The 288,358-nt window shown below is 38.0% G+C and overlaps 1 protein-coding gene and 2 pseudogenes across 1 annotated transcript; 2 read left to right on the top strand and 1 right to left on the bottom strand.

The window, feature by feature from the left end:
• Positions 1 to 23,984: 23,984 nt before the first annotated feature.
• On the bottom strand, positions 23,985 to 27,334 carry TENT5D (terminal nucleotidyltransferase 5D). The gene is made up of 2 exons (XM_062183049.1): positions 27,297 to 27,334; positions 23,985 to 25,146 (listed from the first exon to the last, which is right to left on the bottom strand). Exons 1-2 carry the CDS (start codon positions 27,332 to 27,334, stop codon positions 23,985 to 23,987), a joined length of 1,200 nt encoding a protein of 399 aa, XP_062039033.1.
• A 1,982-nt stretch (positions 27,335 to 29,316) lies between these two features.
• On the top strand, positions 29,317 to 30,070 carry LOC133752644 (large ribosomal subunit protein eL8-like; annotated as a pseudogene).
• A 227,946-nt stretch (positions 30,071 to 258,016) lies between these two features.
• Positions 258,017 to 258,705, top strand: LOC133752643 (RNA ligase 1-like; annotated as a pseudogene).
• Positions 258,706 to 288,358: the final 29,653 nt, after the last annotated feature.

Below are 288,358 nucleotides of genomic sequence, written 5' to 3'. Positions count from 1 at the left end.
AATCTGGAACCATCAAACTACTGGAGGAAAACGTAGGGTAAATTCTGCAAGCTATTGGTCTAGGCAAATATTTCCCGGGTAAGACCACAGAAGCACAGGCAGCGAAAGCAAAACTAGACAAATAGGATTACATCAAGCTAAAAACCTTCTGCATGGCAAAGAATACAATTAGCAAAGTGAAGAGGCAACGGACAGAATGCAAGAATATATTTGCAAACTATGTATCTGATAAAGAATCAACATCCTGAATAGAAAAGGAGCTCAAGAAACTCAACAACAACAAAACAATGCATTTAAGAAATTGGTGCAGCCGGAACTGTGGCTTTTAAAGAGTAAAGCCGGCATCCCATATGGGTGCCAGTTCGAGTCCCTGCTGCTCCACTTCCAATTCAGCTCTCTGCTATGGCCTGGGAAAGCAGTAAAAGATGGCCCAAGTCCTTGGGCCCCAGGCCCCTGCACCTACAGGGGAAAATCTGGAGGAAGCTCCTGGCTCCTGGCTTCACATCAGCGCAGCTCCAGCTATCACAGTCAATTGGGGAGTGAACAAGCAGATGGAAGACCTCTCTCTCTCTCTGTCTCTCCTTCTCTCTCTGTGTATCTCTGACTTTCAAATAATTAAAATAAATATTTTTAAGAATAAAAGAAATGGTTAAAGGATAGGAACGTTCATTTTTCAAGTGAGGAATAAAATGGCCAACAGACACATGAAAAAATGCCCAGAATCACTAACCATCAAGAAAATGCAAGTAAAAATCACAATGAAGAATCACTTTAACTTAGAATGGCTAAAATAAAAAAAATCTCGTGTGGTTGTGGGGAAAATGTACCCTACTACACTACTGGTGGGACTGCAAACTGATGTACCCATTACTGAAGACAGAATGGAGATTTCTCAGAAAACTAAAAACAGATTTACCACATGGCCCAGCTATCCCATTCCTGGGAATATATACAAAGGAAATGAAATCAGCACGTGAAAGAGATAAGGTGAACTCCCATGTTTATAGAGCTTAATTCACAACATCAAAGATATAGAATCAACCTAGATGTCAACCAACTGATAACTGCATAAAGAAAATGTGGTATAGATAGATGATGGAATATTACCCAGTCATAAAAAGCAATGAAATCCTACCATTTACAACAAAATGGATGCAACTGGAGATAATTGTAAGTGAAATAAACCAGATCTAGAAAGAGAAATATCACATTTTCTCTTTTTTACGGGTTAATATATAGAGTATAAAAATCGTTTGGATGTCATATCAATTGGTATATAGTTATAAACATTGCTTCAATGAATTATATCATGCACATGGCAATGTACCCTTCTTTCCTCACATTATAATCATTATCATGAATCCCTCATTTTGTAGTATTAATATATTTTCAAGAAATAATAATATATGTGTATGTATATAATGTGTGCATATGAAGTGAATGTGGCCATAATTTTAAAAATTGGTAACATTTAAAAATAAGGAAAAATCATAAACTTATAATATTAAAAGTTCTCAGCTCTGCCACTGCAAGGTAAAAGCAGCCATACACAATAGGTTAATGAATGTAGGAGGCTATGATCTAATAAACTTTATTTCCATAAAAACCACTGATGCCTCTATAATGGAGACCACATATAGACACACACTGTCATTCCTTGAATACTCTGCAGTGTTCTGGAACACTGACAGCAAGAATGCCAGCACAATATGCCAAACAAATGGGGCCAGCTGATTCTGGATTGTGAACCTCCAGAATTAGGAGCTGAAATAAATTCCTTCCTTCAAAAAAAGTTTATCTTAGGTATATTCTTATTGTAAAAAAAGCTAACTAATAGAAATTGATATCCAAACAACTTCACACATTAATATATACAATTTGATGTGTATGGACATATGAAAACATCTGTGATAGCAGCACAGCACTTAAGTGAATAAACATTACATCTGATTGTGTTTTTAAATTTGTTTTTTGTGGCTTTCTATGATAAAAAATTAATATGAAAACAAATTTGAAGTGTAAAATATTATAAATAGTTAACAACTTAAAAGAACTTTATATTAATGGGACTACATAGGTAGATCATCCTAACAAGTATGAATTAATGCCCATTTTATTGAGTTATTAGTTTTTTCATGTTGATCTGTGAGAAGTATTTATATTGTTGAAAAATTAATCCCTTATCAGATATACAGCTTGCAAATTTCCTCTAGTACCCCATAGTTTGTCTTTTCATTCTGTTGTTTCTTTTGCTGTGTAGAATTTTCTCATCAATGTAGTACCACTTATCTATTTTTGCTTTGGTTGCCTGTGCTTCTGATGCCACATACAAGAAATAAATGCCAAAACTACTATCAAAAAGTTTTTCTCCCATGTTTTCTTCAAGGAGTTTAACAGTTGAAAGTTTTTAAGATTTGTTTATTTATTTGAAAGACAGTGTTATGAATGGAGAGGGAGACGGAGAGATGTTCCATCCACTGGCTTACTCCCCAAAAGGCTTCAAAGGCCAGTTCTGGGTCAGGGAGAATCAAGGAGCCAGGAACTCTATCCAAGTCTCCCATGTGGCAGGGGTCCAAACACTCGAGGCATCTTCCATTGCTGTCACAAGGCATATTAGTTGGGAGTTGGATTAGAAGTGCAGTATCCAGGACCCAAACTGATGCTCATAAGCGATGCCAGCATCTAGGCAGAAAATCTGCATGCAATTGGGCTTGGAGAACTAACACCAAAAGCACTGAAAGAACAAGCCTTGACTTCCCTGAAATTCAAAAGTTCTCCTCTGAAAACCACTTAAAAGAGAAAGAAAATGACCTACTCACTGGGAGAATATACAGTCAGTCATTCACATCCATCAGCCCCACATATCTATCAGCTATGCATCAATGAATTTAACCAACTGTAGGTTGAATCTATTTGAGGATGGATTCCAAGATGGCAGAATAGGCAAAAGGCCTACTGCTCTAGGATGTAGGGTAAATATGAAAAAAAAAGTGGAAGGAGGAAGTACATTCTCGGGAGAATTAGAAAACCACAGTGGAAATTCTACGGAAGGAAGAGGGATGCCATGGATCTGTGACGAAGGTGCGGACGTGAAGCATGAGCACAAACAAAATGCCCAAACCCAGCAACTAAAACTAGAGAAAGTGCCAGCTTTGGAGAGTGAGGTCAGACTACAGCAGCCTGGAACACTAGCGATATAGCTAGAGGGAGAGTTTGGCATGAGTCCAGCCTGGAATCCTAAGGCAGACAAGATACCAGCTAAACCAGTGAAAAAAGCGGGGTGGGGGGGGGCATGTTTCTCTTTTTCCATCCCCCCAACAATGGCGCCCAGCAACCGGCTGAGAGAGGGTGATGCCATTTTGCACATAAGCAGCAGCTGCGGGAGCTCTTGTGCTCAGCAACTGGCCAGAACAAGACACCATTTTGTCAGCAGTAGCAGCGGCAGCAGCTAGGGTGACTGCATCTGGCAACTGGCAGGGAGAAGGCAAAATTTTGAAATGAATAGGGGTTGTAGCCGATAGCTCTTATGCACGCAAATTATCCAGGGAAAAATCCCCATTCACCACTGACTTTCAGTCTGGCTGGGAGGATTGACAGGGGGCTGGACACCCATGTAGCACTGTGAGGTGCCCCACCTTCTCAACATATCACAAGATTTGGGGCTCAAACTGACTAGGCAAAGCACCCACAGGCAGCAGGCTCTGGGAACGTCTCTGCCTTTATGTGGATGGGACAAGCTAGTGGGGCAGAGAGGACCTTCTCTACCCCATGACTGTGGGAGCCTGGTGTGCTGAGACTATGAGAACTCTGTTACAGCATGAGAGGGTGCAGGGTGTAGTTGGGTCTCTAGGCAATCACTGAGTGGCTAAACATGCTCAGAATTCCCTGCTTGCCTGGGGTTGCTCATACTAAGGACTGCATAGATCCTTTGTGCAGTGCATACAGCAATGTGGATGAGTATTGCACCCACCATGGGCTAATACCCAGGCATTGATGACCTTAGAAGAGAGGAGGTGATGAGGAGATTATGCCAGCAGGGGAGATCATACCTTCCTTTCTGCTAAAAAGAGATCTACCAAGCTGAACTTAGGTATATCACCCTGGATTCTTGCCACACCATGGAGCCCTGACTGGAGCTCCCTGGCCACACCAAGCACAAACCTCTGGGTGTTCACTGAAAGCGCAGATGATCCACTAAGCCACAGAGATATAGTTCAAAGATAAAAGCTATCAGAGGAAAAAAACAACAACAAGTATTTCCACAAATGTCTATAAATAAATGCAAAAATTCAAGAAATAAGAATAAGTAAGACTCATAACCTCTCTTCCCCATGAAGAGAACACACTTGAATATTAGAATGTGAAGATGAAGACATTGATGAAATGCCTGAAACAATTCAAAGGATTAATCATAGAGTTACTCAAAAGCAATCAGAAGCAAATCTACAAATTAAAGAAATCCGTACATGACCTGAATGAAAATTTTTCCTATGAAATTGAGATTTTAAAAAGAAATTAAAATGAAATATTAGAAATGAAGAATTCAGCATGTCAAATAAAAAATACAGAGGAAAGCCTTAACAACAGATTTGGTGAGGCAGAAGAAAGAATATCTGATCTAGAAAATAAATATTTGGAAATTTTTGAGTCAGATCAAAAAAGAAGAAATTAGAAAAACTATATCATGTAGGATCTCTGTCCTTAATGTGCTGTACATTGTGATTTAATGTTATAACTAGTACTCCAACAGTATTTTTCACTTTATGTTGCTACGTGGGTGCAAACTGTTGAAATCTTTACTTAATATATACTAAACTGATCTTCTGTATATAAAGAGAATTGAAAATGAATCTTGATGTGAATGGAAGGGGAGAGGGAGTGGGAAAGGGGAGGGTTGCGGGTGGGAGGGAAATTATGGGGGGAAGCCATTGTAATCCATAAGCTGTACTTTGGAAATTTATATTCATTAAATAAAAGTTAAAAAAAAAAGAAAAAGGAAAACCAAAAACAGACTGAAGCAGCTGAGAGCTGGAGCGGGTGGCAGCTTGGAGAAAGAAGTGAGACCAGATTGCGGTGTATATGTATGTATGTATATGGTGATATAGCCATAGTGGAAGGGAAAACATGGCATGAATCCAGCCTGCAGCCCTAGGGGCTAGCAGTTACTTGCTGACTCAGTGAAAGTAAAAGGGGCACATTTATGTCATCCAATCCTCCCCATAATGGTTCCAACTGCCCGGCTGAGAAAGGGTGGGTGCCATTTTGGGTTTACGCAGCAGCTGCAGGAGCCTTTGTATGCATGCACAGCAATTGCTGAGACAAGAAGCCATCTTCTCAGCAGTATTGGTGGCAATGGTGGGGAGAGACCAACACTCAGCCAGTGGCTCTTATAATTGCGTGTGATTCAGAGATTCCAGCAGAGGGAAAAATTCACAGTTTCCACTGACTTTGAGCCTTCCTGGAAGGATTGACAGGTGGGTGGGCACTCCTGTAGGACTCTGAGGTGCCCCCAGGCTCACAACATACCATAAGCTCCAGGGTGCAAGCCACAAAGGTGGAGCAGGCTGGGAAACATCTGCCTCTCTGTGGACTGGAATAGGCTGGCAGTACAGGGAGGAACCTCTGCATACAGCAACTGTGGGAGCCTTGTGCTGAGACTGTAGGGGATGTGATGGCTACTTAAAAGGGTGCAGGGTGTACATGGGTCTCTGGGCAGCCACTGAATGTGTCTCAACACACTCAGAGCTTCTTGGTTTCCTGGGACAGATCATTGCAGCAGGAACTCTGCACAGAGTGAGGACTGTGCAGATCATTTGGGTGGTTCATACAGTAGAGCAGATGAGTATTGAACCCACTGGAGGCTAACACCTTGGCATTGCTCTACTTGGACGAGAGGAGGTGAGGGGGTGATCACACCAACAGAGATGACCATTCTTTTCCTTCTGTTAACAAGAGATCTACCATGCCCAACTTGGGTGTTACCCTGGATACTCGCCTCACTCCATAGTACTGACCAGAACTCCCTGGCCACATCAGGCACACAACTCTTGGTATTCACTGAAAGTGCAGATATTCCACTAAGCCAAAGAGGTATAGTTTTTAGATAAAAGCCATCAGAGTACTTGAACAGGCACTTTTCAAAAGAGGAAACTCAAAAAAGCCAACAGACACATGAAAAAATTCTCATGATCACTAGTTATCAGGGAAATGCAAACCAAATCCATAAAGAAGATTTACCTCACCATAGATACACTAGCTCTCAGATAGAAATCAACAAAGAAGAAATGCTGGTGGATGCGGGGAACAGGTACTCTAATCCACTGTTGGAGGGAATGTAAACTACTATAACCCTTGTGGAAGACAGTTTGGAGAGAACTCAGAATGATGAAAATAGATCTACCATATGACCCAGCAATCCCACTCCTTGGAATTTACCAAAACAAATGAAATCAGCATATAAAAGAGTTATCTGTACCCCTATATTCATTACATTTCAATTCACAATGGCTGAGATTGGCAATAAACCCAGATGTCCATCAACTGATAATTTGATAAGAAAATTATGGTATATATACACTATGGAATACTACTGAGTGGTAAAAAAAAAATCCTTTTGTAAAAAAATGGATGTAAGTGGAAAACATTATACTTAGGTAAATAAATCTCAAAAATGCAGATACCATGTTTTCCCTGATCTGTGCTAATAGAGTACCTAAAATATAATATATTGGTATGAAATTGACATTTTGAGATTTTTACAGCCCTTGTCTCTCCAATTGAGGAAGTGTTTTTTTTTTCTTCATAGTATTATTGAACTCTTTACTTAGTGCAGGGTTACTCTTATGAGTATAAAGAAAACTGAAAGTAAATATTTGAACTGTTATGTGTTGTAATGGAGAGGGAAGACGAAGATTTGGAGCATGGGTGAGAGGGAGGGTATGGTGGGAAGTATCACTACATTCCTAAATCTGTATATATGAAATATTTGAAATTTGTATATCTTAAATAAAATTTTAAAAACTATTTGCAAAATGTGCACATACAGACTTTTTCTTTTGATTAATGAGTACTTACATAGAACCTATATCACATTAAATGTTATAATATAGTGGTGATTTATATGAAAGGATATATATGAAAGGAATGGGGATGATGGCCGAATATAGAGGGAGCTTACTGCTCTAGTCTAGGGGAAGATGCTTAAAAGTTTTGAGAGCACACTCTCAGGAAGAGTTAGGGAGAAAACGACAAAGGAAACTCCTTGCAAATTAGAGGGACACTGCAGATCTACGTGGAGAGTGTGAATGTGAACAACTCAGGACCTCAGGAGCCTAGAGCCTCAGCACTAGGTTTGGAGTGAGGTGAGACAAGACTGCAGCAGCCCAAGCCACTGGAGAAAAAGCTGAGGGAAGAGCCTGGCATGGGCCTGGCTTGGAGTCAGACCAAAAAAAAGAAGAAATTTATAAACTAAAAAATAGTGTTGGAGATCTATAGGATAATATCAAACAACCCAACATACAGGTTTTAAGAGTTTCTGAAGGTGTGGAAACAGAGGAAAGATTAGACGGCATTTCTAGTGAAATAATTACAGAAGACTTATCTTATTTGGAGAAATAAAGGGATGTCCAAGTGAAAGAAGCACAAAGAATTTCTAATGAAAGTGTCCAGAAAAGATCTTCACCATGACACATTGTAGTCAAACCCTCCACAGTAAAACATCATGAAAAGATTCTAAAATGTGCAAGAGAGTAATGCCAGATTACTTTCTGAAGTTCTCCAATTAGACTCATAGCTGACTTCTCATCAGAAATCCTACAGGCTAGGGGAGAACAGCAAGATATATTCCAAGTCTAAGGATAAAAAAAAAAACAAACCTGCCAACCCAGAATACTGTACCCTGCAAAGCTCTCATCTATGAAAGAAGGTGAAATAGAGACCTTCAATGAAAATTAGAAATTGAAAGAAGTTGTCACTATTCATCCAGTCATACAAAAGATGCTTAAGCATGTGTTACACACAGAAACATGTTCATCACTATTAATGAAAGTGAAGGCAGAAAATCTCCCAGTAAAAGTATGAAGGACATCCAAAGTAAAAAATAGGAATATTTATAGAAAAAAGGGAGGGTCAAGTCCATACTTACTAATAGTCTCTTTGAATGTAAATGGCTTCAACACTCCAATTAAAAGATAGAATGGATGAATGTATTAAAAAACAGAACTCATCGATTTGCCCTACAATAAATATATTTCACCAACAAAGATACATGCAGACCAAAAGTGAAAGGCTGGAAAAAGATATTCCATGCTAATAGAAACTAAAAAAGAGCTGATGTAGCCTTCCTAATATCAGATAAAATAGACTTTAACACATAAAGTGTTAAATGAGACATAGAATGGCACTATATAATGATTAAGGATCAATTCTACAGAAAGATGTAACTCTCATAAATGTATATGATCCAATTACAGGGTGCCTGGCTATTTAAAACAAATGTTAATGGATCTAAAGGGAGACATAGACTCCAATACAATAGTAATGAGGGACTTCAATACTCTACTTTCAGCAGTGTACAAATCAGCCAGACAGAAAGTCACCAAGGAAACAACAGAGTTAATACTATAGACCAAATAGGCCTATGGGCATCTACAGAACTTTTGATCCTACAGTTGCAAACACACATTCTTCTCACCACTGCATGGAACTTTCTCTAGGATAGACCACATGCTAGGCCATAAAGTAAGTCTCAGCAAATTCAAGAACATCAAAATCATACCATGCATCTTCTCTGATCACAAAAGAATGAAGCTGGAAATCAACAACTCAAGAATCTCTAAGACACATGTAAATATATAGAGACTGACAACATGCTCCTGAATGAATAGTGTGTCATTGAAGAAATCAAAGAGAAATAAAAAAAATTTTTGGAAACCAATGAAGACAATACAGCATATGAAAACTTATGGGATACAGCAAAAGCAGTGTTAAGAGAAAAGTTTATAGTAATTGGTGCCTACATCAATAAATTAAAAGTACCAAATAAATAAGCTACCAATGCATTTCATGGACCTAGGAAAACAACAATCGACCAAACCCAAAACTAGTAGGAGAAAAGAATTAAAATTAGAGAAGAAATAAACAAAATTGAAACAAAAAATACAAAAGATCAGCGAAATGAAAAGCTGCTTTTTTGATAAACTAAAGAAAATTGACACACCATTGGCCTAACCAAAAAAAAAAAAAAAAAGAGATGACCCAAATCAGTAAATTCAGAAATAAAAAATGAAATGATAATCAGACACCACAGAAATAAAAGGAATCATCAGGAGTTACTACAAAGAACTGTATGGCAACAAATTGGCAACCTAGAAGAAATGGATAGATTCCTGAACATATACAACCTACCTAAATTGAGCCATTATTACACAGAAAACCTAAACAGACCAATAACCAATATAGAAATTCAACCAGTAATAAAAACCCTCCAAGCAAAGAAAAGCCCAGGACTGGATGGTTTCACTGCTAAGTTCTATCAGACATTTAAAGAATTAATTCCAATTCTTGCCAGGCTATTCAAAACAATTTAAAGGGAGGGAAGCTTCTGAAAGATTCCTTCTATGAAGCCATCATCACCTCAATTTCTGAACCTGAAAAAGATACAACAGAAAAAGAGAAGTATAGATCAATTTCCCTGATGAATATAGACACAAAAATGCTCAACAAAATACCAGCCAATCAAATCCAACAACACATCAGAAAGATCATTCACCTGGAGCAAGCTGGATTTATCCCTGGTATGCAGGGATGGTACAATATTTGCAAATCAATCAATTTGATACATCACATCAACAAACTGAAGAACAGAAACTATATGATTTTCTCAATAGATGCAGAGAAAGCATTTGATAAACTACAACGCCTTTTCATGATGAAATATCTAAGCAAACTTGGTATAGAAGGAGCATTCCTCAACACAATCAAGGCAATTTTTGACAAACCTGTATTCAGCATCCTATTGAATGAAGAAAAGTTGAAAGCATTCCCACTAAGATCCAAAACCAGAAAAGGACGCCCACTCTCAACAGGGCTATTCAATATAGTCCTCTAAGTTTTAGCCAAAACCATTAGGGAAGAAAAATAAATCAAATGGATACAAATTAGGAAGGAGAAATTCAAACTATCCCTATTTGCAGATGACGCGATTTTACATATAGCAGGTCCAAAAGAATCTACTAAGAGAGTATAGGAACTCATAGAAGAGTTTGGTCAAGTGGCAGGATATAATATCAACACACAAAAATCAACAGCCTTTGTAAACACAGACAATGTCATGGCTAAGAAAAAGCTTCTAAGATCAACCCCATTCATAATAGCTACAAAAAAAAAATCAAATACCTTGGAATAAATTTAACCAAGGATGTCAGAGATCTCTATGATGAGAATTACAAAAAATTAAAGAAGTAGAAGACACAAAAAAATGAAAAATATCTTCCATTTTCATGGATTGGAAGAATTGATATTATCAAAATGTCCACACTACCAAAAGCAATTTAGCTTCAATGCAATACCAATCAAAATTGCTATCCTAGAAATCAACAAAAAACTCATCCTGGTAAGGATGTGGGGAAAATAGTACCCTAATCCACTGTTGGTCAGAATGTAAACTGGTAAAAGCCACTGTGGAAGATAGTATGAAGATAACTCAGAAATCTGAATATAGACCTACCATATGATCCACCCTTCCCATTGTTGTGAATTTACTGAAGGGAAATGAAATCAGCATATGAAAGAGTTACCTGAAATCCATGCTTATTTAAGTTCAATTCACAATAGCTAAGAAAGGGAATCAACCCAAATACCCATCAACTGAAGTATGGATAAAGAAATTATGGGATATATACACCATAATTTGTTTTACATTATGAGTAAAAAAAATTACTATGTGACAGAAGCAAATCTGAAAAAGGATACATACTATATGATTCCAATCATATAACATTCTGGAAAAAGTAAAACTGTGAAGACAGAAAAAGGATCAGTGGTTTTTAGGGGTTGGTAGAGTTAGGGATGAGAAGGCAGATCATAGAGACTTTGCTTAGAATCCATACAATTCTGTGTAATATTATAATGATGGATACATATCATTACACACTGGTCAAAATAGTTACAATGGGGCCGGCTCCATGGCTCACTTGGTTAATCCTCCACCTGCGGCGCCAGCATCCCATATGGGCGCCTGGTTCTAGTTCAGTTGCTCCTCTTCTAGTCCAGCTCTCTGCTGTGGCCTGGGAAAGCAGTGGAGGATGCCCAAGTGCTTGGGCCCCTGCACCCGCATGGGAGACCAGGAGGAAGCACCTGGCTCTTGGCTTCGGATTGGCGCAGTGCACCAGCTGTAGCGGCCACTTGGGGGGTGAACCAATGGAAGAAAGACCTTTCTCTCTGTCTCTCTCTCACTTTAAAACTCTGCTTGTCAAATAAAATATTTACAATGTACAACACTCAGGATGAACACTAACAACCTGTGGAATTTGGGCAATAATACATCAATTTTACAGAAGTGTCACTCTGACATGTAATGTTGAAGGTTGTGGGGTTCGATGTGTGAAAGAGGGTATGTGGGAACTCTATTTGCTGCTCAATTTTTCAGGGAATAAAAAACTGCCCTAGAAATAAAGTCTACATCTGGAAGCCACAACATTTGCTGTTTAAAGATTCAGCTATTTTTGTCTATGTTATAACAGATACTGAATATTTTAGTTTTTAAAAAGTAAACTGGGTGCCGGATTCTGTCCCAGTTGCCCCTCTTCCAGGCCAGCTCTCTGCTATGGCCCGGGAGTGCAGTGGAGGATGGCCCAAGTACTTGGGCCCAGCACCCCATGGGAGACCAGGATAAGCACCTGGCTCCTGCCATCGGATCAGCATGGTGCGCCGGCCGCAGCGCACCGGCTGCGGCGGCCATTGGAGGGTGAACCAATGGCAAAAGGAAGACCTTTCTCTCTGTCTCTGTCTCTGTCACTGTCCACTCTGTCAAAAATATATAAATAAAAAAAAAGTTAACTCTGATTACTTTTGCAATTTCCTTTGCTATTCTTTAAGAATTGAATTTTTGGAATTCCTTACTTCATCATTTTAACGGACTTCAATCTGAACATTTCACATGATCTCAAAAAAGAATGCTATTAAAAGAATCCACCGTTAATATTTTGATACAGGCATTTATTGCATACAGTCCATGTAGGAGAAATCACATCAGATACTATTTGTCAGATGAGTAGCTGAGGTCAGTGGTCAGGGGTTGATGCTGGAATATAGTCAAATGTATAGGGTCCTGAGAACTTGGAAGGAACGATATAGTCATATTTAACAATTTTGCTGAGGGTTTGCCTAGCGAGGCTGTTCAAAGTTAGTTCATAAGAAAACTTGAGTGGGTGAAGGAAATCAACTCCTCAGAAATAATGGCGTTAAGTTTTGAAAGAAGACATTTTTCCAGAAACAAGCCTTGTTCAGGTGAGGTTTGAGTCTCCTTTAGAACTTATCCAGCAATGGTAATTATGGGGCAGAGTGGGTTAAAGCCACCACTTGGGAATCCTGCATCCCATATTGGAATGCCTTTTTGAGTCCTAGATACTCCATTTCTAATCCAGCTTCCTAATGCACCTAAGAAGCAGCAGATGATAGCTAAAGTACAAAGGTTCTTGCCACCCATGCAATAAATCCAGATAGAGTTTCTGCTTTCTGGTATTAGCTTAGCCCAGCCCCAGTTGTTGTGGGCATTTAGGGAGCAAATAAGCAAACAGAAGACCTCTCTCTGTCTCTTCCTGTTACTCTTCCTTTCAAATAAATTTCTTAAAATTTATTTTTAAAGAATTTATCTGGGAATCAGAAACGTATAATCTTCCCAAAAAACTATTCAGATTTCCCCTATTTTCTCATTTTCTGTTAGTTGAAAATGCTTCAATTCCATCATTGTCTGATCTCTTTCTCTTGTGTATCTAGCAAAAGTAGTCAGTTTTCCTAAAGATTAGTGAAATCACTGGTGTTTTACTAAAAGTTTATGGGGAAAACTCCAAATAAACAAACAGTTTATGAAAGAATAACTTATTTTAAGAAAGGATGGAGTAATGTAAAAAATAAAGCCAGCAATGGCATACCATCCACACCTAATTTCAAGGAAAAAAAATCCTGCTTATGCTCTACTTGAAGAGAACCAACAATTAGCAAGAGAAACAATGGACCACAGCAAAGTCATCTTTGTTGGTTCAGCATGCACAATTTTCATGGAAAAAAATTAAGGTGGAGCATACTTTCTACTCCATGGATGCCAAAATTATTGTGTCCCCATCAACGGCAGGCAATACCAGAGCTTTCAGTGGAATTTTCAACAAGTGAGACCAAAGTCCTGAAGCTGTCTTTAAAGAAATGTATCAGGAGATGAAAGATGGCTTGATCTTGATGAAAAAGCATATTCAAAAGAATGGCTATCAAGAAGTAGAACTGGTCCAGATGATACAAAAGCAGATGGATCAGTCAAGAGCAAAGACCATGGCAACAGTTTGGGGGGACACTCAAAACATTTTGCTAATTTGATTCCCAGAGAGTCAAAGAATAACACCTGCTTATTATGACAATATTTTGAGAAAGTCATCCCACGTTTCAACAGTAAAATTACAGAGAAAGGTATACCACAATGTGTTTCTCCACAACGTTCCACTAATTCTTATCAAATGAGCAATTCTGAATGAATTTCAATGAAAATTTGAGAGTCTACCTTATAGTCCTTGTTTCCTCTGACTTACATTTGTTTCCTAATTTTTTTTTGACAGGCAGAGTGGACAGTGACATTGGTTTTGCCATTGGTTCACCCTCCAATGGCCGCCGCGGATCCAATGGCAGGAGCCAGGTGCTTATCCTGGTCTCCCATGGGGTGCAGGGCCCAAGCACTTGGGCCATCCTCCACTGCACTCCCGGGCCACAGCAGAGAGCTGGCCTGGAAGAGGGGCAACCGGGACAGAATCCGGTGCCCTGACCGGGACTAGAACCTAGTGTGCCAGCGCCGCAAGGCGGAGGATTAGCCTGTTGAGCCCCGGCGCCGGTTGTTTCCTAATTTTTAATAGTTCTTGTTTTTATTTATTTGAAGAGTACTCCTCAAATTTCCACAACAGCCAGTGCTGGGCTAGGAGCCCAGGTGGGTTGCAAGAACCCAATTACTTAAGCCATTATGTGCCATCTTACTGGTGTGCATTAGCAGGAAGCAGTATCAGAATCATAGCAGGTACTGAAACACAGGCACTCTAGTATGGGATGCGTGTGGGCCAAGCATTGCCCTAACTGCTGAGCCACAAAGCCCACCAGTTTCCTAATCTTAAAACAGTTTTGAAGCCACACATTTTTCCTCAGTTAATAGTGTAAAAAAGGACTGCATTGACATGGTAAGTTTCCCATGACCCTTAGTTCTGTATGGATGGGTTAACTGGCTGGTCTCATTGCATACAATCTAGTCAAAACTAGGTGATATTCAAGTAATTTAATGGCATCATTATCAGGGTTCCCAGAGTTCATGAATATTACTTTTATTAATATTCAATAATGAAACATAATGCCTTAATAAAAATGAGTATCATGTGTATTATGAAAAAATCCATTAATGAATTTTAAATTTTGGCATCAAATTAAACTTTTAATTGTCTCCATGAAATTTTTGAAGACCCACATATATAACCATCTTTTTTTATTTCACCCATGATTTAACTGGAATATTATGTATTTATTATTTACCAATATTTATTACAAAACAGTCTCTTCAACAAATGGTGTTGAGAAACAATCTCCACATGCGAAAGTATCAAAAAAGATGCCTACCTTACATTACAACCTATACAAAAATCAACTGACATTGGATCAAGGATCTAAACATAAGCCCTGAAACCAAAATACTAAAAAAATTGGAAACAAAGCAAGACATTGGCACAGGCTAATATTTCTTGGATAAGACCCCATTTGCACAGACAACAAAAGCAAAAATGACAAATGGGATTACTTCAAATTAAGTTTCTGCACAACAAAGGAAGCACTCAATAAAGTGAATATGCAACCATAGAACAGGAGAAAATATTTGCAAACTAGGCATCAAATAAAGGATTAATATCCAGAATATATTAAGAGCTCAAGAAATACTACAACAAAACAAATAATCCAGTTAAGAAACTGGCAAAGTGTGGGGGGGCTGGTGTTGTGGTGAGTGGGTTAAGCCATAGCCTATGATGCCAGCATCCCTTACAGGTGCTGGTTCCAGTCCCAGCTGCTCCACTTCCAATCCTAGTATGTCTGGGAAAGCAGTGGACGGTAGCCCTAAGTCCTTGGGCTCTGCTCCCACATAGGAGATCTGGAAGAAATTCCTGGCTACTGCCTTCGCCATGGCCATTGCGGCCATTTGGGGAGTGATCTATGAAAGGAAGATTCATATTCTAACTCTTTCAAATAAATAATTAAATCTTTAGAAATGGGCAAAGGACATGACAAGGCACTTTTCAAAGAATGAATAACATATTGGCAACAGACACAAGAGAGAATGTTCAGGATTGCTAGCCATCAGGAAAATACAAATAAAAACCACAATGAGGTTTCACCTCACTGCAGTTAGAATGGCTATAATCTAAAAATCAAAAAATAACAAATACTGGCAAGGATATGGAGAAAATGGCACCCTAATACACTGTCAGGAATGTCAACTAGTGCAACCATTATGGAATACAGGATGGAGAGTCCTCAGAATTCTGTAAATAGATCTACCATATGACCCAGTCATGACATTCCTGGGAATTTACCCAAAGGAGATTATATCACCATATGAAAGAGGTATCTGTATCCACATGTTTATAGCAGCTAAATTCCTAATAGCCTGGGTATGGAATCAGCCAAGACATTCATCACCTGATTACTGGATAAAGAAAATGTACTTTATATACACAATGGAATACTACTCAGCCATAAAAAGACTGGAACCATGTCTTTTGCAACAAAATGGATGCAACTGGAGACCATTATGCTTAGTGATATAAGCCAGACCCAAAAAGACAAATACTGCATATTTTCTGATTTGTGATAGCTAGCAAAGAGTACAAAAAAACAATAAATATGAATATATGAGTGGAATTGACATCCTATAATTTTTGTTTATAGCTCTTGTCTATACCCTGTGAAACAATGCTCTTTCTACTTTTTACTTGTTGAACATTACATGTAGCTGATCCTTAACCCTGTGATTATAAAAACACATCGAAAAGATGTTATCATAAAAATTAAATGAAAAAAGGAAAGGAAGAGGAAGGAAGGAGGAAGAAAGGGAAGGATGGAAGCATCCTTCAGTTCTTATAATTATATCTATGAAACACATGGAATCAATTTTATTTGTAGTAATAAAAAATTAAAAATAAAAATACAGTTGGCCATTTTTATGTAACTGTAGATGTTATCTATGCTTTCTGGTAAAGTTTAAAATATCAAATATTCATGCTTATTAAAGGATGAAAATCTCTTATCAGTGGGACAATCTGGGTTTTATTGTAATCATTTTATTTCAAGCCCTTATCAGCTGGTAATGTACATTATGTGACAGAAACACGATCTTTATCATAAGTGTAACTACTGCTCCATAGTTAACATAAAATACTTGACCCTTATCTATAGCATTGCTATGCTGTCTCCAATACCTTTTAAACATTAATTATATTGAGTGTTGTGTATCCCTTATTTTACCATAGTTCTTCATTCTTCTAATAAAACCTGTATTCAAGCCTATTTTTTCATTCTATAGACTTATGATCATTTCTTAAATATGATGTCAGCATATGAAACTTGAGTATACAGGCTGTTAAATATGTGATATTGATATGTGTTGTGTTTATGATTAGATTCAATACCTGTCATATCATTTGACCCATTATTCTGAATGACACTACCATTTTATTTCTTCATTAATTACATACTTATTCAGTGTGTTGTAGGTACCACTTTCTTGAGACAGAGAATGAAACACAACCAATGTTTAATCAAGTGAAGTTTGGGTAAAAAGTGAATACAAACCAGTTATATTTAATCAGGCTATGTTGGACAGTTTTATCTGTTGTTTAATCTGTCATAAATGATAGATTACACAGAGCCATATGCTCTGTATGTACAATATCTCGTGAAATCACTGGACATTTTCTATAAATTTCAAGGTAAAAATCTCTAGTATAATTTTAAACACAATATAAACAATTTGATGGTGTTAAAAATAACAACCATTTACTTATTTTGCAGTTGATACATTGCTGCATGTTTCACAGTGACTTTATTTCAAAACTGATTTTAATTTAGTAACAGAGTCTGTATAGTACTTTTTCCAAAGAGTGCACAAAGGCACAAAATAAAGCAAATGAAACAAAATAGTTACTAGACAAGTAATAATCATAGTACAGTAAATTTTTAAGTTTCCACAAAAAAGCCCTGACACTGTTCATATTAACATTACCTTTTGTTAACAGTAAAATAAATTTTAAATACTGCATACAACTATAATTTTATAATGAACAATAGTAAAAAATGTTCTAACATACACTCTAAAGAAAAGTACATGTATTATTCAACTGTGAACATTTCAAACATCTCAGACATCTGACTCTTGAAAATTTAAGAACACTTTTACATTTTTTGCACTAAAATACTAAAAGGCACATAAAAGCTTTATAAAAAATAAATTTATTTTTGCTGAGTTACTTTAATGTTAAAATTTAAGTCTTCTTGATGGAATGATATAGGAAATTGTGTCAGCCCTTTTACTGGGCTCTGAACAACCGCATTTAGATTTTCTATTTTATTTCCCATGAGTGACTATAATTCCTTTCACCAATGTTTTAATGCTAAACAAGATTTAATCAAAAGTTGCAACACATTTTTATGATAAATATTTATGAATCCAACTAGCTTTGAAGTCAGACAGATCTTCTAATTTTTAACTTATTCTTTGTAGGATTAATTATTCTGCATTAGTGAAACAGTACTGTAGGATTTTTTTCATATCGAATAGTGGGCCTAGTTTATATTGGAAAAGTTATTCATTTATTTGGACCATAAATAATATAGGTCCACTTTTTATTGTTTACTTCTCAACATGTTTCTGGTCTAAGTTATCTGGATAATACTTTGGTTTTACTGGTTCAGACATCCACTTAACATACAGAACAACTTTAAACAATTCTCTAAGTGCTGACACTTTTCAAACTAAAAGGAAAATTTACTAAATTGTACTTATTTCATGAAATGATATGAGATTAAGCAACTGGCCATAAGCTGCCAGAAAAATATACTTTTCAATTAAATGTAGAGGCAATGTATGGATATAAAGTGAATGCAGTTTTCAGAGCTTTATAGGATTTTCATTTTCATAAAGCTAAACTATAAATGATACATTAATTAAGTAATTCCTTCACATTTAGTTGCAGAGAATTCTAGGGTTCTTCAAGAACAGAAAAGTGAATGCTCATATCTAGAATCATGGCCCCTAAATTAAACTATTGGTAGTGTTCCCACTTAAGAGAAATCTTGAATCTTCAGAGCTACTGAAATTGGATTCTTTACAATGCACACATAGAGTCTTATCTGTTGATAATATATACTGTAGTAAATTGCTCCCAAGACTTCATTTTTTGCATATTGTCACTTTGAGCACTCAGTGGTATCATTTTATTAAGCAAGGATAATGTGGAAGGAAATTACGAAGAATTAAAAGTTTGCTCTTCAGGAAAATGTATTTCATGCTCCTTTTGTGAAAACTGCTAGGATGACCAAGAAATAGGTACTCAGTAAACAGGCACTGACTTTGATTGAAGTTCATTTACAATGTAGTAAATATATTCCTCTACAATTTTAAATCATGTAACTTCCCTGGCATGGTTCTTATTTTGGTACATATATTACTTACCCAGAAGACGACAGTACCTTTAATCTTGAAGATGCATTTAGATTCTTTTAAAAGTCAAATTTTAATCTTAAAACTATCATAATTCATGTTTTTTACCTACAAATATTATTTGAAAGCATTTTACCTGATAGTAAATCTGGAGGTGTAAGAGTTATTTGAAAATAGTTACTTGAAGTTCACTTCCTGAGCAACCATAGGTTTTCGAAGGCATTTTATCCTTAGGGTCCCAAAGTTACCCTACACAAGTCTCAAAACCATAAAGAAAACAATCTATATGGAAATGATTTTGTTCAAGGAAGTTGCATGTAAGGGTTAAAGAAAATTATTCACCATCCTCTTTGTTCAAGTATCTTTTAATATGCTTGTACTACCTTTCAATTTTACTGGAGGGAGGTGAACATTTGCAAAAAAACTTTTAAAGTATAAAATGTAGCTATCAATGGCTATCTAGTACCTCTTTAAAGAAATTTTTTGGATGCGACTACTACAAATATAAAGGAATTCTGTTTTTAACTCTAAAGGTAAAAATTACTACAAAATATTTTTCTCGGAGAATTTAAAGCCACATTATATAGAGAAAAGTTTTGTTCATGTTGTCCTTCAGTAATGAAAAGGACATTGCTGAACAGAATATTAGTATGAACACTCACACCACTCTCAACTTTCATTTCCATGGAGACTAATATCCCCCATTGGTATCTCTGGGGCTATATCAACTCTAAAACCAGAATTCAATCTCGGGCTTCTGGATTCTCTGGTTGAGCCAAAGGACCAAGGATAAATGCAGCATATCTTTTTATAAGATAAAGTGGACTATCTGTTAGCATTTTAGAGAATGGTTCAAAATCTGTTACCAGTATAGAATGTACAAACAAGTAAACTGTCACATATCACCATGAAATTACTTGGATTGGGTTATTTAATCCATCATCTTTGAATTGGAACCCTACAAGAGAAATTTTGCAAAGAGGGGCTTCTTAAGTCGTTTCTTTTTTAGAAAGATCATGTCGTGAATTCTTTGGCTCTGAGATGCTAATAGTTATAACTATATATATGGCACTCTTTTCTAGGATAGGAAGGTTTGTTTTTTGAAAGGTCATAAAATACACAATTAACTCATCTATAAAGCATTTGTTACTCTTCAAGGGCTACATCTAAACAGAAAAGACTGTTGTTCTTTCAAACACTGGCACAATTCACAAAGTGTTACTTGAAACACAATAATTTTGTGAAGAATAACTTCATGTTCTTCCATAACAAAGCAAAGCAAAACAAAAAGGGTAATATGTTAAACTCAAAGATCACCAGTTTCACTTTAAACTCGTTTCCAAATAGCATATAATTCAAGTTGTGTTTTTGCCCACATTCAAAATTTTAAGGATAGGGATGGCAGTGTGGCACAATAGGTTAATCCTCCACCTGTGGCGCCGGCATCCCATATAGGCGCTGGTTCTAGTCCCAGCTGCTCCTCTCCAATCAAGCGCTCTACTAATCGCCTAGGAAAGCAGCTCTGGCCATTGCAGTCATCTCGGGGGTGAACCAGTGGAAGGAAGACCTTTCTGTCTTTCCCTCTCACTGTCTGTAACTCTACCTCTCAAATAAATAAATAAATAAATAAATCCTTTTTTAAAAAATTCAAGGATAACTTCCCTTAAGAAATACTCACTTAAGAGCAATACATCAACACTGTAACATATTAGTTACCTCCAGTTACACATGCTGATGAAAAGTTCATAAAATAGAGCAGTGGATGAGTAATAAAATTTCCAATACTTATACATAAATTATAGCAATGCATACAGAACATAACCAAACAAAACACAGCACAACTGGAAATAAAACAACATTAAATATTCTTTCTTTTATAATGGTAAACCAAAGGAATCCTTAAGGAGGCTAAATGTGCAGTTTTTGTCTTGTCAAATGGATTTCCTGAAAATGGTTATCAAATCACTGTTCTACGTATCTCCCAATCATTTTAATATTAATTTTTAAAGTTCCTTATTTTATTAAGAAATTCTATATGAACGAACCTATTTTCTTATTTTAAAAAAAGTATTGCAAATTTTAAAATGTCAGTACTTTTCTCAATTACAGTCTTAAACTTCACATATTTTAGTGAATGACTACTTCTACATAATAGATCCACTGAAAGAGAAGTTTTTAAGAGTAACTGAAGTATCTTTCATACTGTCTTTATCAATGCCTAACACTAAAATGTAGTTTTATAAATCAATTTTTAAAACTCTTATAATTTGGATACATTTTAATAGAATCCTGCTGATTCAAGAACATGGAATTTGGGCACAGGGCACTTCCACAAAAAAAATCTGGGGGGTATTTCACAGCTGTGGTAGCTCTCATTATTTTCTCTTCTGTTTTGAAGGTTATCTCTGAATTAAAGCAAGTACTCACTCTTTTTCAATCTTCCTTGACTAAATTAGACATCAGCCATAATTAAAATAGTTTTGAATTTAAAATATAGCTTACTATAACTTTGCTAATAGTACATGGATTTTGTGAAATACAAGAATGTTCTGGTTTAAAATAATATGAGCCTGTAGCTGATACCAAGTTTTTCATATTGATAGGAAATTCAGAACTGTATCAATTTTTTTTCTTTTGCAATTTTTTAGGTTTCTGAGGGAAATAATTCCTAAACCAAAACTTGGTCTTAGATTTATACAAAATTAAATTGTCATAGATTAAAATATTCAAGTTTAACACTGTTTTTCTCTGAAAATGGGATGACATATTCTCTGGAGCAGTTTCTTTAAAAATTTATATTAACTCTTTTAGATTAAGAGTTTAACATTAATTTATAGAAAAAATGTGCCCATTGGTTATCCTAATAAACAGAATGAGACAATATTGCTTCTCAAGGTAGCTATACTGTAATTTTAGAGAGATATTTATGCACTCATGAAGACAAATATTTTTCTAGTTGGTGGGGAGTAAAGGAGGTCTAGTTTGGTGATGGTATCTATAGAAAGAAGGTCATGATAAATCAAGTTATAGCTTTCCCGTCAGTGATATTATCCCCTTGCAAGGGTTTGGATTTTCTTTTGAGAAAATCTTTGATGTCAATTCTGAACTTTTTTGCAACAAGGGGAACACATGCTTGAAATATTTAGAGAAAGCATGTAGCTTTTAGGCATCATTCCATCATAACTTAAACCTTTGGGAGAATACTATAGCTAATTTGCTTTTTTAGGGAAGGAATTTGGATTCCCAATAAACCAAAGGAAACTTGGGGGCACATGGGAGTAAGATGTTTCCAAATAGCTTCAGAATTCTGCCTTCCAGTGTAAAAAGCCGTTCTGGAAAACACTGAATCACTGTCCATGACACTGAAATGGTCCTTTTATTCCTAAATATTTTTTTACTATATTTTGGAACTTTTTTGGCTCTTAGGAATACTTTCAGTTTTATGTCACGAGGATTCCTACTAAATGAGAAGTAATTAAGGCAGAAAGAATGATCACACATCTTTAGCCAATACAATATATAGACAGATTAACCATTTTCTATCAACATAGTGTTTATAAATTCTTTATTGGTCCCAAAGAAGGGGATGGATTCATATATTTTAAAGACTTGGGGTTCTGTGATATACACACAATTCTTTAAAAATATAGTGGTGGTATGGTATAAAACATTTCAAAAATATTGGTTATTTGAAAATGTCATATTTGGTATACATTTTGAATCCAATATTATAATATAGAGAAGACAGGTTAAACACAGTCTATAAGTGACAAATTCTCATGACTCTCAGTCCACCTTGTAACACAAAAAATATTTGATGGTCAACAAAAATGAATTTCCATCAAAAATATGAATTTAAAAACCAGTCATCCTAGATATTATTGGCCATGGATTTTCATTATGTGAAGAAAACACATTTGTAATCCCACTTGTAGATTTACTAGCAGCATATTTGTTGGAATGAGTAGATATTCGGATACATGGTGAAAGTATTCAATTGATGAGTAAATTAAACAAAAGCTTGTGTGAGGAGGCACTTGAGTGGCATGTTATAAACTGATCTTTGGTAAAGGCAAAAATGGAAAAAACAACACTTCATTTACTGTTAATGAACACATTTCAATTGTTAAAACTGAATGTTTCCAGACATATTAAGGTGTTGGTCTAATATGTCATAAAAATGGTAAATGCCATGGCTAAAAACGTCTGCCTGTGTTTTCCTGTTAGTCTACTTTAAATAGATTATGATACAAAGCTTTAGTATTCAGAGATGGTCATTTTCACTCTTTCCAACTTATTGTGGGGGATGAGGAAAAAAAGTACATAACTGGTCACAGTATTGGTTGTACAGCTGAGTGGCTGAGTGGTATTTTTCAGATCTACAAATCAACTAAATAAATTATTTAAAGATTATAAAATACTAATGTCCAGTGTTTTCCAAAACCATTTTTTTCCTATAGTTTCTTTAAACTACATCACAAGTTTGTATCCAAAGCAACTTATTTGGGAAAAAGTAAGTGCTTCCATGCCCAAGGTTTTAATGCCTTCTGAATCTGTTTTGTTTGAAATTAGGCATTTCTGGTAAGTACTAAAAAAATAATTGATAGTATATTCACTAGAAAAAAATGAAGTGAACATAACAAAAGAGTTGGTTTACTATAAAAATTTTGGCACTTGTTTTCACTGTATCTCTAGACTTTATAATATCAGTCTGTTGTTCCGTATTTTAGTCAAATATGTAGAGATCTCTAATACATTTGTCACAGCAAATCCAAAAGTCGCAAGTAGTCAGCAATATTTGAAAATCATTTCAATTGGTCCACATTTGAAAGTTATTATATCTAGTCAGTAACATCTTTAAAACAATTAAACTGGTCAGTTCACATATTCTATTTACTTGATGGCTTAAGCTCTAATTGATGGAAAATAGTTGGTAATTGTACATAAAAATAGATCTTCAATTTTATAGAATTAGGAAACTTGCTTTTTTAAGAGGTGTTTAATTAAAGCAAAGTTTCTATTGTATGTGTATTTCTTAAACTGTACTGTTGGGCATATGGAATTGCAGTGGATAGTATGGCTGAAAGAAAATGGGTGGTGGACCAGATGTTACATAATTAGTATGGTATCCTCCTCCTTCAACATTAAAGTATGGAGCAGGCTGATAAAAACAAGTTACATTGTCTGTACTGGGTAAAATATTTTGTTCTCCAAGTACTCTTAAAGCCATAAGGGTGATCATATTGAGTGTCTGTCTTCTTTCATGTCCCATGAGGCAAACAGTACTTTCATTCACAACTCCACGCAAGGTCATAAGGTAGTCATACTTGCTTTTTTCTTCACCTATGAAGTGGTTGCGGAGGTACGATTCAATTTTTTTTTGTTGTTCGACTACATCAGGAAAATCAATGAAGAATCTGGAACACATATAACGTTCCAGGGTCTTGATTTCTGCTTCACATGCTGGCTTGAAATCACGAACTAGTAAGTTACTGTACTTCAGAAGGCCACCACCTCGAATCTCTTCAGGCTTTCTGGTAGATATAAGCTTGTATTGCAAATGTGTCATTGCTTCTTGGAAGTTTCCATACATGCTTTCAGCCACCACAGTTGGAAAGGATTCTTTGGTGAGCTTAGCATTTTTGTCATAATAGAAATCTAACATGGGATCCAAAACTATTTGAAAGGAATCAACACTAAATTCAAATTGTCGTCTGAGTGAATTCACAAATTTTAGCTCTACATTCTTACCAGTGTTATTAGAGAGAGAGATGAGACTCCAACGATCATGCTGATTGCAAACTTTGACCATTTTCTGCACATAAGCATCTTTCATGGTCTTTGGGGTGATCTTTTCCTTTTTGACACCTTTTGGTAAAAAGTCAAGTAGACAGCCTAGAACTGTATCCTTAACAAGCTGAAATTCTTGATCACTTGGAAGTTCAACACCAAAAATAATGTCCAGATCCTTATAACTGATTCCATTACGGCTTGCAAGTACGTAACTTGCGGTGGAACCATTTAACCGAGCATCTTTAACAATAATTCCTTGTTCTATGAGTTGGTTTTTCACAACATGAATGACATCTTTTGGTTTTACCTCCAGTGTGGGGAAATTCCCTCTTCCATGAATTGGAGTTACTCCATCTAATACTTGGTCCAGTGTTTTAATCTGATCCCAAGTGAGACTGCTGAATCTGATTTCAGACATTGTGAAGTCAGTAGTCCAACTGGACAGCAAAAAAAATATTGAGAAGAAATGTTAGTATGTGAAAACCAACATTATACCTAAAGCATATGAAAAGGTTAAAAACAGATTTACCTTAAATATAAGCCATGCTAATATTAGGAAGGGAATTACAAATGTATCAAATTGTGTTTTAATCTAAAAGTAAAATAAAAGCCAGAAGTATCTTATCAAAATACTTAGAGTTGGTTGATGCAAACAGATGCTGTACCTATAGTTACTGTTGATATAAAACAATGACTTTTTATATTTATTAATGAAAATACTGTAATAATGGCATTTGATGGTACAAATTTTGTTCATGGGATAACCTTAATCATGTTTAAAGTGAGACAAGACACTATATCTGAGTGTATTAGAACCATTATATTGAAAGGCAGTGTTTAAAAACAGTATACAGCATCTTTAATTCACAAGCATCACACTATTTTCATATATGAGCACACATCAAAAAGTTATGGAAAAATGGAATTAAAACATACAGATGAGCTGGACTTGTTGCATAGCAGGTGAAGCCACCACCTGCGACATCAACATTCCATATGGGCACTGGTTCATGTCCCTGCTGGCTCCACTTCTAATCCAGCTTCCTGCTAGTGACCTTAGAAAAGCAGCAGAAGATGGCCCAAGTGCTTGGGCTCCTTCCACTCACATGGGAGACCTATTGTAGATATCTGAGGAATGAACCAGGAGATGGAAGATTCTTTCTCTCTCTCTCTCCCTCTTTCTGTGTGACTCTGACATTCAAATAAATATTTTAAAAAAAGAGATAAACAATTTTATTCCAAAACACTTGAAACCAATGCATACTAATTTCTAATATGCATTTCCCTGGACTTATTGAAGTATCTTTTATACATTAGTCAGGTTCATATCTATTACTACTCTCATTTTAAATAATTACTGACATCCTCTATTAGGGTATAAATTTCTTGAATAAGGAAATCAGGATGAGAAAAAGTACCAGCTTGATTACTGCTTCTGTAAGTCCAGTAGACCTTTAAGATATGTTATTTGAAGGAAATAATATCAATTGGAAATGAAAAAAACTACTAAATTTGTACCAGAAGATGTGCAACATAATATATTCAGATAATTTAACAGTTTGATAGTGTTTTCAAATTAAAATTTTATAATGTGCATAAACGCAATGAATGCAGTTAGATGTAATTATGTACAATTAGAGTGACTGCAAATATTTTATCAAGCTATCTGAGAAAATAAATACAGGAGAGTAATCAAAGTTCATCATGTACATAGTTTTGGAGTTAGGCATGTTTTCCCACATTCCAGAAATAAAAACCACATAAAGCTTAAAAACGTATTGGTGTAAACAATATTCATCAATTGCTTAAGGAACTACTAGGAAAAGATACAAACATTTAGATTTAGTGCTATGTATTTCCCTACTAGAACCAGAACAAATAGAATCATCCTATTTGATATCCCAAGAACAGACTTTGATAGTTGAAGATTTTTTTTTATGGATTACAATGGCTTTTTCCCCCTCATAACTTCCCTCCCACCCACAACCATTCCAACTCCCAATCCCTCTCCCATTCCATTCACACCAAGATTCATTTTCAATTCTCTTTATATACAGAAGATCAATTTACTATATATTAAGTAAAGATTTCAACTGTTTGCACCCACATAGAACATAAAGTGTAAAATACTGTTTGAGTACTAGTTATAGCATTAATTCGCATTGAACAACACATTAAGGACAGAGATCCTACATGGGGAGTAAGTGCACAGTGACTCCTGTTGTTGACTTAACAAATTGACACTCTTGTTTATGGCTTCAGTAATCTTGCTAGGCTCTTGTCATAAGTTGCCAAGGTTATGGAAGGAAGCCTTTTGAGTTCACCAACTCTGATCTTATTTAGACAGGGTCATAGGAAGTTCATTCCTCCCTTCAGAGAAAGGTACCTCCTTCTTTGATGGCCCATTCTTTCCACTGGGATCTCACTTGCAGAGATCTTTCATTTAGTTTTTTTTTTTTTTTTTTTTTTTTTTTTTTGCGCCAGAGTATCTTGGCTTTCCATGCCTAAAATACTCTCATGGGTTTTTCAGCCAGATCCAAATGCCTTAAGGGCTGATTCTGAGGCCAGAGTGCTGTTTAGGACATCTGCCATTCTATGAGTGTGTTGTGTATCCCACTTCCCATGTTGGATCGTTCTCTCCCTTTTTGATTCTATCAGTTAGTATTAGCAGACACTAGTCTTGTTTATGTGATCCCTTTGACTCTTAGACCTATCAGAATGATCAATTGTGAACTGAAGATGATCACTTGGACTAGTGAGATGGCATTGGTACATGCCACCTTGGTGGAATTGAATTGGAATCCCCTGGCACATTTCTAATATAGTTCAAGAATTTTACAAAATACTAATTAAGCAATATTAAATCTATGTCAGTGAGAAGACAAAACTAAACTTCTTCTGCTTCTCTATGTGTAATAATCATAAATATGAATTAAAAGAATATTTATTTTTATTACATAACATGTCCTAATTAAATGGTTACTTGTTTTGTTCAAAGCCATGTTTGTTTCAAATGTTTATACAATTTCTTCTGTTATGTCAATATCCAAATCGATCTTTAAAGATGGGTGAGCTCAACTTATTAAACGTAAGATTTTTGGATTCTGGTAATTCATTCATCAGGTGAAATTATCTACATAGTATCCTTAGGACACTGGAAACAACAAGATGCTTTGTGAAGTGATGGAACATGTAAGAAAAACTGGCAATAATCCTATATTCTAATATGTTTCCTAGAATTATCACTGAATTATTTGTAGATAACAGCTTATTATTCTCAAATTCTTAAACTAGAAACTGAATAGTTAATGATACTGGCTAGCTTTATGTAAAAATTTTAAGAATGCCAGCAATTTAACTAATAAATACTCCAGAAATTGAATACTTTATAGATAGATTCTAATACAATAATGGTGGAGGAACTCAACACTATTTTCAAAAATGGACAGAATATCCAGACCAAAAAAGTAAACAAAGAAGCACTATACTGGAGACCAATTGGATATAACAGACATTTATGACATTTACAGAACAGCCTTTTTATATGCTAATGATGAACTCACTGAAAGAGAAATCAAAAAAATCCCATTAACAATCATCACAAAAAAATCAAATATTTAGGAACAAATTTAACCAAAGAAGTAAAAGATCTGTACAATGAAAATTATCAAACATTGATGATACTTGAAAGTGATCTGGTGTTTTCTCACAAATTTTATAATTACTTGTTTTTACTGTACATTTCAGAGTTTGGTGACTGTGTGCCTACGGCAGTGTCTATTTGGGGTCCTGTGGGCCTCCTGTACTTGGCTGCCCTTATCTTTCTTCATGATGGGGAAGTTTTCAGATGTTATTCATTGAATAGTTTTTCTAAGCCTCTGCTACTTTCCTTGCCTTAAAGACTACTATAAGAGAGTTCACATGCTACAATATAACAAAGTATGGTAACAATAATAGTTATGATCTTTCTGTTGTTCCTAACAATAATCAATCCCACCTTTCATTGAATGTTAGTTGTCTTTCTTATAGTCTGCTAAATAAGTATATTTTCAGATTTAAACCTTAGGAGAAGTCTATGAAGAAGGTATTACTACCCTCATTTTATTGTTGAGACAGCTGACTTACCAAATGTTACAGGTGGGAGTCAGGATATAAAAATTAGGTCTAGGGCCAGTGCTGTGGCATAGCAGGTAAATCCGCTGCCTGCAATGCCAGCATCCCATGTGAACACCGGTTCAAGTCCTGGCTGCTCCACTTCCGATCCAGCTCTCTGCTATTGCCTGGGAAAGTAGTGGAAGATGGCCTATGTCCTTGGGACCCTGCATTCATGTTGGAGACCTGGAGGAGGCTCCTGGCTCCTGGCTTTGGATTGGCCCAGCTCCAGCCATTGCAGCCTTTTGGGGAGTGAACTGGCAGATGGAAGACCTCTCTCTCTTTCTCTCTCTCTCTCTCTGTAACTCTGCCTTTCAAATACATAAAATAAATCTAAAAAAAAGAATATAATGTCTTGGGGTAAGACCAACATTTGAGTACTAGCATCTAAATTTCACAACTCCTCCTCTCTACTCCAGTGGCCTAAGATGCTGAAAGGAAAGAAGGTCAAGGGGAAGAAAGTGGCCTTGGCCCTTGAAGAAGCAGGAGGCCAAGATAGTGGAAAATCTGTTTAAGAAAAGGCCTAAGAACTCTGCAATTGGACAGAATATCCAGTCCAATAGGAAACTCACAAATGTCAAATGGCCCCACTATATCTTGTTGCAGCAGCAGATAGCCATCCTGTGTAATTAGCAGAAGGTGCCTCCTACCATTAACTAGTTCACCCAGGCCCTGGACTGCCAGACAGATACTTAGCTGCTGAAACAGGCCCTCAAGTACAAGCCAGAGATGAAACAAGAGAAGAAGCAGAGGCTATTGGTCTGGGCCAAGAAGAAAATTGCTGTCAAATAGGATATCCTCACCAAGAGATAACCTGTCCTCTGAACGGGAATCAGTGCTGTCACTACATTGGTGGAGAATAAGAAGGCTCAGTTGGTGGTGACTGCATCAGACCTAGATCCCATCAAGTTGGTTGTCTTCTTGCCTACACTGTCATAAAATGGAGGTCCCTTACTACACCATCAAGGGAAAGGCCAGGCTGAGGCATCTGGTCCACAGGAAGACCTGCCCTACTGTCATCTTCATGCAGGTGACCTCAGAAGACAAAGGGGTTCTGGCTAAATTGGTGGAAGCCACTGGGGAGGCAATGTTCTGGGTCCCAAATCCATGGCTCGCATTGCCAAGCTGGAAAAGCCCAAAGCCAAAGCTAAAGAACTTGTTATAAAGCTGGAATAAATGTGCACTGCTGAGTTACATGTACATAATAAAGATTCTTGCCCCCCAAAGTTTAAATTTAAATTTAAATAGATATTTAAATTTCACAACTCCTAAATTCCCATGGAAATGGTCAATGAAATATGTAAAGAGAAAGAAGAAAATCCTGTCTCAGCACTGGAGAATTAGAAGTGGTATCTATACACTAGAACCACTTTTTTTAGGATTTAGTTTTAATATACAGTAGACGAGACTAGGCTTAAGAAAAGCACCAAGGGCTTATTTGGTCTTATCTTCTTGATATATATAAGGTCCTCAACAAGAGAGGACCTTGCCACAGACTTCATACACAGGACTTCCCCTCTTGAAAAAAACAAACAAAAAACCCAAAAAACAAAAAGCAAACAAAAAATCTCTTGGAGATAAAATATCATCATATATTTATATTTGCAATCAGAAACTATGGAATGATATTGTATAAATAACAAATGTATTTAGTTACCTAATTGTGGGTGAGGAAATAAGATATATTTTCTTACACATTTTAACACACTAGTAAATAGTATATATGCAAATACTTATGTATAAATTCTAAATCTATATATTCAGCAAAAATATATTGGAGAAAGGATATTCTTTCCTGCAGTGCCAGGAAAACTTGTGCAGGAGAAAGTAATCAGACTCCTAGCTCTCTTTCACCATAAATAAAAATAAATACAAAGTATATCAAAGACTTAACTGTAAAATCCAAAACTATTAAATAACTAGAAGAAAATACAGAGTAAATGCTTCAGGACATTGGTATGGGTAAAGAATTTTTCGTTTATGACACCTAAAGCATAGGCAACAAAAGCGAAAATTGGCAAATGGAATTACATCTAGCTAAATAGCTTGTATAAGCAAAGGAAATAATCAACAGAGTGAACAGATCAACTACAAAATAGGAGAAATATATGGAAACTGTTCATCACATAAAGGATTAGTTTCCACAATATATAAGGAATTCAACTGAGCAGCAAAGAAAATAATAATAATCTGATTTAATATTGAGGCAATAATCTAAACGGATATTTCTCAAAAGTGTAAACAGCTAACAAGTATATAAAAATGCTCAATATCAATAACCATCAATAAAATGTAAATCAAAATAAAATGATGAATGGCTATTATCAAACAGATAAAAAAATAGCAAATGCTAGTGAAGATACAAATACAGAGAAAGGGAAACCCTCATACATTGTGAACGTGTATATTATAACAACAATGATAGAGAACAGATTGCAAGTTCCTCAAAACACTGAAAATAGAGACAGGCTTTTGGCAGAGTGGCTAAGATACTGGTTGGAACACTTGCATCACTTATTGGAAGTGCCTGGGTTCAAGTCCTGGCTCTACTCCAAATTCTAGCTTCCTGCTAATATTCACTCTGGGAGGCACCAAGTGATGGCTCAACTAAGTGAGTCCTTATCATTGACATGGAGGACCTGAATTGAGTTCCCAACTCCCAAGCATTCAGGGAATAAATCGGCAGTTCAGGACTTTTTCTTTGTCTCTCAAATAAATAAAATAAGTAATTTATGTTTGTTTGTCTAACATTTTATTTCAGAATAGCTTCAAATATAAAAAAAAATTGTGATGTAGTAATACAAAGAGTTCCTGTATACTCCATACCCCACACTTTCCCTATTATAAATAACTCACATTAGTATATTTTTGTCAGTACTAATGAAACACATAAAGAATACCCTATTTTTTTTTATCCAAACTCCTCTGTTACTTCTACATTTCCCAGCCTCTAGTAATCAACATTCTATGTTCACATTGAGGCTCTTGATTTTTTTTTTTGCACCCACATATGAGGGCAAACATGCTATGTGTTTGTCCTTCGGTGTCTGACTTATTTCACTCAATATTATGTCCTCCAGTTGGATCCTATTTTGCTGCAAATGACAGAATTTCATTTTTTTCACGACTGAATGGTATTCCAATGTGTATATACCACCTTTTCTTTTCCATTCATGTGATGATAGACAGCTTGGTTGTTTCCACATTTTACCTATTATTACCAATGTTGTTATAAACATAGTGGCACATGTATTCTTTGATACAATGAGTTTATGCCATTTAGATATATATATACAAGCAGTGGGATGGTTGGATCATAGAACAATTTCTATTTCTAGCTTCTAAAGAAATTTCCATAGTGTTTTCCATACCGGCTGCACTAATCTGCATTCCTATCAACAATGTATGACTTCCGTTTTTCCACATCCTTGCCAGCATTTGTTACTTTCTGTCTTTTTGATAATAGCCACCTGACAGGGGTGCCGTGATATATCATTGTGATTACGATTTGTATTTCCCTGATGGCTAGTGGTTTTGAGCATTTTTTCATGCATTGGTTGGCCATTTATATTTCTTATTTTTAGAACTGTTTATTCAGTTCCTTAGCCATTTCTTAACTGGATTCTTTGATGTTGCTGCTGTTGTTTAATTTAAAAAACAAATCTAAACTACCATATGATCAGCAATCACACTTCTGGGTAAATATCCAATGGAACTGAAATCAGTAAGTCAAAGAAATTGTATACCCCACGTGTTTATTTTGGCACTGTTCAAAACAGTCAAATGAATCAACATAGGTTTCTATTGAGAGATGAACAGAGAAAGACAATGTGGTATATATACACAACAGAATATTATCAACCATAAAAAGAATGAAATTGTCATCTGCAGCAATGTGGATTGAACTGGAGGATATTACATTAGATGAAGTAAGTCAGATACAGAGAGACATATCCTGCATATTCTCACTTAAATGTGTGTGGAAGCTAAAAAGTGAGTATCCAAGATGTAGAGAATGGAACAGCTGTTAGATTACCCTGAAAATGATGTCAGAGAAGGAAGGATAGAGCAAGGATGGTTAATGGATATAAGGGTACATTCGGGTAGGAAAAATTATTTTTAATGTTATATGACACAGTATTAAACTATGGTTACAATAATTAATTGAATGTTTCACAACAGCTAGAAGAGAGGTTTTTGAATGTTGTCAACACAAAGAAATGATACAGTTTTGAGGCCATTGATATATCAATTACACTGATCTGATCATTAGACACTGTATACCTACACTGAAGTATCACATTGTACCTTATCAATATTAGGACACTTCAAAAAGGTGTGGAAAATATAATTAAAAGACATTTATTTTGGTGCAATAATTTTGGAAATACATGTCAAGCTTTTCCTAATGTGCATTCTCCATGAACTTTTTGAAGTTCCTTCACGTGTGTACCATATTTCTATTAAAAATTTAAAAATTAAAATGAAAAAAAAATGGAATCCAGTATTTAGCCAGTTAAACTCATCTGGGAATGCAAAGTAAAGAAAGCAAGTTTTCAAGATTTTGCAAGGGAATATATTTCTGTAATTAACAAAACGAAATTGTTTTCTCTAATACAACCTTAGGTTCCCTTTGACTATGTCAACAAAAGGGGAACTAAGCCAAAACTTTCCTGTCAATATTAATATTAGAACTATATTTTAAAGAGAATAAGAACATACTTAAGACTTACATTGCAAGGATTATTCTCAAGAATGTAATACAGTTGAGTTAATATGATGACTCAGTGGATCCTTCAGCAATGATAGAAATTTTCATCTTACCACAGAATAAACTCATGAACCACTCAGGATATCTGCAGGGAGAAGAAAAGCAATAAGAATTCTTTGATATAGTAATGTGATGCTTCACAGAAGTAGTCCAACAAATTACATACATACACACTAACACACAGAGAGAGAAAAAAAGAGGGAGAGGGAGGGGAAGAGGGGGAAAGAGGAAGAGAGAGGGAAAAGAAATGATAAAATGATTGTTCTAAAACAGTGGTATAAAATTTGAGCATGCATCAGAATTACATGAATCCTTGTAAACACAGATTTTTGGGTCTCTTCTCCAGAGTTTCTGATTCCACAGGTTAGAGATGGAGCCTGAATAATTTGTATTTCTAATAACATTTTAGATGATGTTGGATTTTGCTGGATAGGGAGCCACACTTTAAAATCTCTTACATGGAGGCCGGCACTGTGGCTTAGCGGGTAAAGCTGCCACATGCAGTGCTGGCATTCCATATGGGTGCCAGTTCGAGTCCCAGCTGCTCTACTTCCTATCTAGCTCTCTGGTATGGACTGGGAAAGCAGGAGAAGATGGCACAAATCCTTAGGCCACTGCACTGGTGCGGGAGACCAGGAAGACTCTCCCAGCTCCTGGCTTCGGATCTGCGTAGCTCTGGCTGTTGCGGCCAATTGGGGAGTGAACCAGTGCATCAAAGACCTCTCTCTCTCTCTCTCTCTCTCTCTCTCTCTGTCTCTCTGTCCCTCTTTCTCTCTCTGTGTAACTTTGACTTTCAAATAAATAAATAAATCTTTAAAAAAATAAAATCCACTACATGAAATAAAGCTTGAGATGGAATTGTAAAGGAATGGTAGTCTCAGCAGCAGTATGTAGTCTCCCATAATTCGGGTATTTCTATTTAAAAACTTTGTATTGATAGAATTCTAATCAAAATTAAGGTTCTCTTAAACTATAGGCTTGTAAAATCATTTAAATGGTCCAATACTATTTACTCAACTAAACATTAAGACTAATAGGAAGTCTTTTGAAAGCTATGATTCTAAATCCAAAGTCTAATTTAACTATAATAAATGACTGCATATGGAAGATGACTCTTTTACTTTAGAAACTATCATGGTATTTTAATATAACCACATGTACCTACCTATGGAAAATAAACAGATTTTGGCCACTGTATTATATTTTAATTGTCCAGAAAAGTATGAAATATTATTTTAGGGGACAGCACTGTGGTGTAGCAGGTAAAGCCACCGCCTGCAGTGCCAGCATCTCATATGGGTGCCAGTTCAAGTACCGGCCGCTCCATGTCTGATCCAGCTCTCTGCTGTGGCCTGGGAAAGCAGTGGAGGATGGCTCAAGTACTTGGGCCCAAGTGGGGGATCCGGAGGAGGTTCCTGGCTCCTGGCTTCGGATCAGTGTAGCTCTGGCCGTTGAGGCCTACTGGGGAGTGAGCCAATGGATGGAGGACCTCTCTCTCTCTCTCTCTGTCTCTGCCTCTCCTTCTCTCTCTGTGTAACTCTGACTTTCAAATAAATAAATTAAAAAAGAAATATTATTTGACTACTTACAAAGTGGTATTAGATATTTTGATACACTGCAGTTGTTTCCAAGACAAAGTCAATGCCACTGAGAAATAACAGTGTAGTATTTAAACTATGGCCTACTCACAACCAAACATTATCCCTTTAAGGATATAGATAACAATTTCAGAAAAAAAAAATGTTTTCTTATACCAAGAAGAAAGCATTATGATTATCAAATGTTATCACTTTGACATTTCTATGCTGTATTCAATAAGAAAGAATTCCCTGGCTAACATTAATGATACAATACACTGAAATTCTTTATGAGACAAAGTGTTAAACCTCTCATAGAAGCATCTTGAGTTGTTTTCACTTTGTGAAAAGTAAACTGTAGTACTACTTTAACCCAAGGGAAAACTGTGAGCTGTACTTGACTCATTCAAATGTGAAAACAGGTAATAAAGTATTGATTGGACAGCGCTGCAGCTCACTTGGCTAATCCTCCGCCTGTGGCGCCGGCACCCCGGGGGGTTCTATTCCCGGTTGGGGCGACGGATTCTGTCCCGGTTGCTCCTCTTCCAGTCCAGCTCTCTGCTGTGGCCCGGGAAGGCAGTGGAGGATACCCCAAGTGCTTGGGCCCTGCACCCGCATGGGAGACCAGGAGGAAGCACCTGGCTCCTGGCTTTGGATCGGTGCAGCGCGCCAGCCATAGTGTCCATTTGGGGGGTGAACCAACGGAAGGAAGACCTTGCTCTCTGTATCTCTCTCTCACTGTCTAACTCTGCCTGTCAAAAAAAAAAGTATTGATTGTGATATCTGTGAACCAATAACCAATAAGCCTGGCAACAGTTAGAACCCTCACAAAAAGAGCAAAAGAAAAAGAAAGGAAAGGAAAAGAGAGAACAAAGAAGAAACACTCACCCTTTCATGGTCACTACTTTGTATCTGACTTTGATAAAAAATGCAACACATTCAATGTTTTGTCCTTTTGTGCTTCAAAAATAAGTTTTGATGTCAACCAAGTATTTAGTTCCTCAAATTATATTCTTTTAATTTAATAATTTCTTGGGAATAAAAGTGGTACTGTAAAAATACTTTATTCCTTTTACAGAAATATAGACAAGATAAATCTTTTAACCAAATTATCTCAACAATTAGTTTTAGGGTTTTTTTTTAATAAATTCTCACATTGAATAGAAATTATTACTTCTTTGTTTGTTGTGTTAACTGAAAACACAAGGAAACCAAAGATAGTAAAAGCAGTGAAAAAGAAAACAAGTCAAGTGCTTTAAATAGGACAAAAGTTATCTCTGAACCAATAGAGAGGTCTAGTGCTATAGCTGCCTAATTATATAGAGAGAGCAAATTAAAAGTAGAAATCACCTTCAGGTAATCATTATATCAGTAAGAATGGGATTGAAAGTGAATGCACTTTTAACTTATTTTGCATTGAAAAAATCGTGGGTATTTTGCAGTTATCTTTAAATATCAAAGATTTTCCTGTTATCTTGAATCCACAGTATTATGCATAGATCCTTTCTGAATGTCTACTATATCTACCTATGTAGATAGGTAGTAATGCTTAGAAAAGCCACCAAATCAGAATATCTGCTCCTTCAAAGAGATAGAGATAATTCTAAAGAATAATTCAGATTACATGCCAAATGAAATTATTAACAGTATATAAAAAAATATAAGTACATGTACTTGAAGTTGACAAGCACCCTAACTTATCTTTATCTGAGGCTTCTCAGTTACAACATTTTAAGACAGACTCTTTTTCTATGGCTCTTACACTAGCCTATGCCTGTGACAGCTTAAGTTTTAAATTTGCATAAAATAAAATGGAAATTCAAAAATTCTAAAGACCTAATTTTTACTTTTAGTTCATGTGTTCTTTGTTCCACTAAAATCAGAGCAGGTTTTTCTTAAAATTGAAACACAGAGATAAGTCTGTGTTTATAGCCCAAATGTAGATCAAAATACTTAAGAGTTTTTCTCTATAAGAACTAGTATTAAAATTAAACTCTGTGGACAATCTATAAAGATTTTATAAATATCAAAATCATAATTTATTTATCAGTTGTTCTAAATAGGCAGCTATTTTACAATCTTTTCAAAATAGAGACCTTGAGTAAAAGCTGCTGTTTATAATAAAGAATTATGTCTGTTCCTCCTTGGGGACTTCTGTGTTAGCCCACTGCATTCAAAAGATTTAATTACAAAGCAATCTTAAAACATATTTCAGGTTAAAACCTGGCAACAGATGAATGTTTAAATGAAAAAATATAAATATTCAAAGGAAAACTCTTTACATGTTTCCAATTATTTACCTAGACAAAAATCCCAATATTTAATTTGTATCTGAATTATTGAATTTGGAATTATAATTCAGATGTATAATATTTTAACAGCCAAGCACAACAGATTTAAATAACCATGAGGAAATCATAGTAAGATGAATCTACTTTAATGAGTGCATGAAGCTTTTATTATTGTGTGCACATAATATTATTTGATTGACCATGGTGTTTGAGTAACAGAACAATACTTATATGAAAGACATACCATAATGTATGGTTTATGTTATGAGTTTAAGAATTTTGTTCTAAGAAATGAGTCACATTACTACAAATGTTAAAATGGTTCTAATTTAGATCAATTCACAAATTTATTTTAGTTGTAAAAAGGTTCATATCCCAAAACAACACTTGCAAAGATTCACTTGTCTAGGACTCCATTAAAAAGATGAATGGATTCATTTAAAAAATTTATAGCCATTCACAAATTTACATTAGATAATTGTGAAGCTTGAGAAAGGCAGTTATTTAAGATTTTTTGAAATTTTAAAAATAACACCTTCAATTATATTGCAAATGATGTTATTATATTTTTAGCAAAATGTTCAAATATGTAATTAGGCTTATTATATTCAGAGTTGGCCCTTGTTTGGAGTGGGGAGAAGAGTATCAATTTATCTTGGAAAGAAAGATAACAGGAGTATTAAAGGTTTTAGTTTCTAGTCAACCCAAAACAATGATAGGCATATATGTTCTATTTTTGTGTTATTTATATCCTGGTGTATCATCCTCCTCACTTTATGATCATCTCTTCAAATAACATGCTTAGCTCAATTTTCTGTTCTAAGAGTCAATGTGTTTTAACTGACTGAGAATTTATTCAAATTTCTAGTTTCTTGTAATTAATATATAGGAAAATAATTTTTCAAAATTTTAACATGCAGGTAGAACCATGCTAATAGAAAGTTTTTGATCAGGAAGTCTTATGCGAAATGTACAATGAAACAATTAAGATAAATATGCCAGGCCCATAAACACCTAGAGAAAAGAGCACACAGATCCCAAAATGGAACAGTTGTGGATTTAAAAGCTTGTGCTCAGAAACATAAAGGGAATGCTTTGTTCCAAGTTAAACCTGTGTCCCTAATCCTAGAGAAATCTTACCATTTTCTTCTTTACCCCAAGCCACTTACTTACACTTGTGTTTATTTTTATGTTTGCGCTGCTTTGACAGTTGTCTTTTTGAAGTGTTAAAAGTTTGTACTGTTGTAAATATATCATCTTCCAACTCCTTTCACATTTGGCACCAATCCTTTACAGTGGAAAAGTATGAGTTTGTGGCAGTACCGCCTACTTTCTACTTTTTCTCTACTTCTTACAGTGGCTGGTAGAGGTTGATAGCTATGAAAACAACAGCCACTAATTCAGGCTTCTTTTGCTTCTCATCTACCTGATACAGGGTTACTGTCTCTCCTAACTGCCACCAACCAGAGTCATGATTGCCAGAGAACTCCAGTTCCCTTTGAAGGGAATGACTGAATGAGGACATTACTAAAAAGAGTCTAAAGAGCAATAGACTTCCTGACAAGCTGAAAGCTAAAGCTACTAAGCGGGGCCAAACTGCCATCCCTCTGCACTTAATGCTGTGCAGGTCACCGTGACTAACAGTAAACCCAGTAACCTCGTGTTTCACAATTTATCCCAGATCTGTAACCACTCTTGAAATTAACCCCGTCCATACTCAGGGAAATAAGGACTCTCTGGAGACTGAAGGGGACTCCAAAACTATAGCCAGAATATATACCTTCCACATGACTCACAAACATTATCCAAAGAAGCAGGAAAGTAGGAACTCACCAGAATGCTCCAGGAGAAAGACTCATTTTTTGATTTTTTTTAACGTGTCTGTTCACAGGTCTCCCCCACCCTCTCACCGCACCCTCTCAGCCATCAGAACTCACTTCACCAACTGCTGCTCTCTTCAAATGCGTCCCATCAAGGAGCAACTGGAGGGGAGTGGTGGTAAGAGTTAGATTCTGGAGGGAGCCTGCTGGTAAGCAAGCAGGAGAAGGGAGGAGGGGTTACTGAGAGAGATAAGGAAAAATACAAATATATTTTAAAAGGTGGAGGAGAAATAAGGAAAGAAGGATAAGAGAGAAAAAAGAAAAAAAAAAGAAATCAAAGAAGAAAGGAATGACAGCGCAGGAAGCAAGCAGCTGCAAAAGCTGCCAGAACACCTAAGCCGCTGCTGTCCAAGGGAAACTGGGTGCTGAAATGACTTCCCCTAACACACCCCTTTAGTTCCATTCACCCACTCCACAGACTTCCCCTCCTCTCTGGCTCATCCCCCTAGTAGCGTAAAACCATTTCCATGGCAACCTGTCGTCACACAATTTAAGGTGGTCTGTAGTATGAGTTCTACCTACCCCAGGCGGGGCGATCTCTCTACTTTGTATTCTCCTTTAGTGCCGAACTTTCTCCAGTGGGATAATACTACCTTTTCTCCCTTCTCACACGGAAAATCAATCGCTCCTTTTCCTTATAAATTCTGCCTGGCTTAGGTCTTTCCTACTTGTCACCCACTGAACCTTCCTGCTGCCGTGCACACGCACGCGTGCTTACATACACGCACACACACCCTCCTCCTCTCCTCCTTATGTTTCTTTAATCATTTCCAACATAAACATAAACTGAAGTTCATGCCCAGAGGCAGTTTTACTGAAACAAGTGGCACTCCCCTCCCCCGCCCTGTTTCCTTAACTGGGCTTGTGATAGGGAATCCCCTCCCTCACTTAACCATCTTCTGCTTTTGGTTTGGCAAGAAATATTCACGTCCTTGCATTTTCTCCTATATCTACAGGTACTTCACATAAGAGGAAACAGCTGAAGGATAGCATTCTTTAAAGACGCAATTTTAAGATGCAGCATTTGACAGTTTAAAATACAGTTTGTCTTAATAATAACCACTAATATGATTAATTTGATTATTGTCTCTAATTTTTACTTGTGTTCAATTATCCTATTACAGGAAAATAAAGTAAGTTCACTTTTAAGGTACCTAAAGATTATGAAGAAGAATGCTGTAAATGAAAAGTACTGTACATGAGCAACAAAATCTAGACAAGAAGTTCAATATTTTAGGAAAAATACATATATATGTAAGCATGCTTTGCTACCTGACTATAAACTTTTATTATGATACATAGTAATTAAAGATGCCCGATTTCTTTAAAAATGGCATAGATTTACTGTTAAAGTTTGAAAAACATTCACTACCAAACTATTAAGATGTTAATGTGATACTTGATTAATCCAGAGTTCTATAATTATTTTACACTAGATTTCTACATTAAACAATTATTGATGCTACTTCAACATATAGATTCTTCTGTTTCTCATCTGTTACTCTAAAGTTAGCTCAGAAAATTAAATATTAAAATAATTGCTGATTTTTTCAGCACATCAAATGAGCTTAATTTTTAAAATAAATTTATCTATTCATAATTTTAACACAGCCATGATTATAGACACAGTTATTAACAAAAGAGATAATTTTCTAAAGTATTAAGTATATTCACTTTAGTTTAATAAAAAAGTTCTCTATAAAATGCAAATTAAATGTCAGTTTCAATGCCTACTCACAACTGAAACTAAATGTAAATGTATAGAAACTCCCTTTCTATAGGATTTCTCACCATGACTTTTGATAGCACCCACTGTTGAATTTAGTAACACTTTTACTCTGAAGACTAACTTCCTTCTCCAGAGTTCCCCATAAACTGATTTTCACACATTCTCTGCACCTCACTTGCCACAACACCATGGATACTGTTGCCAAGAGACAAAGAATATTATTATTGCATCATTAATGCTCTCATAGTACACAGCATTTTCAAATGAAAAGCTTAAATAAGGCAATTCTGAGTCAGAAATCTCAAGAAAGACAATGCTACGCTGGACATATTAAAGATTAAAAGCATTTTCCTTAATACATTTGGGATTAAGTTAAAAAATAATAAAAAATAAACAGGCAACTCATATAGATATACATAGAATATTTTTCATTTTATAGTGATTGCAACTGGCTATTGGTGAATTCACAATTAATGTCTAATTTTGGAAATACAGATTCCAGGTAGATATTGTCTAAGTTTTAACTCCTAACTGAACAATGTTTAAAAAGTACTAAAAAGCCAAAATATATTGTGGTAAATTAACATTTTATAATTGTTTTGAGTGTCAACAATTAAATACACTTAAAAGACAGTTTTTCCCAGTATAATGTGTTGCTTTAGTATTACAGTTTATAGAAATTATCCCATAAATGTTTTAGTAATACCTAAACTATAAAGGCAAGTAAACTGATACAGGAAGAAAGTTATTTGGCAAAGCCAATGATTAAAAGGATATATTTTGGAGAGCGCATGTAGCATTTTTTTCAATAAGATGTACACAAGACTATGTTAATTTGAGAATTGTTAAGTTAATCAAGATACCTGGTCAATGCTTCCTTGGTACTATATGTCAAAAAACCAATAATATTTTTGGATTACATAAAAGTGTTAAATTGTAGCTTAATTTGAAAGAAAAATTTATCTATACAGTTTCTAAAGGAAAACATGGAAATTATATGATATTACAAGATAGTTAATTGAATACAGTTTCACTTTAAAATGTTTTGAGTGTAGAATTTTTAAGAATATATGTTAAAAAATAACTAAAATTTATATAATGCTTATAATGGGACAAGTATTGTTATTTAATTAACTCATTTAACCGTCACTCAAAAGAGTGTAAAGAATAGAATGGCTCATGATCCAGATTAAAATAATAAATTATACAAAGAGATTAATGAATAAATAAAATGATCTAGGATGGACTAAGAGTCATGCCATGTAGGCAGAGAGTAGAGGAGGTGTTATAAGTAGAGTAAAATATTAGGTATTCTCAAGTGTACAGTTTAATATAAAGGCAATGACTATTGTAAAGAAGGCCTAAAACATCATAAGATAATTTCATTAGTCATCAATAATCAATTAATCAATGTACTATATATCTAGAATATAACATTTTAAATATGGCTTATATTCTCAGCTATCTTAAAATAGTTTTTAAAATTTTTTACAACTGTTAAAAAAGTAAGAATAATATACTATCAAAATAAAGCTAATGTAAGTATCAGCGAGGAAGAATATGGGAAGGAAGAGTCATAGGAAAAGAAAACACAAAGCAGAAGTCAAAAGATAACTATCATTAAATAGTTGCTTAGCAATCCAAATATCTGGTTACAGTCCCATTCTTTCCAAAAGTGAAAATTCCCAATTTGATTAACAGTGACATATCTCTTTTGACTGATATATGTTGTTTACATAATTAAATATCCGTTTTCAAACAAAACTGATTTTAAAAATTATTGAGTGAACTATCCCATTTTAGGGCAATGTACTTGATTTTTTTTTCCCCTGGGCGTCAATGAGAAAAGTAATAAAGGAGCTGTTCTCTGAAGAGTCATAAGGGTAGAAATCAGGATAATGGACTTTAAATTTAGTGTAGACAGACAAAACATCCTTGAATGCGTTTCTGAAAGTAAGCTGATAGTGCTGGAAAAGACTCAATATTTGATGTATATAGAGGAACACATCCTTGACTAATAACATCTATCTTGAATGAAAACTATCTGTATCAGTAATGACCTAGATGGATAAAGAATACTAATGTCTCCTTCCAGGTAGGCTTATCAGAATGAATAATAGTTTGCCTAGGATTCTTCACTTCACCTTACTTTTCCAATAAAATGTGGATATATTTTAAAAGTTATGCTGTATTTTGAAGTGGCAAGTTCTCAGTATGATTTTTATATATATATATATATATATATATAAATAATATTTTTCTTTTGATTCAAACTGAGCCCTAACAAAAGATACCTACAGGGATAAACTGAAAGACTACATTTGGTCAACAGATCTTATTAAAATTTAGATGTTAATATCTATCTAATATTATTTTGGGAAAGAAATGAGTAGGAACAAACTAAACAAAATCAAATATCTTGAGTAAGAAATTAAATCCTTCCAAACAAGGAAAAGTGATTATGATGTGAGTATAGGACAAAACTTTGTCCTTATATTCTAATATTTCTGTGTATACTAACTAGTCTTTACTTAATTTAAAACTGCTAAGTATGTACTTAGAGTGCAGAGTAAGATGAAAGCCTGTGTAAATAATAGTATATAGGCTCCTTATGTGAAACATTTGTGGCATGGGAACAGAAACTTTTGAATTTAACAGTTTTTCATATTTTAGAAAGATAATAAGGGGTACACGTGATATACATTAACATCTTCATTAGGATCTCATGTATCAACTTGGAATCAAACACATTAATATTTCTGCAGTTAAACATATTATTCACACTAGGAAAATAAATAAATGTAATTAAAACCTGACATGCCTAGATTTTTATATCAAATCAGTTCAAGTTAGGTCAGGTGTTGTCATCAAAATTAACTACTAAAACACATTCAAATATCAGAGTGTTTTTTTTTTTGGGGGGGGGAGATTTATCAACTGTGGATAAAGAAGTACATATTGGCATATAAAGACTGTTTTCTACTGAGAACAACTCCAGCCAAAGAAGTGCAGTTAAGAAGTCAACAATGCAGTACTATGTATATATCCAATGTACACGGTTAAAATATTAATATAGTCATGAAATTAATAATATAAATGCCCATAGTTAATATTTGTTGCAAAAATTAGAATTGGGGCCAGCAGGTAGAGCCACCACCTGTAGTGCTGGCATCCCATATGGACACCAGTTCAAGCCCTCACTGCTCCACTTCTGATCCAGTTTTCTGCTATGGCCTAGGAAAGCAGGGCCTTTTCACCCATGTGGGATACCCAAAGGAATCTCCTGGCTCCTGGCTTCAGATCAGCCCAGCTCTGGCCGTAGCGGCCATTTGGGGAGTGAACTAGCGGATGGAAGACCTCTCTCTCTTCTCTGCCTCTGTCTCTTTATAACTCTGCCTTTCAAATAAATAAAATATATTTTTTAAAAAATTAGCATTACATTTGAACTTCACTGATGTGAATTTTGCAAAATCAATACTATTTTTAAAAGAATTTTTCCCTTATTTGCTCTGTTTGAAAGGCAGAGGGAGAAAGAGGGAAAGACAGATGGATCTTCCACACATTGGTTAACTCCCCAGGTACCAAAAACAACTGGGGCTGGGCCAGCTAGAAGCCAGAAGCCCAGAAGTCAATGTGGGATCCAGGACCCAGGACTCAGGTATTCCAATAAGAAATATAAGAAATAAAAGTGTCTTACTCACTAAGCCAAATGCCCACACCTGAAGATAACACTTTGGTGTTTGACTTTTACTTGAGACTATAATCAAGCATTTCAAATTATAAATCCTCATGTTTCTAAAACTTGTTAGTAGTTATAAATTATTTTATATATGTTGTCTCATAACAAGTGTGAAGCATGGGTAAAGAAGTCATTACAGCTTCATCTTTTGAATGAGAAAACATAAAGATAAATGGTTGTTATATATCTACTGTCCAATGCTGTTTGTTCAGGGTCTTTTGTAGTGAGGGGCAAATATAATTAATTAGTGCTGAAGGCATAATGTGTGGAATAAACAAAATATTTTGAGTAGTCAAAGAATTTGAGAGCTATACAGGAACGTTTAGAGAATGTTGATCCAGATGCTCATTGTCTTAAGGCCAATGTATGGCATCTCATGGATGCTTTCCTCCATTTAAGGACATACTATTTTACACTCAAAGGAAAATATAACCAGATCCTGAACAATTAATTCAATTAGTCTTTCCAGTATAGACATATACAAGGCAACATTACTTAGTACAAGTTCTCATTATTAAAGAATGCAATGCACTTCATCATACATTAATTTTGCCACAAGTCATATCTGATTGCTGAATTTCATCTCAAAAATAAAAATGTAAGGTTATTAATCACGGGATCTACAACTTATAAGGGACCTAAAAAGGCCATACAGTCAAATCATCCAACAGATTCCTGAAATCTCTATGTAACAAGCCTGACATGCAATCACACAGCCAGCCCCTAAATATATAGATTGACAAATAACTCACTGTTTCCCAAGATAATCCATTCTTGCTTTACATATCTCTGTTAGAAACTTCTTCCTTAAACTGAATGGCAACTGTTCTGCAATTTTACTGGCTTCAGTTCTATTATTTTATAAAAGAAGTTATCCTCCAGTTCTACTACTTTACAAAAGAAGCTATACTTCATTAATATGAATATTCTTCAAGTACACAAAGATTTAAAAATACCATTCATGTATCTCAGAAGTTGTATTTTCCCAAGCAAAGAAATGGTCCACTTCCTTCAACAATTCTTCATATTATTTGGTTTTGAATATACTTAATGTCCTGATTATGTTATGTTATTCTGAACATTCTCCAATCCTCTAATATGCTCATGTATACAACCGATTTTATCAAGTATCTCTCATTTGCCTGGAACCCTTTTAAAAGCATGGCTTACATCATTTGAATTTGCATTCAAAATTATGTATTTTACTATACATAATGTCCTAAATGGTAATCACCTACATTCTATTACTAAGACAGGAAACATTCATTTTATTAAAAAAATTTCAGAAAAATTTGCAGGCAGAAAATGTCAAAAAAATAGGATAACATATTTTAAGTGCTAATTTGTAAGGTAAAAACAAGTTAGACTTTGATTAGCTGCTACACTTTCACTCAATTTTATAACTTGAAACTGCTAATTGCTTAAAAGTTGAACAACTGCTTGTGAAGTATCTAGCCAATGTTACTAATCAATAGATATTAAAATAATTCACATAAGCAAACTAAATGGCTAAACAGGAGTGTGAAGGAATTAAAATGTTTACTCTGCAAAGAGGGAAAAATAAGAAACTCTCAAGCTGGCATTGGCATCAGAGGTGTATTTCAAAACAGAAAAAAAATAAAGAACATAAAGAAACTAGGACTTGTTAATCTGCAATTCCAGCTAAGCTCATTGAGCTGTACTTAATGGCCAGCTCAGGATCTGTATAAAAGAAAAGTTGGTAGGTAGAACATAAATGACTAACAATTATGAAAGCAATTACCAGATGGCTTCTTAACAAGGTAGCCTACAAGGTAGTTAATGCAGTAGACTAGCAATCTTCAAACATTATAGTCTCAGGACCTCTTTATATTCCTAAGAATTGATGAACTTAAGAGTTTTTGTTTGTGTGGGTTATATTTTATCCAGATTTACTCTATCATAAATAAAAGTGGAGAATTTTTCTAAAAAATTCTAAAATTCTTTTGTTTACCAGAACGTTTACCATTTAATAATTGGTCAAGAATATGATCAGTTGTCTTTAAAGTGAGAACTTATTCTTGAAAAAAGACCACAGAGCCTCATCAAAATAACCATAGTTTATGTGTGTCAGTAGTGTCTTACAACTCAGTGTAGCCAGTGCTTATTCTGAAGAAAACCATCACACTTGGTACAAGGCAGAAGTGATTTTTGCTAATTTCCGTTCTATTAATAGTCTATTAAAAAGACATGTAGTCAAAGATAAAGAACTAATACAGTTATTTTTACTGCTCATCAATGACATTTTTCAGTGAGCCTCCCTAGGAATTCATGGTGTGGAGAATACAAAGATAGCTAATACAGTTTGATACCAGCACCTTGAATCATGCAAAGGTACTAGTAGTTTTATTTATTGTTTTTGCACATAGTGAATAAAGAAAATAAATGTTTTAACATTATAGAAATAGTACTTACCTCATAAGTGTCTATGGGATTTGCTGGGGGTCTTTGCACAAACACATTTTGAGAAATACTTCAATGAGCTATATTTAAAGCATGAGTTTTCTGCTGATTTTTATTTGCATATCAAATTTATTTAGGTTATGATATGCTTTTCTTTAAAAAAAAATAAGGTTGGGGCCAGGCACTGTGGCATAGCTGGTAAAGCCATTGCCTGCAGTGTTGGCATCCACATGGTGCTGGTTCAAGTCCTAACTGCTCCACTTCCGATCAAGCTCTCTGCTGTGGCCTGAGAAAGCAGTGGAAGATGGCCCAAGTCCTTGGGCCCCTGCACCCGTGTGAGAGACCTGGAAGAAGCTCCTCTCGGCTCCTGGCTTCAGAATGGCGCAGCTCTGGCCATTGTGGCCAACTGGAGAGTGAACCAGTGGATGGAAGACACTCTCTGCCTCTCATTCTCTCTGTGTAACTCTGATTTACACAGATATTTTATTTATTTTGAAAGGCAGAGCTACAGAGAGAGGGTCAGAGAGAGAGAGGTCTTCCAGCAGCTGTTCAATCCCCAAATGGCTACAGTGGCAGGAGCAGAGCCGATCCAGAGCCAGGAGCCAAGAGAAGCCTCATCCCAGTCTCTCACGCTGGTGCAAGAGCCCAAGCACTTGGGCCATCCTCCAGTGATTTTCCAGGCCACAAGCAGAGAGCTGGATCAGAAAAGCAGCAGCTGGGATATTAGCCTGCATCTCTATAGGATGATGACACCACAGGCAGAGTCTTAGCCTACTATGACACAGCACCGTCCCCTATGATATGCTTTTTAAAAAGATTTATTGGGGCCGGCACTATGGCATGGTGCGTGAGGCCACTACCTTCAGTGCTAGCATCCCATATGCGCGCCGGTTTGAGTCCCGGATGTTCCACTTCTGCTCCAGCTCTCTGCTACGGGGTGGGAAAGCAGTAGAAGATGGCCAAGTCCTTGGGCCCATGTGCCCACGTGGGGAACCCGGAAGAGACTCCTGGCTCCTGGGTTCGGATCGGTGCAGCTCCAGCTTTGTGGCCAATTAGGAAGTGAACCAGCAAATAGAAGACCTCTCTCTCTCTGACTCTCTTTCTATTTCTGTGTAACTCTTTCAAATAAATAAATATTTGAAAAACAATTAAAAGATTTATTTATTTGAAAGAGCAATAGAAAGAGGGAGACACAGACAGACACACACACACAGATCTGTCTTTTACAGGATGGTTTACTCCCCCAGTGGCTGCAATGGCCAGCACAAGTCCAGGACAAAACCAGGAGCTGGGAACCCCAACAAGGTCTCCCATATGCATAGCAGGGGCCAAGTACTTGAGCCATTCTCTGCTGCCTTCTCTTGTGCATTAGCAGAACCAGCACTCTTACATGGGATGTTTGTGTCACAAACAGCAGCTTAATCTACTCTGCCACAATACCAGGACCCCTACAATATGCTTTACTTAATAAACTTTTAAACACATTTAACAGAATGGAAAGTTTTTTTTGTTCTTTCTCGGGGAGGGGGAATTACAATCTACGGCTAATTCTATTTTCAACTTCATCTACACTTGAGGACCATATAACTCCCTTGTCAGCTGGATGCAGAAAACTCACATTCTAAGAAAGAATTAAATAAAAATATTTTAGGGGCCAGCACTGTGGCATAGCAGGTAAAGCCACTGCCTGCAGTGCCGGCATCCAATATGGGCACCGGTTCGAGTCCCAGCTGCTCCACTTCCTATCAAACTCTCTGCTATGGCCTGGGATAGTAGTAAAAGATGGCCCAAGTCCTTGGGTCCCTGCACCTGGTGGGAGACACGGAAGAAGCGCCTGGCTCCTGGCTTCGGATCAGCACAGCTCCAGCCGTTGCAGCCAAATAGGGAATGAACCAGCGGATGGAAGACCTCTTTCTCTCTGTCTCTCCTCTCTATGTGCAATTCTGACTTTCAAATAAATAAATCTTTTTTACAAAATGAAAAATATTTTAGTAAATATAAAATCAGTGCACTACATATGGTGATAATTTAAAATGAAATAGATAGCAATACAAATTTTATAACTTATAATGGAAAATCTGAAGTAACATTTATTTTTGTAACCTAAAAATAAAGCTGCATAAGGGCCCTTTTTGTTTTAGTATCACATCACAAACATTTGCTATACAAGTAGACTTTCTAACAAATTAGTACATATACCTTAAAAATAACATCATATTGTCTTTAATAGGGATGTTTTATGAATGCCAGAATAAAAAAAAGAACATGACTTAATCAAGATTTAATTGGTACTTTATAGTAACAAAATGCTTTGCTACTTCTAGAATATCTTACTATCTTTAATAATTTGCCCCTCATACCTCATTGCTACCCTGAAATGAAGCCTGTGAAAACCTGTCATACCCTATGGCCCATTTCAAAAATGATTTAGTCCCTGAAACATTTCCCGATTCTCTGTTTGGCAGATGTTGGTTCTTTTTTAATAGCTTTTTAACAGATTCTGCTTCCTGTTAAAGTTTTCATATATTTGTTTTAGCCCTCTTACTATATGTATTTCTTTTTCTTAAGATTTATTTATTTATAGGAAAGAGTTACAGAAACAGAAGCAGAGACAGAGAGACAGAGAGAGAAAGAGATCTTCCATTGCTGATTCACTCTCCAAATGGCTGCAAGAGCCAGCAATGGGCCAGGCCAAAACCAGGAGCCAGAAGATTCATCTAGGTGTCCCGAAAGGGTGGCAGGTGTCCAAAAACTTAGGCTATCTTCTGCTGCTTTTCCCAGGCCATTAGCAGGAAACGAGATCAGAATTGAAACAGCCAGGACACACACCAGTGCCTATGTCAGATGCCAGCATCACAGGCAGTAGTTTTATACACTACACCAAAATGCTGGCCCCCCAGATGTATTTCTTGATGGAGCACATTACTCTGCAATGTTTGTATACTCTTCAAAGTCTAGCACAATGATTTTTATCACTAACAATAGGTTGAATAAAATCTATAAACATTCACTGAACTCATAATATGTTAACGGTCTGGCTAGGTGATGTATAAATGCATGAGTCAGGGCCAGCGGCATGGCTCACTTGGTTAATCCTCCACCTGTGGTGCCGGCATCCCATATAGGTGCCGGGTTCTAGTCCCGGTTGCTCCTCTTCCAGTCCAGCTCTCTCCTGTGGCCCAGGAGGGCAGTGGAGGATGGCCCAAGTGCTTGGGCCCTGCACCTGCACGGGAGCCCGGGAAGAGGCACCTGGCTCCTGGCTTCAGATTGGCGCAGCACCGGCCGTGGCGGCCATTTGCGGAGTGAACCAATGGAAGGAAGACCTTTCTCTCTGTCTCTCTCTCACTGTCTATTACTCTACCTGTCACATAAATTAAAAAAAAATGCATGAGCCATTCTTGACTTCTAAGCTCCTAAAATGCATTGGGAAAAACAAAGGATAAAACAAGCAAGATATTATGATAATTTCAAGGGTAGTAATTCAGATAATAAGATGGAAGACAATTTGGGAAAGAACCTATATAAATTATCCCCTAGTTCAAGACTAATTTTTTATTAAATATTAACATTTTGAAATAATTAAAAAGTCCCTCCAAAGTAGTTTTTAACCTTGGTTCTTTTTAAAATTTTTATTAATATAATGAGAACAGATTTTATATATTTTGTAGATACAATTCTTAAAAAAAAACATATTTATCTCCCTTCCTCTCTCCCTAAAACCCTCCTCCATCTTTCCTATTTTTTCCTTAAATTTTTGAAAAAAAAATTTTGTATTTCATATATACAGTTTTAAGAGCATAATGATACTTTTGCATGGAAATATCAGGTAATGTCTAGGGACATTTTTGGTTGTCACAACGTGCACCAGGGGATTGCTACTATCATCTAGTGTGTAGAGATCAATGATGCTCTTAAACATGCTACAAATCACATTGACAGTTTCATACCACAAAATACTATCCAACCTAAATGCAATAACGCTGAGACTAAGAAACTCTGTGTTCTTAGGAAGCACAGATAATTATTTAAATTCAATAAGAAGTATTTCTAATAAGGATTACTAAAGTTTGTAAAACTGCTAGATACCAATTTATAAAGATAAGGGAAATTTCTTATTTACGAAAGAAAAAAATAGCATGATATCAGGTAATTAAGAGGGAACTGAAATTATTTTACCTTATTATTTTGACGATTTTTTTTCTGGTAGATTAAATTTCTAATTCAAAGAAGCAATCAGAGTATGTTTAATTTTTATTTAAAATTCAATTGATTGCTTAAAAAAGTAAATTTATTTTAGTAAAAATGATACATTTTCTTTTAAAATATTTGAGTAAGAGTAAAAATACAAATAGGGGGGGTCAGTGCTGTGGCGTAGAGGGTAAAGCCGCCTAAAGCTGATGCCTGCAATGCCGGCATCCCATATGGGCACCAGTTCGAGTCCCGGCTGCTCCACTTCCCATCCAGCTCTCTGCTATGGCCTGGGAAAGCAGTAGAAGATGGCTCAAGTCCTTGGGCCCCTGTACCCGTGTGGGAAACCCGGAAGAGGCTCCTGGCTCCTGGCATCAGATTGGCACAGCTCCAGCCATTGTGGCCAATTGGAGAGTGAACCAGCAGATGGAAGACCTCTCTCTCTCTCTGCCTCTCCTCTCTGTGTGTAACTCTGACTTTCAAATAAATAAATAGATCTTAAAAAAAAAACAAATAGGGCAGAAACAAATTACCTTGATCCTACTAGTGTTAATATCTGAAGAACCATATTCTAAGGCATTGTGCATGTATCACATGGTAAGTCAAACAATTTTATTCAAACAATATCATAAATTATTTTAAATAAATTTTTAAATTTATTTTAATTACTTTAATAAACATGACATACTGAAGAAATTGCTTAATATAACATAAATATTCCTTCCTAGCAGGATAGACTAATTTTTAAAAGGTTCCTCTAACATTAAGTAAAATTATTGAGCCCAGAGTTAAATAATTTTCATAATTTTAACTATCTATTTTAACTTCAACAGAATTCATTGACTGCAAGTTACAAAAGTAATTTTTATCCCTAACATGAGAGTTAAAGGTCAAAATTACTAATACCAACTACAGAAAAAGTTAATTGCTAATGGATGCATGTTCCAAAATGATACACATTCAGACATCAAAACCACAAAAATATCGGGGAGGAGTAACAGCACTGTCATATGTGATCAAAGTTAAGTTGTTATCAGCTTGAAATAGAGGCTTATAAGTGTAAGATGTTCTATAGAAACCTCATGGTAACCAAAAAGAAAAAAAATCTATAGTAGATATACATATCAAAATAGAAAATATTGAAATCCTAGAACTACAAAAAATACATCAAACCACAAAGGAAGATGGCAAGAGAGTTAGAAATAAAGCATCTAGAAAATGATGAAAAAAATAGCCTTAGTAAGTCCCCACTTATCTTTACCTTGTATATAAATCGACTATACTCTGCAATAGAAAGATGTAGAGTCAATGAATTGATTTAAAACAGACAAAAGTATATGCTGCCTAAATTATTTCACTTTTAAGGCAACACTTAGGGCCAGCGCCATGGCTTAACAGGCTAATCCTCCGCCTTGCGGCACGGGCACACCGGGTTCTAGTCCTGGTTGGGGTGCCGGATTCTGTCCCGGTTGCCCCTCTTCCAGGCCAGCTCTCTGCTATGGCCCGGGAAGGCAGTGGAGGATGGCCCAAGTCCTTGGGCCCTGTACCTGCATGGGAGACCAGGAGAAGAACCTGGCTCCTGGCTTTGGATCAGCGCGATGCGCCGGCCGCAGCGGCCATTGGAGGGTGAACCAATGGCAAAAAGGAAGGCCTTTCTCTGTCTCTCTCTCTCACTATCCACTCTACCTGTCTAAAAAATAAAAATAAATAAATAAAAAAGGGGAAACATTTAGACTGAAAGTGAAGGGATGAAAAAAGATATTTTATGCAAATGGAATCAAAGGAGAACAGAGAATGTGATATTTATATCACACAAAATAGAATTTAAGTCAAAATCTGAAACAGGGAAAAAGAAGGACATTATATAATGAAAAATTAGGTCAAGTCATCAATAGAATATTGTAATTATATAACCAGCCAATAGTACAGTACCTAAATATATTAAACAAACAAGGGCGCTAAAGGAAGGGATAGTAACACAATAAAGAAAAAATAATAGGAGACTTCAATACAATTCTATCTATATCTACAATGGGAAAATCATCCAGAAAATCTTAAACAACACTTTAGACCAGGTGAACCTTAAGACATATACAAAACAATCTACCCAACAGCAATAGAATGCATATTCTTCTCAAGCACATACAGATCATTCTCCAGGATACAATATCATATGCTAGGCTACATGACAAATCTTAGCAAATTTAACAAAACAAAACAAAACAAAAAAAATGAAATATCCATTACCATTTTAGTGACATAATGGTATGACACTAGAAATCAATAACCAGTATAATATTGGTAAATTCATAAACACATGGAAATTAAAATCATGCTTTTGAGCAACTAATAGGTCAATGAAGAAATTAAAATAGAAATTTATAAATATTTTGAGACAAATGAAAATGAAAATATAAGAAAACTTACAAGATATAGCAAAAGCAGTTTATGGAGGAAAGTTTACAGTTATAAAACATAAACATAAACATAAGAAAGATCACAAAAAATTTAAACCTCAGAGACATAAAGGAAAATTACTAACAATGTTAGCAGAAGGAAAGCAAATTGAAAGAGTGGAAATAATAAATGAAACATATCCCAGGAAAATACAAAAGATAAGCAAAACTAAGAGTTGGTTTTATTGAAAAGATAAACAATATCAAAAATATTTAGCTACACTAACCAAGAAAAAAGACTGAAATAAATAAAATCAGAAATGAAACAGGACATATTGTAACTAATATCATAGAAATACAAAGGATGATAACTCTTATTACATTCTAACAATTTGTATAACTTAGGAGAAATGGATAAATTCATAGATACAGAATCTAATGACTGAATCATAAAGAAAACAAAAATCTGAATAGACCGATGTGTGAGAAGGTTGAATCAGTTTAAAAACTCACAGAAAACAAAAGCCAAGGATCTAATGGCTTCACTGCTGATTCCACCAAACTTTCACAGAGACCTAACACTAACCCTCCACAGAAATACTTCTAAACTCTTTTTAACAGGCCAGTATTACCAGCACAGTAGCATAGTAGGTGAAGCCGATGCATGCAGTGTCAGCATCCAATATGGGTACCAGTTCGAGTCCCAGCTACTCTACTTCTGATCCAGATCCCTGCTAACAGCTGGGAAAGCAGTGGAAGATAGCCCAAGTCCTTGGATGCCTGTACCCACATGGTAGACTCGGAAGAAGCTCCTGGCTCCTGGCTTCAGATAGGCACAGCTCCGGCCATTGCAGCCTTCTGTGAAGTGAATCAGTGGATAGAAGACCTCTCTCTCTCTCTCCTGTCTGTAACTCTGCCTTTCAAATAAATAAATAATAAATAATTACATAAATCTTTATTTTTTAAAAAAAAAAAAAAGAGGTCAGTATTACCCTGATATCAAAGCCAGACAAGGGCATCACAAGAAAACAAAACCCCAGGTCACTTTCCTTCATAAACATAGATGAAAAAATCTTGAACAAAATACTCGCAAATTGAATTCAGTAACGCATTACAATACACATTCATTGTAATCAAGAAAGACTTACAAGGATATTTTAATTTCAGCTTTTGCAAATCTATAAATGTGATATGCTACATTAAGAAAATGAACAGCATAATCCCTAAGATTATCTCATTAGATACAGAAAAAGTATGTGATAAAATTGAAATGTGTTTTTTCAATTGATGACTCTGATAGGTCTAAGAGTCAAAGGGATCACACAAACAAGACTAGTGTCTGCTAATACTAACTGATAGAATCAAAAAGGGAGATAACGATCCAACATGGGAAGCGGGATACACAGCAGACTCATAGAATGGCAGATGTCTTAAATAGTACTCTGGCCTCAGAATTAGCCCTTAAGGCATTCGGATCTGGCTGAAGAACCCATGAGAGTATTTTAGGCATGGAAAGCCAAGACACCCTTGGAAAAAAAAAAAAAAGAAGACCTAAATGAAAGATCTCTGCGAGTGAGATCCCAGTGGAAAGAACGGGGCCATCAAAGAAGGAGGTACCTTTCTCTGAAGGGAGGAGAGAACTTCCACTTTGACTATGAGCCTATCGGAATAAGATCGAAGTCGGCAAACCCTAAAGGCTTCCATAGCCTTGGCAACTCATGACTAGAGCCTAGGGAGATTACTGACGCCATAAACAAGAGTGTCAAATTGTTAAATCAACAACAGGAGTCACTGTGTACTTATGTCTCATGTGGGATCTGTCCTTAATGTGTTGTCCAATGTGAAGTGATGCTATAACTAGTACTAAAACAGTATTTTTACACTTTGTGTTTCTGTGTGGGTGCAAACTGATGAAATCTTTACTTAGTATATACTGAATCGATCTTCTATATATAAAGATAATTGAAAATGAAAAAAAAAACACCTGGTGTTAAATTGGAAATTGCATAGAAAATTAATCAATTTTTAAAAAATATCATGTGGGATCTCTGTCTATAATGTGCAGTACATTGTTATTTAATGCTGTAACTAGTACCCCAACAGTATTTTTTCACTTTGTGTTGTTATGTGGGGGCAAACTGTTGAAATCTTTACTTAATACATACTAAACTGATCTTCTGTATATAAAGAGAATTGAAAATGAATCTTGATGTGAATGGAAGGGGAGAGGGAGCGGGAAAGGGGAGGGTTGCGAGTGGGAGGGAAGTTATGGTGGGGAAGTCATTGTAATCCATAAGCTGTACTTTGGAAATTTATATTCATTATATGAAAGTTAAAAAAATTTCAAATGTGTTTTTTGATAAAACACATTCAATAAATTAAGTGTAAAAGGAATGTATTTCAATACAATCAAGGATGAATATAATAAGCTCAACGTCAACACTATACTAAACAGTGAAAAACAAAGATGCCTACTCTTACAACTTCTATTCAACATGGTTTCGTAAGTCCTTACCAGAATAAAGAAAGAGAAAGAAATAAACAACACTCGGAAAAGGAAGAACTAAAACTGTTACTATTCATGAATGACATGATCTTTTTTTTTTTTTTTTACAGTGCTTGGATGTTTAATCAAACCAAATTCTTTCTCTTTCCCTTTTCTTCTTTACACCCACAATTCATCATTTTCTCCTTTTGATTCTTTTTTTATTATTTTGTTTTCCATTTTATTTATGTATTACAATGGCTTCCCCCCTCCCATAATTTCCCTCCCACCCGCAACCTTCCCCTTTCCCGCTCCCTCTCCCCTTCCATTCACATCAAGATTCATTTTCAATTCTCTTTATATACAGAAGATCAGTTTAGTATATATTAGGTAAAGGTTTCAACAGTTTGCCCCCATATAGCAACACAAAGTGAAAAAAAATACTGTTGGAGTACTAGTTATAGCATTAAATAACAGTGTACAGCACATTATAGACAGAGATCCTACATAATAGTTTTTTTTAAAAAATTAATTAATTTTCTATGCCATTTCCAATTTAACACCAGGTGTTTTTTTTTTTCATTTCCAATTATCTTTATATACAGAAGATCGATTCAGTATATACTAAGTAAAGATCTCATCAGTTTGTACCCACACAGAAACACAAAGTGTAAAAATACTGTTTCAGTACTAGTTATAGCATCACTGCTCATTAGACAACACATTAAGGACAGATCCCACATGGGATGTAAGTACACAGTGACTCCTGTTGCTGACTTAACAATTTGACACTCCTGTTCATGGCGTCAGTAATCTCCCTAGGCTCTAGTCATGAGTTGCCAGGGCTATGGAAGCCTTTAGGGTTTGCTGACTTTGATCTTATTCCGATAGGGTCATAGTCAAAGTGAAAGTTCTCTCCTCCCTTCAGAGAAAGGTACCTCCTTCTTTGATGGCCCCGTTCTTTCCACTGGGATCTCACTCAGAGATCTTTCATTTAGGTCTTCTTCTTTTTTTTCTTTTCCATGACATGATCTTATATATAAAAAAAATCTAAAAGAATCCATTAGAAATCTGTTAGAATTTACAAATTCAGTGAAATCTCAGGATACAAAATCAACATAAAAATTTATTAGTGAGGCCAGCATAGTGGCACAGCAAGCTAAGTTGCCACATACAATGCTGGCATCTCATATTAAAGCCCTGGTTCAAATTCTGGCTGTTCCACTTCTGTTTCAGTTTCCTAGTAATGTGCCTGGGCAGGCACTGGAAGATGATCCAAGTGGTTGGGCCCTTGCCACCCATGTGAGAAAACAAGATGTAGTCCCTGGCTCTTGTCATTGGCCTGGCCCAATAGTGGCCATTTGGGGTGTGAAATAGGAAACAGAAGGTCTCTCTATCTGTCTCTGCCTTTCTGTCATTCTCCATTTCAAATAAGCCAAAGAATATTAAAAAACACCATTAGTATTTCCATGCAATTAAGTGAGCATTTGAAAATCAAGAGAATAATCTCATTTACAATACCTACAACAAAAGCAAAACACTTACAAAATACTTAGAAGCAAAAGGAAAGGTACTGTATGTTCACTGATTAGAATTATTATTATTTCTTAATATTATTAAAATACACATACTACCCAAAGAGACTTTCAGACTAAATGCAATTCCTATAAAAATTCCAAAGCCATTTTTCATAGATACAGAAAAAAATAATGTTAAAATTCATATGGAATCACAAACATACACATACACACAGATAGAAAACAAATAGCCAAGACATTCCTGAGCAAAAGGAACAAAGTCTGAGTCATAACACTAACCTGATTTTAAAATATACTACAAAGTAAAAGTAATTAAAACAGTATGGTCAACTGATTTTTCAAGAATGGTGCCAAGAATATACAAGATGAAATGACAGTTTCTTCAATAAATAGTGACAGGAAAATTGGTTATTCGTATGGTAACGAATGAAAGTAGACTCTTACTGCACGCTAAATACAAAGATCAACTTAAAATGGATTAAAGACATAAACATAAGATTTGAAACTATAAAGCCACTACGAAAAAATGAGGGGACTATAAATGCTATGGGCAATGATTTTTTCAGATCTGAACTCAGAAGCACAGGCAACAAAGAGCAAAAGGAATTATATCAAAATGAAAGCTTCTGTACAGTGAAGGAAACAATCAACAGTGTGAAGAGATAACCTGTAGATTTGGTTTCATACATCTGATGAGGTGATAAAATCTAAAATACATAGGGAACTCAAATAACACTTAATAGAGAAAATAAATAATCTGAAAAAGAAATGAGCAAGGGATCTGAATAGACATTTCACAAAAAGACATATGAATGACTGCCACAATACAATCACTAAGTTTTTTTAAAAGATTTATTTATTTATTTGAAACACAGGATTACAGATAGGAAGAGGCAGAGAGAGAGGTCTTCCATCCACTGGTTCATATGGCCATGGCCACAATGGCCAAAGCTAGGCCTATCTGAAGCCAGGAGCCAGGAGCTTCTTCTGGGTCTCCCACGCAGGTGCAGGGTCCCAAGGATTTGTGCCATCTTCTACTGCTTTCTCAGTCCATACTAGAGAGCTAGATAGGAAGTAGAGCAGCTGGGACTCGAACTGGCGCCCATATGGGATGCTGGCACTGCAGGCAGTAACTTTACCCACTACACCACAGCTCTAGCCCTAACCACTAACTCTGAGTGAAATTTTAATGTTGGCAGGCAATCACACTAAACTTACCTAATTTATTCTACTTTCCTAGACAAACATATATATTGTCTTCCCTCTCCTTACATCTTCAACACTTTCTTCCAAGACTTCACTCTTATCCAAGCACCTTGTTTTCCACTTCAATGGGAAAATGAAAACAGAAGAGAATGGCTACAAACTCCTACAACTTTGAGTATACTTAATTTTCATCACCACCTATGTATGCTACTACCTTATCTCCTGTTAACTAAGGAGAATTTCCCACATTACTAGCAAAAGAAAAGCTCTCCACCTGTATATCATATACCATTCTCTCAAATACTCATGGGTATTTACTGCCCAAGCAGTTTCTTCTTTTCTCCTTGAAGTGTCATTCTTCCCTACTCTACTAGATTATCATCACTAACATAGAATCTTTTCTTCCAGATTAATTAAAAACTATTCTTATTTCATCTCCCTCTCTAGTACCATGATAAGTCTCTTCTTCCATTTATAGAAATCCTCTTTGTAAAGTAAACTGTACCTTATCCCCACTGTATTTCCTCACATCACTTCACATTCTCTAATGACCACCGTCTTACTAAATGTAATTAATAGTCATTTCTTAGTTCTCATCTTACTAGATCTATCAGCAGTATTTAGCATGCATGGTTACTCTCTATTCTGTAAAACACTTTCTTCTTTTTGGGGCCGGCGCCATGGCTCACTTGATTAATCCTCCACCTGCCGCGCCGGCATCCCATATGGGCGTGGGGATCTAGTCCCTGTTGCTCCTCTTCCAGTCCAGCTCTCTGCTGTGGCCCGGGAAGGCAGTGGAGAATGGCCCAAGTTCTTGGGTCCCTTCACCTGCATGGGAGACCCGGAGGAAGCACCTGGCTCCTGGCTTCGGATCAGCGCAGAGCACTTGCCTTAGCAGCCATTTGGGGGGTGAACCAACAGAAGGAAGACCTTTCTCTCTCTCACACTGTCTAACTCCGCCTGTCAAATAAAAAAAAAAAAAAACACACACATTTTCTTCTACTGGTTTCAACAACCCACACTCATCTAGTTCTCCATTACCTTTCAGGCCCCTCCTAAATCTTTTATTACTCTTCTATTTTTTTTTTAATTTGGAGTGAGCTTGGTTATAGGACTTTATTTTAAGCTGCACTTATTGTTTGCTAAATTTCATGCATATATGTAGTAACAATTACTCAATTTAAATCTCCAGGCTAAAATGCTTCTCTGATTTCCAGACTAGTGCGTATCACTGCCTACTTGACATATCCACTTTGATGTTGAATATGCTTCTCAAAGTTTGAAAAATTGAATTCATGATAGCATTCATGACCACAAAACATATCCTCATGTAGGTTTTCTCACATATCAGTTCAATTGTGCTGTGATGAACCAGATCCTTCTCATAAATGCTATGAGATCCAACTTTAAAATATAACCAGATGTTGAACCACTTTCTAGCACTCCATTCCCTACATCCTAATCCAAGTTATCATCATCTCTCACGGATTGCTGCAATAGATTCCTAACTGGTCTCCTTGCATCTGCCTTACCTCTTTGCAGCTTTTTTTCAATGCAGAACCCAGAATAATCCCTTAAAAACTCAAAAATGAATTCTGACCACACCATTCTTCTGCTCAAAACCCTGCAGTGTTTTCCTACTTCAGTTAGTAAGAAAATAAAGTCTTGATGGGTACCTACAAGTGGTTGCATGATTTGGCTCTGTAATACTTCTCCGACCTTATCTATTAATCTCTTTTTACATCACTCCAGTTACACTGGTCTTTTAAAGATTTATTTATTTATTTATTTATTTATTTATTTGAAAGACAGATTTAAGGGGGTAGTGGAGGAAGCAAAGGAGAGTAGAGATGGAGAAACCGAGATAGAGATGGAGACAGAGTGAGAGGGAGAGAGAGAGAGGGAGAGACAGAGAGATTCCATCCACTGTTAACATTCCCCAAATGGCTGCAACAGGCTGCATCTGATGCTGGTTCAAGTCCTGGCTACTCTAATTCCCATCTAGCTCCCTGCTAATGTATCTGGGAAGGCAGCAAAGGATGGAACAAGTTGAGTTCCTACTACTCATCTGTGAGACCTGGATGGTGGTGTTCCAAGCTCCTTGCTTCATCCTGGTATGACTCTGGCTGTTGCAGACATTTAGGGAGTGAACCAGGGGATGAAAAGATCTTTCTCTTTCTTTTTCTGTCATCCTCCTTTTCAAATAAATTAATAAATAGGTAAATCTTTAAAAAATGTGACCTTAAGAAGACAAACTATGGAATGAAGGGAGATAATCTCACAGATATATAGATTCATAGAAGCTCTGCAGCATTAGTTAGCCAGAAAGAAATGGAAAGAAACATGAAGAAGACTCATTTCCCATCAGACTAAGGAAGCACTGTGAACACAATAAGAATATATAGAATAGAATCTCGTAATTTGTAATAATTATAAAGTCACCATGTGCACTGAAATATTAGCAAGGGGAAATTTCAAGGAGAAATACAATGTGAGCACCCTTTGAAACTTTGGTTATAATGTTTTCACCAACCAATTTGTGTGTGTGTGTGTGTGCACGCGCGCGTGCGTGGGTGTGTGTGTGTGATTCCTTAACATTAACCTTAAGCCAACAACATTATAACCCATGCCTGAATGAAGTTTATCTACCACATATATTTTCTTCATAGATACAGTACAGTCTTATTGTGCTTAGAAATATAAGATAGCACTTCAACACCATTCCTGGGGGACATTTTAAATAACCAAACAACAAAAATAATAAAAACATAAAACTATGAAAAGTGTGGCAATAAATAGGTTGTGAGGAAAAAAATTTGCTTATAGTATAAGAGCTGAAACAGAAAGTAGAATAACATCTTGTTCAACCTCAGCTGGGAACCTGCACACTGGTTGACTCAAATTTTTTACCACTTTATTCATATTGCCAAAGGATCATAGATTCTGAGGTTACAATTTCTAGTGAGCAGGCACATTTGCAAACTTGGAATCTGTGAAAAATGAAGATCTATTTATCTGGAAGTTATTGCTATTCTGAACTAAGACTATTTGGATGATATCCTATAACTAACCCTGGAATCTCAGGATAGTAGCAGGTTTGTAGAAAAGTCTTTGCAGGGGCCAGCGCTGTGGCATAGCAGGAAAAACCACTGCTTGTGGTGCTGGCATCCAATACAGCAGCCAGTTTGAGGCCCAGCTACTCCATTTCTGATCCAGCTCTCTGCTGATGGCTTGGGAAAGCAGATAAAGATGGCCCAAGTGCTTGGGCCCCTGCAACCACACAGGAGATTCAGAAGAAGCTCCTGGCTCCTGGCTTCAGATTTGCCCAGATCCAGCCCTCATGGCCACTTGGGGAGTGAACCAGCAGATGGAAGATCGTACTCTCTCTCTGTCTCTCTGTCTCTTTCTCCTCTCTCTCTGTTTCTCTGTCTCTCTCTCTGTAGCTTTGCCTTTCAAATAAATTAAAAAAAGTCTTTGCAAAGGACTTAAATCTATTTAATTAGTCCAAATACTTGTATGAAAATACCAAATATCAACTACATAGAGCACATACTAGAAATATAGCTACTTAGCAATACTTCTAATAATTTCTCTTTTTTTAAACTTTTATTTAATGAATATAAATTTCCAAAGTACAGCTTATGGATTACATATCCCATATCTTCCCTCCCACCCGCAACCCTCCCCTTTCCCGCTCCCTCTCCCCTTCCATTCACATCAAGATTCATTTTCAATTCTCTTTATATACAGAAGATCAGTTTAGTATATATTAAGTAAAGATTTCAACAGTTTGCCCCCACATAGCAACACAAAGTGAAAAAATACTGTTGGGGTACTAGTTACAGCATTAAATAACAATGTACAGCACATTAAGGAAAGAGATCCTACATGATATTTTTTTAAAAATTGATAAGTTTTCTATGTTATTTCCATTTTAACACCAAGTTTTTTTTTCATTTTTAATTATCTTTATATACAGAAGATCGATTCAGTATATACTAAGTAAAGATTTCATCAGTTTGCACCCACACAGAAACACAAAGTGTAAAAATACTGTTTTAGTACTAGTTATAGCATCACTTCACATTGGACAACACATTAAGACATGTGACATGTGACATGAGACATAAGTACACAGTGACTCCTGTTGTTGATTTAACAATTTGACACTCTTGTTTATGGCGTCAGTAATCTCCCTAGGCTCTAGTCATGAGTTGCCAAGGCTATGGAAGCCTTTAGGGTTTGCCGACTTCGATCTTATTCCAACAGGGTCATAGTCAAAGTGGAAGTTCTCTCCTCCCTTCAGAGAAAGGTACCTCCTTCTTTGATGGCCCCGTTCTTTCCGCTGGGATCTCACTCGCAGAGATCTTTCATTTAGGTCTTCTTCTTTTTTTTTTTTTCCAAGGGTGTCTTGGCTTTCCATGCCTAAAATACTTTCATGGGTTCTTCAGCCAGATCCGAATGCCTTAAGGGCTAATTCTGAGGCCAGAGTACTATTTAAGACATCTGCCATTCTATGAGTCTGCTGTGTATCCCGCTTCCCATGTTGGATCGTTATCTCCCTTTTTGATTCTATCAGTTAGTATTAGCAGACACTAGTCTTGTTTGTGTGATCCCTTTGACTCTTAGACCTATCAGTGTGATCAATTTATAACTGAAGACAATCACTTGGACTAGTGAGATGGCACTGGTACATGCACCTTGATGGGATTGTATTGGAATCCCCCGGCACGTTTCTAACTCTACCATTTGGGGCAAGTCCGATTGAGCATGTCCCAAATTGTACATCTCCTCCCTCTCTTTTTCCCACTCATATTTTAACAGGTATCACTTTTCAGTTAAAATTTAAACACCTAAGAATAACTGTGTGTTAATTACAGAGTTCAACCAATAGTACTAGAGCAAAAAAATACTAAAATGGATAAAGTATTACATTGTACATCAACAGTCAGGACAAGAGCTGATCAACTCGCTGTTTCTCATAGTGTCCATTTCACTTCAACAGGTTTCCCCTTTGGTGCTCAGTTAGTTGTCGCCGATCAGGGAAAAAAAGATATCAAACAACACTAAATTCTGTTCAATTATTTCACAAGTCATAACTATAATTAAAGGAAGATAACCTGATTATATAAAATGAAATAATCTTTGTGTATATATATATATATATATATGTATATATCATGCTATATAAACTCACTGCATTTATATCAGATATAAGGGAAAGGAACAGAATAAAACCATTGTGAACATATATATTTCCCTCTTTAGAATATGTATTTTTTCTCGTCATTAATTCAGTTTATTTCATCCAGTGAAAGAGCACTTCATGCAGTTCAAGCCATTTAATTACAGATAACATTTATTTGCCAATTATATTGGGGTCTATAAAAGCTATATACAAAGAACCACATAGTTAAAGCCAGGAAATTGATTGCTGAAACTACATATTCTATTTTTTTTAAAGGGACAGGAAATAAAAGTAGGATATCTGAGACCCATTCTTCTATAATTAACTAAAATTCAATAGTAATATTTATGAAACTCTTTTGCACAATACATCTTCTTTCATTTCTCCAAAACTTTGCTTATGCAGTTAATTGTATTTTTCACCTTTGGGAGAAAAAATGTGTATTCTAACACATTAATTTTTCCTTTTTGAAAATAACTTTTAATAATTTTATAATAAATTTGGAATGGCACTACAAAATAAAAGTCAAAAACTAAAGAACTCATTCCTTTGAAACACACAAGTATTTCTTTCTATCTTTCTATATTCTATATATTTCTATGACTAAAATGCTTTCTATATTTCTATTACTAAAATGGTTCATATATGATTAAAAATAATAAAATAATATTGGTTTCCTGTAATACTTAACTACGTGGTATTGTGAAGTCATTTTCAGTTATCCACAATGAAAATTCTTTTTTTGTGACAGGGAGGATGTTTTTTTCTTAAAAAGTATTCTAATAAATCTTGATGTGAATCGAAGGGTAGAGGGAGCGGGAAAGGGGAGGGTTGCGGGTGGAAGGGAAGTTATGGGGGGGGGGAGCCATTGTAATCCATAAGCTGTACTTTGCAAATTTATATTCATTAAATAAAAGTTAAAAAAAGAAAAAAAAGAAAAAAAAATCTGAGTTTACAAATGAGCAACATATGGTATAACAAGGTGAGACAACTTGGCTTAAATCCCTCAAATTATAGTTTATAGGTAGTATATATGGGATTCCGATCAAGGATAATAGGAGGGGAAAATAGGCAAAAGATTTAAAATAATATTTGGCACATATTAAAACCTAACGGGGCCGATACTGTGGTGTAGCGGGTAAAGCCACCACCTGCAGTGCTGGCATCCCATAGGGGCATTGGCTTGATTCCTAACTGCTCAACTGCTGATCCAACTCCCTGCTAATGTACCTGGGAAAGCAGTGGAAGATGGCCCAAGTCCTTGAGCCCCTGCTCCCTCATGGGAGACCCGGAAGAAACTCTAGGCTTCTGGCTTCAGATGAGCCCAGCTCTGGCCTTGCGGCCATTTGGGGAATGAACTGGCGAATGGAAGACCCCTCTCCCTCTCTCTGACTCTCTGTAGCTGCTTTCCAAATAAATAAATCTTTTTAAAAAACTAAAAAAAAAAGTATTCTAATAAGAAAGGTAGTATAACTACTATCTGCTTAGTAATTAAAACTGAAAAATCATTATTCAAAAAATTTGTAATTATGCAATCATAAAGATATCAGAGTCACTAAATCAGGAACAATTTCACTAGCACCAAATTGATTAATTGTTTATCATTAGTCCACAGACACCAATGGCTCACAAGAGAGTACTTTACACTGTTAACTGTATAAACAGCTGATAGATGCTCAGTTACTAACTGGTATCAAAAGTAATATGTTTAAATAAAAATAGTATGTGTATTAAACAGGCAATTCTCAATTTCAGATGTATTCACTTACGGAAAAAGATGATTTTAATAAACATTTTGGGTATTAAAAATAAATTTCCTTCTCTTCGAGCCATTTACCTCTTTTAAATTTCTTATTCTTCAAACATTTGCATATTTCTCCCAATTACAATAACACAATTCAATATGAAGACAAATTTCTGTGTGAAAGAAATGGCTCTAATTTTAAAAGCAATAATAAAACATCATCAACATTTAAAGTATGCAAAGTTTAAACTATTCTCAAGGATTTCAGTTATTTCCAGGGCCCAAAAGCACATAATAAAATTAAGGCTACAAACTGAAAAAATAAGGCACAGATATAAAAAAAATAACAATTTATGTGGCAACCAAAGTTGTTGACTATGGGATACCCAATGCTTGTACGATTCTGAATGTTTTCTATCAAATTTCTAGATGGTATTTTGTTAAATATTCTAAGTGTCTAGTAATTATAAAGAACATGTGGCATCTGAGTAGTAATGCACTTATATGCTTGGTGTTAGCACTCTCTGTATTACATGACTATTAATTATATTTACCTTAATTGCACTGTTTTCTTTGAATTCTAGTAGATTCTATCCTGGGTCTAAAGTATAGGTAGTAGGTTGAGCTTGAGTCTCTTTGGTAAGGCGACTTTGAAAATAACTGAAGGGTTGTGCTGAGTTTGAATATGGGAAACAGTATAAAAAGAGAGAGAGAAAATTAAATAATGACTAATAAGAAAGGAGAAAGAAAAAGTAACAGAGAAATACTGTGGTTACAAATATTAATTAAAAGAGGAAAACAGAAATAATATAAGGGGAATATGCTTGCCAAATACATGTTCATAATATTTGACATAATATTTTCTCTCTCTGAAATTAACAATGGTTTATTAAAACTATATTTATTAATGTAACGGTCAAAGGAAATTTTAAGATGATCTTTTCTCAGCTGTTCATTAAGACATGCTAAAGGACAGGCCATCTAAAGGCCAAAATTTAAAAAAGGCTTATTTCACAAATCTCATGTATAGTTTTTAACAAGTTAAATAATTCTACCTTTTTTCCCCTCCAATTTATAAATCAATGAATCTCTAAACATTGTATTTTACCTTCAGTTAATAAAACTTCCAGTTAGGTGGATGTAAAGTACTGGATAATTTCTTTTTATAAAGTTTTAAATCTATAAAAAAGAAATAGAAGATTATTAATTTCTGAGTAGTCTGTATCACTGCCTAATTCTGATTAAGCTTTGGCTTATGACATGATTTAGAAATTGGCCAAGTGAAATCAGTTACCACAAGCAACCAAGATACACAATTGTGAAATAAAATTTTAAACTTTTGGCAAAATTTTGATTCTGAGACATATGGTCGAAGTGATTATGGCAATGAAAATTTCTATGAAAAGTCTGACACACTTTGAACACTTTGCTAACATGTAGTGCCAAGACTGTTCATGAGATGAGGTCCACACAGTACCATTTTTTGTACAATTCTTATTGTGAATTTGTTTTTCAATTTAATGTCTCTGATTCCAGGTTTACAGTGGATTAAATGTTATGTATATCTTCACATGCCTTACCTAAGATCCATTTTAGAAAATAATTTTATACACAGAATTATCAACCTCAAAATACCTCAACTGTAACTGACCAACAGTGGTATTTAAAATTGGGAGGTTTAGGGAAGAAAGCTTATGACAAACCATCTAGACTATTGCAAAGCAAATCAGATAGGCAATTAAGCTTATATACTTACACTTTTAGACTTTTTCCTGATATATTGCTGATCTTCCTTGAAGATAAGTGTTTCTGTCTGACTGAATAAAGCATTAATAAAAATCATTCTAGATCAGACTCACTGTCCATCCAGATCAGTGTTCTGATTCTGATATGTCAGTTGTATAGCGCTAAGTGCAGAGTAGGCATTCAACATTGCATTGAAATGTTCTTTAATTAAGCAGGAAAATGTGAATTCTAAGGCACCAATCCCAATAAAAGTCAGCTCTTAAACAAAACACATACCAATTCAACTACTTTCTGAATCTTCACTATCAGAACATAAAAATTTAACATATAAAATAGTACTTTTTTATCTTAAGACAGGTATTTCTACCCTACGTCTCAGTAATTCCACTTCCAGTAAATACATTAGAGAAATCATTCAAATATCTACAGTGAGATACATGACACACTGAGTCACTGAATGTTGCTTGCAGTTGAAAAAAAATGTGAAAGCAACCTACATTCTCATAAAGAGGAGAATGGATAAATCAAATGTACCACATTTCCATGACACATTCCATTTTATATATAAAAGTAAAGACATAACATAAGTAGATATCAAAAAACAATTTTGAGTAAAAAGTACGGAATTGTGCATGTACTAAAGTAGGATACTAGCATGCATTCAAAATCACAGAAAAATACTGCACATTGTCCATAAACAAACATTTTATGAATGGAAAATGATACATGGTGCTTCAAGAAATAGCAATTTCTAGGAAAAAGAGTGAAGAGTTGTGGGGCATGAGTGCGGCCAGGCCAGGCCAGGCCCGGCCCAGGGGCTCCACATGCGCAGCTGCTCCAGGGTGCCCCCGCCCGAGCTGCGCGGAACGAAGCCACGCGGAGCCAAGTAAGATGGCGCCCAGAGGAAGTAAGATGGGCGGAATCCAAAGTTGTTTACCACTAAAACTAACTGGCTGCGCAACATCAGGGGAAGTAACAAAACTAGTAACAAGTGTATAGACATAGGGCTAGTCCTATAGAAATCACCCCATAAGGTGATTTTTTAAGTGATTGGTTGGTCCTTAGCCCTGCCCCAATGACTCTGCAGTTTTGTGTTATAAAAGGTACTATTATGCAAAAGGTAAATGAGCCCTTGCTAGACTTGGCTCCCCGCTGCGTCTGATTGTCTCCGGGACCAGGAGGCTGGGGAACGGGGGAGCGGCGCGCTTACCTTTCCTCGGACCCAGTCCATCCTTGTACGGGTGGACTAAGACCCAACATCTGGCGCCCAACGTGCGGCATGAACAGTTACTTTTCGGCCGAGGCTAAGCGGTCTCTCAGGGTAAGTGAAAACCTTAGTATGGTTTATGCAGTTTCGTCCCAAAAGGACCTGGCCTTAAAAGCCTTACGCTATATGTTAAAAAGTGTCTGGGTAGCTGTCATAACCTTGGCCCTTTGGATTCAGACGGCCAATCTCTTTTCTTGGAACACTTGGTCATGGGTGGAAAAACTCACCCTTAAGAGGGAGAGACACTTTGATACTGCCCTTAAAGCATCCTTCCACCCAGATGCTATAACCCTAGCTTCGGAGGGCGAGAGGGAGAAAGAGGAAGTGCAAGACTTGGGAGAGCCTAAAGCCTCAGAGGAAGATGGCGGGAAGAGAAAATGGGCTAAGTTTGATCAGGAATGCAGAGAGCCTGTGGAGGCACGAATTGTTGAGGTAAAAACGAAAATAAAAATCGTCCCGCCTAGCCCATCCACCCTAGAAGGGCCGGGACCACCCCCATACCTCCCCGGGGCAGAGGCGGCCTCCCCCTATGTAGAGCCACAGAGGGAGCTTTGTGATCGGGGCACTTATGATTGCCCAGGAGGGGAGAGGAGAAATGAGGCTACCTTTGCGGAAGCTTATCCAGTGGACATAAAGCAGCATAGGGAAGTGAACTCTGGGCCAGGGAACCTGCTGCCTCAGGCCTACCCTGTTAATTTAGCTCCAGGCAGCAACAGAGCTCTGGAGTGGTATCCCTGGGAAGCGAAGGACTTAAAGGAGCTTCTCAAGGCAGTGGCAGAAGATGGGCCAAATTCCCCCTGGGCCCAAACTCTGCTACAACACATAGCTTATCAACCATGCGTCCCCAAGGACTGGTTGGACGTGGCCAAGGCAGTCCTCACAAGTTCACAGTTCATAAAGTGGTGCGCCTTCTTTAAGGAGGAGTGCCGGGTGAGTGCCAAAGCTAACCGAGCAGCCCAGCCAGCTATCCCTATTACATAAGCTATGCTGGCTGGGATGGGGGAAGGGTTCTCTACGGGGATCCAGCAAACTGAGCTACCTGCTCCGTACTGTGAACAAGTGAGGCAGGCAGGACTTAATACCTGGTACAAGCTGGATGAGGGGCCCACCGAATCTCCCATCGCGAGGGTGCGACAAAAGCCAGGAAAGTCCCTGCCAAATTTTGTAGTTAGGGTCGAACACAGTCTCCATCGTAAATTGCTGGCTGGGGACCTTCGGGATCAGTTTGTTAAAATGCTTGTTTGGGAAGAAATGAATGCTAATCATCTGAAGGCCTGTGCTGGCCTGAGGGAGGCTCATAAATCCCCAGAGGCAGTTAAAACTAAGGTGGAACTTTCAGGTGTGGCGGCAACCCCTAAAAGCCCAACACTGCCTCAATGCACTGCGCCTCCAATTCCGCCCATGTGGCCACCCCTTTATGGTTATTCCCCTCCCTTGAATCGCCCGCCGCCATCTTGTAAACAGCGTGCCTACCCAACCCCATGGCCAGTCCTGCTAGGCCCCGGCATGCACAGTCTTCCCTGTAAATGGGGGACCACGGCCTTTCTCTGCACTCTCTTCCAGTCAGTGTAGCCTGTTGCACCCTTGCAGGCCACAGCCAGATACTCTAGGGAGACTAGTCCTTGGACTGCTTTTTTCCTCTCCATTTACAATTCAATGCCGTCCTCACTAGGAGGGGGAAGAAAAAATGCCTTTGGGCTCCCATGCTGATGACCAGCTCTTTTCTGTGCTGCTGTAGTTAACTTATCTGAGAGTTTGTGTCTTGAAGGTTTCGTGTTTTATTGGATTTGTCTGTCTTTAATGTTTGAGTGATTACCTAACTCTGATCAGATCTACCCCACAGCTTTGATTAAAATACTCAGGTTATACGTGCTAGTTTTTGGCTGAGTGGTTTGACTCTCTAACAGTTTAAATTCTCAAATGGAGTCTAACAACTTTGGGACTTCCAGTAGGATCCCTGGAACTCTCAAAGGATGGGGCTCTAAATTTGTTAAAGTAACAACTGTTTGAGTCAATTCAAATTATGCAAAGTATATTAACATGTTGTGAATAATGTCAGACCTGTGCTGTATTCATGTTTTTGCTTTCCAGCTAGAGTGGTCTTATAAAAGTGAGAGTAAATTCTGTGTATACAAGCCCTTATATTGTTAACTAAAGTAAGCCAATACAGATTGGTTCAGAGAATTAAGTTAATGCCAAAGCCCTTCGGTTTGCTTGGTAGCTCACTTGCTCGGTTTTACATGTCTTTGATATGCTTTAAACATGTTTCTCTTAACGATGAAGATCTTTTCAAAGTTGTAAACATGTACTAGTGTCCATGTTTGCTGTCCAGGAGGAGTTAATGGTGTGGTATTCATTAATAACTCAGTGTCTTATGTATTGTGTACTTTTCACATCTTAAATTCGATAAGAGAGTTAGCATGTATTCTCATAGATTGTCCATACATGACAATTCAAGACTATGTAAAAGTAACTACAGGTATAAAGTTTCAGAAGGTGTGAGCAAGTCATGAAAGGTTTTAAAAGGTTTACAACTTTAAAATTGTTTACAGAGTTTTCTTTAAGTTAAGTCGTAAATCTTGGAATCTGTTTTTGCAAAAACTGTAACGTCTATTTTAACAGTGTCTGCTTAATGGGTTACTCTGCCATTTATAAAGTTAGGTCCTTTTTAGCTCTGTTAAATAGTTCTGAGTTATGTGCGGATTTTGTGTGCTAACTCTTATGTTCAAGGTGTTTATTTCTGGTTTCCAAGGTAATCTAGTGTATACTCTACTGTCTCTGTTAAGTTCAGATTAATAAAAAACATTGTTAAATATCGTTATAATTAGATCTGCTCTAAAAGTGTTAAGATCACCCTGTCTAATGAAGGGTTATCATTTCAGCATGTTAAAAAATTCTATTCTAACCAGATACTCTAAGTTCTCTTGGCACCTTTAACAAACTTTCTAAAAATCAAAGTTCTAAATTCTCTAAACTTTTGGTATCTCCAAAAGGGCCCCTGGAGATGTCAAAAGATATATCTCTCATCTTATAGAGATAATAACCAATAATAACCAATTGGGATGTTTAAATTAAAAGTGCTGCCAAGATGTAAAATGATTCAACACTCTACTAAAATTCCTCACAACCCACAGGAACAGGCTATGGTGGAAAAAAACCATCAATGCCTCAAAAAACAGTTATTAAAACAAAAAGGGGGAGTGGCTACCCCCCATCTACAGTTACATAAGGCCTTGTTCACCATCAATATTTTAAATTTTTTGAAAGGGTCAAGGGAGTCAAGGTTCCAAAAACATTGGGGACATTTAACCCCTAAACCTCAGAGAAGGAGAGACCCTCTCACTCGACTCTGGAGAGGGCCTGACCCGCTGATTCAGTTGGGAAGAGGATTTGGCTGTGTGTTCCCCATAGGGGAGTTGACTCCAATTTGAATACCAGCCAGAAATATCAGGCCTATGCCTGATGCAAGTAACAACCCACCCAGGGAGCAGTTTGCCCCTGAGGGAGATCCCTTTGTCTTTCCTCTTCCAGAAATGGATGGAGATCGAAATCGAAAGGCAGGCGATGATGCAGATGCTACTCTTCACTGTGAACCTGACAAGAAGTGCCCAGCCCAATGACAGGGGATTCGATAACCCAAACGAGATCATCAAAACACTTCAGAAGGACCTGAAAAAGACGAAGAGAACTCCAAGAAAGCCTCTTTTGGACGAGCCGTAATGGACTCTTTCCCTACCTCTTCTCTCTTCTTGGACTGCTTCTTGCCCTGCTTTTAATCCTTGCTATTGGCCCATGCATAATGAATAGGCTTATACAGTTTATACAACAGCGCATAGAGGCAACAAGGGTAAGACAGGTTGAGGTTCATTACCAGAGGCTGCTAGCCACAGAGGGCTACGATCCCCTGAACTGGGGAAGCACCCCCAGTGCTCTCCACATTGCCAATGACGGGTAAGATTCCGGATGGACCGGAACAACCTAAGACAGGTGGTGGAGAAAGCTCACCACGCCCCCATAATTACAAGTCACGCGACACCCCAAGACGGGTAAAGCACCCAGCGTCCTGCACCAACCTAAGACAGGGCTCATGGCCAAGCTGCCTGGGTTACCAATGACGGGTAAGGGCAAGGACGGCTGGGGGCAACCTAAGACAGGGACCGCGTGCTAAAACAAAAAGGGGGAATCTGTGGGGCATGAGTGCGGCCAGGCCAGGCCAGGCCCGGCCCAGGGGCTCCACATGCGCAGCTGCTCCAGGGTGCCCCCGCCCGAGCTGCGCGGAACGAAGCCACGCGGAGCCAAGTAAGATGGCGCCCAGAGGAAGTAAGATGGGCGGAATCCAAAGTTGTTTACCACTAAAACTAACTGGCTGCGCAACATCAGGGGAAGTAACAAAACTAGTAACAAGTGTATAGACATAGGGCTAGTCCTATAGAAATCACCCCATAAGGTGATTTTTTAAGTGATTGGTTGGTCCTTAGCCCTGCCCCAATGACTCTGCAGTTTTGTGTTATAAAAGGTACTATTATGCAAAAGGTAAATGAGCCCTTGCTAGACTTGGCTCCCCGCTGCGTCTGATTGTCTCCAGGACCAGGAGGCTGGGGAACGGGGGAGCGGCGCGCTTACCTTTCCTCGGACCCAGTCCATCCTTGTACGGGTGGACTAAGACCCAACAAAGAGTAAGACTACAGAGTCCAGTTAAAGGGAATTTAACTTCATCTACAATGTCTTGTTTATTTTAAAATGGACTTGAAACAAACATGACAAAGTATTAACTGCTGTAAATTGCTGGAGGGAATTAAAACATGGCTAAGATATTATTCTTCATAATTTCTATATTTTTAAAGTTTCTCATAAACTAGTTCTTTTAAAGCTACAAATAAAATCATTTAATGAGGTAATATGCTATATTACCTATGAAAAACAACAAAATTTAATACCTTCATCAAACAATGAACAGTATTAGGTACAATAGTATCACCTACTCTAGTTGCTTGAGATCTTAGAGATGAAGTTATGTTTATTATTGCCATACACTCTTTGATTCATATAGGTTGATTACAACTTTTATATATTCTTTTCACACAAGAATATTAAATAGTCTCTTCTGATAAAAACCCTTCTGGCAGTTGCTTCAAGAATTTTTCTCTGGCCTCTTCTAGATATTAATGCTTTCTCAAATAATGGGGTACAAAGATATTTATTTTTTCTAAGGTATCATGTTTTTACAACAGTATGACTTCTTCTTGTTTGAAGTATCATTCCTGATGATTCTTACCCCATTATTGAGGATGTTTTTGCTAGAGGCAATTTTCATAGTTATCAATTCTGAGATCCTCTATTCTAAGCATTCTAACATCACTTTAAGATCTCATTTAATCCTCATAATAAAACTATGAAATAAATATTAACCATGTTGTTACAAATGAAGAAGTCAAAATACAAAGATGTTAAATAAATTGTCCAAGATAATCAGCTATTAAAAATAAGAACCAGAAATGCAAACCAACTCTGAAAAAATCTAAACACCCTATGCTTCACTAACTGCAAAATGAAAGATTTTACAATGCCACCAAATCCTTTCCCTGGATTCTAACTTTCCAAGTTTTAGTAAAGTGGTTAAAAACCGAGGGATGATATTGTTGCTTTTCTTTTACTATGGTTCTTCCATAATGGTTAAAAGATGTTTCTGGAGCCCTTTTTTTTTTTTTTTTTTTTTTTTGGTTTACCGTAAAGGTAGTGTTACAGGATTCTATAGTTAAGTAATGGCTTGTAACTGGAAAAGATTTTGCCCTCTAGAAGATACGTGGCAATATACAAAGAAATATCTGGCTGTCTCAACTTTAGGTTGGAGGGGCTCACTAATATCTGGGAGATAGAGAATAGGGCTGCTAAACATCATACACTGCACAGGACAGCAAACCAAAGCAAAGAAATATCCATCCAAAAAGTTTCAATAGTACTGGCTGCGAAGTTTTGATCTAGAGGTAAGGAATTGTGGACCACATTATAGCTGATATTCAATAAAATAATATTCAAACACCATGGAATGTGTGTTATAAAATGTAAAGAACTCAAATTTAAAAAGCATACTAGGTTCTGTTCTAAGCAAATACCATATAACATAGTAAAAACCATGGGAATGACTGTCAGAATTTTTACCTAAGACTCCAGAGTCAATCTAGGATAAAAGAGTGGTAATAAAATAGAAGTAAATAAAGGCTGTTTATGGAATGAAAGGTGTACGTTCTGTGGCAAGTACAATGGCATACAAGAGTACAGAATAGTATTTTTAAAGAAAACTATCTTTTTGGTTTGTACCTTGAATTCACCTGGCCCACTGATAAAAGTTAAGAAACTCTTAAGAATTCTTGCTTTTTCTTATTTTCTTAAAAATTTTCTTCAAACAGCTCCTGGGTGAAGAAATAATAGAGATAAGGAAAATATTTATTAAAAGGAGATTATCTGAGCACTTACGCTTGTATCAAAGAAGTGATGAATCACACAACTCACAAAACTAATTTGAAATCATCTCAAAGAAGGAAAGATTCTCTAAGAATAGCAAGTGCTTTCTTCTTTCTCACTGAATTATTCTTTAAGAATCAATCATCTCAGCTAATGATAACAAATAGCATTTCCTTTTGATTATTTGAATTTTGAAAAAGTTTCCTGAAAAAAAAAATTTTAAGTCTTGAGTGCTCTGTTAAAATCATAGGTTTTTTAAACTATAATCACCAAATATCGCCAAATATCACCATTTATTATTAAAATAAGTGTGAACTCTTATCACATACAGACATGGTAAATACATGGATGCATTTTTACCAATTGTCAAATACATTATTTCATTAATTTGTATAGACAGGAGCTACAGAAAAGATAAAATCTCAATGAGCTGAGGTAAAGAAAATATGGGGTGTAGAACAGAAGATTAAAGAGAAAGAATCTGAGAGGCTGCTATAGTTCATCTGAGTTCTTGGTTACACTTATTCCAACTCAAACCTAAAATAGAACAATGAAGCCAGCAAGGTATACTTTGCCTGTCTAGGAGAGAAAAAAATCAAAGTTTTCTGATTCTTCTTTTTTTTTTTTAATGAGAAACAAAGACCCTCAGTTTATAACTCTCTAGGAATACTAAGAAACTGAACAGATTTCTTCACATAGAAAACAGGAACACTGCCGGCCTGCTGCATTACTTCCTCACTTTATTCTTATACTAAGCAGGCAACTGACTTATGAAAAGGAAGCAACAGTAGTAGTCCTGTTATTCCTCCTTACCAGTCTGCTATACACATTCAAAACTACTGGGTTGGAAACCAAGATTACCTGTAGGGAGCACTGACTCTACTTACTCAGAACTTGCTTAAGCAAACCAAATAATTTCTCTGAGATTTTCTGTGGGTTTTTTAATTGTTTTTGTTTATGGTTTTAACTGGTGAAAAGATGATAACATGCCTGCCCAAGTTACCTCAGATATTATGTATTTCAGGATTTTGTGAATGATTAAATTCCATCCAAATTAAGCTATTTCATGAGATAAAGAACTCATATGACTTTATATTAGCCTATGCAAACAGAGGCAAAATATAGACCCCCGAGAACCACTCCAAATTTACTCTCATACAATCTACAGAGGTGGGGAACAGCCTTCTGTATTTTTAATAAGGACACTATAGTTTCAGAAATACTATTAATACTACACAATTCTCATTTTTAGTTGCATCCTTTCTTTTCGTGTCAATAGGAGCTTAACTTCTACGCATCATCAAATTTTCTAATCACCCTAAAGTCATTTGCTGAAAGAGAAAAAATTTGGTGGCACAAAACAATAAATCTTTAGATTCTTAACTGCAGTTGTTTGAGGACTGTTCCAACTAAAGAAAAGATTGTTCAGCAACACACAGGATTACAAAATACATAGAGAAATAAGAATAATCAATCAACAAAATACTGCAACTTCCTGGGGAATTATTGAAACATAGCACATTAGCTTTGTTCATGTCAAATTTTAACATTTGATAGCTGCCCAGTTAGGATACTACATTGGTTTTTTTTACATTTCAATTACCTCAGCCAAAATTCACAGATCTTAAAACATAATCCTTCTAAGTATCCATGGGTAAAAATTTACTGCAACCAATTCTATCAATATATGATGGACATTTCTTTAGGTAAATCTTTTTTTTTTCTTTTAAAGATGTATTTATTTATTTGAAAGAGTTACACAGAAAGAGAGAGAGAGAAAGAGGGAAAGAGGAAAAGAGAGAGAGAGAGAGAGACAGAGAGGTCTTCCATCCACTGGTTCACTCCCTAATTGGACACAATGGCTGGAGCTGCCCTGATCTGAAACCAGGAACCAGGAGCTTCTTCCTGGTTTCCCTTGTTGGTAGAAGGGCCCAAGAACTTGGGCCACCTTCCACTGCTTTCCCAGGTCATAGCAGAGAGCTGGATTGGAAGTGCAGCAGCCAGGACTCGAACCGGCGCCAATATGGGATGCTGGCACTACAGGCGGCGGCTTACCCGCTATGCCACTGCATCGGTTCCTTTAGTTAAATCTTTATATAAACAGTTAAAAGGTCCCAAAAGAACTTTTTGGAAAATTCTACAGCTATGGTCGCTATCATTGTTGCCCTATTCCAAGAGTGAAAGAAGAAAACTGAAGGTGCCTGTTTAGATGACACAGGGTAGAAAGTGTTGCTAAATCTTGTAGGGAGGAAGGAACAAAGAGAGGGTCCATGATAAGCCAAAACAATAAGAAACATTAATAAACATAAACAATGAATGAATTAACTATACCTGCAGAGATAGCAAAATTATTACTTTTAAGAAAGCAGGCTTCTGGGGCTAGCATTGTGGTTCAGTGGGCTAATCCATCCCGTATCAGAGCACCAAACCAAGTCCCAGCAGCTCCACTTCTGAACCAGCTCTCCACTTATGTGCCTGAGAAGGCATAAGAACAGTGCTTGGGTCCCTAACACTCATGTGGGAGAACGGATGGAGTTCCTGACTCCTGGAAAAGACTGGCCCAGACCTGCCTGCTGCAGCCACTTGGGGAATGAGGCAGCAGATAAAAGATGATATTCATATTCTCTCTCTCTCTCTCTCTCTCTCTCTCTCTGTCACTCACTCACTCACTCAGTGTTGTGTTGCATTTCAAACAATTTTCTTAAAAAAGAAGGCTTTTTAAGAGCTAACATTAATTATTCATTAGATAAAGAATGCATCATCCAGATGTCACCCTAACATGGTCAGGGGACTAAAAGAAGTTCTCGGTGTTAAGTGTGGAATCAGAGTATGTGTTAAACTAAGAGTAATATGCTCTTTATAGGCTGTATTGAGCTAGGAACAAAGCAAATATCATGAGGAGAACAGATGAATGTACTATTTACGCAGTGGAATACTATACAGCAATGAAAATGAAATGCACCATAGCTACAGCCAATAACATGGATGAGAAAAATTAGGAGTTGCAACAGCAAGTCACCAAAAAGAAAAGCAGCGTGATTTCATTTGCACAAAGTTAAAAAACATGCAACAATAAATAATATACTGTTTAAGGATGCAAACACTATGGTAAAGATAAAACCAGGGCAGTAATACATAAATGTAACAAAGAAGCTGCCTATAAAGAGGGAAGGAATATGACTGCAAAGGAAATGATAATTATTTTTCTTAATATTGGGTGATAGGTCACAAGCACGTAATGGCTGCATTGCTTTGGTTTACTTTGTACACAGTTTCCAAATATTATTTATAGCTTTCAGTATTTACTAAAAACAACTAAAATTTTATATTCTTTCTATATTTTTTCTGTAAAAGTGTTATGATTTTAGCACACTTCAATTTCTCTTCAGCTGTAATTGAATATACCTGTACATGTACTTTGAGTACATCTGTTATCGTCCCTAAGAGAAAAGTCTTAAATCCAGCTTTGAAAACTGAAATATTCAAGAAAAAACCATGAGGGCGATTTTTGGAGTCAAAAGCTCATAAAATATATATATTATTATTTCTTAATCTTCTTAGTGGGCACTATAGGTTACTGTTCTTTAACTTCAGATGAACATCAACAACAAGCACCCTAATAGAAAAGTGCCTCCAGATCTTAATTTTAATAAGAAAACAAATCCTATCCTGAAGATCTCCATAAATTCCATAGTGTGCAAGAAACATTTTAAAACACTTTTAAAAAGCATTATTGTTTAAAGTTACCTACTATATGTAACTCTAAGGACTCAATCTTGATATGAAACACCGAAATGCTAACTTTGGCAGCTGTAGTCTGTATGTGCATTTACAAAACAAACAAACAAACAAAAAAAGAGCTATGTTTAAAAAGACAGCGTCTAGGATATAGTTCTTCTTAAAAATACTTTTAAATGCAAAGCAAAGTTCTTGGACAGTAAAATACAATTGTGTACCCAGTATGGAAACTGACTTCACAATGAAGAAATCTGCTAAATTATGTCTGGTTTCATAAAGTTTTATATCTCAGATATAAATCGAGGTAAAGATAAAAGCGATCTTTAGACCGTTTTACCTCTGGACATGATATGCCGATTGTACTTCCCCAGAGCCGAGAATTCAAAAAGCTTGGTTTTACCAGCATTGAGTGTTTATTAAATTAGGTGACACTCTGAAATCGATCACCAATCTTTATCACGAAAGAGTAAACCTTAGCTTTTAGAACCACCTTTGGTTGCAAAGGAAACAATCTCAGAGATTAAAAAAGAAGAAGAAGAAGAAGAAGAAGAAGAAGAAGAAGAAGAAGAAGCAGCTTATCCAATTGTATGCGCACTTTTCCCACACGCCGAACTTTTTAAGACGAATTGTAAAGCCAAACACCTTAAATTCTTCCAACAGGGAATAATTACGGCGAGTGTTCTTCCAAGATCAGATCAGGTCTCCCGTAAAATTTCCGATAGTTTTTTTATTTTTTATTTTTTTATTTTTATTTTTTTTTTTATTTTTGACTGAAAAGCTACGACACCGCGGCCGAAGGTTCTTTTCGTATCCCTATATCCTGATATTGCATCTACTAAATACCCTTTGTCACATATAAAATATACCTCACATATAAAATACTATCCCCTATCTAACATTTCCATTAGCACTCGCGCCATAAGAGATGTTTCACGGAAATTTTTGTCATCTTTTGTAAAAGCAGTAATAAACCTCAGTCAAAATTCATACTTCGCATCCACATGACGTCCAGCCTTCCCATTTTTGTCTTCCCCCTCTAGCCTAACACTTTCAGGATCATGATGTTAACACCTCAGCTGAACGCCCGCCGCTACTCAAATTACCCACCGCGCTAAACGCTCCCGCCCTTACACGATTATAATTACCTCCAAAAGGTATTTGAGAAGTCCTATACCTTTTTCCTTCAGCCGTTAAGACTTAAACGTTGAGAACAGAGGGTCAGGGATAAGGCGAATTCTCAGGAAGAGGTAAGGCGGAAGGTGGAAAGGAGTCCCGAGGACTAAAGAAAGAACTAGAAGCTTAGGGCGCCAACGGAAACCCTTCTGCTCTCTTTAGATTAACTTCGCGTGCGAAAACAGCTTCCAGAGAGAGAGGGTGCGGCCTCTCGCTCTCAAGCGCCGCAACGCCCCCAGGCGACTGGCGCCCAACCTAACTGACGCTGCTCGACGCCGCCATTATGGCGTAGCTCAAGCCCCGCCCCTCGCGTGCACACGGCTCAGTCCCTTGCATGCACGCGGCTCCGCCCCTCGCGTGCACACCGGCTCTGCCCCTTGCGGACCAGGAGCAGAAACAGGAAGTGAGATTGCAACCCGAGGAGCTTGGGGCGCTGGGCGGTCGGACTGGGCCGGGGCTCTTAGCCATTGCTCTGGGCAGTCTCCTGCTGCGGAAAGTTGCGGGACCTTATCGAATATGGAGAGTATCTTTTGCCGTCTGAAAAACTGCGGCTGGGGCCTAGGGAACGGCAGAAGGGCTGGGGTGCTGGGGGGTGCCTGGTGGTGACCATTTCTGTCCAGTTGAAGAGTGAGGGCGCCGGCAAATGTGAACCCTGGGATTGGGTTGCTGCCACGCACAAAGGAGACCTGGATTGAGTTCCCAGTTCCTGGCTTTGGCCAGGCCCAATCCTGACCTTGTGGAATGAATGAGCAGATGGGGTCTCTCTTTGTCTGCCTCTGAAATTTAAATTTGTCTGTCTGTATGCCTGCAAGTTTTAAAAATTAAATGTCAATGAAAGACAAAGCAGCCATATATAGGTAATATTTTTAGAAAACATGCTGGGAAGTGCCAGTGGCATGGCTCACTTGGTTAATCCTCCACCTGCGGCGCCACCATCGCCTATGGGCGTCGGTTCTAGTCCTGCTTGCTCCTCTGTCAGTCCAGCTCTCTGCTGTGGCCCACGAAGGCAGTGGAGGATGGCCCAGGTGCTGGGCCCCTGCACCCGCATGGGAAACCAGGAGGAAGCACCTTGCTCCTGGCTACAGATCGGTGCAGCGCTGGCCCTAGTGGCCATTTGGGAGGTGAACCAATGGCAGGAAGACCTTTCTCTAACTGTCTAACTCTGCCTGTCAAATAAAAAAACATGCTGGGAGCTACAAAAGGGAAAAGCTTTGATGCCTAATGCCACTTCTTCACATCAGGTGAATGCATAAATAATCCCATTACTTTTATTTTTTTCCAGGTATGTGTTTGTGGAACATTATTTTTTATCCTTCCTCTTACCTCCTTTTTTGAACCTTTACTTCTATGCATGCAGCAGATTGCATAAACCTGATCTTGGCATCTGAAATGAAATAGGATCTACCCTACTATGTTTGGATGACTCATTTTCACTTAGTGTTCCTCTACCCATTTCAGTGATACAGATGGAACATGAGATTTCTACCATACATTTCCGTTTTTAAAAATTTATTTAATAGAATGGCAGAGTAACAGGGAGAAGGAGAGACAGCAAGAAAGAATGTGCTTCCATTTGCTGGTTCGCTCCCAATATGGCTGCAAAGGCCAGCGCTGGGCCAGGCCGAAGCTAGGAGCCTTGAACTCCATCCAGGTTGCGCATGTGGGTGGCAGGGACCCAAGCACTGGGCCATCTTCTGCTGCTTTCCCCATCATATGAGCTGGGAGCTGGATTGGATGTGAACTAGCCAGAAATCGAACCAGCACCCATGTGAGATGCCAGCCTTGCAGGTGGCAGCCGAACCCACTGACTGTAACACAATGCCAGCCCCAGAGATTCCTTCTGTAAATTTCTGTAGTAAATGACCAGTGATTTTTCTGCAGGAGGAAGAATGAATTGAATTTGATCTTACAACAAGGCTGCTTTTAATATACCCAATGTATATGTTGAACTCTAAAGATTCGTTTTTATTGAAATTTTACTGCAATAACTTAGTAATACATATATGGATGTTTTGGAAGCACTGTAAAAATATCCCATCATGTGCCTGTCATCACAGTAACTGCGACTACATAGAATGTTTTAAGGAGACATTTTGACTTTTGATTTCCTTTCTAACCGTATTGCCCGGTTAAGATAGGTGACTTTGCAAAGTCTTGAGATGATTTTAAAGCTGTCATTTATTGAACACCTACTGTAGGGCAAACGTTGTTTTGGAGATTTGTACACATTATGTCAAATCCTGAATGCAATGCTGGATGACAAGTCGTATGATCTCCATTTTATGGAAGAGGAAATCAAAGTTCAGAAAGCCACAGTTTGTAAACAAAGAGTAAAAATTTGGCTTGACTCCAAAATCTGTTCTATTTTTACAGTGCTTCCAAAAGGTACAGCACAAGACACGTTTGACAGAGTTCTAAGTGTCTTGGAGAGCTACTTTTTCTGTGTATTGATATTCCACTTGAGATTTTGCTTTAAGAGATGTTAGAAAAAACATGAATTTACACAATCACTTCTGGGAAGACCTGGCCTAGATACTCCTGAAGATGAGTCTTATTCACAGACATTCCCTATTAAAAGGTACATCTATATAGTGCAATGTGTAAAATTTATCTGCTTAACAGAGTTACAGAGAGGGCTGGGGAGAGTGAAAGAGAGAGGTCTTCCATCTACTGGTTCACTCTGGAAATGGCCACAGTCGCTGCGGCTGGGATAGTCTAAAGCCTGGAGCCTAGAACTCCATCCAGGTCTGCACTTGGGTGCAGGGACCCTAGGGGCTGGGTCCATCTTCGACTGCTTACCCAGGCAAATTAACAGGCAGCTGGATCAGAAGTGTAGCAGCCAGGACTCTAACCAGTACCCATGTAGGATGCTGGCATCACAGGCAACAGCTTAACCTGCTATACCATAACACCAAGCCCTGTTAGAATGTTTTAAATTTTGATTATCAGAAGTTGGAAGGTGAGGAATTACTACTTTCTGAAAATTTGAAATAATGATAATGTTCAGATGATTCCTTCACTTCCTTGTATATCAATCCCAAAGGGCTAAGTGATTGAGTTTTTTGTTGAGGTTGTTGTTTTTTTTATTCATAGATTTTACCAGGATAAGGGAAACCTGCTGTCATTAGTGGAAATCTTTAAGCCCACTTCAGAATCACTGTTAGTGTTTATATATGCTAAAAACCATTCATGTTGGTCTGTAACCCTAACAGATGCTGGATAAATCCAGCCCAGGCAAGTAAATTGCTCTGGCTAAAATTCCTACTATTACCTAGATTAGGCAATAAAAAAAAGACAGGAATTGTGATTGAGAGAACTGGGTATTGCCCTAGTGCTATCTGAAACTGACCATGGTGAGCTCTCTGTCCCACCTTTCGTTTTAAGTCAGAACTTACTCTCAGTTTATTCTGAGTTCTAACATTTTTTCTTCCTGTAATTTATTGGACCTGCAAGTATTAGCAATTGAGAGAACTGACTATAAGGCACAGTTAAATAGACGGTAGTACCAACTGACAGCCTGGTATCAAAGCAGAAAAAAACCTATCCATTACCTCAAAAACAATGATATGTTTTTGGATCTATATGATATAGATCCTGAGTGATGATGAAAATGTACCATTTTGTCATAATTAATCAAAGGAAGAATATAAGTTATTTTGAAAGTTGTATCAAAATTGTTTGGAAATGGTTTATGCTTTTAAAAAGTGAACTCTAGCCATAGCTAAAAAAATAATCTTATTTATAATGCTATAGTAGTTGAGAATGTTATTTAAGTATGGTATTAAAATTAGCTAGTAGCAGCAGCAAGGACAGCAATAGGAGTAATCTACTGTATCTTTGGGAAAGTTACTTTTGAGATACAGGATTTAATTTTGCAGCAAAGAATAATGAAGCAGAGTGGGCATTGTCTTGCAGCGGGTCAAGCTGCCACTTGGGATGGCCGACCCCCGTCAAAGAGCCAGTTTATTTAGCGACAACTCTGTTTATGATCCAGTTCCCTGCTAATACATCCTGTGAGGCAGCAGATGATGACCCAAGTACGTGGGACTCTGCTTTACCCATGTCTGAGACCTAGATTCAGTTCTTGGCTCCTGCCTTTGCCTGGCCAAGCCCTGTTTCATGCTGACATTTGTGGAGTGAACCAGTGGATGGAGGATAGATCTCTCTCTCTCTCTCTCTCTCTCTCTCTCCCTCTCTCTTTGGTTTCCCCCTCCCCACCCACTTCTCACAAGCACAGTGTCTTTTTCTGCATTCAAGGAAATAAAATCAAATTTTTTGAAAGGATGAGTACCACTATCAAATATATCCCTATGTTATCTATGTGACCCAAGCAACTTATAATACCCTGAGAGTTTCTGTACTTTACCAGTAAGCTGGAAATCCAAACATTCTTTTTTTTTTCTTGAGATTTATGTAGATTAATTAGAGTCAAAGTCCTCCAGCCAGAGCAGCATGGTGGGGGGCTTACAAGAGAGGAAAAACCCAAAATGGCTAGTGGTAGTGGGGTTTTTATGTACAATTTAGAAGGAAAAAAACTTGAAAATCAGATTGGCATTCAGTTACCAGGTGGGGACAAAACCCCTCAAAAGGCTTGATTTACAATTCTCCATCCTGTCTGGCTTGCTCCTGATAAAACAAAAAAAATCCAGAAGGGTGGGACAGGTAACTTGTTTTCACAAGCTGTGAGCTCAGGAAGAGCTCCCTTGTTATTTTTATAATCCAAACATTCTTAGGGCCAAAACCTTGCTTCTTAACTCAGGTAGTTTATATAACCAGAGTATGATATTCTTAAATTTTGAATTTACATGTCTGCTATTCAAATAATTATCTTCAATGTATACCACTAGAGTTGAATATATCTACATTGAAGTAGTCAAAATAGATTGCTGATGTAGAAAATAATGACACTGGGGGCCGGCATTGTAGCAGAGCAGGTAAAGCCAATGTATGTGACCCTGGCATCCCACATGAGTGCCAGTTAGACTCCAGAGTGCTTCACTTCCAATCCAGCTCCCTGGTAAGGCAGCAGAAGATGACCTAAGTCCTTGGGCTCCTGAACACATCTGGGAGACCCAGAAGTCGCTCCTGGATCCAGCTTCAGTCTGGCCTAGCCCTGGCTTATTGTGGCCATTTGGGGACTGAACTTGTGGATTTAAGATCTTTCCTTCCTCCTCCCCCCACTCCTTCCCTCTCCTCCTTCTTTTTCCTCTCTGACATTCAAATAAATAAAATAACAAAAAAAGGATGGCTTCCGTTCAGCTACTAAATTGAGCTATGAATTAAGAGTTGGAATGCTCTGCAGTATTTTCTAGACATTTTAGTTGGCTGTTAATTCCTGCAGTATTTTTATTTTTTACAAAATAATAGTGATAGAACAGTTTCCTTCATTAGCTAATCACAAATTTAGTCTGGCAGACTGGTTTCTGTTAAGATAGCTTTTGGTTTTTCTTTGGCTCCTGAAAGGAGTGACTCTAATATTTTCTTTTTGATGAACTAAAGGATTACAACAGCTGAACAATGAAATTTGTTAACATCTAAAGAATGATTATGATTTGTATAACCTTCTAGAAAGTGTTAAGTATTTCGAGGCTACAGTACCTTGTACTTCAGATATGCTGGCCTCTACTGCAATTCCCTGTATGTCATTGTATACACTGTTCTGCCTAATGTACCCTTTTTCCTCTTTTCCCTTCCACCTTTTTCCTATTCCGTTCCCCTACTTTGAGACTCAGCTTATATATTATCTGTTTCAGGAGAAACCTTTCAGTCATTCCTTAGAGAAAGATGGATAGTATTTTGTGAGTTTGTTTGCTTATATAAATGTCAAAATTTTTGTGGAGGGTTTACACTGCAGTTAAAATAACACTTGGGATGCCTGCACCCATATTTGGGTACCTGGATTCGAGTCCAAGCTTCACTTTTTTAATAAGGTTTATTTATTTGAAAGGCAGAGTTAGAGAGAGAGAGATCATGTGCTCATTCACTCCTAAAATGGCCAGGGCCAGGGCCTGGATAGGCCAAAGCCAGAAGCCCCCTCTGGGTCTCCCATGTGGATACAGGGGCCCAAGGACCTGGGCCATCTTCTCTGCTTTCCCAGGCACATTAGCAGGGAGCTAGATCAGAAGTGTAACAGCCAGGAATGGAACTGGTACACATATGGAATGCCGGCATTGCATATGGAGGCTTAACCTGTTACACCACAAAGCTCGCCCACCCTGTTCCAATTTTGATTCCAGCTTCCTGCTAATACACACCCTGGGAGGCAGCAGGTGATGCCTCAAGTACCTGGGTCTCTGCCACCTGTGTGAGAAACCTTGATTAAGTTCACAACTCCTGGCTTTGACCTGTCCCAGTCCTGGCTGTTGTAGTCATTTTGGAAGTAAACCAGCAGATAATAGATTGCTCTCTATCACTCTGTGTGTCTCTGCCTTTTAAGTGAATAAACATTTTAACATATATAAAATAAGACATTCATGGAAAATAGATTTTATCTTGGTGCAGAAAATTTTGAAATCCATGCATACCTAAGATTCTCAAAAATTCATGGAAAATTCATAATATGAAAAAATGTGCATGGACATCAAAGGGTGTTTTTTTGCACCAAAATAAAATTGTCTTTTAAATACATTTTCCGTGAACTATTTGAAGTACCCCTGTTCATGATTTGTTTAAACTATACCCAAAATGTCAGTTATCTTGTCTCTCCTCCGTATTACGGTATAATTGAAGTCAGGAGGTTCATCTCGTATTAATTTCTGAATGTATAGAACTATTTGAAATAGGAGTAGTCTAATAAAAATTCACATAAACTTAAATGTACTTCTAGCCTCAGCACCTAATATTTCTTAAATTGAAAAGATCTCAGTTGTTGTGTTTGTACACTCTGAATTTATGAAAATAAGTGTTAGGGCTGTAGTAGTCAGAAATGCAAGACTGTTAAGATTTCTATACTTTGTGGGTATTTTTAAGTATTTATTTGAAAGGCAACCATCAGAGAGGCGGGGAGAAACAGAGATCTTTCATGCTTTGGTTCACTCCCCAAATGGCCCCAGCAGCAAGTTAGGACCAGCCAGGAGCTAGGAAAACCATCCTGATTTTCTCCATGGATGGCTCAGGCACAAGCACTTGAATTATCATCCATTGCCTTTGCAAGCACATTAGCAGGGAGCCAGACTGGAAAAAGAGCAGTGAGGACTGCAACAGGCACTACGATATGGGATGCAGGAAATTGTACTATGGCATCACAAGCCAGTGACTTAACTTGCTGTGGCACAATGTCAGTCCTCATACTTTGTATTACTAATCATTGTTGCATTATATGAAACACTTTTCATGGTTAAAATATTCCTCTGGCAATAAACTTTTTGTTATTTGAAATGGAATTTAGAAGTACTGGAGAGTATGAAGTTTTAGTATTAGAGGGTGAGAGAGAGATTCCATCTGCTTGTTCATGTTGTGCATGTACCAAATGGCTGAAATGGCCCAGGCTGTGCCAGGCGAAAGCCAGGAACCTGGAACTCCATTTAGATATCCCACATAGGTGCAGGGGCTGAAGCACTTCAGCCATCTTCTGCTTTCCCAAGCACATTAGCAGGGAGCCCAATCACAAGTGGAACAGACGGGGCTCCAACTGGTGCCCATATGGGATGCTGTGGTGTAGCAGGCAGCAGCTTAACCCACTGCACAACGCTGGCCCCAGTGTTGGCTTTCTAACTCTTTTAATAGCAGCACCTTTTTGTTCTGAATGGCATCTTACAGATAATCCTAATATATAATGCAAACAAATACTAGTGACACTTGAATGTATAACAGAATTCTTTTGCCCAGCATTAAATTAAAGTGCTCCCCCTCCAGCAATTCATAAACTACACTGAAAAACACATTTTTACTGTTCCTGTACGTAGTTATAAGTACTATGCTGATGATACCAATGATGATTAAGACTCATCCTTATTCCCAGAGTGTCCATAGTCTAAGAATCAGACATGTAGAAATATGCATGGGCACACAGTTGTTAAACCAGGACATCACATTCCCTCATTCTGTATTGGAGTACGTAGGTTCAAGTTCCAGCTTCAGTTTTCAGTTGCAATCCAGCTTCATGCTAATGTAAACTCTGGAGGGCAGCAAGTGGTGACTCAAATCTTTGAGTCCCTGTCACCCAAGTGAGAGACCTGCATAGAGTTCCTGGTTCCTGGCTTTGGCCTGGCCCAGCCATGGCTGTTGCAATCATTTGGGAAGTGAGCCACAGAGAATGAAAGATATTCTTTCTCTCTCTCTCTCTCTCTCTCTCTCTTTCCAATAAATAAAAATAACTTTTTAATAAAGTACCTAATGTTTAAGCCAAAGAGTAACATATACAAGTATGATTCATAGTGAGGTAAAAAATTATGTAACAACATAACATAACAACTTTAAATAGTAATCTGGAAATGTCAGAGTAACTAACTACTGAAATTATAAACTACAAATTAGTGTCTCTGCAGAGTATACTTAAAGTTTAGGAATATAATATATTAAAACAAAGTTTTTTTTTTTGACAGGCAGAGTGGATAGTGAGAGAGAGAGAGAGAAAGGTCTTCCTTTTTGCCGTTGGTTCACCCTCCAATGGCCACTGCAGCCAGCGCATCTTGCTGATCCAAAGCCAGGAGCCAGGTGCTTATCCTGGTCACCCATGCGGGTGCAGGGCCCAAGGACTTGGGCCATCCTCCACTGCCTTCCTGGGCCACAGCAGAGAGCTGGCCTGGAAGAGGGGCAACCGGGATAGAATCTGGTGCCCCAACCGGGACTAGAACCTGGGGTGCCGGCGCCGTAAGGCAGAGGATTAGCCTATTAAGCCACGGCGCCGGCCTAAAACAAAGTTTTAAAGCAGTTATTTTATATTTATATCAAACACAAACACATTCAAGTTATAATACTGCTACAGATTCTTAACAGTGTTATCCACATTCTATGGAATATGTAATAATTGTGTTTTTATAATTTTAGTTTTCAAGCAATTTTTGTAAAAATAAATATATTGGGGCTGGCACTATCGTGCAGTGGGTTAAGCTCCTGCCAGCGTTTTCGGTATCCTTTATGAGCATCAGATAAAGTCCTAACTGCTCCACTTCCAGTCCAGCTCCTTGCTAATGTGCCTGAGAAAGCAGTGGAAAATGGCATCAGCATACTTGGGACCCTGCCACCCATTTGGGAGGCCCAGGTGGAATTCCAGGCTCCAGGATTCAGCCTGGCCCAGCCTTGGCTTTTGTGGCAATTTGGGGAGTGAACCAACAGATGGAAGATCTCTGTCTCTCTCTTCCTTTCTCTCTGTCTCTCCATCTCTCACTCTCTTACTCTCATTCTCTCTCTCTCTTTCTTTTTTTTCTCTCTCTCTCTAACTCTGCCTTTCAAATAAAAAAAAAAAACAACTTTTAAAAATAAATCAATAAGGGGCCAGCACTGTGGCATAGTGGATGTGCCTGCAGTGCTGGCATGACATATGGGTGCTGGTTCGAGTCCCGGCTGCTCCACTTCCAATCCAGCTCTCTGCTTTGGCCTGGGAAAGCAATAGAAGATGGCTCAAGTCCTTGGGCCTCTGCACTCACGTGGGAGACCCAGAAGAAGCTCCTGGCTCCTGGCTTCTGGCTTCAGATTGGCACAGCTCCAGGCAACGTGACCACTGGGGAGTGAATCATCAGATGGAACACCTCTGTCTGTCTGTCTCTCTCTCTGTCTCTGCCTCTCTGTAATTCTGCCTTTCAGATAAATTTTTAATTTTTTTTTTAAATAAAGAAATCATCTCATGGTACAAGGACTACAAACTCTTAACTAGCCTAATATTTTATTCAAACTTGTTTTTTCAATGCATGTAATATTAATCCTTACTCACCAAAAGAATACAAAAAAAAACACCACTAACCTAACCTTAGGCTTAAGAAGTACTTTAAAACATTACCAATTAATCTCCCTTCTTCCACAGAAGGTACTACTGTCTTAAAGGCATTGTTATGATCCATGTATTTCTTTATATTTTATTACATATGTGCATATTTTAAAATTTTATATATGTGGCATATTGCTATTTTTTCTTATTCAAGATGATGTTTGGAATTCATTCATGATATCATTTTCACTTTAGGTTATTTTTTAGCAATACAAAATAATTTTTCCACTAGTGACAAACATTAAGATAAGTTCTATTTTTTGTCATTACAAACAATACTGTCAGGATCATTTTTGTACACATTTCCTATGTAGATGTGAGACATTTGGGGGCATATATTTAGGGCGGGGGTTTCTGGGTTGGAAAATGTGTGTACTTTGAATTTTCCATGTAGACACTGGTATTATCTGAAAATAATGATGGTCTGATGATTTCCATTGTAATTCATGTACCTTTTATTCCTTTTGCTTTTCTAATCATGCTGGTTATGACTTCAGGACAATATTTTAATAAAAAGATATTAGAGCAGGATCATTTTCCTGTTACTGACTTTAAAAGGAATTCTTAATTCACTATTGAAAATGTCTGCTGTAGAGTTTTTGTAGACACAAAATTCTCAGGTTAAGGAAGTCTTCTTCTATTGCTAATCTGCTAAGAGTCTGGTCATAAACCACTTATCTGAATATTGATTTGATGAATCCATAGAATGTCAAATTTTAGTTAATGTTTTTCTCTTTATATATTGAGATTATCATTTATGTTTTCTTTAATTTTATAGTGTGGCTAGATACATGGGTAGTTTGTTAAATGCTCTATCATCATTTCACATCATTTCCCATTATATAAGATACACTCATCATGATTATGAAGCATCTTTAATACACTGTGGTTGCTAATATGTATGCATCTCTGTTTATGAGAGGTTATACTATAAATGTCCATTCATATGCACTGGCCTTTTCTGGTTTGCATATCAAAGTTGAGAGGTATTATTTTTTTTCTATTCTTTGAAGTTTTGGGTAATATAGGAATTGGATTTTTTTAAAAGATTGGTATAACACACTAGTAAAACCATCAGGGTCTGCTTCTATTATTATTTTATTTATTCATTCATTACCTTATTTAGATGTTAAAATGTTTAAGGCATTGGAATCAGGAATCTAGAATTACTCATTTTTTTCTTTTTTCTTGCCTCAGTGATTGTTCCAGGATTGTCCATTTGTCTAAGACTTCCAACATATTGGAATGATATTAACAATGTATTATTTGAAAGATAGGAGGGATCTTGCATCCACTGATTCACTCACTTAATACCTGCAATAGCTGGTACTGAGCTAGGCTGAAGCCAGGAGCTCAGAATACATTCTAGGACCTTCATGTGAGTGACAGGGATCCAATTACTCAAGTTATCACCTGCTGCCTCTGATGGAGCACATTAACAAGAAGCTGGGATTTGAAGTGGAGCACATTCTCAAACCTACTTCGACATGATGTATAGGCCTCCCAAACACAGCATCTTAATTAAACACTATGCCAGATGCCTGTCCCAAGTAAATTGAAAGTATGTTATTGCAAAAATGGAAAGAAACAGTAAAGAAAGGCAGAATAAGCAGGGAAGGTGGGAAGTATCATTATGTGCTTAACATTGTATATATGAGATACATGAAATCTATTCTTACATAAATAAAAAAACTATTATATATATCTACATTGATTTTTTTCTTTTTATTTTACCCTATTTATGCCTTATGTTTTTTGATCAGTTTCTATGCAGGTATATTTGTTTTATTTTCTTTATCAAGAAAACTTTGAACATTTTGATCCTACTTACTGTATGTTTTTTATTTTTCCTGGTTTTTTTTCTTCTTTTGGGTGTGTTCTATCCTCTTCCTGAATATGTGAAATTAATGTTTACCATATTAGTTTTTTGCTTTTGTTCCTTTCCTAATATGAGGCATTTAGTTATTCAGTGTGAGTATGACATTAGCTACCTCCCACAAGCCACATTCTACTCAAATCATTTTCACTCAATTCTGCATCTTTTTAAAAATGTTCATTACAATTTTTCTTTAACCCATATGTGGATATATTTGCTTTACTGTTTCCAAATGTATATATTAATTAACTAAGTATTTATATATTCATTAACTAAGGTTTGACTGCTATCTTATTTCAGATATCATTATGCTGCACTGCATAATGAGTTTCCATGTCTCATATGCTAGAAGATGTATATTCTCAGATTTTATGGACAGAAGTGGCTATTATATAATTATAAAGTTTCTTAGTAGGGTCTTTCATTACTCCTGTATCCTTACTTTGTCAGTTAACTGAATCTCCCAAGATTTATCTGCTTTCTGTCAGTTTAATATATGATTATACAAAGATACTTTGAGTTTATTCCAGGGGTACTTAGAAATGTATAATTATTTCATCAACTTATGAATTTACTTGTTTATCATTTATAGTACTTTTTAAAATTCCTAATACTGGTTTTGTATATTCCATTGTGATTGATACTAATTAAACTATGACTGAATATTTTAGGATAGTATTTCTCCATTATACCTTTTCCTGTCTTTACATCTTACCTTTATATGTCTTTATGCTTTAAAGTCATGTTTAAAACACATAGCTGCCATTTGTTTCATTTTATTTTAACCTTCCTGACATGTTGGGGCTGTTTCTAATAAATGATTTCTGTGTGGCCTATTTTCTCTGTGACTCACTTCTCTTTGCTGCCCTCTTTTGGATTTTTTCAGTGGTTCACCCCAGTTTTCCGTCTGCTGTTTTGGAAGATACATGCTACTTTTTCAGCACTACGCTGGGCATTGTTTCATCCACAGTTAATTTAATGTAAAAATTAATCAGAAATGCTTTCCTTCTGAATAATACAAAAGTTGCAAAGTACTTAACTTCAGTCATCCCATTCTCTCTCACATGTTTTCATTATCCGTTTGTTATGCCTCTTTTATTTCCAAAATGAGACATTATGTTTATCTTATATAGTCGGCATTTCTCTGGATTTACTTGTGGGTTTGCCAGTCTCATTGCTCACCAGAACTTTCATTCAATCAGATCTAATTTTGTTTCTTGCAATGTGCAGTTGATTTTCGTTATTCATGTAAGTACAATAAATATTTTTGAAGACTACTGAGAGCTAAGCACTATGAATGGCACTATGATAAAAGACTGAATCCCTGCCTTTAGAAAGCTAAGTATAATGGGTTCAGTAACAAAAATAAATACAATGTAATGTATCAGTACAAAGTGCTATTTTTAGATAAGAAGGTAGTAGAGTAGCCAAGAAAAGGTTCCTAAGACATCCATACCAAGACAAAGAACAAAAATTAATAAGGTTTGAGGAAAGATTTGGCTAAGAGAAAGTCAAAAAACAAAGCCATAGAGACTGGAAAGAGCATCAGATGGACTTGGAGGCAAAACTCTGTATTGGTGCTAAAGAGTACTGTATATATATGGTGAAAAGAAATAGTAAGAGGCTTAATCATAAGGTCTTATGTGGGTTTGTTAAGGACGTTCTCTTGTGCTACAAATGATGAGGAATCACTAAAAGGCTTTAAGCTTAGGTATGGCATTGTCGGATTTGTTTCAGATAGAGCTTTCTGGTCATTTTATAGTAGGTGGATACGGAATAGATAGTTATAGAGGTAAGGAAAATGCCTGTTGAATGACTTAATGAGTGAAGATCTTATAGTCCATATAACAGATGGGAAAAATATGAACTAGGATGATGATAGTGGGAATAGAAAGAAACAAATTCAAGATATATTTATATTACATCAGCAGGACACAGTGACTGATTAAATGTGAAATATAAGGAAGAAGAAGTAAAAAAAAATCATGATATGGGTAACTAAATAGAAAACAGTACTTCTAAATGAGATAGAAAATAGGAAGCAAAAGCTCTTTTGAGGGAAGAATGAAGAGCTAAATTTAGAAATGTTAAAATGCTTGTCAGAGATAGCTGGCAAGAGTTAGAATGTGAAGCTCGAGGAAGAAAAATGTTGGATGGACATACCAATCTTTCCATCATCACATAGGTAATAGATAGCAAAGTATAAATTTGTTCATCCCAGGAGAGAGTAAAATCAGTTTTTTAAAAAGAGAGAATCCTTGGAATACCTACATTTTGAGGGTGGAGAAAGGAAAGGGAATCTGTGGAATGCACAAAGTAAAATTAAATATGTACAAGGGAAGCCTAAAAATATTTAAGGGGGCTATGAAGTAGAAAGACTTAAAGAGAAAAACACATCCAGTATTATGAAATAAAGCTATGTTATCTTTAAAGATGAAAAAGTGTTTTCAAAGTTCATTAGATACAGCAGGTAGATAAACAATGATCCATATCAGTAGCAGTTTGTATGGAGTGGATTAAGTAATCAGATTACAGTAGGTCAAATAAATTATTTATTCATTCAACAGCTATTTATTCAGTGTCTTTTATTTGCCAAGAATGATACTCTACCAAGCATACAGTGGTAGACAAATTGATAACGGGTTCCTTCCATTAAGAAGCTTTTACCATGTTCAGTGGATGTTGACTTCACCAGTGCTCTGAATGATGGAGAGGAATATGCAAATGAGAATTTTGTTTAATAAATAAATTATTTGAAGTCATTTTCCTATTTGACAGGAATTGTTTCTCAATAATTATAAAGAAGGCAGTACAGCAAATATTCTAGACATACACATGATACTGTGATCCTCAACTAGCTGAACTTCGTGGAAAATCTGCATTTAATATGAATTTTTTAACCTTCCCTACATTCCCTCCCCTCAGCCTTTTGACAAACGAGGAGAGGAAAGATATTTGAATAGATCCTTTTTCTACAAAAAGACATAACCACTTGACTGACAAGGAGATTAAACAATGTTAAAAGAAATACAGATGAAAAACTTCAGATCACAGATTTTTCTTTCACTCTCATAAAAGATTGTTGGTAACACAGATGGGAGTGCTACTAAACTAAGCAATGATCTCGGGGTATGATTGGGATCACCTCAAGTTTGGGCACCCTTGTGCTTTTCCCACACTTTTTATTCTTTATGCAGTATCACAGTGTGTAATCTGGAATGATAGTAGTTCAACTAAATACACCAGGTTCCAAATACAAGCTTGTTCCTATAAAAATGACTCTTCAAAGTTGATTTGATTATTTAGGACTTGAAAATAAACAGGCTTATTGACATGATTCATTTTACTTTTTAGCCTGATATGCCAATAACATACTTGATCTGATTTCTTTGGTCATGTGATAACCAAACTACATAGTTACTATATAGCTTGTTTTATGTGCTCTAACCTCAACATGAAATTCTCTCATTGTTCATTGTAAAAGTTTTCTACATAATTCTAACAAATGTCAAAGACATATTTCATGCTTCACATCTATTTTCTTGCCTGCTCAGTTTGGAAATGTGCTTTCCTAGGCCTTTCTGATTTTTTTTTAGAAAGTGAAGTCTCAGGTTCAGCAGACTATATGCATCTATATTACTATAATATTGGACATTCTCAGAAGCCCAGGTTTTCTACCATTCCTTCTAAATTTAAGGCCTTTCATGTTTTTCTAATATTTTTGTTTTTTTATCCTGATTACTTATAACTTATATTTTTCCACTTTCATTCCTATCTTGCTCTTCGTGAGTGACTTCTAAATATTTCTTATTCTCATGTGGATACTGTTATCTTTTATTATTTTTCTAACAGTGAATTTTTATTTCAGTTTGAAAAGTTTAAACCTTTTTCTCTCTATACAAACTCTCTACATCAATCTTTACCACTAATTTTTGCCATTCTCTTCTTAAAAACGGTTTATTTATTTAATTACTTATTTGAAAGGCAGAGTTGCAGAGAGAGGGAGAGATATAGAGAGATCATCCATCCGCTGGTTCATTCCCAAGTGGCTGCAACAGCCAGGGCTGGGCCAAGCCAATGCCAGGAGCCAGGAGCCTCATCCAGGTCTTCCATGCAGATGCAGGGGGGCAAGGACTTGGGCCATTTTCTGGTGTTTTCCCAGACACATTAGTAGGGAACTGAATTGGAAGTCGAGCAGCTGGGACTCGAACTGGCACTCATATGGGATGCTGGGGCTACAGGCAGCTGCTTAACTTGTTGTACTACAGTGTAACCCTTACCACTTTAGAAATATTCTTAGGCACCTGTAATTGCTGCAAAATGTGAATGAACTACTCTCGCATACATTTTCTTTGTTCCTTTAAGGTTAGCATTATTTTATCAAGTATATTCATTTTTTAAAAGATTTATTTATTTGTTTGAAAGTCACAACTACGGAGAGAGGGCGAAACAGAGTAAGAAATGTCTTCCATCTGTTGGTTCACTCCCGGGATGGCCAAAAAGGCAAGCACTGGGCCAGACCAAAACCAGCAGCCAGATTCCTCTGGTCTCCCACGTGGGTGGCAGAGGCCCAAGCATTTGGGACATCCAACACTAACTTTCCCAGGCCATTAGCAGGAAGCTGGACTGGAAGTGGAGCAAGAGGGACTAGAACCAGCACCCCATGGGATGCTGGCATCACAGGAAGCAGCTTTGCTGTGCGATACCGCAAGCCATTTAAGTATATCCTTGATACCTTTGATATCCTTGACCCCTAGTTACAGCTACCTAAAGACAATACACAGAAAAAGGTAATCACATCCTGTTGAATGGGGAAAGGCTGGAAGCATTTCCACTGAGATCTGGTACCAGACAGCGATGCCCACTCTCACCACTGCTATTCAATATAGTTCTGGAAGTTTTGGCCAGAGCCATTAGGCAAGAAAAAGAAATTAAAGGGATACAAATTGGGAAGGAAGAACTCAAATTATCCCTCTTTGCAGATGATATGATTCTTAGGGGATCCAAAGAACTCTACTAAGACTATTGGAACTGATAGAAGAGTTTGGCAAAGTAGCAGGATATAAAACCCATGCACAAAAATCAACAGCCTTTGTATACACAGGCAATGCCACGGCTGAGAAAGAACTTCTAAGTTCAATCCCATTCTCAATAGCTACAAAAACAATCAAATACCTTGGAATAAACTTAACCAAGGACGTTAAAGATCTCTACGATGAAAACTACAAAACCTTAAAGAAAGAAATAGAAGAGGATACCAAAAAATGGAGAAATCTTCCATGCTCATGGATTGGAAGAATCAATATCATCAAAATGTACATTCTCCCAAAAGCAATTTACAAATTCAATGCAATACCAATAAAAATACCAAAGATATTCTTCTCAGAACTGGAAAAAATGATGCTGAAATTCATATGGAGATACAGGAGACCTCGAACAGCCAAAGAAATCTTGTACAACAAAAACAAAGCCGGAGGCATCACAATACCAGATTTCAGGGCATACTACAGGGCAATTCTAATCAAAACAGCATGGTACTGGTACAGAAACAGATGGATAGACCATTGGAACAGAATAGAAACACCAGAAATCAATCCAAATATCTACAGCCAACTTATATTTGATCAAGGATCCAAAACCAATCCCTGGAGTAAGGACAGTCTGTTCAATAAATGGTGCTGGGAAAACTGGATTTCCACGTACAGAATCATGAAGCAAGACCCCTACCTTTCACCTTACACAAAAATTCTCTCAACATGGATTAAAGACTTAAATCTACGACCTGACACCACCAAATTATTAGAGAACATTGGAGAATCCCTGCAAGATATAGGCACATGCAACGACTTCTTGGAAAAGACCCCGGAAGCACAGGCAGTCAAAGCCAAAATTAACATTTGGGATTGCATCAAATTGAGAAGTTTCTGTACTTCAAAAGAAACAGTCAGGAGAGTGAAGAGGCAACCGACAGAATGGGAAAAAATATTTGCAAACTCTGCAACAGATAAAGGGTTGATAACCAGAATCTACAAAGAAATCAAGAAAACCCACAACAACAAAACAAACAACCCATTTAAGAGATGGGCCAAGGACCTCAACAGACATTTTTCCAAAGAGGAAATCCAAATGGCCAACAGACACATGAAAAAATGTTCAAGATCACTAGCAATCAGGGAAATGCAAATCAAAAACACAGTGAGGTTTCACCTCACCCCGGTGAGAATGGCTCACATTCAGAAATCTACCAACAATACATGCTGGAGAGGATGTGGGGAAAAAGGGACACTAACCCACTGTTGGTGGGAATGCAAACTGCTAAAGCCACTCTGGAAGTCAGTCTGGAGATTCCTCAGAAACCTGAATATAACCCTACCATACAACCCAGACATCCCACTCCTTGGAATTTACCCAAAGGAAATTAAATTGGCAAACAAAAAAGCTGTCTGCACATTAATGTTTACTGCAGCTCAATTCACAATAGCTAAGACCTGGAACCAACCCAAATGCCCATCAACAGTAGACTGGATAAAGAAATTATGGGACATGTACTCTATAGAATACTATACAGCAGTCAAAAACAATGAAACCCGGTCATTTGCAACAAGATGGAGGAATCTGGAAAACATCATGCTGAGTGAATTAAGCCAGTCCCAAAGAGACAAATATCATTTGTTTTCCCTGATTGGCGACAACTAACTGAGCACCAAAGGGGAAACCTGTTGAAGTGAAATGGACACTATGAGAAACTTTGACTTGATCAGCTCTTGTCCTGACTGTTGATGTACAATGTAATATTTTATCTATTTTAGTATTTTTTTTGTTCTAGTACTATTGGTTGAACTCTAATTAACACACAATTATTCTTAGTTGTTTAAATTTTAACTGAAAAGTGATCCCTGTTAAATATAAGAGTGGGAATAAGAGAGGGAGGAGATGTACAATTTGGGACATGCTCAATCGGACTTGCTCCAAATGGTAGAGTTAGAAATGTGCCAGGGGATTCCAATACAATCCCATTAAGGTGGCATGTACCAATGCCATCTCACTAGTCCAAGTGATCAGTTTCATTTCACAGATGATCACAATGATAGGTCTAAGAGTCAAAGGGATCACAAAAACAAGACTAGTGTCTGCTAATACTAATTGATAGAATCAAAAAGGGAGAGAACGATCCATCATGGGAAGCGGGATACACAGCAGACTCATAGAATGGCAGATGTCCTAAATAGCACTCTGGCCTCAGAATTAGCCCTTAAGGCATTTGGATCTGGCTGAAGAACCCATGAAAGTATTTTAGGCATGGAAAGCCAAGACACCCTTGGAAAAAAAAAAAGAAGACCTAAATGAAAGATCTCTGCAAGTGAGATCCCAGTGTAAAGAACGGGGCCATCAAAGAAGGAGGTAGCTTTCTCTGAAGGAGGAGAGAACTTCCACTTTGACTATGACCCTGTTGGAATAAGATCGAAGTTGGCAAACTCAAAAGGCTCCCATAGCCTTGGCAACTCATGACTAGAGCCTAGGGAGATTACTGACACCATAAACAAGAGTGTCAAATTGTTAAGTCAACAACAGGAGTCACTGTGTACTTACTTCTCATGTGGGATCTGTCCTTAATGTTTTATCCAATGTGAAGTAATGCTATAACTAGTACTCAAAATTACTTTACACTTTGTGTTTCTGTGTGGGTGCAAAATGTTTAAATCTTTACTTAATATATACTAAATCGATCTTCTGTATATAAAGATAATTAAAAATGAATCTTGATGTGAATGGAATGGGAGAGGCGCGGGAGATGGGAGGGGTGTGAGTGGTAGAGAAATTATTGGGGGGGGTAAGCCATTGTAATCCATAAACTGTACTTTGGAAATTTATATTTACTAAATAAAAAATATAATAAATAATACAGTTAGCATACCAACATAAAACATTTAATCAATTTATTTAATAATTAAAAAGCTTTAAGTAAAAAAAGTTCCTAAAAATCCATTTATCTCTTTTGTACAGCAACCATCCCTCCATGTATTATAGGAAATAACTAAATTGTACCTCTGTATAACCATGTAGGGAATAATGGATTTAAATAAATTGGTTTATTGAAAAATAAACAAAATTAAATTATAGGGTTAGGTATTTGGTGCAAAGGTTAAGACATCATTTGGGATTCCTGCATCTCATATAAAAACCTAGGTTCAAGTTCCAGCTCCACTTGAAGTTCCAGTTTCCTGCTGACGTGAATACTGGTAGGCAGCAGATGATGACGACCTGGATCCCTGCCACCCAAGTGGAAGACCTGGATTGAGATCTGGGCCGGTAGCTTCAGACAGCCCAGCCCAGGATGTTTTATGCAGCTTGGAAATGATCCAAGAGACAGAAAATTCATTCATATTCATCCTCCTCCCCCTTCCCTCCCTCCTCCTTTTCCTTCTCCTTCTCTCTTCTCTAAAAAATGAAAACAATATCTCAAAATGAAAATACATAGTAATAGTAAACTATCACTAAAAACTTTTTTTAACTTTCTGGAGAAAGTATTAATACCTTAGGTAGACTGCAATAAAAACACAAAAAAGCACAGTTTATACTTTAAATATTTAGATTTAAAGATAATGTTCTAGAAAAAATAGTTAATACTTTCCTAATAATAACACTTTAATTATGAATTTTTATAATTAAGACTTCACTGTGCATTTATAGAGTAAGTTCCAAAAGTAATCCACATAAACACTCTGTGTGTCTCTATCTCTCTGTCTCTCACCACTTCAGCAATCTATTTAATGTAAGTAATGATGCTAACAATACTTTCAACATTTAGGATTTTTTAGAAAGATTTATTATTTATTTGAAAGGCAGAATTACACAGAGAGCGAGAGATCTTCCATCCACTGGTTCACTTCTCAAATGGCCACAGTAGCCAGGAATGGACAAGACCAAAGCCAGGAGCCTCGATCTCCATCCAGGTCTCCCATGTGGGTGGCAGGGGCCCAACTACTTGTCCCATTTTCCACTGCTTTCCCAGGTGTATTAGCAGGGAACTGAATAGAAAGAGGAGCATCAGGAACTTAAGCCAGCACCCATGTGGGATGTCTGGATCACAGGCAGTGTCTTAACCCACTGCACCACAATGCTGGAACTCAACTTTCTTAATATACTACAAGAAACTATTAAATGGCACAGTGAGAATTATGAATTACTCAACTAGAAGACAGTTCACATGCTATGACATAAAAAAGCATGGCAATGAACATCTATTATTATTAAGATTATTCTGTTGCTGATGCTCTCAACAATAATGAATCCTACCTTTTATTGAACTTTAGTTGTATTTCTTGCAGTCTGTTAAATATTTTAAGTATATTTTCTCAATTCTTTTAACAACTGTTTGAAGAATATATTACTCCTCCGCCTTGCGGCGCCGGCACACCGGGTTGTAGTCCCGGTCGGGGCACCGATCCTATCCCGGTTGCCCCTCTTCCAGGCCAGCTCTCTGCTGTGGCCAGGGAGTGCAGTGGAGGATGGCCCAAGTGCTTGGGCTCTGCACCCCATGGGAGACCAGGATAAGCACCTGGCTCCTGCCATCGGAACAGCGCGGTGCGCCGGCCGCAGCGCGCTACCACGGCGGCCATTAGAGGGTGAACCAACGGCAAAGGAAGACCTTTCTCTCTGTCTCTCTCTCTCTCTCTCACTGTCCAATCTGCCTGTCAAAAATAAAAAAAAAAGAATAAAAAAAAGAATATATTACTAACCTCATTTTACAGTTGAGACAGCTGACTTGCCAAATATCACATGTAGGAGTCAAGATATAAAAACCAAGTCTAATTCCTGAGCCCATGCTGTCTAAAACTACCCTTTCCTGATATGTAGTATCTGTAGGAGCTTTAGTCTTTGCCTACATTAAGTGGATACATTAAAAACATACATTTAATGTCTCTTCACAAATTTTTAAAATAAAAACTAAGCCATGGAGATATTTCCAGTGAATGATTATGACATTTCTTACATAGAAAATTAACCTTAATATTAGGAATACTCCTAGTTGTGACATTAATAAAACACAACAAAATAATTTGAAAACATGTAAATATAATTCCTGGTAATACTTTTCTGATTCTATAAAATTCTTTGTATAAAGAGTACTCTACAATGCCTTGGAAAGTCTAATATTTGAGTACCAGAATCGAAATTTCACAACTCCCAAGTTAATATGGAAATAGCCAATTGAATAGTTAAAGAGGAAATAACTCTGCATCAGCACTGGATACTTGGAACTGGCATCTACATACCAGAAAGAAATTTTGTGAAAATTTTTTTTTTAATATAGAGTAGATGGGACCAGGCTGAAGAAAGGCACAAGAGATTTAATTTGTGCTCCCCTTCCTAATAAAAGTGGCATCAAGAAGTGAGGAACTTGTCACGACTTCGTATCTCTCTTGGAGATAAAATACCACTATGTATTTATAGCTCCAAAGAGAAACTCTGAAATTATATTTTAAGAACAAAAGTAATGGGTTACCTAAGTGTGGATAAGAAAAATGTGTGTGTGTGTGTGTATTCAACAAACTGATATATAGAATATATGTAAATACTTATGTTTAAATATTGGACCTACATTTTCAAAGAAATAGAAAGCAACAAACAGGAAATCCTGGATCTCTCATCCTTTTCTACAAAGACTCCATTCACTGTGTTAATCCTATGCAATCTGGCTTCTACATCTCAATTCATCTACATGAGAACTCTTCTTAAAAGTTTACATATGGGGAACATACTGAGAAACGTAATTGAGAATTCTCAGAACCACCTCATTTTAGGTGTAAATAAATGAACAGATCAGAAAAGTTTTTGAGGTATAGTGTAAAAGACTTAATGACAGACTGGTGGTGAAATCTAACAAAGAGGGAGGAAAAAAATAAAAGAACCCCTGATTTCTGACTTGAGCAATGTGAGCAAATGCTGGTATCATTTACAGAACCAGCATAAAGCAAGGAAAAGGCATGTGTCCTGTGCATGTTCTTAATGTGTGTACATTCATGTGTACATATACAGAAATTGAAATTAGAGGAATCAGTTTATTCATAACTGTGTTAAATTTGAAAGTCCTCAGTGACACAAGTTTGTAAAGTGTTTTTGAGGCTAGAGTTCAGATGAGAGGGTTAGTCTGGAGATCTAAATTTGGAAGTAATCTGCATATGGATGTCATCAAAGTTATATGAATGGTAAAATGGTACACAAACTTTCAATTGTAACATTAAAAAATTCTAGATTCCTAATGTAAGACCTTGTGACTACTATATTGTTCACTGGAAATTTGTTACATTATTCAAAGTGTTCTCACTGTACACATATAGACAAAAAGTTTAAAAATGTGAGTTTATGGATATGTCAGTTCACTTGGCTGTGACTAATCAGAATGTATACACATGAGTATATCAAAACATCACATTGTACACAAATAAAATTTCTGTTTCATGGTGTGCATTTGGTGCAGTTTTAAGATGTTACTTGGAACACCTACAACCCATCTAATATCAGAGTACGTGATGCAAAACCTGGCTCTTCCACTTCTGACCCAGCTTCCTGCAGTGTGTACCCCAGAAAGCAGCAGATGATGGCTCAAAAGCTTGAATCCCCAGGAGGCTTCCATAGCCTTGGCAGCTCATGACAAGAGCCTCAGGTGATCACTGATGTCATAAATAAGAATGTCAACTGTTAAATCAACAACAGGAGTCACTGTGCACTTGCTCCCCATATAGGACCTCTATCCTTAATGTGTTGAACTATGAGAATTAACAGTAAAACTAGTCTTCAAACAGTACTTTATACTTTGTGTGTCTGTGTGGGTGCAAACCGATAAAATCTCTACTTAGTATAGAATTGATCTTCTGTATATAAAGATAATTAAAAATGAATCTTAATTAAGAATGGGATAGGAGGGGGAGTAAGAGGTGGGATGGTTTGGGGGTGGGAGGGTGGGTATGGAGGGGAAGAACTGCTATAATCCAAAAGTACTTATGAAATTTATATTTTTTAAATTAAAGATTTCTATAAATTTTTTTTGACAAATAGAATTATAGACAGTGAGAAAGGTCTTCCTTCCACTGGTTCACTCCCCAAACGGCCGCTATGGCCGGCGCTGCGCTGATCTGAAGCCAGGAGCCAGGAGTCTCTTCCTGGTCTCCCATGTAGGTGCAGGGGCCCAAGCACTTGGGCCATCCTCCACTGCCCTCCTGGGCCACAGCAGAGAGCTGGACTGGAAGAGGAACAACAGTGACTAGAACCCGGCGCCCATATGGGTTGCAGCGCTGCAGGCAGAGGATTAACCAAGTGAGCCATGGCACTGGCCCCAGAAAATTTTTTTTTAAATAAATAAATAAAAGTTTGAGTCCCTGCTGCCCTGGCTGTTGCAGGCATTTCATGAGTAAACCAGTAGATGAAAGATAATCTCTATCACTCTGTGTCTGTGTGTATTGTATGTGTGTGTACTCTCATGTGCTTCATATAAAATGAAAAGTTAAAAATTTTTTTAATTTTCCCAAAATCAGTTAATGGATCCAATCTAAAATGGCTGAATAGAGGTGTCCTGAGATAACCTTTGTCATATAGAAGAGCCAAGGCAACAAAGTAGTGGGTGCATTTCAAGGAGAGTGACTGAGGCAGAATTCTACAAATCAGCGAGGGAATAAACCTTAACAGCACAGCAATTCAGAAAGGTAGCACAGAAAATGGAATGAAGCACATGGCAAATTGTCCTGGCTCCTAGGCTGGGGGAAAACTCCACATTGGCAGGAAAAAGTAAGTAGGAAACGACCAGCAACCCTCATCATTATTGCAGACAGGCAGCCCTAACTACAAGAGAATTCCACAATTCTAAAAGGCTTTAAATCCAGTTTAGGGAGTTTCTTGGTATCTGAAGGAGCTCACACTGGGGCCTCCCTCACCTCTGAGAACCCACCCTGCTATGGCACAGTAGCTGGTAAACTCCATTCTGCCTCAGGGGCAAGTAAGGAATCACTGGATGCCACCAGAAACACCAGGTCTCAGGCATACATCAAAGGATAGAGAACAGAACCCTCAGAGACCTGTGACTACAGGACCACTATGGCCAGCATCACAAGCCCTGGCTTCAAATCACACTTACCCTGTAGGACAAGAAGACAATTCCACATACATTCTTCAGCTCCAGGATTATGGCTGCTAGCAGCATAAGCAAGCCCTAGTGTTAATCTTTCCTCACCCTTCAGAAATTAGGGAAGCTGTCCTGGGCCAATGGCTACTGGTGCCCCATGCCCTGGTACCAAACACCCTCATTCTAGGGAATCTCAGGAAGTTCTTTATGTACCTATGGCTCAAGGCTCACATCTGCTGGTTAGGCCAGCCCTGTAATCACTCATGCTTCCCCATGGGACCTGGGACAGTCACATCCATGTCCTGAAGCTCCAGAACAATGGTTGCTAGTTTAACGACCCCCTGGGGTCTATGGAAGTGTTTCCCACAGGTCAAAGATTACATCTATTGATGCCACAAGCCGAGAAATAACCAATTCTTGCCCACAGGATAGGGAAATGTTCCCATCTGTGCCCTGAAGTTCTTAACTGCAACTACTGATGCCACAAGTCCAAGCTACATGTACTGCTGCCCAAGGACCGTATTTGTCAGTGCTACAACCTGGCATCACCCATGATTGCCCAAGTGACCTGAGAATAGTCCCTTCCACACTACATAAGATCTAGACTGTGGCTGCCACTGTCACACATTCCAAAATACAATCTGTACTCAACTCCACGGGGACTGATGAAAAGTACCTTTGGAAACCCACATTCACTGTAAAGTCACACTACACAGAGGCAGTCACAGACACCAATGATGTTGGAACCAGCTAAAGAAATCAAATGGAGGCTACACTTCTGAGCTCTCCTAGAACCAAAACCATGAAATCTATGCAATCAATAGCCTGTGTGCCCTCTAAGCAAAAATGTTTTTTCCTGATAAAGCTATATCATAAGATTAGAAGAAGTGAATGTTACATAAGCAGCACAGAAATGACACCTCCAAAGGATAAAAAATAATTCTTTAGAGATAGATCCCATTTTGAAAAAAAAATCTATGACATACCTGAGAAAGATTTCAAATTACTGATCTTTAAACTTAACAAGAGGTGGGAAATTGGTGTAGTGGTTAAACCACCACTTTTGATGTCTGTATCCCATATCAAAGTGCTAAGATTGGGTTCTGGCTCCTGACTCTAGATCCTGCTAATGCACATCCTGGGAGGCAGTAAGTGGTGACTCAAGTAGTTGGGTCCCTGCCATCTAAGTGGGAGATCCAGACTGATGCTTCAACCTAGCACAGCCCTAACTATTGTGGTCATATGGGAAGTGAACCAGCAGATGGGATATCTCTGTATGTGCCCCTTCCCCTTCCTCCCTCTCAAATAAAAATAAGTAAATTTAAAAAACAGAGTTCGGTAAGATACAAGAGAATACAGGCTCACAATAAAATGAAATGAGGAAAACAATTAATGATATGAATGATAAATTCAACTAAGAGAAATCATTTTAAAATATCAGAAGGTAGAGCTTAAAACATCAGTGAAATAAATAATACAATGGAGAGTTTCAATAACAGTCAATCAAGCAGAAGTAAGAATCTCTGAAAATGAATAGATTTTCTTTAAATAACCCTATCAGATTAAAAAAAATAAATAGAATGATGAAAACCTGCAAGAGATATGAGATCACATTAAGAAAACAAATATTCACTTTATGGGATCACAGTACATGTTGAGAGAGAAAAGAGCATTGAAATATAATGAAAACATAGCTGAAATTTGCTCAAGTGTTAAAAGAAATTTAGACTTCTCAATCTAGGATACACAAAGGACCCAAACTAGACTGAATCAAAAAAGCCTGCCTCCAAGGCATGTTATAGTAAAACTGACAAAAATCAAAGACAAAAATATTATTCTAAGAATAAAGAAACGACTAGGTGACATATAAGAGAATTTCCATTAGACTAATAAAAGATTTCTCAGAAAAATACTTAAACTCTAGGATAGAATGATGTATTCAAAGTCCTGAAAGGAAAAAAAAGCCAACAAAGACTTCATACCCAACAAAACTTTCCTTCATTAATTAAGGCGAAATAACTTTTTCCCCTAACAAATAAAAACTGAGGTAATTCTTCATGACCAAATTGGTCCTATAAGAAATGCTTAAGGTGGCCGGCACCGCGGCTCACTAGGCTAATCCTCCGCCTTGCGGCGCCGGCACACCGGGTTGTAGTCCCGGTCGGGGCACCGATCCTGTCCCGGTTGCCCCTCTTCCAGGCCAGCTCTCTGCTGTGGCCAGGGAGTGCAGTGGAGGATGGCCCAAGTGCTTGGGCTCTGCACCCCATGGGAGACCAGGATAAGCACCTGGCTCCTGCCAACGGATCAGCGCGGTGCGCCAGCCGCAGCGCGCTACCGCGGCGGCCATTGGAGGGGGAACCAACGGCAAAAGGAAGACCTTTCTCTCTGTCTCTCTCTCACTGTCCACTCTGCCTGTCCAAAAAAAAAAAAAATGCTTAAGGTAGTCATTCATTAGAAGTAAAAGAATGGTAATTGCCATTATGAAATCATTAAAAATACAAAAATTCACTAATACATAAAAAGGAACGAAAAGAGAATTAAATCTTATCATGACAGATTTCCATACCTCAAAGATAAATCATAAGAGAGACTGAAAGCAACAATGAATGAACAAAACAACCAGGACATAATTAATAAAATAACAAGCATAAGTTCATACTTATCAATACTAACCTTGAAAATAAACAGATTATATTATGTGCTCAAAACATATCAACTGGTTGGATAAAATTAAGGCCCCAACTATATGCTGCTTACAAGAAACTCATTTCTCTTGTGAGGTACAAACTAAAAGTATAGGGTTGGGATAAGATATTCCATGCAAATCATAATAGATGAGAGCAAGAATAGCAATCTCTCACAACAGATAAAACCAACTTTAAAAAAAAAAACCTTGTTAAATAGAGACAAAGAATATCATTATATATTAATAAAAGGAACAGTTCAGCAAGATAACAATTATAAATATACCAAAAACTAACACAAAAATATGTTAAGCAAATAATATTAGATGTAAATGGACAGATAGATTGCAATACAGCACTAGTTTATGACTTCAACACCACACTTCCATAATGGACACACCATCCAAACCAAAACAACAACAACAAAAATAATCAAAGATGTAACAGAATTGAACTATACTACAAAGCAAATAAACCTCACAAACATTTACAGAATATTTCACCCAACAATTACAGAACTCCCATTCTCATCAGCACAAGGAACATTCTCCAGTCTATCATATGTTAGCATTCAAATTCCTATAACTAGGAAATCTGAATTCATATAATGTAGCCTCTCAGATCACAAAAAGAAATCAACAAAGAGAAAAGAACAATGGAAAAAACAGAAATGGAAATATAACAACAGGCTCCTTGATGATCAAAGGGTCACTGAGAAATATAAACCGAAATCAGAAAGTTGCCAAATAAATAGAAATGATAACAGAACTTAGGAAATTGGGGTGATGTAGCAAAAGCAGATTAAACCAGGAGGTTTATAATGGCAAATTCTCACCTGAAAAAGACAGTAACATTTCAAATAAAAAGCCAAAGAAACAAACCAAACTCAAAGTTGTAAAATATATTAATAATTGGGGCCGGTGCTATGGCACAGGGGGTTAAAGCCCTGACCTGCAGTGCCCGAATCCCATATGGGCTCCGATTTGTGTCCTGGCTATTCCACTTCTGATCCAGCTCTCTGCTAAGGCCTGAGAAAGCAGTAGAAGATGGCCCAAGTCCTTGGGCCCCTGTACCCACATGGGAGATATGGAAGAAGCTCCTGGCTCCTGGCTTTGGATCAGCTCAGCTCTGGCTGTTGCAGCCATTTGGGAAATGAACCTGTGGACAGAAAACCTCTCTCTCTGGCTCTACATATCTCTGTAACTTTTTCAAATAAATAAAATAAATCTTTAAATATATATTATATATATATATAAAACAAAATCAACATAATGAAAAGTTGGTTTTATGAAAAGATAAAATGCAGAAATGTTTAGCTAGACTAACAGAACAGGAAAAAAGTAAACAAAATTAGGAATGAAAAAGGAAACTTTATAACTGACATCACAGAAATATAAAGGACATAAAACTAATATGAACAACTGTTAACTAACAAATTGGAAAACATAGAAGAAACAGAAAAGTTCTAGAATATATATAATATGCTAGGATTGAATAAAGAAGTAATAGAAAACCTAAACAGTCTAATAATGACTAATAATATTAAAGTTGTAATTATGTCTCTAGGACCTGCTAAGTTCAAGAAAACAAATTTAAGAACTAATTCCAATTCTTTTCAAACTGTTCCAAAAATTTGAAGGTAAGGAATCTTGTCAAATTTTATTCATAAGCTCAGTATAATCCTGATACCAACACCAGACAGACAAAAAATATATAGGAGCTGGCATTGTGGAACATCAGGTTAAGTGACTGCTTATGATGTCAGCATCATATATTGAAGTGCTGGTTCAAGTACCAGCTGCTCCGCTTCCGGTCTGACTCTCCACTAAGGTGACTGGAAAAGCAGTGGGAAATTGCCCAAGTCCTTGGGTCTTAGCCACACATATAGGCACTTCAAAAAAATGGCTTAATTCCTGGATACCTACCAAGGTTAAATCAAGATGATATAGACAATATAATCAGACCCATAACAAGTAACAAAATTTAAGCAGTAATTAAAAGTCTCCCATCAAGGAAAAGCCAATCCAGGACCTGATGCCTTTACTACTGATTTCTACAAAATATTTAAAGAAGAAATGACTCCAATATCTTTTAAACTATTCTAAAATATTGAACAGGCTAGAACTCTGCCAAATTCTTTATGAGGCCAGCCAGAAACAAACAGATACAAGACAAAAAGAAAACTATAGACCTATATCCTTGATAAACACAGATGCAAAAATTCTCAACCAAATACTAGCAAACCAAATAGAAACCACATCAGAATGATCATATATCATGATCTATGTGGTTTTATCCCAGAAATGTAAAGGTGATTCAATATTTGAAAATCATTAATATCATAAATCACATCAACAGAATGAAGAAAAGCCATATGGACATCTCAATAGATGCTGATAAACCATTTGATAAGATTCAACATCACTTCATGATAAAACCCTCCTCCACAAATTGTGTATAAAAGGAACAAACCTCAAAATTATAATGTGAGGGGAACTCCATATGGCTGAATAGGAAAAAGATGAGTTGATTTTGACCAGGGGAAGATAACAAAAGAACAGGGGAGGAACTACATTCCCAGGGGACTGCTGGAGAAAAGTTTTCAGTGGAAAGTCTACAGAAAGAAGAGACTCTCTGGAACAGTGAAGATTCTACAAGTATGCAGCAGCTAAGAGGATGCCACCTAAAGTTACCACAGGCGGTGGGGACTCGATCTTTTCAGACTGAGGTGAAGGAACCTGCAGCAGCTGGTGAACCATTGGTGATTTAACTGGGAGAACCTAATGGTGCCTGCTGATTGAGTCAGGACTGAAGAACTGGCAGGAAACAGGGTACCAACCTAACCGGGTATAGGGAGGATACAGTGATCTCCTCCTCTCCCTCCAACAAGGCACCCAGCGACCAGAGGGGAGGAAGTGACATCATCCGAATAAGGTGAGTAAAGGCTGTTGGTGTCTGCACCACTGGTGGATTTTTGTATGAGGGAGAAATAAGTGGTTCCCCACTGACTTGAGTCTGGCCTGGAGAGCTGGTGTGTGGGGAGGGCAGATTGGCCACATAGTTCCATGAAGGGAGGGCATGTTGCTCCCCTCCCCTCATTCAACCAACTACTGTCAGGTAGGCAGCTGGCTCTGGGAATGGGGCATCTCTCTCCTTGGACAGAGAGGGGTGTGGGACAGGGAGTAGATCCCCTGTACGCTTTAACTGTGGGAACCCGGTGACAATGGGAAACAAAGAAGGGTACAGGGTATGGTTGAGTCTTTGAACAATCATTATGTCTGACTCCTGAATCTCAGAGCTCCCTAAGTCCTGGGTAGGGTCACTGTGAAAGGCTCTATGCTGAACCTGTAAAATGCACAGATCCTCTGTGTGGTCTGTGCGCCTGAGTGGGTGGGGTCTGAAGGCATTGTGGGCTCACTCTTGGCAGTTAATTCACCTTGGCAGAGGGAATTTGAACACACCAGCCAGTGTGATCATACCCTCCTGCCTGCTGACCAAGAGGAGAGCTACCATGCCCAACATGGGTGTCACTCTGAACACTTGCCCCATCCTCAAGCTATGGCCAGAGATCCCTGGCCCCAACCATCTCACACCTCTGGATATATGCTGAATGAACAGGCATTCTGCTAAGCCATAGAGGCACATTTCAAAGAACAAAGCCTTCAGAGCAGACATCAACAATTGTTTCTCCAGATCTTTAAAAACAAATGTAGAACTGCAAGAAACATGTACAAGGAATACAACATGACTTGCCAAAAGGAACACAATAGTATCAATAGAAGACTGTGAAGAAGAAGAGATTGGTAAAATGCCTGAAAAATAATTCAAATGAATGATCATAAGAATACTCAAAAACAAAAAGAAGCAAATACATGGCTTAAAGAAATCCCTACATGATGTGGATGAAAAGGTCTGCAGGGATACAAAAATATTAAGGAAAAACCAAATTGATATATTAAAAATGAACCATTCAATATGTCAAATAAAAAATACAGTGGAAAGCCTTCAAAACAGACTCAGTGAGGCAGAAGAAAGAATAGAGAAGCTAAAAGACAAATCTTTGGAAATATACAAAAAAATTAAGAAAACTAAAAAAAAAGTGTTTGACATCTGTGGGACACCACCAATCAACCAAATATGCATGTGTTAGCAGTTCCTGAAATTATGGAAAAACAGAATGGCTTAGAAGACTTAATCAATTAAATAATAGCAGAAAAATTCCCTAGTTTGGAGAAAGATATGGACATCCAAGCACAGGAAGCATATAGAACCCCTAATAGACATAACCAGAAAAATCTTTACCAAGACATATTATGGTCAAGCCTTCAATAATAAAACATAAAGAAAAGATCCTAAAATTTGCAAGAGAAACACCAGATTACATTTTTAAGAAATGCCAATTGGATTGACTGCAGATTTCTCATCTGAACTCTACAGGCTAGGAGAGAATGGAGAGACATAGTCCAAATTCTAGAAGAAAAAAATAAAACCGTTAACCCAGGATATGGTACCCAACAAAGCTCTCATTTATAAATGAAGTTGAAATAAAGACCTTCCAAAACAAAAAGAAATTGAGAGAATTTGTCACCATCTGGCCAAATCTACACACAGAAACAGAAACATAATCAGCATCATGAAAGAATGTGAAGGCAGAAAATCTCCTAGTAAAAGTACAAATGATATCCAAAAACAACAAGTCATTACCAATCAATAATAACCTCAAATGTAAATGGCCTAAATTCTTCACATAAAATATAGAGACTGGTTGAATGGATTAAAAAACAAAAACATGTATATACTCCTACCAGGATCAGAGTCAGAGTCAGGGCAGCTTGTGGGGCAAAGCAGATGCCCTGTATCCTGCAACTGTGGGAGTTTTGGGGCATTTAGTTCCAGAGCTATGCTCATACATTCTGTGTGAGCAATGGGGTCTCCTCTTAGCTTCTTCAGGCTACCACAAGCAGCAGCCCATAAAAAATTCACCCCCCAACTTGGGAAACCTGGGTAATGAAGCCACTGTACCCTGAAAAAAACAGGACTGTTCTAAATTTCTCAATCCCATTCAAAACTACAGGTGAACCTAGGAAAGAACCTACCTGAATTCCACCTGTCTGGACTCATACCACAGCATCTGGTGCCACAAGCCCCAGCATCACTCAGGCTTGCCAGTGAGGCAAGGAGACAGCTACCTTTGTCTTCCTCAGCACCAAGAACAAGGCCCTAGGTGTCACAATATCCAGGGATGTTGACACTGAACTATGTGAACTGAAGATACACCACTAGGAAATCTATATTGATCTCAAAGCCATACTTCTATCCCTACAAACTGCAGTAGACTAGTCTACTATGTCACTTATAGACACAACTGACATTGATTAAGACAAAAGAAATCATTCAGAGATAGCACTCCTGAGCTTACCTTAAACTAAAGCCAAAGCAATAAGACAAGTGATATCTTACATTCCAGCTAAACCATACTCTTTTCCAATAAAACCTACTCCATAAAGAAAAAGGGATGACTATATCAGATGCACAGACATCAATGCAGGAACAGAGAAGTCATGAAGCAGCAAGGTAACAAGAGGCCTTCATAAGAAAAAAAATCCTCCAGAATTAGATCTGGAACTAAAGGAAATATATGAAATGACAGATGTAGAATTCAAAATAAAGATTTTAGGGAAACTGAGATGCAAGAGAATATAGAGAAATTAAAGAAATAAGGAAATTAATGAGTGACGCGAATAAAACTAATAAGAAAATAGAAATCATGTGGTGTAGTGGGAAAAGCTGCCACCTATAGTGCCAGCATCCCATATGGGCACTGGTTCGAGTTCTAGCTGCTCCACTTCTGATCCAGCTCTCTCCTATGGCCTGAGAAAGCAGTAGAAGATGGCTCAAGTGCTTGAGCCCCTGCATCCATGTGGGAGATCCGGAAGAAGCTCTAGACTCCTGGCTTCGGATCAGTGCAGCTCCAGCCATTGTGGCCATTTGGGAATGAACCAGCAGGTGGAAGATCTTTCTGACTTTCTCTGCCTCTGCCTCTCTGTAGCTCTGCTTTTTAAATAAATAAAAATTTAAAAATCTTAAATAAGAGAAAATGATACTCTACATTAAAAAAAAGAAATAACAGTTGAAAATTTTCCAGGTCTTGAAAGAAACATCAACATCGTTATAGAAGAGATGCTCAAAGGATGCTAAGCAGACTCAACCTTCTCTGAGGCATACTGTAGTCAAATTTCCTAAAGTTAAGGACAAGGAGAAACTGCTAAAGAGAGAAAGGGAAAAGCACTAAGTTACGTATAAAGAAAAACCAATTAGATTAGCATCAAACTCCTCAGTGGAAACCCTACAGACTAGAAGAGAGTGGGATGATATATTCAAGGTCTTACAAGAAAAATACTTCCAACCAAAAATATTATATCCAGCAAAGTTATCCTTTATAAGGGAAGGAAATGTAAAGTATCTTCCAGATAAGCAACAACTGTGAGAATTCACCATTACTAAACCAGTCATACAAGAAAACCTGAAATGGATTCTGCTTTAGAAGTAAATATCATGAAAACACATGCCACCACCAAATTCTCTAATACAGCAGGTTTAACCAGTATCCAAACAATAAACAGCAGGTATTAATTTTTACCAGTCAATACTAACATAAGTGTAAATGGATTAAATTCTCCAGTCAAAATATTGAGGTTGGCTGAATGGATAAAAAACCCATCCCCCACTATATGCTGCCTACAAGAAACCCATTTTACAAAGATACACAGAGACTGAAAGTGAAGGGCTGGGAAAAGACATACCAGGCAAACGGAAACCAAAAAACCAAGAGTAGCTATCTTAATATTAGATGAAACAGACCTTAAATCAAAAACTATAAAAAGAGATAAGGAAGAGGGGGGCAGAGCCAAGATGGCAGAATAGTGAGGATGCGCACTGATAGTCCGGGAAAAGATAGTTTAATAAAAGTGGAGTTACTGTAGTTTCTAGGAAAGGCTCGGGGAAATAATTGCAGAGGAAATTCTGCCGGATCTAGTGGATGTGACATGGATGACCTGTGGGGAGAGCAAGGATGCCCACGACTCCGGAGTCCTACAGCAGAGTCTACGCATCTGCGCTGGAAGTGGAGGTGAGGTCAGTAACCAGAGACATTGGCGGGGAAATGGCAGATAGAGCCTAGAGGGAAATAGTCTTGAAGCCCCGCTGGGGAAAGTTCACCAGGCTAACTACAGGAGAGAGGAAAAAAAAAAAAGGGGGGGGGACCGGTACGGACGAGTTTCTCTCTCTGCCCACCTCACAAAGGCGAGCAAGAGACAAAGAGCAGGCACCATTTTGGACATACGTAAAAGCTGCACGACCTCAGAGCTGTGCGTGACCTCAGAGTTGTGTGTGACCTCAGAGTTGCGCCGGCCCTCAGTCAAACAGAAAAATCTGACACTGGGGGGAGTGAAATAACAGGAGGTTAGGACCCAGTGAATGGGTGGAGGTAATGAACTGAGGCGGTAAAAAAAGAGACGGTGGGTGAGAGAACTCATGGAGTTCACGTGAGTACTCTCCAGAGATGCTACAATTCGGAAACCTTGGCAACCTGGTGGGAGACTCTGGAGAATTTGAGCCAACACTTAGGGCAGCACAGATTCTTTGTGTGGTCCTTGGGAAAAAGCAGACAAATGATATACCCACAGAAGCCAGAGATCAGAAGCTGACTACCTTCAATTCTGCTCAGCTGTATGGTATTACTTCCCTTCTGAATCAAAAAAATAAAATAAAATAAAATTTAAAAAGAGAGAGAGAGATTTACCACACCTAACCTGAGTGTGTCACCTTTGGGACACCCTTAACCCTGAAGAACCAAGCAAAGCTCTCTGGCCACACCCATCTCAAGCTGCTAAGGTTCCTCCAAAAGCAGATAGTCCACTTAATCTAGAGTCATAGTATAATAAGAAAAACCACTACAGCGAAGAAACCAAAGACATTCTACACAATGCCAAGCAACAAACACAGAAACCAAGGAAACAAGAACAAGGAAGATATTATGATGCCCCCAAATGAACAAGACACTCCAAGACAAGATTATGAAGATGATGAGATAGCAGAAATCCAAGATACGGATATCAAAAAATTTATGATAAGAACATTTAGAAGGTCTCAAAAACAAATTCTTGAACTACAGAAATCCTTACTGGACAGAATAGAAAATCTCTTGTGCGAACATGAAATATTAAGGAGGAATCAAAATGAAATGAAGCAACTAGTAGAACAGGAAACTGTGATAGTGAAGAGAAAAAAAATGAAGAATTCAATAGATCAAATGACAAACACATTAGTGAGCCTTAAAAACAGAGTCAGTGAAGCAGAAGAGAGAATATCAGACTTAGAAGACAGAGCACAGGAAAGTATACAGTCAAACCAAAGAAAAGAAGAGGAAATTAGAAATCTAAAACATATTGTTGGGAATCTACAGGATACTATTTAAAAAACCCAACATTCAGGTTCTAGGAGTTCCTGAAGGCATGGAGAAACAGGATTAGAAGGCCTTTTTAGTGAGATACTAGCAGAGAACTTCCTGGGTTTGAAGAAGGACAGAGACATCCTAGCACAGGAAGCTCCTAGAACCCCTAATAAACGTGACCAAAAGAGATCCTCACCACGACACGTTGTAATCAAACTCAACACAGTGAAACATAAAGAAAAGCTTCTAAAATGTGCAAGAGAGAAACATCAGATTACTCTCAGAGGATCTTCAATTAGACTCACAGTAGATTTCTCATTTGAAACCGTACAGGCTAGGAGGGAATGGCCAAACATAGCCCAGGTACTAAGACAGAAAAACTGCCAGCCCAGAATATTATATCCTGCAAAGCTCTCATTTCTGAATGAAGGTGAAATAAAGACCTTTCATAGCAAACAGAAATTGAAAGAATTTGTCGCCACTCGTCCAGCCCTGAAAAAATGCTTAAAGATGTGTTACACACAGAAACACAGCCATCAATATGAAAGAAGGTAAAGGAAGAAAACCTCCCAGTAAAAGATCACAGGAAGCTCAAAGCATTTACTAGAAAATATCTTTGAGAAAATGGCAGGGCAAATTTACTACTTATCAATAGTCTCATTGAATTTTAATGGCCTCAACTCTCCAGTTAAAAGGCACAGATTGGCTGAATGGGTTAAGGTACAAAACCCATCTATTTGCTGCTTACAAGAAACATATCTTCCCAACAAAGATGCATGCAGACTGAAAGTGAAAGGTTGGAAAAAGAAATTCCATGACAACAGAAACCAAAAAAGAGCTGGTGTAGCCATCTTAATATCAGACAAAATAAACTTTAACACAAAATCTGTTAAGAGAAGCAAAGAGGGGCACTATGTAATGATTAAGGGATCAATTGAACAGGAAGATGTAACTATTATAAATGTATATGCACCCAATTACAGGGCACTGGTTTATTTTTATATAATTTATTTTTTATTTAATAAATATAAATTTCCAAAGTACAGTTTATGGATTACAATGGCTTCTCGCCCCATAATTTCCCTCCCACTCACAACCCTCCCATCTCCCGCTCCCTCTCCCATTCCATTCACATCAAGATTCATTTTCAATTATCTTTATATACAGAAGATTGATTTAGTATATATTAAGTAAAGAGATCATCAGTTTGCACCCACACAGAAACACAAAGTGTAAAATACTGTTTCAGTACTAGTTATAGCATTACTTCACATTGGACAAAACATTAAGGACAGATCCCACATGAGAAGTTAAGTACACAGTGACTCCTGTTGTTGATTTAACAATTTGACACTCTTGTTTATGGCGTCAGTAATATCCCTAGGCTCTAGTCATGAGTTGTCAAGGCTATGGAAGCCTTTTGAGTTCGCCAACTTCGATCTTATTCTGACAGGGTCATAGTCAAAGTGGAAGTTCTCTCCTCCCTTCAGAGAAAGGTACCTCCTTCTTTGATGAGGGCACCAGTTTATTTAAAAGATATGTTAACGGACTTAAAGGGAGACTTAGACTCCAATACAATAGTACTGGGGGACTTCAATACTCCACTCTCAGAAATGGACAGATCAACTGGACAGAAGTTCAACAAGGAAACAGCAGCAGATTTAATTGACACTACTGCCCAAATGGATCTAACAGATATCTACAGAACTTCCAATCCTATATTTAAAGAATTTACATTCTTCTCAGCAGTACATGGAACCTTCTCTAGGACTGAACATGCAGCTTCTCAGACCACAGCGGAATGAAGTTGGAAATTGGTAACTCAGGAACCCCTAGAACATATGCAAACACATGGAGACTGAACAACATGCTCCTGAATGATCACTGGGTCATAGAAGAAATCAAAAGAGAAATCAAAAACTTTCTGTAAGTAAATGAGGACAACAGCAGAACACATCAAAATTTATGTGATACAGCAAAAGCAGTGTTAAGAGGAAAGTTTATAACAATAGGTGCCTCCATCAAGAAATTGGAAAGGCACCAACTAAATGAGCTTTCAATGCATCTCAAGGATCTAGAAAAACTGCAGCAAACCAGACCCAAATCTAGTAGGAGAAGAGAAATAATAAAAATCAGAGAAGAAATCAGTAGGAATGAATCTGAAAAAAATCAGCCAAACGAGGAGAGCTGGTTTTTTGAAAAAATAAACAAAATTGACACCCCACTAGCCTGTTTCATCAGAGATGAAAAAGGAAACGTAACAACAGACACCACAGAAATAACAAGAATCATCAGAAATTACTACAAGGACTTGTATGGCAGCAAACAGGGGAATCTATTAGAAATGGATAGATTCCTGGACACGTACAACCTACTTACATTGAACCAGAAAGACATAAAAAACCTAAACAGACCCATAACTGAGTCAGAAATTGAAACAGTAATAAAGGCACTCCCAACAAAGAAAAGCCCAGGACCAGATGGATTCACTGCTGAATTCTACCAATTAAAGAAGAACTAACTCCAATTCTTCTCAAATTGAAAAAGAGGGAATTCTCCCAAATTCTTTCTATGAAGCCAGTATCACCTTAATCCCTAAGCCAAAAATGATGCAGCATTGAAAGAAAATTACAGACCAATATCCCTGATGAACACAGATGCAAAAATCCTCAATAAAATACCAGCCAATAGAATGCAACAACACATCAGAAAGATCATCCACCCAGACCAAGTGGGATTTATTCCTGGTATGCAGGGATGGGTCAATGTTCTCAAATCAATCAATGTGATACACCACATTAACAGACTGCAGAAGAAAACCCATATGATTATCTCAATAGATGCGGAGAAAGCCTTTGATAAAATACAACACCCGTTCAGGATGAAAACTCTAAGCAAATTGGGTACAGAAGGAACTTTCCTCAATACAATCAAAGCAATTTATGAAAAACCCACAGCCAGCATCCTTTTGAATGGGGAAAAGCTGGAAGCATTTCCACTGAGATCTGGTACCAGACAGCGATGCCCACTCTCACCACTGCTATTCAATATAGTTCTGGAAGTTTTGGCCAGAGCCATTAGGCAAGAAAAAGAAATTAAAGGGATACAAATTGGGAAGGAAGAAGCCAAACTATCCCTCTTTGCAGATGATATGATTCTTTATTTAGGGGATCCAAAGAACTCTACAAAGAGACTACTGGAACTCATCGAAGAGTTTGGCAAAGTAGCAGGATATAAAATCCATGCACAAAAATCAACAGCCTTTGTATACACAGGCAATGCCACGGCTGAGAAAGAACTTCTAAGATCAATCCCATTCACAATAGCTACAAAAACAATCAAATACCTTGGAATAAACTTAACCAAGGACGTTAAAGATCTCTATGATGAGAATAGAAGAGGATACCAAAAAATGGAAAAATGTTCCATGCTCATGGATTGGAAGAATCAATATCATCAAAATGTACATTCTCCCAAAAGCAATTTACAGATTCAATGCAATTCCAATCAAAACACCAAAGACATTCTTCTCAGAACTGGAAAAAATGATGCTGAAGTTCATATGGAGATACAGGAGACCTCGAATAGCTAAAGGAATCTTGTACAACAAAAACAAAGCCGGAGGCATCACAATACCAGATTTCAGGGCATACTACAGGGCAATTCTAATCAAAACAGCATGGTACTGGTACAGAAACAGATGGATAGACCATTGGAACAGAATAGAAACACCAGAAATCAATCCAAATATCTACAGCCAACTTATATTTGATCAAGGATCCAAAACCAATCCCTGGAGTAAGGACAGTCTATTCAATAAATGGTGCTGGGAAAACTGGATTTCCACGTACAGAATCATGAATCAAGACCCCTACCTTTCACCTTACACAAAAATTCACTCAACATGGATTAAAGATGAAAATCTACGACCTGACACCATCAAATTATTAGAGAACATTGGAGAATCCCTGCAAGATATAGGCACATGCAAAGACTTCTTGGAAAAAGACTCTGGAGGCACAGGCAGTCAAAGCCAAAATTAACATTTGGGATTGCATCAAATTGAGAAGTTTCTGTACTGCAAAAGAAACAGCCAGGAAAGTGAAGAGGCAACCGACAGAATGGGAAAAAATATTTGCAAACTCTGCAACAGATAAAGGGTTGATGACCAGAATCTACAAAGAAATCAAGAAACTCCACAACAACAAAACAAACAACCTACTTAAGATATGGGCCAAGGACCTCAATAGACATTTTTCAAAGGAGGAACTTCAAATGGCCAACAGAAACATGAAAAACTGTTCAGGATCACTAGCAATTGGGGAAATGCAAATCAAAAACACAGTGAGGTTTCACCTCACCCCGGTTAGAATGGCTCACATTCAGAAATCTACCAACAACAAATGCTGGGGAGGATGTGGGGAAAAAGGGACACTAACCCACTGTTGGTGGGAATGCAAACTGCTAAAGCCACTATGGAAGTCTGTCTGGAGATTCCCCAGAAACCTGAATATAACCCTACCATACAACCCAGACATCCCACTCCTTGGAATTTACCTCAAAAAAATAAATTGGCAAACAAAAAAGCTGTCTGCACATTAATGTTTACTGCAGCTGAATTCACAATAGCTAAGACCTGGAATCAACCTAAATGCCCATCAACAGTAGACTGGATAAAGAAATTATGGGACATGTACTCCATAGAATACTATACAGCAGTAAAAAAACAAAGAAATCCGGTCATTTGCAACAAAATAGAGAAATCTGGAACACATCATGCTGAGTGAATTAAGCCAGTCCCAGAGGGACAAATATCATATGTTCTCCATGACTGATGACAACTAACTGAGCATCAAAAAGGAAACCTGGTGAAGTGAAATGGACACTATGAGAAACAGTGACTTGATCAGCCCTTGTCATCACTGTCGATGTACAATTTAATACTTTATCCTTTTTAGTATTTCTTTTATTCTACTTAATACTATTGGTTGAGCTATGTAATTAATATACAATTATTCTTAGGTGTTTAAATTTAACTGAAAAGTGATCTCTGTTAAATATAAGGGTGGGAATAAGAGAGAGAGGAGATGTACAATTTCGGACATGCTCAATCGGACTTGCCCCAAATGGTAGAGTTAGAAACATACTAGGGGATTCCAATTCAATCCCATCAAGGTGGCCTGTACCAATGCCAACTCACTAGTCCAAGTGATCAATTTCTGTTCACAATTGATCATAATGATAGGACTAATAGTCAAAGGGATCACATAAACAAGACTAGTGTCTGCTATTTAACTGATAGAATTAAAAAGGAGAGAACAATCCAACATGGGAAGCAGGATACACAGCAGACTCATAGAATGGCAGATGTCCTAAACAACACTCTGGCCTCAGAATCGGCCCTTAAGGCATTCGGATCTGGCTGATGAGCCCATGAGAGTATTTTAGGGATGGAAAGCCAAGACACTCTGGCAAAAAAAAAAAAAAAGACCTAAATGAAAGATCTCTGTGAGTGAGATCCCAGTGGAAAGAATAGGCCATCAAAGTAGGAGGTGCCTTACTCTGCAGGGAGGAGAGAATTTCCACTTTGACCATGACCTTGTCTAACTAAGAACCGAGTTGGCAAACTCAAAAGGCTTCCATAGCCTTGACAACTCATGCCAAGAGCCTAGGGTGATTACTGATGCCATAAACAAGAGTGTCAATTTGTTAAGTCCACAACAGGAGTCACTGTGAACTTACTCCTCATGCAGGATCTCTGTCCTTAATATGTTTTACAACGTGAATTAATGCTATAACTAGTACTCAAAAAGTACTTTACAGTTTGTGTTTCTGTGTGTGTGCAAAATGTTTAAATCTTTACTTAATATATACTAAATCGATCTTCTGTATATAAAGATAATTGAAAATGAATCTTGATGTGAATGGAATGTGAGAGGTAGTGGGAGATGGGAGGGTTGGCTGGGAGGGAAGTTATGAGGGGGGGAAAGCCACTGTAATCCATAATCTGTACTTTCAAAATTTATATTTATTAAAGTTAAAAAAGTAAATCAATTTTATCTCTTCTTTCTAGGCAGATGATTATTAAACAGTGTCTTCTGATAAAATCCTTTCTGGCACTTGCTTCAGTTATCTTTCTGGGGTCCTCTCTAGATATTAATCCTTTCTTAAATAATAGAAAATAAAAATATCTCATTTTTTCTATATACTAAGGTATCATGTTTTTTATAACAGTTTGACTTCCTCTTGTTTGAAATATTATTTCTGATGATCCTTACCCATTTGTTAAGCGTGTTTTTCATACAGAGGCAATTTACATAGCATTTCTGATCCTCAGTTCTAAGCATTCTAACATCACATAAGGATCTCATTTAATCCTAAAAATACAACCATAATATAAATATCATCTCTGTTGTTACAGATGAAGATATCAAGACACAAAGAGGTTAAATAAATTCCTCACGATAATCAGCTATTAAGTATAGGAACCAGAACTGCAAATCAGCTCTGAATATCTCCAAATAATCTATTCTTTCCAGTAACTCCAATGTAAAAGATTTTATAATGCCTACAAAATCCTATCCCCAGATTCTAACTTTCCTAGTTTTAGTAAAGTGGTTGAAAACCTATGGGTGATATGGTTGCCTGTTTCTTACTATGATTCTTCCTCAAAAAGAGTAGGCTAAATGATGTTCCTGTTGCTATTTTTGTTGCTTTAACAAAAAGGCAGTGTTAGAATATTCTAAAGTAAACTATGTGATTTGTAACTGGAGGAGATTTTACTCCCTAGAGGATACTTGGCAACATATGGGGAGACATCTGGCTGTCACACCTTGAGGCTGGAGGGGCTCACTCATATCTAGGGGGATCCTACATTGCACAGGACAGCAACCCAAAGCAAAGAACTATCCATCCAAAAGCATCTACAGTGCTGGTTTAGACTCTGATCTAAAGGTAAGGAATTGTGGACCACACTATAGCTGATTTTTCAATAAAACAATATTCAAACATCATAGAATGTATGTAATAAAATACAGAAAACTCAAATCTAAAAAACATACTAGGCTTTGTTCTAAGCAAACACAATATAACAAAGTAAGAACCATGGGCATGACTGCCAGAATTTTGACTTGAGACTCCAAATCAATCTAGGATAAACAAAGTAAATAAAGGTTGTCTCTGGAATGAAAGGTGTACATTCTGTGGCCAGTACAATGACATACAGGAGTGCAGAACAGTATTTTTATAGAAAACTATCTTTTTTGTTTTTACCTTGTCTTCACTTTGCTCACGAATGAAAATGAGTAACTCTTAAGAATGTCTGCTTTTTCTTAAGAATTTTCATCAAACAGCTCCTGGGTGGAGAAATAATAGAGAAAAGGAAAAGTGTTTATTGAAATGAGATTCACTGAGCACTTATGCATGTAATAAAAAATTTATGAATCACTATACTCCAAAAACTAATTTGAAATCATCTCAAAATAAGAAAGATTCTCAAATAATAGTAAATTATTCCTTATTCCTTGCTATAGTATCCTTTAAAAATCAATCATCTTAGCTAATAACAAAATATTTCATTGAAAAAATGTCCTGCAAAGGAAAATTTTAAAGTCTGCAATGTTCTGTTAAATCAAAGGTTTCTCAAAAAATCTTCAGATACCAATATGTTATAATCACCAAAAATCACCATTTATTATCAATATAAGGATGAAGTCTTACCACCTACAGACATGGTAAATATGTAGATGTATTTTTACTAATTATCCAAGACTTTTTTTGTATTCACTTGAATCCTACATTCAGCTTTTCTGGTCTCCTTGTGGTCATCTTTTACTTCCTAATTATAAATTGCATAACTTTCCAGGTCACCTATAGCAGTTAATCAAATTCCTTCCTCTTGACTATAATTTTTTACACACTTTTCCTGTGGTCACACTTTGTTTTTTTATTTATTTTTCTTTCTTTTTTTTAATTATACAAGTTTCATGAATTTCATATATACAGATTTAGGAAAATTGTGATACTTCCCACCCTACCCTCCTTCTTAGCTATTGTGAATTATGCCAAAGTTAACATGGGGGTACAGATAACTCTTTCATATGCTGATACCTCTCCTCTTTAAACTACTGTTTCCTACCCCATCTTTTCTTTACATCATAACCTCTTTGTATAATTGAGTATCTCTTGAGTAGCTCTAATCTATTTCAAATGTAACCTAAAAATTCTTGGTTATGCAATGATGAAGACAGCAACGTATTTTTTGTACAGGGAAAAAAAGTTGTCACCTTCTTCTCCTTCTTTAATATGCAGCAAAGACCCTCAGTTTAGAACTCTCTAGGAATTCTAAGAAACTGAACAGATTTCTTCACATAGAAAACAGGAACACTGCCGGCCTGCTGCATTACTTCCTCACTTTATTCTTATACTAAGCAGGCAACTGACTTATGAAAAGGAAGCAACAGTAGTAGTCCTGTTATTCCTCCTTACCAGTCTGCTATACACATTCAAAACTACTGGGTTGGAAACCAAGATTACCTGTAGGGAGCACTGACTCTACTTACTCAGAACTTGCTTAAGCAAACCAAATAATTTCTCTGAGATTTTCTGTGGGTTTTTTAATTGTTTTTGTTTATGGTTTTAACTGGTGAAAAGATGATAACATGCCTGCCCAAGTTACCTCAGATATTATGTATTTCAGGATTTTGTGAATGATTAAATTCCATCCAAATTAAGCTATTTCATGAGATAAAGAACTCATATGACTTTATATTAGCCTATGCAAACAGAGGCAAAATATAGACCCCCGAGAACCACTCCAAATTTACTCTCATACAATCTACAGAGGTGGGGAACAGCCTTCTGTATTTTTAATAAGGACACTATAGTTTCAGAAATACTATTAATACTACACAATTCTCATTTTTAGTTGCATCCTTTCTTTTCGTGTCAATAGGAGCTTAACTTCTACGCATCATCAAATTTTCTAATCACCCTAAAGTCATTTGCTGAAAGAGAAAAAATTTGGTGGCACAAAACAATAAATCTTTAGATTCTTAACTGCAGTTGTTTGAGGACTGTTCCAACTAAAGAAAAGATTGTTCAGCAACACACAGGATTACAAAATACATAGAGAAATAAGAATAATCAATCAACAAAATACTGCAACTTCCTGGGGAATTATTGAAACATAGCACATTAGCTTTGTTCATGTCAAATTTTAACATTTGATAGCTGCCCAGTTAGGATACTACATTGGTTTTTTTTACATTTCAATTACCTCAGCCAAAATTCACAGATCTTAAAACATAATCCTTCTAAGTATCCATGGGTAAAAATTTACTGCAACCAATTCTATCAATATATGATGGACATTTCTTTAGGTAAATCTTTTTTTTTTCTTTTAAAGATGTATTTATTTATTTGAAAGAGTTACACAGAAAGAGAGAGAGAGAAAGAGGGAAAGAGGAAAAGAGAGAGAGAGAGAGAGACAGAGAGGTCTTCCATCCACTGGTTCACTCCCTAATTGGACACAATGGCTGGAGCTGCCCTGATCTGAAACCAGGAACCAGGAGCTTCTTCCTGGTTTCCCTTGTTGGTAGAAGGGCCCAAGAACTTGGGCCACCTTCCACTGCTTTCCCAGGTCATAGCAGAGAGCTGGATTGGAAGTGCAGCAGCCAGGACTCGAACCGGCGCCAATATGGGATGCTGGCACTACAGGCGGCGGCTTACCCGCTATGCCACTGCATCGGTTCCTTTAGTTAAATCTTTATATAAACAGTTAAAAGGTCCCAAAAGAACTTTTTGGAAAATTCTACAGCTATGGTCGCTATCATTGTTGCCCTATTCCAAGAGTGAAAGAAGAAAACTGAAGGTGCCTGTTTAGATGACACAGGGTAGAAAGTGTTGCTAAATCTTGTAGGGAGGAAGGAACAAAGAGAGGGTCCATGATAAGCCAAAACAATAAGAAACATTAATAAACATAAACAATGAATGAATTAACTATACCTGCAGAGATAGCAAAATTATTACTTTTAAGAAAGCAGGCTTCTGGGGCTAGCATTGTGGTTCAGTGGGCTAATCCATCCCGTATCAGAGCACCAAACCAAGTCCCAGCAGCTCCACTTCTGAACCAGCTCTCCACTTATGTGCCTGAGAAGGCATAAGAACAGTGCTTGGGTCCCTAACACTCATGTGGGAGAACGGATGGAGTTCCTGACTCCTGGAAAAGACTGGCCCAGACCTGCCTGCTGCAGCCACTTGGGGAATGAGGCAGCAGATAAAAGATGATATTCATATTCTCTCTCTCTCTCTCTCTCTCTCTCTCTGTCACTCACTCACTCACTCAGTGTTGTGTTGCATTTCAAACAATTTTCTTAAAAAAGAAGGCTTTTTAAGAGCTAACATTAATTATTCATTAGATAAAGAATGCATCATCCAGATGTCACCCTAACATGGTCAGGGGACTAAAAGAAGTTCTCGGTGTTAAGTGTGGAATCAGAGTATGTGTTAAACTAAGAGTAATATGCTCTTTATAGGCTGTATTGAGCTAGGAACAAAGCAAATATCATGAGGAGAACAGATGAATGTACTATTTACGCAGTGGAATACTATACAGCAATGAAAATGAAATGCACCATAGCTACAGCCAATAACATGGATGAGAAAAATTAGGAGTTGCAACAGCAAGTCACCAAAAAGAAAAGCAGCGTGATTTCATTTGCACAAAGTTAAAAAACATGCAACAATAAATAATATACTGTTTAAGGATGCAAACACTATGGTAAAGATAAAACCAGGGCAGTAATACATAAATGTAACAAAGAAGCTGCCTATAAAGAGGGAAGGAATATGACTGCAAAGGAAATGATAATTATTTTTCTTAATATTGGGTGATAGGTCACAAGCACGTAATGGCTGCATTGCTTTGGTTTACTTTGTACACAGTTTCCAAATATTATTTATAGCTTTCAGTATTTACTAAAAACAACTAAAATTTTATATTCTTTCTATATTTTTTCTGTAAAAGTGTTATGATTTTAGCACACTTCAATTTCTCTTCAGCTGTAATTGAATATACCTGTACATGTACTTTGAGTACATCTGTTATCGTCCCTAAGAGAAAAGTCTTAAATCCAGCTTTGAAAACTGAAATATTCAAGAAAAAACCATGAGGGCGATTTTTGGAGTCAAAAGCTCATAAAATATATATATTATTATTTCTTAATCTTCTTAGTGGGCACTATAGGTTACTGTTCTTTAACTTCAGATGAACATCAACAACAAGCACCCTAATAGAAAAGTGCCTCCAGATCTTAATTTTAATAAGAAAACAAATCCTATCCTGAAGATCTCCATAAATTCCATAGTGTGCAAGAAACATTTTAAAACACTTTTAAAAAGCATTATTGTTTAAAGTTACCTACTATATGTAACTCTAAGGACTCAATCTTGATATGAAACACCGAAATGCTAACTTTGGCAGCTGTAGTCTGTATGTGCATTTACAAAACAAACAAACAAACAAAAAAAGAGCTATGTTTAAAAAGACAGCGTCTAGGATATAGTTCTTCTTAAAAATACTTTTAAATGCAAAGCAAAGTTCTTGGACAGTAAAATACAATTGTGTACCCAGTATGGAAACTGACTTCACAATGAAGAAATCTGCTAAATTATGTCTGGTTTCATAAAGTTTTATATCTCAGATATAAATCGAGGTAAAGATAAAAGCGATCTTTAGACCGTTTTACCTCTGGACATGATATGCCGATTGTACTTCCCCAGAGCCGAGAATTCAAAAAGCTTGGTTTTACCAGCATTGAGTGTTTATTAAATTAGGTGACACTCTGAAATCGATCACCAATCTTTATCACGAAAGAGTAAACCTTAGCTTTTAGAACCACCTTTGGTTGCAAAGGAAACAATCTCAGAGATTAAAAAAGAAGAAGAAGAAGAAGAAGAAGAAGAAGAAGAAGAAGAAGAAGAAGAAGCAGCTTATCCAATTGTATGCGCACTTTTCCCACACGCCGAACTTTTTAAGACGAATTGTAAAGCCAAACACCTTAAATTCTTCCAACAGGGAATAATTACGGCGAGTGTTCTTCCAAGATCAGATCAGGTCTCCCGTAAAATTTCCGATAGTTTTTTTATTTTTTATTTTTTTATTTTTATTTTTTTTTTTATTTTTGACTGAAAAGCTACGACACCGCGGCCGAAGGTTCTTTTCGTATCCCTATATCCTGATATTGCATCTACTAAATACCCTTTGTCACATATAAAATATACCTCACATATAAAATACTATCCCCTATCTAACATTTCCATTAGCACTCGCGCCATAAGAGATGTTTCACGGAAATTTTTGTCATCTTTTGTAAAAGCAGTAATAAACCTCAGTCAAAATTCATACTTCGCATCCACATGACGTCCAGCCTTCCCATTTTTGTCTTCCCCCTCTAGCCTAACACTTTCAGGATCATGATGTTAACACCTCAGCTGAACGCCCGCCGCTACTCAAATTACCCACCGCGCTAAACGCTCCCGCCCTTACACGATTATAATTACCTCCAAAAGGTATTTGAGAAGTCCTATACCTTTTTCCTTCAGCCGTTAAGACTTAAACGTTGAGAACAGAGGGTCAGGGATAAGGCGAATTCTCAGGAAGAGGTAAGGCGGAAGGTGGAAAGGAGTCCCGAGGACTAAAGAAAGAACTAGAAGCTTAGGGCGCCAACGGAAACCCTTCTGCTCTCTTTAGATTAACTTCGCGTGCGAAAACAGCTTCCAGAGAGAGAGGGTGCGGCCTCTCGCTCTCAAGCGCCGCAACGCCCCCAGGCGACTGGCGCCCAACCTAACTGACGCTGCTCGACGCCGCCATTATGGCGTAGCTCAAGCCCCGCCCCTCGCGTGCACACGGCTCAGTCCCTTGCATGCACGCGGCTCCGCCCCTCGCGTGCACACCGGCTCTGCCCCTTGCGGACCAGGAGCAGAAACAGGAAGTGAGATTGCAACCCGAGGAGCTTGGGGCGCTGGGCGGTCGGACTGGGCCGGGGCTCTTAGCCATTGCTCTGGGCAGTCTCCTGCTGCGGAAAGTTGCGGGACCTTATCGAATATGGAGAGTATCTTTTGCCGTCTGAAAAACTGCGGCTGGGGCCTAGGGAACGGCAGAAGGGCTGGGGTGCTGGGGGGTGCCTGGTGGTGACCATTTCTGTCCAGTTGAAGAGTGAGGGCGCCGGCAAATGTGAACCCTGGGATTGGGTTGCTGCCACGCACAAAGGAGACCTGGATTGAGTTCCCAGTTCCTGGCTTTGGCCAGGCCCAATCCTGACCTTGTGGAATGAATGAGCAGATGGGGTCTCTCTTTGTCTGCCTCTGAAATTTAAATTTGTCTGTCTGTATGCCTGCAAGTTTTAAAAATTAAATGTCAATGAAAGACAAAGCAGCCATATATAGGTAATATTTTTAGAAAACATGCTGGGAAGTGCCAGTGGCATGGCTCACTTGGTTAATCCTCCACCTGCGGCGCCACCATCGCCTATGGGCGTCGGTTCTAGTCCTGCTTGCTCCTCTGTCAGTCCAGCTCTCTGCTGTGGCCCACGAAGGCAGTGGAGGATGGCCCAGGTGCTGGGCCCCTGCACCCGCATGGGAAACCAGGAGGAAGCACCTTGCTCCTGGCTACAGATCGGTGCAGCGCTGGCCCTAGTGGCCATTTGGGAGGTGAACCAATGGCAGGAAGACCTTTCTCTAACTGTCTAACTCTGCCTGTCAAATAAAAAAACATGCTGGGAGCTACAAAAGGGAAAAGCTTTGATGCCTAATGCCACTTCTTCACATCAGGTGAATGCATAAATAATCCCATTACTTTTATTTTTTTCCAGGTATGTGTTTGTGGAACATTATTTTTTATCCTTCCTCTTACCTCCTTTTTTGAACCTTTACTTCTATGCATGCAGCAGATTGCATAAACCTGATCTTGGCATCTGAAATGAAATAGGATCTACCCTACTATGTTTGGATGACTCATTTTCACTTAGTGTTCCTCTACCCATTTCAGTGATACAGATGGAACATGAGATTTCTACCATACATTTCCGTTTTTAAAAATTTATTTAATAGAATGGCAGAGTAACAGGGAGAAGGAGAGACAGCAAGAAAGAATGTGCTTCCATTTGCTGGTTCGCTCCCAATATGGCTGCAAAGGCCAGCGCTGGGCCAGGCCGAAGCTAGGAGCCTTGAACTCCATCCAGGTTGCGCATGTGGGTGGCAGGGACCCAAGCACTGGGCCATCTTCTGCTGCTTTCCCCATCATATGAGCTGGGAGCTGGATTGGATGTGAACTAGCCAGAAATCGAACCAGCACCCATGTGAGATGCCAGCCTTGCAGGTGGCAGCCGAACCCACTGACTGTAACACAATGCCAGCCCCAGAGATTCCTTCTGTAAATTTCTGTAGTAAATGACCAGTGATTTTTCTGCAGGAGGAAGAATGAATTGAATTTGATCTTACAACAAGGCTGCTTTTAATATACCCAATGTATATGTTGAACTCTAAAGATTCGTTTTTATTGAAATTTTACTGCAATAACTTAGTAATACATATATGGATGTTTTGGAAGCACTGTAAAAATATCCCATCATGTGCCTGTCATCACAGTAACTGCGACTACATAGAATGTTTTAAGGAGACATTTTGACTTTTGATTTCCTTTCTAACCGTATTGCCCGGTTAAGATAGGTGACTTTGCAAAGTCTTGAGATGATTTTAAAGCTGTCATTTATTGAACACCTACTGTAGGGCAAACGTTGTTTTGGAGATTTGTACACATTATGTCAAATCCTGAATGCAATGCTGGATGACAAGTCGTATGATCTCCATTTTATGGAAGAGGAAATCAAAGTTCAGAAAGCCACAGTTTGTAAACAAAGAGTAAAAATTTGGCTTGACTCCAAAATCTGTTCTATTTTTACAGTGCTTCCAAAAGGTACAGCACAAGACACGTTTGACAGAGTTCTAAGTGTCTTGGAGAGCTACTTTTTCTGTGTATTGATATTCCACTTGAGATTTTGCTTTAAGAGATGTTAGAAAAAACATGAATTTACACAATCACTTCTGGGAAGACCTGGCCTAGATACTCCTGAAGATGAGTCTTATTCACAGACATTCCCTATTAAAAGGTACATCTATATAGTGCAATGTGTAAAATTTATCTGCTTAACAGAGTTACAGAGAGGGCTGGGGAGAGTGAAAGAGAGAGGTCTTCCATCTACTGGTTCACTCTGGAAATGGCCACAGTCGCTGCGGCTGGGATAGTCTAAAGCCTGGAGCCTAGAACTCCATCCAGGTCTGCACTTGGGTGCAGGGACCCTAGGGACTGGGTCCATCTTCGACTGCTTAGCCAGGCGAATTAACAGGTAGCTGGATCAGAAGTGTAGCAGCCAGGACTCTAACCAGTACCCATGTAGGATGCTGGCATCACAGGCAACAGCTTAACCTGCATCCCACGTTGAGGTACCTGAGTTCGAGTCCTAGTTCTACTTTTTTTTAAAATGATTTATTTATTTGAAAGTGGCGTTAGAGACAGAGAGAGAGAGAGATCATCCATTCTCGGGTTCGCTCTCCAAACAGTCGGGGCTAAGCCAATCAAAACCAGATGCTTCTTTTGGGTCTCTCATGTGGGTGCAGGGGTCCAAGAACCTGGGCATGTTGCTCTGCTTCCCAGGCATGTTAGCTGGGAGCTGGATCAGAAATACAGAAGCCTGGAATGGAATCTGTGCACATTTGGTCTGCAGGCATGGCAGGCGATGGTTTAATTCATTACACCACAATGCTGGCCCTCAAGTTCCACTTTTGATGCTAGCTTCCTACTAATGCACACCCTGGGAGGCATCAGGTGATGCCTCAAGTGCCTGGGTCCCTGCCACCTCTGTGGGAAACCTGGATTGACTTCCCAACTCCTGGCTTTGGCCTGTCCCAATCCTCGTTGTTGCAGGCATTTGGGAAGTAAACCAGCAAGTGGAAGATCACTGTCTGTCTCTGTGTTTGTGTGTGTCTCTGCCATTTAAGTAAATAAACATTTTAACATACATAAAATAGACATTCATGGAAAATGAATTTTTTTTGGCACAGAAAATTTTTTAAATCCGTGCATACCTGGGATCCTTAAAAATTCATGGAAAATTCATATTGTGAAAAAATGTGCATGGACATCAAAGGATCTTTTTTGCACCAACATAAAATTATTTTAAATACATTTTCCATGAATTACTTATGTTTAAACTTATTTCCATGAACTACTTATGTTTAAACTTTACCCAAAGCGTCAGTTACCTTGTCTCTCCTCGATATTATAGTATAAGAGTGAAGTCAGGAAGCTCATCTCCATATTAATTTCTGAATGTATAAAACTATTTGGAATAGAAGTCTATTAAAATTCATATAGTCTTAAATGTACTTCTAGCCTTGGCATCTAAAATTTCTTAAACTGAAAAGATCTTGGCTGTTGTGTTTGTGCTCTCTGAATTTATGAAATTAAGTGTTATGTTACAGCTGTAGTAGTCAGAACTGCAAGTTACTGTTAAGATTTCTATACTTTGTGGGTAGTTTATGAAATTAAGTGTTATGTTACAGCTGTAGTAGTCAGAACTGCAAGTTACTGTTAAGATTTCTATACTTTGTGGGTAGTTTTAAGTATTTATGAGAAAGGCAGCTATCGGAGAGGAGGGGAGAGACTGACTTCCATGCTTTGTTTCACTCCCCAAATGGCCCCAGTAACAAGTCTGGACCAGACAGGAGCTAGGAAAACCATCCTGATTTTCTCCCTGGGTGGCACAGGCACAAGTACTTGGATTATTATCTGTTGTCTTCCCAAGCACATTAGCACAGAGCCAGACTCAAAGCAGAGCAGCCAGGATTGGAACTGGCACTACAATATGGGATGCAGGCATCACTAGCAGTGACTTAACTAACCTACTGTGCCACAGTGTCCATCCCCATACTTTGTATTACCAATCATTGTTGCATTGTATGAAGTACTTTTCATAGTTAAAATATTCCTCTGGCAATTAAATCACTTTTTATGTTATTTGAAAAGAATTCAGAAGTACTCGAGAGTATGAAGTTTTAGATTGCTTTAAAAGTCCCATATCTTTTCAAAGAGAATATATTCCTGACATATCTTTAGCAATAATTTGATTATTTAGGAAAGTAACTGTTTACATATTACTCCAGAAAGAAACATTTTTTAGAAACCTTTTATTTAATGAGTACAAATTTCATAAGTACAATTTTAGGAATATAGTGTTCTTCCCTTCGTGTCTCCCCCCCCCCCACTCCATCCCACCTTCTCCTCCCTCTTCCATCCTATTCTTCACTAAGATTCATTTTTAATTAACTTTATATACAGAAGACCAACTCTATATTAAGTAAAGATTTCAACAATTTGCAGCCACACACACACAAAAAAAATATAAAGAACTGTTTGAGAACCAGTTTTACAGTTAATTCTCATAGTACAAGTCATTAAGGACAGAGGTTCTGCCTGGGGAGTAAAGTGCACAGTGACTCCTGTTGTTAACTTTACAATTAACACTCTTATGTATGATGTCAGTGATCACTCAAGGCTCTTGACATAAGCTGCCAAGGCTATGGAAGTCTTTTGAGTCTACAGTCGCTGTCTGTATTTAGACCGGGCCATAATCAAAGTGGAAGTTCTCTCCTCCCTTCAGAGAAAGGTACCTCCTCCTTTCCACTGGGGTCTCTCTCACAGAGATCCTTCATGTAGGACATTTTTTTGCCACAGTGTCTTAGCTTTCCATGCCTGAAATGCTCTCATGGACTTTTCAGCCGTACCAGGTGCCCAAAGAGCTGATTCTGAGGTCAGAGTGCTCTTTAGGGCATTTTTCATTCTATGAGTCTGCTGTGTGGACTGCTTCCCATGTTGGAGCATTCACTCCTTTTTAATTCTGTCATTGCAAGCAATACTGCCATAATAATTTTTTGTACATATTTCCTATGTAAACGTGAGACATTTGGGGCATATACCTAGGAGAGGTATTACTGGGTTGGAAAATGTGTGTACCTTCAATTTTCCATGTAGATATTGGTATTATCTGAAAATAATGATGGTCTGATGATTTCCATTGTAATTCATCTAATTCATGTACCTTTTATTCATTTGGCTTTTCTTATCATGCCTGCTATGACTTTAGGACAATGTTTTAATAAAAGGAAATTAGAACAGGATCATTTTCCTGTGACCTATTTTAGAAGAAATTTTAATTGTTCACTGTTGAAAATTATGTCTGCTGTATTTTTGGCAGACACATTTTTCAGGTTAAGGATGTTTTCTTGCATTGCTAATTTGCTGAGAGTTCAGTAATGAACCACTCATCTTGATGAATCCATAAAATGTTAAATTTTAGTTAATGTGTTTTTGTGCATTGAGATTATCATTTATGTTTTATTTTTCTTTTGTGGTTAAATACATGAACAATTTGTTAAATGGTCTGTCATCATTTTGTTCCTAAGGTACACTCATGATCATGAAGCATTTTTTAAAAAAATTTTTAAAGTATACAAATTTCATGTATTTTGTATATACAGATTTAAGAACGTGGTGATACTTGCCACCCTTCCTCCTCCTCCCTCTCCTATTCCCACTCTTAATTTTTACAAAGATCTATTTTCAGTTTACTTTATACTCATAAGATTAACCCTACACTAAGAGTTCAACAAATAATATGAAGAAAAAAACGCTTGTTCCTCAGTAGTAGAGACAGGGATATAAATAATCATCAAATCTTAAAATGTCAGTTTCACTCCTAAATATTTCCATTTTAAGCACCTTTAATACAATGTGTGGTTGCTAATATGTTGAGTGTATTTGTATCTCTGTTTATAAAGAAGATGGTCGTGAAAATATCTATTCACATGCTCTGTGGCCTTTTCTGGTTTGAGTATCAATGTTGAGAAGAAGTATTTTTTTCTGTTCTTTGAAGTTTTGGGTAATATAGGAATTGGATTTTCTTAAAAGATTGGTATAATGCACTTGTAAAACGATCAGGGCCTGCTTTTATTTATTCGTTATGTATGTATATGTTAAAATGTTTAAGGCATTGAATTAGAAATCTAGAGTTACTCAGATTTTTTTTTTCTTTTTGAGTTTGTTTCAGTGATCTAGGATTGTCCATTTTGTCTAAGACTTACAATTGGAATAATATTCATAATGTGTTACTTATTTGAAAAGCAGAGAGAGAGAAGGATCTTGCATCCATTGGTTCACTCCCTTAATGTCTGCAATAGCTGGGACTGGGCTAGGCTTAAGCCAGGAGCTCAGAACACAGTCTGGGACCCTCACTTGGGTGACAGGGACACAATTACTCAAATCATCACCTACAGCCTCCCAAAGAACATATTAGCAGGAAGCTGGGATTGGAAGTGGAGCCCATTGTCAAACCCAGGCACTTCAGTATGAGTTGCAGGAATCCCAAATGCGGCATCTTAACCACTACACCAAATGTCTGGCCCTAGTAAATTAAAAGTATTTTATTGCAAAAATTAAAAGGAAAAATAAAGAAAGGTAGGAAGAAGGAGGGAGGGTGGGAAGTATCATATGCTTAAAATTGTATACATTAAATCTGTTCTCCTTGTATAAGTATCTCTGCTGTATCTACACTTATTTTTATTTTATACTATTTATGCGTTCACTTTTTCTTTGATCAGTTTCTACAGACATATGTTAATTTTATTTGTCTTTATTGAGAACTCAACTTTGAATATTTTGATCCTACCTCTTGTATGTTTTCTATTATTTTTCCTTGTGGTTTTTCTCTTCTTTTGGGTGTGTTCTATCCTATTCCTGACTATGTGAAATTAATGCTTACCATATTAATGGTTTTCTTACATTGCTGCCTAACATGAGGCTTTTAAGGCTATAGAATTCTGTGTATGACATTAGCGATGACTCACAAACCGCATTCTATTCATTTCATTTTCACTCAATTCTACATCTTTTTAAAAATGTTCATTACAATTTCTTCCTTAACCCATTTGTGGATATAGTACTTTTTAATTTCCAAATATATATTTTGTCAAAATTTTAGTATAGTTTTAAATTCCTGGAGGAAAATTATGAAGAAAATTCACATATTCATTAACTAAGTATTGAGTTAGATTAACAGGTTTGACTGCGATCTTATTTCAGATATCTTTATGCTGCACTGCATAATGAGTTTCCATATATCTCATATGCTGAAAGATGTATATTCTCAAATTTTATGTACAGGACTGGCTATTATATACTTATTAAATTAAGTTTCTTAATACAGCCTTTCATTACTCCTGTATGCTTATTTAGTTCTGTCAGTTAACTGAATCTCCCAAGATTTATCTGTTTTTCTGTCAGTTTGATATAGATACCTTGATGCTATCTTAGAGGTACTTAGAAATGTATAATTATTTCATCAACTTGTGAATTTACTTTTTATCACTTTATAGTAGCCACTTTTAAAAAATTCTGATACTGCTTGTATATACTGTTTTGATTGACACTAATTATGCCTGAATATTTTAGAATAGTATCTCTCCATTATACCTTTTCCTGTCTTTTTTTAAACTTTTATTTAATGAATATAAATTTCCAAAGTACAGCTTCTGGATTACAATGGCTCCCCCCCCCCCCATACTTCCCTCCCACCCGCAACCCTCCCCTTTCCCGCCCTTTTCCTGTCTTTACATCTTACCTTGATATGTCTTTGTTTTAAAGACCTGTTTAAAACACATAGCTGTAATTTGTTTCATTATTTTCTAACCCTCCTGACATTTGGGGGCTGTTTCTATTGTGTTCTTTGAATGGCCTGTTTTCTCTGTGATTCACTTCTCTTTGCTGCCCTCTTTTGGATTTATTAAGTAATTCACTCCATTTTTCCCTCTACTGTTTTGGAAGTTACATGCTACCCTTTGGATTGTAATATGCATAGTTAACGTAAAAATTAATTAGAAATGCTTTCCTTCTGAATAATAAAAATGTTGAAAAATATTTAACTTCGGTCATCTCATTTTCTCTTACATGTTTCATTTTCTGTTTATGTTTCACCTCTTTTTCCCCCAAAGAGGCATTATGATTATCTGATGTAGTTAATATTTCTCCAAATTTATCCAGGGGTTCACCAGTCTCATTGCTTGCCATACTTTCATTCCACCAGAACTAATTTTGTTTCTTGTCATGTGCAGTTGATTTTTGTTATTCATGGATGCTGTATATGCAAATTCACCTACTTGCTAAATTTTGTAACCTGAAAATCAATACTAGGGGTAGTTTCTTGATCATTCTAGGACAAATGCATAGCAGTGAAAATTTTTGTCACCCACTGTGCATGTTTTCACTTCCTGTCAAGCAAGGCAATAAATGCTCTCAGTCTTCTTATTTTAACTCTCACTATAAACAGCTGTCTTTTTTGCTATTTAGTGCCACAGTTTTTGTATTTGTATTTTTGTTGTTGGTGGTGATTTCACTGTTTAAAATAGCTCCCAAGGGACTGGCATTGTGGTGCAGCAGGTTAAGTCACTGCTTGTGATGCGTGCATCCCATATCGGAGCACCAGTTGAAATTTTGACTGCTCCTCTTCTGATCCAGCTCCCTGTTAATGGGCATAGGAAAGCAGCAGCAGATGCCCCAAGTCCTTGCACACTTTCCACCCATGTGGGAGACTTGGATGGAGTTCCTGCTTCCTGGCTTCAGCCAGGGCCAGCCCCAGCTATTGTGACCATTTTGGGAGTGAACTAGCACGTGGAAGATCTTCCTCTTTGTCTCTGTCTCCCTTATTTCTGTGTCACTCTGCCTTTCAAAAAACATAAATCTTTTAAAAAATCATTCCCCACATGCCTGCAACAGCTAGGACTAGTCCAAGCCAGGAGCCAGCAACCCAGGGTGTCAGGAACTCAGTAATTGAGCCCCCTGCCATCTCATAGGTTGCTTTAGCAGGAAGCTGTATCAAAAGCAGAGTTGAAGGTAGGACTCAAACCCAGGCATTCCAGTCTGGGATGTGGGCACTCCAAACAGTAGCTAAACCCTTTGTGCCATAACAGCTGCCCCTTAAAGTTGTTTTAACCTTTTGTATTCAGAGATTTACTGTGTTGTATCTAGTGTGGATCTATTTTTATTCATCTTGACTGGAGTTTTGGTGTTTCCTGAATCTAAATGTTTATTCTCTTCATTTGTTTATGGAAGACTCCTGGGTGTTTTCTCTTTGAATATCACAATCTTCTTTATATTCTTTTTATTATGTCTTTCTGGGATTCCAGATGTTAAACCTTTTTATCGTGTTTCCTTTATCTTTTATTCTCTTCCATATTAACAGATATTTTCACTGCATCATAATTCAGATCTGTATTCCAGTTTGCTAATTTCCTTCTCAGCTGTATCTAATTTTACCATCTATTGATCTAAACCTGTGGGAATCTTGAAATTCTTGAATTAAGGACTACTTTAAGTTAATATTATAGGATAGTATTTCCAAGATCATTCCAGTGGTATATATTTGAAACCCAAATCCACATGAAGACATGGATGTGATTATAGATTCTCAGAGAAATTTTGCTCCTTTTCCGACTTACAAGCTGAAGCTCATAGATGGTTAATTTTGACATCTTCCTTTGCCAGCTAATAAGTTTTTTTTTATACCTACCCTTGTGATACTGTTGTAGTTTTATTCAGAAAGCTCAGTTCCAACACTTCACCATAGCCATAGGGGTCTTGGGGGCTTCAGATTTGATTCTGTCACCTAAGATTTCCCTTGATTTTTGCAAGCTAAGCTCTGCATTTATAATAAAAGGACTTTTATTGCAGTTTCTGTAGAATTTCAAATTGTTTTTCCAAATCTCTAGTCTTCCATATTTCTAGAAGTTGTTTGTGTCTTTTTCTGATGAGATGATAAAAAGCATTATTGTACTGAATGGACTTTTGTAATATAAATCTATTAATTTGGGGGTATTTATCTCTATAAGAAACTAGAAGATAGGAATTTGGGATATTTTCACTGATCAATTTTTGTTTTTAAATATTTATTTATTTGAAAGGCAGAGTTACAGAGAGAGTGGGAGAGACAGACAGAGAGAGATCTCCCATCTGCTGGTTCATTCTCCAAATGGCTGCAATGGCCTGGTCTGGGCCAGGTGGAAGCCAGGAGCCTGGAACTCCATCCAAATCTCCCATGTGGGTCACAGAGGCCTGAGTGCTTGAGCCATATTTCACTACTTTCCCAAGTACATTAGCAGTAAGTTGGATCAAAAGTATAGCAACAAGGACTCAAACCAGTACACACATGGGATGCCAGCATTGCAGGTTGCAGCTTTTACCTGCTGTGCCATGATACTGGCCCCTCAATCTTAACTATTAAATAGGACTTGGCTGTAATAGACATTCAGTAGTCAGTCCTCAGTATTTTCAGTTTGTGGCAAATTTCAGGAAAGCTGAGGTAATTCATTTAAAAGATAATAATTGTTAATTATATGAACTCACATAAAAATATGCCTTTATACACTGTGGAGTAGTGGGTAAAGCTGCCGCCTGCAGTGCCAGCATCCCATATGGGCACCAGTTCAATTCCCCCCCACACTCCACTTCCAATCCAGCTCTCTGCTATGGACTGGGAAAGCAGTTGAGGATGGCCTAAGTTGTTGGGCCCCTGAACCCATGTGGGAGACTCAGAAGAAGCTCCTGGCTCCTGGCTCCTGGCTTCAGATGCAGCTCTGGCCATTGTGGCCATCTGGGGAGTGAACCAGCAGATGGAAGACCTCTCTCTCTCTGCCTCTCCTTCTCTCTCTGTAACTTTTACTTTCAAATAAATAAATAAATCTTTTTTTTTTTAAAAAAAAGATATCTTTATAATTCGGCTTTTAACTATAGCAACTTTTCTTGTAGGGACATGGTTTATATTTGTGACATGATTTAAAATGAAAATTTCATTTCTTTTTACTTATTTTCATTTATATCAGTGATTATGATATTCGTCAGTGAACAGTTTCTTCTCACTTATCCTAAGTGACGTGTGGCAGTGTCTGGATATATGGTTGTTTTATCTGGGAGAGGGTGCTACTGACATCTAGTGGGCAAGGGCCAGGAATGCTGCTATTTGTAGAACAGCTCCCACAATAAAGATTGTCTGGCACTGAATGTTCATAGTGCTGAGGTTGAAAACGCCTGACGAACCTTGTATATAAAAGGAGCTATACCTTTCTCAGTCACCTAACAAAGTATTAAATTGTATAAATGAAGTATATTTTACATTAAAATTACACAAAAATTCATATACATGCACTTAATTTCTTAACAATTCTAGGTATATTTAGAATTTATACCCTAAAAACTACTCAGGGTAGCATATTCTTTCCTCTTATTATCCATAAATAATTCAAACCATAAAGCCATTGAGAGAAGAACACAATAGCTTAATTTTTTATTTTGCTTTCATCAATAAAACAAATCATTTTTGTCTTCTGATAGGGATATAATTAATTCAAAAGTCAGTATTTTAAACTATGTGATGTATAACACCTTTCACAAAAATGAACCCTCCATCCTTTTTTTTAGATATCATGAAGAAATGCAGAAGCAAGATTTTTTAAAAAGTAAATTTTACCTTTTTCTAAAGGCCAGAAAATATATAAAATTGTCCTAACCAGTGACATAATCATGACACATACTAGTTGATTTTTAAGTAATTCATGTTCCTTTGTCATATTAATGTGTATATACTTCATGTATATATTTAGGTCATGAACATGAAAAAAAATTATGGTATTTACTCACTGGGGTTTTATTACAGGGAGTACATCACTTTTGACTTTTTTATAATTTAAAGTTTTTAATTTTGCATTTAAAGAAAATTTACAAAAATAATACAGACAGTGCTTGTATACCTTTAACCAAGCCTCTTCTAATACTAATGTCTTACAAAACCATAGTATAATTATTAACAAAAGGAAATCAACATCACTACATATTATTAACCTAAACTATAGATATCTTATTGGCATATTTACATTTTATCAGTTTTTCCAGCAGTGCCCTTTTTCTCCTCTAGGTTCCAATCCAGGATCACACATTGCATTTAGTCACTGTGTCTGCTTAGTCTTCTCTTTTGTGACAGATATTCAGTTTTTACTTGCTCTTAAATAACTTGACACTTTTAAAAATTTTATTTGAGGGGGCCGGTGCTGTGGCTCAGTGGGTTAACACCCTGGCCTGAAGCGCTGGCATCCCATATGGGCGCTGGTTTGAGACCCGGCTGCTCCACTTCCAATCCAGCTCTCTGCTATAGCCTGGCAAAGCAATAGAAGATGGCCCAAGTCCTTGGGCCCCTGAACCCATGTGGGAGACCCGGAAGAAGCTCCTGGCTCCTGGCTTCGGATTGGCGCAGCTCCAGCCGTTCTGGCCATCTGGAGAGTGAACCAGCGGATGGAAGACCTTTCTCTCACTCTCTGTCTGTCCTTCTCTCTCTGTGTAACTCTGAATTTCAAGTAAAATAAATAAAATCTTAAAAAAATTTATTTGAGAGGCAGAGAGAGAGAGACCCAGAGACAGAAAGAGCAGAACATTGCTGTCCACTGATTCCACTCCCTTAACGCCTGCACTGACTGGACCTGGGCTGAGGCCAGAGCTAGGAGCTAAATCCAGATCTCCCACATGAGTGGCAGGGACCCAGGTGCTTGCACCGTCACCTGCTGTCTCCCAGGGTCTGAATTGGCAGGAACTGTCATCAGGAGCCAGAAGTGGAAATCAAACTCAGGCACTCCAATATAGGATGTTGGTGTCTTACCCAGCTTAAATGCTATGACAGACGCCAGCCACTAATTCGATGCTTTTGGATGAATGCACTGTTCCATTATATGAACATTGTATTTGCACTGTTATGAATATACTGTTCCATTATATTTATCTTTCAGTTCAAAATTGTCTAATGCTTTTTTCTTACATAGATTGAAGTGTTTTTGTTTGCTTGTTTTTGGTTATAGTAGTGATATTGTACCCTTCTCTGTTCATTTCAGAAGGTAAATGACATTGAAATGTCCTATTACTGATGAAGTTAACATTGGTTAAGGAGGTTTCTGACAGGTTTCTCCACTGTAGAGTTATTTTTCCCTTTATAATTGATAAGTACTCTATCTTCTGTGAATTTGATTTTTTAAATGGAAAACAAGTATAATAGAGGCACAAATTATTCTTTCTTCAAAAACTTTGTGATTAGTTGGTTTAAATAGATTACTTTTATCTGATAAGTTATATAACTTTAACATCTTCTTTGAAGATAGTTGACTATCTTATGACTTTTTAAATAGCCTTAATCTTTATGTTCAGAGCAATCATTTAACTTGAAGGTTGCTGCAAGAGAACTTAATAGGAATGCCAAGAAATGTGATATTGAAGAAAAGGCTGAAAAGGCCAAAATTAAAAAGGTAAGCCGCTTTTAACATTTTTAATTTTTTTAACTCATGAAAGGACAGATAATTTTCTTTTTTTTTCTTTTTTTTTTAATTTTTGACAGGCAGAGTGGACAGTGAGAGAGAGACAGAGAGAAAGGTCTTCCTTTTGCCGTTGATTCACCCTCCAATGGCCGCCGCGGTAGCACAGATAATTTTATACAGTGTTTTACACTGAAGAAAGATCATTTAGTGGTTTAGCATTCTGGATCTTGTATCTCCTTAAATAAATTATTATCCTACATAGTTAATAATGGTTGTGTTTGTCACTATGTTTAAATGTTTACTGTTACTTCCCTGTGTAAATATGAACCCTAAGACTGATTGTAACTATTCTGTTATCTACATTCAAAGATTGCCCTATGGCTTACAGGTATAACAAGGCTGAGAAGTATAAAGTCTATATGGTAAGAATATTTAACATTCTTGGCTAATTTTAATGTCTGCAATTTCTAAAGTTTTATAACTAAGCATTAGATGGCATTAGTGTATATTCTGATTTGTATATTTGCTAAGGGGATTCACAGGAATCAGTTTATAGTTGTATTTATGGATTTTTATTACAAATTACAATGAAAAGATTCAAAGTAGAATCAACAAAGGGAAAAGGCACATGGGTGAAGCCTGCAGGATGTAAGCTCAGACTTCCTAGTGTCCTCTCAAAGTCACACAGGCTAAACTTAATTTCTCGGAATAATTATATATAAGAAACATCATCTACCAGGGAAGTTTTCCTTGGCCTAGGAGTCTGGGATTTTTAGCTGTAGTCACATAGATACTTTATGCCCAGCACATACCAAAATTCATGATCCCCAGAAGGAAATAAGGAGTTTGCCATATGCCATATACTACCATTGCTTGTACAGTTAAGACACAGTGAGTATGCCAGTCTTTTCAGTTCTGAAATCCATCCTCAAATTCAAGTTCCTAGATGCCAACTAAGAGCCAGATTTAAAAGAAGGCCTTTCTTAGGATAGTAGTCTCAGGCCCACTGCATTAATTATTTTCTGCACATGTGCATTTATATACCTGTTTTTGATGTATTACCTTGTTAGATATTCATATATTTGGTAATAACATATATCTAATCTTAAAATTAAGTCACTTTGGTTATTTTGTCTGTAATCTCAATTAAGAAAACTTTAAGAGAAGAAAACTTTTGGAAAAGTAGATGAAAGTGCTTAGACTGTTAGGGGATAAAAGTAAACTTAGCATTGATGTATTAGGATTATGATTTACTAAAAACATATGTCCAAATATTGCAATGAAACATAAATAGCAGAAAGATTTTTAGCATAGTTGTTGGGTCTTAGTCCACCCGTACAAGGATGGACTGGGTCCGAGGAAAGGTAAGTGCGCGCCGCTCGCCCGTTCCCCAGCCTCCTGGTCCCGGAGACAATCAGACGCAGCGGGGAGCCAAGTCTAGCAAGGACTCAGTCACCTTCTGCATAATAGTACCTTTTATAACACAAAACTGCAGAGTCACTGGGGCAGGGCTAAGGACCAACCAATCACTTAAAAAATCACCTTACAGGGGGATTTCTATAGGACTAGCCCTATGTCTATACACTTGTTACTAGTTTTGTTACCTCCCCTGATGTTGTGCAGCCAGTTAGTTTTAGTGGTAAACAACTTTGGATTCCGCCCATCTTACTTCCTCTGGGCGCCATCTTACTTGGCTCCGCGTGGCTTCGTTCCACACAGCTCGGGCGGGGGCACCCTGGAGCAGCTGCGCATGCGGAGCCCCCTGGCCTGGCCTGGCCGCGCTCATGCCCCCACAGATTCCCCCTTTTTGTTTTAGCACGCGATCCCTGTCTTAGGTTGCCCCCAGCCGACCTTGCCCTTACCCGTCATTGGTAACCCAGGCAGCTTGGCCATGAGCCCTGTCTTAGGTTGGTGCAGGACGCTGGGTGCTTTACCCGTCTTGGGGTGTCGCGTGACTTGTAATTATGGGAGTGGGGTGAGCTTTCTCCACCGCCTGTCTTAGGTTGTTCCGGTCCATCCGGAATCTTACCCGTCATTGGCAATGTGGAGAGCACCGGGGGCGCTTCCCCAGTTCAGGGGATCATAGCCCTCTGTGGCTAGCAGCCTCTGGTAATGAACCTCAACCTGTCTTACCCTAGTTGCCTCTATGCGCTGTTGTATAAACTGTATAAGCCTATTCATTATGCATGGGCCAATAGCAAGGATTAAAAGCAGGGCAAGAAGCAGTCCAAGAAGAGAGAAGAGGTAGGGAAAGAGTCCATTAAGGCTCGTCCAAAAGAGGCTTTCTTGGAGTTCTCTTCGTCTTTTTCAGGTCCTCCTGAAGTGTTTTGATGATCTGGTTTGGGTCATCGAATCCCCCGTTACTGGGCCGGGCACTTCAGGATCACAGTGAAGAGTAGCGTCCGCATCATCACCTGCCTCTGGATCTCCGTCCGTTTCTGGAAGAGGAAAGACAAGGGGATCTCCCTCAGGGGCAAACTGCTCCCTGGGTGGGTTGTTACTTGCATCAGGCATAGGCCTGATATTTCTGGCTGGTATTTAAATTGGAGTCAACTCCCCTATGGGGAACACGCAGCCAAATCCTCTTCCCAACTGAATCAGTGGGTCAGGCCCTCTCCAGAGTCGGGTGAGAGGGTCTCTCCTTCTCTGAGGTTTAGGGGTTAAATGTCCCCAATGTTTTTGGAACCTTGACTCCCTTGACCCTTTCAAAAAATTTAAAATATTGATGGTGAACAAGGCCTTATGTAACTGTAGATGGGGGGTAGCCGCTCCCCCTTTTTGTTTTAATAACTGTTTTTTGAGGCATTGATGGTTTTTTTCCACCATAGCCTGTTCCTGTGGGTTGTGAGGAATTTTAGTAGAGTGTTGAATCATTTTACATCTTGGCAGCACTTTTAAACATCCCAATTGGTTATTATCTCTGTAAGATGAGAGATATATCTTTTGATATCTCCAGGGGCCCTTTTGGAGATACCAAAAGTTTAGAGAATTTAGAACTTTGATTTTTAGAAAGTTTGTTAAAGGTGCCAAGAGAACTTAAAGTATCTGGTTAGAATAGAATTTTTTAACATCCTGAAATGATAACCCTTCATTAGACAGGGTGATCTTCATAATGATATTTAACAATGCTTTTTATTAATCTGAACTTAACAGAGACAGTAGAGTATACACTAGATTACCTTGACAGAACATGAATTTTATGTTTTTTGTTATTGAATAAACCAGAAATAAACACCTTGAACATAAGAGTTAGTACACAAAATCCTCACATAACTTAGAACTATTTAACAGAGCTAAAAAGGACCTAACTTTAGAAATGGCAGAGTAACCCATTAAGCAGACACTGTTAAAATAGACATTACAGTTTTTGCAAAAACAGATTAAGATTTACGATTGAGACCATTTCCAGATATTTGCCAACATTAGTACACATTTTTTACTTTAACTTTAGGTCAATGTAATTTTGGCATTAGGACGTAACTTAAAGAAAACTCTGTTAACAATTGTAAAGTTGTAAACCTTTTAAAACCTTTTATGACTTGCTCACACCTTTTGAAACTTTATACCTGTAGTTACTTTTACATAGTCTTGAATTGTCATGTATGGACAATCTATGAGAATACATGCTAACAAACTCAGTCTCTCTTATCGAATTTAAGATGTGAAAAGTACAATACATTTTCCCACATTTTGCTTAGCATTGATGCCCAGATGGCTTAAGACACTGAGTTATTACTGAATACCACACCATTATCTGAATTAAAAGTCAAAATTACATTTCCATGCTTTTAAGTAACATAAGAATAACTCCTCCTGGACAGCAAACATGGACACTAATACATGTTTACAACTTTGAAAAGACCTTCATCGTTAAGAGAAACAAGTTTAAAGCATAAAACTGAGCAAGTGAGCTACCAAGCAAACCGAAGGGCTTTTGCGTTAACTTAATTCTCTGAACCAATCTGTATTGGCTTACTTTAGTTAGCAACATAAAGGCTTGTATACACAGAATTTACTCATTTTCCTAAGGCCACTCTAGCTGGAAAGCAAGAACATGAATACAGCACAGGTCTGACATTATTCACAACATTTTAATACACTTTGTATCTCCCTAGAGTATCTAGCTGTGGCCTGCACGGGTGCAACAGGCTACACTGACTGGAAGAGAGTGCAGAGAAAGGCCGTGGTCCCCCATTTACAGGGAAGACTGTGCACGTCGGGGCCTAGTAGGACTGGCTGTGGGGTTGAGTAGGCACGCTGTTTACAAGATGGCGGCGGGCGATTCAAGGGAGGGGAATAACCATAAAGGGGTGGCCACATGGGCGGAATTGGAGGCGCAGTGCGTTGAGGGGTTGCCGCCACACCTGAAAGTTTCACCTTAGTTTTAACTGCCTCTGGGGATTTATGAGCCTCCCTCAGGCCAGCGCAGGCCTTCAGATGATTAGCATTCATTTCTTCCCAAACAAGCATTTTAACAAACTGATCCCGAAGGTCCCCAGCCAGCAACTTACAACGGAGACTGTGTTCGACCCTAACTACAAAATTTGGCAATGACTCTCCCAGCTTTTGTCGCACCCCCGCGATGGGAGATTTAGTGGGCCCCTCATCCAGCTTGTACCAAGCATTAAGTCCTGCCTGTCTCACTTGTTCACGGTATGGAGCAGGCAGCGCAGCTTGCTGGATCCCCGTAGAGAACCCTTCCCCCGTCCCAGTCCCAGCCAGCATAGCATATGTAATAGGGATAGTTGGCTGGGCTGCTCGGTTAGCTTCGGCACTCACCCGGCACTCCTCCTTAAAGAAGGCGCACCACTTTATGAACTGTGAACTTGTGAGGACTGTCTTGGCCACGTCCAACCAGTCCTTGGGGACGCTTGGGTGATAGGCTATATCTTGCAGCAGGGTTTGGGCCCAGGGGGTATTTGGCCCTTCTTCCACCACTGCCTTGCGAAGCTCCTTTAAGTCCTTCGCTTTCCAGGGATACCACTCCAGAGCTCTGTTGCCACCTGGAGCTAAATTAACAGGGTAGGCCTGAAGCAGCAGGTTCCCTGGCCCAGAGTTCACTTCCCTATGCTGCTTTATGTCCACCGGATAAGCTTCCGCAAAGGTTGCCTCATTTCTCCTCTCCCCTCCTGGGCAATCATAAGTGCCCCGATCACAAAGCTCCCTCCGTGGCTCTACATAGGGGGAGGCCGCCTCTGCCCCGGGGAGGTATGGGGGTGGTCGCGGCCCTTCTAGGGTGGATGGGCTAGGCGGGACGATTTTTACTTTTGTTTTTACCTCAACAGTTCGTGCCTCCACAGGCTCTCTGCATTCCTGATCAAACTTAGCCCATTTTCTCTCCCCGCCATCTTCCTCTGAGGCTTTAGGCTCTCCCAAGTCTTGCACTTCCTCTTTCTCCCTCTCGCCCTCCGAAGCTAAGGTTATAGCATCTGGGTGGAAGGATGCTTTAAGGGCAGTATCAAAGTGTCTCTCCCTCTTAAGGGTGAGTTTTTCCACCCATGACCAAGTGTTCCAAGAAAAGAGATTGGCCGTCTGAATCCAAAGGGCCAAGGTTATGACAGTTACCCAGACACTTTTTAACATATAGCGTAAGGCCTTTAAGGCCAGGTCCTTTTGGGACGAAACTGCATAAACCATACTAAGGTTTTCACTTACCCTGAGAGACCGCTTAGCCTCGGCCGAAAAGTAACTGTTCATGCCCCACGTTGGGCGCCAGATGTTGGGTCTTAGTCCACCCGTACAAGGATGGACTGGGTCCGAGGAAAGGTAAGTGCGCGCCGCTCGCCCGTTCCCCAGCCTCCTGGTCCCGGAGACAATCAGACGCAGCGGGGAGCCAAGTCTAGCAAGGACTCAGTCACCTTCTGCATAATAGTACCTTTTATAACACAAAACTGCAGAGTCACTGGGGCAGGGCTAAGGACCAACCAATCACTTAAAAAATCACCTTACAGGGGGATTTCTATAGGACTAGCCCTATGTCTATACACTTGTTACTAGTTTTGTTACCTCCCCTGATGTTGTGCAGCCAGTTAGTTTTAGTGGTAAACAACTTTGGATTCCGCCCATCTTACTTCCTCTGGGCGCCATCTTACTTGGCTCCGCGTGGCTTCGTTCCACGCAGCTCGGGCGGGGGCACCCTGGAGCAGCTGCGCATGCGGAGCCCCCTGGCCTGGCCTGGCCGCGCTCATGCCCCCACACATAGTATATTTGTATACTGAGGAATTTAGAGATCAAAACAGTGATTTTGAGGTACCAAATCTAGGCAAACATAGCAATATTAAAATATGCAAGAGGGGCAGGTATTGTGGCAAAGCAGGCTAAGCCATGGCTTGTGATGTATGTGTCCCATATTGGAGTGCTAGTTCTAGTCCTGGCTATCCCACTTCTGATCCAGCTTCCTGCTAATGCATCCTGGGAGACAGCACATGATAATTCAAATGCTTGGGTTCATGTTTCTCATGTGGGAGACCTAGATGGGGGGAGTTCCAGGATTATAGCTTCAGCTTGGTCCACCCCTGGCTGTTGCAGACTTTGGGGAGTGACACAGCAGATGGAAGGTGTGTCTGTCTGTCTGTCTGTCTCTTTCTCTTTTGCTCTGGCTTTCAAGTAGATGAAAAATAGAAATACACATTTTAAAAGTACAAGTTATGCTACTATATAAATTCCTAATTAATATTATATTAACGAATTGATTGACAAGGAGAAGTGTATCTGCACATAGGTCTAGTATATTATGATTCTGTTCTTCCTGCTATGTATTTCTTCTTCATAATCTGCTTTTCATTTTCCTCTATTTTCTACTTCCCTGAAGGTTTTTACTCATCCTCCTTTAACTGTTTATTTTCCCTGTCTATTCCAACTCATGGTCTGCAGCATCCTTTTTTTCTATTAAAATATTTTAGAAAGCATTTTGCATTGAAGTTTACTAAGGATTTGATTTTAGAATGTGCAAATTCGTATACCAAAATGTTTTATGTAGATTAAAATAGAAACTCTTAAAAATAAAACCATCTGTATACTGGAAAAGAAGATGAGGGGCACAGTTTTTAAATCTTGGAATGGAGGCTGAAAACCATAAAAACCAAAAGCCAAAAAAAAAGAATACTTTAAATTTCACTATGTTAAAAATATTCTATAGATCTAAAAATTTCAGAAGTCAAAACAAAATACCTGGCAAAGAGTATTTGCAGCAACTATGAAACTGACAAAGGGTTAACTTCCAGACTCTATAAAGAGCTCAAGAGACTAAACAACCACAAAACAAGCAACCTAGTCAAGAAATGGGCAAAGGACCTGAACAAACATTTTTCAAGAGAGGAAATTCAAATGGCCAATAGACACTTGGAAAAAAATACTCAATACCACTAGCCATCAGGGAAATGCAAGTCAAAAACACATTGAGGTTTCACCTCACCCCTGTTAGAATGGCCCTCATACAGAAATCAACAAACTACAAATACTGGCAAGGATGTGGGGAGAAGAGTACCTTAATCCACTGTTGATGGGAATATAAACTGGTACATCCACTGTGGAAGACAATATTGAGATATCGCAGAAGGCTGAATATAGACCTGCCATATGACCCAGCCATCCACTCCTGCGAATTTATCTAAAGGAAAGGGAATCAGCACATGAAAGAATGATCTGTAACCCCATGTTCATCTCAGCTCAACTTATAATAGCTAAAATATGTAATCAACCCAGATGTCCATCAACTGAAGACTGGATAAAGAAATTGTGGTATATATACACTGTGTAATACTATACAGCAGTAAAAAAAGAAATCCTTTCATTTGCAATAAAATGGATGCAACTAGAAGCCATTATATTCAGTGAAATAAGCCACTCTCAAAAAGACAAAGACCATATCATCTCTCTGATCTGTGGTAAACAATAGAGTTCCTAAAATGTAATCTATAGGAGTGAAACTGACACTTTCAGTTGTGATGATTTTGAACAGCCATTGCCTTGACTGTCAAGGAACAATATTTTGGTTGGTTGGTTTTGTTTTTTCCTTCATACTAATTGGTGAACTCTCTAATTAATGTAAGCTTAATTTTATGAGTATAAAAATTAACTGAAAAATTGATATCTGTAAAATTAAGAATGGGAAAGAAAGAGTGAGGAGGAAGAAAGGCAGGAGTATGGGTGGGAGGGAGGGAGGGGGGAAGGCTCATCATGTTCCCAAATCCGTATATATTAAATTCAAGGAGTTGTATTCCTTAAACAACAAAAAAGAGTGTTTGCAGCAATATAACAACAAATCTCTTTGATTTAAAAGAGCTTTTAAACAAGTTCATAAGAAAATGAATAACAATTTATTAAAAATTAGGCAGAGCACATCAAGTAGTTCACAGTAAAGTCTTTTGAACACAAAAAGATTTCAGCTTCACTCAGTTTCTAAGCATTACTTTTTTTTTAACTTTTATTTAATGAATATAAATTTCCAAAGTACAGCTTATGGATTACCATTGCTTCCCCCCATAACTTCCCTCCCACCTGCAACCCTCCCCTCTCCCACTCCCTCTCTCCTTCCATTCACATCAAGATTCATTTTCAATTCTCTTTATATACAGATCAATTTAGTATATATTAAGTAAAGATTTCATCAGTTTGCACCCACATAGAAACACAAAGTGAAAAATACTGTTTGAGTACTAGTCATAGCATTAATTCACAATGTATAACACATTAAGGACAGAGATCCTACATGAGGAGTAAGTGCACAGTGACTCGTGTTGTTGACTTAACAATTTGACACTCTAGTTTCTGGCTTCAGTAATCACCCCAGGCTCTTTTTTTGTGATTTCTTTTTTTTAACTTTTATTTAATGGGTATAATTTCCAAAGTACAGCTTATGGATTACAATGGCTTCCCACCCCATAACTTCCATACCACCCACAACCCTCCCCTTTCCCGCTCCCTCTCCCCTTCCATTCACATCAAGATTCATTTTCAATTCTCTTTATATACAGAAGATCAGTTTAGTATATATTAGTAAATATTTCAACAGTTTGCCCTCACATAGAACACAAAGTGAAAAAATACTGTTGGAGTACTAGTTATAGCATTAAATCACAGTGTACAGCACATTAAAGACAGAGATCCTACATGATATTTTAAAAATTATCTAATTTACTATTCAATTTCCAATTTATCACCAGGTTTTATTTTTCATTTTCAATTATCTTTATATACAGAAGATCGGTTTAGTATATACTAAGTAAAGATTTCATCAGTTTGCACCCACACAGAAACACAAAGTAAAAATACTCTTTTAGTACTAGTTATAGCATCGCTTCACATTGGACAACACATTTAGGACAGATCCCACATGAGATGTAAGTACACAGTGACACCTGTTGTTGATTTAACAATTTGACACTCTTGTTTATGGCGTCAGTAATCTCCCTAGGCTCTAGTCATGAGTTGCCAAGGCTATGGAAGCCTTTAGGGTTCGCTGAATTTGATCTTATTCCGACAGGGTCATAGTCGAAGTGGAAGTTCTCTCCTCCCTTCAGAGAAAGCTACCTCCTTCTTTGATGGCCCCATTCTTTCCACTGGGATCTCACTCACAGACAGCTTTCATTTAGGCCTTATTTTTTTCCAGAGTTTCTTGGCTTTCCATGCCTAAAATACTCTCATGGGCTTTTCAGCCAGATCCGAATGCCTTAAGGGCTGATTCTGAGGCCAGAGTGCTATTTAGGATATCTGCCATTCTATGAGTCTGCTTTGTATCCCGCTTCCCAAGTTGGATCGTTCTCTCCCTTTTTGATTCTATCAGTTAGTATAGCAGACACTAGTCTTGTTTGTGTGATCCTTTTGACTCTTAGACCTATCATTATGATCAATTGTGAACTGAAATAGATCACTTGGACTACTGAGATGGCCTTGGTACATGCTACCTTGATGGGATTGTATTGGAATCCCCTGGCACATTTCTAACTCCACCATTTGCGGCAAGTCCGATTGAGCATGTCCCAAATTGTACATCTCCTCCCTCTCTTTTTCCCACTCTTATATTTTACAGGGATCACTTTTCAGTTAAAATTTAAACAACTAAGAATAATTGTGTGTTAATTACAGAGTTCAACCACTAGTACTAGAAAACAACAACAACAAATACTAAAAAGGATAAAGTATTACATTGTACATCTAGAGTCAGGATAAGAGCTGATCAGGTCATTGTTTCTTATAGTGTCCATTTCACTTCAAAAGGTTTCCCCTTTGGTGCTCAGTTAGTTGTCGCCAATCAGGGAAAACAAATGATATTTGTCTCTTTGGGACTGGCTTAATTCACTCAGCATGATGTTTTCCAGATTCCTCCATCTTGTTGCAAATGACAGGGTTTCATTGTTTTTGACTGCTGTATAGTATTCTATAGAGTACATGTCCCATAATTTCTTTATCCAGTCTACTGTTGATGGGCATTTGGGTTGGTTCCAGGTCTTAGCTATTGTGAATTGAGCTACAGTAAACATTAATGTGCAGATGGCTTTTTTATTAGCCAAATTAATTTCCTTTGGGTAAATTCCAAGGAGTGGGATGGCTGGGTTGTATGGTAGGGTTATATTCAGGTTTCTGAGGAATCTCCAGACTGACTTCCATAGTGGCTTTAGCAGTTTGCATTCCCACCAACAGTGGATTAGTGTCCCTGTTTCCCCACATTCTCTCCAGCATCTATTGTTGGTGGATTTTTGAAGGTGAGCCATTCTAACTGGGGTGAGGTGAAACCTCATTGGGGTTTTGATTTGCATTTCTCTGATTGCTAGTGATCTTGAACATTTTTTCATGTGTCTGTGGGCCATTTGGATTTCCTCTTTCGAAAAATGTCTATTGAGGTCCTTGGCCCATCTCTTAAGTGGGTTGTTTGTTTTGTTGTTGTGGGTTTTCTTGATTTCTTTGTAGATTCTGGTTATCAACCCTTTATCTGTAGTATAGTTTGCAAATACTTTTTCCCATTCTGTCAGTTGCCTATGCACTTTCCTGACTATTTCTTTTGAAGTACAGAAACTTCTCAATTTGATGCAATCCCAAATGTTAATTTTGGTTTTGACTGCCTGCGCTGCTGGAGTATTTTCCAAGAAGTCGTTGCCTGTGCCTATATCTTGCAGGGTTTTTCCAATGCTGTCTAATAATTTGATGGTTTCAGGTCGTAGATTTAAGTCTTTAATCCATGTTGAGTGAATTTTTGTGTAAGGTGAAAGGTATGGGTCTTGCTTCATGCTTCTGCACGTGGAAATCCAGTTTTCCCAGCACCATTTATTGAATAGACTGTCCTTACTCCAGGGATTGGTTTTGGATCTTTGATCAAATATACGTTGGCTGTAGATGTTTGGATTGATTTCTGGTGTTTCTATTCTGTTCCATTGGTCTATCCATCTGTTTCTGTACCAGTACCATGCTGTTTTGATAACAACTGCCCTGTAGTATGTTGTGAAATCTGTTATTGTGATGCCTCCAGCTTTGTTTTTGTTGTACAAGATTGCTTTAGCTATTCGAGGTCTCCTGTGTCTCCATATGAATTTCAGCATCAATTTATCTAGATCTGAGAAGAATATCTTTGGTATTTTGATTGGTATTGCTTTTAATCTATAAATTGCTTTTGGTAGAATGGACAGTTTGATGATATTGATGAGCATGGAAGATTTTTCCATATTTTGGTATCCTCTTCTATTTCTTTCTTTAAGATTTTGTAATTTTCATCATAGAGATCTTTAACGTCCTTAGTTAAGTTTATTCCAAGGTATTTGTTTTTGTAGCTATTGTGAATGGGATTGATCTTAGCAGTTCTTCCTTAGCCGTGGCATTGCCTGTGTGTGCAATGGCTGTTGATTGCAAACCTCCTGTTCCTGATACATGGGAGTGCAAGCTTTCCATGCAGACGGAGAGTGGAGGGGGTTTTGCCACAGGCTCCTTGTTCTGCTTCCCCTTTGGCTGAGCAGACACTCCCATGGCTGGCGTGGGGGTGCATGCAGCACAGGGCCAACTGTGGTGTCAGAGCAGGAGCTCCATCAAGGACGGGGCCGGGGTGTGCATCATGGGCCGTCCTTGGGGGGGATTCACTCCTGCCCCATGGGGAGAAGGCAGGCCTGTGATGACAGGTGTAAAAGTGTCTGCAAGAAAAGAAATACCAAACATTAAAAAAGGCTGTTGATTTTTGTGCATGGATTTTTTATCCTGCTACTTTGACAAACTCTTCTATGAGTTGCAGTAGTCTCTTAGTAGAGTTCTTTGGATCCCCTAAGTAAAGAATCATATCATCTGCAAAGAGGGATAGTTTGGCTTCTTCCTTCCCAATTTGTATCCCTTTAATTTCTTTTTCTTGCCTTATGGCTCTGGCCAAAACTTCCAGAACTATATTGAATAGCAATGGTGAGAGTGGGCATCCCTGTCTGGTACCAGATCTCAGTGGAGATGCTTCCAACATTTCCCCATTCAATAGGATGTTGGCTGTGGGTTTTTCATAAATTGCTTTGATTGTATTGAGAAAAGTTCCTTCTATACCCAATTTGCTAAGAGTTTTTATCATGAAAGGATATCGAATTTTATCAAATGCTTTCTCTGCATCTGTTGAGATAATCATATGATTTTTCTTCTGCAGTCTGTTAATGTTGTGTATCACATTGATTGATTTGTGAACATTGAACCATCCCTGCATTCCAGGAATAAATCCCACTTGGTCTGGGTGGATGATTTTTCTGATGTGTTGTTGTATTCTATTGGAAAGAATTTTATTGAGGATTTTTGCATCTGTGTTCATCAGGGATATTGGTCTGTAATTTTCTTTCAATGCTGCATCTCTCTCCGGCTTAGGGATTGAGGTTTTGCTGGCTTCATAGAAAGAGTTTGGGAAGATTTCCATCTTTTTCATTTGTTCTGAATAGTTTGAGAAGAATTGGAGTCAGTTCTTCTTTAAATGTCTGGTAGAATTCAGAAGGGAATCCATCTGGTCCTGGGCTTTTCTTTGTTGGGAGGGCCCTTATTACTAGCTCAATTTATGTCTCAGTTATGGGTCTATTTAGCTTTTCTATGTCTTCATGATTCAATTTAGGTAGGTTGCATGTGTCTAGGAATCTGTTCATCTGATAGATTTCTCTGTTTGCTGGCCTACAAGTCCTTGTAGTTATTTCTGATGATTCTTGTTATTTCTGTGGCGTCGTTACATTTCCTTTTTCATCTCTGATTTTATTCATTTGTGTCTTTTCTTTTTTAGTTAGTTGGGCCAATAGGGTGTCAATTTTTTTTATTTTTTAAAAAATCCAGCTCCTCATTTGGCTGATTTTTTGTAATTTTTTTTGGATTGAATCCTGTTGATTTCTTCTCTGATTTTAATTATTTCTCTTCTCCTACTAGATTTGGGTCTGGCTTGCTGCATTTTTTCTAGATCCTTGAGATGCATTGAAAGCTCATTTAGTTGGTGCCTTTCCAATTTCTTGATGTAGGCACCTATTGTTATAAACTTTCCTCTTCACGCTGCTTTTGCCATATCCCATATGTTTTGATTTGTTGTTATCCTCATTTACTTCCAGAAAGTTTTTGATTTCTCTTTTGATTTCTTCTATGACCCAGTGTTCATTCAGGAGCATGCTGTTCAGTCTCCATATGTTTGCATACACTCTAGGGATTCCTGAGTTGCTAATTTCCAACTTCATTCCACTGTAGTCTGAGAAGCTGCATGGTAGGATTCTAATTCTTTTGAATTTGCTGAGACTAGCTTTATGGCCTAGTATGTGCTCAATCCTAGAGTAGGTTCCATGCACTACTGAGAAGAATGTAAATTCTTTAAATGTAGGATTGAAAGTTCTATAGATATCTGTTAGATCCATTTGGGCAATAGTGTCAATTAAATCTGCTGTTTCCTGTTGATCTTCTTTCCAGTTGATCTGTCCATTTCTGAGAGTGGAGTATTGAATTCCCCCATACTATTATATTGGAATCTAAGTCTCCCTTTAAGTCCCTTAGCATATCTTTTAAATAAACCAGTGCCCTGTTATTAGGTGCATATACATTTATAATAGTTACATCTTCCGTTGAATTGATCCCTTAATCATTATATAGTTCCCCTCTTTGTCTCTCTTAACAGTTTTTGTGTTAAAGTTTATTTTGTCTGATATTAAGATGGCTACATCTGCTTTTTTTTGGTTTCTGTTGTCATGGAATATCTTTTTCCAACCTTTCACTTTCAGTCTGCATGCATCTTTGTTGGGAAGAGATGTTTGTTGTAGGCAGTAAATAGATGGGTTTTGTTCCTTAATCCATTCAGCCAGTCTATGTCTTTTAACTGGATAGTTGAGGCCATTAATGATGAATGTGACTATTGATAAGTAGTAACTTTGCCCTGCCATTTTCCCAAAGATATTTTCTAGTACATACTTTGAGCTTCCTGTGATCTTTTACTGGGAGGTTTTCTTCCTTTACCTTCTTTCATATTGATGGCTGTGTTTCTGTGTGTAACACATCTTTAAGCATTTTTTGCAGGGCTGGACGAATGGCGACAAATTCTTTCAATTTCTGTTTGCTATGAAAGGTCTTTATTTTACCTTCATTCAGAAATGAGAGCTTTGCAGGATATAATATTCTGGGCTGGCAGTTTTTCTGTCTTAGTACCTGGGCTATGTTTGGCCATTCCCTCCTAGCCTGTACGGTTTCAAATGAGAAATCTACTGTGAGTCTAATTGGAGATCCTCTGAGAGTAATCTGACGTTTCTCTCTTGCGCATTTTAGAAGCTTTTCTTTATGTTTCACTGTGTTGAGTTTGATTACAACGTGTCGTGGTGAGGATCTCTTTTGGTCATGTTTATTAGGGGTTCTAGGAGCTTCCTGTACTAGGATGTCTCTGTCCTTCTTCAAGCCCAGGAAGTTCTCTGCTAGTATCTCACTAAAAAGGCCTTCTAATCCTCTTTCTCCATGCATTCAGGAACTCCTAGAACCTGAATGTTGGGTTTTTTAATAGTATCCTGTAGATTCCCAACAATATGTTTTAGATTTCCAATTTCCTCTTCTTTTCTTTGGTTTGACTGTATACTTTCCTGTGCTATGTCTTCTAAGTCCGATATTCTCTCTTCTGCTTCACTGACTCTGTTTTTAAAGCTCTCTAATGCATTTGTCATTTGATCCATTGAATTTTTCATTTCGTTATGATTTCACTATCACAGTTTCTTGTTCTACTAGTTGCTTCATTTCATTTTGATTCCTCCTTAATATTTCATTTTCACAAGAGAGATTTTCTATCCTTTCCAGTAAGGATTTCTGTCGTTCAGGAATTTGTTTTTAAGAACTTCTTAATGTTCTTATAAATTTTTGAGATCAGTTTCTTGCATTTCTTCTATCTCATCATCTTCATAATCTTGTCTTGGAGTGTCTTGTTCATTTGGGGGTGTCATAATGTCTTCCTTATTCTTGTTTCCTTGGTTTTTGCATTTGTTTCTTGGCATTGTGTAGAATATCTTTGGTTTCTTCGCTGTAGTGGTTTTTCTTATTATACTATGATTCTAGATTAAGTGGACTGTCTGCTTTTGGAGGAACCTTAGCAGCTTGAGATGGGTGTGGCCAGAGAGCTCTGCTTGGTTCTTCAGGGTTAAGGGTGTGCCAAAGGTGACACTCCCATTTTAGGAGTGGTAAATCTCTCTCTCTCTCTCTCTCACACACACACACACTCTCACTTTCACTCTCTTTTTTTTATTCAGAATGGAAGTAATTCCGCACAGCTGAGTGGAATTGAATGTAGTCAATGTCTGAAATTTGGTACCTGTGGGTATAATATTCATTTGCTCTGTCCCGTGGACCACACAAAGAATCTTTGCATACCTCAGTGTAAGTTCAAATTCCTCTGTAGTCTCCCATGAGGTTGCCAAGGTTACTGATTTTGTTTACTCTCCTGAGAGTACTCACGGCTCAGGTACTCCGTGAGTTCTCTCTCACACCCTCAGTTTTTCACAGTCTCAGTTCATTAGCTCCACACATTCACTAGGTCCTAACCTCCTGTTATTTCTCCTCACCAGAATCAGGTTTTTCTGCTTGGCTGATGGTGGGCACAGCTTTTACGTATGTCCAAAATGGCGCCTGCTCTTTGTCTTGCTCGCCTTTGTAAGGTGAGTGGAGAGAGAGACTCGTGTTTGTACTGGTCCCTTTAATTTATTTATTTGTTTGTTTTTTCTCTCCTCTAATTAGCCTGGTGAATTTTCCCCCACGGGGCTTCAAGCCTTGTTCCCTCTAGGCTCTTCCTGCCATTTTCCTGCTGATGTCTTGGGCTACTGAGGTTTCGCCTCACCTCCCTTTCCAGCGCTGGTGCGTAGACTCCACAACTGGGGTCCCGATCCACGGGCACCCTTGCCCTCCACGTAGGTCCACTGTGTCCCAATAGTTCTGGAAGAGTTTCCTTTGCCATTTTCTTTTTTCTAACTTTTCCCTGAAACTACAGTATCTCCACTTTTATTAAACTATCTTTTCCCGGACTATCAGTGCATGCTCTCACTATTCCACCATCTTGGAGGACTCCTAATTGCATTACTTTTAATAATAAAATAGCATTTATTAGATTTGGAAAGGTCAAAAAGTTTGATAATGTGCTTTGTTATGAATGACATAGAGAAAGGCACCTGAATTGTGTTGGTGAGAATGAAAATCAATATAACTTTAGAGGGCAATTTGACAGTATCAAAATTCTAAATTCGTGTACTCTTTGATATAATAATTCTACTTTGGTCTGAGAAGTTAATGAGAGATGAGGGAATAAAAATAATCAGTGTGATGGTATTAGGAGATGGGGCTGTTGGAAGGTGAATAAGTCATGAGGACAGAGACTTTATGCATGAGATTGGTGAATGAGGCCCCAGAGAGTTGCCTTGCCTCTTCCACCATGTGATGACACAGAAGGGACAATCTGTGAACCAGAAAATGGGCTCTCCATAGACAGTGACTACCAGCACCTTCATCTTAGACTCTCTAGCATGCAGGCCTGTGAGAAATAATTTTGTGTTGTTTTAAGCCACCACTTTATGGTATTTTATTATAGTGGCCCAAACATACTAAATCACTTTCTCACTCAGCAAATTATCTTCCTTTCTGTTTTAGAAAGTTGAGACATCAAAAGTGCCTCAGCCTTCTAGTGATCCTTCTATAAGACCTGCCCCCCAACACACTTCCTCAACTAAACTATATCCTTTACCCTCTTGTTTCAAAAGTTCCTTTGCATTTCCTCTACCTGTGCTTTTGACCTCATCACATGCTCTTGTCTCTGAGTATTTGTTTCATGAGTGATCCCCTTTAAATTCTTGTATCTTCTATCTTCCCTCAATCTTAATTGACCCTTTCCTTCCTCTATAAAATATGCTTTCAGATTTATTCAATCATAACTTGTTCTTTGACCTTGATATCCTTCTAATTTTCATACACTGTCTCCTTTTTCTGAAAACTCCTTTAGAGAAGAGTCTGCACTGATTATTTTTTACTTCTTATCTTCTCATTAACTTCTTAGGGCAAAACCACATCACTGCCTCACTTCTTTTTTTTTTTTTTGACAGGCAGAGTGGACAGTGAGAGAGAGAGACAGAAAGGTCTTCCTTTTCCGTTGGTTCACCCTCCAATGGCCGCCGCGGCCGGTGCGCTGCGGCCGGCGCACCGTGCTGATCCGAAGCCAGGAGCCAGGTGCTTCTCCTGGTCTCCCATGGGGTGCAGGGCCCAAGCACTTGGGCCATCCTCTACTGCACTCCCAGGCCACAGCAGAGAGCTGGCCTGGAAGAGGGGCAACCGGGATAGAATCTGGTGCCCTGACCTGGACTAGAACCTGGTGTGCTGGCGCGCCGGCCACTGCCTCACTTCTTGAAACTGCACTTGACAAAGTCACAGTGACCTTCAATTGTCACTCTGCAAAGCACTTTGTCATGGTCTGAATTATCCAAAGGCTAATTTTCAGCCCCTTCTTCTGCTATATAATATACCATTGATTTTCCTCTCCTTAAAATTATATACTTGGTTTCTGTTACATTGCATACTTGGGTTCCCCTACTCCGACTGCTGCTTATTATCCTTCACAGGTGTTCCTTCTTCAGTTTGTTTCACAAAGATTTTTTATTGGTTTCTTACAGCCTTTTTCTCATTTATTTGTAAGCATTTCATAAATACAACATTAGGAGCATGGTAATTCTTCCCACTGTACCTGCTCTCCCACCCACTCTCCTACAACTTTTCCTGTTCCCTGTGCTGTTTTACACTAAGATCTATTTTCATTTAACTTTATATACAGAGGATTAACTCAATTCTAGGTAAAGCATTCAATGCTTTGTATGAGAAAGAAAAAGGAAAAACAACAAAAAAACTGTTCCTCAACAGTTCAGACAAGGGCTGTTCAGAGTTATTGTATCTCAAAGCTGATTTCATTTTTTCCCTTCCTTCCTCCTACTTCTTTTAGAAACTTGATTATCGTTAAAGAAGAACCCAAGAATTATACATCTTTTGTGAGCTCTAACTATAACTTATGAGCCATAAGAAGATCCTCCACTTAATACACTAAAAGGAGGTGATTCTTGAGAACAAGTTTTACTATTAAGTATCATGATACAACTGTTTGGGGGACAAAGTTCCTGCATAGAAAGTTAGTTCGCAGTGATTTTTATTGTTGATTTAACAATTAACATTCTTATGTATGGCATCAGTGATAACCTGAAGCTTTTGACATGAGCTGAAGCATTTTGGATCCACTAACTCAACGAGGATGTAAGCAAAGTTGGAAATTCTCTTCTCCCTTCAAAGAAAAGGACATCTTTCCTTGGCAGCTGCTTATTTCCACTGGGTCCTTTATTACCCACAGAGGTCCTTTATGTAGAATACAGTGCCACAGTGCTTTGGCTTTCCATGCCTGAAATGCTCCCCTGGGCATTTCAGCCAGACTAGAATGCCTTAAGGACTGATTTTGAGGTCAGAGTGCTACATAAGGTGGTTATGATTCTATGAGTCTGCTGTATGGACTGCTTCCCATGTTGGAGCATTCACTCCTTTTTAATTCTATTATTATTACCAGACGCTTAGTCCTATTTATGTGATCACTTTAACACATAATCCTTTATATACGATCACTTTACCCCTTAATCCTATCCATATGATCTCTGTAACACATAAGCTGCTATTTTTACCAGCCAGCTTAAGGGAATTTTGGGGTCCTGTGGCAAGTTTTTAAACTGTAACCTTAGAAATATGTTCATATGGGAGCCGGCACTGTGTCTCATTTGGTTAATCCTCCGGTGCCGGCATCCCATATGGGTGCCGGTTCTAGTCCCGGTTGCTCCTCTTCCAGTCCAGCTCTCTGCTGTGGCCCTGGAGGGCAGTGGAGGATGGCCCAAGTGCTTGGGCCCCTGCACCTGCATGGAAGACCAGGAAGAAGCACCTGGCTCCTGGCTTCAGATCGTCACAGCGCAGGCCATGGAGGCCATCTGGGGAGTGAACCAATGGAAGGAAGACCTCTCTCTCTCTCTCTCTTTCTCTCTCTCTCTCTCTAACTCTACCTGTCAAATAAATAAAAAAAGAAATATGTCCATATGAATGTATGCAGAACTATACTGCTTTACAGTTACAAACTGCATACATTTCACAATTACAACTTTAGGACCTTGATAATTCTTCCCACCATACCCATCTTCCCACCCTTCTTCCTCTTATCTTTCTTATTCTCACTCTTATTTTTTACTAAGATCTATTTTCAATTAACTTCATGTACACATGATTAACTCTATGTTAAGAGTTTAGGGATTAGTATGAAATAAAAGAAGATAAGGAAAATATAATAAAAGAAAAACAAAAATTTAAAAAAAAAACATTTTTCAACAGTCAAGAGAAGGGCTATTCAAAGTATTGCTTCTCAAAGTGTCAATTTCATTTAGTCAGGTTGCCTTTTATGTGCTCTATTAGTTACCACAGGTCAGGGAGAACATATAGAATTTGTCTCTTTGGGACTGGCTTATTTCAGTAAGTATGATGTTTTCCAGTCTTCTCCATTTTGTTGCAAATGACTAGATTTCTTTTTTTTAACTGCTATTGTATAGTATTCTGTGATGTACATATTCCATAATTTATTTATCTAGTCTTCAGTTGACAAGCATTTGGGTTGATTCCATCTTTGCTTTCATGAAATGAGCTGCAATAAACATGGAGGTACCGGTAGCTCTTTCATATGCTGATATCATTTCCCTTCAGTACATTTCCAGGATTGAGATGGCTGGGTCATATGGTAGGACTGTATTCAGATTTCTGAGGTATATTCATACTGTCTCACATAGTGGATTTACAAGTTTATATTCGACCAACAGTGGATTAGGGTACCTTTTCCCCCACATCCTCACCAGCATTTGTTGTTTGTTGATTTCTGTATGAAAGCCATTCTAATGGGAGTGAGGTAAGACCTCATTATAGCTTTGATTTGCGTTTCCCTGACAGCTAGCGATCCCAAGAGTTTTTTCATGTGTCTATTGCCCATTTGGATTTTCTCTTTTGAAAAATGTTTAAGTCCTTTACCCATTTCTTAACTGGTTTGTTTGTTTTGTTGTTGTTGAGTTTCTTGATCTCTTTATATATTCTGGTTATTAATCCTTTATAGGTTGTATAATTTGCAAATGTTTTCTCCCATTCTTTAGGTTGCCTCTTCACTTTGCTGATTGTTTCTTTTGTGCTTCAGAAGCTTCTCAATTTGATGTGATCCCTTTTGTCATTGTTGGCTTTGATTGCCTGTGCCTCTGGTTTTTTTTCCCAAGAACTCTTTTTCTACACCAATATTTTGTAGGGTTTCCCCAATGTTCTCTAATAATTTGATGGTATTGGGTCATATGTTTAGGTCTTTAATCCATTTTCAGTGGATTTTAGTGAAAGGTGTAAGATAGGAGTCTTGCTTCAGGCTTCTTCATGTAGTGGTACAGTTTTCCCAGCACCATTTGTTGAAGAGACTATTATTGCTCCAGGGATTGATTTTAGCTCCTTTGTCAAAGATAAGTTGGTTGTAGGTGAATGGATTGATTTCTTGAGTTTCTATTCTGTTCCATTTGCCTATCCATCTGTTTTGTACCAGTAGCAGGCTGTTTTGATCATACCTGAACTGCATTATGTCATCTTTTTTTTAAGATTTATTTATTTGGTAGAGTTACAGAGAGACAGAGGCAGAGAGAGAGAGAGAGAGAGAGAGAGAGAGAGAGAAAGAGATCTTCCATATGGTGGTTCACTCCCCAAATGGCCACAACATCTGGAGCTGAGTCGATCTGAAACTAAGAGCCAGGAGCTTCTTCCAGGTCTCCCACGTGGGTGGAGGGACCCAAGGACTTGGGGGCCATCTTCTGCTGCTTTCCTAGGCCATAGCAGAGAGCTGAATCGGAAGTGGAGCATCTGGGTCTTGAACCAGTGCCCATATGGGATGCCAGCACTGCAGGTGGTGGCTTTACCTGCTACATGACAGCACTGGCCCCTGTAGTATGTCTTGAAACATACATGGTGTTTTGATGCCTCCAGCTTTGTTTTTGTCGTATATGATTGCTTTAGCTGTTTGGGGTCTCCTGTATTTCCATATGAATTTCAGCATCATTTTTTCTATATTTGAGAAGAATGTCTTTGGTATTTTGATTGGTATTCCATTGAATCTGTAAATTGCTTTTAGTAGCATGGACATTTTAATGATATTGTTTCTTCACGAATTCATGAACCTGGAAGATTTTTCCATTTATTTGTAACTTCTATTTCTTTCTTTAATGTTTTGTAATTCTCATCCTAGAAATCTTTGGCATGCTTGATTAAATTTATTCCATGGTATTTGATTTTTTTTTTTTGCTAGCTATAGTGAGAGGTACTGATCTGACAAATTGTTTCTCAGCCATGGCATTTTCTCTGTATACAAAGGCTGTTGATTTTTCTGTGTTGATTTTATATTCTACTACATTTCCAAATTCTTCTATGAGTTCCTATAGTCTCTTAGTGGAGTCTTTTAGTTCTCCTATATATAGGATCATGTCATCCGCAAATCAGGATAGTTTGACCTCCTCCTTCCCAATTTGTATCCCTTTGATTTCTTTTTTGTGCCTAATAGCTCTGGGTAAAACTTCCAGGACTATATTGAAAAGTAGTGGTGAGAGTGGGTATCCTTGTCCGGTTCTGGATCTCAGTGGGAATACTTCCAAATTTTCCCCATTCAATATGATGCTGGCCATGGGTTTGTCCTAAATTGCCTTGATTGTGTGGAGGAATGTTCCTTCTATACCAAATTTACTTAGAGTTTTCATCATGAAAGGGTGTTGTATTTTATCAAATGCTTTCTCTGCTTCTATTGAGATAATCATATGGTTTTTGGTCTTCAGTTTGTTAATGTATCACATTGATTGATTTGCAAATTTTTTAAAGATTTATTTATTTTGAAAGTGAGAGTTACACAGACAGAGAAGGAGAGGCAGTGAGAGAGAGAGGTCTTCCATCTGCTGCTTTATTCCCCAGATGGCTGGAACAGCCAGAGATGCACTGATCCAATGCCAGGAACCAGGAGCTTCTTCCAGGACTCCCACATAGGGTGCAGAGGCCCAAGGACCTGAGCCATCTTCTGCTGCTTTCCCAGATCATAGCAGAGAGCTGGATTGGAACGGGAGCAGCCAGGACTCGCAATAGTGCCCATATGAGATGTCAGCACTACAGGCAGCAGCTTTACCCACCACGACACAGCACCAACCCCTTATTTGCAAATGTTTAACCATCACTGCATACCAGGGATAAATCCCACTTAGTCTGGGTGAATCATCTTTCTGACGTTGTTGGATTAGATTGGCTGGTATTTTGTTGAGGATTTTTGCTTGTATATTCATCAGGGTAATTGGTCTGTAGTTCTCTTTCTCTGTTGTGTCTTTCCCAGGTTTAAGAATTAAGGTGATGCTTGCTTTATAGAAAGAATTTGGGAGGATCCCATACCTTTCAATTGTTTTGAATAGCTTGAAAAGAATTGGAATTAGTTCTTTAAATGTTTGGTAGAATTCAGCAGTGAAGCCATCCCGTCCTGGGCTTTTCTTTGTTGGGCAGATTTTTATTACTGATTTGAATTCTGTCTGGTTATTGGTCTGTTGAGGTTTTCTTTGTCTTCATGGCTCATTTTAGGTTGGTTGTATGTGTCCTGGAATCTATCCATTTCTTTTGGGTTTCCTGTTTTGTTAACATACAACTCTTTGGAGTAATTTCTTTTGATTCTTTTTATTTATGTTGTTTCTGTTACATTTCCTTTTTCACCTCTAATTTTATGGCTTTGGGTCTTTTTATTTTTATTTTTTTTTAAGATTTATTTATTTATTTGAAAGTCAGAGTAACACAGAGAGAAGGAGAGGCAGAGAGAAAGAGAGAGGTCTTCCATCAATCTTGTTCAGTTTCCAGATGGCCACAATGGCCGGAGCCATGCCGATCCAAAGCCAGGAGTCAGGAGCTTCTTCTGGGTCTCTGACACAAGTGTATGGGCCCAAGGACTAGGGCCGTCTTCTACCACTTTCCCAGGCCATAGCAGAAAGCTGGATCGAAAGTGGAGAAGTTGGTTCTGGAACTGGCGCCCATATGGGATGCCAGCACTGTAGGCAGTGGCTTAACCTGCCACGCTGGCCCCCAAGACTTTGATTCTCACTCCATTTTTTTTGGTTAGTTGGGCCAATGATGTTTCAACTTTATTTTTTGAAAAAACAGCTCTTGTTGATCTTTTGTATTGTTTTATCCATTTCAATTTTGTTGCTTTCTTCTCTATTTCTTTTCTCCTACTAGTTTTGGGTTTGGTTTTCTGTTGTTTTTCTAGATCCTTGAGATGCATCGATAGCTCATTTATTTTGTAACTTTCCAATTTCTTAATATAGGCACCAATTGCTATAAACGCTCCTCTTAACACTGCTTTTGCTTTATAGCATAAGTTGTGATATGTTGTGTTGTTGTCTTCATTGTTTCCAGAAATGTTTTGATTTCTCTTAATTTCTTCTGTGGCCCACTGTTCATTCAGAAGCATGTTGTTCAGTCTCCATGTGTTTGCATATGTTCTGGGGATTTCTGAGTTTTTGATTACCAGCTTCATTCCATTGTGGTCTGAGAAAATGCATGGTATGATTTCAATTTTTTTGAATTTGCTGAGATTTGCTTTATGGCCTAAAATGTGGTCAATCCTACAGAAAGTTTCATGCACTGGTGAGAATAATGTGTATCCTGTGGCTGTAGGATGGAAAGTTCTGTAGATATCTGTTACGTCCATTTGGTCTGTTGTCTCCTTGCTGATTTTCTGTCTGATTTATCTGTCCATTGCTGCAAGTGGGGTATTGAAGTCCCACATTACTATTTTATTTGAGTCTATGTCTCCCTTTAGGTCCCTTAACGTTTCTTTTAAATAGCTAGGTGCCTGTAATTAGGTGTATATATATTTATAATAGTCACATCTTCCTGTGAATTGATCCCTTAATCATTGCATGGTGCCCTTCTTTGTCTCTTTTAACAGTTTTTGTGTTAATATCCTAATATCTCTGATATTAGGATGGCTACACCTGCTCTTTTTTGGTTTGTATTGGCATGGATTATCTTTTTCCAACCTTTTCTTTCAGTCTGGAAGTATCATTGTTGGTGAGATATGTTTCTTGTAGGCAGCAAATAGGTAGATTTTGTTTTTTAATCCATTCAGCCAGTCTATGTCTTTTAACTGTAGAGTTGAGGCCATTTACATTTAGGGTGACTATTGTTAAGTAATGACTTTGCCCTGCAATATTTTCATTAATAGTCCTTTTTTTTTTTTTACTTTGGATTTCCTTTGTACTTTTACTGGGCAATTTTCTGCCTTCCTCTTCTTTTGTAGTGATATCTCTGTGTTTCTGTGTTTCTGTGTGCAGCACATCCTTGTGGGTGGATAGTGACAAATTCTTTCAATTTCTGCTTGTTATGGAAGGTCTTTATTTCACCTTCATTAATAAATGAGAGCTTTACAGGGCACAGTATTCTGTGTTCAAAGTTTTTTTTTTCTCTTATGGAATATAGCTCATCATTCTCTCCTAGCCTGTAAGGTTTCTGATGAGAAATCTGCTGTGAGTTTAATAGTGGTTCCTCTGAATGTAATCTGGAATTTCTCTTGTGGACATTTTAGGATCTTTATTTTTTACTATAGAGTTTTACTACAATGTGTCATGGTGAAGATCTTTTCTGGTCATGTCTGTTTTGAGTTCTATGTGCTTCCTGTATTTGGATGTCTTTTTCTTTCTCCAAATTTGGGAAATTTTCTGTTATTATTTCACTTAAAAGATCTCCTATTCCTTTCACAACTTCCACACCTTCAGGAACTCCTAGGACCTGTATTTTGGGTCATTTGGTAGTATCTTGTAGATCTCCAAAAGTCTTTTTTAGTTTTCTAATTTCTTCTTGTGTTTGATCTGACTATAAAGTTTCCAGACATTTGTCTTCTAGTTCAGTTATTCTTTCTTCTGCCTCACCTACTCTGTTGTTGAAACTTTCCATTGCATTTTTATTTGATATATTGAATTATTCATTTCTAGTATTCCATTCTTATTTCTCTTTAATATCTCAATTTCATGCAAAAATTTCATATCATATATAGTTTTCTTTAGTTCATTAATTTGCTTCTGATTTCTTCAAGTAATCTGGTGATTAGTTTTCTGAATTTTGTTTCTGGCATTTAGTCAATCTCTTCATCTTCACCTTCTAATATTGAAATGTTGTAGTGTTCCTTTGGGAGGCTCATAGTGTCTTCCTTATTCTTATTTATTAAATTCATTCCTTTGTTCTTTGGCATTTGTGTAGTTTTTATTGTCTCTTGGCTTTTATCTTTGGTCTGTGTCTCTGTAGCTTTGTGGAACTTCTATAGTTTCAATGAATACCAAGAGATGTGTGCTGGGTGTGGCCAGGGTGCTCTGTTCAGTACTCTCGGGTGGGGCAAGTATCCAAGGTAAGATCCCCATTGGGCTTAGTAGTTCTCCACTGATTATCTGGATGGAGAATAATGATCATGTCTATTGGTGTGACCCACCCTTCTCACAGCTGTGGGACTCCCCAGACCCGGTGTTAGTCCCCAGTATGCTCAGCACTCATCCACACTGCTCAATGAACTGCACATTTAATCTGTAGACTATTTCCTGTGAGCACAGTTCCCTCTGTTATGAGCTGCTATAGGTTATTAAGGAGCTCGGGGTAGGGGGTACAGGAAAGTGCTCTGTAGTTGCCCAGGTCCTAGCCACACTCTGTCTCCTCTTATACAGGCACTGTTTTCTCAGACTCAGCTCCCAGGGCTTTCTGGGTCATGGATTGTCAGTGGAGCCATTCCACCCCACTAGCCAGTCCTGTTTATAATGAAACTAAGGTGTTTTCAGGACCTCTGTTTGTGGTCCTCCCAACCAGCTTTGGTATCATTTGGGTTGGTGGATTTTTTCATCTGATTAGGTCTGTGGATTTCAGTTGCACAGATCTCCCACTCACTGCAGCCCTATTCATTTCGATGGTGCTGGGCACATAGAAGGTTCCTATAGGTGGGGCTTCCCCTCCCCTTCCATTCCCTGGCAACTGACACAGTAGAGCTTGCATGGAGTGGGAAGGAATTTTTCTAAATTGTGGCCCTTGCAGTGAGGTAACACCGGCAATTGCTGGGCATGCACATGGGGAGGCAGGGGTGGCAGCTACCTGCCTGCGTCCAGAAAAGAAAAATGTTCATAAAATTTTCTCAGACTTCTGTACTTCTTTTCTTCTTTTGTACTCCCACCTACTCTCCTGTGCTCAATTACTAACTGTACTGATGACTACCATGTTTGTTCTCTCTTGAACATCAGATTTGAATATATACCCACATGCTGGAAAATACCACAATTGGCTTAACAAGTCCATGATAAAATTCATCACTATCATTTTCACTCCTTAAAGCCTCATTCGTGTCCAAGTTCAATTGACCAATGAGAAAATAAGGCAGAGAAAACACCAAAGGTATGAAAGTGAAGAGCATAGCATATTAGGGAACTATAATTCAGTATTGCAGGGACATTAGACAAGATAGGAGGACAGGTTATGAAGGACTTTGTATGTCATTGAAAGCATTTTAATTTCATCATGAAAATGATGACAAACAATGGGAAACATTGTAATGAAAGTTACATGGAGCAAATTACTTCTGCTAGGTTGACCAAAATTTTGACAAGGAAGATTATAACAGGAATCTGCAAACTACAGTCTGCAGGTCAGATCTGGCTTGCTTCCTGTTTTGTTTAATAAGGCTATATGGAAACATACCACACTTGTTCATTTAATAATGTCTGTGGCTTCTTTTGTTCTACAATGGCAGAATTGAGTAATTGCTACAAAGACCATGTGGCTGACAAGGTCTAAAACATTTGCTCTCTGGCCTTTTACTGCCAACCCCTAAGGAAGGACCCTAAAACTAAAGACAGATTTGCTGACAAGAAAGTTTTGTCATAGTCTAGGCAAACACAGTAAGTTGTCTCTATCAGGGCAGTACAGGGTAGGAATGGAGAGAAGGTGATGAATTTAAAAAGCTATTGATGTGGCCAGCGCCGCAGCTCAATAGGCTAATCCTCCGCCTTGCGGCGCCGGCACACTGGGTTCTAGTCCCGGTTGGGGCGCCGGATTCTGTCCTGGTTGCCCCTCTTCCAGTCCAGCTCTCTGCTGTGGCCCAGGAGTGCAGTGGAGGATGGCCCAAGTGCTTGGGCCTTGCACCCGCATGGGAGACCAGGAGAAGCACCTGGCTCCTGGCTTCTGGCTTCGGAACAGCGTGGTGCGCTGGCTGCAGTGCGCCAGCCACAGCAGCCATTGGAGGGTGAACCAACGGTAAAGGAAGACCTTTCTCTCTGTCTCTCTCACTGTCCACTCTGCCTGGCAAAAAAAAAGCTATTGATGTGAAGAATCTGGATTTGGTGACTGAACACTGAGAGTGAAAAGAGGAAATTGTCAGGCATTATCTGGCTTGGGAATCTGAATGGATGGTGTAGATTTCTCTGAAATGGAGAAGTAGCAAAAAATGTTTTGAGTTCTGGGGAAAACATTGAACTTTCTATAGGCTAAATGAGAGGTTCCTATTCTGCTGTACTAATCTAGTAGGTAATTGGATCTTTAGTTATAGAGCTCAGAAGATAGGTCTGGAGATGACAGACTCAGTACTGAGTAAGTGGTTTTAACTCACAGGCATGGATGGGTTTGATCAGGGAGATGAGAACCATACCAGGTTGAAAAAGCCTAACTGGGAAACATTAGTATTTAACTGGATTGGTGGGAGATGTTATAGGAAGAGTGAAATTAATCCCCAAGGATAAGAAAAGACCAACCAGAGAAGCAAAGAGAACCAGGAGTAAAGAAGTATGTTTGGGGTCGGTGCTGTAGCATACCAGGTAAAGCCACCACCTGCAGTGCCAGCATCCCATATGGGCACGGGTTCAAATCTCAGCTGCTCCACTTCCAATCCAATTCTTTGCTATGGCCTCAGAAAGCAGTGAAAGATGGCCCAAGTCTTTGGGCCCCTGCACCTTCATGGGAGACCCAGAAGAAGCTCCTGGCTCCTGGCTTCAGATTGGCCCAGCTCTGGCAGTTGTGGCCATTTGGGGAAGGAACCAGCAGATGGAATACTTTCTCTCTCTCTCTCTCTCTCTCTCTCCCTCCCTCCTTCTCCTCCCTCCCTCCTTCCCTCTCCCTCTGCATAAATCTGCCTTTCAAATAAAAGAAAACATGTAATAAAAAAAAGACGTATGTGTGAAATCTAGAGAGGAGACACATTTCAAGGAGAAACTGGTTGTCAGAGCAAAATACAGTAAGTAAGAAGTTTAATAGTGGTTGGTTGGATATAGCCAGTAGAATGACAGAGATAATCTTAGCAAGAGCAATTTTAGTATAGTAGAGAAGGCAAAGTCTAGGTTACAGCAAGTTGAGATATACATGACGGTAAAGAATGGGAAAATAGATTGTTTTAGCCTTTGTTTCTTTGTCATCTTTACTTGGATATATAGCAGTCATCTCAAACCTTATATTTTCCAAATATAGAATGCTTGTCTTCCTCCCACAATACATACTAAAACATAATTGTTGCCTGCTTCTTCTCCAGTATTTTCCATCCTAGTAAATAGCAACCCCATGCTTATTTATTCAAGCCAGAAGTTTGGAAATCATCATTACTTACTCCTTGAGCACACATCTAGTCCACAGCAAGTCTACTTCCAAAGTGTATCCTGCACCTGACTTAATCTTACCACCTTCATTCCTAACACACTAACCTAAACCACATCCTTTCTTGCCTGTGTTACTTCCCTAAACTTTCAACTGGTATCCCTGTGTCTTCCATTGCCATCTATGGTCCTGCTTTCCCCAGTAGTAATCAAAATGGTAATTTTTAATGATAGATCATGATCATATCATTGACCTGCATAGAGCCCTCCCATAGCTTTGTATCACACCTAAAGCAAAATCCAAAATCCTTTACCCTAAGGCTCTAAATGGTTAAGTCCTCCTTCTACTCCTATCTCCGACACTATCCCCCTTAATCACTCTGCCCTAACACACACACTGAACTTCACACTTTTCTTAGAACACAGCTTAATCTTGTCTTGAGGGCTTGCTTGCATTAGCTTTTTGCTCTGCCTGGATAGAATTTCCACCCCCTCCCCAGGTCTCCATAGAGCTGGTTGATTCTGGCCACTTAGTTCTCAGCTGAAATTTATTTTCCTCAAGTGACCCTTCCTAACTACCTAGTCTAAAGTATTTCATCAACTTTATTACCCTATCAGATTGCTATAGCTTATTTTTATTAAAGCACTTACTACAATCTAATTTAGTTGTATTATTCATTTTTTGTTTCCTTCTACCAGTAGGAACCTTGTCTTATTTAGTTTTGTGTCTCAAATGATACATAAAAGGCATCTGGTAAGTGTTCGTAAATGGATGGACAGATGAATGAAGGACCTACCTACTGCCCTTGCTATTTATATTGTGAGAATTTCTCTATATATCATTAACTATTGTCTGAAACATTATTTTATATAAATAGTGTACTGTTTATTATAATTCACATAATAATGTTTATATTATTGGGCATCTAAGTGATAGCTAACTTTTTTACCATTTTTAAGTACCACTATAGTGAAAATTTCTAAAAGTACATAAATATTTATTGTGATCTCTGTGTTTTTAGGATGGATTCCTAGATGTAAAATTGCTGGGTCAGGGAATATGTTTTAATGTTTTGGCATCTTGCCAATTTGTCCAATTTAAAAGAAACTTGAGAGTCAACATGACTTAGTGGTTGTTGATAATATCTCTAATCCATATATTCTTCTCACTTAAATGACAATTTCATACTTTCTCCTGTCTTTGCAAACTTCAGAATATTCTTTTCCAATTGTCATTTCGAGCTTATGATCTTGCTTTCTAATTCATTGAGAAATCTTTTTTATCTGCCAATTCCCTTTTCTTGCAATAAACTGTCTACACGCCTAGTAAAAGCCAGCTTCTCCCCTTGTGTACTTTCCCTTTTCGATGTCCAATAGCATTGTTCTAACAGTTCTCTTCCATATCACCAGTTTTCCTATCTACTAAATTCTATCAGCACACATACATCCTTAAATCTTTAAAATCTCTCTTCACCCCATTTCTGACTCTTGCTACTCTCCCTTATTTCATTTATGGCAAAACTTGAAAGAGTTGTCCATGTTCATTGGTTCTTTCTAGCTCCTCTCCTACTATTCCTTGTTGTACTATATCCATTTAGGCTTATACCATCACTTCCATAGAAACTGCGAAATCTGCTTTTCTTGATATAATGGTCAGTTCTCATAGTCATTTTACTTGACTTGCCAGTAGCATTTGTCACAGTTCACTAGTCCTTGCTCATTTAAGCACTTTCTTCCATTGGCTTCCAGGATACCACACTCAACAGTACGTAGTCTGTAGGCCTATTTTTTGTTTGTTCTCTTTATATTTCTATATTGACTCCGGTGAATTAAGGTAGTTTCTCTTAGTTGTAAATACCATTTGTGTACTGATGAATACAGTGTATATCTGTAGCCTATTTTTGTCCCCTGAATTGCAATTTCCTATATCCAACTGCTTACTTGATGTTTCTACTTGGATATTGTAGGAGTAAACCAAACTTAAAACTCCTTATAGTACATCCTCCTCAGTATCACTATTGTTATATCGATTAAAGGCAATTCTATTACTCAAAAAAAAATAACAGAAAAGAGTCATGCTTTACCTTTCAGTTTCATACCCTCAGCAAATGTATTCAGAACCTGACCACTTCTTACTGTCTACAGTGCTCCTATCTATATCCAGGGCACCAGTATATCTTATCTCAATTATTGTGGTAAGCTTCTAATTGGTGTACTTGCTCCTGACACTTACTACCTAATTGCTAGTGTAGCTTCCTGCTAATGTACACCCTTGGGGGAGGGAAAGCAACTTATGGATAAAGTAGTTGGGTCTGTGCCACATATGGGGGAAACCTGTATTCAGTTGCCAGCTTCCCAATTTGGCCTGGCCTACCTCTAGTTGTTACAGCCATTTTGGGAGTACACCAGTGGATGGCAGCTCTGTCTCTGTTTCTCTGTCTCTCTCATAAATAAATAAATAGTTCTGGAAAGTTCATGGAAATGCAATTAAAAGATAAGTATGGGCTGGTGCCGTGGCTCACTTGGCTAATCCTCTGCCTGTGGTGCCGGCACCCCAGGTTCTAGTCCCAGCTGGGGCTCTGGATTCTGTCCCAGTTGCTCCTCTTCCAGCCCAGCTCTCTTCTGTGGCCAGGGAAGGCAGTGGAGGATGGCCCAAGTGCTTGGGCACTGCACCCGCATGGGAGACCAGGAGGAAGCACCTGGCTCCTGGCTTGGGATCAGCTCAGTTCAAGTACTTTGCCCATTTCTTAACTGAATTGTTTGTTTTGTTGTTGTTGGGTTTATTGAGCTCTTTATAGATTCTGTTATATTAATCCTTTATCAGTTGTATAGTTTGCAAATATTTTATCCCATTCTGAAGGTTGCTTGTTCACTTTGTTGAGCATTTCCTTTGCAGTGCAGAAGCTTCTCAACTTGATGTAATCCCATTTGTCAATTTGGGCTTTGATTACCTGTGCTTTTGGAGTCTCTTCCAAGAAGTTTTTGCCTATGCCAATGTCTTGCAGACTTTCCCCTGATGTTTTCCTCTAGTAATTTGATGGTATCAGGTAATTGATTTAGATCCTTGATTCATTTTTATTTGATTTTTATATAAGGTGTAAGGTAGGGGATTTGTTTCATATTTTTACATGCAGAGATACGATTTTCCCAGCACCATTTGTTGAAGAGATTGTCCTTTCTCTAGGGATTGATTTTAGCTTCTCTGCCAAAGATGAGTTGGTTGCTGATTTGTGAATTAATTTCTGGGATATCTATTCTGTTCCATTTTCTACATGTATATTTTTTGTTCCAGTACTAGGCTGTTTTGATTATAATTGCCCTGTAGTATGTCTTGAAATCTGGTATTGTGATGTCCCAGGCTTTGCTTTTGTTGTTTAAGATTGCTTTAGCTATTCAGGGTCTCCTGTGTTTACATATAAATGTTAATATCCTTTTTTTCTAGATCTCTGAAGAATGTCCTTGGTATTTTTATTGGGATCACATTGAATCTGTAAATTGCTTTAGGTAGTATGGATATTTGATAGTATTAATTCCTCCAATCCATGAACATGGAATATTCTTCCATGTTTTGTGTCCTTTCTTTCTTCCTTTCTTTATTTTTTATAATTTTCATCATAGGGATCTTCCACCTCCTTGGTCAAGTTTATTCCAAGGTATTTAAATGTTTTGTAGCTATTGTGAAAGGTAGTGATCTGAAAAGTGCTTTCTCAGCCATGTCATTGTCTTTGTATACAACCACTCTTGCTTTTTGTGTTTTGATTTTATATCCTGAAACTTTTCCAAACTTTTATGAGTTCCATTGGTCTCTTAGTGAACTCTTTTATTTTCCCTATATATGGAGGATCATGTCATCCATGAACGTAGATAATTTGAATTCCTCCTTTCCATTTTGTATCCCTTTTATTTCTTTTTTCTTGCTGAATGAATATGGCTAAAATTTGTGTAACTATATTGAATAGTAATGGTGAAAGTGGAATCCCTTGTCTGGTTCCACTTCTTGGTGGAACTGCTTCCAACTTTTCCCCATTCATTGTGATGCTATTTGTAGATTTGCCATATATTGCTTTGACTGCTAAGTAATATTCCATGTATACCCAATTTGCTTAAGGTTTTTTTAATCATGAAAAGATGTTGTGTTTTTTCAAATGCTTTTTCTGCATATATTGAGATAACCCTATGGTTTGTATTCTTCAACTTGTTACTTGGTTGTATCACATTGATTTGCATATGTTGAACCATTCCTGCCTACTATGGGTAAATACCATTTTTGGTGAGTGATTTTTCTGATGTGTTGTTGAATTCTACTAGCTAGTATTTTGTTGAAGATTTTTCACTTATTTCATGAGGGGTATTGGTCTATAGTTTTCTTTGTTCTTTTTCTGATTTTGGATTTATGTTGATGCTGGCCTTATAGAAAGAGTTTGGGAGGATTCCCTCCCTTTCCATTGTTTTGAATAGTTTGAGAAGAATTAGGATTTAGTCCTTCTTTAAAAATTTGGTAGAATCATGCAGTGAAGCCATCCAGTCATGGGTTTTTCTGTATTTGGGAGAGACTTTATTAATTATTCCATGTCCATCTTGGTTATTGGTCTATTTAGGTTTTCTGTGTCTTTATGATTCAATATTGGTAGATTGTTTGTCTAGAAATCTATCCATTTCTTCTAGGTCTTCAATTTTGTTGGCATATTGTTGTTTTTAGTAATTTGTGATAATTCTTTTTTTCCTGCAGTAGCCATTGTATCATAGCCTTTTTCATCTCTGATTTTATTAATTTAAGTCTTTTCTACACCTTTTTTGTGTAAATTGGTGCACTGGTGTATCAATTTTTTAATTTTTTCAGAAAACCAGCTCTTCATTTCACTGATCTTTTGTATCATTTTTTTATCTCAATTTTATTTCTTCTCCATTTTAATTATTTTCTTCCTTCTACTAATTTTTGCTTTGGTTTATTGTTTTTCTAGGTCCTTGAGATGCATTACTAGATCATTTATTTGATGTCTTTCCAACTTCTTGATGTAGGCAGAAGTTACTCTAAACTTCCCTCTTAGCATTTCATTCGTGATACCCATAATTTTTGATATTTGTTGTCTTCATTCACTTTCAAAAATTTTTTGATTTCCCATTTGATTTCTCTTATGACACTTTTTTTCAGGAGAGTGTTATTCAGTCCCCATGTGTTTACATATTTTCTGGAGTTTCTTAAGTTGTTAATTTCCAGCTTCATTCCATTGTGGTCAGACAAGATACATGGTTTGGGAGATTGGATTAAAATGGCAGAGTAGGAGGGAGCTTGCTGCTCTAGTCTAGGAGAAGATAGTAGTGCAGTCTCAGTGAAGAGTTAGGGAGAAAACAGCAGAGGAAATTATGCAAATTGGAGGGACACAGTGGACCTACGTGGAAGGTGTGGATATGTACAACTCAGCTTCTGCACCAGCTTTGGAGAGTGAAATGAGACCAGACTCCAGCAGCCCAATCTACTGGTGAAAAAGCTGCAGCAATAGTCTAGAGGGAATCCCACTTGAAGCCCTGTAGGGTATAGTTTACCTGCCAAACTAGAGGAGAAAAAACAAAGGGGGGGGGCATATTTTCTCTCTCCCTGATCACACTGCAACAGCATCCTTTAACAAGCTGACAGAGAGCAGGCACCACTTTGGACATACGTAACTGCTGCACCAGCTCATGTCTGTGTCCAGCAATGAGCCAAGCAGAGACTCCTCAGTCTGGTGGGGAGAACAGACAGGGGGCTGAGTGCTTGTGGGAGGCTTGTGTGCCAGGACAGTGAAAACACTGAGGCTGCGTGGGAGGACTCAGGTTGTGGTTGGGACTTCGGGCAGTCACTATGGGAGGCTCCATACAATCAAGGCTCCCTGGTTACCAGGAGAGGGACATTGCTGGGGAATCTGAGCTTACACTGAGGACTGCACAGGTCCTTGTGGCAGAGTGGACAAATAATATACTACTGGGGCTAGCGCCCAGGCACTGGTCTCCTTCAAGGAGAGGAGCTCAGCTGAGTCTATGCCAACAGAAAAGAACAAACTTCCCCTTGGATGACAAAAAGAGAGATTTACCATGCCAAACCTAGGTGTGTCACCTGAAGCATGCCCTTCATATGGAGCACTGAACAGTGCTCCATGGCCACACCCACCACATCCCTCTAAGTATTCCCTGAAAGCAGACATTCCACTAATCAACATAGACAGTCCAAAGAGTATCCAAAAGAGTATCTCCACAAATGCTGAATAACAAATGGCACCAATTCAAGAAAGACAACATGATGCCCCCAAAAGAACACAACACTTCAATACTAGATTGTGAAGATAATGAGATCGAAGAAATGCCAGAAATGGAATTCAAAAAATTGATCATATGATTACTTAGAAGTAATCAGAAGCAAATGCACGAACTAATGAAATTCATGCATGACATGAAAGAAAATTCCTCCCACAAAATTGAGATTTTTAAAGAGAAATCAAAATGAAATCTTGGAAATGAAGAATTCAATAGAACAAATAAAAAAGGCAGTGGAAAGCCTTAACAACAAAATTGGTGAAGCAAAAAAGGCATATGTAACTTAGAAGACAAAGCACAGCAATTATACAATCAGACCAAACACAAAAAGAAGAAATGAGAAAACCAAAAAAAAAAAAAAATACTGTTAGGAATCTATAAGATACTATCAAATGACCCAACATACAGATTCTAGGAGTTCCTGAAAGCATGGAAAGAGAGAAAGAATTAGAAGGCCTTTTAGTGAAACAACAGAAAATTTCCCCACTTTGGATAAAGAAAGGGACATCCAAGTACAAGAAATTCTTAGAACTCCTAATAGATATGAAAAGAAGAGATATTCACAATAACATGTTGTAATCCAACTGTTCACAGTAAAAAATAAAGATTCTAAAATGTCCACAAGAGAAATGCCAGATTACTTTCAAAGGATCTCCAATTATACTGACACGGACTTCTCATCAGAAACCCTACAGGATAGGAGAGAATGGTGAGATATATTCCAAGTCTTAAGAGAAAAAAAACTGTCAACCTAGAATACTATACCTGGAAAAGCTCTCATTTATGAATGAAGATGAAATAAAGACCTTCCATAACAAACAGAAATTGAAAGAATTTGTCACCATCCATCCATCCTTGCAAGAAGATGCTTAAGGATGTGCTACACACAGATACACAGAACATAGTCATCACTACAGAAGAAGGTAAAGGAAAGGAACCTCCCGGTAAAAGTACAAAAAAAATCAGAAGTAAACAATCAGAATATTTATGAAAAAATGGCAACACAAAGTTGTTACTTATCCATAGTCACCTTGAATGTAAATGGCCTCAACACTCCAGTTAAAAGACATAAAGTGGCTAAATAGATTTAAAACAAAACCCATCTATTTCACTGCTTACAGGAAACACATCTCACCTACAAAGATGCATACAGATTGAAAGTTAAAGGATGAAAAAAGATATTCCATGCTAACAGAGACCAAAAAAGAACTGGTGTAGCCATCCTAATATCAGACAAAATAAACTTCACAAAGACTATTAAAAGAGACAAAGAAGGGCACTATGTAATGATTAAGGGATCAATTCAACAGGAAGATATAACTATTATAAATATATAAGCACCTGATTACAGGGTACCTGGCTATTTAAAAGAAATGTTAATGGACTAAAGGGAGACATAGTCTCAAATACAAGAGTAATGGGGGATTTCAGTACCCCACTTTCTGCATTGGACAGATCAACCAAACAGAAAATTAGCAGGGAAACAAGAGAGTTGAATGACACTATAGGCCAAATGGACCTAACAGATATCTACACAGCTTTTCATCCTACAGTTGCAGAATACACATTCTTCTCAGCAGTGCATGGAACTTTCTCTAGATTTGACCACATGCTAGGCCATAAAGCAAGTCTCAGCAAATCCAAAAAAATTGAAATCATTCCATGCATTTTCTCAGACCACAATGGAATAAAGCTGGTAATCAACAACTCAGGAATCCCCAGAACATATGCAAACACATGGAGACTGAACAACATGCTCCTGAATGAACAGTGGGTCATAGAAGAAATCAAAAGAGAAATCAAAAAACTTCTGGAAAAAAATGAAGATGACACTAAAGTTTATAACAGTTGGTGCCTACATCAAAAATTTGGAAAGGCACAAAATAAATGAGCTATCAATGCATCTCAAGGATCTAGAAAAAACAACAGAAAACCAAAACCAAAACTAGTAGGAGAAAAGAAATAATTAAAATTAGGGAAGAAATAAACAACATTGAATACAAAAAAATACAAAATATCAGCAAAATGAAGAGCTGGTTATTTGAAAAAATATACAAAATTGACACATAGTTGGCCCAACCTACAAAAAAAGGAAACAAAATACCCAGATCCATAAATGTAGAGATGAAATAGGAAATTTACAGCAAACATCACATAAATAAAAAAGAATCATCAGAAATTACTCCAAAGAACTGTATGTCAACAAAGTAGGAAACCTAGAATAAATGGATAGACTCCTGGACACATACAACCTACCTAAATGGAGCCATGAAGACATAGAAAATCTAAACAGATCCATAACTAAGTCAGAAATTGAATCAATAATAAAGAAGCTCCCCAAAAATATAAGCCCGGGACTAGATGGCTTCACTGCTCAATTCTACCTGACATTTAAAGAAGAACTAACTCCAATTCTTCTCAAGTTATTCAAAACAATTGAAAGGGAGGGAATCCTCTCAAAGAATTTCAATGAAACCAGAATCACCTTAATTCCTAAACCTTGAAATGACATAACAGAGAAAGATATTTACATACCAACATCCCTAAGGAACATAGACACAAAAATCAACAAAATTCTGGCCAACTGAATCCAACAACACATCAGAAAGATGATTCACCCAGATTAAGTGGGATTTATCCTTGGTGTGTGGAGATGGTAAAACATTTGCAAATAATCAATGTGATGATACATTAACAAACTGAAGACCAAAAACCATATTGTTATCTCAATAGATGCAGAGAAAGCATTTGATAAAATACAGCATCCTTTTATGATGAAAACTCTAAGCAAATTGAGTATAGAAGGAACATTCCTAAACATAATCCAGGCAATTTAGGACAAACACATGGCCAGCATCCTATTGAATGAGAAAAAGTTGGAAGCATTCCCACTGAGATACGGAACCAGACAAGGATGCCAACTCTCAATATTGCTCTTCAATATAGTCCTGGAAGTTTTAGCCAAAGCTATTAGGAAAGAAAAAAAATCAAAGGGTTTCAAATTGATAAGGAGGAAGTCAAATTATCCCTGTTTGCAGATGATATGATTCTATATATAGGGCATCCAAAAGATTCCACCAAGAGGCTATTGGTACTCCTAGAAGAGTTTTGTAAAGTAGCAGGGTATAAAATTAATACACAAAATCAACAACCTTTATATAGAAGGACAATATCACAGCCAAGAAAGAACTTCTAAGATCAGTCCCATTAAATGGCTACCAAAAAATCAAATGCCTTGGGATAAATTTAACCAAAAACGTCCAAGAACTCTATGATAAGAATTATAAAACATTAAAGAAAGCAATAGAAGAAGATAAAAAAATGGAGAAATCTTCCGTGTTTGTGCATTTGAAGAATCAATATTATCAAAATGTCAATTCTTCCAAAAGCAAATTATAGATTCAGTGCAATACCAACCAAAATACCAAAGACATTCATCTCAGATACAGAAAAAATTATGCTGAAATTCATATGAAAACACAGGAGATCTCGAAGAGCTAAAACAATATTACACAACAAAAACAAAGCTGGAGGCATCACATTACCAGATTTCAAGACATTACAAAGCAATTATAATCAAAACAGCACGGTACTTGTACAGAAAAAGATGAATAGAAGAATGGAACAGAATGGAAACACCAGAAATCAATCCAAGCATCTACAGCCAACTTATATTTAACCAACAAGCTAAAACCAATCCCTGAAGCAAGGACAGTCTCTTCAACAAATGGTGCTGGGAAAACTGGATTTCCACATACAGAAGTATGAAGCAAGACCCTACCTTACAGTGTACACAACAATCTAAATGGATTAAATAACTAAATCTATTACCTGAACCCATCAAATTATTAGAGAACATTGGGGAATCTCGACAAGACATTGACACTTGGCCGGCGCCGTGGCTTAACAGGCTAATCCTCTGCCTGCGGTGCCGGCACACCGGGTTCTAGTCCCAGTTGGGGCGCCGGATTCTATCCCGGTTGCCCCTCTTCCAGGCCAGCTCTCTGCTATGGCCTGGGAAGGCAGTGGAGGATAGCCCAAGTCCTTGGGCCCTGCACCCACATGGGAGACCAGAAGAAGCACCTGGCTCCTGGCTTCGGATCAGCAAGATGCGCCGGCCGCAGTGGCCATTGGAGGGTGAACCAACGGCAAAGGAAGACCTTTCTCTCTGTCTCTCTCTCCCTCACTATCCACTCTGCCTGTCAAAAAAAAAAAAAAGACATTGACACTGGCAAAGAGTTCTTCAACAGGACCCCAGAGGCACAGGCAGTCAAAGCCAAAATTAACATTTGGGATTGCATCAGATTGAGAAGCTTCTGTACTGCAAAAGAAACAGGAAAGTAAAGAGGCAACCAACAGAATGGGAAAAATATTTGCAAACTATGCAGCCGATAAAGGACTAATAACCAGAATCTACAAACAGATCAAGAAACTCCACAACAACAAAACAAACAACCCACTTAAGAGATGGGCCAAGGACCTCAATAGACATTTTTCAAAGGAGGGAATCCAAATGGCCAACAGGGAGAGCGGCAAGATGGCGGAATAGGAAGGAAGCACATTGATAGTTCGTCAAGACACACGTTAATATAAGTGGAGATACTGCAGGGTCAAGGAAGAGTAGGGGAAGAAACAGCAGAGGAAACTCTTCCGGAACTAGTGATTCACAGTGGACCTGCGTGGAGAGCGTGGGAGCCCAAGTTCGGGACAGCAGCGGCAGACTCAACGCACCAGCGCTGGAACGCGAGGTGAGCCGAACCTCCATAGCCCGAGACACCAGCGGGCAAGCGGAAAGAGGAGGCTAGAGGGAACGAGGCTTGAAACTCCGTGGGGAAAAGTTCACCAGGCTAACTAGAAGAGAGAGAGGAAAAAAAAAGTGACCGATACGGACACGAGTCTCTCTCTCTCCGCTCACCTCTCAAAGGCGAGCAAGACAAAGAGCAGGCGCCATTTTGGACATACGTCATAAGCAGGGCGACCTCAGGTCTGCACCGGCCCTGAGCCTAGCAGAAAAACCTGACTCTGGGGGGAGGGGTGAAATAACTGGAGATTAGCATCTAACTTGGCAACCCAGTGGGAGACTGCAGGAGAATTGGAGCCCACACTGAGGGCAGCAGAGATTCCCTATGTGGTCCTTGGGAAAGAGCTTCCGATCTCTGGCTCCTGTGGGTATATCATTTGCCTGCTAATTACTACCTCCAATTCCGTTCAGCTGTGCGGAATTACTTCCCTTTTGAATCAAAAAAAGAAAGAGAGATTTACCACGCCTAACCTGGGAGTGTCATCTTTGACACACCCTCAGCCCTGAAGGAACCAAACACAGCTCTCAGTCCACACTCATCTCAAGCCTCTAAGGCTCCACTGAAAGCAGACAGTCCACTTAATAAGGAGCCATAGTGTAACAAGAAAAAACACCACAGTGAAGAAACCAAATATCTCCAACATGCCAAACAACAAACGCAAAAACCAAGCTAACAAGAACAAGGAAGACACTATGACGCCCCCAAATGAAAAAGACACCCCAATTCAAGATTATGAAGATGATGAGATCGAAGAAATGCAAGAAGCGGATCTCAAAAAATTGCTAAGAACATTAAGAACTTCTCAAAAACAAATTCTTGAACTACAGAAATCCTTCATGGACAAGATAGAAAATCTCTCTCGTGAAAATGAAATATTAAGGAGGAATCAAAATGAAATGAAACAACTAGTGGAACAAGAAACTCTGATAGTGACGAGAAATCATAATGAAATGAAGAATTCAATAGATCAAATGACAAACACATTAGAGAGCCTTAAAAACAGAATGGGCGAAGCAGAAGAGAGAATATCGGACTTAGAAGACAGAGAACAGGAAAGGAAACAGGCAAACCAAAGAAGAAGAAATCAGAAATCTAAAAAATACTGTCGGGAATCTACAGGATACTATTAAAAAACCCAACATTCGAGTTCTAGGAGTTCCTGAAGGCATGGAGAGGGAGAAAGGATTAGAAGGCATTTTCAGTGAGATACTAGCAGAAAATTTCCCAGGTTTGGAGAAGGACAGAGGCATCTTAGTACAGGAAGCTTATAGAACCCCTAATAAACATGACCAAAAGAGATCCTCACCACGACATGTTGTAATCAAACTCACCACAGTGAAACACAAAGAAAAGATCCTAAAATGTGCAAGAGAGAAACGTCAGATTACTCTTAGAGGATCTCCAATTAGACTCACAGCTGACTTCTCATTAGAAACCCTACAAGCTAGAAGGGAATGGCGAGACATAGCCCAGGTACTAAGAGAGGAAAACTGCCAGCCCAGAATACTATATCCTGCAAAGCTCTCATTTGTGAATGAAGGTGAAATTAAGACTTTTCATAGCAAACAGAAACTGAAAGAATTTGTTGCCACTCATCCTGCCCTGCAAAAGATGCTTAAAGATGTGTTACACACAGAAACACAGAAACATGGTCACCAATATGAAAGAAGGTAAAGGAAGGAAACCTCACAGCAAAAGATCACAGGAAGCTCAATTTCTCTTTGACATAGAATTAAACTCTAATGCTCTGTTAAAGCAATGTGTTAAAGTAATCTATTGTGTTCTCTTGATGTCTGTTAAATTCTAATTGTTCAAAAACAGCTGAATTTTTATTAAGATCTATGGGTTATGTAAATATGTGCTTATTTTCAAAGATTTGAATAATCACCTTGTAACAAGATCAAATTTGGTCTATGAGTTTATAATTTTAAACATGGCGACTTAAAGTCTTTTGTCATCCACAGTTTTATATGATTTGCTGCTCATAAAACTAAAGCGTTGTTGGTTCTGTGTGTAGCTGTCCTCCTATGGGTTCCTATGGACTTTTTCCAGCCACTTCCATTGTACTCAGTACTTTGGGATGGCTCTGTAAACAGATGAAGCCAATAATGTATTAACAGTACCAACTGAGAGAAAGTATGGTTAACTGAGGTTACTAAAAAAGCAATTCAAATCAATTGGCAATCTACAAAAAGAGTTAAAGATTTTAAAAGCTATTATTAAAAACGCTATATTGGTCTATTATGCTATGTTAAATGTGTGTACATATTGTATGTCCACATGGGGAAATTTTATTAAGAGTCTTATTTTAAATGGCTTATAGATAAGATTGTCCATAAATTTAAGCTGCTAAAATCAATCAAAGATACATTTTAATTTGAGTGACCTGAATCTATGTATCATATGTTTTAAACTTGTAGGTAGAAAGAAACTAAAAACATTTTATATGGTTGTGCTTAAGTTTGCTGGTTAAACAAACTACACCATGTTAGATATTTAAGAGGTATTTTCAAATACATGATTCTTAAAATTTATAGAAGGCATTGGACCTTCTGGTAAATGTTTTCTTAAGTTGTTATCTAATGGTTGAAACTGTTTGCTAAGTATTCATGTGATATTGCTATTGTCAGCAAGCGATCTAGGACTTGCTCCCTCATTTCTCTATTCTAAGCCCAACTTGTTCTTTCATTTCTCTATTCTCTTCAAGATAGGAAACTAAATCTATTATGAAGGAATCTGTAGGACGCACAATTTAATCTTTAGACCTTATAAAAGAGATGGCTAACATTTTTCTGTAATAGCATAGCCAAAATAAGAACTTAAATAATAATCTCATAGCTAGATTCACTTCGCCATCAGCAAAGTATACAGTAAGTAGAAAAAACCTCCCTTTCAGACCAAAGGGAAAGAAAGTTTTAAAGTGAGAATATAATTTTCCTCATGGGCATTGCCTACCTTAGAAAAACTACTACAGAACATGCCTGTGACTATAGACTTGTAGTTCAGGCCACCGAAGATTAGAGATGGGACACGGGCACTCCCTTGACTTGCATCCTCTGGTCTGCTTGAACACAAACCAGGAGGAAAAGAAAGCTAGGCATCAGAAGCAATGGGTGGCAGGCCTATTAATGGCTGATCTATACAGTGATCTGCCCTCAAGGAGACCCAACAGGCAGTCCACTGCAGTGGCTTTCAATGAGGTAAGCCTGGGCTTCAGCAGAAGTCAGCTTGTGAAGAGCCCTGGCAGCTCTGCCAAGACTTGGATCCCTGGAAATGGGCCTGCCCTGGAGTCGAAGGATGCCCAGGTCAGAGCCACAGATCTTATTGGCTCTAAGCTGAAAAGCCCTTCACTCAGCCCAACTTCCAAAGTGACCACTGCAGCTGAGGGTGTGGTCAAGTAGGGTCAGCAACATTGCAGGCAGAACTGTAAATTTCTTGTTAGAGTTGCCACCTGCCTTTACCTGGCCAGCTCTCCTCCCAGGCCAGCCAAGTAATGAAAGTCAACAGAGTGCCTTCCCCTAGGAGGTTCACACCTCCCTTAGGATATACCCCATGTGAAGAGATAGATAGGTCTGGGCCTCTTAACTTACAAGGCCTAAAGCCCACCAGATTATTATCAAGCCCGTTCTATCAGGTTCTATTTGCCTCTCAATCAGAAAACTTAATTGTAGCTTAGACAGCACCTTTCTTAGCTCCTCTAAGAATGACTCTGTCCTTTGTTCTAGACCCTGTCTAGCGTACTTGGGCCTCATTCCTTTGTAATCATAACCTCTACTCTACCACCAATGGCTCTACTCCCAACATGTGTGTACTGATGGTCCTCTTCCCCACTTAATGCTGTATAATTGTTCAAACCTGGTTAATGCCACTCTTAGGATCATTGGTTACTATCCTCACTCTGTCTTTTATGACCTTGTCTAAATATGATCAGAGTCGGCAAACTTGGAAGGCTTCCATAGCCTTGGCAACTCATGACGACAGCCTAGGGTGGTTACTGGTGCCATAAACTAGAGTGTCAATTTGTTGGGTCAACAACAGGAGCCACTGTGCACTTGCTCCTCATGTGGGATCTCTGTCCTTAATGTGCTGTACATTTTGATTTGATGCTATAACTAGTACTCAAACAGTATGTTTCACTTTGTGTGTCTATGTGGGTGCAAACTGTTGAAACCTTTATACTAAATTGATCTTCTGTATATAAAGAGAATTGAAAATGAATCTTGATGCAAATGGAAGGGGAGAGGGAGCGGGAGAGGGGAGGGTTGCGGGTGGGAGGGAAGTTATGGGAGGGGAAAGCCACTGTAATCCATAAGCTGTACACTGGAAATTTATATTCATTAAATAAAAGTTTAAAAAAAAAAAGACAAGACCAAATGCTCTGGTGGAGTGAGAAGATAGGGACAGTATAATCACTTTCACCCCAAAAAAAGGAATATAAATGTTTCTGTTTTAAAAGCTAACATGAAGCAATGGCACTGTGGCATAGCATGTTAAACTGTGGTCTGCAGTACCAGCATTCCATATGGGTGATGGTTCAAGTCCCGGTTGCTCCACCTCAGTTCCAGCTCCCTACTAATGTACCTGGGAAAACAGACGAAGACAGCTCAAGTGCTTGGACCCCTGCACACACATGGGAGATCTGGAAGAAGCTCCTGGCTCCCGGCTCCCAGCTCCAGCCATCAAGACCATTTGGGAAGTGAACCAGTGAATGGAAGAAATCTCTCTCTCTCTCTCTCTCACTGCCTCTGCCTCTCGCTCTCTATAACTCGTCTTTCAAATCAAATACATAAATCTTAAGAAAAAAAGTTTTCTATGCCATTTTAAATTGGAAATGGCATAGAAAATTAATTAATTTTTTAAAAATATCATGTAGGATCTCTGTCTTTAATGTGCTGTACACTCTTATTTAATGCTATAACTAGTACTCAACAGTATTTTTTTCACTTTGTGTTGCTATGTGGGTGCAAACTGTTGAAATCTTTACTTAATATATACCGAACTGATCTTCTGTATATAAAGAGAATTGAAAATGAATCTTGATGTGAATGGAAGGGGAGAGGGAGTGGTTAAGGGGAGGGTTGCGGGTGGGAGGGAAGTTATGGGAGGGGGGAAGCCAATGTAATCCATAAGCTGTACTTTGGAAATTTATATTCATTAAATAAAAGTTTTTAATAAAAAAAAAATGGCCAACAGACACATGAAAAAATGTTAAAGATCACTAGCAATCAGGGAAATGCAAATCAAAACCACAATGAGGTTTCACCTTACCCCGGTGAGAATGGCTTTCATACCAAAATCAACAAACAACAAATGCTGCTGAGGATGTGGGGGAAAAAGGTACCCTAATCCACTGTTGGTGGGAGTGTACACTTGTAAAGCCACTGTAGGAGACAGTACTGTGATTCCTCAGAATCTGAATATAGACCTACCATATGACCCAGACATCCCATGCCTGGGAATTTACTCAAGGGAGATGAAATCAGCAAATAAAAGAGCAGTCTGCACCTTAATGTTTATTGCAGCTCAATTCACAGTATCTACAACATGGAATCAACCCAAATACCCATCAACTGAAGACTTGATAAATTATGGGAGGGCTGGTACTGTGGTGTAGCAAGTAAAGCCACTACCTGCAGTGCCAGCATCCCATATGGGCACCAGTTTGAGTCCCAGCTGCTCTACTTCTGATCTAGCTCTCTGCTAGCCTGAGAAAGCAGTAGAGGATGGCCCAAGTCCTTGGGCTCCTGCACCTACATGGGAAACCTGGAAGAGGGTCCTGGCTTTGGATTGGCATAGCTCTGTCCATTGCGGCCATCTGGGGAGTGAACCAGCAAATGGAAAACTGATCTCTCCCCTCTCCCCTGTCCCCTGTCCTCTGTCCCCTCTCCCCTGTCCCCTCCCTTCCCCTCCCTCTCCCCCCCCTGTCTTTCTGTAACTCTGCCTTCAAATAAATAAATAAAACTTTTTTAAAAAAGAAAATTCATTTCACTAAGAAATGGGTCTAATGTTTAAAAAAAGAAATTATGGGATATGGTCTCTATGGAATACTACATAGCATTTTTAAAAAATGAAATCCAATCATTTGCAACAAAATGGATGAATCTAGAATACATCATGCTTAGTGAAATAAGCCAGTCCCAAAGGGACAAATACAATATGTTCTCCCTGATCTTTGATAACTAATAGAGCAGCTAAAAGAAAATCTGTAGAAGTGTAATTGACACTTTGAGAAGCAATGATTTGAACAGCCCTTGTCTTGACTATTGATGAACAGTTTTTTTTTTCTTCATACTATTTGTTGAACTCTTTATTTAACATAGAGTTAATCATATATGTATAAGGTCAATTGAGGGGCCGGCGCCTTGACGTAGTAGGTTAATCCTCTGCCTGCCAGTGCCGGCATCCCATATGGGCACCGGTTCTAGTCTTGGCTGCTCCTCTTCCATTCCAGCTCTCTGCTATGGCCTGGGAAAGCAGAGAAAATTGCCCAAGTCCTAGGGCCCCTGCACCCGTGTGGGAGACCAGGAAGAGACATCTGGCTCCTGGCTTCAGATTGGCACAGCTCAGGCAGTTGCAGCCATCTGGGGAGTGAACCAGAGGATGGAAGATCTTTCCCTCTGTTTCTCCCTATCTCTTTGTAACTCTGACTTTTGAAGAAATAAATAAATCTTTAAAAAACTTAACAATTTGATACATGTAAAATGCAATTTCACTTAGTATGTTATAATGGAGCTTTATAAATTGTCTCAGTATGTTAGAGCTACATTACTCAGATTCAAATGATATCTGAATCATGCTTCTAATATTTTAGGCTTTAGGATTTAATATTCAGGGGGAAAATCTTATTCTGAATAATTCAGCTTCCTTTGGTGTTAAAATATATTTTTAAAAAGCTTTCTTTTAAAAATTATAGGCCATTTCTCCCTTTTTAAAAACAAAATGAGAAACAAAAGTCACTCTAAAAACAAATGCCATTAAAATACAGCAGACATTCTTGTTCAGTGAATAAGCTACCACTTCAGATACCCACATCTCATATCAGAGTGCCTAGGTTCAAGTCCTGGCTCTCCTTCTGAGAGCTTCCTGCTGATGCTCACACTAGGATGCAACAGGTGATGACTCGAAGTATTTGAGTCTTTGCTACCCACATGAGAGAACCAGACTGAGTTCTAATTTCTTGGCTTCAGCCTCCCAAGCCCCAACTGTTGCAGGTACTTGGAAAGTGAACCTGTAGATACAAGATCAGTCTTTCTTCTCCCTCCCTCCCTCCCTCCCTCTCTCCTTCCTACTTTTCTATCTCTTTCCTTCCTCTCTCTCTCTCTCTCTCTCTCTCTCTCTCTCCCCTTTCTGTCTCTCTTTCTCTGTCTTTCAAATAAGTAAAAATAAATAACAACTAAAAAACATGTAAATTCTCATTTTCTTTTTCTAGAACCAAGTGGATATGCTACTTCAAGAAATGGCAGATGAAGCTGGGAAAGAAAATATTTAGATGCTTTTGGGGTAATGTTGATTTAACATCTGGAGGTTATGAAGTTCTATATAATGTGGATGAAAATACTTATATTTACCATCAATGGTCATAGTTAAGTTTTTGACTGTAGAATGTAGTGTTTCAAGGACTTTTGAACAGTCATGCAGTTCCTTATTATGTTCATAAACATGTGGCTTTGTTCAAATAATCTTAGTATTCCTTAAAAATGTCTAGCAATAAACTCATTTGGTGTGTTATAAGAAATACAGGAAAGTGATCAATAGAGACAGGAATGATTAAACATTTGCAAGATATATAGTGTATACAACATATCAAATGTGTGATTTTTTTTTAGAAAATAATCTTCCAAAAGAATTATGGTATAATCAAGCCCTGGAGTCATAAGTCTAGTTCGAATCCTGAAAACTGAACAGTGTGTGCAAAGTGTCCAAAGGGTTAAAAATACAACAGCTTTGCAAATGGTCATTTCTTTTTCAAAAAATAAATATTTGACATCCATTTATGGTATTTCTTTTTGGAAATAGGATGTCTGTTATGGGCTATTTAATCCAGGTACTTCATGATTGAAGGAATGACTTGACTGTGCTACACATGTATTTTATCAGTATTCTCTGGCATATTTACTGCAACATAAGATAGTAGTAAAGAATAAAAGTACAGGGAACAGTATTGTGATACAGTAGATTGCGCTGCCTCTTAGGATATATGGAGTGCTGATTCATGTTCCAGCTATGTTGGTTCCACCCCATTTGCCTGCTAACACAATCATGAGGTAGCAGATGATGGCTCAAGTAGTTGAGTTCCTGTCACCCACATAGGAGACCTAGATGGAGTTCTTGGCTCCTGGCTTTGGACTTGCTCAGCACAGGTATTGGAGCCATTTGGGAAGTGAACTAGCAAGTGGAAAATTTTGCTCTTTCTGTCCTCTTTTTGTCACTCTACCTTTCAAACAGATAAATACATCTCTTTTTTTAGAAAAAGAACAAAAATACATTTTTCAATATAAAGATTAAAATTGGGTGATTTTGGACTTCAGGCGTCCAGATTAGGGATGCTCAAAAAGTGGAATATTTGCAAATTCCAATAAAATCCATATTCAAAAATCCAGAAAACTTCAAAAACCTGAAACCTCTGTTCATAAGCATTGTGTTTAGGGGATACTCAACTTGTATGGCATATCTTTACAGTTTCAATAAAAATCTATGTGTAGGGCCAGCGCCACGGCTCACTAGGCTAATCCTCTGCCTGCGGCACCGGCACCCCGGGTTCTAGTCCTGGTTGGGGCGCCGGATTCTGTCCCGGTTGCTCCTCTTCCAGTCCAGCTCTCTGCTGTGGCCTGGGAAGGCAGTGGAGGATGGCCCAGCTGCTTGGGTCCTACACCTGCATGGGAGACCAGGAGGAAGCACCTGGCTCCCAGCTTCGGATCAGCACACCAGCCATGGCAGCCATTTTGGAGGTGAACCAACAGAAGGAAGACCTTTCTCTCTGTCTCTCTCTCTCTCACTGTCTAACTGCCTGTCAAAAAAAAAAAAATCTATGTGTAGAATCACATAATGGCTATTAAAGGTACTAAAGTTCTTGTAGAGTTTTCAAACTGGAGTTGGCATTCACTAGTTTAGAAGCTATGACTGGTACTGAAACAGTATTTTTATACTTTGCGTTTCTGTGTGGGCGCAGACTGATGAGGTCTTTGCTAAATATATACTGAAGTGATCTTCTGTATATAAAGAGAATTGGAAATGAAAAAAAAAAAAAACAACCTGGTGTTAAAATGGAAATGGCATAGAAAATTAATTATTTTGAAAAAAAAATTATGTAGGATCTCTGTCTTTAATGTGCTGTACATTGCTATTTAATGCTATAATTAGTAATCCAATGGTAGTTTTTTCACTTGATGTTGCTATATGGGCAAAATGTTGAAATCTTTACCTAATATATACTAAACTGATCTTCTGTATACAAAGAGAATTGAAAATGAATCTTTACATGAATGGAAGGGGAAAGGGAGCGGGAGGGGGGAGGGTTGCGGGCGGGAGGGAAGTTATGGGAGGGGGGAAGCCATTGTAACCCATAAGCTATACTTTGGAAATTTATATTCATTAAATAAAAGTTAAAAAAAAATAAGCACATCAAAAAAAAAAAGAAATTAACAGAAAGGAGCATTTATATTCCAAAAGAGTAGTACAGTGAAGATTAAAATCAGGGGCCTTAGAGGTAGACAAACATGAGTTCAAATCCTATATCTGTCACTAGGGTGATCTTTCACAAATGTCCTTAATGTTTCTGAGCCTTCCTTGTATGATTGGATGTAAGTAATGATTCATACTAAGGATAGTTTGGGAACTAAACACTAAATTTAGTTAATTCAAATATTAGATATTAATCCCAAGGCTACATTAGTCTTTCCTGTTTTATCTTTTCCTCAGCATATTAATTTTCCTTCACATAGTAATCTCTAGTATATCTAGTATAACAGGTGGCCATTATTTTGATCTTTTGTTCAGAAGATGGGATCATTTCCCAGTAAGTTTGCCTGAAGGTAGACTTCAATAAGTGTTTAAGTTCTATTTATTATAAAATTGAACCTATTTTATTCTTATTTGAATTAAGCTAAAATGTAATTGGAATATTCAACTACTCAATGCCTATTTTATAGCTAATTATAATTAGGTAAAGAAAAAAACCTATATTAACATTCATTTATGCTAATTATTTTAATTGATTTTTAGCCTCGATCTCACTGTAGAACTACCACAAGGTCAGACAGATTCTGTTGGCAGAAATGTTGCATCGATAGAAGAGGTAGTGGTTGAATTTTATCTTTATTGGCATGTCTTTGACATATATGTATTTAAATAATTTAGAAAATATGCCTATGTAAGCATTTGCATAAATTAAGCATTTATATATATTTTCACCTTTTTATAAAAATATTTTTCTACTCTAATATTACATTGTTGTAAATTAGCAAAATGTGATTGACCTTTAATTCTGTAGTGATGGGCATTTTGTTTGCATGCACATTTTATTTAGAGATTAAATTTCTCTCATGGCTTCTGCTCTATTAAGTTCTCCATATCTTCTGAATTATTTAAAAATTAAATTCTTAGTGTTGGTTTTATGTGAGTTTTTGAGACTGTATTTTAAATCTTATTTGAAATGTGTCATTTATACTTGTCACAGCCTGGTGACTTGTAAAATTTGCTTTCTCCAGGATGAACTATTACAGAAACTTGATCATCTACGTTATCAAGTGTAATATTTTTTAACTTTTATTTAATAAATATAAATTTCCAAAGTACACCTTTTGGATTATAGCAGTTTTTCCCCCCATAACCTCCCTCCCACCCGCAACCATCACATCGTCCTCTCCCTCTCCCATCCCATTCACATCAAGATTCATTTGCAGGCCCGCGCTATGGCTCACTTGGCTAATCCTCCACCTGTGGCGCCCGCACCATGGGTTCTAGTCCTGGTTGGGGTGCCGGGTACTAGTCCCGGTTGCTCCTCTTCCAGTCCAGCTCTCTGCTGCGGCCCAGGAAGGCAGTGGAGGATGGCCCAGGTGCTTGGGTCCCTGCACCTGCATGGGAGACCGGGAGGAAGCACCCGGCTCCTGGCTTTGGATCTGCTCAGTGCCAGCCATACCGGCCATTGGGGGAGTGAAGCAACAAAAGGAATACCTTTCTTTCTCTGTCTCTCTCTCACTGTCTTTAACTCTACCTGTCAAATAAAAATAAAAAAGTTTTAAAGAAAATTTATTTTCAATTATCTTTACAAACAGAAGATCAATTTAGTATATACTAAGTAAAGATTTCAACAGTTTGCACCCACACAGAAACACAAAGTATAAAATACTGTTTGAGTACAACACATTAAGGACAGAGATCCTACATAGGGATTGAGTGCACAGTGACTCCTGTTGTTGATTTAACAATTGACACTCTTATTTATGGTGTCAGTAATCACCCCAGGATTTTGTCATGAGTTGCCAAGGCTATGGAAGCTTCTTGAGTTCACCAACTCTGATCTTATTTAGACAAGGTCATAGTCAAAGTGGAAGTTTGGCTGATTCTGAGGCCAGAGTGCTGTTTAGGACATCTGCCATTCTATGAGTCTGCTCTGTATCCTGCTTCCCATGTTGGATCGTTCTCTCGTTTTTATTTCTATAAGTTAGTATTAGCAGACACTAGTCTTGTTTATGTGATCCCTTTGACTCTTAATCCTATCATTAAGATCAATTATGCACCGTGGCTTAACAGGCTAATCCTCCGCCTTGCGGCGCCTGCACACCGGGTTCTAGTCCCGGTTGGGGCGCCAGATTCTATCCCGGTTGCCCCTCTTCCAGGCCAGCTCTCTGCTATGGCCCGGGAGTGCAGTGGAGGATGGCCCAAGTCCCTGGGCCCTGCACCCCCACATGGGAGACCAGGAGAAGCACCTGGCTCCTGGCTTTGGATCAGCCAGATGCACCAGCTGCAGCGGCCATTGGAGGGTGAAATAATGGCAAAAATGAAGACCTTTCCCTCTGTCTCTCTCTCACTATCCACTCTGCCTGTCAAAAAAAAAATGATCAATTATAAGCTGAAACTGACACTTTGACTAGTGAGATGGCATTGGTACATGCCACCTTGATAGGATTGAATTGAAATCCCCTAGCATGTTTCTAACTCTACCATTTGGGGCAAGTCCGATTGAGCATGTCCCAAACTGTAAATCTCCTCCCTCTCTTATTCCTACTCTTATATTTAACAGGGATCAATTTTCAGTTAAATTTCGACACCGAAGAATAACTGTGTGTTAATTACAGAGTTCAACCAATAATATTAAGTAGAACAAAAAACTAAAAGGAATACGTTAGTAAGTTGTTCCTCCACAGTCAAGGCAAGGCCTGATCAAGTTATTGTTTCTCATAGTGTCCATTTCACTTCAACAGGTTTCCTTTTTAGTGCTCGGTTAGTTGTCACGATCAGGGAGAACATATGATATTTTTCCCTTTGGGACTGGCTTATTTCACTCAGCATGATGTTTTCCAGATTCCCCCATTTTGTTGCAAATGACCAGATTTCATTGTTTTTTACTGCTGTATAGTATTCTATAGAGTACATATCCCATAATTTCTTTATCCAGTCTACTGTTGATGGGCATTTAGGTTGATTCCAGGTCTTAGCTATTGTGAATTGAGCTGCGATAAACATTAAGGTGCAGACAGCTCTTTTATTTGCCAATTTAATTTCCTTTGGGTAAATTCCAAGGAGTGGGATGGCTGGGTTGTATGGTAGGGTTATATTCAGGTTTCTGAAGAATCTCCAGATTGACTTCCATAGTGGCTTTAGCAGTTTCCATTCTCACCAACAGTGGGTTAGTGTCCCTTTTTCCCCACATCCTCTCCAGCATCTGTTGTTGGTAGATTTCTGAATGTGAGCCATTCTAACCGGGGTAAGGTGAAACCTCATTGTGGTTTTGATTTGCATTTCCCTGATTGCTAGTGATCTTTAACATTTTTTCATGTGTCTGTTGGCCATTTGGATTTCCTCCTTTGAAAAATGTCTATTGAGGTCCTTGGCCCATCTCTTAAGTGGGTTGTTTGTTTTGTTGTTGTGGAGTTTCTTGATCTCTTTGTAGATTCTGGTTATTAATCCTTTATCGGTTGCATAGTTTGCAAATATTTTTTCCCATTCTGTTGGTTGCCTCTTTACTTTCCTGTTTCTTTCGCAGTACAGAAGTTTCTCAATCTGATGTAATCCCATCTGTTAATTTTGGCTTTGACTGCCCGTGCCTCTGGGGTCCTTTTGAAGAACTCTTTGCCAGTGTCAATGTCTTGCCAAGGTTCCCCAATGTTCTCTAATATTTGATGATGTTGGGTCATAGGTTTAGATCTTTAATCCATGTTGAGTGGATTTTTGTGTAAGGTGTAAGATAGGGGTCTTGCTTCTGTATGTGGAAATCTAGTTTTCCCAGCACCATTTGTTGAAGAGACTGTCCTTGCTCCAGGAATTGGTTTTAGATCCTTGATCAAATATAAGTTGATTGTAGATGTTTGGGTTGATTTCGGGTGTTTCTATTCTGTTCCATTGGTCTATCCATCTGTTTCTGTACCAGTACCATGCAGTTTTGATTACAACTGCCCTGTAGTATGTCTTGAAATCTGGTATTATCAAGTATAATTTAAAGAACTGTTACTTCTGCTTGTTTCACTTCCTTTTGAGAGATTCTTTCTGTTTATATATAGATAAGTTGTAACCCAGTTTACTGATCATACTATATATCTTTTGCCTTGCTAATTTTATAATACTTTAAGAAATTCTAGGAAGTTTCAACCTTGACAGATTTTATAGTTCTATATATTAGGTGCAAAAGAGTAAAGAATGTATTTTTGTAGATGTCTTTGATATAGTTAGCAGTAGCTTCTTGTATATTATACATTTTCCTCAAAAGTTAAAGAAAAGCCTAGCACCAAAATACTCTAAAGTACTTTATACACAATAAAATATAGAACAAAGATTTTTTTTATTCAAAATAGCTTTTTCTCTCTAATTTCAGTGATATGTGATACATAAAAACAAATATGAGCAACAAAAGCATGTTTACTTAATATAGTTTAGCCAAAATACCTCATTTAGTGTCATGTCGTGGACAGTGCTTATTTTGTTTTTGTTTGAAGCAGAAGTGTAGTTGACTTTTAATCTATTCATCAGCTTTTAAACTATCACTAGAATTTTTGCCCAGTAACATGACTACTGTTTAAATGCCATAAATTTTAAAAATGTTTAATTGATAATTTTCCTATATAATTAGAAAAAAAGTGCCCAGTTTAATCAAAGGATTTAAGTCTTGCTTGTTTTCAAATTTTCTATATTAAATATCATGTGAAGACTCCCAGAAAAGTTTTAACTTTTCATACTTTCAAGAGAAATTCTTTTTTTAACCCTTTAGGCCTCTGGGGCTTTCTCATTAAGATAACTATCATGTCTAGTAACACAAGATCATTAAACTTTTTAATTCTCAAACATTTGTATTAATAGCATTTTCCATTATAGAAACTTAAAATTTAGTACCACGTCACATCTTGACAGTCCTTCTAATATAATCCAAATAGCCTGATTAGCTGGTGTCTCTATATGATGAGAGACATAGGTCCTTCGATTTTTTCAGTTGGGACCAAACTGGAAAAACCAAAGTCCAAGATTTACTGGAAATTTTAGAGTCCAGATTGTTTGAAACTTTGATTTTTTGAATGCCTGTCATGAATGCCAAGAAGGCTCAAAACCCAAAATATCTGGTTGAAATAAGATTCCTTAAAATCATGACATAACATAGACCAAATTTGATCATTGTTACAAGGTGATTATTCAAATCTTTGAAAATAAGCACATATTTAAATAACCCATAGCTCTTAATAAAAATTCAGCTGTTTTTGAACAATTAGAATTTAACAGACATCAAGAGAACACAATAGATTACTTTAACACGTTGCTTTTACAGAGAATCAGATTTTAATTCTATGTCAAAGAGAAATTGAGCTTCCTGTGATCTTTTGCTGTGAGGTTTCCTTCCTTTACCTTCTTTCATATTGATGACCATGTTTCTGTGTTTCTGTATGTAACACATCTTTAAGCATCTTTTGCAGGGCAGGACGAGTGGCAACAAATTCTTTCAGGTTCTGTTTGCTATGAACGGTCTTTATTTCACCTTCATTCAGAAATGAGAGCTTTGCAGGATATAATATTCTGGGCTGGCAGTTTTTCTCTCTTAGTACCTGGGCTATGTCTCGCCATTCCCTTCTAGCTTGAAGGGTTTCTGATGAGAAGTCTGCTGTGAGTCTAATTGGAGATCCTCTAAGAGTAACCTGACATTTCTCTCTTACACATTTTAGAATCTTTTCTTTATGTTTCACTGTGGTGAGTTTGATTACAACGTGCCATGGTGAGGATCTCTTTTGGTCATGTTTACTAGGGGTTCTATGAGCTTCCTGTACAAGGATGTCTCTGTCCTTCTCCAGACCCGGGAATTTCTCTGCAAGTATCTCACTAAAAAGGCTTTCTATTCCTTTCTCTCTCTCCATGCCTTCAAGAACTCCTAGAACCCGAATGTTGGTTTTTTTAATAGTATCCTATAGATTCCCAACAATATTTTTTAGATTTCTAATTTCCTCTTCTTTTCTTTGGTTTGACTGTATACTTTCCTGTGCTCTGTCTTCTAAGTCCGATATTCTCTCTTCTGCTTCACCCATTCTGTTTTTAAAGCTCTCTAATGTGTTTGTCATTTGATCTATTAAATTCTTCATTTCATTATGATTTCTCATCACTATCACAGTTTCTTGTTCTACTAGTTGTTTCATTTCATTTTGACTCCTCCTTAAGATTTCATTTTCACGAGAGAGATTTTCTATCTTGTCCATTAAGGATTTCTGTAGTTCAAGAATTTGATTTTGAGAACTTCTTAATGTTCTTATCAATTTTTTGAGATCCGCTTCTTGCATTTCTTCGATCTCATCATCTTCATAATCTTGAATTGGGGTGTCTTTTTCATTTGGGGGCGTCATAGTGTCTTCCTTGTTCTTGTTACCTTGGTTTTTGCGTTTGTTGTTTGGCATATTGGAGATATTCTTTGATTTCTTCACTGTGTTTTTTTTTCCCTTGTTATACTATGAGTCTAGATTAAGTGGACTCTCTGCTTTCCATGGAGCCTTAGAGGCTTGAGATGGGTGTGGCCTGAGAGCTCTGTTTGGTTCCTCAGGGTTGAGGGTGTGTCAAAGATGACACTCCCAGGTTAGGCGTGGTAAATCTCTCTCTCTTTGTTTCTTTCTTTCTTTTTTTTTTTTTTTATTCAAAAGGGAAGTAATTCCGCACAGCTGACAAGAGAAATTCTAAGACATATTTTAATTATTTTATTTCTACTCAACTCTTGTTATGCTATATTTTAAAAGTTTAATTTGCATAGTATAAATATAATCTATATTTTTCCATATGATTGCTGGTGTCCCAAAATCTTTGCCTATGTGGTAAGCCAACCAACAATATGACAACAAAGAAAACAAAATTTAATGAATTCAAGTTACACTACTGAGAGTCATGGCTCATTGCGTTCATTCTTTTTTTCTTAAAGCAATAACTCTTGAATAATTGGAAGAAATGAAGTAGAAATAATTTGTTTTATTCAGTTATGCAGGTAACTTCTAGCCCAATAGATGTCAGTAGCACAACATAGGGTGTAGGGGGACTCCAAACTGATGTTTTTAAATAAGAACAGACTCTGGAAACCCAGGATTCTTGGGATGAAATGTTTGATGAGAAGCTGTACCAATTGTCATTTCCCCAGGAATATCTATATTTTATTCAAACGAACAAATCAGCATGTGCCTGCAGTTTTCTGATGTAGCAGTCTCAAATGTGGAGAAGTGACAAAGTTACATTTTAGCAACTATCCTACTAACCTAGGTTAAGTAGGTATGGTACTTTTCCTTATTTACTGCAAGATTAATGCATGAAAAAATTGCAGTGTTTCATAAATTTCTCTTAAAGAGCAGATCTGTTTAGAAAATCTTTCAATTGTAAGTCATGAAGCCATTCTAAATGCAATTCTGGAAACACTTCTTTGCCAAGTATCCACTATTCATATATGATGTTTTCTACTGTGTTTGAGTGAATGAATACTGTATTCACTGATGAATGAAATGAGAAACTACTCTTCTGCTAAATTTGGGTAGAACCTATTTAACTGTCTTGCTCTACTTGACTATATAGTTGTGACTTTAATGTTGAAATTTTCCATTTTGTTTATAATTGATGCTTTGTCTTTTTTACTTAAAGAGTAACTTTATTTGTTTCTACTGGAACATTCTGGACAGCCATAGAAGAGATTATTGACAGAGTAAAATATCTATGAAGAACTCTTTTTTAAATTTTCCATTGGTAGGATTTGTATAGCTTTTGTTCTTTTGACTTGAATAAAATTAAATTGTGAATATCACTTACTTAAATGTAGAAATATAAAGGATTCTGATCTAAAAGTAACTGCTCATACTTTTATTTAACAGATATCATATTTGTCTTAAAAATCAATAAACATCAGGTTTTACTAATGGATTCATCTATTTGATAAATGTCATAAAAATTCTTTTCAAAGCTCTTGTTCTTAAACTAATAGCCTCACAACCTGTGAATTCTTACTTTTTTAGTATAATTACATTTCAACTTAATAATTGATCGGATAATTAAAAAGTAACATGTCAGACAAAACTATCATCATAGATAGATATCACAGCACCTTCTTTTAGTTTTGGTTCCCTACTAATCTCATTTTATCCTGATGTTTTTCCTAAGTATTTGATTATATAATTTTGTTGAATATATAAGGTAAAATGTTCGGAAACATTTTGCTACACCTTCACCCTTCAGATAATGCAATTGATAAAAATTGTTCCCCTATTCATATGTATGGATTCCTAAAGCTGTCTACTTTCCTGTGGATCATTTTAGGTAAACATTAGCGGCTGGATTATTTTATCTGGTTAACTAATTTACCAGTCATTCTAGAGAGAAGAAACCAGAATGAGAGAACAGGTAAGTTACCACAGATGATGAACTTGCTTCTAGCTTTAGAACATTATGGGAAAAGATCATCTGGACTATCTGAAGAGGTATGTATAAAAGTTCTAGCTCTCTGTTGAGAAAGTAAAACCAAATGATTTATAGGATGCCAAAAACAGCCTAATTTTCTTTGGATTCAGTGCTGGCTAGTAGAAAATGGCTTCAAGATAAAGTTAAATTTACTCTTCGGTAGGCTGTAAAAAAAAATCCATGATTGTGACATTAAATGATTCATTTGATTTCTAGCCCCAAGTCTGATGTTGACTTCTAACTTCTGTGCCTTAGATTCCATTTCTACAAGTCTTTTCAAACAAATTGGTGACATAAATTGCAGTAAGTTGCTGTAGTACAATACATTCCCTTCCATTCTTTTCTATTTTCTGCCATCTACCAAAAAGAATTCTAAATGCAGTGCTATGTTATGGATCTTCATATCTTTGTATCTTTTGTCTCAGAAGTCCTTGAGAAGACCTACAATTTTAGTACTTCCCATTTTATGGAAGAGGAGATGCAAATATGCAAATACCAGAGAGGTTTAGATCTACCACATATCTTGAGCATGTATTATGTGTTAGGAACAATATTCTGGGGGCTTTACTATATTACAGCTCCTCAAAAGAATCCAGTGAGCAGGTGGATGATTGTTGTCCTGATTTTTAGAAACTAGGGAACAGGCTGACATCTTAAATAGATTGACTAAATTGATAAAGCCACTGAAAAACAGAATTTTATCACAAATGTGACTAATTTTATTCCTCATCCTTAGTGTCATTCACAGTATATAATGTATTTATTTTATTGCTGAGACAGATGGTGAAAACTGTTAATAAAATTCTCAACTAAAGATAGTTCAACCAGAGACAAACATGTGTTTACCAGAGCCATTCTAGGTGAGGATTGGTTCTTTTTTCCTCAGTCCTGTCAGCAAAATATGACTTTCCCCTAATTTGGAAATTACAGCCACTTTTTCCTACAAGCTAACAAGGGAATCAGTTTGTTATAAAGTTAACTAAATTGTACTTGTAGTCAAGCTTTTCATTTCTCACACTGGGAAACATTCTCAAGTAGGTAAATATTATTCAACTGAAATTGCAAAAATGAAGTTTGACTAACCTATTTTTGATTTTGTCTGTATTTTTGTAAAAAACACTGCTTTCTTACTGTAGAAGCAAATACAAAGTTCTTGGCAGTCCCTTGCTACAAATAAATGACTAAAGTGCCTGTAATACTTAAGTAGTTTATATATTAATGACTAACCCATGAGTTATTTTGTCTCCCAGACAGCTAAAAGCCTTCCAACCTCCAGTTAGGAAAGTCCAAATGGAATGTTAAAGGGAAATTTATTCCTTAAAATAAATTACTTGTACTGTTTTATGTTCTTAAACTTAGTAAAGGAAGGAAAGAATTTTCATTTAATATGTTGCTTGGTCATTAAGGCAAATTTGGACCCCATGTTGCAAATGAAGGTTCATAAAATGAACTCTATGTACCACTTAGAAACCTTACTCAAAGTTGTTCATCCAGGAGCTTGACATGTTTAGCTTTTGATTTATAAAAATAATATGAAATCATTGTGAGGAAAAGATACAGAGTTTTGGGAAACAACATAGCACAATGATTTTATGTCACTCAACATAAAGGGAATTGTGTATTGAAGTAACAATTATGAAAAAATTTCTATGTGGAGTAGTTACTATTTAGATTCAACAAAAGAAAGTCTAAGAACAAGGGGCCGGTGTTGTGGCATAGTACATAAAGCTAGGGCCTGCAGTCCCAGCATCCCATATGGGTACCAGATCATGTCCCAGCTGCTCCACTTCCCATACAGCTCCCTGCTTATGTGCCTGGGAAAGCAGTGGAAGATGGCCCAAGTCCCTAGGTCCTTGCCACCTGTGTGGGAGACCTGGAAGAAGCTCTTAGCTCCTGGCTTTGGCCTGGCCCAGTCCTGGTCATCGGGCTATATTTGGGGAGTGAACCAGTGGATGGAAAATCACTCTCTCTCATCTCTCCTCTCTAACTCTGCCTTTCAAATAAATCTTTTTTTACAAAAAGCCCATCATATGCCTTCAGATGTGGAATGATTATAAAAACAAGGCTTCCACAAGCATAGTAAGCACCTTAAATGCCCTGATCTGTACATTGTCTCACCTCCTAAGCCCATATACAGTTACAAAGTGTCTATGTGGCTTCATATTATGGTGTACTAACATTTTATGGCACTGGGTCCTTAGACCTTTTCTATCATCTTGATAATAGAAAATCCACATCCTAGATGAAGGCCAAAAGATATGTTTTTCTCCAGTGTCACAAGTTTTCCTTTTAAGGCCCATTACCCTACTTTAAGCAGCCTTCTGTCCCATCACATGTTAAAGCCCATTGCTTTTGGGGCCGTTGTCATGGCATAACAGGTAAAGCCACTGGATGCAATGTCAGCATCCCATATGGGTGCCAGTTCATGTCTTGGCTGCTCAACTTCTTATCCAGTTCCCTACTGGTAGCCTGGAAAAAGCAATGGAATTTGGCCCAAGTGCTGTGGCACCTGCCAGTCACATGGGAGACCTGAAAGAAGCTCTTGGCCCCTGGCTTTGTCTGGTCCAGTCCTGGACATTGCAGCCATCTGGCGAATGAACCAGCACATGGAAGCTCTCTCTCTGTCTCTCCCTAAGGATAACTTCCAAAAATATTTTTTCAAAGTCCATTGCTTTTCCAAGAAGAAACTAACACTTGCTGAATGCCCACTATGTAGCAGTCTTATCACAAATGTTATCTCCTAGAATTCTCACAATAGCCCCATAAGGTTAGATCTTATTCCCATTTTATAATAGGTTGGGCCTGAGTCTCATAGCTTGAGAGAGAGCCTGTATTTAATCCAGTATCTGTTTGAATCCAAAGCCAATGCTGTTTACAGTCTGCCAGAATGTCTCTGGAAAAAAGTTATATTGCCAAACTCAGAGATTTTGAGAAATTTGTAGGATAATTTGGGTTGTAGGCAATAATAGCTGCTACTATTTTTTTAGCATTTCCTTCTTACATGCATTTAATAAATATCATCTCATTATTCATGCTAACAACCCTTTTATAAGGTGAGGAAACTGAACTTTAGAGAAATTAAGATAGGTGCTTAGGATGAAAGGTTATTAAATGACTGAGCCCTCATTAGAGCCATGGTTCTTAATCTCTAGATATACTGCTTCCTAATTAAAGGCCTTAGGAAAAAGGCAATGCTTAACACAAGTTAAGTTGGTAAAATTTGAGGCATAATTGCAAGGCTTATGTGATTTTTTAATTTGGAAATTATGCTTCTATTTATAAGTTTATCCATGTCTGAGGCACCCCTCTAATTACACAGAGATTAGCATTTTAGAAACATCCAACATTGCCCACCATTTTAACCCTATTTCCTGAGTCCCAGTGAAATTATGAAATGACTCCTTTATGCCCACCTTACACAGGGATGGTCATCTCTTCATTGCAGCCCTTTGTTCTTCAGCAACTAGTTGTGCTGGATAACCATGGGAGCCAAGTCTGACCAGTGAGGAGCCATGGCTTTTCTGAGGATGGCAGGCTGTTAAGGCTTTTGGGGTTGAAAATGGATTCATTATCTTAAGCCTTCTCTGCATGAGCTGACTGCTCATTTAATTCAGTACTGGGAGGTGGGAGCTGAGAGCTTCTGGTATTAGGGTAAGATATCTGATACAAATACATCAAAACTCTCCTGTAAGTTAGTTGTTTCTCCCTCCCAGTGGGATGATTCAAAGTGATCCTGGATCATTTCAAGTGCCTTGAATACTTGAATATTTGCTGTTGATAAACCAGTAATTTCCTACTTATTTGCTGGAATTATGAGCCAGTGTGGAACAGCATCTCACAGTCCTAGAGGATCTTGAGTTCCAATGAAAAGAACTCACTGGGGAAGGGCAGCAGGCCACTTAGGGGTCTCCAAAAGACTTCCAAAGTACAGACTCCCAAAAAGGGCCACTATTTCGTCTCTGCTCTTGGGCTACTTCTAAATCAGTGGTCTTTTTTGACTCTACAATGTGAAGAATGATTAATTCGCATCAAAAGAGCACTTTTAATACTCAGTATAACTGTTCTAGTGTGTAAAGTTTTACCAACCCTCGGCTTTCTCATAAAGTAACAATTTAATATTTTACCATCATAATTATTAAAAAACCTGAATTCTTCTAACACCTACTCATTTAGAACAAATTTCCACATGTGCCATGAAAATTCATTTTCATAATCTTAAAGAGGAATATAAGGCAGGATGTTACTGATTTTGTTTTATAGATGAATATCTAGAAGTAAAGATATTTTTTAATATTCTTTTTGTTGAAAGGCAGAGAGACAGACATGAAGACATTTCCCATCTGCTGGTCCACTCCAAAATGCCTGCAACAGACTGACTGAACCAGGAGCTCATCTGGGTCTCCTACTTGGATGGCAGGGACCCAAGTACTTCAGCCATGGCCTACTGTTCCCCAGTGTGTACATAATTAGGAAGCTGGAATGAGGAACAGAGTTGGAACTCAAACCCAGGCACCATGATATCGGATATGGGCATCCCAAACAGTGTTTTAACTGCTAGGCCAAACATCTGCTCCTGGAGGTAAAGATCTATCTAAACCCAGCCTGTGGAGCTAAGCTTCCAGGACTCTCTCACCACTTTCTCTGCTTTAGAGAATATTGGTACTCTTTGCCCAAATACCACTTGGCAATCAAATTATATTGCCTGCTTCCAAAAGTGAAGAGGATAAGTTGTGAAGACTGCTTCAGAGTACCACCACCCCACTACCCAGTGTATACTATCACATACATTAAAAACAACCAAAACTCTACCACTATCTACAATGCCTGGCTTTCCTTTATTTGAAACTCATTCCTTTGAGCTAATTTTCATGCAAATATCTTGAAATACCCCATTAAATAGCATCAGTAATTCATATATTAAGTGTGAATTTCTGTGTCTAAATTCAGCAAGTCAACTGCCTAGGCCTAGCCAGATATTAGAGAAATGAAAATTAAGTCCAAGTTGATTTTGACTGGGGTGCAGGTTAGCATCCATAATGCCTCCTACCCAGAAAGAGTCTTGGTTGGAAATCTGGGAATCCAGGGCTAGGCAAAGTGAGGGAAGTACATGGTAGAAGCACTGAAAAGCAGTAGGAAGAGTATGCAACAGATAAGCTATGCCTACCTACCCTTTTGGACTAGAACCTGTCGTATTTCTACAGAAGTGATGACCTCTGCAGTTGTCAGGGCCAGGACACAAATCTGCCAGCCTTGGTTCATTTGGTATAATCTCCCCTGTTACACTGGAGAACATTTTTCTGACTCTTTCCACTGAGAAATAATCATATCTTAGCCATCTTTAATGTGTTTTATAGCCTTAGTATATGTTTAGATATGAATTTAAACTTTTCATGAAGATGGGCCGCTTTAGTGGCATCTTTTCCAAGTTGGGAGTATAAATCAGGGGGAACTGCAGCTCTTGTGAAGTACTGATGGAAACAAAAGTTCTGCAGAAGCTTCTTTGACTCCCTTACAAAATACCATTCAGAGCAGCCTCTTATCTGTCTACCAGTTTGGAAGATGACAAAGATTCATCTTAAATGTAGGAAGCAACTTGCTACTAGGATGTCTCCTGGTCAACCCATGCTTTGTTACTTTTCTTTTATCCTGTTAAGCTCAGTTTACAACAGAAGAGACAAATTTTATATTACCAGTTAATTTATCACCTGTAGGTTATATACCTATATTTTATATAAGAAAAATGATTTATCAATACTAACGTAACAACTGCTCCATGTAAGATTACTAGTAGTCAGCATTAAGCCCAATTCTGTTTTTGAACCAACCACATACCTTTGGATTGTAAGACACATAGGACATTCATCCTGTTTCCTAAATTTACAGAGAAAGTTTTCAGAAATTAGTGTTATGAAATAAGAAACTAATCCATGTTCTTAATGCAAATGAAACAAAGACAGAAGACATTAATTTTTCTTCTGAAAAACGCTTAGAATTCACTTAGAAAATCAGCTTAGAGGTAAACATTATCCCCTCCATTTTTTTAAGGTAAACAACTCTATATTTTATCGCTTGTTACACTATTTTGATTTTTTTATTTTAAGTTATACAAACTTCATGTATTTCATATATACAGATTCAGGAACGTAGTGATAATTCCCATCCTACCCTAACTCCCACCCACACTTCCACCCTTCTTCCTCCTCCCTCTTCTATTCCCACTCTTTAAGTTTTTACAAAAATCTATTTTCAGTTTACTTTATACTCATAAGATTAACCCTATACTAAGTAAGGAGTTCAACAAATAGTATGAAGAAAAAATCATCCTCAACAGTCAAGGGCTGTAAATAATCTTAAAATCTCAAATTTTAATTTCACTTCTGTAGATTACCTTTTAGGTACTTTTATTAGTTACCACAGATCAGGGAAAATGTATGGTATTTGTCTTTTTAGGACTGGCTTATTTCACTAAGGGTAATGGAGTCCAGTTACATCCATTTTGTTGTGAATTATAGGATTTATTTATTTTTTTACTGAGTAGAATTCCATGGTGTATACATACCATAATTTCTTTATCCAGTCATCATTTGATGGACATTTAGGTTGATTCTGATCTTAGCTATTGTGAGTTGAGCTGCAATAAACATTGAGGTACAGATCACTCTTTCATATGCTGATTCATTTTGTTTGGGTAAATTCCTAGGAGTGGGATGGCTGGGTCAAATGGTAGATCTATATAGAAATTTCTGAGGTATCTCCATATTATCTTCCACAATGGCTATACCAGTTTACTTTCCCACCAACAGTGGATTAGGGTACCTTTTCCCCCACATTCTTGCCAGCATTTTTTGTTTGTTTGTTGATTTGTGTATAAGAGCCATTCTAATGGGGGTGAGGTGAAACTTCATTGTGGTTTTGATTTGCCTTTCCCTGATGGCTAGTGATCCTGAGCATTTTTTCCATGTGTCTGTTGGCCATTGGAATTTCCTTTTTTGAAAAATGCCTGTTTAAGTCATTTGCCCATTTCTTAACTGGATTATTTGTCTTGTTTTGGAATTTCTTGAGCTCTTTATATATTCTGGTGATAATCCTTTTTCAGTTGCATAGTTGGCAAATAATTTCTCCCATTCTGTTGGTTGCCTCTTTGCTTTGCTGAGTGTTTCTTTTGCTGTGCACAAGCTTCTCAGCTTGATATAATCCTGTTTGTCAATTTTGGCTTTGATTGCCAGTGTTTCTGGGTCTTTTCCAAGAAATCTTTGCCTATGCCAATGTCTTGGCAGAGCTCCCCCAGTGTTCTCCAGTAATTTGAGGGTATTGGGTCATAGATTAGGTCCTTGATCCATTTTGAGTGGATTTTTGTGTAAAATGTAAGGTAGGGGTCTTGTTTCATACTTCTGCACAAAGACATCATTTAGTCAGTTTTTTCAAAGAAATGACCAGTTAGCACCTGTTGTTGAAGATAGCAATACTCAAGTCTTGATTCTGGATCAGTTTTCTGACGTGGACTGGTCAAAAGTCATTTCCTTCAGATTCTTTATTAGTGTAAATTAGCATTGTCTTTTCTTTCAGCTCTGCAGTCGTTTCCAGTAGAGCTACATTGTGAGCATCCATCTCAGATGCATCCACTATGGCTCTTGTTTATAAGAGATAGAAAATCATTTTGTCACCTCTCAAGGCAGCTAGAGTAGCATGGCTAGGATATAGATGGAAACCAAATGGGAATTCCATAGGAATTACAGAATAGAAGGCTTTAAGTGTTTAATTTGACTGAACATTCAATATGAACTAAGAAGAACTCTTCCAAAACAACAAAGTCAGTGATTCTGAGAAGACTCAAGGGACTACAACAGGTCCCAGGCAAGGTGCAGCAAGTGGGACAACATAGCGTGGCAATGTGCACATTGGAATACCACTCACCTCTCAGGCTGTAGCCACGAATGTATTTACAGAGGGGAGGAAGGGGCTTTTTCACCCCATACTCCCAGTTGGACTGAGCCATGAGAACTCCTCCACTACCATTGCAGAGGTCACTACGGGGCAGCTCTGCATAGCATGAGAGATGACACAATGACAGAGTAGCCATCTTCAATTGAAGTACCTTAAGTTACACTAGTAAAACGTCCTAAATTATCCTTTTTTTTTTTTTGAGAGCGACTAAAACTGTTAAAGCTAATCTTACAGTGCTTCACAGAGTGTAATATTCAAAAAAGAAGCAGCACTTGGGAACTTGTTAGAAAGTCATTTTATTATCCACATTAGACTGAAAGTATATGTGGAGAGAGGCAACTTATGTTTTAACAAGCCTACAGGTGATTCTGATGCATGCCTAAAGCTTAAGAACCACCACCTTATAAGATTTAATTTATCAAGTGCTTTTATTCTACATAGTAGTTTATCACTGTAACTTTTTAAAGCACTTACTGCATACCAGAAATTAGCACTTTACAAGCCTGATCTCATTTAATTATCAGAATAACAGCACAATGTTTTACTGTTTTCTCTTAAAAATGAAGAAACTAGTTGTAGGCATTATGGTGTAACAGGTTAAGCCTCTGCCTTCAATGCCAGCATCCCATGTGGGCAGCAGTTCAAAACCTGGTTGCTCCACTTCCAATCCACCTCCCTGCTAATGTACCTGGGATACCAGTGGAAGATGCCCCACGTGCTTGGGCCCCTGTACCCACATGAGTGACCCATAAGAAGCTCTAGAATCCTAGCTTTGGCCTGGCCCAGCCCCGGCCATTTCAGCTATTTAGGGAGTGAACCAGCAAATGGAAGATACTCACTCCCTCTCCCTCTCTTCCCCTCTCTCCCCTCCCCATAACTCTGCCTTTCAAATAAAAAAAAATGAAACTAAGATTAAGTTACTTACTCAATTACCCAAGGTTATTTAGTTAGTAAATGGTAGAGCTTATAGTAGTTCTTAGGATTTCTGATTAATTCCGTAGTTTTTGTTCATGGATCTCCAGTAACATCACTCAGGAATCTATAAAAAAATCAAAAGTGGGGCTGGCGCTGTGGCACAGCAGGTTAAAGCCCTGTCCTGAAGCGCCGGCATCCCATATGGGCTCCGGTTCTAGTCTCAGCTGCTCCTCTTCCGATCCAGCTCCCTGCTATGGCCTGGGAAAGCAGTAGAAGATGGCCCAAGTCCTTGGGCCGCTGCACCCACGTGGGAGACCCAGAAGAAATGCCTGGCTCCTGGCTTTGTATCGGCACAGCTCTGGCCATTGCGGCTATCTGGGGAGTGAACCAGGAGATGGAAGACCTCTCTCTCTGTCTCTACCTGTCTCTGTAACTCTGTCTTTCAAATAAATAAAATAAATCAAAAGTGAGCTTAAGCCACAAATTATATCAGAATTCCTGAGGTTTAGGCACTTTTGTAATTTAAAAATTTTCCAGATGATTTCTTCTCTTTTTTAAAAAATTATTTATTTGAAAGGCAGAGTGATGGAAAGAGGGAGAGAGAGAGAGATGATCTTCCATTGTTGGTTCACTACCCAAATAGTCAGAACAGCCAGGGCTGGGCCAGGGCAAACCTAGGAGCCAGGAATTCCATCCGGGTCTCTGACCTGGGTGGCAGGGGCCCAACCACTTAGGCCATCACCTGTTGCCTTCCTAGGTGCATTAGCAGGAACATGAGTTGGAAGCAGAACAGCTGGAGCTCAAAACTGGCACGAAATATGCGATTCTGGTATCACAGGTGGTAGCTTAACCCACAGTGCCAGCTCCGCTCCAGATGATTTCCATTTGCAGCCATCAGTAAGAAATGCATTTGTTATGAACCCTGATTGCATATTAGAATCACCAGAAAAGCTTAAAAATCAGACCAATTGAACCACTTCTCTAAGCAGGCAATTGGAAGATTGCCATCTGGCCATTGAGGAGTGTGAACCCCTTTCTCTAGAAACTGTGCTTTACCACTTCCTTGAGCTTTAGAAAATAAAGGCCTATGGAACCAGCTCACAACTCTTTTTTTTTTAACAGGCAGAGTTAGACAGTGAGAGACAGAGAGAAAGGTCTTCCTTCCACTGGTTCACCCCCCAAATGGCCGCTATGGCCGGTGCGCTGCACCGATCTGAAGCCAGGAGCCAGGTGCTTCCTCCTGGTCTCCCATGCAGGTGCAGGGCCCAAGAACTTGGGCCATCCTCCACTGCCTTCCCGGGTCACCACAGAGAGCTGGATTGGAAGAGGAGCAACCGGGACTAGTACCCGGCACCCCAACCAGGACTAGAACCCGGGGTGCCGGCGCCGCAGGCGGAAGGTTAGCCTAGCCAGCTCACAACTCTTGCTACTGGTCCCCTGAGGGTGATAGAGATAAGTATTCACAATGTTGCCAAGGGTCTGCTTACCCAAAACAGGTTTATGTTTTCCCTAATCCTGATTGATTGTTTCTTCCCTGATCCTTACCTTCTGTTCCCAAAAGCAAGCATCCATTTGTGCTCTTAACAGGAAAAAACAGATATGTCATTATTGTTGTGTGCAAGACAAAAAACCTGGGCACTTTCCATCTAGATAACCATAGGTAGATCATTGAACCTCTTTGTGCCCCAATATTTTCATCTGTAAAATGTAAATAATTATACTATCTACCATAAAAGTCTTCAAAAGGGGTTAGTGTTGTGGTGCAGCGGGTTAAGCTACAGTTTGAGATGCCGGCATCCTATATAGGAACAGAGTTTTGGGTCCTGGATGCTCTACTTTTTTTAAAAAAAAATATTTATTTATTTGAAAGGCAGAGTTACAGAAAGGTAGAGAGAGAGAGGTCTTCGATCCACTGGTTCACTTCACAAATGGCTGCAACAGTCGGAGCTGTGCTGATCCGAAGCCAGGAGCCAGGAGCTTCTTCCAGGTCTCCCATGTGGGTGCAGGGGCCCAAGGACTTGGGCCATCTTCCACTGCTTTCCCAGGCCATAGCAGAGAGCTGGTTCAGAAGTGGAGAAGCTGGGACTCGAACTGGCACTCATATGGGATGCTGGCACTGCAGGCTGCGACTTTACCCACTCTGCCATAGTACAAGCCCCTGCTCCACTTGATCCAGCTACCTGCTGATATGCCTCAAAAAGCAGCAGATGATGGCCCAAGTACTTGGGTCCCTGCCATCCATGTGAGAAAGCCGTGTGGAATTCCTGGCTCCCAGCATTGGTTTGGCTCAGACCTGACAGTCTCTCCCTCTCCCTCTTCCTTTGTCTTTCAAATAAATAAATAAAATTTTTTTTTAAAAGGAAGTCTTCAAAAGGTCATTATGAAGACTAAGGGAGATGATCCACGTAGCGTTTTTCACTCATTGACCAAAACTAAGGGATAAATATTAGTCTCTAAGCTTCAGTTTCCTTGTGTGTCAACTAGGGAAAAATACACCCACTCTTACCTATCTCAGAATGCTATTTCCAGGGTCATTAAATATTATATATGTAGAAAGCACTTTGTAAACTGAACTAAGCTGCATTGAATCTTGTTACAAGAAAGCCCTATATAAAGCATTGGGTCCAATATTTTTATTAAGATGATACAAATGGAAATCAGAATGGTAAAAGGACTTGGTTAAGATCACCAGAAATTATGGCCCAGCTATGAGGAGATCCTAGGATTACTGCTGTTAGATCTTGGACTTTGTCACCATTTCATGTTCTCTATCTCTTACTGTCCTTGTCTGCCTTCCTTCCCCATCACCCTGAATTCTTCATATCCTAAGCTGTAAGTACAGGTTGAGTTTCCAGGCACCATTAAACAGGAAGACTTCATTTTAGAGGCCACAGAATTAATGTGTTTGATTAAGAATCCCCCTCAGCTAAGAGATTCTTCTGAACTGAGGAGTGAAGGTGGCATATATTTCTTTCTCTTTTTAAATATTTATTTATTTATTTGAAAGTCAGAGTTACACAGAGAAGGAGAGAAAGAGAGAGGTCTTCCATCCATTGGTTCACTCCCTAGTTGGCTGCAATGGCTGGAGCTGGGCCAATCCGAAGCCAGGAGCCAGGAGCATTTCTTCTGGGTCTCCCATGTGGGTGCAGGGGCCCAAGGACTTGGGCCATCTTCTACTGTTTCCCAGGCCATAGCAAAGAGCTGGATTGGAAGTGAAGCAGCTGGGACTAGAACTGGCACCCATATGGGATGCCGGCATTGCAGGCAATGGCTTTACCCGCTGTGCCACAGCGGCAGCCCCAAGTTGGCATGTATTTCTAACAATATGTGCTTTGGGACCTCCTTCAGCTAGTACATGCTGTTCTGGACTCCCTTGCTCACTAAATGGAAAATGTTCATACTTAGAATAGTACTTATCTCCCCTCCCTAATCTATCATCCAGGAAAGACAAAATAGTTTTTATTTCTGGACAGATTGTGTGATAGTTTTTTTTATTTTATTTTTTTTTTATTTTTGACAGGCAGAGTGGACAGTGAGAGAGAGAGAGAGACAGAGAGAAAGGTCTTCCTTTGCCGTTGGTTCACCCTCTAATGGCCGCCGCGGTAGGCGCGCTGCGGCCGGCGCACCGCGCTGTTCCGATGGCAGGAGCCAGGTGCTTATCCTGGTCTCCCATGGGGTGCAGAGCCCAAGAACTTGGGCCATCCTCCACTGCACTCCCTGGCCACAGCAGAGAGCTGGCCTGGAAGAGGGGCAACCGGGACAGGATCGGTGCCCCGACCGGGACTAGAACCCGGTGTGCCGGCGCCGCAAGGCGGAGGATTAGCCTGTTGAGCCACGGCACCGGCTGTGTGATAGTTTTAAAATTCAGTGGGGCTGGTATCATGGAATAGTGGTTTAAGCCACTGCCTGCAATGGTGGCATCGTATATGGGCGCTTGTTTGAGTCCTGGCTGCTCCACATCCGATTTAGCTCCCTGCTAATGTGCCTGGGAAGACAGTGGAAGATGGCCCAAATTCTTGGGCCTCTGCACTCACATGGGGAAAACCACATGGAGTTCCAGGCTCTGGCTTCACCCTGGCCATGCCCAAGCTGTTGTGGCCATCTAGGTTGTGAAGCAGATGGAAAATCTCTCCCTCCTTCCCTCTCTCTGTAACTGTATTTCAAATAAATAAATAAGTCATCTTTAAAGTTCACTGCTTTGGCATTAGTAGTGGGCAGAGGGGTGAATGATGTATTTATTCCTAAAGTGAATGGCAGATGTATGCCAAAGATGGCGTACATACGCCAGATATGACTACCCTTCAGGATTATATGTGGTCACTTAAAAGTCCCACTTATGAGAAATCATCTCCTTGATTTTTAAGGTATTGTACCAGAAATCCCATGATTATCCCACGTGAGATTATAGGTGTGAGAACACCAAGCCCACCAGTAATAAGAAGAGCAAAAAATAAAACCCACTTTCACCCTCTTTATCCCCCCTACCTATCACACACACTAAAAAATAAAGAGTAATACAAAGATAATTAAGTCATCATTCATCAAGATTTGCTTGAAATTTCATAATGAGAAATCTTAATTTGCCCTCTATCAGTGGCAACTCTTAATTCCAGTCTTTTAGAGAAGACTGGGATAAATTGATACAGTCTGGAAGTTGATGAAATCCATGACAGACACTAACTTTTTTTTTTTTTTTTTTTTTTTTGCTCTTTGGCTATCTGCTTTATTCATTGACAAACAGGTCATGGCAGTCTATCCTTATCAATAAATACAGATATACACATATACCAGCCTTTTTAATTCTGCATAATATCCTGAGGTTCTGTTATGTTATTATTTATTATGTTTCTTTTTTAAAATTTATTTATTTATTTATTTTTTATTTCATAAATGTGAATTTACAAAGTGCAACTTTTGTATTGTTGTGGCTTCCCCCCCCCAACCTCCCTCCTTCCCGTGGCCCTCCCCTCTCCCTCTCCTATCCCACCCTTTATCGAGTTTCATTTTCAATTACCTTCATATACTGAAGATCAACTTAGTATATACTAAGCAAGGATTTCAACAGGCTGCACTCACACAACCGCACAAGGTATAGGGTACTGTTCGACTAGTAGTGTTTTTACGTTTCATAGTAAAACACATTAAGGACAGAGATCCTACGTGGGGAGCATGTACCCAGTGACTCCCGTTGTTGATTTAACAATTGGCACTCTTATTTGTGACGTCAGCAATCACCCGAGACTCTTGCTATGAGCTGGACAGACACTAACTTTTCTTTAAAAAATGTACCAGATAGACTTTGAACACCCTGAAAGGCCTATCCTCTCATCATCAGCGGGCATACCCAGTTTTCTGGTGAAAGTGTTCTACCAGATTCTATTATTTGGACAGCAGGTATCTAGGTTTATTAAGACCAAAAGAAAGCCTAAATGATTTAATAAGAAAGAAGGGAGTGTAGAATGCTACTATAAATCCTGTTCCACATCTATTTATAGCCCCTGGCTCATTTTGTGCCTTTTGATTTTTCAGTTTAAATTCTAAAAAACAGTACAAAAGAGTCACTTCTTAAGAATAAAATGACTCACTCTATGCCCACATTTTGGTATCATGGAATCATGGGTATGCTCAAGCTGGCCAGGACTGACTCAGGAGAGCCTATATTTTAAAATTTCAGATTTGTGAGTTGAATGATTCAAATAGTTTGAAATTAGGCAAGATGAGAGCACACATACCATAGCAATTTAGACTTTTTCATTTTATTTGTTTTCAGAGACCTACTACTACATAGATTCAAAATGACCACTTGTTTATTAAATGTACAAGTAAATAATGAGAAAACAGCACTTTTTCTGTCCCCCCTCAACCTTCCTTGTATGTTTTTAATCACTCCAGTTTTAATTTGATTAGTAATAACATTATATGTTTATTTCCATTACTTTACATCTTAGCTTATTTATAGATTTATACTCATATTAGCAGTAAACTTTTAGGTACTATGTGTGAGAGTACTTAAAAATTGTATGGAAAATGGAATTTTAAAATTAGTTTTTTAGGGGTCAGCGCTGTGGCACACTAGGTTAATCCTCCACCTGCGGCACCAACATCCCATATGGGTGCCGGTTGTAGTCCCAGTTGCTCCTCTTCCAGTCCAGCTCTCAGCTGTGGCCTGGGATAGCAATAGAAGATGGCCCAAGTCCTTGGGCCCCTGCACCCACATGAGAGGCTAGGAAGAAGCAGCTGGCTCCTGGCTTCGGATCGGCACAGCTCCAGCCATTGCGGCCATTTGGAGAGTGAACCAATGGAAGGAAGACCTTACTCTCTGTCTCTCTCTCTCACTGTTTGTAACTCTACCTGTCAAATAAATAAATAAATAATTTTTTTTTGACAGGCAGAGTGGACAGTGAGAGAGAGAGAGAGACAGAGAGAAAGGTCTTCCTTTGCCGTTGGTTCACCCTCCAATGGCCGCCGCGGCCGGCGCACCGCGCTGTTCCGATGGCAGGAGCCAGGTGCTTCTCCTGGTCTCCCATGGGGTGCAGGGCCCAAGCACTTGGGCCATCCTCCATCTGCACTCCCAGGCCATAGCAGAGAGCTGGCCTGGAAGAGGGGCAACCGGGACAGAATCCGGTGCCCCGACTGGGACTAGAACCCGGGGTGCCGGCGCCGCAAGGCGGAGGATTAGCCTGTTGAGCCACGGCGCCGGCCAAAATCTTTTAAAAAATTACTTTTTTTGGTGCAAAAAGCTGAAACCTATGCAAACATTCTTTAAAATATGCATTTTCATGAAATTTTTGAATACTCCCTCTACTTGTGTGTGTATACTCGTGTAATTACCATTATCAGTCATCACTGCTATGTATTCCGTTGTGTATATCCATATTTCCATCTAGTGCCATTTCCCTTCGGCCTGAAACACTTCTTTAACATTTCTTATAATTCAGCTCTACTGCTAATGAATTCTTTCAGCCTTTATGTATCTTAAAAGTCTTTAATCATTTTTGAAAAATTAATTTCACTTAGTAGCATAGATTTTTATACGTTTTTCACCTTTCTGTTCTTTAAAGATGTTGTTTCACTGTCTTTCTGCTTGCATTGTTTCCGAGAAGCAAAATGCTTTCATCCTCATCTTTTTCTTCTGCATGTAATGTACCTTTTTTTTTCCTCTTGTTGATTTTAAGATTTTTCCTTTATCACCTTTTAAAATAATTTGCTTAACGTACGCTTTGGTGTAATTAAGTTTTGTTTATAATTTTGATGCTTGAGGATTACTGAACTGTAATCTGAACTTGAGTTTCACCAGGTCTGTAGATTTGTGTTTTCATCAAAAGTTAGAAAGATTTAGCCATTACATCTTCCAGTACTTTTCTACCTCTCTTCTTTGAGGTATTCTAACTACACATTTTGCATTTATTGAAGATGTTTCTGAGCTTGCTGATAACTCTTTTCACTCTTAATTTTTATCTTTGCTTCATTTGGAATAGCTTATATTGCTATCTTCAAGTTTACTTTTTCTTCTGAGATATATAGCTTGCTATTAATCCCATACAGTGAATTTTTAAGTCTCAAGCATTGTAGTTGTTATCTTTAGAAATTTTTCTGCAAATTCAAACATTTGATCCAATTCTGGATCACTTTTTATTGATTGACATTTCCCCTTATGACATATATTTTCTTATTTCTTTATATGACAAGTTTTTGGCTGGATGTCAAATATGAATTTAATTTTATGAATGCTGGATATTTTTTGTTTTCTGTAAGTATTCTGGGCCATAATTAAGTCACTTGGAAAAAAAATTGCTCATTATAGGTTGTCATTGTAAGATTTCTTAGGAAGTACCAAAGCAGGATTTAGTCTGGAGACTCAAGGCTCATTATTTCCCATCACTGAAGCAAGCTCTTTCTAAGTACCTTATTAACTACAAATTGTGAATTGTGCAGATTCTGAAAATCCAATCTGGTGGTTGCAGGCACTAATTTCTAGCCCTGTCTGAGCACTGTTCTTTGTGCTCATATAAAACTAGCATAAAAAACTATCATGTAGTTTTTTCTCCAGTAGTTTCCTTATAGGTATGCGCTGATGAGCATTCTGCTAAACTCTCAAAGGGGACCTTCTGAAGTTCCCCAGGGTTTTTCTTTGCAGCCTTCTTCTCTCTGGTCTTTTCTTTTGTAAACTCCAGCCAGTTTTGTTGTCTTGATTCTCAAATTCTTTTATTCAACACAGGGAGTTTACCTCAGTTTTCTCTCTTTGTTATGTAAATTGGAAACTTTCCCAGTTCAGTAACCTGTGCAATTATAGGGTTCACTTTATTGCCTGATACCTTAGATACTTTTTCTTGATTGTTTTTCAGGCAAGAGAGTAAACATGGTCCTTGTTACTCCATTTTGGCCAGAAGTGGAAGTTGAAGGAACTGAATGTGATCTCATGTTTAACATCACTGCTTTAAGCTATTTCTCCCCAGTTACAAAGTAGGTTATCTTCATTATGTCAGTGGGCTCTTAGACACTTAGGATGAGACTGATTTCAAAAAACTAAGGATACTAGGTTTGATGTCTTCCACATTTATAAGGGAGGCTGTGTTTTTTTTTAACTTTTATTTAATGAATATAAATTTCCAAAGCACAGCTTATGAATTACAATGGCTTCCCCCGCCCCGCATAACTTCCCTCCCACCCACAACCCTCCCCTCTCCCACTCCCTCTCCCATTCCATTCACATCAAAATTCATTTTCAATTATCTTTATATACAGAACATCAATTTAGCATATATTAAGTAAAGATTTCAACACTTTGCACCCACACAGAAACACAAAGTATAAAATACTGTTTGAGTACTAGTTATAGCATTAAATCACAATGTACAGCACATTTAGGACAGAGATCCTACATGAGGAGTAAGTGCACAGTGACTCCTGTTGTTGACTTAACAAATTGACATTCTTCTTTTTGGCGTCAGTAATCACCCTAGGCTCTTGTCATGAGTTTCCAAGGCTATGGAGGCCTTTTTTATTCTCTGTCTCTGATCTTATTTAGACAAGGTCATAGTCAAAGTGGAAGTTCTCTCCTCCCTTCAGAGAAAGGTACCTCCTTCTTTGATGACCTGTTCTTTCCACTGGGATCTCACTTGCAGACTTCCATATAGGTTTTGTTTGTTTGTTTGTTTTTGCCACAGTGTCTTGGCTTTCCATGCCTAAAATACTCTCATAGGAGGCTGTGTTTTACAAAATGCCACATAATTAATTATTTTTCTTCCCAACATCTGTTCCTTTTTATCATTCCAAAATACTGATTTTACTCTGGGATACATCCCTTTTTCATTCTTAATCTATATGGATCCAACAGGGCTGATATCACTCTGTAGCAAGCATGGTTGTCATATGACCCAAATTTGGCCAGTCAGAATCATTGCTACCTAAGCCATAAGTATATAGTGTAGGAGGGTAACTAAGTCTAAACCCTAACTCCAATTTTTTTTGCTAGAACTATTGAAAAGATATCATTTCCTTCCACTGGGATTTGTAGCTGGTTAAATGTAGGAATAGCACTGTTAAAAGCAAGCCCTCTGCACAGACACATATATACAAAAAGAAAAATAGAGACCAACCTTTTTTAAAATATTTTTGAGGTTCTTGATCTTCCTAGAGTTTTCATATAAATGAACTCCCTTTATTTTTAAAGTTATTTTGAGTTGAGTTTCTACTAATTGCCAACTGTGCAATTGTATGAATTGTATGTATGAATTGTATGAATTGTATGAAAATGTATGAATTTTGATTCATATATACTTGATCTCTGTCATCATGGATTCATTCATTCATTTATTTATTTTTAAAAATTGATTTGTTTATTTGAAAGGCAGAATCACAGAGAGGGAGAGACTGAGAGAGAAATCATCCATCCACTGGTTCACTCTCCAGATGACTGTAATGGCCAGCACTGAGCCTGGCCAAACCAGGAGCCAGGAGGTTTATCCTGGTCTCCCACATGGGTGACAAGATCCCAAACACTTGGGCCATCTTCCTCTGCCTTTCCCAGGACATTAACAGGGAGCTAGTTTAGAAATGGAGCAGCCAGGATATGACCATATGGCTTTACCTAACACTATACCTCAACACCAGCCTCATAAAGGATTCATAATAAGGAAATTTCACCAAAATTAAAATGCAAAGTATTCATTCCTAAAGGGTACAAATAGAATTTCAGGAAAGAAATAAATTGTAATAAAAGTATTACATTACCATTTATTGTGTAATCATGCTAATCATTTCATTTAATCCCCATATGGGCCTGATCAGGTAGATATTTATTCTTGTTTGACTAAAGGAATTGAACCTTTGAGAGATTAGGTAACTCTCCTGAAATCATAAACTAGGAAATGGCAGGAGCAAAGGTGTAATCTTTCTCACTTCAGTATTCATGGTTCATTATATTTCAGCGTGGCTTTGAGGGTTCTGAGAACTTTGTGAAGTAAATGGAGTTTGGAGGATAGATATTGATGGAAAGAGAAGGTATTCTGGGTATCATGAAGGGTAAGAACAAAGGCTGCACAACAGGTTTGGAGATGCCTGCCTCTGTAGGAGACCTTGGAAATGAGTGGAAACCCACATGGTGCTCTAAGGTCAACTTTCTTGAACTGTATGATGGCATCTATTCTAGACACTCCTTTGCTGATGAATTTTTTGTTCACGTATTCTTTACATACTAATCTGTACATATAAGCTTTGTGGTTTTTTTAAAGATGTATTTATTTTCATTTAAAAGGCAGAGTGAATGAGAAGGGGAGACAGAGATATCTTGCTTCCACTGATTCACTCCCCAAATGCCACCAAGGCCAGGACTGGAGCAGATCAAAGCCAGGAGCCAGGATCTGTATCGTCTCCCATGTGGTGGCAGGGACCCAAGTACTTGAACCATCATCCTCTCCTTCCTAGGCACATTAGCAGGAAGGTGGGTCAGAAATGGAGTAGCTGGGACTTGAACTGGTACTCCAGTATGGACTGCCAGTGTTGTAAGTAGCGGCTTAACCCACTATGTCACAATACTAACCCCAAGCTTTATTTTTTGATCACTTTATCCTGGTTCGTTTTGATTTTCATCCAGGCAAAGACATAAGAAAGCATGAAGATGAGGCAGGACTCAGACAACTAATTGACAAAGGAACTAACAGAAAACAGATATCACCTTTTACTAAATCTTTTACATGCCTTATACTCACTTTTTATATCTTCCTCTAACACATTTCCATCATAGTTCCAGCAACAGTCATGTAAATGTTTACCATCAAGAATTGTTTCAGGAGCGTGTTATAAGGACTCGCAGAGTACTGTCTAAAGAAAATGATCATTTTACAAATGTTAATTAGTTCTCTGGTGCCGGCGCCATGGCGCAGTAAGTTAATCCTTTGTCTGCAGCACCGGCATCCCATGTGGGCGCCGGTTCTGGTCCCAGCTGCTCCTCTTCCAGTCCAGCTCTCTGTGGTGGCCCAGGAAGGCAGTGGAGAATGGCCCAAGTGCTTGGGCCCCTGCATCCGCACGGGAGACCAGGGGGAAGCACCTGGCTCCTGGCTTCAGATCAGCTCAGCGCCAATTGTGGCAGCCATTTGGGGGGTGAACCAATGGAAAGAAGAGCTTTCTCTCTGTCTCCCCCTCTCACTGTCTGTAACTCTACCTCTCAAATAAATAAGTAAAATCTTAAAGAAAATGTTAATTCTCATAATATTATGAAGCAAGGATATACTATATTCCCATTTTGCAGACAAGGATATAACTATATTCCCATTTTGCAGAGCATGGGAATATTGAGTAATTTGTCCCATATTAAACAGCTAGTAAGCTATGGAACTAGAATTTGTACCCTATCTTAGCTTCACAATCCACATACTTAACCACTACACTAAAGAAGTTGCTGGATTTGAATATATGCTTCCCCTACCCCCTCCCCCACTTCAACCACCATCAACATAAGGATACTTACACAACCAGGCTGTATTTTCATGTCTCCTCTTGGGCTTACTGACATTTTCAGAGATGTCTGAATGATCCTCTAAAATGTCTAGGCTCTTAAGTAGTATAAATCTAGTTGGCAGTCTCTATCTTCCAAATCCTATCTATGCTAGTCTTTGGGGTAGGATTCAGGCAGCATTGACCATTGGAGACTGGATGTTTTAAGGAGCTTGGTTAATGCCTAGGTATTCCCCTCATTCATTTTCCTTTCTAGTGAGTTAGATTCATAGGATGTCTGAGCAATGATAAACATCAACCTCCTTTGGCACATCAGTGCGTTGTTCAAGCATATTGTTGAGGATCCCACATTACCTCAACATCAGGAGTTAGACTGTGTATCTTGAAATTTGGGAAAAAAATATGGAAGTAATTGAAAAGACAGTGGTGTATATTTCCATTGATGGATTCAGTCTTCATTGTTGAACCAAGAATGAATCTACATTTTTCATATGCTAATAAATTATTCTGTTCCAGTGGATTCTTAATACCATTGTGATCAACTTTAAAATTAAGCTTTCAGCAATAATGGTGTTACCTAATACATTTTTTTTACCAACAGCTGTCCTTTCCTTGCTATAAAACCTTTCTCTAGCTGGTGGATAAAGGCGAGAAGGGGAAGAGGAACAGATATCTAGGGCATCATATTTTGGGGAGCATTTTAAATTAGGCTAAATTGAGACAAACTGCAGTTTCAGAGGTCCACACAATTTTGCAATTGTATTTGCTCCTCCCTTTACCTAATCATGCTACTTGTCCCTCTGTTCAGATCATTTCAAAAATCATCCTCTGATAGCAACATTTGACAATGAATGATATATAGACTAACAGAATTGCATCAATGTTAAATGGCCTGAATTTGAAATTTTATTTTTTTGTATAAGATTTTAATAATTAAAAATTTCAAAACATTGTTATGACTCAAATTCTTGGATCTCTGCCACCCCCTTGGAAAACACAAATGAAGCGTTATACCCCTTCAGCATGGCCCAGCCCTGGCTGTTGCAGACATCTGGGGAGTGAACCAACAGATGGGAGAGATCTCTGTGTGTATCCTTCTGTCTCTGTCTACTATTCAAATAAAATGAAAATGAAAAAAGTCAAACTTCTATACTTAGTAAACATGTATTGAAATATTTAGAGGTAAAGCATCATGATTTTTGCAACTTCCTCCAAAATGGTTTAGTATTGAAAACAAAAAGAGAAATAATTAAATTTTTAAAGTTTTTTTTTTAATCTGTAAGTAAAAAGATGTCAGTTTTCCATCTTCAGCTGTAGTAGCTGTCTAGAGCAGCAAGTCACCTTTCCTTGCCCCTGGGCCACACAGCAGGAAACTGGCAAGACTGGTACGAAATCCTATGTTTCTTGCTTTTAATTCTATTGCTTAAAATGTGTGTGATGGCATCCACACTTAAGAAATTTCTTTTGATTTGTGACCTATGGAAAATGAATACTAAAATTGAGATTAACATATCATTGGTATCATTCTCTTTAAATTCAAATTTTATTGACAGATTAACTCAGAGAAACTCATTGCTAAACATCTCAAGCATATGAAGCAAATGTAATTTTCTCCTTAAGCTAATACACAATACATCTTACTACTCTTGAATATGCATAAGTTGACAGACAGAAACTGTCAAAATGTGGTATGTCTGTTCAGGGATCTCAATGAGACAACTTGTCTAATCTTTCTTTTTTCTTTTAAGAAACATTATTACATTCACCCTCACATAAAATGCACAGACTGTTGTTTGAACAATGCCCAGTAAAAGAGCATTGAAAGTCTCAGACATAGGTAAGTAGAGTATTATTTAATTTTGGAGTGTTTCCCAAATACAGTTTTTGAAAGTCCAATTGGACACATTATAAATGTATGTCACCTTAATTGTTTGTAGAATTCTTAATTATTTGTGAATTAAGGGAATCAGAAAAGGCTACAGATTTATGAAGTGCTTTTGGCAGCATCCAGAAGGAATGAAATATACTGACACCATTTGGTCCATAATTTGATGATAATGTGGCATACATTAAATTGTTTTCAGAGTTTGCTTTGATTTTAAATAGGAACTCAATATTTTCCCTTTGATCATATGGCTCTCAGATACACAAACTGAATCATTTTCCATCAGATTAGTGACAAAAGAAAATGAGGATAGAGAGAAGGAGAAAAGGAAACAACTTGGAAGAGTTCTCCCATTATTCTTGGGTCTCAGGACAGCCAAGAATTGGATGGTACTGAAACTTCAAGACAGCTGGTAACTGCATTGAACACTGGAGAGATTGTCACACTTGTAGTGTGTTAATTGAATTCCCTTTGACAGTGAGCAGCAAACCTGGGAGGCAACCTAAAGAGAACTGAAGATAGGGCTCCTGCAAATCAATTACCATTTCAATGTTGGTGAGCAGGAACACATCCTGCAGGTCTGTGGGGCCAGGCAGCAGGGTGGACTGACAGCAACAAATGGGAGCTGGAAGGGCTACTCACAGCTCCTAAGGTGACTGACCTCTGCGACTCCTCATGAAAGTCAAACAAGAGGCAAACAGGAGCTGAAAGAATCAGACAGTAAATCATAGAGCTGGATTATGCAGCATTGATATAGGATGCTTCCAAATGTTTGATTAATGTTGGGTTGTATATTAAAGTGAGACACAGTGAAGTAGAAGGGCAGTCATGAAATCTGTCTAGTGTGGACTTGTGAAGGCCAACATCTGCTTGCTTTCATTCCACCACAAAGGCAAAGAAATGATCATATACTCTCTCCTCCCTCTGGATAATTGATCATTTGAAAATTTTAGCTCTTTGGCTAGCTATTTCCTAGGTAAATTACTTATCACTACCCTTGACCTCACCTCTAAGAAAGTAAAGAATGGAAAAAAGAAAAAAGAAATGTGCTATGACCTCTGTTTCATTGCAATATGATTCCACGTGCCTGAAAGGAAAACCATGTAACAAGGCCCAGATGCTATTAATAGGACAATTGAGCACCCTAGATAATGTGTAGAATACTACTTAAGAATCTAGAGGCTGTGCTTCAAATGACAAAAGTCAGAAAACTCAAGTTTAGGCTTTCTTCCCTGTGGTGGTTGGGGAGTAAAAAGGAAATATGTGCAAAAAAAAAAAGGTGGAAGAGAGAAAAGCAGAGACAGAGCAAGCAGAACATGGGGAAACTTTACTACTTAGTCATTTTATGGTACTCATTTTTATGTACTGAAAATCACAGAGCGCTGCCTTCCTGGGAGAGTTTACTCTTTCTACACAGCTGAGAGATATCTTCGTATTTTGTTTCCCCAGGACTTGAAACTGATAAAAAAATAATGCATAACAACTAGTTAAACCATATTTTCACATTTGTGGTGTGTTAATTGAATTCCTTTGACAGTGAGCAGCAAATCTAGTACAACTGTCCATTATGTTGTACATTAAATATGTTACAAATTTTTCACTTATATTTTTCCTGAAAATACAAAAGACAGGTGATTTTGGTAGACAAAAGGGAAGACCATTGGCAGAAAGCACATGAAAGTAAAAGGCAGCAAGCAAAATTAAACAACTATAAGAAATGAAATCAAGTCCTGCAAAATTAACTTTCAGTTGCTCACTGAAAGTGTGATCTTGGAGAAGTCACTAAACCTCTTGCAGAGGTCCTCAGTTTCCTCAAATATAAAATAGGTGTAATAATCTATTTGTCTGCTTCAATTGTGTAGGACTAAAAAATGTTTATGAACATATTAGTTGAAAGTATAAAGCTGGGGCCAGCATTATGGCATAGCAGGTTAAGCTGCCACCTGCAACACCAGCATCCCATATGGGTGCTGGTTTGTGTCCCGCCTGCTCCACTTCCAATCCAGCTCTCTGCAATGGCCTGGGAAAGCAATAGAAGATAGCCCAAGTGCTTGGGCCCCTGCACCTGCATGGGAGACCCGGAAGAAGCTCCTGGCTTCTGGCTTTAGATTGGCGCAGCTCCCACCATTGGAGCTAATTGGGGAGTGAACGAGCGGATGGAAGACACCTCTCCCTCCCTCCCTCTCTCTCCCTCTCTCTCCCTCTCTCTCTCTCTCTGCCTCTCTTCTCTCTGTGTAACTCTGACTTTCAAATAAATAAAAAAAATCTTTAAAAGAGAGGAGAGACAGTGAGAGTGTGAGTGGGAGGGAAGATAGGATGAGACGTATCATTATGCTCCTAAATCTGTATATATGAAATACATGAAATTTGTTCACCTTATATAAATAAAAAATAAGCAAACAAGTAGCAAAGCTGGAATTTGAACCCAGAACCTGACTCCGCTACCCTAAACTTGTTGCTTACAAATGGAGATGGGGAATTTAGGTTAGATCAGATTCTCTGAGGTTCAGTATATCAAAGTTGGCCTAAGGAAAATGGTTCTCTTTTAAGGATATTCGAGTATTTCTATTAGTATTAATGTATATGATAAACTCCTTCATGCTGAGATGTGATTCCTTCCAAGAGTCTAAAGAGGGCAATGTTTAACTCATGGAATGAAGTAATAGAAGTGTTACTAAAGACGTTGTAGCACTAAAGAAAGTGGAAAGATTTGGGGGCAGGGCCTCCTTCAGTCACATGTTATAAATGAATCCCTTTTCTACATTTGCAAACATTGTTAGCTTTACGGAACATTGACAGCAGTGCTTCCTCAGCCTTCTGTGGTGCAGCAAATAGATTTGCATTTAAATTCTGCTCTGTGTGATACTTTGAGGTTTGGTATTCCCATCTGCAAAACAAAAACCAATTATTAGTATACAGAGTTCTGAGAATTAAATAGGACAATATATATCAAAGTGCCTGTTTCATAATGTTGCTCTGTAAATAGCAGTAACAATAACCATTTTATAGTATTACTGTGTCTCACACATTATTGTAAGCATGTACCATAACTTATATAATCTCAGTGTCTCTATGTGGTAGTTACTATTGTTAGCTCACTTACAAGTGAGGAAACTGAAGCACATAGGTATTCATATACCTAAAGTCACACAGCTAGCTCTTTGACTATTGCCTATGTCTACTAATTTATAAAAGAAGACAGTTGCATAGAAGAAAAGAGACAGGAGTTTCCAATGAAAAAAGCACAACTGAACTCTGAGTTCTGAAGCTACATAATTTTGGGTAAGTCTAGGAGGATTTGTTTAAAAAAGTAATAACAATAACAACCGCATTAGTCATAGCTAACAATTCAGCCTTTTCTAAATACTAGGTCGGATACTACTTCTCAGCATCCCAGAACTATAAGTATTAAAAAAGTATTACTATTTGCTGCTGAGATTATGAAGCTCACAATGTAGTAAGAAGACTACAACATGTCCGCAAATAATCAGCATGCAAAATAGAAAATGCAGAGGGACAAGAAATACCAAGAGAATGTGATCTGGAGTTCAGAGCAAGAAGGCAGTTACAGAGTAAGCGTTTACATGCTGTTGAAAACCAAAGTTTAAAAGAGAAGGCAATATGGAACTTGAAGAGGCTAGGGGATACAAAATGCAGAACAGGGAGGGGAGTCAGATTTTGAATAGAAGATATAGAGAAGGTGAAATTTTTGGGGGGAAGACATATTTTGGGAAGACAAGTAACTCAATTGAGAAGGGGAATTTAGGAGATGGAGCCTGTGAATTAGGATAAGGTCAAATTTGAGGGTGGTAAATGTGAAACTTGGGGTGTTGACGTTGAATCTCATTCTGTGGGAAATGGAGAGACACTGGAGACTTAAAATTTCTTGGTATCAACAGATAGCTCAACTTTGGGAAAAGTAACCTAGTAACAAATATAGAGTGGATTACAGAGAAAGGTAATAAAGACAGGAAATCTAGTTGGGAAGTTATTGCTTTATCTAGTTGGTATTCACACACACACACACATACACACAGAGAGAGAGCAAGAGAGAGCATCTGTTTTTCCTTCAAGTGTACAAATTTTTTTTTTTCAGAATGCACTCACTGAACTAATACGGTGGGCCAAACACTTGGTGAGTTAAGCATAATCTCTCTCCTTGAAGGGTTTAATAAAATATAATTTAGTATTTGTAGACTGAAAATCCCTTAAAAGTGCATCCTATAAAAAAGCAGAAGTTTACCTTGTTTTCAGGACAAAATTTGAACTGTACCATTTTTCAGGACAAAATTTGAACTGTACCATTAAAGAGTGAAATTATCACCTCATGGACCTTATGCAAATGCTCATCACAGTAGCAACCTGTACTTAAATCCTGTAACCAGTAGATGGCGATTACAAGCTTTCATCTAGGCAACAAATAGATTTCCTTCCTTAAGACACAGAAAGGAAGAGAAAGGAGAGTGTAGAGAAAACAAGAGGAAAATGAAAGGGTAGGCAAAGAGAAGAGAAATGTTGGGGAGAGGGAGAGGGAGATGGCAGGATGATAGAAGCTATGCTTGCAATTCGAAAGTCTCCTTGAGACATAGCTCAGAGCTTGATTTCCAGCAGTTAAACCTGCAGCCAGCTCTGCTAGTGGAAGAAAAATTGTATTGACTTCCTGGCAGGTATTGAAGAAATTAACTTTCCTGTTCCATAATTCCTCCAACTGAGTTTAGTAAAAAGAGGATTCAGCTGTGTTTGAATTTGAACAGTGCTTCACAGGACTTTTGACCCTGTATAGGAAGAAATGTGAGTGAAAATTGCCTAATTCTGCTGCTCTGTAGGTCTATTTCTTTCTAGTACAGCTGAAAATCCTACCAGAGGAAAATAAAGTTGGAACAGAAGATTCCCAGTAAATTACTGGAGGTTTTTACCATAAATGCAGAAAAAAGAAAAATTTTAGTCAAGTTGACCTTTTGAGATTTAGGCAGGAACTCTCCAATGTGAGATCAGGCATGATAAATCCCCAATTTAGATGTTGATTATGGTCCATTAATGGATTTGTAATTATAGGACTAAATTCACATAAAAGGAGGAAGAAAGTGGAAGACTACATTCCCTCTTTATTTGAGAACATGAATCAGGCGATTCTACTTCCTTTTGGTGCTGATTACTCAATAAGGTAGCCAGCCCCTGGGTACCTCCTGAAAAGAACTGGAAATATCAGGGATTCACCACGGTTGAGGGCAATTTGCCCAGATATCCTAAGTCATTGAAACCATAAATTTCTGTAGATTGGAACTGCAACATGGGTCCTACCAGAATAAAATCAAGGATTATATTCCTTTCTCACATCTCTAGGAGAGATTCTATTTCTTTGAGTTTCCAGCATCTAGAGGTCATCTGCATTACTTGTCTCATAGCTCCTTTCTCTCTTCTTCAAAGCCATCAATATTGCATCTCTCTTACCATTTTTTCTTAGTTACATCTCCTGTCCATCACCTTAGAATGTTCTCCTATCTTTAAGGATGCATGTGACTTTATTGGACCTTTTCAAATAGTCCAGGATAATCTCATCATTTCAGAATTCATACCATTAATCAGATCTGTAACAAAGTCCTTTTTGCCATGTAAAATAACATGTGCAGGAGAAAGAAAGAAAACCGAATTCAAGTAATAAGTGAACAACTCTTGCTGTCCAGGATTATTCAGCTGAACTGCTTATTAATAGGCATAGTGTGTCAGTCAGGCAAACAGACAGGTACTTTAAATGCCTCTAATAAGAAGGACATTATTTTTGGTGGTATTAAATTGGGAGCGATAGAGGGAAATTAAAGGTAAATAAGGATACAGTGGTCCTGAACTAGTACTAACCCTTAGGCTATAGTAGAGGGGATATAATATTTATTCATCACTTGCCAACTGTCAGACATTGTTTTAAGTGTTTTACATGGCAAATGTCATTTAGTCCTCCAAACAGCCTCATACCCAGCTTAGGGTATGAGACAAAAAGAAGTTATTTGCTCCAGGTCACTCACTTATCAATGGTAGAATCAAGAACCCATCCAGCTGGTTCTGGAGCTCAAGCTCTTAACCACTACACATCACTGCTTCTAAGCTTTTTTTGGCCTTTCATGAAAAACTAAAAAAATTACAGAGAAATATTTCCAACCACCAAATAAACAAACACAGCCCAGATTAGACCCCTGATTGCTGAAGGATTGCATTTCTACGATTTGACTTTGAAAGAAGAGATGACCTCAAAGCATATCACTGCTACCCCTTTTCAGGGTTGGATAACTTGAAATGACCTTGAAGTTTCCTTTATATTCAGTGGTCCATGTCTTCATTACTATTTTGGCAGCTATTGTCTTTCAGGGATGTAGAAAAAAGCTGAAAAATTCTCTAGTTTGGTGGTTCTTGATAATTTAATTTGAATGAATTTCTAGGACAAAGCTTAAAATGCAAATGATGTATTTGAACATACAAAGGTGAATTTAAAGTACTTGATATTTACTTGCTATTCACATTACAGCTAAGTTTAAAATAGAGGAAATGGATACAAAATGGCTGTTTTCAAGAGAGTACAGGTAAATCCTCCAGATTTTCACTTGTTAAGCTTAATTTAACTTTTCCTAGATACAATGGCCTGCAGTTCTGCATACAAGGTGAATGAGGAGAGACTTTACGGAACTGGCTTCTCAGAGGTACAAGTCAAGCACCCATATAGGATGCCATCATGCAGGCAGCAGCCTTACCTGTTATGCCACAGCACCAGCCCCAGAAAATATTTCTAACTAATTATTTTTTCTTCACTGAGATAAAATTATTTTTTTAAATTATTATTTTAAAATTGTATATTAAAGTGTTCTAGGAGCCTTGTGTTATTTCACTGACTTCGACATTTTTTTCTCCATTCTGCACAAAGCCAAGATGGCTTTGTGGACTTGTGATGTGGGAGAAGTGGGATTTTATTTTAATCCAAGTGCTTGCCTTGGATTTAAAAGGCATTTTATGTACAGGTACATATATGGTGAAAGAAGTGATAAAGTTTATTTAGAAAATAAGAAAGCAAACATAAACACATGGGCATAGAGTAGACCAGAGAAAAAAGGGAGTGGAGGAAGGGAAACAAAGCCAGGGGACACCCTCAGCACCTTCTCTCATCCTGTCTTTGACAGAAGGAGAGGAGCACCTCCAGCACACCCTTTTATAAGATAATGTGATCACCTGAGAGGTTTATGACACCTCCATAAAATTCCATGTGGAACTTGATATACATGTATACATGGTGACCCTTCCCCCAGATGATAATAGGTCATCCTTGGAAAGTAGGTGTTCTGACAGATAGATGAAATAGAATTACATGGGGAAGGGCCTTGTGATTTCTGACCTCCAACTCAGCTAGCTAACTATCCCATATCATTTGGAAAGGTACACAGGCTCTGGATTCAGATGGCCACCTTTTTGATTCTTGGCTTCACTATTTATTAATGTTACATTGGGAAAGCTAAAAGCATTGTGTTTCAACTTATTCATACAAAGAAGGTAGATAATCTGCCTGAAACTTATTGTGAGGTTAAATTGGACCCACCAAAAATTATTTATTAATAATTATATTTTATTAAAAATCATTGGTTATAGGCTAATCCTCCGCCTGCAGAGCTGGCACACCAGGTTCTAGTCCCGGTTGGGGCACTGGATTCTGTCCTGGTTGCCCCTCTTCCATTCCAGCTCTCTGATGTGGCCCGGAAGTGCAGTGAAGGATGGCCCAAGTCCTTGGGCCCTGCACCCGCATGAGAGACCCAGAAGAAGCTCCTGGCTCCTGGCTTCAGATTGGCCCAGCTCCTCTCATTGTAGCCATTTGGGGAATGAACCACCTGCATGGGAGACCAGGAGGAAGCACCTGGCTCCTGGCTTCGGATCAGCACGGTGTGCTGGCCATAGCGCGCCAGCCGCAGCGGCCATTGGAGGGTGAACCAACGGTAAAAGGAAGACCTTTCTCTCTGTCTCTCTCTCTCACTGTCCACTCTGCCTGTCAAAAAATAAATAAATAAATAAAAGTCATTGATTAATCACTTTAAAAGGCAATAAGCAATTAATATAGTAATATTTTCCTTTTTATGCAAATCTTTATAGTAGACAGGCATTTTCACTTTTATTTTTCCTTTGATTTTGTGATGATATTATAAAATGCATAGTCATGTGCAACGCAATGATGTTTTGCTAAACAACAGTCCACATATACTAGAATGAGCCCATAAATTAAGAGAGCTTAAAAATTCCTATCACCTAGTGACATCAGGCCTTTCATGACATCTTAGCTCAACACATTGTTTGATTGTGGTGCTGCTAGTGTAAGTGAAACTACTACACTGTCAGTTGTAAAATATATAGCGATTCAATTATGTACAGTATATGATACTTGATAGTGATAATAAATGATATTATTACTGGTTTAAATATTTACTAGTATTTGTTTTAGTGTGTACTCCTTCTAATTACAAAAATGTTTCACTGTAAAACGGCCTCAGACCAGTTCTTCAGAAGGTACTCCAGAGGAAGGTATCTTTATCACAGGAGATATCAGCTCCATGAATGTTATTGCCCCTAAATGACTCTGAATGGGACAAGATGTGGAGGTAGAAGACAGTGATACTGATGATCTTGACTCTGTGTAGGCCTAGACTAATTTGTATGTTTGTGACTTAGTTGTTATCAAAGTCTTTAAAAAGTAAAAGAACCCAGATAAAAGGATTAGAGAATAAGGACTTTAGGAAAGAAAATATTTTGTGTAGATGATTGTGTTTTGAGGTAATTATTATTGTTTCAATGGGTTTTAAATTAAAATTTAGAAAATAAAGTTATAGTAAGCAAAGATTAGGTTATTATTGAAGAAGGAAAAAGTTTATAAATATACTGTAGTGTAAGTGCACAGTGTTTATAAAGTCTGCATCTTTTTTTTTTTTTTGACAGGCAGAGTGGATAGTGAGAGAGAGAGAGACAGAGAGAAAGGTCTTTATTTGTATTTGCCGTTGGTTCACCCTCCAATGGCCACAGCGGCCAGCGCACCGCGCTGATCCGAAGCCAGAAGCCAGGTGCTTCTCCTGGTCTCCCATGGGGTGCAGGGCCCAAGAACTTGGGCCATCCTCCACTGCACTCCCGGGCCATAGCAGAGAGCTGGCCTGGAAGAGGGGCAACCGGGATAGAATCCAGCGCCCCGACCGGGACTAGAACCCTGGGTGCCGGCGCCGCAGGCAGAGGATTAGCCTAGTGAGCCGCGGCACCGGCCAAAGTCTGCATCTTCACATTAACGAACTCACCTAGAGCAACTTTCAGTCCTGCAAGCTCCACTCTTGGTAAGAGCCCTCTAACATTGTACCATTTTTTGTGTTTTATGCCATATTCTACTGTGCCCTTTCTGTGTTTAGATATGTGTAGATACAAAACTATTTATCAGTGTTTTACGATTGCCTACTTTATTCAGCATAGTAGCATGTCACACAGATACATCGCCTAGGAACAATAGATTGTGCCAATAGCCTAGGTATGTAGAAGTCTATGTGCTTGACTACATGCTTTAGTTTTGTGTAAGTATATTCTATGATGATTGAACAATAACAAAATCACCTTGATAACCCATTTCTCAGAACATACTGTCATTAAATAATGCATGGTTGTATTTGGTCTTAGTCCCTGTTTTCTGGCATATAACTCCTAAAACCCTTATAATTTCCAAAATGATAAGTATCATTTTTTAAAAAGATTTATTTCTTTTATTTGAAAGGCAGAATTACACACACACACACACACACAGAAAGAGAGAGAGAGAGAGAGATCCTCCATCCACTGGTTCATTCCCTAAATGACTGCAGTGGTTGGAGCTGGGCCGATCCAAAGCCAAGAGCCTGGAGTTTCTTCCAAGTCTCCCTCATGGGTCCAGAGGCCCAACAACTTTGGGCCATCTTCTGCTGCTTTCCCAGGCCATAGCAGAGAGCTCGTACTGGAAATGGAGCTGTGATGTTATCCATGGAAAGATCAAGGTAGGATTAGGGGTTAGGACTTTCTGGTTTACATTCCCCAACCTCTTGGGAGAGTAGAAGAGCTGAAGGTTAAGTTGATTATTGGCTAATGATTTCATCAATCATGTCTATTTAGTGAAGCCTTCATAAAAACCCCACAGATGAGATTTCTTTTTTTTTTAACTTTTATTTAGTAAATATAAATTTCCAAAGTACAGCTTATGGATTACAATAGCTTCCCCCCCTCCATAACTTCCCTCCCACTCGCACCCCTCCCATCTCCCGCTCCCTTTCCCATTCCATTCACATCAAGATTCATTTTCAATTATCTTTATATACAGAAGATCTATTTAGTATAAAGTAAAGATTGCATCAGTTTGCACCCACACAGAAACACAGAGTGTAAAATACTGTTTCAGTACTAGTTATAGCATTACTTCACATTGGACAATATATTAAGGACAGATCCCACGTGAGAAGTAAGTACACAGTGACTCCTGTTGTTGAGTTAACAATTTGACACTCTTGTTTATGGCGTCAGTAATCTCCCTAGGCTCTAGTCATGAGTTGCTAAGGCTATGGAAGCCTTTTTTATTCGCCGACTTCGATCTTATTCAGACAGGGTCATAGTCAAAGTGTGGAGAGCTGAACGTACAACATTCCTAGAGGTTGGCATGCTGGAAAAAAAGTATTGAAGTTTGGGTTCCCTTCTCCCACACCTTGCCCTATCCATATTTTCATGTGGTGTTTATCAGTATCCTTTGTAGTATCTTTTATAATAAGCCAGTAAACAAAAATGTTCCCTGAGTTCTGTGAGCAGCTCTAGCAAATTAATTGAAACTGATAATAACAGAAACTTGGATTTATAGCAGGTTGGTCAGGAGCATGATTGAAACAACCCTGGGATTTATATTGGCATCTGAAGTGGAGGACATACTTAGGAATTGAGGACTCTACCTAGGATACCTGCTGCTACCTCCAGGTAGATAGTGTTATAGTTCAACTCGAATTAGGGAATACCCAGGTGATGTTGGCTTCTGCAACATTGCTTGCTTGGTGGGAAGAAAAAATGCCCACAAACCTGGTGTGAGAAGCGTGTTATGAGATTACACAAAACTGAGTTGAGTTTGTTTTTTTCTGTATAGAAATGTTTGTAACAGATGAATATGGGAAAGAATTTGCCCATTTAACAAAGAAGTGTTTCAAAGATTGTCTAATGTCCCCCAGTCATTTGCAGCAGACCAAGAAATCAAATCCAGGTTATCTGAATCCCAGTCCAGTAGTTGTTCCCAGTTGTCTTCAGAGAAGCACATCCAAGTACAGATAATGAAAAAGGCACAGAACGGCAAGTGTAGGAGAGGCAGTAGATAACAAGTTAGGCTTAGTGTTTTCAATAGATTTATTTATTAAAACAAAACAAAATAAGAGAAAAATCTTAATCTTCCTCTGCCCCCAAGAGGTTGATGGCTTCAGTTGGTTGTCTAGATGAGGTCTTGTTCAATTCTGGGGGAAGGGTAACTAGTAGGATCTCAGGCAACAGTTATCTGACAGGATGAAAAGATCAGATCAGAGCATTTAAAGATTTTATATTATTTTTATTTTTTTATTAAGCACTTTTATTGATTGACAATTCATATGGCTTAGCCAATTTTGTATTGCTGTAACAGAATACTTGAGCCTAGTTAATTTATAAATAATAGAAGTTTATGTAGCTCATGGTTCTGGAGGCTTAAAAATCCAAGAAGGGACTGCATTCTGTGAAGGCTTTTGTGCTACAAGACAACATCACAGAAGGCATAAAGTGGGAGAGAGCAGGGGAGAGAAAGGGAGGGAAAGGGTCCAAACTCCACCCTGTTATAACTAACCCACACTTTTGATAATGGCCTTAATCCACACTTGAGAGCGGTGCCCTATAACCTAATCACCTCTTAAAGGTTGTACCTCTTAACAGGTGCATGTTACAATGGCAATTCAGTTTCAACAGGCGTTTTGGGGAGTATTTAAACCATAGCATTAGACATAAAAGTTGAGCCTAGAATGATAGGAGACACACTAAAATTTACATTATTAGTAATTTAAACATCTGGAGTTTCAAACCAGGTGTAAATGGTTTTGTGAGTCTACTTTTTTTTGGTTTCACATTTTGTATGCAAATTACTTTATCCATGGAAAAAAATAAAATATTTACAAATAAGAATACAGATCCCTTCCACTGCTACTTTCTCATTATCTGCCATAGTTCCTTCCTCTTTGGTTTGTATCTTCCCAGACTTTTTTCTATTGATTTACATGCACATTTATATAGCCATAGAAAATGTATCATACTTTGAGAGCCAGGGCTGTGGCATAGCAGGTGAAGCTGAAGCCTGTGACTCCAGCATGCTATATGGGCACTGGTTTTTGTCCTGGCTGCTCCACTTCCAATCCAGCTCCAAACTGATGGCCTGGGAAAGGCAGTAGAGCATGGCCCAGTTGCTTCAGCCCCTGTCATCCACGTTGGAGACCCAGTTGAAGCTCCTGGCTCTTGGCTTCCACCTGGCTCAGCCCTGGCCTTTGTGGCCACTTGGAGTGTGAACCAGTAGATGCTCTGTCTCTCCTTCTCTCTCTACAGCTCTGACTTTCAAATAAATAAATAAGCCTTTTTAAAAAACACATTATGCCATTTGGGTGATTTTATTATATCATACTGAATATATTCTTCTTCTTAACAAGGATTTATTTATTTGAAAGACAGAGTGAAGAGAGAGTGAGGGACAGAGAAAGAGATTTTCCATCCACTGGTTCACTACCTAAATGACTGCAATGGTTGGGGTTGGGCCAAGCTGAAACCAGGAGCCAAGAACTCCATCGTGGTTTCCCATGTAGGTGGCAGAAGCCCAAGCACTTGGGCCATCTTCTATTGCTTTCCCAGGCACATCAGCAGGGATCTGGGTGGGAAGTGGAGCATCTGGGACTAAAACTGGTGCTCTGATATGGGATGCCAGTGTAACAAACAACAGCTTAACCTGCTGTACCTCAATTCCAGCCTCAAATATATTGTTCTGTATCTTGCTTTTTATTCAGGTTTGTATGCATGTATATTTTCCATATATGCAATCTAACTACCTCAATCATTCCATGTCATTAGCCTTTTTAGACAAAACATACTAGTTGTAATGCAGATTAATCATGTTTTTTCAGCCAGTCTCTTATTAATTGACATTTAAGAGGTTTATTATTATTTTTTCACAGTTGTCATGTATCATTTTGATTGGTATGTAGTGATATCTCATTATGGTTTTAATGTGCATTTCCCTAGTTGTTAATGCTATTGAACATCTTTTCATTTACTTATTTGCCCCATGTATATCCTCTTTGATGAAATATCTGCCATATCTTTTACCTATTTTATAGTGATACAGCTAATTTTATTTTTTAAGATTTATTTATTTATTATTATTTGAAAGTCAGAGTTACAGAGAGAGAGAGAGAGAGAGAGAGATAGATTGATTCCATCCACTGGTTCATTCCCCAGATGGCCACAATAGCTGGAGCTGTGCCAATCCGAAGCCAGGAGCCAAGAGCTTCTTCTGGGTCTCCCACAGGGGTGCAGGGGCCCAAGGACTTGGATCATTCTCTACTGCTTTCCCAGGCCATAGCAGAGAGCTGGATTGGAAGTGGAGCAGCCGGGACCCAAACCGGTGCCCATATAGAATGTCAGCACTGCAGGACACGGCTATATGCACTACACCACAGCACTGCCCCAGTTAATTTTATTATTGTTTATTTTTATACTTGTTGTTTTCCTTCTTTAAAGAAAATATAGCAGGCGTTTGGCTTAGCAGTTAACATACTGATTAGGACACCCATATTTCACTGTTGGTTCTGGATCTTTTGCTTTTTAAAGATTTATTTTTTATTTATTTGAAGTGCAGAGTGACAGAGAGAGGAGGGGAGAGACAGAGAGAGATATCTTCCATCTGCTGGTTCGCTCCTTAAGTGGCTGCACTTGCTGGGTTTGGGCCACACTGAAGCCAGGATCCCAGAACTGCATCCAGATCTCTGCTTCTGGGTCTTCTCTGTGGCTGTCAGGGATCCAAGCACTCAGGAAGTCTTCTGTTGCCTCCTCGGGATCATTAGCAGGTAGCTGGATCAAAACCAGAGCAGCCAGGACTCAAATTGGTGCTCTGATAGATGTCAGTTTTGCAAGTGGTAGCACAAACCACTCCACCACAATGCCAGCCCTTGGCTCTAGCTCTTGAGTCCAGATTCCTAATAATGCAGACCCTGGGAAGCAGTGGTAATGATTCATGTAGTTGGTTTCCTGTCACCTAAATGGGAGACCTGGATTGATTTCCTTACTCCCAGCTTTGGCATTTTGGGAGTGAATCAGCCAACAGGAGTGCTCTCTCTCTCTCTTGCTCTCTGCCATCCTGCTCTGCCCCTTAAAACAGCAAATAAAAATTTAAAATAATAAATTTTTTAAAAATTTAAAAATTTTTTATTGATATAAAGAGAACAGATTTGATGTGTGCCTGTGTGTAACTCCTGGTTCTGCCAGGAGTTCTGCTGCTGTGTAATTTTGGGTATGTTACTCAACCTCTCTGAACCTGTTTCCTCATCTGTTAACTATAGTATAGTAATGGAACATATACCACTGAAATGCTTTCAACAACTCAGTGAATTGTATACGTACTTGGCAAAGAGCCTGGCACATGATAGGCACTTAGCAAAGAGTGTGGATGAACCATTCTTTCTGACTGGTTTGCAGCATCATTGTGAGGCTCCAATGAGATAACAGCAGCTATGGTTTGAATATGGTTTGGGTCTCCAAGGATATATGTGATTTGAAGCTTGGTTCCCAAGCCTTGGTGGCAATACTGGGAAGTGCTGTGAAACTTTAAGAGATGGACCTTAATGGGAAATAGAGCAGCTGAGATAGCACTTTGTAATCTTGTGTATTGCAAGGGATCCAGATTATCTTAGCTTATTACAGAAATGGAGCATTTAAAATGATGACTCAGCCCTAGTAGGTTATATGTTTATAATGATTTATCCATTACTTCTAGATTATCCAATTTGTTGTCCTATGACTGTTCATAGTAGTCTCTTATGGTCCTTTGTATTTCTGTTATCAGTTGTAATGTCTCCTCTAATTTTTTTATTTTAGTTGGTTGAGTCTTCTCTCTTTTTTTCTAGATCTAGCCAAGAGTTTACCAAATTTATTTAGCTTTTCAAAGAAAGAATGCTTAATTTTATTGATCTTTTCTATTATTTTACCAACTTCTAGTGCATTTATTTCTGCTCTGATCTTTTTTTAAAGATTATTTATTTACTTGAAAGGCAGACTGATAGAAAGAGATCTTCCATCAGTTGGCTGCAACTGCTGAGGTTGGTCAGGCTGATGCCAGGAGCCCGGAACTCCATTTGGGTCTCACATGAGGATGGCAAGGGAGCATATAAGTCATTTTCTGTTACTTTCCCAGGAGCATTAATAGGGATCTGAAATGGAGCGGCAAGGACTAAAGCCAGCACTCATATGGGATGTCATGTAAAAAGCAGTGGCTTAAGCCCTTGCTTTGATTTTTATTATTTCCTTCCTTTTAATAAGATTAGGGCTAGTTTGTTCTTCTTTCTCTAGCTCCTTGAGATAAAAAGATGTTTATTTAAAATATTTCCTCTTTTTTCATGTAGACATTTATTGCTATGAACTTCCCCTTAGAACTGATTTTGTGACTTATGAGATTTGATATGTTATATTCCCATTTTTGTTTCTTTGAAGATATTTTTAAGTTTCCAGTTTAATTTCTTCTTTAATGTGATGGTTGATCAGAACCATACTCTGAAGAAATTGTAAATATGAACAGACAACTCTACTATTATATTATATCACATATTACTACTGTAAGGTAGTATTCAACTAAATAGAAAAATATCCTATATTAACACATGTTAATACTGCTAAAATATCCATACTACCTAAAGTGATAGACAGAGTCAGTGAAGTGTCTATCAAAATTTTAATCTCATTCTTTATAGAAATAGAAAAACAATCCTTGGATGTATTTAGAACCAAAAAGACCCTGAATAGCCTAAGAAATCTTTTGGAAAAAAAAAGATTTACTTTATTTATTTGAAAAACAGAGTGGCACAGAGAGAGAGATAAAGAGATTTTCCAGCTGCTGGTTCACTCCCCCAAATTGCCACAAAAGCCAAGAGTGGGCCAGGCTGAAACCAGGACTCAGGAACTCCACTCAGGTCTCCCACGTGGGTGCAGGGGCCCAAGTACTTGATTAATCTTTTCGCTGCTTTCCCAGGTGTATGAGCAGGGAACTGAATGGAAAGCAGAGCAGCAAGGACTCAAATCAAGCCTCCAATATAGGATGCCATCATAGCAAGCAGTGGCTTAACATGCTGTGCCACAACATTGGCCCCAAAGCAACATTTATCCCAAAACTGAAGGCATCACAATATGGACTGGATTTTTAAAGTATTTGTTACTTTTATTTATTTATTTGAAAAACAGAGGAAAGGAGGGAGGGAGGGGAAGGGAATGTGAAATGAATATTGAAAGATAGTCCAAATGCCCCGGGCTGGACCAGGCCAAATCCTGGATCCAGGAATTCCATCTGGGTTTCTTGCATTGGTGACAGGGACCCAAGTACTTTGACCATTACCTGTTGCCTTCCAGGGTGCACACTAGCAGGAAGCTGGATCAAAAGCAGAAGCAGGACCCAGAACCTAGGCACACTGGGATGTGGGAGTTCCAAGTGACTGCTTAAAGTGCTGTGCCACAACTCAAGCCCCTGAATTTAAAAATCTGTTATAAGGGGCTAACATAGTTATGCAACAGATTAAGCCATTGCCTGCGAGACTACCAACCAATATGAGTGCCAGTTTGAGTCCCAGCTGCTAGATTTCTAATCCAACTCCCTGAGAAGGCAGCAGAAGATGGTCTAAGTACTTAAGCTCCTGACACCCACTTGGGAGACCCAGATGGAGCTCCAGACTGCTGGCTTTGGCCTGGTGCAGCCCTGGCAGTTGAGGCCATCTGGGGAATGAACCAGGAGATGGAAGAACTCTCTTTCTCTCTCTCTCTCTCTCTCTCTCTCTCTGTCTCTCTGTCTCTCCCTCTCTCTCTCTCTGTAACTCTGCCATTAAAACAAATAAATAAATCTTTAAAATATGTATTATAAAGCTATAGAAATCATAATAGCACAGTGCTGACATAAAAACAGACACATAGACCAATGGAAAAGGATAGGAGTCCAGAAGTAAATTATGTGTCTATAGACCAATTAATTTTTGACAAAGATATTAACATATAGTGAGGACAGAACAGTCTCTTCCATAAATGATGTTGGGAAAATTGGATATCCACATACAGAAGCATTAAAATGGAACCTTATCTCACCTTTTATACAAGAATCAATTCAAAATGAATTTAAGACTTAAATGTAATACCTGAAACTATAAAACTGCTAGAAGCAAACAATGGAAGAGTTCTATGACATTGATCTGACCAGTGATTTCATGGATATTACTCCAAAAGAACTGGCAACAGAGGCAACAACAGACAAGTGGGATGACATCAATCTAAAAAGGTTCTGTACAGAAAAGGAAGCAATTAATAAAGTGAAGACAACCCACAGATGGGCAAAAATATTTATAAACCCTACATCAGATAAGGGGCTAATATATAAAATTTATAAGGAACTCAAGCTACTCAATAATAATGAAAAAACCAGGTTAAATATGAAAAGAACTGAAATAGACATTTCTCAAAAGAAGGAATAAAAAGATATATGCAAAAGTGCTCAACATCTCTAATCATAAGAGGAATATAAATAAAAAAATTGAGATGCCACCTCACGTTTGTAAGACTGGCTATTAGAAGAAGATGAAAGATAAAAGTTGTTGCTGAGGATCTGGAGAAAAGGGAAAACTTATACACTATTAGTGATATTGTAAATTAAAACAGCCATTTTAGAAAACAACATGAAGATTCCTCAAAAAAGCTAAAAATAGGTCTGGGCATTGTGGAGTGACAGGCTAAGCTGCTACTTGAGACGCTGGTATCCCATTTCAGAGCACCAGTTCAAGTCGTGGCTGCTCCACTTCTAATCCATCTCTACTGCTGATGAACCTGGGAAAGCAACTGAAGATGACCCAAGTACCTGGATCCCTCCCACCATGTGGGAGACCCAGATAGAACTCTGAGATCCTGGCTTCACTTTGGCCCAGTCCCGAGCCTTGTGGCCATTTAGGAGGTAAACCCGTGGATGGAAGACCTCTTTTCTCTATCTTGCCCTCTTTCTGTCACTGTTTTAAATAAAATAAATAAATATTTTAGAAACTAAAATTATAATATGATCAAGCAAGCCCAATACAGGGTGCATAGCCAATGAAAGTGAAATCAGTATGTGTAAGAAATGTCTGCATTCCCAAGTTCATTGTAGCATTATTGACAATAGTCGACATATAGAAGTAACCTATGTGTTCATTAATGAATGAATGAATTTTAATGTGGTATGCATATACAGTAGAATACTATTCAGAGTTATAAAACCAGGAAATTCTGTCATTTGTGACATAATGGGTGAACCAAGAAGACATTATGTTAAGTGAAATAGGCAAGGCACAGAGAGATAAATACTGTATGATCTCTCTTAAATAGAGAATCTAAAAAAGTAGAACTCATAGATGTAGAGAGTAGAATGGTGTTTAGCAGGGGCTTTAGAGGAGAGGACAGGAAAAAGGTACAAGTTGGTCAACTGGAAAAAGTTACAGTTAGATATGAGGAATAAGTTCTGGTATTCTATTGAGCAACATGGTGAGTATAACTAATAATGTATATTTAAAAATAATTAAGAGAGGGTTTCAAATATTCTCACCCCAAATAAATGTTAGGGGTGATGGAGGAAAAATAACGTAGTGAGATGAATGGAGCATGAAGTTACATCAGAAAAATATCTTTGAAAAACTTGATGGCCATGAAAACAAGTGTGACTTGTATGCTTCAGAAAGGGCAATGTCTTAGCAGCTGTTGTTGCATCTGTGCTGGATAAGGGCAAGTTGTGCAAGCTAGGAACCTGGCCTGGCAGGGAGATTAAGTGAATGGCCAGGGGGGCTGTTTCCTTTGGTAATTTCTAAGGCCTCCTGAAAAGTGGTAACTAACCTGAATTTGTAAAAGAAAAAGAGTGAGAGCTCGCCTGGGAACTAGTTCCAAGCAAAAGTGAGAAACGTGGCTCTCATTTATGCCAAGAATTGCTTCCAGATGAGTCACCTATTAAAAATAGTCAATGAAAGAACCTAAAAAAAACAGCATAGAAATAATCAGGCTGCTAGGGATGGCCAATGCAATTTCTAGATTTCCAAGTAGAGGTGCAGAGGCATGAGTGTTCTCTGCCATATGAATCTATGTACAAGCCATTTATTTCAGCAAGCAATTTCTCAAGCAGCTGAAGGACTTTGAAGACAATATTTACCAAACTGTCTTTAACTTTAGGTTACATTTTACATCTCGAACCCCTTAAAATTAAAAAAAAATTAATTATGTAGAACAAAGCAGTTATTTTAAGATAAAAATAAAATCTGTATTTCAAAGATAGCATTAGCAAAGATAGCATTCAAATGTAGCATAATTCTAAAAAAATGATTATAGTGTATATAAAGACACATAATTTTTCCCTTTAAAATTAATACAGGGCAGGTATTTGACCAAACATTTAAGATGCCAGTTGGGATGTCCACATTCCATATAGCAGAGGCTGGGTTCAAGTTCCAGCTGTGCTCTCAATTCAAGCTTCTTGCTTCTGTGCACCCTGGGAGACAGCATGTGATGGCTCAAGTGATAGGTTCCCTATCACCCATGTGGGAGACCTGAATTGAGCGCCTGACTCCAGGCTTCAGCCCAGTCCAGAATTCCAGACCTTGCCAGTATTTGAAGAGTGAACAAGCAGATGGGAGCACTGTCTCTCTCTCTCTCGTTTTCTGTCTCTCTGTCTCTATGTGTGTGTGTGTGTGTGTGCCAGCCACTTCTCAAATAAATCAATAGACAAAATTTTTAAATAAAAAATAAAATTTATATATAAGTGTAAATATGTCTATATGTAAGTGTAAATTGTAAAAGTGTAAAAGTGCTATTTGTGAACAAGAGAATTTGAAACTAGCATATGTTTAATTTGAAACATAAAGTTGAATAAAGAAAAGAAAATGGGCCAGTGCTGTGGTGTACTAAGTAAAGCCATGGCCTGCAGTGCCGGCATCCCATATGGGCGCCGGTTCAAGTCCTGGCTGCCCCACTTCTGATCCAGCTCTCTGCTTGTGGCCTGGGAGAGCAGTGGAAGGTGGCCCAAGTGATTGGGCCTCTGAACCCACATGGAAGACCTGGAAGAAGCTCCTGGCTCCTTGCTTAGGAGCAGCCCAGTTAATTGCAGCCATTTGGGGAATAAACCAGCAGATAGAAGACTTACCTCTCTACCTCTGCCTTTCTGTAATGCTGCCTTTCAAACAAATAAATCTTTAAAAAAAAGAGAAAGAAAAGAAAAGTGAATATATATAACAATTATTAGATTAAATATAAGGGATTTCATCTTTTATTAAAACCAATCAATGTTTATTTTTTTAAACAAATTATTTATTTATTTGAAAAAGTTACACAGAGAGAGGAGAGGCAGAGAGAGAAAGAGAGGTCTTCCATCTGCTCGCGGGTCCACTCCCCAACTGGCTGCAATGGCTGGAGCTGCACTGATCTGAAGCCAGGAGCCAGGAGCTTCTTCTGGGTCTCCTACGTGGGTGGAGGGGCCCAAGAAATTGGGCCATCTTCTTTTTTTATTTTTATTTATTTTTTTATTTTTTTAATTTTTTGACAGGCAGAGTTAGACAGTGAGAGAGAGAAACAGAGAGAAAGGTCTTCCTTCCATTGGTTCACCCTCCAAATGGCCGCTACAGCCAGCGTACTGCACCAATCCAAAGCCAAGAGCCAGGTGCTTCCTCCTGGTCTCCCATGCGGGTGCAGGGCCCAAGCACTTGGGCCATTCTCCATTGCCTTCCCGGGCCACAGCAGATAGCTAGACTGGAAGAGGAGCAACCGGGACAGAACTGGCGCCCCAACCGGGGCTAGAACCTGGGGTGCTGGTGCCGCACGTGGAGGATTAGCCTAGTGAGCTGTGGCGCTGGCGTTGGGCCATCTTCTACTTCTTTCCCAGGCCATAGCAGAGAGCTGGATCGAAGTGTAGCAGCCGAGACTGGAACTGGCGCCCATATAGGATGCTGGCACTGTAGGCAGTGGCTTTACCTGCTATGCTGCAGCACTGGCCTCAGGGATTTAATCTTATAACTACTTTCATTATCTATTTTTTTATTTCATGTTCAAATCACCCCTTTAAAAATATCTTGTATTGGCCGGCGCCATGGCTTAACAGGCTAATCCTCCGCCTTGCGGCACCGGCACACCGGGTTCTAGTCCCGGTTGGGGCGCCAGATTCTATCCCGGTTGCCCCTCTTCCAGGCCAGCTCTCTGCTATGGCCCGGGAAGGCAGTGGAGGATGGCCCAAGTCCTTGGGCCCTGCACCCCATGGGAGACCAGGAGAAGCACCTGGCTCCTGGCTTCGGATCAGTGAGATGCGCCGGCCGCAGCAGCCATTGGAGGGTGAACCAACGGCAAAAAGGAAGACCTTTCTCTCTGTCTCTCTCTCTCTCACTATCCACTCTGCCTGTCAAAAAGAAAAAAAAAAAGAAAAGAAAAAAGAAAAAAAACATCTTGTATTTGTGGGGATTTATATTATTGGAGAAGGGTACCATATCATATTGAGGGAACTCAGGCCTAAAAGCAGGCCAGACTAATGCCATCCCACAGCTCCCTGCCAGGGAGCGTACAACCTCAGCACCTTCCCAACAATAAACATAACTGGGTGGAAGTCCCTTATAACAAATACTTACCAAACATGTCAAGATCTAGGTTTACAAAAAAACAAGCTAGAAAGACTGCTTCTCTCCTCCTCCTCTCCTCATTCACAGTAACTAATGTGTAACTACTATCTTTATTCCTTGGTTCCTTGGAGACAATGTGCTAAAGTGCTAAAGACTTTCAAATACCCCTAGATTGCGAGCCCCTGGGGCATAGTCTACCAGCCCCTCCTATTGTACTGTTTAGAGCTTCTCTTCTTACTTAAATAAAACTTCACTTCTACTCTCACCATTCTGTCTGGCCTGGCAGATCCTCATGGACACCAGGACAGGAGCTCGGATTCATCACCAGTTTTCCCATAACAATATTTACTTGTCAGATTAACAAAACTAAGAATATGACTCTAGCTATTGCACATGTAATATTATATGAAGCCAGTTTTTTAGAGTTCATGGAAAAATAAGCTTGTCTTTTCATTCCATTTTTCCACAAACTTTTCAAAGTGTGCTCATATTTTCTACAATAACATGGACTCTTAGCTTTTGTAACTATATTAAAAAAGTCCTTGTGTCTAATGATTTTAACTACTTGTTATAATAATGGATGAGTGTAGCCTAACAGAAGATGTTTATATTTCCTAAATTTTATGTTTTTTAATAAAACAACTGTCTGGTTACTATAAGAGTAGGCTTCAAAAAGTTCATGAAAAATTGAATTTTGGTGTGTAGTTTCTTTCATAATATATGCATTTCCCATAACTTTTTATAATGGACTATTTGTATGCATGGATTTCAAAACTCAAAATGTTTTTCCACAAACTTTTTGAGCTAAATCTTCATAATTTTCATCATTTAAATATAACGTGTTATGAGAGATTTCAGACTGTCGTTTGAAAATAAATGGAGACTCTTTATTCCCTGGAAATAAGAACTAAATTAAATGTGGATTTTGCTCTGTTTTCTCTCCCTTACCTTTTTTAAAATATTATATGTATCTTCATGTGTTGTATAACATTTTTTATAATACTATTTCTTAAATTGTTAGGTTGAATCATGTGAAATTCCTGTTTTATGGTATAAAATATTAGCACTTTAAAATATTAGCAACTTACATATCTGGTGAATATTTTGAGACCAATTTTCAAAATTATTTTTATGTTTTCCATTAAATTATATGTCAGTATCAGTATTATAGTGTTTCCCTTTTTTTTTTAAAGATTTATTTATTTATTTGAAAGTCAGAGTTACACAGAGAGAGGGGAAGCAGAGAGAGAGAGAGAGGTCTTCCATCCAATGGTTCACTCCCCAGATGGCTGGAACTGCGCCAATCCGAAGCCAGGAGCCAGGAGCTTCTTCTGGGTCTCCCATGCTGGTGCAGGGGCCCAAGGACTTGAACCATCTTCTGTTGCTTTCCCAGGCCATAGCAGAGAGCTGGATTGGAAGTGGAGCTGCCGGGTCTCGAACTGGCGCCCATATGGGATGCCGGTGCTTCAGGCCAGGGCGTTAACCTGCTGCGCCACAGCTCTGGCCCCAATGTTTCCTATTTTTACCTAATGCTAATAATTATATATATAACACTGTTTAAACAATTTAAAAAAATCTGTGAAGATCAAAACCAACAGAGCAAGTGGCAATGTTTAGCCAAAGTAAACTGTCTGACGACTGATTTATGAGCATGCTTATATGATTTTCTCTAACCAACAACCAATGTGAGTGGTCTCTTCATATGCACTCATATACATTCAAATGGTTTAATTTTAAAGTATAAACATATTTGAATAATTATTTCATTTTAACTTAAATTTAAAGTGAAATGAATTCCATTACTACCAAGAAGTACCTTCAGAGATTCCTAGAAGTTGTGAATTGAGTTGGTAAATACTGTGCTTAAGAAAGGAAAGAGCTTAGGGATGCTGAACGGTGAACGGATGACAATGCCCCAAAATGTATGCCAATGACCTTTAACAAACTTTAAAATTCAAATAATGAGTGATATTGTTCATCCATCTTTCTGCCTCAAACTAAACGAAACATAAGATCCTATCAAAACACTGATGTTTTTGTCATCTTGTCACTCCTCTACTGGCTAGCTTAGAATAATTTCATCTATCCTATAATCAAGACCGCATTACTTAGTTTGACACATATGGCTCTTCTTAATCTAGCCATCTCCTAACCAATTAAGTTTGTCTTCCTCGCCCCTGCAAAAGCTCCTTTCTTTCCAGCATGGCCAGCTCCCTACCTGAATGCCTTTTTAAATACTATTTATTAAACTGTTAGGTTGAATTATATGAAATTCTTGTTTTGTGGTACAAAATATTAACACTTTAGGGTTGTTCATCTTAATACAAAGTCTTTCAAATCTCTTTTTTCAAGATAAACTCTATCTATCCTTCAAGTCCCAAACTATATTCCACTTCCATTAAGAAGCTTCCTTTCATGATTTCAGTTCATGGCGACCCTTCCCTTTCCAGAAATCTTATCATATTTATCTCTCACAATGTTAAAAACTGTTTTCACATACATGTATCTGTGTATGTTACACATACATGCCCCCCACTGTGTATCAGTATGTAATATTATATGTTATGTTGATTTTCCAGGATGTAAAGTCCTATAAAACCTGCTACTGGGGCCTCATTATATTGCAGTGGGTTAGGCCGCCACCTGAGATGCTGGCATCCTTAACGAGCACCAGTTCAAGTCTCAGCTGCTCCACTTCCAGTCCAGCTTCATGCTAATGCACCTAGGGAGCAGCAGAAGGTAACCAAGTACTTGGACCCCTACCACCCATGTGGGAAACATGGATGAAGCTCCTGACTCCTGGCTGTTGGCTCCTGGCTTTGGTCTGGCTCACCCTGGCCATTGCAGCGATCTGGGGAGTGAACCAACAGATGTAAGATCTCTCTTTCTCTCTCTTCTCTCTCCCTCTGTGTCTCCCTTTTTTTAAAAAGATGTATTAATTTTTTGAAAGAGTTACAGAGTACACACTTTCATCCGCTTGTTCACTCCCCAGATGGCTGTAAAGCCAGGGCTGGCCCAGGATGAAGCCAGGATTCAGGAGCTTCATCTAGGTCTCCCATATGGGTGATAGGAGCCCAAGCACTTGGGCTATCTTCTACTGCTTTTCCCAGGCTATTAGCAGGGAGCTAGATTGGAAGTGGAGCAGCAGGGACTTGAACTGGCCCCCATATAGGATGCCGGTTTTACAGGCCATGGCTTTATCTGCTAGGCCATAGCACTGGTCCCTCAAATAAATAAATCTTTAAAGAAAAACTTGGTGTAAGACACCCTGCTTTGTATTAACCTTCAGATTATCTTCCCAAATAAATGACTTTAAGGACATTTCAGGAGGCCCAGCACTTTCGCTTTGGTTTAAAAGGAGGGAAATTGCACTAGGAGAACATAGGCTAGAGATCACAGACTCAAATGTCTTCAGCAGCCCCTCCAAAAAATAATATAATCGTGAAGACTGGGTACAAGCTCAACAAGGAGATGGTGAAGGAAAAGGAAGATGTAAACCGAAGAAAGTACACCCCACCTCAAAAGCAATTCAATTCATATCTGTCAAAACAGTCAGGAATAAAAAAATCCAATGATCCAATTCAACCCTTCACTTAGGCTCCCTGAAATGGTAGGCATCTGTGAGCCCAGGTACCCTCTGGAGCCATGAAAGGAGCAAATAAAGATAAAACTCTTATCCCAGGGTGAAAGCTTCTGTGACTTAGTGTCCCACTGTCTGATTCTTCGTCTTCCCTCTTTTTGGTGTTGCATTATTGAGTTTTATCTGACCTCCCTGGTTCCAAATCTTTATTATTTGGTCTTATCTGACCTTACTGGATACACTTCTTCTGTTTTGTTTCCTGACAGTTTTCTCAGTATCAATCCCTGTCTCTGGAAATTTAAAGTTTGTCTAATTCTTTGAGGCCAACAATCTGATTTCATGACCCTACCTTCCAGCCTCTTTCATCTCCATTAACACCTCTAACTTCCCACAGATTCCACCTTGGATAGAGTTTTAGCCTGATCCTTGGCTGAAGAGTTGGTTTTCTGGTATAGTAGAAAACTGAGATGAACTTAGAGTCCCCTTAATTCAGAAAAATCTGAGGAAGAATTTGAGCAAAGGTCCTAAATGAACTTGGTAACTAAATTCTAACATATCTTAAAGCCCCAGTTTGGCCTGAGCATTTGGTCCTGCATAACTTTAAATTTCATAAGAATAAACATCTAAGCTATTGATGTCCCATAGAAATACCTGTGAGTAACTATTAGCTGTAGGTAACTAGCAAACACATGTATGACTAGGGGACTGAATTGTTAATGTTATTTAATTTTTCCTAATTAAAATTTAAACCCCATGTAGAAAAATTTTGTCCCCATGTAGGTGAGAAATTCTACCTTGAAAGTGTATTTAGGACCTTGTGTAGATGTCATTATAAATTCATTGTTTGAAGAAAATGAAAAGTTCATTGGACCTATTTAGAGAGACTATAGGCTAGGGCGTAGAACAAACCTCAACAAATTTATTTTTTTAATTTTTTTGACAGGCAGAGTGGACAGTGAGAGAGAGAGACAGAGAGAAAGGTCTTCCTTTGCCGTTGGTTCACCCTCCAATGGCTGCCGCGGCTGGCGCACCTGGCGCACCGTGGTGATCCGAAGCCAGGAGCCAAGTGCTTCTCCTGGTCTCCCATGGGGTGCAGGGCCCAAGAACTTGGGACATCCTCCACTGCACTCCCGGGCCACAGCAGAGAGCTGGCCTGGAAGAGGGGCAACCAGGACAGAATCCGGCGCCCCAACCAGGACTAGAACCCAGTGTGCCGGCACTGCAGGTGGAGGATTAGCCTATTGAGCCGCGGCACCAGCCTTATTTTTCCAATTTTTTTAAAGATTTATTTATTTATTTGAAACTTAGAGTTACACAGAGAGAGGAGAAGCAGAGAGAGAGAGAGAGAGAGAGAGAGAGAGGTGTCTCCCATCCACTGGTTCACTCCCCAATTGGGCAAAGCGGCTGGAGCTGTGCCGATCTAAAGCCAGGAACCAGGAGCTTCCTCTGGGTCACCCACGTGGGTTCAGGGGCCCAAGCACTTGGGCCATCTTCCACTGCTTTCCTAGGCCATAGCAGAGAGCTGGATGGGAAGTGGCGCAGCCGGGACTTGAACTGGTGCCCATATGGGATGCCAGCACTGGCTACGTCACAGCCTTGGCCCCAGCAAATTTAAAATTATTTAAATCATACAAAGCATGTTCCCTGACCACAATGATATGAAATTAGAGGGGCTAGCACTATAGTGCAACAAGTTAGGGAATGGCTTGTAGCACTGACATCCCTTATGGGTGCTGGTTCATGTGCTGGGTGCCCCACTTCTGAACCAGTTCCCTGGTAATGTGCCTGGGAAAGCAGCAGAGAATGGCCAGAGTCCTTTGGGCCCTGCACCCACGTGGGACACAAGATCCAGGTCTACCCAATAAGGCTGGTTCCTGAATCCCCACCTTTAGGGGACCAAAAGTTTTGGCCTGTGCCAACAGATTCAGAGTCCAGGTCTGTAACAATAGAAACCAGTACTGGACAAGCCCCCATAGACCCAGGCTCCAGGCTCCAGAACCACTCATGTAAATTCGTGTACCAGGTCCTGTTGCCCCAGGACCTTGTCTAGTCTTCACGGATCTAGCCTCCAGGATAAGACTTAGATCTTCAGACTTCAGGCTGGCCCAAGTGGGCCCTGACTCCAGGCTGATTCCTACAGCTCTGGGCTGAAGGCCAATCACCATGGAGCCCAATGCAAACAACCCCAGTCTCTAGACAAGTCCCTGTGGATTCAGGCCCCACAGCTGTCTTAGCAGCAAGTCAGCACCAGGCTTCAGGCTCCAATACCCATAGTTTCGTGCTGTAGCCTAGAGGATTAAATATATAGGCCTGCTCCAACATATTTAGGGTCCTGACTAATTCCAGTATATCTTGGTATAAGACAAGCCCCTGTGGACTGAGGTTCCAGAACCAACTTTGCAAATTCAGGTTCAATCCAGCCCCCATGGAACCCGAACCCAGATCTTCTGCCAACTCAGGCTTTAGGCCCACTCTAGAAACTGAGTAATCCCAATGAAGTCAAACTCCAGGCCCATCCCAGTAGATTCCATGCCATGCCCATCCCAATGCTTGGCCAGTCTGTGCATACACAGGCTCAAGGCCAACCCAGTACTAGGTCAGCCCCTAAGAACCTAGGCTTCAGGCCAGCCTGTGAATGGAGGCTACATGCCCACACTCATGGATGTAGGCTCCAGGCCCAACAGCATGGTACCTTATACCAAGCCTGCCTGACTGATAACCCAGGAATCAGGTCAGCATGCCCAAGGATCCCAACAGCAAATCTACCTGTGTACCACATCAAAAAGCTTGCCCCAAACCTCTGTATAGGCTAATAATTGGTGAAGGGCTTTCATCTTTAAATGCACAGGTGTCAATGTAAAATAACAACAAACATGAAAAAACAAGGACACATAGCATCACCAAAAGAACACAATAATCTCCCAGTAGTTGACCCAAATGAAATGCAGATATACAAGCTGCCTGACAAAGAATTAAAAATTCTTTTTTTAAAGGAAATTCAGTGAACTTTAAAAAATACCGTACATGACCAAAACTTGAAATTTAATAGAGAAATTATAGATAGACAGATAGATATGGAAAGAGGGAGATAGAATTTTGGAGCTGAAAACTGAGAACAACAAAGAGCAGAATTCATCAAAGGAAAAAAATATGTGAACTTGAAGTTAGGCCATTTCAAAATACGAAGTCAGACAAGAAAAAAAAATGGAAAGAAACAGAAAGCATATGAAATTTATGGGACAGAATCAACAGAGTAAATATTTGAGTTATAGGAGTTCATGAAGATAGTCAAAGGTATATAAAACCAATTTAAGGAAATAATAGTAAAAATCTATCTAAATCTGGGCAATGATATAAATATCCAAATGGGGTGGGCTTTGTGGTACAATGGGTTAAACCCCAGCTTGGGACACCCCCATCCCATATCAGAGTGCTAGTTTGAGGCCTGGATCCCCTGCTTCCAATCCAGCTTCTTGCTGATGCTCTTGGGAGGGCAGCATTTGATGGCTCAAGTATTTGGGTTCCTAAAACTCTTATTGGAGACCTGGATGGAGTTCTTGGTTTCAGGCCTCAACCTTGGCCACCCAGGCTGTTGGAGGTATTTGGGAAGTGAATCAGTGAATGAAAACTCTCTCTGACTCTGTCTCTTCCTCTCTCCCTCTCTCTCCATCGTTCTGCCTTTCCAATAAATACATAAATCTTCTAAAAAAGAAATGTAAATCAAAACCAAAATGAGATGAAACATCACACTCACTAGAACAGATATGATTTTTAAAATAATAACAGGTGTTGAGGAGAACTTATAAATCGGAATCTTTATGGAATATAAAATTGACAGATACTTTGGAAATAGTTTGACATTCCTCAACAGGTTTAACAGTTATCATATGATTCAATTGTAGTATAGGTGTATATCTGAAGGTTTTGAAAGATGAAAATTAAAAAGAGAAATAACACATATGTCAACATAAAAACCTGTACACAAATGCTCACGACAGTATTCTTTTTTTAAAAAAAATTATTTATTTATTTATTTGTTTGTTTGTTTGAAAGAGTTACACAGAGAGAGAGAGAAGGAAAGGAGATAGAGAGGGAGAGAGAGAGAGAGGTTTTCCATCCACTGGTTCACTCCCCATTTGGCCACAATGTCCAGAGCTGCGCTGATCTGAAGCCAGAAGCCAGGAGCTTCTTCCGGGTCCCCCATGCAGTTGCAGGGCCCAAGGACTTGGGCCATCTTCTGGTAGTATTACTTTTAATGTACAAAAAAGGGAACATTCAAATATCTGTAAACTGAAAATGAAAAAAATTCATATCCATACTATGGAATATTATTCAGTAATAAAATGAAATGAAACTGATATTTGCTACAACATGGATACACCTTGCAAACATTATGCTAAGTGAAAGAATTTGATCATAATAACTTATATATTGCTTTATTCTATTTATGGAAAATTTACAGAACAAATTTATAAAGCAGAAAGAAGTTAAGTGGTTGGGTAGGATGGACAGAATGAGTTGTGGGTAACAGTGCAAAGGTACAAGATTTCTATCTTGGATGGTAAAATGTTACAGAATTGTGTTGATAGTTGCCTAACTATGTACTCTATGAAAACACTGAATTATACACTTTAAATGAGCAAATTGTACAGTATGTTAATGACATCTCAATAAAGATATTTTTAAAAATGGTACAGAAAAGTCTTCACCCTATTTTTCCTAGTGGTAATATCTTATATAACTATAGTACAATATCAAGAGCAGGAAACTGATATTGGTATAACAGGCAGATCTTATTAGATTTCACCCATTTTATATGCATTTATTAGCATACTTGGGTGCAGTTTTATTATATGTTACCGATTTGTGTAGCCACCACCTCAACCAAAATACATAGCTGTTCTTTCACCACAATGGAGCTTCCCTGGGCTATACCCCACCATCTTCCCATCCCTAGTAGTACTTGTTTTTGTCATGTCAGCTGCAAACAACCTAGCTTTGCAAAGAAATGCTATAGTTGAAAGAAATGTAACATGTCTAATGTTGAAACTGTACTTATCTCAGACTAGTGGTTCAGTGTCTGTCCAGTGCTCACTATTGCTGTGCCTACCTCAATTTTTTTTAAGATTTGTTTTTATTTGAAAACCAGAGTGATAGAGATAGGGAGACATACAGAGACAGAGAGATCTTCCATATGCTGGTTCACTGCCCAAATGCCCACAACAGCCAGAAATGGGCCGAGCAGAAGCCAGGAGTTTGAAACTTTATCTGGATTTTCCATGTGGGTGGCAGGAACCCAAGTATTTAGGCCATCTTCTGGTGCCTTCCCAGATGCATTAGCAGGAGGCTGGGTTGGAAGTAAAGGATCTTGGACTTTGAACCATCAACACTGGTATGGGATACCAGTCTCCCAAGTAGCAACTTAACCCCCTGGGCCACAACTGTCGCCTCTCCTTCATATTTTTTAAAGTAATTTGTGACATGCCTGTGAATTTTTTGAGATGTTCTGAATAATGTCATTGCATAGTTTAGGAACTGCCACTATAAGTAGCCTGTAAGGTGTCTACAGCAGGTAAAGGGCCCTTCTGCTTCCAGACACGGAATCCAGGGAGTGTCCCTATCATTGACCTTGAAGAATAACTTTAGGTGTGCATTTGACACAACAGCTAAGGTGCTACTTGGGATGCCAGTATCCCATATCAGAGTGCCTGGGTTCAAGTCCTGTCTCCACTTCCAATTCAAGATTTCTTCTAATGTGTATCCTGGGAGGCAGCAGATGATGGGTCAAATAGTTGGGTCTCTACCTTCCACATTGGAGACCCAGACTGAATTCCTTGCTCCTGGCTTCAACTTGGCCTAGCCCTGGCTGGTGTGGGCATTTGTGAAACAGGAAATGAGAAATTTGTCCCTCTGTCTTTCAAATACACAATAAAGTAAATAAATATGTACAAAAAGAATGATTCCTTCCACCTGAGCACAAAAGTCCATCACTATGCTCTTTCCCTAAGTTATTTGATATTCAGCATGCTAGGAAGTAAGATCATCTCATTCTTATTGGTTTTCCACATTCGGCAGTCCTTTCCCTGCAAATAGCTGGAAAAAAAAAGTGCTTTTGCTCTTCTGGAACACAATATAAATTCTTGGCTTTAAGCTACAGATTATGTGCCACCTGAAACATACAATGATGGCAATTTTATCTAGATAACCTATGCCTTCTGTTTTGTGGTGCCTATAGCTTCTTAGATAATTTTTCTCCATTTTTCCTATGATGTAACCCTAAATAATGTAGGATTTGAATTGCTAAATCAAGTTCAAAGTGTTTCTGAGATTAAATATCTTTGCTGTTCTGTTTGAGATTGTGTCCTAAAATGTTACAAAAAGAATTGCTTTATCTCTCTCCTTTTCCTTTTCCTATAAATCTTTCCTTGCATTATGTAGTGTAAATAAACTAGTATACAAATTAGAAGACCCAAGTTCCAGCCTCAGCTTTGCCATTAACTTGTTGTGCTCTTGGTTAAATGAATCACCTTCTTTAAACAACAGAATCCTTATCTATAAAATATGGGAGTAATTTCTACGTTCCCTTCCTTCTCTAATATAATGAGGCTCTATGATTGAGATTCCACTCCAAGGTTCCCTTCTGTGAATCTTTCCATTTCTGACCTAATGTCTGGAAAACATTTGAATGTTTTCTGAAGAAGAAAAATATCATATAAATAAATGTCCTCATGATAGTGTAAATGAGGATCAAGAAAGAATGAAAAGACTACCAGGAGTAATAAGGCAGCATATTTTACTATGAGAGCGCAAATAAATATAGAAGTAATTGGATTATTTAAAATAATTCCCCATCATTTCTTAATTCTGTATACCATTACGTAAATAAAGAAATTTCTTTACAAAGTTAATACAGGGAATCTTAATTTTCTTACAAGTGGGAAAAAAACCTCAATGGACCTTGGTGATTGAAAACAAACCTATTTTTTAAAAAATGAGAAAACAAATTTGACTACAGCATTAAATTGAGATCATGCCTGATAATTTATAGAAAAAAATCAGAAATCAGAAAACAGATTTACTAAAAAGAAGGGAAAACACTTTATAGGCTTGTCAGGTCAATTGATGTGAATTAAACCAATGATTACAATTTAATGCAGGGGAATTCTTATACATATAAATATATATATATATATTTGAACAAATTATTTACATAATAGAGTGCCATGTTTGTGCTTATCCTTGTTTATTGTTTGCTTGAACTAACAGACTGATGTGCCTTATGTGGTATATCATTATAAGTCAAAACCTGCCTAGAATGGAAGTTGAGGTCTCTCAATTAACAGTTTTCTCTCTGAAAGACTGTAAGTTTAGTATTTTTGTTGCAACAGTGTAAATAACTTAGGTATAAAAAGGAAGAAACTTTCTTCTGTCTACGCCCAGAATATATAGAATTGCAGAGGAAATATCCACTCCAAAGAATGCTTTACTGTCTCTTTATCCCCAAAATAATGATAAATGACAGCCTGCAAAAATTATATCCAAATGTTGATGTCTGGGGAACAGATGATAATTGTATAAGAAGAATGGGCTATTGGTGAATGGTGATTGACAGCACAGGTCAGAATGTGGAAAGCACGTGTTGGGCTCCTTCAGATCCCGGGGAGTTGCTGACAGCTCACTCTGCAGTTCACTTCCTTCTCACCCCAGCAGCAATTTGGAATGGATGCTAAATTTTTCTCAACCTGGGAAGATGAAGCCTCAGTGAAAACTTCTCTCCACTAATGTGAAAAATTTTCTAGGCTATATGGAGCATTACTGCAACTTTCAACAAAAAGGATTGAACAATGCTGAATAACTTCTGTTTCTATTGTACTCACCTGGTAAATATCATCCAGCTGTGACGATAGGTTCTGTGTAATTTCAGTTGGAAGGACAGATCAAAGCCCATTTGGAAGTAGACACTTAGGTAAAGATATTCAGTCACAAAAGATCTTCTCTGCTAGGTGGAGGCCAACAGAGCAATGTAAAAACACATCAATGCTTTCCTACAATAGGACTTATAGATAATATTCAATTAACATAATTTGGTAATATATTAAAGCAATTGATAACTACAAAGTAATATACTGATGTGTGTTCTGCTTGTAAAATATTAACATTTTATTTTTAAGTCTAAAATCCTCTCTTACTACCATCCAGAAGTTCTGTCCTTCTTGTACTCCTCCAAGCTAACTGTTGTATCAGTGTGATGTGTAACCTCTCAGAATTTTATTCTATTAGTTTATAAATTGATATTTTAGTAGTCAAAATGCTGACAATTTCATATGGTTTCACCTAATATTATTTAAAATACCATACTATAAATATCTCTCTACAACTTTCTTTTTTAAAGATTTATTTATTTATTTGAATGGCAGAGTTACAGGTAGAGAGAGGGAGAGACAGAGAGGTCTTCCATCCGCTGGTTGACTCCCCAAATGGCCGCAACGACCAGACCTGAGCTGATGGGAAGCCAGGAGCTAGGAGCTTCTTACGGATCCTATATGTGAATGCAGGGGCCATTCCAATGTGCAATTCCAACAGAAAAAGTGGATGGAACGTGTTTTTATGTTACTACTTAGAAAGATCAGCCATACTTTTGGGCTCGACTTGATAGAAAACACAACAAACAAATTGACAAAAGATCTAAAAATTTTCTACATTCAAAAGACAATTCAAATGAATTTTTTGGAATATTGAGGAGGACTTCAAACCTGTTCCAGAGTGCTGGATACCGAGTTTTCACTGAGGCTTCATCTTCCCAGGAATAGAACAGTTAAATGGGAATCCAGTGCCTGATGAAAATGGACACATTCCTGGCTGGGTAACAGTAGAAAAAAAAAAAACAGTATTGCTGGCATTCCTCTGTGGTTAATTAGAATTTGAAATTACCTTGGTATTAAAGCCTCACCCTAAAGATCCTGGACTCTTGGAAATTAGTGCAATGCCACTAGCAGATCTCTTAGAACAAACACTGGAACTTATAGGAACAAATATTAATGGAAATCCATATGGTCCATCGCCATCATCTCGGTTTATGCTGGCCAATTCTAGATACTTACACAAATTCAAAACCAGTTGTTATTAATGTGAACTTGAAAAAATATGACTGTGCTTTTGATACTGTTTGTTTAATCACTTTTCAAAAATAGATAATCAGAAATTTGGTAGGCTTAAAGATCTAAAACTTGATGTATAAATGCAATGATGAAATGCAATTAAAATTAGCTTTATTATTGTTGTATTTGAATTCTAAATATTCTGCTATATTCAAGTAGGTAAAAATACCATGAAACGGCCAGCGTCATGGCTCACTTGGCTAATCCTCTGCCTGTGGTGCCAGCACGCCAGGTCCTAGTCCCGGTTGGGGTGTCAGATTCTGTCCCGGTTGCTCCTCTTCCAGTCCAGCTCTCTGCTGTGGCCTGGGAAGGCAGTGGAGGATGGCCCAAGTGCTTGGGTCCTGCACCCGCATGGGAGACCAGGAGGAAGCACCTGGCTCCTGACTCCTGGCTTTGGATTGGCGCAGCGCACCAGCCATAGCGCACCGGTCGTAGCGGCCACTTGGGGGGTGAACCAACGGAAAAAGGAAGACCTTTCTCTCTGTCTCTCTCTCTCTCACTGTCTAACTCTGCCTGTCAAAAAAAAAATACCATGAAACATCAATATGCCTTCTAATATTTGAAGAGAAGAATTTTCCAGATGGAAATACTTATTCAAAATTTTATTTGGCATCAATAAATTTTAACCCCAGACAAAAAATATAAGTAACAGTAAGCTCCCAAGCATGTACAAAGGAAAAATTCTGTCCACTGTAGCTGGGTGATAATTTAAGGACAAGAATCAACAGGATTTGAGCATCTTTACATATATATACAAAACCGTCGTTTTAAATGTAAAAATTGTTCTAGTTTATCTTCATACTCTTTAATGAACGTAGAGAAACCATTTTACCATAGCTTTTTTTCTATTTAAAATAACCTAAAAGTCTTCAAAATATACTTTTATAATAAGTTAAATATTCCAAAGAACTTTATTTAGTAAAAATTCTAATTTACCTTTGTAAAGGTACAGTGTAAAGAGGAAGGAATATTTCAGTTGAAATTTGCTTAATTTCCAGAATTTTAACTTGTAAAGTTAATAAATAAAACTACAGTTACTGATGGTTCTTAATAGGTAAGAAAATTATCAGGACTTCCATCTTCATTTTCAAACTGTTCAGAACAAGTAACAGGGCTAGTTAATTCACTGCCAAATTGCTCAGAAAGTTTTTTTTGACTTTTCTTCTAAGAGAATTTTTTTTCACTTCTTCCTTGTAATTATATTTCAAATCTTCAATTTCTTCAAAAAATGGATCAAAATTTTCCAGTTCTTTTTTCAACTTTTTTATTTCTTCCTAATAGAAACGTATTATCTTTAAAAGTCATATACATGAATACAGTTTTTGGTTTCAACTAAATACATCTAATTAAAAATATGAAAGCCAATGTAACCTGAATATGCAGTTATGGTTATAAAGGCAGAGGTATTTTCTTAAGATTGTTAATAAGGTTTCACTGTACAATATAAATAAAATAACTTGTAAACTGTCAAGTGATCTGTAAGTTATGCTAGTCTATGACTAAAAATTTTTCAGCTTTTAGATTATGGTGGCATTTAATCTTTCAGATTACTTTCAGATACTCAATAAGGAAATGAAAAAATCTTTAATTATTCACAACATGGATATTGTTCTGGTTGAGAATTTTTAGTTTAGGTTTCATTACAGTTCCTTTAAAGTATCTAATTTTTAATGAGTATCATCAACTTTTTGTAAATATATTTATGATCAGGAAATCCTGGAACTTCTGACTGGCTAAGTTAGGCATCTGGTGAAGACAACTAATTTGAGCTTTAATCATTATTTAGAATGCCTAGTCATTACTTGCTATTCTATTACTACATCCATACTGTTTTGTTCATTTATGTTGCCCTAAAATGTATAAAGCATAGCAAATTTTTCAGGGAAACTATGACCTTAAGAGAAGATGCCTAAGAAGAAAGTCAAAAACACTGTCCCCAAAACTTAAATTAAGAAAGTATAAAGTAGTGAGCTATATTTGCTACAATTAAAAAATAAATTCACCTTTCAAAAAAAAAAAAAAAAACCGCAGTGGAGTAATCAGGCTTTCTCGAATGATGTTCTTTGTCCAACTCAGAAATTCAACCTATATTTTTTTCTTGCCTGGAATCCACGTGTCAATTTCTACAAAATCTCTGGTAATAGTAATGACACGACACTTAGTGTCTATTATTTATTCTCTTATATAAAAGTGTTTCCATTTATATTTGTTATGATTACTGACACTTTTGGATTTCTTCGTCCATCTCCTTCTGTGTTTTTTTATTTATGTTTTTCCATTGTTTTCCTTTTCTTCTTTTCCTGTCTTCCACTGAATTCATTAAATGTGTTCGGGTTTATATCTATTTGTCTTCATTGTATTCATGAATCAGTGTCCTTTTTCAATTTGAGGATGTATGTCTTTCTTCAGTTTTGCAAAATTATCTAGATATGATTCGATTCTTTCTTAAACTCCCTTTAGTTAAATACATCTAATACATTTTACTCTGCTTGGGCTGCTATAACAAAATTTCATAATCTGGGTTACTTAAACATTTATTTTCTCACAGTTCCATGGGCTATAAATCTAATTTCAGGGTGCTAGCACTGTAATATTTTTTTCTGTCTCATTCTACCCACACCCCCAGTGGCAGCAGAGGAGCTGAACTTCTTGCTAAATGCAGTTGCAATGAGATAGTGTAAGTTAGTGCCTCATTTTTCCTTAGAAGGTATTATTAGGACAGAAAATAGTGCTCAAATAGTACTAGCATTCATTAGCAAGAAGGTACTGCAAGTTAATGTTCCCCTTTGGCCACAATGGACTGAACATATACCCCCATCTGCATGCTATACCTAAACAGGGTAATAGCTAACAAGGAAGATTACATAGGATCCAGATTTTATGATTTATTATCCAAAATATCCGCAATAAAATTTGAAAAACTTATCATATTAAGACACATGACAATAGAATTTGAATGAGAGAAGACAACACAATTTTCAAATTGAGACGACTCAGATGTTGGAATTATCTGAAAGATATTTCATTATTTTTCAGGAGGCAGTGTGAGAGAGAGAGAGAGAGAGAGAGAGAACAAGAGCACACTCCCATCTACTGTTTCACTTCCCAAATGCCCACCAGAGTCAGGGCTGGGCCAGGCTGATAGGAGCCAGGAACTCAATATAGACCTCTCATATGGGTGGCAGGGTCATTGGACACAACTACTCTGGGCCATTACCTACTGCCTCCCACAATCCTCATTAGCAGATAGCTAGAATCAGATTTTGGAGCCTGAACTCAAACCCAATGTGAGATGCTGGCATCCCAACTCAGCATTCCAACCAATACGCCAAATGCCTATTCTTGACAGGCACTTTAGGGCATTAATAATAAATATTTTAAAGATTTATTTATTTATTTGAAAGTCAGAGTTACACAGAGAGAGGAGAGGCAGAGAGAGAGAGAGGTCTTCCATCCGCTGGTTCACTCCCCAATTGGCCGCAATGACCGGAGCTGCGCCAATCTGAAGCCAGGAGCCAGGAGCTTCCTCCAGATCTCCCACGTGGGTGCAGGGGCCCAAGGACTTGGGCCATCTTTTACTGCTTTCCCAGGCCATAGAGAGAGCTGAATGGGAAGCGGAGCAGCCGGGTCTTGAAATGGCGCGCATATGGGATGCTGGTGCTTCAGGCTAGGACGTTAACCCACTGCACCACAGCGCCAACCCCAATAAATTTGTTTTAATGAACAATTATTATGATTCAAGTAAAAAATGGAAAATAGAAAATATGAATAAAGAAATAGAAGCTATCAAATGAAATTAAATCAAAATAAAAAAGTAAATATAACAGCTGAAATAAAACTGCTTTTTCAATGGCTGAATAATAGATCGGAGACAACAGAAGAACGACAAAGGAATAGACATATCAAAAGAACTGACCAAATAAGAACAACAGAAAGAAAATAGATGAAAAACTAACTAACAAGTTTAGGAATATTAGGACACTAATAAAAGGTATAGACATGATGTCATCAGAAAGAAGAAGGAAATAATTTGAATGATTAGTGATTGAAAACTTTTATAATTTGTCAAAAGGTGTAAAGGAAAAGAAATGTGTGCCAAGATGTAGCATATTCTAACTTCTGAAAAATAAAAAATACACAAAACCTGAAAGAAGCTGTAGAGAAATGGTGCATTACATACAGGGAAACAATAATTCAAGTAACAATAGATTTCTCATAGTGAGCAATGGAGACCAAAAAGGAATGGCATGTTTTTCAAGTGCTGAAAAAATAAAAATAATTGTAATTCTTTCATATGAGATGATGATATGTTAATTAGCTTTTTAAAAAGATGTATTTGTTGGAGATAGAGATACAGATAGCTATATATATATATAGATAGATACAGAGGGAGAGAGAGAAGAAGAAGAAGAGAGAGGGAGAGAGAGAGGCAGAGAAAGGGAGATCTTCGATGCTCTAGTTAACACCCTAGATAGCTACAATAGGCAGGGATGAGCCAGATGGAAGGCCAGAGCCAGAAATTCCATCCAGGCCTCCCACATCCAGGCCCACATGGTAGGGGCCGAGTACTTGGGCCATCATCTGTTGACTTCACAGACGCATAAGCAATAAGCTGGATCAGAAGTGGAATAAACAGGACTCAAAAAGGCATTCCCATTTGGCATACCAGGTTTTCAACCTGTGGCCTAATGCACAACACCAGCCTCTGTTAATTAGCTTTATTAAAAAATTGAAAACACATCAAAGCATTACATTGTACCATATAAATACATACAATTATTATTTATCTATTAAAAAATAAAAGTAAAAAAAAAACAAAAGAAGAACATTATAAAGACACAAGCTGAAATCAAAAGAGAAAATCAATTATTATCGGGGATTCTACTTTTAAGATTTATTTATTTATTTATTTATTTGAAAGACAAAGTTACAGAGAGGTGGTGGTAGACAGAGAGAGAAAGGTCTTCCATCCATTAGTTCACTCCCCAGATGGCCGCAACGGCTGGAGCTGTGCCTATCCAAAGCCAGGAGCCAGGAGCTTCTTCCGGGCCTTCCACAAGGGTGCTGGGGCCCAAGGACTTGGGCCATCTTCTACCGCTTTCCCAGGCCATAGCAGAGCTAGATCATAAATGGAGCAGCTGGGACTCGAACCAGCTCCCATATGGGATGCTGGCACTGCAGATGATGGCATTACCCACTACACCACAGCACCAACCCCATCAAAGGATTCTTTAAAAATACCAAGAAACCAATAATGACAAAATACTGTAGAAGAAATGATAAAGGGAAAGAAGACATGAATTACCAATATCATGAATGATACATGTGATTCCAATGATATTAAAAAATGAGTACACAATTATTGGCATTTTTTATTTTGCTTTACAAGCATAGAATAGATATATCAATTCTTTTTTAAAAGATTTATTTATTTATTTATTTATTTAAAAGGTAGAGTTATAGAGAGAGTGAAATAGAGATACAGAGAGAATCTTCCATCTACTGGTTCACTCCCCAAATACCTGCAACAGTCAGAGCTGGGCCAGGCCCAACCAGGAGTCAAGAACTCCATCCAGGTCTCCCACATGGGTGCAGGGGTCCAAGTACCACATTAGCAGGGAGCAGGATTGAAAATGGAAAACCTAAACTTGAACCCACCCCCATATGGGATGCTGATGCTGCAGGAGGCAGCTTAACGCACTGTGCCACAGTGCCTCCAATATATATGAATTCTTCAAACACCAAAAGCTAACAACATTCAGACAATAAGAAATAGAGAATTGTAATAGTCCTAAAAATTAAATTAATGGGAGCCAACATTTGGCACAGCTGGGAAGACACTGCTTGGTGTTGTGGAAAGTGTCTGATTGAGGCTGTCATCACAGCAGGTAAAATAATTCACCAAAGCTGTCAGGTGGAGTGAGAAGAGTTAGATTGATTAAACATGCTGCAAGAGAGCAGTGGGCAGGCAGGACATCCAGAGGTTCCATGCTGCTGCCGCCTGAACTATAATCTGAGAGGCATACTTCTAATTGCAGTCTCTTCATAGGATGAGTTTTCTTGTGGTCCAATGGGTCTTGCCAGTAGGTAATTGCCATTCTGGGCAGAGCTAGGGAGTTTGAACAACCTTTAGCTAGGGATTATCCTAGTCAACCAGGTGCCCCTGGGCAACCCTCCACATTTGGGATACCCACATGCCATATTGGAGTGCCTGGGTTTGAGTCCTCGCTCTGTATCTGATTTCAGCTTCCTGCTATTTCATGCTCTGGGAACCAACAGATGCTGGCCGAGTCCTTGCCACTCATGTTGGAGACTTAAATTGAATTCTGTGCTCTTGTCATCAGCCTTGACTGTTGTGGGTAAAGCAAATCAGCAGATAGTAGATTTCTCTCTCGCCCTCGCCCTCGCTCTTGCTCTCACTTTGCTTTCTTGCTTTCAAATCAATAAAAATACATACATCTTTAAAATTTTTAAAAAATTAAGACATTGAATCTGGGACTGGTGTTGTGGCACAGTGGCGTAAGCCACCACCTGCGATGGCAGCATCCTATATGAGCTCTAGTTTGCTGCCGTTCCAGCTCCGTGCTAATGTATCTGGGAATGCACCGGGGGATGGCCCAAGAGTTTGGGCCCCTGACATTCATGCAGGAGATCCAGATGCAGTTCTAGGCTCCTGGCTTTGGCATGGCTAACCGCATACCATTGCAGCCATGTGGGGAGTGAACCAGCAGACAGAAGATCTCTCTGTATCTCTCCCTTTCTCCCTATAACTTTGCCTTTCAAAAAACTAAAGATCTTTTTAAAATTAATTTGGAATTTAAAATCTTCTCAAAAAAGAATCTCCAGACCCAGATGGCTTCACGATGAGATTTATTTCAGGAATGCAATGATAGTTTACTATTCCAAAGTCAGCCAACCATGTCAACACTTAAAGGAAAAAATAATATAATTTGAATGGATGGAGAAAAGGTATTTGATAAAATTTAATATTCATCTGTGATTAAAATAAACCTATTAGCAAGTAGAGAATTCACAGAAAATTCCTCACCTTGGTAAAGAGCATTTTCAAAAAAGCTACAATTAACATCGCATTATTGGTAAGACTGAATGTATTCCGTTAAAAGCATGGACAAAGAAAAACATGTCCAAGGGCCAGTATTGTGGTGTAGCAGGTAAAGTTACCATCTGCAGTGCTAGACTCCCATATGGGTTTGTGTCCTGGCTCCTCCACTTCCGATCCAGCTCCCTGCTAAAGGCCTGGGAAAAGCAGTAGAAGATGGCTGAAGTATTTGGGCCCCTGCTATCCATGTGGGAGACCTGGAGGAGGTTCTTGCCTCCTTGCTTCGACTTGGGCTAGTCCTGGCTGTTTTGGCTATCTGGGAAGTGAAACAACAGATAGAAGATTTTCTCTCTCTCTCTCTGACTTTCAAATAAGTAATAAATCTTTTTACAAAAAATAAAGAGAAACATGTCTGTTCTAATGACTGTTATTCAACATGATATTAGTAGTCCTAGCCAATGCAGTAAGAAAATTAAATACAGACACTTAAATTTAAGTACATTTAAATACAGACATTTACATTTAATATTTCTGCCCTATTTCCAGTTGATATTCTTGTCTATGTAGAAAATCCCAAGAAATCTTCCAAATATCTAGAATAAGTGATTTCAGCAAAGTTGCAAGCCCAGGATCAAATAGCAACTGTATTTACATATACTCAATGAGTATATGGAAACCAAAAATTAAAATAAGACACTTAACAATTACTTTCCCGGAGGTACCTTTCTCTGAAAGGAGCAGAGAACTTCCACTTTGACTATGACCTTGTCTAAATAAGATCAGAGTCGGTGAATAAAAAAGGCTTCCATAGCCTTGGCAACTCATGACAAGAGCCTAGGGTGCTTACTGAAGCCATAAACAACAGTGTCAATTTGTTGGGTCAACAACAGGAGTCACTGTGCACTTGCTCCTCATGTAGGATCTCTGTTCTTAATGTGTTGTACAATGTGAATTAATGCTATAACTAGTACTCAAACAGTACTTTACACTTTGTGTTTCTGTGTGGGTGCAAACTGTTGAAATCTTTACTTAATATATACTAAGTTTATCTTCTGTATATAAAGATAATTGAAAATGAATCTTGATGTGAATGGAATGGAAGAGGGAGGAGGAGATGGGATGGTTGCGGGTGGGAGGGAAGTTGGGGGGGGGGAACCACTGTAATCCATAAGCTGTACTTTGGAAATTTATATTCATTAAATAAAAGTTAAAAAAATTACTTTCCCAAGTGAAATACCTATCCATAACTCTAACAAAATAAATACAACATCTGTAGATTGAATATTTTTAATATTGGTGAAATAAATTAAAGAACACATATAAATAAATGGTCAGATTTTGTTCAGTGATTGGAAAACTCGTTAAAGATGTCACTTCTGCCCCAAAATTGTCCTACAAGTTTAATGCAATTCCTATCAAAATCCTGGTAGGAATTTTTTATAGATATACACAGGCTTGGTCTAATAATTATATAGAAAGAAAAAAGAATTAGAATAGCTAAATCATCTTTGAAAAAGAAAAATAACATTGTAGAAATCATTCTACACTGTGTTAACAATTATTGTATGCTCTCAATAGCCAAGAGCTTGTGAATTGGTGTAAGGATAGATATATCAAACAATGGAACAAATAGAGAATTTAGAAACAATATTCACACAAATTTGTCCAACTGATCCTTCTCAAAGCAATTCAGTGGAGGATGAGTAGTCTTCAACATATGACTCTAATAATTGAACATGCACGGACAAAAGTTGAACCATGATCTAAAATGGTGGAAAATTATGAATTTAACTATATAACATAAATCTGCAAAACTTTCAGAAGATTGGATTAGAAATTCTTCCAGACATAGGACAGGGTCAAATGTTTTTAGAGATGACACCAAAAGCATGGTCCAGAAAAGAATAAAAAAAAGAACTGTATAAATTGGGCTTTATAAAAAGTGACAGTTTTGGCACTGTAATAGACCTTGTTAAGAGGATGAAAAGTTAATCTGTAAAGTGGGAGAAAATATCTTTAAACTATTTATTGGACAAAGATCTATATTAGTAAATACAAGTAAGTCTCAAAACACAACAGTAGAAAATAAGCAATTCCATTAAGATATGATTAAAAACATGAGCAGAAAAGTTCAACATTATTAGCCATCGGTGGTATTCAACTAAAGTCAGAATGAGATCTATAATTAAATACTTACTGAAACAGCTAAATCTTTTTAAAATAATGACAAAGCAAAAACTGACAAGGATTTAGACAAATTCAGTCTTTCATATTTTGACAGAGAAAATGTAAAAAAATTCATCCCCTATGTAAAACAATCTCATTATGTCTTAAAACTGAGTCTCCTCTTACCATATAAACTATTAATGTCATTTTTGTCATTTAAATCAGAGAAATGAAAATTTATGTTCATACCCAAACCTATATATTAATGTTTGTAGAAATGTTATTTATAATATCAAAATACTGGAAACCATCCAATTGTCTTTCAATGGGTACATGATGAATCAAACTCTGGTATAGCCACACAATGAAGTAATAATCATAAATTTAAAAAATAAACTAGCAAAATATAGAATAAACTGAATGGACCTCAAGGACATTACACTTAGTGGAATAAGCCTGTCTCAAAAGTTTACACAGTCTATTTTGGGTCTGACATATTTCACTAAGCATAATGATCTGTTTGCTTGCATTTTGTTGCAGTAGTCAGAATTTCATTCTTTTTTATGGCTCAGTAATATCCCATTATGTGTATATACTGCATTTTGTTTACCTAGACATCAGTTGATGGACACCGGGTTGATTCCGTATCTCAGCTATTGTGAATTGAGCTGACAAATATCACGTTTTCTCTGATTTGTGGTAGTTAGTATATAGAGTACAAAAATTTACCGTAGGGGTGGGCACTATGCGCAGCAGGTTACAGCCCAGGCCTGCAGCACCAGAATTCCATATGGGCACCAGTTCGAGTGCCAGCTGCCCCATGTCCAATCCAGCTCCCTGCTTATGTGTCTGGGAAAGCAGTTGAAAATGGTCCAAATCCTTGGGTCCCTACACTCATGTGGGAGACCTGGAAGAAGCTCCTGGCTCTTGGCTTCGGATTGGCTCAGCTCTGGCCATTGTGGCATTTGGGGAGTGAACCAGCAGATGGAAGACCACTCTATCTGTGTCTACCTTTCTCTGTAACATTGTCTTTCAAATCAATAAAATAAATCTTTACAAAAAATTTACTGTATATGAGTGAAATATTCATCTTTTGATTTAGTTATTGTTTACACCCCTTCCCTATATTCTTACAGAACAGTGGTCACTTTTTACTTGTTGAACTCTTTATTTAGTGGCACATTTAGCCTTTGATTATAAAGTAAATTAAAAATACCTCAAAACTTGGGGCTGGTACTGTGGCCTAGCGGGTAAAGCCACAGCCTGCAGTGCCAAAATCTATATGGGTGCCAGTTCAAGTCCCAGCTGCTCCACTTCCGATCCAGCTCTCTGCTATGGCCTGGGAAAGCAGTGGAAGATGGCCCAAGTCCTTGGGCCCTTGCACCCCTGTGGGAAGACCTGGAGGAAGCTCCTGGCTCCTGGCTTTGGGTCAGTGCAACTCCGGCCATTGCGGCCAACTGGGGAGTGAACCCAGCAGATGGAAGACATCATTAGATTCTTTTTTAAAAATCTTTTTTAATTTTATTTAAGGTAAACAAATTTCATGTATTTCATATATACAGATTTAGGAACTTAGTGGTAACTTCCTACCATATCCTCCCTCCTGTGCATGCTCCCACCCTTTTTCCTTCTCCCTCTCTTAGTCCCACTCTTAATTTTTTTTATTTTTATTTTTTTTAACTTTTATTTAATGAATATAAATTTCTGAAGTACAACATTTGGATTATAGCAGCTTTTTTCCCCATAACCTCTCTCCCACCTGCAACCATCCCATCTCCCATGCCCTCTCCCATCCCATTCTTCATCAAGATTCATTTTCAATTATCTTTATATACAGAAGATAAACTTAGTATATACTAAGCAAAGATTTCAACAGTTTGCACCCACACAGAAACACAAAGTGTAAAGTACTGTTTGAATACTAGTCATACCGTTAATTCACATAGTACAACGCATTAAGGACAGAGATCCTACATAGGGAGTAAGTGCACAGCAACTGCTGTTGTTGATTTAACAGTTGACACTCTTATTTATGATGTCAGTAATTACTCAAGGCTCTTGTCATGAGCTGCCAAGGCTACGGAAGCCTCTTGAATTTGCCAACTAACTCCAATCTTATTTAGACAAAGTCATAGTCAAAGTGGAAGTTCTCTCCTCCCTTCAGAGAAAGGTACCTCATTCTTTGATGGCCCATTCTTTCTGCTGGGATCTCACTCACATAAATCTTTCATTTAGGTTTTATTTTTTTGGCCACAGTGTCTTGGCTTTCCATGCCTGAGAAACTCTCATGGGCTTTTTAGCCAGATCCGAATGCCTTAAGGGCTGATTCTGAGGCCAGAGTGCTATTTAGGACATCTGCCATCCTGTCTGCTGTGTATCCCACTTCCCATGTTGGATTGTTCTCTCCTTTTTAATTCTATCAGTTAGTATTAGTAGACAGTCTTGTTTATGTGATCCCTTTGACACTTAACCCTATCATTATGATCACTTATGAACTGAAATTCACTTTGACTAGTGAGATGGCATTGGTACATGCCACCTTGATGGGATTGATTTGGAATCCTCAGGCACGTTTCTAACTCTACCATTAGGGGTAAGTCTGATTGAGCATGTGCCGAACTGTACATCTCCTCCCTCTCTTATTCTCACTCTTATATTTAACAGAGATCACTTTTCAGTTAAATTTAAACACTTAAGAATAATTGTGTGTTAATTAAAGAGTTCAACCAATGGCATTAAGTAGAACAATAAAATACTAAAAGGAATAAAATAGTAAGTTGTTCCTCGACAGTCAGGACAATGGCTGACCAAGTCATTGTTTCTCATAGTGTCCATTTCACTTCAACAGTTTTCCTTTTAGGTGCTCAGTTAGTTGTCACGATCAGGGAGAACATGTGATATTTGTCCCTTTGGGACTGGCCTATTTCACTCAGCATTATGTTTTCTGGATTCCTCCATTTTGTTGCAAATGACCAGATTTCATTTTTTTTTTACTGCTGTATAGTATTTTATAGAGTAAATATCCCATAATTTCTTTATCCAGTCTTCTGTTGATGGGCATTTAGGTGATTCCATGTCTTAGCTATTGTGAATTGCCCACTGTTAATTTTTATAGTGATATACTTTTTCAGTTTACTTTATACTCATAAGATTAACCCTATGCTAAGCAAAGAGTTCATCGGATAGTGTGAAGAAAAAAAAAACACTGTTCCTCAACAAAATAGACGAGGACTGTAAACAATCATTGAATCTTAGAATGTCCATTTCACTCCTATACATTACATTTCTGGTACTCTGTTAGTTACCACAGAGCAGGGAATATATGTGGTGTTTGTGTTTTTCAGACTCGCTCATTTCATTAAGGATAATGATTTCTAGTTACATCCATTTTGTTGCAAAAGAAAGAAATTTCATTCTTTCTTATTGCTGAGTAGTATTCCATACTATATTATATAGTATCAGTGCCATGCCAGATTGTGCAGCTGCTTTGCTTCTGAACCAGCTCACTGTTAATCTGCCTGGGAAGATGACCCTAGTGCTTGGAACCCTGCCAGACACATGGGAGACCTGGATGCAGTTCCTGGCTCCTGGCTTCAGCCTGACCTAGCCTAGTTCCTGTGGCCATTTTGGATGTGAGCTACTGGATAAAAAAATCTGTCTCTCTCTCTCTCTCTCTCTCTCTCTCTCTCTCTGTCACGCTGCCTTTCAAATAAATAATTTTTTAATAAAGAAGTCTTACTTTTTATGCAGCAGCCACTAGTGGATTGTTCAGCATAGTTAAGTACCTTCTAGATCTTGGAGTTTATACTAAGGGATTATGGAAATACATCTGTTCATGTAGCCTGGTCCAATGGACAAGCTGTTATAGCAAATGAACTTACAGACTATGGTGCTAATGTAAATCAAAATAATGAAAAATGATTACTTCCTTACACTTTGCTGCTGCATCAACACATGGAATATTGTTGTTAGAGCGTCTAGTTGTCAAGGATGCTAATGTCAATATGAGGGTATGAAAGAAAATTAGAATCAATACTTTTAAGTGTGTAGCTTGCTATTTAAAACAATATCAGTAGTGAATACTATTCAGCAATAAAAAAAGGACAAATTCAAGAACATGGATAAATCTTAAAAGTATTATGCAGTAGTTAATCTAGAATACTAAAAATCATATAGGAATGAAATGGACATCTTGAGACTTGATTGTTATTTTTAGCCCTTGTTTATACTCCTGTAGAACTGTGATATTTCTATTTTTTATTTGTTGAATATTATGGTTAGTGGTGCATTAGGCCTGTGATTATAGAGTGGACTGAAATTATGTTTTGTAAAAATTAAAAAACAAAAACAAAGGAAGGAGGGGGATTGAGTGAGACAAACAGGGAGGGAAGGAAATATGGTTATCTTCTTAGAATAGTACCTATGAAATACATGAAATCTGTTCCTCTTTATATTAATAAAAATTTAAAAATATAATGCTGAGGGAAAGCAAGACAACATATACACTATTTCCATTTATGTAAGGTTAGAGAATAGATAAAATTCCATTTATATGGGATTCTATAATGCATAGTTGGAAAAACTATCAAAACAATTGCAGCTTCTGTAGGGAGGAAGTGGATTTTGAACGAGAAAGGTATACGAGGGAACTTTACAAAGTAATGGTAATGTTTTAGATTTTGGTAGGCTTTTGTATTACATAGATAGGCATTTGTTACAATTCATATAGTCATACATTTAAGATTTGTGTGCTTCATTGTATGTAAATTTTTCTTAGAAGGAAATGATATGCATACAGAAGTGTTAGGAAACGATATGTGGCAATATATGATTAAATTTTAAAAAGCATCAAACAATTGGATGGATAGATATATGATAAAGGACATGTAATAAAATGTTAGTGATGGAATCTAGATGGTTATTTATATAGTTGTTCACCCTACAATTTTTTTGGAATTTTCTGTTTTGAAATGTTTCAACTTTCCTGTTCTAATTACTCATAATTCTACAAAGACCAATATGAGTGGGTTAAACATGAGGAATATTACAATTTGGGTTTTTAAATCACATTTACTTTCAGGAGTAAGAGTTCAGATTTTTGAAATATGTGAGCAATTTGGAGCCAAATAAATATACTTTTACTATACAATTCCATGCAAAGGCACATGCAGCAAAGATAGCTATTTTATAAATTGCAATCATCATTTTAGATTTTTCAAGAGGATTTCACTGGTTGATGCTATATTACATTGGTTCCTTCTTTAGGCACTTGCCAAACTGTAACTTGTGGTATAAATGCAAGAAAACCACAAGCAAAATTGAAACATTTAGGATTAGTAAAAATATTTAAACTTAAAATGTGTGTTTGGGAGAGTTTCAATTATATGAGATCTGAGCTCCTTTTATAGGCATGGTGAGCCTATGTCTTCCATCTGGTAGAGAAAGAAGTCCACTTTATCACCTAACTCCAGTGAATCATTTAAAAGAGGCCACTATTATAACTTTGCGGGGGCACAGGCAGAGAAGTAGGAATAGTGAATCAAGAAGTAGGAATAGCAAATCAACATTCTTCAACAGAATCGAGGCAATATATGACAAAGCTACAGCCATGTATAACTTTTGTTGTACTGTTTGTGGTTCCCTGTGAAACTAACTCTTAGAATTTTAGTAAATCTTTCTGTTATTTTGCTTAAAACTCCTAGATTTGTTTGAAAATCATTTTAGGTAGTTAAAAAAAAGGGTCTCCATGTTGTTTCTCCAATCCATAGAAATAAATGTGCTCTCCTCCCTCTTAACATGTCTTAAAGTAGACAATTCAGTTGGTAATCTAAATCACTTTCTTTCGTATACTTAGAATACTTTATGTGATCAATAGGTAGCAAGTAAAATGCTAACTCAGTGCTGCCTATAGTGTTATAATAATGTACTTTACCACTTATTACCTCTGAGGTTTAAGTTTAATCATCTATAAAATAGGATTAATGGGTATCTGTCTCATATGGATGTAAGAATTAAATGCCTTATATATGAAGTGCTTTTATAAAATATTTATTTATTTATTTGAAAGTCAGTGTAACAGAGAAAGAATGACAGAAAAATTTTCCATCTGTTCGTTCACTCCCCAAGTGGTTGAAATGACTGGGGCTGGGCCAGGCTGAAACCAAGAGCCACTGCCTAAAACATTATTTACTATATAATATATATAAATATTTACTACAAAAGTTTTATCTTCCAATTTTCAAAAAATATCTTTGGATTAACATGACATGGTTATAAATGTTATGAGGTATAGTGAAATATTTCAACAGACACACGCAGCATGAACCAATCACACCAGACAGTTAGCCCTTCCTTTCCTTTACTGCAGACTATTGTTGCCCTAATATTCTGTGGAATATATTAAATTCATCCAACTTCATTTGGATACCCATTATTCAATCTCATCCATTGCCTCACCCTTCTCAACCTCTAGGAATCATGATTCTAGGTTAATATTGACTACATATATATAGTTAATATTGATTATATATATACATATATATATATACTTCCCAATATGCAGTATTTGTCTTTTTATGTCTAGATTATTTCACTTAACATAGTTATATCCCTTCCATCATTTTGCTGTCATGTAAAGATTTCATTGCTTTTATGGTTGAGTAATTTTCAGCTGTGTACAAATGTTACATTTTCTTTATCCATTTGTCCACTGATGGACATATACATTGATCCCATATTTTGGCTATATTGAGTAGTACTTTAATAAACACAGGCATGCAGTTATCTCTTTCATATACCAATTTCATTTCCTTAAGGTACATTCCCAGAAGCTGAATAGTTAGGCCATATGACAGATATATTTTCAGTTTCTTGAGGAAGCTCCATACTGCTCTCCATAATGGCTGTGCTAAGCATTCCCGCCAAATGGGTATTAAGGTTCTTTTTTTTCTTTACATCCTCACCAGTATTTTTTTTTTTTGGCTTTTTGATAATACCTGCTCTAACTGGCATTAAATGATACCTCATTGTGATTTTCATTTGAATTTCCCTGATGGATAGTGATACTGTAAATTTTTTCATTTATTTTGTGGATATTTGTATTTATTATTTTGAAAAATGTCTATTTAGATATTTTTGCCCATTTCTTAACTGGATGTTTTTGTTTTATTGTTTAATTATTTGTATATTGTGGATATTAATAATTTATCAGATACATAGTTTGCAAATACTTTCTCCCATTTTGTGGATTCCAGCTTTGTTCTTATTGTCCCAGATTGCCTTGAGCCACAATACTGGCCCTAGCACATTAATTATATAATTAAGTTGCTGATAACTTTTTCCATGTGATGCTGAATTTTGTCACATCATATTCTGTCTATTGAGATGATCATATGATGTTTGTTGTTCACTATATAAATACCATGCATCACAAGTATTGATTTCTGTATAATGAATCATCCTTGTATCAAGAGGATAAATCATTCTGGAACATGGTACATGATCCTTTAATTGTGTTGTTGAATTTGATTTGCTATAGTTTTATTGAGGTTTTTTATCTGTGCTCATCAATTATATAATTGTTTAGTTTTGAATATCAAAGAAATGATCAGATCATTTGTGATAAAAATGATTTTGGAAGTATCTTTTCTTTAATTTTTTGGAAGAGTTCGAGAAGGATTGGTGTTAATTCTTTTGTAGAGTGCAACGGAGACACCATTAGGTTCTGAGTTTCTTTTTGTCTTGGAGACTTTTATTTACTGATTCAATATCCTTACTCATTATTGGTTTGGCCAAATTTCCTGTTACTTCATGATTTAGTATTGGTAGATAGCATGTTTCTAAGAACTCAACCGTTCCTCCTAGGTTGCCTTGTATCCAGGCTTGGAGTTTGATCCTCATGGGCTATCTTGGCACCAGATTTCACTAGTGCCAATCTTGTGCTTGGGCCCATGGCAAAGCAGTCATCATTTTAGTCTCTTTCCTTAATATCAAAAGTATCTCTCTCCAAGCAGTGCTTCCTGAGTTTTGGGGAGGTAATGTAACCCACTTAATGTAAAACTGTCCTTTCTGCCTTTCATGATGTTTATTCCTCTCTTTCTGTGCTATACTTAGGTTCATACTACCTCACCTGGATTTTGTAACTTTTGTGTAGGTATTTTCATGCATGGCCGGTTATTTAATTTCATGTTTCTGTAAGGGTATGAGCAAATAAATGAATGTGCTATTTCACCATCTTGCTGATGCTACTCCTAAATTACTATAATCTTTAATTCCACAATTTTTATTTGGTATTTTGCTTAATAATTTCCATTCTTTTGTTTTGTTCTCTACATGGTGAAGCATTATTATTATACTTTTGTCTAATTCTTTAGGCATGATTTGCTTTAGTCTTTTACATGTATTTAGAATATCTGTGAATTATTTGTTTAGTGAGTCCAAATTCTGGGTTCCCTTGAGAACAGTTTCTACTGACTGCTTAAATTCCCCCCCTCCAGGTACAGGCCATACTTTCTTGTTTTTTTTTGTTTTTATATGTTTCACTGAAAATTGGACATTTCAATTTTTTACCACTGTATAGTATTCCATAGTGTAAATATCCAATAATTTCTTCATCCAGTCTTCTATTGACAAGCATTTAGGTTGATTCCATGTCTTAGCTATTGTGAATTGAGCTGCAGTAAACATGGGGGTGCAGATAACTCTTTCACATGCTGATTTCATTTCCCTTGTGTAAATTCTTGGGAGTGAGAATTCTGGGTCATTTGGTAGGTCTATATTCAGATTTCTGAGGTATCTCCATACTGTTTTCCATAGTGGTTGTACCAGTTTATAGTCCCCCCAAAAGTGGATTAGGGTACCTTTTTCCCCACATCCTCACCAGCATTTGCTATTTGTTGATTTCTGTATGAAAGCCATTCTAACAGGGGTGAAGTGAAACCTCATTTTGGTTTTGATTTGCATTTCCTTGATGGCTAGTGATCCTCAGCATTTTTTCATGTGTCTGCTGGCCATTTGGATTTCCTCTTTTGAAAAATGTCCATTTAAGTCCTTTGCCCATTTCTTCACTGGGTTGTAGTTTCGTTGTAGTTGAGTTGCTTGATCTTTTTATACATTCTGGTTGGCATAGATTTAGTTCACCCCTCTCCTTAAAGGAGACCAGTGCCTGGGTGCTAGCCCAGTGAGTATAATATAATTTCTAGTATTACCCACAGTTTATTCAGTCTCCATATGTTTGCATATGCTCTAGAGATTCCTGAGTTGCTGATTTCCAGCTTCATTCCATTGTGGTCTGAGGAGATGCATGGTATGATTTTGATTTTTTTGAATTTGCCGAGACTTGCTTTATGGCCTACCATGTGGTTAAACCTAGAGGAAGTTCATGCACTGCTGAGAAGAATGTGTATTCTGCAACTGTAGGACGAAAAGTGCTGTAGATATCTGTTAGGTCCATTTGGTCTGTAGTGTCATTTAACTCCATTGTTTCCTTGATGGTTTTCTGTCTGGTTAATCTGTCCATTGCTGAAAGTGGGATATTGAACTCTCCCATTACTATTATATTAGAATCTATATCTACCTTTAGATCCCTTAACATTTTTTTTAATTAGCCAGGTGCCCTATATGTTTATTGTAGTCACGTCTTACTGTTGGGTTCACATATGTTTATTATAGTCACAGCTTCCTATTGAATAGATCTCTTAACCATTACTTAAGGCCCTTCTTTGTCTCATTTAATGGTCTTTGTGTTAAAATTTATTTTGTGTGATAGTAGGATGGCTACACCAGCTCATTTTTAGTTTCTGTTAGCATGGAGTATCTTTTTCCATACTTTCTCTTTCAGTGCCCATGCATTTTTGATGGCGAAATGTGTTTCTTGTAGGCAGCAAATAGATGAGTTTTGTTTCTTAATCCATTCAGCCAGTCTGTGTCTTTTAACTGGAGAGTTGAGGGCATTTACATTCAATGTGACTATTAATAAGTACCGATTTTGCCCTGCCATTTTCCATAAATATTCCTATTTTTTAATTTAGATTTCCTTTGTACTTTTACTGTGAGATATTCTTCCTTTACCTTCCTTTGTAGTGATGACCATGGTTCTGTGTTTCCGTGTGTAGCACATCCTTAAGCATCTTTTGCAAGGTTGGACAGATGATGACAAATCCTTTCAATTTTTGTTTGTTATGGAAGGTCTTTCTTTCACCTTCATTCATAAATGAGAACTTTGAAGGTTACAGTATTTTAGGCTGACAGTTTTTTTTTTTTCTTAAGACTTGGAATGTATCTCGCCATTCTCTCCTAGCCTGTAGGGTTTCTGATGAGAGGTCTGTGTCAGTATAATTGGAGATCCTCTGAAAGTAATCTGGCATTTCTCTCGTGCACATTTTAGATTCTTTTCTTTATGTTTTAAGGTGGATAATTTGATTACAATGTGTTATGGTGAAGATCTTTTCTGGTCATGTCTATTTGGCGTTCTATGTGCTTTCTGTACTTGGATGTCCCTTTCTTTCTCTAAATTGGGAAAATTTTCTATTTTTATTTCACTAAAAATCCTTCTAATCCTTTCTTTCTTTGCACACCTTCAGGAACTCCTAGAACCCATACGTTCAGTCATTTGATAGTATCCTCTAGATTACCAACAGTGTTTTTTAGTTTTCTCTTTTCTTCTTCTTGATTTTGGTCTGCCTATATAATTTCCTGCGATTTGCCTTCTAAGTCAGGTATTCTTTCTTCTGCTTCACCAATTCTGTTGTTAAGGCTTTTCACTGTATTTTTTTTTTGTTCTATTGAATTCTTCATTTCTAAGATTTCATTTTGCTTTCTCTTTCAGATCTCAATTTCATGGAAGAAATTTTCTTTCATGTCATGTATGGATTTCATTAGCTCATGCATTTGCTTCTGATTATTCCTAAGTAATTCTATGATCAGTTTTTTGAATTCTATTTTTGGCATCTTCAGTCTATTCATCTTTACAATCTAGTATTGAAGAGTTGTATTCTTTTGTGGATGTCATGTTGTGTTCCTTATTCTTGTTTCTTAAGTTGGTGCATGTATTATTCAGCATTTCTGGAGCTACTCATTGGTTTCTGTGTTTTTTTGCTGTGGTTGCTTTATCTTTGGAGTATGTCTGTGTGGATTAGTGAAGTGTCTTCTTTCAATGAATACCTAGAGGCATGTTGTAGGTTTGGCCAGGGAGCTCTGTTCATTGCTCCAGGGTGAAGGGAGTGTTAAGGTGTCACCCAGGTTGGGCATGGTAAATCTCCTCTTTTTTTTAAATCAGAAAGGAAGTTTTTTTTCTGCTCTGTTGGCATAGACTCAGCTCACCCCCTCTTTTCAAAGGAGACTAGTGTGGGTGATAGCCCCAGTGGGTATAATATTTGTATGCACTCAAAAGGACCACACAGAGGATCTGTGCAGTCCTCAGTGTAAGCAGATTCCCCAGCAATGTCCCTCACTAGGGAACTAGGGAGCTCCGAGCATGTGGAGCCTCTCACAGTGACTGCCAAAAGTCCCAGCCACACCCTGAGCCTTCCCACGCTGCCTCAGTGTTTTCACAGTCCAGGCACACAAGCCTCCCACAGTCACAAGGGCCCAGACCCTTGTCAGCTCTCCCCACCAGACCCAGGAATCTCCATTTGGCTGGTTGCTGGGTGCACATGAGCTGGCACAGCTGTTACATATGTCCAAAATGGTGGCTGTTCTTTATCGGCTCGCTACAGGACATCATTGCAGGGTGATCGGGGAGAAAGAAACGTGTCTCCCCCCACTTTGTTTTTTCTCCTCTAGTTTGGCAGGTACACTGTTCCTCACTGGCTTGAAGCCAGATTCCCTCCAGGCTTTTCCTGCAACTTTACCACCAGTGGCTTGGGCTTACTGCAGTCTGTTCTAACCTCACTCTCAAAGGCTTGTGTGGAGGCTCTTGGCTGCTGGAGTCCTGATTTGTGTGTGTCGACACGCTCCACATAGGTCTGCTGTGTCCCTCTAACCTGCATGGAGTTTCTTCTGCTGCTTTATCCCTAACTCTTCCCTGAGGCTGCACTCTCTCCACTTTTTTAAGCTATCTTCTATACCAGAGTGGTAAACTCTCTCCCAACTCTGCCATTTTAATTCCTCGTAAATTTCTTTTAATCAATATTTTCTCCCTTCATTTTATCTTCATCACTTGTGTCATGAAAAGGGATTTGCATATTCTCCAAAGTCTGAGCTTTGCTGATTTCAACACTGCAATGTCATTTAACATGGCTTTCCATCTCTTGTAGTTCTTATAAATAGAAGCTGTATCTAGAAACTTGAACAGATACAGGCAAAAATTTTTTTTTGACAAAATAACTTCATATGTGAGCCTCTTGTTAATTATATCAGTAGGATATAGTATCTTATAACTCCCTAAGTAATATTTACAGCCATTGCTGATTCTATGATAAATCTATTAATTATTATTTGAAGAAGAATCCAATCATGAGAATAGAAACCAAACTTTATTTTCACAGTGAAGATTTTAAATAAATACATATTAAGACAGGTATTATAAAACCAAAAAAGAGAGAGAACACCAAGTTAACACAGAGATAGTATTTACATCTTCATCCTTTCATTGATTTCTGATTTAAGTGAATGTTCTAGGCTTTTTTTATACACATTCTGCCCTGGACCTGACATCAGTCACCTCTCTGAGTTGCTCTAATTTCTTTTTGTGGGAAACTACAGTAAAGATGCTCATTGTTACTGAGGTAGAGTTTCTAGACTTTTTAAAAATCAGGCTAGAGAATTAATTTCTTGATTTTCATTTTTGGTCTACATGTTTTAGCACTCATACTGTTTGTGAACTGGTGAACATGGGAAAATAATTTCTCCTAAAAATCATAGCCAAACATTTCCAGAGAGTATTAATATATTGAAATAACATTAGTACACAAGACCACTGTTTCAATTAATATATTATCAAGCATCCAAATATCAAGTTACATGACTCATATGACATAAGAAACTTTAAATGCCAGCTCAATTCTAAGCAGAAAAAATTCACTTCTGTCAAAGAGAGGCTAGAAATAGAAGGCAAAAAAATCCCACTTACAACAAAATAATAGTAAAGACAATTTCAATAAATATTGAAAATGACATTTTCAGAAATTTCATGGATAATAATCGATTACAATAACCAAGGATCTCTACCTTTATAAATATGAGACTAAGGGGCCGGCTCTGTGGTGCAGTAGGTTAATCCTCTGCCTGCAGCGCCCGCGTCCCATATGGTTTCTCCTCTTCCCATCCAGCTCCCTGCTATGGCCTGGGAAAGCAGTAGAAGATGGCCCAAGTCCTTGGGCCCCTGAACCTACGTGGGAGACCGGGAAGAAGCACCTGGCTCCTGGCTTCGGATCAGCGCAGCTCTGGCCGTTGCTGCCATTTAGGGAGTAAACCAGCAGATGGAAGACCTTTCTCTCGGCCTCTCCCTCTAACTGTCTGTAACTCTACCTCTCACATAAATAAATGAAATCTTTAAAAAAATAAGACTAAAGGAAATCTTATATATGCCTAGACAAGAATAAAGCAAAATATTATATATATATATATATATATCCCTCTTACTCTATTTTTCATTCCTGATAAAGTTGTTACCCAAAGTGAAAATATTAAACTATAATATTATGTTAGTGTTAACTGAAATTTTCTTTTTGACCTGGAGATTTTAAACAGTTTATCCTGTATAATATAGACTTCAAATTTTCAAAGATTGTTTTTATGTTTTTAAAAGTGGAGATTTTCATACGAGCATAGAATGATATCAATAGAAAAAATTAATAAACAATCACAAGACTCAATAAAAGTTCAACAAAATCAATGGTTGCACAAATCCTGCTGTGTCTTATATGAATGTAGGAGTGGCAAATACAAGCAAGTAACCATATAGGCCCAACTTGCAGCATCTGAAACGACAGGAGGAATAACCCATGTTAAATGTTACATACTGTTAGTGGTTCCTGATATTTTAATGCTGTACAATACTAAAAATTAAAAAAAAAATACAAGGCTTGTCCTGGGCATTTTGGCAGTGAATCTCTCTAAATTTCTTATATATTGGCAAGATACTTGAAAGATAATAGATGTGGGGCCGGTGCTGTGTCACAGCGAGTTAACACCCTGGCCTGAAGCTAGGCATCTCATATGGGTACCGGTTTGAGACCTGGCTGCTCCACATCCTGTCCAGCTCTCTGCTGTGGTCTGGGAAAGAAGTAGAAGATGGCCCAAGTCCTTGGGCCTCTGAACCCATGTGGGAGACCCAGAAGAAGCTCCTGGCTCCTGGCTTCGGATCAGTGCAGCTCTGGCAGTTGCAGCCAATTGGGGAGTGAACCATCAGATGGAAGGCCTCTCTCTCTCTCTCTGCCTCTCCTCTCTCTGTGTAACTCTGACTTCCAAGTAAAATAAATAAATCTTTTAAAAAAGAAAAATAATAGATGTGAAGACTCGTGATTTAATATTGTATGATTTCAGGAAAGATCAATAGACATAAATGATCACATGTTAAATGCTGAATAGCAAGGATCTATTACTAAGTGTTTAATTATGTTGATAGTAACCTAGACATAGAAGCAGCAAATTCAGTCACATTTCTCACTTGGAAAAGAGCTTTTCAGTACTTTTACAGATGCTTCATTAGCCCCATCAATCATAAAAACTACATGTTGCCTAGTAAAGAAAATATGGTATATATACATGATAGAATACTATGCTGCCATTAAAAAGAACAAAATCCTCACTTTTATAACCAAATGGATAAAAGACAAATATTATGTTTTCTCTGATTTATGGTAACTTAATATGAAGTAGAAAGAATATAATGTATATGAGTGAATTTAACATCTTAGATTTGATTGTTGTTTGTAGCCTTTCTCTATACTCCTGAGGAACAGTGGTCTTTCACCTTACTACTTGTTGAATTATTTACTGGAGGATTAAGCTTGTGATTATAAAGTAAATTAAAAGTATGTTATCACAAAAATTAAAAGAAAAATAAGAAAGGAAGGAGGAGATAGGGTAGACGGGAGGGAAGTATCATTATGTTCTTAAAATTATATATATTAAATATATGAAATCTATTCCTATTAATAAACAAATTAAAAATGAATAAAATAAATAAAATATCAATTGAAAAACTATATCCTGTCACATATTTTCTCATAAGATAATGTAGGCCAGTTTTAGTACATTCACCAGTTTTTGCTATACCTACTGAACAGCTACATATTTTAGTATGATACTGCCCTAAATATACACTGTGCTTTCTGTGAAAAGTTTGACACTTTTGTCCCAAGCCTGTACTGCACTTTCATATTTCATTCTACCTTTAATTAGTACTAGGACAACAAATACTGTAGCTGTCTGAAAACCTACAATATAAGGAAGAGCAATAAAATAACCAGGTTCTTAGTGAAACTGAATGTTTAAAGAGATTAACTAGCTATCAACAATGTGGCTAGACAGAGGGTGTGCATTATGCTGAGTGAAATAAGTCAGCCCCAAAGGGACAAATATCATATGTTCTCCTTGATCGGCAACAACTAACTGAGCACCAAAGGGGAAACCTGTTGAAGTGAATTGGACACTATGAGAAACAGTGACTTGATCAGCTCTTGTCCTGACTGTTGATGTACAATGCAATACTTTATCCATTATAGTATTTTTTTTGTTCTAGTACTATTGTTTGAACTCTGTAATTAACACACAATTATTCTTAGGTGTTTAAATTTTAACCGAAAAGCGATCCCTGTTAAATATGAGTGGGAAAAAGAGAGGGAGGAGATGTACAATTTGGGACATGCTCAATTGGACTTGCCCCAAATGGTGGAGTTAGAAAAGCTCTCAAAACCTTCCCCACCCTACACCAAGGAGGCTGTTATGTCCATTATTAAGTCCATTATGAAGTTCTGGAGGAATTTCAGGAATTCCATGCCCAGGAAGCCCTCCACCCAGCAGTGTACCAGACAGGGAGAGGGGAGGAAAAACGGAAGGCCCACATCCCATAAAATAGCTCTTAAATACCCTTCTATTTTGCAACAAGTTAACCCAGGGGATTGTGTCTCTTAAAAAAATATCCTCATCCCAAACCTGCTCTAACCAACCCAATTAGAAACTGAGTGGACCTTATTGGGTCACTTTGACTACTGCCATAGGTGCTAAACTGCCAGTCGTTCCCTCCTGAATTCACTTTTCCAGGTTAAAACTTGCTCTGACTGAGGAAGATAACAAGGGCAAGGCCTTGTCTCACCCTTATTCCCAAAGAGAGAAAGAAAACCGTGAGACTCCATCCACCCCCACCCCAGCCCCACCCCATTTCTGCTCTGGGAGAGTTCCGTGGTCTTGTCCTGACCTCTCTCAAAGCTTCCACCCCCCTATCCAATCAAAACAAGAACTTTTCACTTTCCTGTGGGACCGTTTCCTCCAGGCCTATTTTATAGAGTGTATCCCTGAGTGCCTTTATCTCTGATTAAGCTGTTATACTTATTCTGAGCTCTAACACCGGAAGATAACTTACAGGCTGCTTCGCCTGACCTATCCCATGCAGGATTTTCTTGCTGCACACCACTTAGAACATACAAACCAACCGGATGAGAATGGGTACAGATCGATAATCTAAAAACCAGTGGAATGTTTATTGCCCAGCAAAGCCTCTTACCCAGGACATTCCAAACTGCTAAGGCAATCCTTGTAAACTACCAAGGAGCCTCTCTGCACGTCCCCCATCCACCTTATCAGGGTCCATGGGCACTCTGAACAGCCACACGACCTCCGCTAACAAGCAGCTTAAACACAGACTGCTCACTGCCCTAGTGTAATGAAGCCTGACTTCAAACCCCCTGCCCCCTGTCCAGGCGGGCTGAACCCTCACTCTCTTTACCCCACTTATTGTGTCCCACTTACAGTGCAGGTCTTTCCTGCTTAACAAAATTTGTTACAATGTTACAATAATAAAAAGTGTGATATTGGCATAAACACAAACATATAGACTAATGGAATAGATTCAAAGTGCCGAAATAAATCTTTACATATATGGTAAAATGATTTTCAAAAAGGTTGTTGTGCCATTCAACAGGAAAAGGACAGTCTGTTAATAAATGGTATTGTGAAAGCTGGATATCCACATGGAAGAAGATGACTTACACTATATGCAAAAATTAATTCAAAATGGGTCAGACTTCTAAATACAGGAGATAAAACTGTAAATCTCATAGAAGAAACTGTAGGAGAAAAGTTCACAATTTGGATTTGGCAATTTCTTCTTGGATATAACATCAAAAATAACAACAATAAAATGAAAACTAAATAAGTTAAGCCACACAAAGATTAAAAACTTTTTCAGTGATGGTGAAAATCAACAAAGCAAAAAGGCAACTTGTGAAATGGAAGAAAATATTTTTGAATAATGTACTTGATATGGGATTAATGTCAAGAATACATGAAAATGTCTACAACTCAACAACAAAAATAAAACAACCAAATTAAAAAATGATTAAAGACTTGAATACAAACTTCTGAAAAGAAGACATACAAATGGCCAACGAGCACATGAATAGATACTCATAACTGAACATTAGGGAAATGCAAATGAAAATCACACTAACATATTACCATATGTACATTAAAATAGCTATTTTCAAAACACAAAGGACAATAACAAGAGTTAGTAAAGATGTGGAGAAATTGGAAACTCTGCATTGTTAGTGGAAACATAAAATGGTGCGGTTGATATGGAAAACAATATCGTGATTTCTAAAGAAAAAAGGCCCTGAAAATATAGTTATCATGTGTTCCAGCAATTACACTTCTGAATATACTGCCCAAAGATTTGAAAGTAGAGATTTGAAGTAATGTTTGTATTCCCATGCTGATAGCAGCATTATTCACAATAACCAAAGCAACTGATATGACTAGCAATAGGTGAATGATAAACAAAATATGGTATATTACACGCAATGAAACATTATTTGTCCTTAAAAAGACAGGACGTTTTGACATACTATAACGTGGTACATAAGTTTGTTGTGGTCCAACTTATGACATTTTGCTAAGTGAAGCAAGTCAGTCCAAAAGACAAATATTGAAAGAAGGCAGGGATTGAGGAATTATTTAATGGGTATGGAGTTGCAATTACATAAGGCAAAAGAAATTTTGGAAATTGTTTATACACAGCATGAATGCAGTTAACACTACTGAACTTTACATGTAAAAAATGGGTAATACATTAAATTTCATGTTATGTGTATTTTCCCACCATTAAAAGGTTTTTAAAATAATAAATGCTTAAAATTTGAAAATGTATGTACAAATATTTATCATCTGTGTGTACACACACAGAAAGTTGCAAATATAACAAAATATTAAAAATCGGCAAATATTAGTGAATAGTCCATGAATGTTCATATTTCTATTTTTGCAATTTTTCACATATTTGAAATTACCAAAATAAGGATTAAAAATACACTCTTAAAAATGGAAATGGGGAGGCCTGTGTTGTGGCATCGTGAGCCAAGCAGCTGCCTGCAGTTCCAACAAACCATATCTGAGCACTGGTTTGAGTCCCGATTGCTCCAGTTCTAATCCAGATCCCTGCTAATGTGCCTGGGAAAGCAGTAGAGGATGCCCCTGACACTCATATGGGAGGTGGGATGGAGCTCCACGTTCCTGACTTCTTCTTGGACCAGCCCCAGCCATTGCAGCCATTGGAGAGTAAACCAGAGGATGAAAGATTCTCTCTCTCTCTCTCTCTCTCTCTCTCTCTCTTTCTCTCTTTTTTCCCTGTCTCTCTTCGTTTCAAATAAATAAATCTTTTTTTAAAAAAATTGAAATGGCAAAAGAAGGGGTTTGCAACTTCAGAAATAACAGAAAATTAAAATGGGTAAAAATAAGAGTAAATATTAACAGACTATATTAATTGCCATGAGTTCCCTAAATCATTTGACTGTTGAAGCTAAAATTATAATACCGGTGTATATAAGGAAATATTTAGGACAATTACATTTAAAAAGTAGAGAGGGTGGAGGGATATAAATGTAAATAAATTTTCCCACACTAGACTCAAAATTAATGTCCATAGACAGTGATAAGTTTTATCTGTATATTGTAATACCAGAACAATCACCAAGAAAATGATACAGTGCAATGTAGTCAAAAGCATTATGCCTAAAAGTCAAGCTGTAATTCTAAAACTTTTCCAAGTAACCCATAGGAATGGAGTCATTAGAAAGATAAATAGAGGGGCCGGCTCCGTGGCTCACTTGGTTAATCCTCCACCTGCAGCGCCGGCATCCCATATGGGCGCCGGGTTCTAGTCCTGGTTGCTCCTCGTCCAGTCCAGCTCTCTGCTGTGGCCCTGGAGGGCAGTGGAGCATGGCCCAAGCCCTTGGGTCCCTGCACCCACATGGGAGACCAGGAGGAAGCACCTGACTCCTAGCTTCAGATCAGCACAGCTACAGCCATAGCAGCCATTTGGGGAGTGAACCAACGGAAGGAAGACCTTTCTCTCTGTCTCTCCCTCTCACTATCTATAATTCTACCTGTCAAATAAAAAAAAAAGATAAATAGAATATAAAACAGGTAACAAAAAACAAATAATAACTAGCAGACTAAAACCCTAGTATATAAATAAAAACATTAAATGTTCTAAATGTACCAATTAAAGACAAGGGATAAACATACTGGATTTTAAAAATGTAATACAATTTTATGCTCTCTATAAAAAAAACTCATTTCAGATACAACATTAGATAGACATAAAGTAAAAGGACAGAAAAGTAAAAGTGACAAATTTATGTTTGATTTTCTTGGTAAGCTTTTACTAACATTTATAATGATCAACAGTTTATATCAAATTACCATTATAGCAAAATTTCGAAATTGTTTTCATTTGCTATCAAACTAATCATTTTAGATCTTTTTATGTATTAAACTTTTTTAGATTGTTTCAGACTTACATAAGAATTGCCAAAATGATATAGATTTTTTTATCCTTCACCAAGCTCCCCCTTATAGTTTCATCTTACATAAATTTGTTGCAATGCTAATTTAACTACATTACAGAATTTATCAGAATTTTTAAAGTTCTTAACTAATGTTCTTTTTCTGTACCTGAATGGGATCCATTATTCCATGTTACAGTTAGTTGTCATGTCTTCTTAGTCTTCTCCAATCTATGACAGTTATTTAATCTTTTCCGACCTTGAGACTTTTGTAGAATATTCCTCACTTGGGCATCTTCCAATATATTCTCATGATTATATTGAGTTGCATTATATGGGAAAGATAATACATTGGTTACCTGCTTTCTCTGTGCTTGTATCAAGGAGTATATGATGTTGCTATGCATGATGGGTGATTAGAACATTGATCATTTGGATAATGTGGTGATCATCAGATTTCCTCATTGTAAACAATATGTCCTTTGTAATTACTAAGCACTTGAGAGAAAATATTTAGAAAGTATGTGGTGTCCTGTTTATGCTTAAAATTCATCAATATCA

The sequence above is a fragment of the Lepus europaeus genome, chromosome X, assembly GCF_033115175.1.
Source record: "Lepus europaeus isolate LE1 chromosome X, mLepTim1.pri, whole genome shotgun sequence".
In the NCBI taxonomy this organism is placed as follows: Eukaryota; Metazoa; Chordata; class Mammalia; order Lagomorpha; family Leporidae; genus Lepus; species Lepus europaeus.
This window is presented reverse-complemented; position numbering and strand designations above follow the sequence as displayed.

Bases quoted from the DNA above. Each gene is read 5' to 3' on its own strand.
- TENT5D (XM_062183049.1), bottom strand. From the start codon at position 27,334: ATGGCAGATGTCCTAAACAGCACTCTGGCCTCAGAATC. The intron at 25,147-27,296 runs AGCCCTTAAGGC...GTCTGAAATCAG, and splicing joins AGCACTCTGGCCTCAGAATC to ATTCAGCAGTCTCACTTGGG.